Raw genomic sequence first — 288,358 nt, 5'->3', positions numbered from 1 at the left:
CGGAGTACAGAATGGAAGTATCGCTTTTCCGTGAAAAAAGAAATATATTTAGTCCGAAATTAATATTTTAAATTTTTATGATGGGTTTGACAATGACTTTCTGTCACGTTCTGTTTACATTGTACCAGCCATTAAGGGTGGTATTGCGGGTTGCCAGGTTTGTCTGTTGTTGGGTGCAGCTACTGTAGGCTGGCACTGGTGACATGGAGTTTGCCAATACTGCAGCTGCTTATTTGTCCCAGCAGCTGAGTGACAGTAGACCGGCAAAAACCAGGGTCAATGTAGGCCAAGCATTCGCTCGATGGACTGAGATAAAGGAGTTCAGCGGCATTAGTTTGGACACAGAACTTCAGCAAAGTCCAAATGTAAATAAATTCAAGAATATGTACAAAACAATTATTTTAAGAGGGATGAGGAAGGGTTGGTAGGATTAACGTGAGGTAATTGTTTTATAGTAATTGTTTGAGTTGAACATAATAGCACTGGAATTTGTTGTATGTTCAATAATGTGATTTAATTGTTTGAGTTATGGCGAAAGGGTAGGAACACATACGATAGAAACTTCTCCTTTTCGGACATGTAATATTTATTTATGTTTGTGAAAATTCGCTGTGTACTGTTCATTTGATTTGTTATTGTTTGTTTTATTTTTTACTTGTTACATGATCTAAATAAATAAATAAAAACACAAGATCATTCTGACCAAACTCTGCTTGAAATAAAGACGATAAAACAAGTACAAATAAAAAAATATAAAGAAAAACTAAAGTCAGTGTGATAAAATGGAAAATGTAAATCACAGCCTCATGAGAATTTCATGTTGTATTCACTTCCAGACCAAAGTTAAATGTTTAATGGTATTCTGCAGCCCCGAGTGTTTAGTGGAAAGACAGATCATGTTACATTCACTCTGTAGAGTGGTGACTTTCCATCACTTGTTAGATTTAAGTTGTTTTTTCCTGATAATACATCTCTAACAGTCAGCTAACCATCAGGCTTTCAAAACAACACTACAAACTGCCGTCAAATGACTCTTGTTTATTCATGCATGTGTGTATTATTGGTTTGCTGTTAACTGTAAGACGAGGAGTGTGACGCACAGTAGGTTTACGGACAAAACGCAGCTTGACAGGTTGAAAGCAGACGTTGTTGGTCCATGAAAAAGCTCTGTTGAGTACTAAAAGGTGACTTGTTCTATTGTGCAGGTAAAAAGACCTGCTGCATGTTTACCAGGCTGAAGCAGTGCATTATAGAAGATAACAACACCTGGACAAGGTTCAGTTCAGTTAAATATTCTGCCAGTGACTGATGCACATCAGACATAAACAGTTACAGTGTAATGGTCTCATCCCCCTGACCCCAAACTGATCCCGGTGCAGTAAAATGCAGATAGATACAGATTTGAAAAGGCTTCACATCATTGAAAAAAACCCAAAACATGCTTACTTTCCATTCTCCTTGCACTTCGGGCGGAAGGAAAGACACAACAAACCATTCAAAACACCTGAAACACTTTCAAATACTGTAGATTCACCCACATTTTGCTCGTATCTGTTTCAAGCCTCTCAGTATATTTTCACATGTGGGACCAAACAGGGATTTATTGCAGGGAAAAACTCTACAGAACTGAAGTTGGCAGTTAAGGATTTGACTCTTAATCAATAAATAATAAAAAAGGTGCCTGTTTTAAAGACCTGGAAGCGCAAAAACGTAGAACAGAGAATCAGATAATGTTGTAGAAAAGAGTTCAATTCTGAATTCAAATACTGTAATTTTTCCTTGACCTCAAAATTATCATAGTTTCAAAGGGTGGGTAACATCACATCTGACTGGACCTTGCTGTTTTTAATTAGCATGTACCATGTATTTAATTTTCATACACAATCAATGCAAATAACTCAACAATGTTTATACTTAGTCTGATATTACCTCTCTGTATGTTTTAGTGAGGTGTGTTTAGGGCTTGAGCTGATATGTCGGCTTCACTAGTGCTTTCCTGAGTTGTTAAATACAAAATAAAAGAAAGTTTAACAATTAGAAAATCACTATGTTCCGTCTTTCCGTACACAGTTTTTGTTCCAATGCTATTGGATCTCCAGATTGACAATATTCAGTCTGGTACCTCTTCACTCCCGTTATCTGCGACAGGAGCCTGCACAATACGAGAACAGAGAAAGCCAAAACTACACAGATGCAGTCTGAAAGTCAGAGCCTTTGGTTCTGTTGAATTGCATTTGATCCATTTGATTGGTTTTGTCTCATGTCATTGGTGAGCAGGCTACAGTATGTGAAAGATTTTTGTTTTTACATGTAGTGTGTATAAAGAAAAGGTGAAATATTCAGGATTTTTGTATTTCAAGCAACCGCACATAAAACCTCCAACAGTTCATCTCATTTAGGATCTGAGAGCAGATCAGGAAGGAAACCTTTGGTTCCTTTTCTGTCAATTCACTTCAGTTCAGGCAGATCCCCCTTTCTTTTTTAAGCGTCTGAGTTAATTTAAGTTTGGTTTGATTCAGTTTAGTGCAGTTCAGTTCAGTTCAGTTTGCTTCAGCTGGGTTTCAGGCCCCAGCAGCAGCAGGAAGAAACCAACAGTATCAGCTTCTGTCTGTTTCCTCAGACTATCCTCCACTGCATCACACTCATGTCCTTCCCTCCAGTCGACACAAGGTAGCCGTCGTCATTTAGGAAGGTCACGTTGGTCACGTGACTGCTGTGGCCGCCGTAAACATGGCTGGGAGCCTTAAAGGAAAAAAACATATTTTACCTTTCCATAAACTGTCAATCAAAGTTTTACAAACGCTTAATCTCCTTCTTGACATTACTGAAATGAACATTTTTGAATGACTTTACACAGAATCTCACCCTAAACTGCGAACAGGGGTACGAGAATAGGTGGACTTTCCCAAAGTCGTCTCCGGTAACCAGGAGGCTCTTATCACTGGACCTGCAGACAGCGTTGATGTCGGTGCCATCTGAGCCGTCGGGCCACAAGCCTAAAGGAGCAGAGAGGGCAGAGGAGACGTCTACTGAATGGACATTAAAACACAAACACACACCGAAAGAGGGGAAGGGGAAGGAGCCTTCGCTTACCAAAGACCTGGAAGCCCAGAGTGCAGGTGTGTGTGGCCCACTCGATATCTCTGGTGGTCTCCACACTGACCACCTGTTTACACACTGATGGGATCCCTGGGAAACACACACAAACCAAATACACAACATGTTTTAGCATAAATAAGTATAATGGCTGCTGTTACTTCAACAAAAATAGTGTCTTAATTAGTCATGATTATTTACTGTAATTGAAAGCCACTTAAAAGAATACTTCATCCTCAAAATGACCATTTGTATATCAATAACTCACCATGTGTTGCCTTGATTCCTAAAAAAAAAACTTTACTGTGGAATGCTGCCACAGTGAACGGAGAATAACAAAAAAATGAGAAAAGTCTTGATGCATTGAAGTAACCCGGGAACGTGTTTAACAACAGCAAAACTACATCAAAACATCCGTTTACAAAACCACACAACTAGTGCAGTAAAAGTCAAGCCTCTTTTATCCAGCCGTATGCTCAAACACATGCGTTGACACTAAAACCTCACTATTAACAACACTTCCGCATAAACACTCTCCAGTTTTCTTCTCAGATGAAAAGTGGAAGTGCTGTAAATACAAAGGTTTTAGTGAAAAACACATGTGTTCAGGAAGTATTGAACATACAACTGGATAAACAAGACTTGGATAGATATACTTCACATGTTGTGTGAGACTTTGGATGTTTCAATATAGTTTTCTGCCCCCATTACTTCAATGCATCAAGACTTTTCTCTGTGTCTTAAACCTCTGTTCACCATGGAGGCATGCGAGAATTACTCAATTCAAGGATTCAAGGCAATACTCGGTAAATAACTGATAAACAAAGTCATTTTCATTTATTCAATTTAGATTCAATTAAATTTTATTTATAGTGTCAAATCGTAAAAAAGTCATCTCAGGACACTTTCCATAGGGGGGGGGGGGGGGGCAGAGATCAAAAATCATAAATTCAACAAAGGTTGTGAGAGGGTGACAGTGACGGTACTTACAATACAGTATCTCATAGTCCCCTGAATTTGATACCAGGTACTGGGAGTCCACTGACCAGTCCAGATGGGAGATGAAACTAGAGTGACCCTGAGAAGTGACACAGAAGGACCAAGTTATTTAAAAACTTCACAGTATAACAGTAAAGTAGAGGTAATATGTTTTATCAAACACACAATCAAATAATCCTAAAAATGTGAACTGGATTTGGTGCAGCAAGGATAGACGCAGCTCTATATGACTCGCTGCCATTTGTCATTTTACAGCTTCTGTATCAACACACAGTGAGGACAGAGTGTACAGAGAGGAGGCACAAATATAGAGATGAGGTGGGAACTAAATTTGAAGATGATACCGGGAACAACTAAAAATACTGCAGCCACAGATGAGGCGGGGGGATTATAAATACAGGTGCATACCGAACACTTCCCCACTCGACTGTACTTCCTCCCATTTTCCGCCACAGCGTAGATATAGATGTAGTTGTCGTGGGAACCGATGGCCAGGAAGTTTCCATCTAAACAAAATAAAAGATAAGAAAGGGCATAAAACCTTAACAACATGCTGTAACTGTAAATTTCCAGATAACAAAAAAGGGAAACAGACAGTGAAAGCAATACAGAGCAACCACTGTCAGCAGTTACCACCATACCTGGGCCGTAGCACATCACAGACAACTGTTCATTTCCGTCAGTGTGCACTGTGACGAGATCCTTGGAGTCGGTGTCCAGTACGAGCCACCTGCAGGACCAACAACTGCGTTAATGCCTGTTTTTAGATGAAACAGTCATGTAAACACTAGATTCCTTTAGTGTTTTTTGGTGATTGGATCCCCTACCTGCCAGTCTGGGTTCCTATGGCAACCACAGCTCCGGACGGGTGGAAGCCTGCTGATTGGGCAGCATCCTGTCAGAAACAGGAAGAGTACAGAGTTGATTTAAAGTCCCTCCCCTAGTCAAAATGTATTTTGTTTATAGTAGTAGTTTTCACATTTCATGCTGAGCGTGGGAAAGTTTCTCAGTGCTCATCTTAAATCTGTGTTTAACAGTGGGATTTTGTGACATCACAACTCTAATAGTTGGTCTAATATACGACAGATTTTAAGGTCATAAAACTGTGGATGCTTACATACAATTGTACTTTTAAGCTGCAGTTCTTGTTTAGTAGGATATCAGAGCTGATAAAATATTGGCTGATTCATCTTCTGTTGTGTGCTGAGTGCTGTTCAGTGTAATTCCCATGACTGGGCCCAGGTGGCAGTGTTGGCTAAACTTACTTCCATAGTCTTGGTCCAGATGAGCTGATGGGAGCTGGAGTCCCACAGGCAGACCTGCCTGTCGTAGCCACAGGTGAGGAAATGAGGCTTCCAGGGGTGGACAGCCAGACCCCACAACTCATCAGTGTGACCCTGTAGAGGAGAAGAGAGGTTTTATTCTCTCACTTCTATTCTTTCTTTATCTGCTGTAACATCAAAGCACTTCAAATTAAACCATCATTTGTCTAGTACTTGGACAACGTCGTAGTAGAGCTGCAAAGGTTAATAATGATACATCAATTAGTTGATCCTATTGAGGATTTGCTGCTTTTCAATGTTTTTCTTTGGGAGCTGAATATTTTCAGAAAAAACAAAACATTGGAAAATGTCACACTGTAAACTGTTTTAAATTTTCTGACATCTGATAGACCGAACAATTAACGGATGAAAGTAACTGATGGATTAATCTGTAATAATTGTCCTTGTAGGTGCAGCCCTGCATCTTGGTTCTTGGATGTAGAAATAGTGTACTAGAGGGATGCATCTACCTGAGTAATAGGTTTGAATTCTCCATCCAAACTGCCTTTCAAAACAAAGTGCCGGGTGGTCCCGATGAGCACAGTCTCCCCTCTGCCCTCTGCTATAGTCCGGATGGGACCAAACAACTCAGGCACCTGCGGAGAAAACACAATAATCATTTAAACCATCTGTTCACATTGGAATCCAGCATTTGCCAGAATAAACATCAACTCATCTTTTACTGCATAATGTGGTCTCTGTAGAGCAAATAAGGCACGAGTGATCCATATTTTATCACTATCCATGAATCTCATTGAGCGCATAACTGCTCTAATATTTATGATATGGTGCAGCATTCAGAACGCATAGTCTGTGGCCTCGGGCAGGTGTGCGATTTCTGGCAAATATACTGTAAGTGGCCTACTTTAAAAGAAGAAGGTGCTGGATATGCAGCCTAACATTTTATTAAAACATAATAACAGAATGTGGTAATAGCACATCAGATCATTAGGATGCTGTAGAGCTCTACAGCTGAGCATTTAAAACCCATGTATTACTGTAAAAAATAATTTGCAAAATGTGCTTTTCATCCTTATAAACTTTTATAAATGTATATTTTGCATTAAAGCAGCCTTTGAATATTTTAATTTTTAAAAACCTTTTCCTCACCTCCACCATTTGTATCTGCTGGTAGCTGCTGTCCCAGGAGATGAGCCTTCGGTCTTTACCTCCAGACACCAGCGTGCCATTCCTGAGCATGCACAGCGCAAAGATGCTGCCCTCGTGAGCTCCTTGGATGACGTGGCTGATACGATTAGTGCCTGCGTAACGGACACGGGATGAGATGGATAAGAAGGTTCAGTTGGAGACAGCCGGACATAAAGGTCGAGTGCTTGGAGGAGGGTAGATTAAGAGACAGACGAGTTGATCACTACATACATCAGAGACATCTCATTGGACCAATCTGTATCAATGAAAGTTGACCGAATTAATAAATAAACGTGCCTTTTCCCCAAACAAGGATGTTCCCACTTGAGTCTCCTGTGATCGCATCTCCATTTTCTGCAAAGGTCACGCACAACACAAACTTGGGCTTCTCCTGTTTCTGCAAGAAACACAAGAACACACATATTGTTTCAGTTTTTGCTACTTTTTTTGCAACTACCACTGACTATCTTAGCTATGAATGGCATTATATCATGATTGACCCAACATGTGGTGTCCCACCTCAAACAGTCCTTGCTTCTTGACCAGCACGCCTTTCTCCAGGTTCCAGAAATAGAGATGGGACTTGCCGCAGGTCACTACGATGTTGCTGTCTGTCGGGTGAAAGTCTGCAGCAAACACCGATTCGTTGGAGCACTGAAGGGAAAGACACAAGACAAGAAACGGTGAGTTGTTGAAACTACGTGTAGACCCGTTTATCAGAACAATAATTTAAGCAGTATGTCAGGTTGTCTTCATTAAAACACACACACGCACACGCACACACACACACACACACACACACACACACACACACACACACACACACACACACACACACACACACACACACACACACACACACACACACACACACACACACACACACACACACACACACACACACACACACACACACACACACACACACACACACCTTGACTTCAGCCAGTCTGTCTTCTCTCTGCCAGTCCCAGACGGAGAGGACGTGGTCATTGGAGTCGTCTACGATGCACAATGTATTTCCTCCGTTCTTACATACGGAAAAAGACATAAAACCATGTTTATTTACTGATAAAATGGAAACTAAGCATACAAAAAATGCCGTAAACTCATTATTGGGTTTAAGTGGAGTTTCCTTACCGACTTGGAGAAAGCCAAGCAGACCAAGGCTCGGTCAAAGAAGCCTGCGCCCAGAACATGGAGTGTGTTGAGGCTGACAGAGTCCCACACACGGACATGAGGAGCGAGCTGCTGCCAGAACAAAACACAGACACGACACCGGGAGAGGTGTATCATCAGTATGATGTGATGTAAGGCTAACTGAAGCACCCAATGAATTCAATGAACACACAAGTGAACGCGGAGTGAATGTGTTTCAACTTCTCACTCTGTTTATCAAGCAGACTTGTCTGAGACAGCTGGGTAAACATCGTTTCTCAAAGACGACAGCTAAACTCCAATGTGACAGTGAAATCCAAGCACTTTCCAAGCATTTCAAGTTGTATTTTTAAACTTTTTTAGCACCTTACTGTATTGTACACAATACATACAGTATATACAGTATACTGATTATTGCACTTCTTCATCACGTTAAATCAGATGTGATTGTGCTATAATCACCTACAATTGTGTTTTGTGATGGCTTTCCACAGATGGTTGACAAATTAAAGGAAAACAACAAAGTGTCATTTAAGTGAACTTGGTATCCTACAGAACCTAAATTTCAAGTGCTTTATTCACAATCCATACTTTTCAAACCTTGACAAAAGCCACATTAAAATTCAAGTGTTTTCCAGAACCCATAAGAACCCTGAAATTAATACATTTCAATAAGTGACTGACTTACTTTTCCATCCAAAGAGGTGCCCGCCACCTGCCCCGTTGCTATGGTGATTTTATCGGGATGGACGGCCAGGCTGGTGAAGAGAAAACGTGAAAACAGTTACAAATTTCAACATCAAAAGTTAGAATAAAGATGAGCGACGTGCTTGGTGAACATGAAAGGCGCTTTTTAAAGCTGTGAGTATGATATTCACTGTAGCTACTGCACGCTGTCTGTGCTAATGTGAGGGGGAAATTAAACAGTTTAAGATCAATTCATCCTCTTTTGGGCACGGGGGTGTAGCAGCACTCATAGCATGTGTGAAGCTTCTAACACTTTGTCTTCAAAGGAGTTAGATTCTGTTTGCGATCCATGCTTTGATCTGTAATCCAAAGTGTTCATTATTAAGTTGAACTTTTAATAACCTCAGACAGTTATAACATAATCAAGGCCGTTTCTTTTTACACACTTTCCCACAGACTTACTTTCCTGCTTGTGCACAAATGCCTTTACGCAAACACACAGCACTGGAGTACACTTGTTATTTATTAGATATAAAAAACCCTCCTGTGAGGATTATAGAAATGGTGGAAATATCAACTCTAACAGGGAAAAGAGATGAAAGGTAGATGACATTGTATATGGGGCTGCAGTACATGACTGAAGCAGTGACTGTATGTGGAACCACTCCCTTGGGTTAGTCAGTGTGTGTGTGTGTGTGTGTGTGTGTGTGTGTGTGTGTGTGTGTGTGTGTGTGTGTGTGTATGTGTGTGTGTTCTTAATCCCCAAGTGTCTCTCACCATTTGATGTCATCCGTGTGTCCGGTGTAGTGTCTCTGCAGCTGCTCGTCCACGTTGAACAAGACGACCACTGAGGCGATGAAGTACACTGTTTCTCCAGTGGGCAACAAGTAAAGGTTGGAGCGACAGTCTCGACCGCGGTAACCGTAACTGGGCATTAAAAGACGTCAAGGAATAAAACAGAAATTGTATCCAAAACAGAGCTGAAACAGTGAATTGATTGGCAGACGGTTAAATAATTTCAACTTCTCTCTTGTGAAGATTTTTTTGTCTGACAAATATTCACATGTACTGTTATTTAACATTTGAAGGGAAGAAGCCACAAAAAAGAAACTAAAATGCATTCAAACGACTCTATCCAAAGTAAAAACACACTGTGCATGTGTCTAATCTGTGATCTAGTTCATACTGATTTCAACACATATCTATTTCTGTGTGTGTGTGTGTGTGTGTGTGTGTGTGTGTGTGTGTGTGCTTCTCTCCTCAGACTTAATCTTTTCTTTGCCTCCCTTACGGCTTTTTCCTCTTCATGTTTCTGAGTGAACAACACACTGTATTCATTATTTCATCAACAAAATGAAAGCCAGAAACCACAAAATGAAACAAAATGAAAAGAAAAGAGCACAAGAGGGGCTGCTGACTGGCTGTGCCTCAGCTTGCCAGCTGTGTGCAGGTTATTACTGACTGCAGGCTTGGGAGCGATGAGCCCAACTCCAACCGCGGCAGCACAGCACGTTGAAAACGAACATCTGAGTAGATCTACTCTGACAAGCAGGGAGAGAGGAGATGACACGTTTGTCCGCTTCCTTTCTCAACGACATCACAGGCCAATCTGGATTTACTCTCCAGAGAAGATACATTTTCAAAACTTTCCAAATCATAAACAGGATTTTATTAGAAACGTCTTATTTCATTGTGAAAGTCCCTGTGAAAAAAAAAAAAAGAAAGATAAAAAAGGATACACCCAGTCCAGCTTGAGTTTGTTGCTGGGCAGGTCGGCTCTGGCCTCCAGGCAGTAGCTGTCCACCTGGTCTTTGGGCATGTACATGGTGATGGGACGACCCTTCAGGTACATTTTCACATAACCTTCCTCTGAAAAAAGCAACAGAAAGGATCAGTGAGATAATGTAGGACAACACAGATGTGACTGCTGGAATTATGTCAGTATCACATTTTTAAAATATATGACAGGTATGCAAAAAGCGCAGACACGACGCTGAAGCATCATACAAAGTGTGATTATGATGTCAATGACAGGGGTGACAATGATGAATGTGTGACAAGATTAGAGGACATGATGTTATGTTGCTATGCAAAGGAGTCAATTAAAGACAACAAATGACAGAATTTGCAAACACACACAAATGAGCTTTTTAACTGACTTTATTAGTCATTTCAAATACATTCTTATGTCAACAAAAAGCACAAAATGAACTGCAAACACTTTCAAAACTCATAAATATTCAGCTCACAGCAGAGGTTAACATAAAATGCAGACACAAGCAGAGAAATGGAAATGTTATGGAAACAAAAAAACCCAACAGATCCAAGCTTTAAAAGGGGATAATGAGAAATCCTCATCAATTTACACTGAAAAAACAAATCATGCAGAAAACATTAAGGGAACCAAAACGGACCAAATTAACCATTAATGTAACAAATGTTTTGTTAAGCTCATTATAACAAAAGACTATAAAGTAAGGTAATATAATGGACTAATGCATGAGATTTTTCTATTAGGTGATGCTAAAAAAAATTAATCTTTACACCGCAATATGGTGTTTTTAATGGTACAGATATGATATAAAACCATGAATTTAGCTCTGTATGGACCGGCTCACGCAAATTGTAGCTTGATAACTGTAAAAAACATATGATATCTGGAGAAATTAGTGATATTCTGTGTTGTCAATAGCTAGTAACAAATCTGGAAGTACTGGCTTGGAGACTTGATGGGGCTGCGATAACTGGGTGTATCAAGGGGCGAGTATGACGACAAACTCCCTGACTTTCTCAACTGGAGGTTAAAACTCGGAGTCTTTCTGACTGGCGGCACTTTGGCGGCACCACCCTTTCTGGCCATGCCTGCCTTGCTGCTGTCTGAGGTTTGTTGGGGGCCAGTGGCTGAACGGGCCGTTACAGACGAAGCTGCGGGGCTGCCGCTGCTCCCCTTCCGTTTGGCAGAGCAGCTGAGGTAAATCTGTACTGTGACTATAATTCATACGGGGAAAAGAGGAGTAGAGTAGCCAGTGATGAAGAGGAGTGGTGAAGGTTGTCAGGGCCGGTTGGGTGGAGGGGACCAAACGGAGACAAGCAGGGTGAAGGAGCAAGACACGTAAAGGATGTAGGAGGTTGGTAGAAAAAGTTAGACAGATGTAATGGCTGTTATTTTGTGTAAAACTTAATAAAAGCATCATTAAACTGGAAAAACACAAACTACCAAAAGGAAAGTAGGGAAACTAACTGCAATTTTTAACCAGCAGCACGTGGAGTGCTGTCATCAAACTCAGGGATCTGATCTTGAAGCAGTACAGTAGCTATAAAGAAGTTTGGAGTCATAAATAAAATCAGTAAGATCCCGCCTCACTGGTTCTAAACCTCCGGGTCAGGACAAGTGGCTGCAAGGTTAACCCTGGGGGTTGCCAGATGATTAATGGGGAATATAAATTTACTTTATATTCTAGCTGGCTACCATAACTTAGAGTTCAGCTGAGCCATCATACAATTCAACATTTATGTAGAATAAAATGTCCAATCATAAATGACTACTTATTAAGTACAGCATTTACAAAAATTACCATTTTGCCTTTTATCAACACCAAATTCAATTCATTTTCCCCCCAGGAAACGTTTTAGTAAATTATTAGTCCGGTCAACTCTGCATACTTTTACCTCTTCAGGCTTTTAATATAAATACTTATTCAGATGAAACAAGCTGAGAAAAATCACTGATTAAACTGCTCATAACACATCGATGAACTGCTTCATTCTAAGGGGTTTCCAGCCACTGGTCTAAATGCTAAAGGAACAATGCTGAGATTATCTTAAAATGTATTATTTTGGCTAAACAGCAATATATCTGTCTGGAAATGAGTTTTAACTCCAGTCTTTTGAAATTCTTGGCAGCTTTGCTGAAGGGGACTACACACAAACAGACAACACTTCAGAAGTAAAATCACACAATAGGAACTACCCCAAAAAAGAGACTTGAATGTGTTTGTAATGCAAATGTTCATTTTGAGGGCAGGAAGAAAATAAACGCAGCAACAAATCTACTTGCTCTGAGCTGCAGCGAAGAATCACAAGAACAGAGAATTTAAGTGTTCGCAGAAAAACTCAAAGCGACTGTGAGGAAAGCGAGTGTCAGATATCTTTGTGTTGTTACTATGGTGACAGAGACTAAATGCCTACGAGCAAAAGTGAGGCTGCGAGCAAACACGCACACATTTGGTGAAGCAGCAGCTTTGTCTGCAAACACACTCTGACACAGCTCTCAGTGGAGGTTAGGTGTGTGTGTGTGTGTGTTAGTTCATGAAGCCTAAAAACCGTAAAGGGAATGTAACTTTCACACACACACACACACACACACACACACACACACACACACACACACACACACACACACACACACACACACACACACACACACACACACACACACACACACACACACACACACACACACACACACACAACCCACTCCTGCCCCTGTCTGGACAGCTCCCTGATCCCTGATCATTGCGAAGAGTTTCAGATAACAAGAGTGTTTAGGAAGAAAAATCCAAACAGGATATGAATGGAATTTTCAAAATAAAAGTCTTGATTTTATTCTTTGCATGTGATGCATGTAGTGAGATCAAAACAAATCATCCGCAGTGTCCAGAGAGCTGTGTAGTCCAGGGGCTTTAAGGAAAGGGAGCGGGGGAAGGGGGCCTACCTTTGCAGTGGGTCACACGTCGCATCCCTTGTAAAGGTCACAGAGAAAGACACAAGCACCAGGTGAGGGGTGGTATGGCCTCCTCACTTCCTGGTCTGCCCTAATATGACTTCCTGTTTCCTTAATGAATGCTCCTTCCTTAATGGTTTAAATTAATCAGCGCCTTTTTCATTTTTTTTACCCACTCCACCATCTTTTAAATAAGCGGTGGAGGTAGAAATGTGGCTTGCGGCACATTTTGTTGTAACAAATGAACCACTTTGCCTGTAATCCCTTCATGTATTGAATTTATAGTTGCAATAAACATTTGCATCTGTTAACTGTCACCTCGTGGCAGTTTATCCCCTAATCATTCCACTTTGCAGGAGATTACTTGTCTATAACTGATTCAAATGTCCACCCAAGTGGTGTGCCACAGTAATAATTAACCCTGTGGTAATCGGATGGGTACAGTACAAATAAACAAAGAGCATGTCTATTCTATATATGGATCATATTTGCTATAAGTGGACCTCAAGCTAAAAAGAATAGTAAAGGTAGTTTGTCCGATGGAGTAGGTCACTAAGCCAGACTCTTTGTTTGGAAGCAACCTGAACTGAAGAGAACTGGAGGCAGGTGTGTAAACCAAATGAAAAACAGCCGTTCAATTTACACAAAAATCAATAGCATGCTGGGGATGGAAATTCTGATCAATGTGCAATTCATTTCATATTCAACCCCATTCTCTTTTTACCATACGCTTCCTGCTTTCTGTTTCAAGAATAAACTGTGTGCGAGGTGATCCACTTGTCTTGTACATAATCTTTGTGTCTTTAGTTCTTATTCTGTCTTTTGTATGTCTCATAGCTCACAAATATCACATTACTGAAAAGATGTTTAGAGTGTTCCAGAAAAATAAGCTAACACTATTTTAGTGAGTTTGCAGGGTGCTAGTATTATTATTAGAGTCTTATTATTATTATAGCCATAGTGACTATGGGTGATACTAACCCCTTCATAGAGATTCGGGGGAATGTGGACCACATAAAATACATTAGTTATAAAGCTACCTAAAGCTTTGCAAATAAATTTTAGTTTTACATAAATCATTTAAAACATTTGTATTGCTAATTTGATTAGCAGTGCATTTGCAGTAGTAGATCTCTCTGCAGTAGAGTAGCTTAATCCATGAGGCTTTCTGTGCTTCAGTTGGACTGAGAGGAAAGTGCTTGAAATGATTCATGTAAAACTTAATTCAATTTGGAAAGCATACTGTACGCTTTGATCTGACATTTTCCCGGCTCTACAGTCTCTACACAACGGAGGTTATGAGTTTTTAAGAATTAGGAGAGTAAGTATGAGATAAGTCTGAAAAATATCAGATTTTAATTACATTTAAATGAAAAAAAATACAATTGTACACAACTATAGTTCAATTTAAAACAACGCAGAAAGAGCTTATTAATAAGAAAAAGATGAATGGAAGTTTGGATGTGAAGATGCAGTAATGGATGGAGTAATGGATCAGAGAAAGGATGAATGTTCAACACTGATGTTTAAGACACAACATTGTGTAGGGGAGCCTCAGTGGTCCTCTGTGTGCAGACAACAGTTCAAGGCACTGATGAGAACGTCTTCATTTTGACAGGATTTCTAAAAATGCATTGACCTTTACCTGCCACAGGAAGCCACTGAGCGTGTGTGGTATCATGGCATGAAACTATCACAGCTGTCAGGCTACAAAGCCATAAAGGTGCCTCTAGTTCTTACCTGCATTGAACACTGGATCCCTCTGTTTGCTGCAAAGTAAACGAGTAAACAGACAGCTGTCATTCAGCATCCCGCCTCCAGATAAACCATTGTATGTTTGTTTGATGTGCTCATAAGGAGTTCAGTGTCAGACTAGAAGATGAATGTGTGAGCCGCTAAATAAGGGAAAACTGATTTGACAAGAAGTCTTTGTTACCTGTCACTTCTTTTGCCGCTGGAATTACTGCCGGTGGATCCGGCGCGAGTTCGGTTGCCCTTGGAGTCACCTGAGTCTTTCCGTGTGAGAGTTCCCACGTGTTCGTTTGAGTTGGCTCTCCTCACAGTGCTGTGGCGAGAAGGGAAGAGACAGGAAAGAAATGGGTCATAAAGATACCTGACGCTGCTTTCCTAAAACTGCCCTCTGGCAAAGTTTTCATCCAAGAAATAGCTTTTGAAAGCACATACAAGGAAGTTTTTATGTTCTATATTTATATTTTCACTTCATGATTCAGCTAAGATCTGTCTTGATATTGCTTCACATAAAAAAATAAGTGTGTGACTCTTTGCAGCAGTGTCAGAGAGAATTTGCACCAAAGCAAAAGAAAAACAAAGTAATATCTGTTGTTTCCCGGCACTTAAACTGTGGTGATCATAACTACAATGTCAGTACGGACCTGTGCAAATCTGCATATTGGCGGTGCAGACAGCCTGCCTATTTCTAACAATGAAAAGGCTCCATCAGCAATCCAATGGCCATTAGGCCCAGTCACCTAATCCACCCTATGGGAGAAAAGTCTATTCAAATTCTAAAACTGGCCGGTGGCCGTTATCCGTTTTGGAGAGCCCGTGTGTTTGTTCAGTAAAGAGCAGAATAGAATAGAAAGAAAAGAGAGAGAGTGAGAGAGAGAGAGAGAGAGAGAGAGAGAGGGGGAGAGAGAGAGAGAGAGAGAGAGAGAGAGAGAGAGAGAGAGAGAGAGAGAGAGAGAGAGAGAGAGAGAGAGAGAGAGAGAGAGAGAGAGAGAGAATATGCTGTTTGCTGTGTTATCCCATGAGGAATCACAGTAATTGGGCCACAGGGCATTGGGAAGGCTGTTGTGTGTATGCCAACACTGATGGATTGTGACCAATCTGCAGTTTAGACTAATCCCAGACACAGACTGTAAACAACACGAACAAAGAACTTTAACTTACAAAACAAACAGTGAATAATAGCAATGAATAGAAATGTCACAATTATCATGGAACTGTATGATGATTTAATAACTGAAAATAATGGTTAGCATGAATCAGAGCTGCAAGGATGTTACATCATGACCGGTGACACACTCAAAGTTGGTGATCCTCTCACCTGAGGGGCAGGTAGAGAATTCTGGAGCGAGGCAAAGAGGACAAACTGGACAGATTGGCAGGACATCACATTGTAGGTGGACAGGACATAAATAGGATATAACATCATAGTTGGAAATGACATGTTATCAGAGAGAGAGAGACACGCAAGACAGGGAAGAGGGGAAAGACAGCCAACACACTACATAAAGATAAACACTGAGGTCATGTGGTTTGTATCTTTTCTTACATGTGGATCATATGTCCATCCCCCAAACGTCACATACATGCCCTTTTTTTAGTAAGAGGAAATCAGGCAGAGTTAAAGTCTTGTGAAATGGAGATGCTACGTCCATTTTTTATACAGTCTATGGTCAGAATAGTGAGAAACTGTCAAGTAATGTAAATACTGTACAATCTGAATGGATGTAGTAGGTCATCCTGGTGTTTTTGGCATACTGCACGTGACAAATGTATTAGGACAAACTAAATGTTTTATTTTTCTGGCATGCTAACAGTATACGGTAGTATAGGTATTGGAACGCAGGATTACCATCCTCACACTGGTTACATTACAATCCACTCCAGTAAACTTTAAGGTGAGCTTCACTTACATGTATCAACTCTCAGGATTGGAAAACATCCCCAAAGAAATAACACAACTACACACATGGAAAAAATCTAAGTAAACAACACCACAGGGAAGTTAACAGCTGTTTGGACTGAAGCCGGTTCCTGCTGTCTGCTGAGCTTCATCTGATTATGGTAATGTTATCCAGAGATGGGGAAAGGCTATTGTTCCCCAGACAGACAAGATTGATAACCTGTGCTCCACATGAATGTATAAACACACACTCTCTCTCTCTCTCTCTGTTTATCAGCCTTGTTAAATGTCTTTCTGGATGATAAAACTCCAGATATATGATGATGTATGGCTCAAGTGATCACAACATGGAACAGACAGACAGGACTAAAAAAATGTCCTGAGACAAATAAAACGACTGGAAAGAAAGACGTGGCCTACATGCAGCTGTGTCTGGATTGAACACGTTTAGAACAACAAGGCCCGAAGGTTCAATAAAGCAACACAGACAAAACACTCAACTAGAACTATAGCCCAAAACCCTCATGTCCATTCATTTTGGAACAAACAAATGGGAATAACATATATATATATATATATATATATATATATATATATATATATGTATATTACAATAAATAAAAGATCAAGTGGTTTAAGATTATTTTTCTTTTACTCACCTCTTGCTGGCTGGTGTGTTGGTGTCCTTCCTGGATCCAGATCCAGATGGGGAGGGCAGAGTGCCGCTGCCTTTCTTTGGTAGGATGGTTCCGTTGTTGACCGTGGGCCGTAACGGCAGGGTGGCGATCATTGGCCTGGCTGGAAGAAAAAGAACGACAGGGTATGTTTAGAAAAAAGACTATGGTTAGGGTCACTGCCGTGGTGTATCATCTGAGAGTAAGCAGAATGGTGGTCACAAAAACTGAATTTCCCAGTGTAGTAACTCAGTTAACTCAGTTTATTCACATCCCTCTCTGTTTATGCATGTTTCTACAACATTACATAACATTATTATTGGGTTTGACATTATAGTTTTCCCACCGTTCACCTGTTTCAGTCAGTAATTAGAGCAGATATGGTTAGACTGTGACTCATAACATTTTGTAATGGCTTTGATTACCAAAATGATCCCATAAAAACATCAACACTTAATTAAAACTGAATGAATTTTCTTAAGAATACCAAAAGCCCACATTCTGGCAAAACATGTGTAATTATGGAGGTATCACAGAGTTCTGAGTGCAGAATAAGAGGAACTATCTTTGTTGTTGTTGTTGTTGTTAATGCAATGATGATGATATTTAAATCATTTGGTTTACCTTTTATATAATGCAATTATCTTAACTTCATGTTTTTTCCTCATTTTATTGATATTATTGTTCTGTTTCTATCACTTTTCCATACAGATGATATATGTTTATAAATAATTTTTAGGAGACACTAAAGGGGCGCGTGCCTCACACACACACGCACGCACGCACGCACGCACGCACACACACACACACACACACACACACACACACACACACACACACACACACACACACACACACACACACACACACACACAAACTCCAGTCACGGAAGCCTAGAATATTAAATCCAAGCTGAAGCTTTATCTGCAGTGAATGATAAATAATTAATAGACCCTGTTTCATCCAGTAGGCACACACACACACACACACACACACACACACACACACACACACACACACACACACACACACACACACACACACACACACACACACACACACACACACACACACACACACACACACACACACACACACACACACACACACACACACACTCACACACACATTGCTCTGTTTTCTCTCATGCAGTAATTACGCAGCAACCTGAGGTGGTAATTTAGTTAGCATGTTAAAGAAGATGAATGTGTGTGTCCATGTGCAGTCTACATGCATGTGCTAAGCTTTCTGAAACAGATCATTGTGCTTCAGTAGAGAGGAACAGGCTGTTGTCTCCCTCCAGCTAAAGTGGAGAACAATGAGGGAAAGCAGCTCTGAGTCTGAGTCATCCTCCAGCTCCCAAATCAAACTGAAACTTCATCCGTCCGCAGTCACTCCGGAGACTGAAACTGGCAGCAGCTCAGAACTGTAATCTGTTTCCGTTTCATCTCTCCAATGCACATTTGAGGACATAAAAAGGAATAAAGTGCAGCTGATTTCACATGCAGACTTCATATGCCTATTGGGTGATGATTCTATTTGAGAGACAAATCGAATCAGACACACTTCAACTCAAAATCGACACATGCAGTATTGTTACACAATAAAATCACACATAAAAGGGAGAAGCGTATCGTTTGTTCAAATCTGTTGTTTAGTGCTTTCTTATTCCGCGAGGATGTGCTTTATATTTATTTCTACTTCCTACAGAACATGTCCAAGACAACAGAGGAGAAGTTAAGTAAATTAAGAGCTCTGCCTTTTACTTGTGAGAGATGTTGTTTCAACTCTAACTTAAATGAATAGTTTGACATTTTGGAAAATGTCCTTATTTACTTCCTTGCTGAAAGTTTAGAAGATGGATATCACGCATGTCTGCCTTTTCAATAGAAAGCTACAGCCAACAGCCACCTGTTATCTCAGCTCAGAGGGGAAACAGCTAGCCTTGCATTAATCTCAATTTGACCATTTTTTAATCTTTGGCTTTGTTCTAAAATATACCTGCTTATAAGTGATCTTAACATTTGCTGGTAGGAGGATTTTGTTAACACTGGACGGAGCCAGCTAGCTCATTCCCCCTGTTTTCAGTCTTTAAACAAAGCGAAGCTAGTGCGTTACTGGTTGTGGCTTCATACTCAGCGTACCAATGTCAAAACCTTCCTTTACGGTATGTTCTGGGGCTGAGCAGATTGCGTCACATTGCCAGGTGTTCCTCTTATTTTGCCCATATGATGAAGGAATAAAACAAAATACATAAGAAATACAACAACAACGTTTCTTTATGTTTAATAAGGAAAATACCTTAAGGGTAGTGTCCTTTAACAGAAAGGTTGCGTACACTTAGATAAAAACACAAAATGTGTGCTCAGCAGCTAATCCTCACTAAGTTGTGACACTTTACTGAAAACCTATAAGGATCAATGAGAGCTTGGACTACAGATACTGCAGACACAAATTCCCCCGGGTTAACAATAAAGCTGTTCCTATCTAATAGTGCATCGACCTCAGGCAGTGCATTACAGAAAGTGTTTCCTCGTGAAATACTACAATGTACACAACATAATACTAGCAGGCAGTGACTGAAATGTGCCGTTTGTAAACACAACACCAAGCCTGGTTAGTGCAGACAGACTTCACAGTCAGCCTACCTGGCTTCCCAACATTGCTGTCTGCTGAGGGAGACTTTCTCATCAAAGCGGGGTCTATACACAACACGTTTAATGACACAACACAGTCCAGGAGGAAGAGGAGATCGAATACTAGTCAGAGGACCGAAACAAGCTGCATTTAAAGGAAAGGAGTGTGGGAAATGAGAAAAATGATACCTCCAAAAACATGAAGAACTGTTGCTCGAATCCCCAGTAAAAGTAACAATAATAAACAAAAAGCCAGCTTATGTATGTATGTTACCTTTGGTGGGTCCTCTGCGCGAGCCCATGGCCTGCTGCTCCTCGGACACGTTGAGCCTGCGCACCACGTCGGCCAGAGCAGACTTCAGCAGCTGGATCTCATCCTCCTGCATCTGGACCCTCTGCTCCAGGGAGGCGATGCGGTCGGTAACCTCCATACTGCTGGCTGCTGACGCACTGTCATCTGAGGAAACACAGTGAGCTCATGTCAGAGATGTGATGTGAAATCACAATGCTGACATACGAATGGCCATTTACATGATGTCAAAGTCACTGCAGAGTTGCTAACAGAACATTCTCTTTAAAGGAACAATTCAACATTTTGGGAAATATTGCTTTCTTGTCGAGAGTTCGGGGGGAAAATTGATACCACTCTCATGTATATGTGTTCAATATGAAGATATAGCCAGAAGGTTATCTTAATTTAGCTTAAAACAGTTACATCCTTGATAGAAAGGTTGATTTTTCTCGGAACATGTCTTTTTCGAGGCTCTAATATTAATCACATTAAATGGATCTTTGCCAAAAACACACAAAAAAGTCTCCCTAAATTGCTTGGGTTCTAGTTTCACCTATCAACCGTTTTTAAATGAGGATAGAAAAAGAAAGGGAAGGAATACAAACCATGAGCTCACTTTTATACTTTCTCTTTGTGAAAGCCTTTGCCTTGTAGGGTTCAAAGAGCTTTTCTGTTAAAATTTGTATTCATGAGCCTGTTGGTTTGTGTCTGTCTGTTCTTTGAGTTTAAACTAACTTAACACATTATTTTCAACTCTCCACCTGACAACCTGACAGAGGCCAAACACAGGCCACCAGAGTCCACTTCATTAATGATAACACACACACGCAGGGTCTCCTCCATTATGACTTTGATGTCACAGTAGCTTGATGAAATATTAATGTAAATCACTGCTGTGTTTTCCCGGCAGACTTGTAATAACAGTCTGATGCATTATGCATTACAGAGCAGGCATCTGGTGATTAGGCAGATCTGCAGTCTGTGCTCCTCCTGAGAATCTGAGCTGAACCCCAAATGCCTGGTAACATTATTAAATCTGAGGAAGCTCTTGACTTCTGTAAATAACTTTCTTGAACACTTTTAAACTCATTGAAATGAGTGAAATATCTGAATTTCTGGTGTAAACAAAGTGCTCAGGGGATTCAGGGCGTCCCTGACCAGAGCCACTACTCAAATATATGCTTGTAGATAAAAAAGTTCCTTTTCGTGTATGCCATCGTACGGTATTCTAATGAATTTTATCTAATCATTTCTGCAATATCACACACACACGTGACACAAGAGCTAAAAACGTAATATCATAACAAGAAAGCAAACAAATATGATTATCTGAACATGTTTTGCAATATCATAATATGACAGAAGAGTACTGCCAGTCCTACTTGTTCAGTAAAAAAAACATTTTATTAACTGCAATTGTAACTTCAATTCCTCTGATATTCTTGGTTTTATTCTAGTTTAAATTACTTTTATATTTGCCTGTTTTTATTTTTTGTAATTATTTTACTTTAATGTCATTTTGAATTACCTTGTTGTTGAAATATGCTATACATATAAACTTGCGTTGCCTTAAAAATAATATATAATAATAATGTGATACATGAGACTCTGCGTTTGCAACACCATCACACACTTTTTATGCATCACAACAAGTATTAAGTATATAATCCCACAAGGTCCAATGAGGTCATTTTAATTCAATTGACAGAACATGCAATTTCACAGATTTGTTTATGAGTGGACAAAAATAATACAGCATGGAAAACTGGTGCATTAAGCAGATGGGACACGTGAACACTGTCCCTTTAGTCACTGTCACAGCAATAACTTGTGTCTTGTGATTAATAGAAAAGATTTCACTGACACGCTGCTCCACATCGACAGCCACAGAGTGAGATTCCATAATGAAAACTGGACAAATAGAGCGCATAATTTAATGCATTACACTCCCAGCAGTGTAGGTGCAAATATATTACGCTCATACATTCACTTGCGGACGGATTTATATTCAAAGGAAATGCTTTCTTGTTTCATAACGCCAATCTTTCCTCTCCATGTGAACACCTTTTCCATGGGATCTTAATAACTTTCGGCTCACCTGATAGTCTTCCTTTGAAGCGGCTCTTGTTCATATTCACATGTGAACATGAGTGAATATCCAGAGATAAAGCTTCTATTATCTGTTCAGCATCTGTTGCGGGTCTGCTCCCAACACTGACACAATGGCAGCATGATACCATGAGTCGTTGAAGTACAATGACTGGCTGTCACAGCCTAACATCTGCGCTAACATCCTCCGTCTGTCACGCTGCTCCCCTTGTCCGAACCTCTGGGGCAAGTTAACGCCCCATAACGCCTTCATGGGCAGGACGGAAATCGAAAAAAAGGTCAGTAGAGCTCAAGTTTGGTGTTTGTTTTCATACTGAAGAATGTTGATGGTGTGACAATAATGTGACCACACTATCTCTGCAGCTCAGGTCACTCCCTTTCTGTCCATAGAGTAAGAAAGAGTAAGATGTCAATCTTCATTTAACAAAAAATCCATCACACGTAGACCCTCGGACAACCGTGTCTCTCTTTTCATCCCCATAGAAGCAGATTATTGCACCCCGCCAATCTCCTCTCTCACTCCAGCACGCTATTCACACCTGTCAGCCGGCTGCTCAAATTACTTCATTTCTGTCAGTCTCCTTCAGCTTCTCTCTGAGTGTCTCTTTCTATCCAAGCTTCATTATCTAGTCAATATGTGGCTGTTGGGGTCACAAATCTGAGCGGATCTCTGCGCCCATCTATCTGCTCACCCTAATGCATCTTGACACGCTGCTCCCTATTACCTTCCTCTGCAAGGCGATGTCATCCTGGCAGGACCACCTGCCTGCTTAACTGCTTGTCCATCACTCTATCACACCACAGGGACTCAATGAAGGGCAAATGGAAAACAGTCATTCTCCTCTGTTCATTTTTCCTGCTCTAAATTAACCACACCCGTGGTTCCACCTTATTTCTGAGTCATTTACTGACCTCACTACCTTCATCAATAATGAACACTGGAGCGAGCCTACATCTTCTGACCCATTTCCCCCCTTCTGCACTCTAATCAACCACAAAGATCAATATGCTGAAGGAGAAAAAAGACTAAAATAGTCCCGGGCAAATGCTTTTGATCAGCACAGAGGAAGCACTCTCACATTTTGAGCAATAGACGGCAACCTCATGTATAAAATATCTTCTGCAGTAGACCTGTGTTGATCTGAGCTGAATGGCTTTCTAGCTGTCTCACCCCGTCATTGGAGCATTTATAGATTGTATTTCTTTCCATATAATATATAAACACATGCAAGTTTATGAATATAAATACACACTTAAGGAATACAATAAAATGACGCTAAGGAAATTCTCTCTGAAGAAAGGTCATGATACCAGCTGTCTCCCTGTGTGTTCACGTGTTCCTGCACACTTGTCTCCACTGACAACCAGAGTGATTGATGTCTTTTCACTCAGCGGTGTAGAGAAGCCAAACAATAAAACTAAACTGACTTGATGGAAAGTTCAGTGGCTGGGTTAAGCTGTGCCACGATGGGGGGTTCTGAAAAACCACAACCAGTGTTTGTAGGAAACCAACACATCAAAGAAACAAGAGGCTCCAGGAAACAGACTGTCACAACATTATGACAGTAATTCCTGTTTTCCAGGGACAGAAAGGTAACACTGATACCAAGCTGCTGGCACATCTATCTACTTAATGGATGCAGAAAGCATAACAACATGTTGCCAACAAACCATGAATGTACACCGCAAAGTGGTGCGCTGTCATAATGCAAATGCAGTTGCTACAGAATAAACCTTCAGCCCTTTCTCCCATGAGCAATGAGTCACACTTTTTAAACAATTTGACCTCAGTCTGCGTCTGGCTTCACTAATAGACGTCTGGACCTAATCATAACCAAGTGGGGTACAGGATTACGTTTTATGCCAAGAGGTACGCAGTGATTTAGAGACAGGCAGGGAGAAAGGTAGAGGGATGGAGGCAGAGTTTAATGAGAATGAATAACCCTGATAATAAAACAAGACTCTACAGAAATGTAGTTTTGCATACAATGGGCATAACACTATGGGTTATTTGTATTCCTTTAAACCAATCACAATCGCCTTGGTGAGCGCTAAGCCTCAGATGCAGCAACGGTGCCAATGCAAAGCAGATAGTGGAGATAGTGGAAGGGGGCTGATATGTGCCGATAATCAGACAAGAGACATGTGCACTACTTAGGCATAGTGGTGCTTTGAGCTAAATATTAGCAGGCTGACATGCAATGACAACTCTAATATGCCAATGTTTGACATATTTGATATATTGTTTACTTATGTTCATGTGATAACATGCTACCATATGCTAATTAGCACTAAGCAGATTGTCATTAGTTTAAAATAAGTTGGTCATGAGTTAAACCAGTATTGGGGACCATAAATGTGTGTACCAAATACCATGAAAATCGCACAATATCTGTCAAGGGGGAAAAGTCAAAAGGTCACCAAAGGCATGAGGAATCCTTCTCTGGGGACAGTGAATATGTGTCGCAAAATTTCATGGCAATTCTTTCAATATGTGTGGACATATTTCAATCAGATTGACCCTCTGCTAGCATAGCAAATGTCTATATGTGTTTAATGTATATGTGTGTTTCTGAATGGCAGTCATTCTAATATGATGCAGAAAAAGGCATGAAAAATGTCATGCTTGAAATTGCAGTCTGCCCCAGGTATGACTGAAATCATCGCTCAGCTCCATGTCAGTAGAGTGAAAAATTGCAAAAGCCAATTGAGTTAGAGATTAGGGAAAGAACAGAGAACGAGAGAAATAGAGGAGGGAGAAAGTGTTACTTAAAGTGTCATCAATTCTGCGTGTCACCTGCAGCGGATGACCTGACAGCATTGTGTTAGCTAATCAACTGGCCAGATTAAGGAGACAGATGCTTGGTTTACAAGCTGCCTCTGATGGCTCCTGCTGGAGCGGGGCTTAGGAGTTATAAATAGTCGGGGGTTGATCAGAGGAGGGGAAGCCCTCACACGAACTGAGTGAAGACTACAGAGGAGAAAAGAGACAGTTTAGGGAAAGAAACATGGCAGGGAGAGCTTGTTTTCAAAAGAAATCACGCAAAAACAGACAGAAGGATAAAAGGGAGAAGGATAGAGCTGTGAAGATGTGTGTATAGGTCATGAAGAGTGACTGTCTGGGTCAAAGAGGAGCATGAAGAGAGGCCAAATGTCTCCCACGAGAGATCCTACAAGCACATCAAACCCTTCCTTCCTCCCATCAGCTATATCCTTCCTAGGGTCAAACTCAGGTCAAATAGGATACAACTCCCCCACCTTGCTGCTCCCACCGTCTCTCTGACACCGTCTCTCCAAACACACACAAAGCACTGACACTTACACATATACTTTTTAAACCACTGAGCAGAACCTGCTACGCCTGGGTGCAGGATCAGATGATGCAACAAACGCCATCAGCTGTAAGGGACTGTACACAAATTATTTCGTCTCGCTAAGGAGAGGCCATGTCTCACTTTTTCAGGAGAGAAAGATGTGTGTATCAAACACCCCAAAATGTATGTTTCAGCATTTCTTTGGTGGATTAATTTGAAAATATAGCCCAATTGATGTATCCGTCCCATCACAGACATATCAGTTTCTGTAACAAACAACCAGCCCAGTTGTTTTTGACTGAAATTGCTTTGAGGATAACGATGACCTGGACGAATGAGAACATTCACAGGCTTATATCAGTATCTGTTTTTCACACTACATATAATGCAGGGAACTATGCTTGGGGTGATGATGAGTTCTTGATTTAAATAATCCGCAATTAGCTGATACTGAAATGATCTTTATTTAGCTGTTTCTTTTATTTGTATTTATTCTGTATTTTCTCAGTTTCAGTCAATGTGAAATAATCTTTAATAAAGTTTTTGTTTAACAGTCCTCTGAGTATGTTTGTATAGTTATATCAGTGCACAATCCAGGAAGAAAAGATTCATTTTCATTTAAGCTCAAAAAGGAATCGTATTGACCTCCATATTGGTACACACCTTAAAGCCTTTCTGAGACAGTGTGAAGAATCTGAGAGCCAAAAAGAGAGAGAAAGACACGGCCCATTGAGGCAGAATAACTCCTTCTTAACTCGCACACATACTGTACATACACACCACTTCTCTCTGTCACAGAGGAAGTGTTCACGGTGTGGCGGAGGGATTATACTGGGTATGTGGAGCAGATCTTGCTATATGCTAGTGATCCATGAACTCACAGGATTTGATCTCAGCAGCAGGCTTAATTTGTATTCTCTCTATCGGCGTCTGTAACCTCTTTCACCTCTCCCTCTATTTGTCTCTGTCTCTCTCTGTCTCTGTCTCTGTCTCTCTCCGTCTCTCTCTCTCTCTCCCTCTCTCAGGAAACTGTGGTGGGATGGATTCTTGAAACAAGAAAAGAAATTGGGAAGAAAAAGAGGCACTGAAGGATTACACTCAAAAGAGGGCTTGGCAGTAAAATATCTTTATTGTCTTTTTCTATTTTATATCCACTGTTTCTCCCGCTCTCACTCAAAGGATAGCCGTAGTGGTAGATTGTTAAATAGGATATACAGCCTTTAGAGTGCGGGATGTTAGGAGCATCAATATGCTAAGCTCAAGCTGAAATAAGAAAGCATCCTTATAGTGATGTTCAATGTGCAGCCATAAAAAAATGTATTAACAATAATAAGATCGAGATAAGTTTAGGTTGAAATGTACCATAGATAATATGATAATAGGGATTCAGGAGGAGATTTAAACACACGTGGAGATGATTAATCTAAAGTTTAAACTTGTTTTTGATACTTTTTATGGTGGGCATGTTTTCAGCGAAAGCCATTTAGAGTTTGTAATCACATTTAGCTTCAAAGCACATTCTCAGAAAATGATGCGACAGCGATGCAGCTTCTGCTTTAATCTCTCTCCATGCATGCAGAAAAGGTCAAACGCTGTAATGTCCTTTAAATAACTTTCATCCACCAGTTCTTAGGTGCACACTGGCAGAAATGGTTGAAGGATAAACAGCTAGCATGCAGTTCTCAGAACAAGTTTGCTTTTCGAAGAAATCCACAGGGTGACGTATTCTTAAATTTGCAGCAATACATGATCATTATGGTAATATTCTAAAACAAATGCCATTAAATCCATTACAAAGCCCCAGTCTCTGAATGACAAAGAGCTCTTTGCTGACTCCTACAAAAACAAGGGTAGTTATTAGCAACAATATCCAACAAAACACAGCTGATGCAGATCTTAAAAGGCTGTCGAAGCATGGTTTATAAGGACAACAATTTTTATATGACGTCTCTGTCGAAATTGAAATTGAACTAAGTGAGCTGACATAAAAATAACAATCACCCAAAGAAAGAGCCCTCTTTGCTCTGACTTATAGGGCAGAAACAGACCACAGAAGCACTAAGTCATGCTTGGCAGCGACACTCCAGGCTCTGACACAAGCCTCTTTCTCAGCCTCAACTGTTCTCCACATAAAACAGGGCTTTGTCCCTGAGTAACAAACAACCAGGAAGGAACAGGAGGCGGGACCCTTGTTCTATCCAGTGTGTGTGTGTGTGTGTGTGTGTGTGTGTGTGTGTGTGTGTGTGTGTGTGTGTTGTTCCATCTAGTAACAGTGTTGTTATGGGAAACCAGATTTCCATGGTGTGAGGATGGTCTCATACACAAACAGAAACAGAGACTGTCAGCATCCTGAACATCAACCAGATGTACATATCTCTCATCTGGAAGAAAGAGAACGTGCAGCGGCAGTTCTGGCAGCAGACGAGGTCATTGCACAACTATAGTGATGAGCATGTGCATCTCAGGAGCTATTTTGTGATTATTTCCTATCCTGTGTTCTGGCTTTCGACCAAACCAGCCGTGTCTGCATTCTTTGAAATAACCCAGAAAAACACACCTGAGCCTGTCACATCCAGCTATGTTTAGCTCGAGTGAGCAACAAACGTCACAAGGCCACCTCATTAAATTCTCTTTGCCCTCTGTTAGTCACAGTGGAAAATATTCCACTTCAGTTAAATACTTCCAACATCTGAGCCGACAAACATACAATTCACTTTTTGTACAACAACAAATGCCAAATTTTGTCAAAGATCTTCCATGAAGGAGTAAATGGATAAACTGTAGTCTTCTACATACATTTGAGAAAATAAGTAGCCCTTGCATTTGGACTTGTGCTCTATTCGGAGTATAGGCCTAGCCTCGTGAGACCAGCCTTACCTAGCGGCTCCATTGTATTTTACCCTCAGATCAGCCTGGTAATGTGCGACAGAGAAAGATTGGAGCTGCGGACATCCAATCAGCGTCCGCTTTTTTCTGTTGAATCCTTCTGTTGGAATATGGACCAGGCACCTGGAATTGTGCCTTTTATCCATAAATTCACGTTATTCAAATGGCAAATATTCTTTACTGACATGTTTACTTTCTGAGCTTTGCCCCGATGCTGTAAGTACGTCATATGATTGGTTGATTTGGCCCGTATGTTGGTGATAGACAGATGGTTTAACCAATCAGCAACCAGTATTTTCACCCCTTCCCAAAAGATCTCCAAACGGGAGTTCCCAGATGGATATGCTGAGCAAATGAGAATCATGCGATTAAATCCATTTGGCGAAGTCAGGTTAGTATATAGGCCTGTAGTGGTTATCATTGTTCATTTGATATGTGTGGAAGACAGATATCCATTAATGCCTGAATTCACTTTGCCTTTGCATGTCCCTGTCATCATATATGGGAGATCGACAAAACAACAAAACCTGTCAGTGGAGTCAGAACTAGTGGCTGTGCTCTTTCTCAACCACATCAACCGCACGCTCACCTTTTACCCTTCTTTGTTTTGTTTGTCCATTTTGAGGAGAGTGAAGATGTCAGCATTTATAATAACATTTATTTCAAGGTCAATATATATTTGTAAATCTGCAGAGCAACTGTTTGCTTTTATTCTGAGTGACTGAGAATCAGATTGGTGGCTTGTTCTCTCCTATAATATATTTCTGGCTGCATAGCTATTGACCTTAACTGTAAAAAAAAATGTGCCACTGATGTTTATGAAGAAAGACTTCTGTCATACATACTTCTTCTAATAGTTGTTACTTCGAACAACTATTAGAAGAAAAAATATTTCCTGTAATAGCAAAGCTGGACGTCACAACGAGATACATTGCAAGTCATTTAATATCAAATCATGGGCTTTTCCTTTGACACCTCATTGAAACTGACAAATTGACAACAGTATAGAAAGGAAAACAAACCAAATAATCATGTCCATCCTCTTTCCTCACATCTCTGCAGCTGTGTTCTTGATGGATCTATTTTTAATGGAATTTCTAATGGGATTTTCCTCTTTTCCCTCTCCATCTGTTACAGTCCGGCTGAACACATGCAATGGGGGATACAGAAAAACATACGCACACATATGTAGAGCCGGGGCTTCCCCCCTCGGTTCCTACATTAACAGCAGGTGTAAGAGACCAATTAGGGTGCTGGCCAGCCACTGGGCTCTGCACCACAGGCACCGAGAGGTTAATTATTTCTGTTCATATCACAACTGGACAGATTAAATCCTGGGCAGGGTTTAGAGATGAAGAGCGACCAAATCAGCGGGCCGTGACTTTAGGCGCGCTGGAGACGATACGCTGATGGAGATTATTACCATAAATATAATCGAGCCAACACTCACCGTGTCACATTAATTGAATTGATCTTTAATCAATCTTAAACACTGTGGTGACGTACTGTGGCATTAACAGGGAGATTTATGCAAATTTATACATACATAAGTACAAATATACTGTACATGTGCACACATGAATGCAGACATACCTGGTGGTCTGTGCTGGAAATAATTTGCATACTAATTTAAAGCACATTTGAATACCTGAGTGCACTTTCATGACCTTCATAATTGAATCCCTCTTTCCTTGTGTCTCTCTGATTGGACAGAATAGCTTTGGTGATACTTTGAGCACCAAGCGGAGACTAAAAATAATGGCACCTCCATGGAATTCTGCTGACTTACGTGATTTATGACTAGTCACCCTCCCCCACAGGTAGATACTGCTCCTCTGAACACATGTATTGTTACCATGTACCATGGAAGCATCCTACCGCACGTTTCTGTTTATGGCTCTTTCAGGGTATTTTTACCCATTCATGACATCCTGTTCAAGGACTCATGCAGCCTGAGTCTCCTCTTCTGACCTTGATGGTATGCACGCACATGCACACGCACACAAACGAGAGAGTGCTTCTTCCTTTCATGTTCGACCGTCAGAAGCATTAGTTACAATCACACAGCCAGTTTGAGATCCTCAGCATCAGTCGATGTCTGTGCTCACAAGGCCGATAATTAAAAATGTTTGCAGACACATCTGCAGGCAGCCTCGTTAGTGTGGCTACTGCAAAAGTTAACGCTCCACCTTGTGTCAATTTCGCCATTCTTTGGGCAGATGTTAGTGTCAAAAGTAACACGCCTTCTACCAGCTAACCAGCTAACTTAGGGCGTGATCACACTGTCCTCCCGGACCACGACCCGGACTTTAGGGTACTTGTCCCCCCTCCCTCTCCCCCCCACGCCCCAGCCCCGTTTGTACTCACACTGCCTGGGCCTCGGCCAATGCTTCTTGCTGTCCATACGCCTTCAAGCCGTAACACGTCACACGCATTGATCGCGTGTGTGTGGCTTTGTTTACAAATCTTTCCATAGACCTCGGAGTTTTTGTGCGTCTTGTCGACTGTTTTTGAATATTTTCATCCGACCAAATCTGCAGTAAACACAACGTGAACCTTTCACCACCATTGTTGTTGTTGTTAAATATCCGCGCATGGTCCGTCCTTCTATTTACATGTCCGAACAGGCGGACATAACGCTACTGCCGTAGGGCTCGTGCTCGTACACGTGCGCACGCTCGTGCTCGTACATGTGCAAACGGCTCCGCTAAAGCCCACCTCTTTGAAGCGGGCCGTGGCGGCCCAGCTGGCCCCAGTTGAGCGCGGAGCGGGTGCGCTCACACTACTTAAAGGTACTAGACTTTAGCTGAAAAACCGGTTTTGGCCGCGGCCAAAAGGACAGTGTGAGCACGCTCTTACAGGGCTTGAAAAACTATTGTACGGGCATCACCAGCCCTCGCTCCTACTCCTAACAAGTAAAACATTTATTAGATTAGCCTAAAACTAAACACAGACTAAACAGAGACAATGCAGACAATAACAGTAAAATGTTAATTTTGTTATTATTAAATTGTTGTATTTTATCAAATGCAAAAACACAAGAACAACTTATCGGCATTCTATATCGGCCATCGGCCACCCTGCTAAATATCTGTAAAACCCAAAACGGTCGACCACTAGAGTCAGTATATATATTTAGCACAGGAACTCATCACACTCCTGCTTTACATGCCTGATTGTTTTAGTGGGTCATGAGGAATGTGTGTCAGTGGAGGAAAAGACAAGGGAGAGATGAGAGACGAGAGAGAGAGAGAGAGAGAGAGAGAGAGAGAGAGAGAGAGAGAGAGAGAGAGAGAGAGAGAGAGAGAGAGAGAGATGATATCTTCTGCCTGCTGGGCTTCTGAAGGCTGTTTCAATGAGCGTGTTGACTCTGACCTTGTTTCTGAATAAAATGTAATGCAACTGAAGAGGAAAAGTACTTTTATAGAGCGTTTTACAGGGAGCTAATGTCAAACAAATATAAGTGCGATTGACAGACAGCACAACATTGTCAGAGTTCAAATGTCTGCAGAAAAGGAAGTTTTATACGGAGGAGCTCAAACATCATGTCAGTGAACTATTTCGATATTTTATTAATCGTTAAAGTAGGCTGAAGAGTCGCTGCTTTTTTATATTTTCTATGTTGGAAACTTAGTGTCTGAGTTTTTTACGCAGCATACACAACAGGCATTTTTTAAATGATAATGAAATAATCATTAGTTGCAGGCAAGGCAAGGCATTATAAAGTACATCATCAGTACATACATAATGTTTTTGTTGATTAAGCAGATTATGAGGATAAAAATAATGACTCAGTCACTAAGTGCACTGCTGTTTGCTATTCAATATACTTTGATGTGTCTTATCTCCTCTTCTGAGTCACTACATATGTATGTGCAGATCATTTCTCCGTTTGTATATAAAGTTTGTATTTATATACTGTATGCCCTACTTACCCACTCATCTTAAACACACATACATACACACAGCTTGACTCTCAGCACAATCTGCTCGTTTAGATGAAGCACCACAGAGCAGGAGTATGCAGGGTATCTGCTGCTGTAGCCTGCTGCACACACTCAATATGTACGTAACAAGTTCATGTTTAATGAGCACAAAGTGTCACCCTGTGTAGCAGTTAATGGCTCTTTATTCTGCAGCATGAAAATGAAAGAGAAAGTGCGAGGCGAACCCTTATCAGGAGAAAGGGGAGAGTAAAAGAGTGGGAGATAAGGAGTAGGAGGGGGGCTAGTGTGACTCGTGACTACTGAGGCCCAAACTGCCTGCTCAATATCTGACTCTCTGGAGATAAGAAATAAATAAAAAAATTTAAAACAGAAAAGCCTCCGAGCTTCACTCCGGGCACTCGCACAAGATCAAACAAAGGGCGTGAGAGGGTTTGACGTAGGGATGAGGGCGAAGGGAAAACAGAAAGAGCTTGAGAAAGACAGAAAACAAGGCGAAGGACAGAGAGAGTCAGAGTGTTCAAAAATGGAAGATATGCAGTGACACATGAGTGAGGCTGGAGTGAGATAAAAGAGAAACAGAGAGCAGTGTGTGCTCTCACTGACACAGCAAATAGGAAATCAATGTCAGCCTTTAAATGAATCAGCAGTAGTGGATGAGCTATCCCATTCAGGTCGATATGTACTAAACCTCTGCTCTGGTACATGTTACAGATGAATAATGGTAGAGGGACACGTAGTTCCTTATACTGCCCTCACTCCCTGTCAGGGCCGGAGTGGGACTCATTTTCAGCCCTGGAGTTTCATACCTCAGACCGGCCCACTTTAGATCACGACCTATTATATTAAAATAATGTAATTATAACTTTACATGTTAAGCAAACAATAGCGCACTGTTCTCTAAAGCCTTGTAATTCCTACTGTAATTCTTACTATTACTTATGATCAAAAGTATAACTGGCCACTACTATCATTGGGGCAAAGAAAGTGGTTTTATTGGAACTGATGCTTGCTTGTTCACACACTAGCTCACCTGTTTCTTCCTCACCACTGGCTCCTGGCTCTGCCTCTGACTCTAAATCATAAAAATGTTCATAAATCTCGTCACAAATCTCCCCTTTTTCAAGTCAAAAATTCAAGTCAGTTTCATTATTGTAGTGCTGAATCCTCTATCATCATCAATTGCAATCTGGGTCCAATCAGCTCTCGTTTACATCTTCATGCAGTGTTTGGTTTGTTTACAGCCTGCGTGCAACGTGATTCCCGGCCAAACGTTAGCGATTGGTTATGGCAGATCCAGAGTGGCACTGGGCAGATCCAATAGTTTTAAATTTCAACAGACACCTGCCTTCCAAGTTAGTTAAAGTCTATCAATTGAGTAGGTCCAGACTCTCTGTGCAAATGAAATGAAGTACGAGTCTGGTAGGACCAGGCTAGGTCTAAACCATACTCTTCATTATCTCATCTCATCTCATCTCATCTTCATCCGCTTATCCTGGATCAGGTCTCAGGGGCAGCAGCTTTAGCAGGGGACCCCAAACTTCCCTTTCCCGGGCCACATTAACCAGCTCTAACTGGGGGATCCTGAGGCGTTCCCAGGCCAGTGTGGAGATATAATCTCTCCACCTGGTCCTGGGTCTTCCCCTCCCAGCTGGACGTGCCTGGAACACCTCCCTAGGGAGGCGCCCAGGGGGCATCCTTACTAGATGATCCTGAACCACCTCAATATTCACTTAATGAGCAATCCTACCTGCACACTCTGGACCTGTGGGCTGATGGCTGGTGCTTGGTGATGCATCTTGTATCTGAGGGGCTACAAATCCCCTAAAGTTTGTGGCCAGTTATGTGGCGTTGCATCATAATATTATTTAAATTATGTAACGTTAGGTTAGACAGGCTATAAGAAATTATTATGCCAATTATTAGTAACATTCAGGGTTGCCACGGTATGCGGTATTACCAGTGGTTGAGGCCAACACCGAGTTATTTTGTATTATTTTTTCCAGTAATAAAAAAAAAAATCCGGTCTTGTGTGGAACGCGGAAGACCGGTTCCACACAGCAACGCCGGTAAACAAACCCCGCGAAGCCCAATCCCTACGAGAGCTCCCCGTGCTACGGCCATCCGGAGGCGCACAGAGCTTTTGGCCGTGATATTATATATTAAATTATATTATACTATTATATGATCGTTATAAGACGCTGTCACCGAGAATTTGCGCGCTGTCAGACGCTGTCGCCGAGTGTGAGAGGAGAGTTGCCGATTTTTGCACATTTGGCTGCGTCTGTCTCCAGGGCTTTTCTCTTTTTAATCCTCGCTTTTTCTGCGCCACCCTTGCTCTTTTTATTTTCCATTTTGGGTTTTTATTTTCCTTGTACATCTGTGGTTGGAGCTAGGCAAACACCACTGAAGTGTGCGGACTAGTGCACGACACGTACGTTACATCAGGCTGCGTCTGCGTCTGTGTCTTGTTGGTGGCCGTGCCCTTAACCTGCGTCCGCGTCCCAGTTTCATTGGCATGATCTAACAGACCGCCAGCTCCCTGATATGACCAGCGACAGCGGTAACAGCATACACGTGATCCCCACTCCACTCAGTGCCATGACTGAACACCGGCACAAAATAAATAAAAATAATAATTGAACACCGGCCCTCGCGGCCCAAAAGTCAGACCGGCCCACCGGGAATTGTCCCGGTCCTCCCGATTAGCCACTCCGGGCCTGCTCCCTGTTCTCTATTGAGATTTTGAGCACTTGTATGTGAGTGAAGGAAATATCAGAAAAGCCAGCAGGTTTTTACTTTTCATTGATAGATAATGTAAAAGAGCAGGGACGAAGGAGAAATGAGGAAAAGGTAGTAGACATTTCACACACACTCAGGTCGCTTACATGCGCATTAGTAACCTGAAAATGGCTTTACCCCAGTTAAGGGAATGATCAAATTACTGAAGTTCCCCCAGTATACATGAGCAGGGGTTGAATGGCGGAGTAACTCAACTTCCGGTATAGTAGATGGTGCTCCACCAACATACAGCTGGTCTGAATGCAGCTTTTTTTCCGGTTCACCTTTGTCAAAATCAACGGCCGACTTTTGGACAGAATTACGACCGAAACGGCTCTTCTTGGTAGTAATGGTACTTGCCGTTGCGAAGTTCTCCCTCGGTTTAAAGGTAACTCTCTATTATTGTTTCGTTTTTTTTCACATTGTTTTTGGCGCTGTTGCTTCCTGTTTTATTCTATTTCCGGGTCAAAGCCACTGCCGCGGAGTGGGGAGCATGCACAGATGAAAAACCCTGATAATAATCTGGGTAAGATGTTTACATGTGCAAAAAATCGGGGAACTGAAGGAGTTCTCCAGGTATGTTATGTTGGTATGAGAACCCCGATTGTACCCGGGGTATGTTGTTTACATGGTGTTTAAGAAACCAGGGTATGCCCTTAACCCGAATATAATCAGGTTTTTAAACTGCATGGAAACGCACTGACTGACTCTACAGTATATACAGTATACAATATATTTTAATAGGAAGCCATAACACCAGCTATTATTAACTACAATTTTTATCCACAATTTCAAGTAAATCAAAGAGAGTAAAGGTCCTATCAGTTTCATCTGAACTGAAAGAAAGTCCTTACCCACACACTTCCAAACACATACACCCTCACCCTCCCTGGCACCCCTCCATGCCTACTGTGGTTTGTAACGTGAGCGGGGCTTTAATCCTAATCCCTCTACACGTGCCATCATCAGTCAGGGTTTGGATGGAGAGACCAATAGATGCTCAGCCAAGAAGGGGAGGAGACTGGATGGAGTCGTGTCACCTCTACTGTGCCTCAAAATGCCTCAAACAAACATCAAACGAGCCTCCTTCTTTATTAATTTCTCCTCTCCGCCCCACACGCCTGTCCCATCCATCTGCAATCAAATTATTTTAAACTTCCTTACTTTCTTTCTTATGCACTCTCTGTGCTGGTTTCTGCTAATTTCTCTGTATCTCCACCTCCCCCCCCCCCCCCCCCCCCCCCTATTTGAGTTCCCATCAGAGCGCACTGCCACTGCCGGTATAAGGTGAGGGCTGTGCCAGTGCCTGTGAGAGTGCAGCACGCAGAGTGTGGAGACATAAAAGGATGTTTGATCCGAATCTGAGCAGACATCATTAGCTCAGAAGCTAAATTAACAAATCTCACGAATGAATGCAGGCGAAAGGATTTGTTTGGATTGAGAGTGCTTTGAGATGAACACGAGTGTGTGATCGTCAGTATTACAGCACTGTTAGCGAGCCGGATTTACTTATTAACAGATTTTCTTATTAACACATCAGGAGCTTCTGGTGCTTTAGGAGATAATGAACACGGGATGACATTAAATCATGATTTTTACTCTAATGATTATGCTCAACATAATCAATTCAAACGTTTTAGACTGAAGATTTTCTACTTTCCATGCCGCTTCAGTTCTTTTTTGTCATTTTAAAACTGACTTAAAGCTGCAGTAGGTGCAGAGCAAAAAACACCAGAAAACTGAAGTAGAGTCTCTGAAGTAAGTCTTCCTGCAGCTCCCCCTCTCCCCTCCCGCAAGTAGAAGTGCTTTCATTACTGGGTAATATAATAGCATAACAGGTATCATGTGCTCATCATCTTAGTTGAGCGTGTTAACATTGGTTAATTAACACTGAAAACTAAGTAAAGCTGAGGCCAATGGGAATGTCATGTATTGGTTTTAAACCCCAGTATTGTACAAGGCATAGGATAGGCATTTTTTCAGATACAGATTAATCATTAGTCTACAACATCAGTTACATTCATCATAATCCATCAGGTGTAATTGTATGTTTTTGTCCCTTGGTGATGCATTTGTGAGCAGAAGTTTAAAACAAACCTTGGTGGTGCATTCAAGGATGCTCTGACATCTGCCATTTGAGTATCAAAAAGCATTTCTCTCATGTTGTAAATTCAAAGCCATAAGAGAAACACTATTCCATGCAATAAGTAGATAGGACTATATAGAACATATTAGATGGATTTGGTTGTTTATTGCATAAAAAAGGTTTGTAAATTGATTTTGAAAAATGTAACTTATTCCAAAGTTCTGGTAATCTAGCTGGCAAAGGTGCTAAAACATACAAACAAACAAACAAACAGGATGCTCCTTTAAAGTGATTAGTACATCAAATGGGCACTTATTTCCTATCTACTGCCGATCTACTATCAGAACATTTTAAAATTCTATAAAAACATAAGCAATCTCATTACCCGGCGCACAAGGCGGACTAATTCAATTAAAGCGGTCCTTCTCTCCAGCACCATTAGTTTCCAAATGTTATTTAAAAAAATATTCTCTAAAGGATCGACTTCCTTCACCAGCTGTAATCAGCGTGTGTCTGTGTGTCCGAGTGGGTAATGGGGCTAATTTTCAGTTAGCCTGAGCTAGCCCTGACCTCCTGAGGACAAAGCCTGCGCGTGTTTCTGCAGTTTAGCTGACCTAGTCTGAACATTAGTCTGGTTGGATGCTCCACAACACACGGGCCGAGAGAGAGGGAGAGAAAGAGGCGAATGAATGACATCATTGACTTTTGCTTTGAGTGGATCTGGGTCCAGCTGGACGGCAGCAGCAAAGCAATATGATATCACTTTGGCCTACAGGCCTCACACAAACACACACAAACACACACAAACACACACTGGTCCTGCAGATATGCGAGCATACCCCCACGATGTAGCTTGTAAAGACATCTTAACTAAGGCTCACCCAATTAAGCAGTCTGATGGAACAATGAACAAGACGCTGCTCTCTTGCCTTGAAGTTAGGTGTGTTTCTTGTGCGTGTGTGTGTGTGTGTGTGTGGAGGGAAAGAGAGAGAGAGAGAGAGAGAGAGAGAGAGAGAGAAAGCAGGGAGTTAGAAGTAGGAAAATCCCTGGCAACAGCGCCTAAGCAGCATGTCTTATTTCATGTTTCTCAGAGGGAACATGACATTGTAGAGGATTACAAATAACCTCAGTGTCAGACGACGAGGAAATCTTTAAAAAAAGAGAGAGAGAGAGAGACTTAGGAGTGACTAAATAGTTGGCTAAATGTAGACTGAGTGGAAAAAGTTTGGATCCAATTCAAAACTCAAGGTAGAAGTGCTTGACTGCTTTAAATAATAATGTCACCATAACACTAAGCCTCAAGGGGCGGCGCATGTACTGCAATGCTCTACCTGCCACCACACTGTAATTTCTGAGGTTTTTGAAGGTCAGTCATTTCCTCTACCCCGATAAAGTCACACAACACCTGCTCCACCTGTTTTTCAGGTCAATCCTACCAAGCCACCTCAGTTGTGATCCTTGGCGCTGTCAGCACTTTGCTCATCCCGCAGGAACACAACAACATGTGAGTAGATACTGTGTATACCCACTTTTCTTACCTTCACCTTGGTTACTTTCAGAAACACTTATTAATGTGACAAATGTAATGGTGGCTCTGTTTTCTAACCTGCAGGTCATGAGCTGGATTCAATCTGATGCCTCACTTTTATTACTGTTTCTTTGTTACTAGTTATCACACACTGCATACCAACAAAAATGAAGCTATTTAATAAGTCATTAATGGCCTTGATGTACCAAAGAAAGCAGCCCAGGTGCAGCAAAATACTCCCTTTTCTAAATTGACTATAAAACCTTAGACATCTTTCTGTTTTGCATGCTCTGGAGCTACACACCTCATCTGTTTCTCTTTGTCTGCATCTCCTCCTTTGTGAATGCTATAAATTTAATGAAGGAAATCCATAAGGGATAAAAGCTTTTAACTGGATTCACCTCATCAGTGATTCATGAAAGTAGCGAGGTACCCAGTATCCATGAAGGGGGGAGATACCTCTGTGTAAATCCAACATCTGTGATTCTCTGTCAGACAATAGTGCTCCCTCATCCCATCGACTGCTAGTGCTTACACAGCACAGTAAATATTATTGATTATTTCATTATCCTCCAATGGCAATTACATTACTTTATTCTTCAAAAACGACAGCTTACGCTCACTAACTGCCGACACAGTTATTGCAACAACAAGTACACACAGTGAAATATGTTAGATGTACATTAAAAACAAGGATGCCACATTGAGGGGGGCGAGAGGTGACTCCCTTATGGTAAATATTTAATGCCGTCTTTATTTAGCTGGTTCAGTGGAGCTCCAAACGACATTACAGATTTGTTTAAAGTCCCTTTGTTACAGTAGCAGTCTCTGTTAGAGACACCGGTTATTGTGTTGGGGATAATCCCCCTTGTTTAGGAGGCTTATGTCCTGTAGTATCCAGGCAGAGATACTACCATTACACTGACACACACACTCAATTCCAAATTAAATGTAATTGGAGAGAAATATACCTCTGAGATACACCACTGTAGCATAGTTTAGTAGTTTTGGTAGATGTAAATATTATGAAATATCTTACATAAGGGTTTACTTGTTCAGAAAAGAAACTAGAGCTTCTTGGAAGTAAATCCTAAACTGATGTCATACTGATGTGTCATGCTGCTTTTCATTTTCTTTGAGTCACCCTCTCCCACCCATAGCATTAGCAGCCTGAAGTATGGTTCATCCCCCTGCCAGCAAATAAATTACATTAGTGCAGCTGAGCAAAGTGAGCAATAGTGTCCTGTTCTGTCGTCTCTGTTCTGTCTCATTCTGAGAACTGATAGCAATCAGCCAACAGGGGAGAAATATATTCATAACATACCCCTCATCACATCAAGCAGAACCAGAGTAATCAGGGCAGCTGCTGTGAGCAAAGGACTGCTCTTCATCCTCCCTCCGTCTTTGTTTATTAGCTCTCTTGATGGCTGCTGGCTCACACACACTGTTGACATTAATCTGCAGATTCCAGAAACTTCCTGCTTATTCTACACTGTGTTTTTCCTCCAAATGCCCTCTGGAGTTAGTGAATATATAAAAATATCACCTAAAATGTCACCTAAATCTATTCAAAATCAAATGCTTTGACACAGTGTTAGGATACAAAAGAACAAACAGACTCCTGGACTCCTTTTTCACCAAAACCCTAAAAGCTGGAGCTAAAATAGCTCTCATGTCTGCAACACAGACACACACGCCTCTACTTGGTTTCAAGTTTAGCCAGTCAGCTGGTGACATGTCAAGTCCAGAGATACAACATGCAGCTGAGGGAGTAGAGGGGATGGGGGAGGAAGAATGAGGAGAGGATGAGTTAGTTTTACCGTTGCAGAACTGTAGCAGTGATGAGGTGTCATACAAGCTGCTGTAGCTGGAAAACCCGTCCTCCATTCTCAGCCTCTGCTCTGCTCCTCTGTGCTCTCTCTGTTATCCACCACTCCTTCACTCTTCTCTCTCTCTTTCCCCTTTTTCTCTCTTGGTGACTCCCCTGCGTTAGTTTATCGTTCACTTGGCGTCCAAGGCGCTCCCTCCATTCACTCTGCACGGGTCAGGCTCCCTGGGTGAGTCACCATGGCAACCTATTCACTCCGATTATGTCATGTGAACTCCAACCCCTCTTCTTTTCCACCCCCCTCTCACAAAAAAAGTCCTGAACTACAGCAGAAAACACTCCCTGCTGAAGAATGACTGCACAGGAGACAGAAGTTACAGGAGGCTGCTGGTGGTTTTGTCTCCTCCTGTGCTCGTCCTCTCTCCTCCCTCCTGTCCTCGTTTTTCCCTCCCTCTGTTCTCCTCTTGTCCCTCTGTCTTCAGCAGAGGCAGCTGTGTGTCGTTAGCTCTCTCTGATCTCCAGCAGAAAAACAGCTTTAAGAGGGCTTGAGCTGAGAGCGCAGGCAGGCTCTGGCATAGGCTGTTACTCTGTGTGTGTGTGTGTGTGTGTGTGTGTGTGTGTGTGTGTGTATTTAGATAATGCTCGGGACAGCCCAGCCTTCCCCTGTCACACTGTGTGGACGAGTCAGAGCACAGTGGGCTGGGCTTGTCAGATAGATCCTCCTCCTCTCTAGAGGAGAGGAAATGAAAGGAGAGGGGAGCATAAAAGAGGTGAGAGGGAAGGAGGAGAGAGGACAGAGAGAGGTGGAGAGGAAAGAAAAGAAGAGGGGAGCCAAAAGAAGGGATGAGGGGAGGAAAAGGAGAAAACAGGACAAGGTTAGTAGGTAGAAGAAGTAAGAGGAGAGCTGAGGAGAGGACTGGAGAAAAGAGGAGCGAGAAGAGAGGAGAAATTAGGATGGAGGAAAGGAGAAAAGAGAAAGGAGAGGACAAATATAGCGGAGGAGTAAAATGCACAAATAAAGGAAACCAAAACCAGTGGTTGGTAACGAAAATGACTAAAGCACTGTGGGTCCTTCAGTCAGTAGCAGTCACTGCATTATTCCATTGCTATACACACACACACCACTCACACACACTGTTTGTAATGGTATGGTGTCACATGGGGACACACACCATAACAAACCACGGTCACAGCTTTCTTGTTATGTCCCGCAGCCAAACATAAAAAAAAAACTGAACATCGCCAGGGGATCTCTCCCTCCCTCCCTCTCTCTTCACTGTGGCAAAACATGATTACCATTCTGTCCCCTGTCTGTCTTATCTGCCCCGCTGCAGACTGCACTGAGACTGGGGCATCTTTAAAACAAGAACAAGAAGGGTTCAGAATGAAAGGGAGACGAGGGGATTGGGAAAAGAGAGAAATGGGGATAGAGGGGGAGGGGATGGAGGAGTAAAAGGAGGAAAGAGTGCTTGAGGAGGGTGGGCGGTATAAAGAGAAGGACCAAATTAAAAATGAGCAGGGTGGTGGTTTTGTGAGGGGAAAAGGGTGGATAGATACCCCCCCCAAAAAAATGTTATTATTCTGACTGGGGGTTTGTATGTGCTTCTGAGTGGGGTCTCTTTGCATTATTTATAATTTAAGCTCGCAGGAAAAAATATTAAGCCTAAAGAGTCTTTGGCCTATATTCATGTGTGAAACATTCCCCCCTTTTCTTGCGAGATCACAAGACAAAATTGCACAAAGGCGGGAATGCTCCAAAGACAGCAGTGAGAGAGGAAGGATACATTTGTTTCTCTCAATGTTTGTTTAGTAGCCCAGCAGGTGTGATGGTATCCATTCAGCATGTGTGAAGCTCTTCCTGCACAGGTATCTCTCCTAATATCTAGAATCCTTTCTAGTTCAAAGGTGGCCCAGCTAGTTTTGACCTTTAACAGGAGGATGAAAGGGATGCAGTGAAGCACTTTATAACAGTTGATCACTTTACGGTTCAAGGCCTCCATCTTGTTGACCTCAGCCCTTGTATCCTCTCCCTCCTCTCCCTCAGGAAAACACTGCACTCTGCTTCACGTATTACACAATAACATCAAGCCAACAACATATCTACCACACTAAGTAGCAGCCAGGATTATGTGAGAAAACAAGGTGCTCTTTGTGCACCAGTGCTGCATTTAAACAAATTGTTGTTCAGTAAAATCACAAGGATATTTCATTTCAAAACATGCAGAAAGTAAGATTATGGGTTGACCTTTACACCATTTGTAGACACTGCTCTTTCTCCACAACTATAATTCTTATCTACAACTAAAATGTAGAAAAATGCACCAAGGTTTTTTTTTTTTTAGATAATATGAAGTCACATTTCAGATGTTTTTAGCCACCAAATGGCTACAGCACCCAGTGTTTTGATTGAGATACAGAAAGGAATTTCATGAGGCTCATCAGCCACAAACCTACAACACACTGTAACCGTCCTTTGTGTTTTTGTTCGGAAGACTGTGAGTCACGCTGGTGTTGTGTATGAAGGGGTTCAGCTTATTGCAAATCTCATTCTGGGGCAGATTTGGGATCTAGATTAGGGACAGGTCTGGTTTTTGAGTGTCTGTCTCTCTGCGCATATGCTCACGTGAGAAGAAGCAGCTAAAACTGGGTTATATTCCCTCCAAAATCCCCCCGACGGGTCCCTAAACCCCACCTACTACCCAGCGGGTGGCAGGTGGTGGAACCGCTGCTGCGCCGACACCCCTCCCCTTTCCATACCTCCCCATTGTTCCCCCTTTTCACCACCAATCAGTAAATCCAGAGGGTGCACACATATGCACACACTTACACTATAAACAGAATAGTGATGTGCAGAGTGTGAGGATGTCACACTTCTGCTAGCAAATACTGCATCATGTAAACTGTCTTTGCGGTTTTTGTTCACCCCCACAGCTCTCGTAGCGTTATTTCTGCTGCAGCTGTTTTCAGAGAAAAATCTCTAAAAATCCACATTACATTACCTGCACAAAATAGTAGAAAAATAAAGTTAGCAACTAGCTAGTGAAGATCATTGAGCATTTAGCAGCTAAAGAGCCAGGTAGTTCCCTGAGGAGTTGGTGGAGACCAAAAACAGAGCTAAAAGAGAGTGAATAGTTGATTTACATTCACCCAGGTGACCAGAAACATAACTACAACAGTCGATAATGTTCCTCCGTAACTGCTGGAAGTGTAAGCAACTGTTTGCCATTAAGTTCACCATGTTAACTTGGTGAAGGTGATGATTTGTCAACGCTGTGTCCACAACATTGGTTTCCTTGTAGAATTAACCTCTTTAACTTTGTCACTGGCACCGCTTTTACAAATGTGAGAATACAATGAATTTAGAATATTTCCTTTTTATGTAATGAAAACAGCAACAAAAACATGGGGTGGTTTCACTACAGCATACTGTAACTTCAATATCATACCTAATACTATCATAAAATGTGACGTGTGAATGGAAAACACCCACTACAGGACTTTTGCCCTGTTTTTCCACCAGACAACAGATGTTGGAGCTCCACCAGTTCAGATGCAAAACAGGGTTGGCTTGGCGCTTGTGTATCAGTGTTTGAGGACTATGTGTGAAAGTTCAAATGGTGCCTCGCAGACATTCCTGATATCTAGCAGGCCAAATATTTTTTTTCATCGCCCTCTGTGTTTTATTACCGACACATAAGTCAACTTGGGCGTCGATCACAATCACGGTGATATTAGATATCAGATCAAGTCCAGTTTTGCTGGAATTCACAACTTTAATCATTTGCTCCCCGTTTAAAACCAAAGTAAAGCTTCACAGATGGGCTCCCAAATGCACTTACAAGTGACGTTGAAGGGTGTTGACAAAACGGCTGTGGGGGTATGCGACGAGTTGGCATGAGAACCGGTTGCGGCTACTGTAGTTAGTGCGTGACGCCGGTCAGTCAGGTATGTGAAAACAAGACAGTGAGTTGTGTCGTGTAAATAGTACAAAGAACTGAGGACTTTGAAAGTCTTGTAGTAGGAACTTTGCTTTATCAAGGCTTGGCATCAGGCCTCTTTTGCTTTCTCACCTGGCCTGCTGACTCAGCTTTGGTTGTCAAGAGGCACGTAAAGGTCATAATCAAACTGAGCCGGCTATTCATTTGGTTATTTTTTCCTTCCAAAGACGGAAAAAAAACTGCTGACATTCTTTTTTAGCCACAGATGATCAGTCAGTCTGTCAGTTGGCCAGGATTATACACAATCAAATCCCAAACTGAGAAGAAAAAACAAGGTCAATCCTCTGTTTGATCCAGCCACCATCTGTGTGCCTGTCCTGATTATTGGGCTGGTTTGTGCCTTACACCATGAATTAATCCAACCTGGGGTCTGATTGAAAGAAACATTGAATTTTAAACAGATTCAGAGGTCTGTCAAGCTGGGAAGTTCTATACACTATTTGATATGAACTAGTTAAACATTAAAGCAACCCAGGAATTTTACGAGGGCGTCTTTACTGCCCTCATCAAGATATAAGGAAGTAAGATCACAAAAATGAATAACTTGAAACAAGATGAGTTAATGAATGTATCCCAACATTAAATTACATTTATTTTTCACTCAAGTGATTGGTAATTCGTGAATGTGGAAAATCTGAAATGTAAATAGCAGCAGGTAGTAAAGGTCCCTTAATATGAGCCCGTGCCAATGCAAAGAGAATGAGCCAACAGGAAAGAGTCATATAAGTGTTACTAATTTATTTCCCTGGTGATAACATTCACATGAAGTTCATGAGTTCAACAGTCGGGTCATTATGCAAGACCAGTGCCTCACAGTGCTAATAACAGTGAACAACTGCAGGGCTGATACTAATTTTAGACCTAAATTCTTTTTTGTAAGATGACAAAACAATTTGTCTCAACAACTGTCAGAATGGATGCCATGAAGGTCTGTTGTGATTGTAAGGCAGGTCGGGGTGCTTAATAAATACTGTGAAAGTATGAAAATGCTCAATCCACAGAGAAATGCACACAAAGCATATTCAGAAACTGTGCCATAAATAGACTGTATACAAAGACGGATGACACGTCTCCACTTCCTCTCACTAAAATATCCCAGATACAAACGTCGCCATGATGTTATTTTGCAACCAGTCTGATGATCACAATGAAGTCCCATCCATATACCCGCCCGACCAGTCGTTATTCAGAGTACAATGCTCTCTTTTCCAGGAACACCCTGATCACATTCACAGTTGCACATTCATGCCTGGAAGCTGCCCAGTACAACCACAGTCTGATCTGCTGGCCACTGGGTAGCTCCAGTGGAGCGGTTGGGGTTGAGGGCCTTGCTCAAGGGCACCTCAGTGGTGGTAATGAGGGAGGGGTTTTACAGCGTGATAAAAACTGCCTAAATTGATGGAAACTATCTTTGGAAAAAATTATTTAAGGTGCACTTTGACTTTTTAGATTTGCCCATGTCATGGAGGGGGACCTATACTGCAGCTAGACACCAGGGGGCGATCAAGAGGTTTTGGCTTCCTTTTTGGGGCGCTGTCAAGCCGTCCATCTTTATTACCTTTATAGTCTATTATATCTATCTATCTGTCTGTCTATCTATAGAAAGGCAGAAAGTGCTTCTACAGTGCACTGCATACCTGTTAACACTGACCAATTAAAAGGGATTGAGCTTTTTTAGGATTGGGGTCTTAAAGAGACAGGCACTAAAACAGAGGGTGAATACAGGTATTCAGACACAATAATGTGTTTTGACATTAAAACATGCAAACACATCCAAAATACAATATGACCCTGAAAATGAGCATATATGGGGCCATTAAAGCCTTTCCTACTTCTCCTCTATTTTTCCTTTTTTTAATCTACATTTACTATATATTTTTTTCTTGACTCACTAAAATTTCCCACTTTCCTCCATTATGAACATTAATGTTTTATCTTTTCATATCTTATCCTACCTTAGGCTATGGTTGATGAACCTGAGTTCAATTCTCAAGGCGTGACAGTGTGACATCTCATAACAGTAGCTGTGCTGCCGATGCACCTAGATGTGGAGAAGAGGCCAGACCAACAGAGGATGCAATACCGTCCGTGACTGACAGGTTCACCCTTTCTAATAACTGTCTGGAGAGAAGAGATGAGATAGAGACGAGGAGAGCTAGATTGAATGTGAGAGGGGAAAGTAAATCAGCTGAGCAACTGTTGTAAATACATCATTCCCCACCTGCGGGAGAAAATAACCTGTCATTTCTAATACATGCTTATTAGAGGAGGTGTCGAGTCCGGATTAAAACACATTCTATGACAATGAATTGTGAACTGTGGTTCCCTCGCATCGGACATTATTAGCTTCAAGAATCTAAAGTAAAGAGACAAAACTGTGATTTCAGTCAACTTATCAAGGTTTTATTCCAACACCAGGAGGAAACTGACAAGTTACTATCTTCTGTGTGTGATCAACCATAACCCATAAATAAGAGCTGTTGATGGTTTTTGTCATCATGAATAATGGGGTGAAAATGTGACCTACTTTAAATGGGGGAGTGAAAATGTTTTGTTCACAGCTCTGCTTCAGAGAAGAGGAATATGAGGACTCTCACAGCAACATGGATACTGGATTCAAACTCATGACATAATACACAATCTGTAATTGATCCGAGGGAATCATCTATCCTCTTACCAGCCATCCATATTACATCATTTCTGTGAGAAGCTACAGCAAGACTACAATCACGATCACATTAGTGGTTCTATGAAGGTATAGGCAAGATAAATGCTAACTTTAGCTTGTTACCAACCTCACAATGACAATACTAACATGTTGACCAGCAGTTCAAATGTTTACTAATTTCACCATCTGAGTTTAGAGCGTTAGCATGCTAACATTTGCTAATTAGTGCTAAACAATGTACGGCTGAGGCTGATGAGAATGCCATTAGTTCTGCAGATAGCTGGTCATAAACCAAAGCACTGCATAAATAAAATCTATGACCACATGATGGCACTAGAGAAAGAGTCAGGTGGTCACCAAAATGATTGCAATTCATCCAAAAGTGGTCACAATAGTTGTTTATACATGTAGCTCTTAACTTATGTCAACCTGTTGGTAATGCATTATTATTATTTATATTGTTGATCCCCAAAGTCATAAGGATTCATTGCCTGGAAAACCATGGGTATCTGAAGAAAATTTTGTGGCAGCCCATCCAATAATTATTGATATCCATGAAGCATCAAGCGTGGCTAAAGATGTTCAGTATAGAATATAATATTGTATGTGAATGTGTATCAATACTTTTTGTGCTCTACTTCTAAAATTAAATATTTTAACCAACACAACTAACAAAGATTGCACAGCGTATAAGTGTAATATCAGTGCGGAGAAACAAGGCTCGAGATGAAATGGCAGCAACACACTGCAGTGCACTTGTGTTTTGGGCTTCAGAAGCAATGGCAATGCCAAATCATGATGTGTTGGTTCAGGAAAACTGGGTCACCACTTGTGTTTTTTGTGCAGTCTGTTGGTCATGGCCTCTAAGTATTATGCATGTGCCAGGCGGTGATATCTACAAAGAACCACATTTATGAAATGAGGGAGCTGAGTGCCGCATTTTGCAAGTCTAACTACTGTTGCAAGAATATATTTTAAAGCTTTTAACAACAATACTGATTCTTACCTGACAATAAGTTCAATTAATATTTTCAATAACAGCATTATACGTGTAAAAATGATATGATTCATGCTTGATCAGCACTGAAATGCTTAGACTAAATGTTGTGAATACAGAGCCTGATGTGGTACTGCAGCTAGAGCCATAGTAAGATAAACACGACTCTTGGATTCGAGGTGAATAAAAGTGAAAGTGTTTGGTGGTTGAGACTTCAAAAGAAAGGAGCCCTGTTCCCTGTTAAGTCTCTGTTGATGCCGTGTCAAGACAGACTTTATGGCAGAGAGACAGAGACAGCACGTGAGTGAAGAAGAGGAGAATCTGCTTTTGGGCTGTAAATAGCTACTAATCCCGAGGCTGTGGAGCAGCTCCTCTTTTCTGTTTGGAATATATCATCCTGTCACATCACAGGTGCTGTTTCTCCCTTTAGCACAGGTTTATTTTAACTTTAACTGTATCATCTACATTAACAGCATCATCTGACTTTAAGTTGGGTTTTACAATTATTACATTTTACATGAGAATATTTTCCATTCATCCATCTTCAACTGCTTTTCCCTAAAGGGGTCGCAGGGTGGCTGGAACCGATCCCAGCTGACATCGGGTGTGAGGCGGGGTAAACCCTGGACGGGACGCCAGTCTATCACAGTGCACATAGAGACAAACAGAGACAGACTACCATGCACACTCACACTCACACCTACGGGCAATTTAGAGTCATCAATTAACCTAACACGTGCATGTCTTTGGATCATGGGAGGAAGCCGGAGAACCCGGAGAAAACCCATGCAGACACGGGGAGAACATGCAAACTCCACACAGAAGGACTTAAGCTCAGCTCCTGTGGTTTGTATACAGCATGTAACCCATTTTAAAAGACTAAAACCAACACCCACACACATCACTTCTTCACAATGTGCTTTCAGAAATGACAGATTCCCCGTTTACTGAAAATAACCACAAGAGTAAAGTCAAGTAATTTTCACAAAGCTAACACATAACTTAAATTAAAAATCACACATTTGCCTAAAAGGGCGTTACAGTCTGCGTAGCCTACAGCACCTTCAATCCTTCCCTTAGAGACATCCAATAATGGGGAAAAACAGGGAAAGAAACTGAAGGAAAGGCAAAATAGGTCTCCTCCTTCTTCCAGGATGGAGTTGGCAGACATGCAACAGATCTTGTATATGTGCAGAGATCAGGATTAGACTCTGTGACACATGCAGACACTTTGACATGAACAAATAGGCAAGCAGGTAATAAAAAAGCAGACTGACAGAAAGAGAAACAATCTTCCGTGACATGGAGAATGTGCCAGTAAAGGGAGCCTCTCTATTATTCTGCACAAAAGTACGACATCCATAATATCATGGCACCATATCAAATCATATCGTGGGTCTTACTCGGTCCTTTGTTTCTTCTGTGTCTACCTTTCATACCTCTGTCCGCCTCTTTACGACTTCCTCACCTTTACACTAATGGTGCCATGAAAGTGAGGAACAAGGGTTGCAAAGAGTTATCTGCATCTAATCTATATGTTAATGAAGCATAACTTGGATACAGAAGTAGAACAGGATAATTCAGCGAACCATAGTAATGTGACTGATGCTGTGTACGGCTATTAAAAAAACGAAAACAGCGCCTTGCAGTTCAGGGGGGGAGACGTTACAATTTGTCAACTCTTTATAACTGTGAAAATGTTCCATTTATCTAAAAGAGAGATCGAAATACACCTGATCACTATACCATGAAAATCCAACAGAGCTATGGTGTGTAAAATGGATACACACTGTGTATGCAGGGCTGTGTGTTCTCTCAAGCGACGACAACATTAATCACATCTGACTTGGCCGCTGAAACATCCATCCTACACCCTTCCCCCATTCCCTGAACAACCAGGAACTCTGCTCTACTCTTTCTCTCTTACATATCTACAGTACATATCTACTGTATATATACTGTTTCATTTCATGCTATTCTTTTGCTATACTGTTCATTTGTGCTGCATCGAACAACATTCCTTCCCGCACTTGCTCGTCTCTCCTCTCCGGGTTCCTTCAAAGTCACAGCAACATCAGTTTGCAATCGATTGAGCCTGAAATAAACTCTGCTGAGGAGTATCTGTCGTCTACTGCACAGTTTATTCTAATTCATGTGTTGTGGCAGTCATGCTCTTCCCTGTGTCTCAATCACACACACACACGCACATACACACACACACACACACACACACACACACACACACACACACACACACACACACACACACACACACACACACACACACACACACACACACACACACACACACACTGACTGCAGGTGAGTGCTCAAACCTGTGTGACAAATGACCCATTTCCAGCCAGTCTGTTAACATGAGGAGTTTAAAATCAGCTAAAGCTGCTTGTCCTCAAATTGCAGGGCACAGATGGAGGGCTGACGTCAGCGGGCCGGGGCCATAATGCCGGCTTCCTCTCTCATCTGCATTTCTGAACATACACACACACACACACACACACACACACACACACACACACACACAAACACACACACATATACATGGACAGTATCTGAATTCGATGGCGACTAGGTGTTGATGTTTTTTGTCACAGAAAGACTCGTCAGCTCCCATTGATGCCCCCACAATTCTCAGTTACACAGTGGCCAGCACTGATTTTTATTTTTCACCAAACTGATCTCCTTGGAGACAACCACTGCCTCACCCCTGTGTCTTCTGTCTCCCTCCCTTACCTCGTATCTATATCATACTCCCCCTTCATTTCCCTTCTTATATTATACCTCATTTACTCCTCTTTTGCATCTCCGTTTGTAACCTCGAACCCTGCTGTTCTTCTTTTTTTCCTTATTTAACTTCTTACTTTTCATGACCATGTGCTTTTCCTTCATCCCCATCAGCAGGACCACCATTCATGAAATATGCTAATACTGCCACCTGCAGAACATATAGAGAACTGCTGCTATTCATTTTCTCCTTTGCCTGAAAGTAAGTGTTGGGAACTGTGTATTAAAAAAAAGAATTGAAACTGTTAAAAAACAACTTTGACTGACAGAACATTTGTGTTTTCTTCTATAGATCCTAAATATCTCACAGCAACAACAGACCTTTGTCACTGAAGTCATTTTCACGTGTCACAGTAGGAAAAACACAGTTAATAATAAAATGAATCATAAATTCCAAGTAGCTGCTTCAGTTTCATGTTGTTGTGCAGGACGGCTCACTGTCACGCTGTCATGACTTACTGGCACACTTGAAAAGGACAGCAGAGCCATCTTTATTGTTATCAGTCTTTGAAGGAAAATGTCTAAAATAACTTGTCGACATAAACATGATATTTTATACATCTATACAGACTATAATGTCTGTGTTTTTGGAGAGGTGTTAACATTGTTTTGGAAAGCGTTTGGGCATAAATGAGTTCTGCATTTGGTTGCTTTGTTGAAACTGAACCTTCCCCTGGTATCTGACTCTCTGCATACTTTTCCAAACAGTTTATTTCTACAAGTGCTGTTTCTTTTAAGTACAGTTTCCTTCAGATAACATCTTTATTCTCAAATACCCTTGGCTGGGTTCACCATTACACTGGCATCTTTGCTCGAGGCTGTTCATCTCAACTGAATAAAACTATCAAAAACTATTTTCCAAAACATCTCAGAATTTTTCCTTCAATACATTAACATGTTGGATTTGAAGATGTAAGTCAATGTGATGCAGATTAATGGAGAAGATTTTGGCTTTGGTTTTAAAATGACAGCATATAGCGGTAAATAAGTGGTAATGGAGTGTAGCTATTGTGTTTAACTCTTTTGAAATTACAGTATAGCCACTGTGTCATTTGACCAATTTGTTGAGTTTAAGCCATTGGGGTGCCAGCAAATAAATAACCGTGATTAAACTTAAAGATTTTGATGTAATTTCTTGGAAAATCCAGTATGATATGATTATGTAGGTGTGGTCAGCCGTCTGTGAAATGCAATAACCGCAATCTTGGCAGCTGTTACCATGGCTGCAGTTTTCTGTAATTTGACAACATCGACCAGTTTACTGAGTCACATCTGATTAATCTGAGAAGGCAATCTCTCAATCCTGCATGGAGTGAGCCATAGAGGAAAAGAAACAAGACAAATGGAGATAAAGAGATAAAATAACAGGTAGAGATGAGATACACAAAGGAAAGGGGTGAGAGACCGAGTGAGGGAGTGAGTGATCGGACAAGATAAGGGAGTTTCTATTTATAACTGCACTAGTGGGAAATGACCCTTCACTTAAAGCAACAATCTGTAATTATTATTTATTTAAATAACAGCTTCAAAATCATTCCCATAATGTTGCTTAAACATTTACCGGACACACACAATATCGTAATCAAACAGATACAAAAACACACACGCACCAGCATGTGCACGCGTGCGCGCGCACACACGTACGCACACACACACACACACACACACAAAACATCTTTACACCATTTGTCCCCAACTACCCGGTGACATGCAACACTGCTGTATCCACAAATCTTTCTCCCAGAAACGCTGAGACTACCATCCTCCCTCCATCCGTACAAACAAACATACACATACACACACTCTCTTGTTCTTTTCTCGTTCTTCCGCATATCTCTGATTAAAACTTCTGCAGAGTCATTCTGCATTATTTTCATGAAACGAGAGGGAATTCTTGCCAAGTTTCCATATAAGGGCCCAAACTGAACCAGCTCCTCTTTGCAGCTGAATACTTGCTGGGTGAGCTGTCCCAGTGGAGGGTTTAGACTAAAACAGAATGGGCTTAGACAAAGCCCCCCCCCCCCCCCCCCCAACATACACATATATATCCAGACACATAAATCCAAACAATTACATGCATGAAGCAAAGATAAGCACCTCGTATGTCTCTCTTGAACACAGACGCACATGTGCACAAGAGTACATGCTCTGATTTTTCTTACCCATTGGTAGCCCCTCGCAGTCAGACATGGCCAGGGAGACCAGATGATCAGGACAGTGTCTTCTTTTGGCAGCCGGTTGCTTCTTCTGAATCCCAGTCTTTTTTCTTTCTTTTTTTATATCTCTGGTTAAAATCTGTTTTATGCTCTTTGCTGTCAAACTCTCTCTGTTTTGCTTGACTTTCTATCTCCTTGTCTTCCTCACCCCTCTCTCTCCCTAACCCAACAGTCTGACTAGTGGTTAGCAGATATGCCAATCAAACATTGCAAACTGTGCTATTGGATACTAAATTTGGAACAAGCAGCCCTCCCTTGAGATACTGTTTCCCTTAGATATTGCAGGCCTTCTTGGATATGGTTTCATTGACTTCTCATATATCCACAACACATATCTCACCATTAAAAAGGAAAGAAAAGAAACTGTTTTAAGTCATATGGTCTGCAACAAAACAAGAAGGCAGCGTTTCGTCCTCACTAACGCACCATAAAATAGTTGTTTTCCAGACTGCTTTTCTCCTTATCCCTTGAGCCTGTAACAGAAAACACTGAAAGTTCTAATAAACTTCTTTTCCCTCGAGAGACAGGTTTTTTTGTGCTTGTGGCAGTAGTAGCTTTTGTTTCCTGTGGGGGGCGCTGGTGTTGCATTGAATAATAGGCTGTTCACATCAGGAAAAAATCCTTTGTTGTGTCCAGCTCCTCAAGTAGCCTGGATACCAAGACATTTCCTGGGTCAAGTGATTCTGTACTCCAGACTGCAATTCTGACAGCTAAACATACTCTCAATGGTCTGTTTTGTTTCTAATCAAATGAAAAGTGGCCATGTTTCTGAGTGGTCGAATTGTGCTGCCAATTTCTACCAAAAAGAAAGCAGAAAAACAGAAAGAAAGTTCTTTCTTTGGTGGAGAGACAAGAAGTCAAGAGGCAACAAAAAGACGAATCCATGTAAGAGGAAAGTAGGGGAATGAAAAGTCTCAGACAGCATCGTCTTTCTCCCTCTGAAGCCTTTTCATAACAGGAGGACGAGACAAAAAGAAAAGTGCTTGCCAGACACTCCATAATGCTGTACAGATCACTGGCCCCACCTGAGTGCACAAATGTTTCTTTAGAACAAACTTACACTGCGAAGCTCTGATTGGGCTCATTGCCAACCTTTCCAAACCCTCATTCCTGAATTTCTTTTCGGCTTACTCAGCTGACCCTATGTCACTTGACTGGGAGGATTATCACGAGGGAGAGGTCCAGCATGTGACTGAGTGGGGTCAGATGGTAGACTTGTCCAGCAGGGACCAGTGTCACAGAGGTTAGGACTTAGTGCCAGTGACAAGGGGTTATCTTGAGATTTTGAGAGAGCACAGGGGATGAGATGTTCGAGGGCTCCGTTATCTCCCCCCCCCAACTTAACAAAGCACACCAGCCTTCACACCAGGACCAGCTTTGATGTTTGATCTCCAGCTCTTGTTTGCAGAAGAGCTCGGAGACCCTTTTGCAAACACAACCTAAACCTTCACCCCACAAAGACCTCTCAACCCCTCTGGCTCTGGCAAACAGAACGTGGACCATCCACCGCTGTGACTGTTTTTACTCACTGTAATGATCACATGCAATTACTTGGGCTGAGGTAATATACCCCAGAGTGTCCAAAATAGTGCCCAAATAAAGCTAAATTAGATTGTAAAGTGGTTTAATGTGAGTTTTCAGGACTTATCTTGCATTGGCTTTAAACAATGCAACATTTACCTGCACAAGAAACCAGGTTATTTTGAGAAGTCAGGCTGAAGGCTGATCTGAGAACGTATCTATGGCCATTGCAGTAACGTTGTTACTGTGTACTGCCTTCACTTATAGCTGGAGATTTGACATTTTATGGCTCATTACTTCACACAATTCTGAAAACATATTGAAGTAAACAAGATAGATATTATGCTTTCATCTTCAATTGAGTTGTCACAAAGAAAGGAGTAATAAGAGCATGAAAAGCTGGTTGCAAACTAAAAGAAAGCTTATGTTTTATCTTCACACTGCACTTTTGTTCTTGTATTTTATACCTGTAATATTCCTTGTTAACATGTTTTTTATTTTCTATTTCCTTGACTCACTGTTTTAATAGTTTTTAAATGTCCTTTTAATGTTTTATGTAAAGCACTTTGATTCGCCTTGTTGCTGAAATGTCACGCCCTATGGCGTACCGTATGTACACCAAGTCAGACTACTGTAGGTCTGAACGCTATCTCCGCCATCTATTTTGCAACGGCTCTTTTGCTGCAACCGGGGCTTAGCACTGCCCAAGAGGATTGTGATTGGTTGACACCCCATTGCATTTCCCCCCTATCCCCTATACCACATATAATATTACGAAGGCACTGAGAACCATTTAAGGAACAGTAGCCATAAAAGCCATAAGGTCATTAAATATTAGCTAAACAGTTTGACAGGGGACCTGAGATAGATATACAACAATTCAAGAGTATTGAATTGATCTTCAATCAAACCTTCCATCTAAGGGTAGAGTGATAAACAGCTTTTTAGTTTAAGAGCAGCGTCCCAAGTCTAGAATGCAGGTAAACAAAGTCTGTTTCGGTATAATTCATAAAGTTAATATTCATCGTAATTTACATTTTTGACGCAAATATACATTTGGTTTTGATCAAAATTCTGTGTTTTAAGTTTAACATTGTCAAGTGACTTCTGGCAAGGCAACACGATCTATAAAGACAAAAATAAAGTGAGACCCAATAAGGATCCCTGTGGTACATTAATGTCCCTACATTTACAACATTTGATCTGTTTGCGTTGGTTAGATCATTTTGACATTACACAGAAAGGAAGTTAGTCTATTTAGCAGTTGTTTATGGCCAACTGTGTCAGTTTCCTTTGATAAATCACATAATGGGGCTTCATAATGCTGCCTGTTATCTAGAGCAGAAGCAACATCAAAGTGGTAGCAATAATTGCACTGTGATTTGTCCGGAAACCAGATGGACATTGACCGTTTGTAATTTCCTTCAAAGCAAGTGTGGTTTATTTTTCATGTGGCACTGATCCCTCTGTGCCTACAGTCCAGAAGTGAACTCTGTTTAACCAGTTACAAGTTTACTATAAAGTGCTGCTTTAATGTTAGATTATCTCTTAATATAAAGGTAACTATTACTAATCAACAGAACAGCTCCCCTTTGTGTTATGTATTATTATTGAAAGTACATTTTGAATGACTGTAGATGTAAAGTGGATGGTGGTCTTTCTAATAAGTTGTCCTTTCTCTTCAGTTTTTCTCTCTCCATCACTGTCACTGTTATACAAAGTCTCTGTTGACCTCTTGCTCTCAAATGTTTTTCTTTCTCTCCCCTCTCCTCCATCAGTCAACAAGTTGCTTTCCCTTTCTTCAGTTCCCAGCAGCTCAGGGTGCCCGCCTTTATTTCTAGATATGAGACCACCTTAAAAGGTGCTTACCTGTTGGCTAATTAATTCTCCTGGTCACTGCCTGTCTCCTCCTCCTGTCTCCTTTACTACTTAGCTTTGGTTAATAGTATTTATTCTCTACTCTTGCCGTTATGCATTCTGTGTTGTGTGCAATTAAATATTTGACAAATAATGTTATATATCAATAGAAACATCATTTCACCAGCAGAGACCCGAATAGCACAGGTCTCTGCTGATCGTGGTGGTGCCTGCTGCCATGGTCTGCATGACGCTTCCTGCTGTTATTAAAACTATTAGTCATATATACTATCACTAGTCTTATAAACTATATAATTTTTAGCCATAAAAACACCATCGTGGTATGTCTCACTGTATTGCAGCTGCTATTGCCACTGCTCATCATTGATCATGTTTGTCATAATTATTATCAATTTCATATTCTTTCACCTTAGCTGTGCTTGTTCCTACTATTCTGCTGTATTAACTGCAATAACATATAAGTCATATTCACATTGCTATGGATATTATTATAGTTACTGTTTCTTTTTGGTTTCTTGCATCTCTGGAAGTGTGTCTGTCTCTGTCTTTGTGTCTGTCCTTGTCTCTCTCTGTCCATCTGTCCGTCTTTTCTCTCTTTCTCTCTCCCTTTCTTTTCTCCCCGGTGCAGACAGATGGCCGTCCTCCTTAGAGCTGGGTCTGTCTGACGTTCCTGCCTGTTATAGGGAAGGTTTTCAACGCCACCGTACTCTACAGAGGAATTGTTGGGTCTATGTAGATCCTAAATAAGTCATAGAGTGTGGTCTTTACCTACTCTGTAAAGTGTCCTGAGATAACTTTTATTTATGATTTGGCACTATAAATTGAAAATTGAATTGAATTGAATTGAATTTTGCTTTGTTTGAGTATTTGATCTGCAGGTTAAATTCAATAAATAAAGTGGTCTCATATTCACCAGAAGTTAAGTGCAATGTTTAGTCTGGGTTTGCAGACACATTGTGCAGTGACATGCATTGTAATGTTTGTGTTCAGTGTGTGTAGTGTTACATAATCAGTACTCTTGATTTAGAGTTTAAAAGCTAAAAAAAAGTATTTTGAAAACAGTATTTTAGCAAATTAAAATTAAATAGTTTTGAAAGGTGACAATTTAATTAATAATTATACTTAACTAGTTTAAATATGTATAATTAATCAGGTGGTGCTCCATACCTTCCATAGTTTCCATAGCTTAGCTGCAGCTTAATGTTTAAGACCTGCGGTTTAATAAGTTTAAAGCTGTTGTTGGACCGCCTCACTTTAAATAACAGTTATGATGTAGGCTCCTCTTATCACACCACATAAAGGATAAACACAGAGTGTGTGTATATCTAAATATTCTATAATTTTGAGGCTACAGGTTATGACCTTAAGGGAGCTTAATTAATATGAGTGAAAAGGCCTCTAGCCTACATTAACGGGGCTGTGTTAATGATCCTCCCATAGCAGCAGCAGAGCAGTTGTGTATGCAGGTACTAATGAACTCTTAATAGCGTTAAATCTAACAGCCTCCGAATGATTCCACTAACTGTTTTATGGCTGTGTGGGCAGAACCCTAATTGGGGACTTGTGGCAAAGATCTCTCTTCACAGCTCTGCACAGGTTTAACAACCTGCACAACACAACTGAAGCTGCACTTGGTTGTGCCAAAGAAGAGAGAATGCAATAATAGTTACTTAATTAATTGTTTTTGCCTGTCATGCATAAAATTCGTGCCCATTCCACATGCGGTTACAAGACATTGCTGTTTACAGTATCAGACATCAATTAAACAGCATTTGGTGACATATATTTAATGCTAAAAGAAAGACAACAGTCATACACATACTGTTTATTTCTGTACAAAATGCTGAATTAATTGTGCACCGAATAGCAGAATAAAGAAATAAAGTTTTTTACTGGAAAGCTTTTATTCCTTCCTTTTCTATCAGGTTTCTACATCTGCAAAGCTGTCACAAGAAAAAAAAAAAAAAGGTCAAAAGTAGTGAAACTTTATGTATTAACTAGATTAATGTGAGGAAAATGTTGGGTAAGATGAAAAGGTCAAATTGTATGTGCAAAATAAGGGATAAACCTGTTTGTGCGTTTAAAGAAATTGGACAAAACGTTTCAAATTAAAAAGTACTAAATGTAATGAACTGTGAATTAAATTGCGTGACTCAAAGGGGGTGTTGTGGTGTATTTCCGGTAAAGGATTAACTGTAAAGAAGGAAGTCTTCCTCTGGCTTTGGGCAGTAGTCCCCCCGCTGAGAAACGACCGAGGTGTGACGGAGGGGATTCCAGGGCATGCAACAAAAGGCAGGCACTTTGATTTGAACAGCAGTTTTTAGTCAGCCACAAACACACACACACACACACACACACACACACACACACACACACACACACACACACACACACACACACACACACACACACACACACACACACACACACACACACACACACACACACACACACACACACACACACACACACACACACACACACACACACACACACACACACACACACACACACACACACACACACACACACACACACACACACACACACACACACACACGCACACACACGCACACACGCCCTCAGGTCTAAGCCAGTTGAAAGATGGGGGGAACTCCAGATGCTTCACAGCAGTTGTTGGCCGTGTTTTGGGAAAGAAGTCGGGAGCAGTGGAAGACTGGCAGGATTGACACTGATAGAGGGTTGAAGCTATGTATGGAACAATTTAACAGCAGCGGCGGAGACCTAAATTAATAGTAAAACTGTGGAGGTTTTGGCCTGAACAAACCTTTAGAGAGGGAGCACAGTGGCAGCAACAGGGGAGGACGGGTGGGGTGAAAGGAGGTTCCAGAGACTCTGTATGATGGATGGACTGGTGAGGAAGAGAGGTGGCGGGGGGTAGAGGGGGAGGAACAAAAGAAAAATTACCCAGACTGCTGCTGTGAGGTAGTGGGAGGGAAAGCAGGGCAGCAGAACATGTGGGGATCTCATAAACAAAAAAAAAAGGGTTTTGCAATACCACCATTGTTAGGCTACCCAAACACAGACATTCAGAAATAAATGATGTTTAAAAGTTGGCTCTGAAATCGTTTTTGCTCAATTTTGAGGGAAATTTTAAAGCACCGCAGTAATCAGTTTCACTACACGCCAGGAAAACTATGCAGTAGGTCCATGGAGATGACACTGGATACAAAGCTGAGCTATTACACCTTTCAAGATGCCTCTGTGGCTTTAGTGGTAGGCATAAACCTTTTGACTGGGGTTAACTTCAGGGCTTTTAAAACATGATCCCGCCACACACACCCCCAACACAGACAGGCAGGCAGAAATGAAAACCTCTCCTCACACACACCTACTTGCTCTCTCTCCTTCAGGGCCTGCTAAAGCCATTATGGCTCTAAAAGAGATTGTATCAGCTCCAGGCAGACAGGCAAATAGTAAGTTAGACAGTTAGATATACAGACAGTGACCTGCAAACTAAGACGCCTCTGTGCTCGGGACAGGCCAGGCTAAATGTCTGGCTACTCTTCAGAGGCTCTCAGGTGTGACCGGCCGGTCTCCTGTGTACCGCAGCCAAAGCGGCAGACAGGCACAGAGGTGTTCTGTGAGCCTGGAGTCGAGTGAATATCTGCTCTATCTCTCCCGTCACAGGCTGCATACGCTCTTGTGAGCAACTCAAACACAAGCCAGATCTTCTTTCCCGCAGAACTATGCAGGCTTTCACTGAGTTAATGCATATTTTTAGGCTGAGCCAAGGTCAAACATTTTGCCAAAGACCTGCCTGACACGTAATTTCTCCCAGCAGCTCAGCGGTTTCTTACATTTGATGACTAACTTTGCATTCAAATCAAAGACTTTAGCCAGACCACAAATGCATTGCAGCAAGATTTTAAAAAAGGTTGAAGGAGGATTTGGTTCTTAGCTTACTCATACATGTCTTTCTCACTGCACTAAAACTGTACATTGGTGGAGCCTGAACCCTAAGAGGCCCTAATGTCCCCCCTCTCCCTACACACATATGCACACACACTACTCTTCCCTAAAATTGCTGATGGCTTGTTTTCATGAACATATATTATTTCCAGATGGAGGTCATGAATAAAACCCGACGGAAACAAGTCTGGTGAAACTGGAAACTTAAAAAAACAGAAATGGAGGGGTATGGAGCTGAGTAAAAAAAACAATCCGTCTCCTCCCCCGCTCATTCCCTGAACCTTGAAAAAAAAAAAAAGGGCCAACTTGTCAATTACACGGTTAAAAACAGAGGAACAGTGTACCACACATGAACACGAGGACAGCAATACCACATGATCATTTTAAACGTTTCACCACGGTGCAAATATGATAACATCCCTAAACAACAAAACATGAGAAAACAAACAAAAGAAGGTGGAGAGCAGCTCAACCTTCAATCCTCCACACATATATCCAGCTAAATAAACAAAGTCAGAGGGAAGAAAGGGAATACTTTCAGACTCAACTGAGAATACAAAAACTATGCTGTGAAGACATCCTCTGGAACAACCGCAGATTCTGATGGCGTGATGCTGATTCACCAACCCTAGACTCTCCAACAAACCTGAACATGAAGAAAGCCGTATGTTGTGCTGTGAATATACACTAAATTCAACAACCTAATGAATCTATCGCCACTCTGCATTTGTTTCAAAACATTTAATCATTAAACCACATGTGCTTGCTACAGACGATGCCAGGACATCCATTAGCTCTGTCAAAAGGAGTGCCAAGACAAACCAGTCGGAAGCCAGGCATTTTCTTCTCGGAGACAGCGTGGAGGAGGATGAGCCGCAGCTGTAAGTTTCAATAAATTAGAGCTTATCGCTCGGAGAGGGGCATGCTATTTATTATAAATTGTGAATAAATGCTTTAGAAGTTGTGTGTGCCCAGTTAACTGAGTCAGCTATTCATTCATTCATCATCTTTCTTTTGTTTCTTTTGAGTGTCAAAGTCGTAACTTGCATCTGTGTACTGAAGAAACAAAAAGAATCCAAAGGAATAGTGTGAAAGTTTGGGGTGACCTCATAAATCAAAACCACCTTTAACCGAAGCAGAGGTCTAATCAGCAGAAAAGGTGCTGATGAGAAACAACTAATGCCAGCAATGCAGGATACACCGCAAAAAACTAGTTAACGCTCACCGCAGCCCAACTTTGAACGACAGTCGACTGCCAGCCTGGTGTGTAGGCGCCGCAACGGAAAGATGTAGCTACCACCAGCCGCCGGCTATCTAGCTTAGCACAGAGACTGGAAACAAAATCCACCTACCAGCACCTCTAAAGCTCACTGATTAACACATTATATCTTGTTTGTTTAAACAAAGTGTAAATGGTAATTCACCATTTTAGTGCCACACTAATTCTTGACGGTGAAAGTTCCTTCTCAAACAGCATTGCTTTGGACAGAGACAGGCTGGCTGTTTCCCTGCTTCCAGCCTTTATGCTAGGTTAAGATGGCTGCTAGCTATAGCTGGGAATTTACCAGACAGATACTAGACTAGGAACCCACGAGTTGCCTTTGCTAAGCTAAGCTAACCAGTTGCTCATGGTAGCTTCATCTTTGCCATACAGAAATGTAGAGAGAGTATCAATTTTCTCATGTAATGCAAAAAAAAGTCTTATTTCCAAACTATTCATTTGACAAATCCAATGTTGATTTTTCTGCAGTTCTTGTCACTAGGTCTATTTTCTGTAGCACAGATAAAACAAATACTTCTTGTGGGGGATTATTTCCCCACCATCCAGCCAGCCCTTCTAGTGAGTCCTGCTGTGTCGGTCCAGTGAGTTGGTTTGTTCTTATCTAGTCTGACTCAGACGCCTTATCTTCATAATCAGACTCTAATCAGCCAGCTTTGTCCAGACAACAAGGGGCCAAGATGAGGCAAAGAGAAGCCTGAGGCCTCCCCGATGTATCAGTCATAAAAGTGTAATTTGTAGACAGGATGTGCTCTTTCAAGTCAGTGGTAGCGGTATAGCTAACTGGCTAAGGAGTGACCACAATCAAAAGTATTTGGAGTTTTGAATTTTTTTCTGACAAAAAAAATATTTTTGCATGATTTTGTATTTCTTCAATGAGATGTTTCCTTTTTTAAAAGTTTTTTTTTTTTTTTTACAGCAACAAGAAATATGTGAAGAGTGATGGATTACAAAAGTCTCTGGCTCATATCAGGACATCATTGGTATTTGGTCTGCTCTTTCTCTCCCACCAGTCTCTGTGGTGGCTACAAGTCTTGACTTTACAAATCCTTCAGCCTGCCACCCTGCAGTCCTGCCCTTATCTCAGCCCATCCGAATCCCCCTGGCAGGCACAGATAGCAAGTCCATTCGTGTGCAAACTGCAGATTGAGCTCTGATTGTCTTGATGACTGCCTTTGTTTTACAGTAATGCCCCCTCTCTCACCATGAGAAAGGGCCAGTAAGTAAGCTAATTTACATGTATTAATTAAGGCCAATAATGAGCTCAGCATGAGGGGGCATTTGAATGCATTCCTCTGGTATTGTGCAAACTCTGCGGAGCTCCGTAGGGTTGCAGCCTCACCCATTCAGATTGTAGATGTGGAGACACGCGAGCAGATAAAGGATTTAAAACACACACACAAAACCAGGTCAGTATAAACCCCCGCTCACACACACACACACATTCACTCACACACTCAAACACACACACACACACACACACACACATACAGGTGCTAATGAGAAATAAACAGGCTGTTAGTTATAGGTAGACTTAATACAATAAAAAATGCAAATGACCACAAAAGCAAAAAGTAGAAACAATACATTTATATAATTACAAAATTGTAAAACTGTACAATTACAATAAGTGAAGTATAAAAAAAACACTGAAGTGAATCATTTTTCATTGAAAATAAAAGTTTCACCCACAAGGTGTACGTAAGCTATAACACATAATCATGTAAGAAGAATTACATTTAATTTGGATCATATAAATATTTATGCACTAAGCAATATGAACTAAATTTACAAAAGTACGTAAAAACAGACTGCTCTGGAATGGTTTTAATCATCTTTGCTCACTGTTGATGTGGAAATGCTTACATGGTTGTTGCCATCTCATACCACAGCGCAGCTAAGCCAGGGAACCATGAAGAAACAGCCGCAACCTCAGCGCATTAACATCAAAGTGTATTTGTATAAGAGCTTGTTTTCTTTTCTCGTCCTCGGGCTTCAAACGCTGAGCTGCAGCGGCTGTTCTTATTACCTCTTTGGCTTAAAAATCCTACTACGGTCGGGGACCCGGCCTCACAACGAAAGCCAAAACACATGGCAAATAAAGACAAAGTAGAAGAAGAAGAAGAAAAAAAAACATGTCGAGGGCACAAGGCTCTCCCTCCTTAATTGTACCTGAAGGGAAATCCCTTTAAATAGTAGCTGGCAGAGGCAGTAAGCTGGCAGGCAGATCAAACAGTCACCGAGCAGAAGCCCTATAAATACATCACATTCACTTGCCTCACTTCAAACGCCTCCTCCTCAGCCCGGCCTCTACGCTCCTCCTGAAATCCACAGAGCCGAGCAACGTTCAACATATTCCAGAGGACGCGGTTCTCATCTTAAGCGCAATGTTTTGTGTGTTATTTCTCATCCCACTCCGTAACGACTCCAGCTCGACAGAAACAGCATTGTTCTGTCTGGTCCTCGTGTCACACGGCGGTCGTTTCAGGAGCTTTGGTTTTCTTCACATACACCTCTGATGTCCCATCGGGCACCAGATGACTGAAGCTGCTCCTGAAAGAGGCCATGAGGCGACCTGCACAGCATGAAGGAAAAAAACAGAAAAGAGGAAAAGAGTTATGTCAAACACATCTGCAACATCAGTAAAGTGACATGTCTTGACTTGATGTCCTTAATAACTCCACATTTCAACATTTAAAAGCTTCATCAAAAGATTCAAAGAGCAGAAAGAAGAGTATGTTTACTGAGCAGTCTAAGCCAGACATGATTTTGTGGGTAATTATACTTGCTTATTATAGAGTATTTGGCCAATTTAATTCATGTTATGGGTTTTACAGGCTAAAGTGAGATGAAAAACATGTATAAAGATCAGCCATGGGAGAAAAAAAAGACATTTGACACACTTTCAGACAGAGGAATAGAAAGGGAGAGTTCATCGGTGGCTTTACTAACCCGTCCATGTCTTCTGCCCGGTCAGAGTGAAGCTGTTGCACTGAGAATGGGAGTTACAGATGTACGCTGCCTCTCTAGCGCTATGGACCGACAGCACGCAGCCCTGCTGGCTGTACGAAGGCCAGCAGCGGTACTCCACGTTCCCAGAGGTCCCCATACCTCGCATCACGGTGAAATCTAACCACAAAGGAGGAGATGCCACTTTAATACATGAGGCTACTGAAAGATTTTTCAAGCGCTCTCTGAAGATAAGATGAAAGTTTCATGATCCCTGTAGGGAAACGGATACTGTGCAGCGTTGAATGAAGAGAATACAGATCAGAACATGAAGAAGAACCACAAAGGAAACAGGTTGAAAGAGAAAATACAGCGTCACTGTCATTCAACTATAGAGCTCTTACTGACTGAAATGGATTCCTGATAAAGGAATGACTGACAGCTGATTTACACTCATTATAATGTCTATGGCCATTTGAAGGCAGGAGCAGCAACAGGATCTGGTTTGAAAGATTGTTTTTTACCATGATAATAAAAAAATGTACATATATTGCATTAAATGAAAAAAAACAAAATATGTTTTTGGGCATCTCACATTTCTGAAATGTACCTAAAAATATTTATCAGCCAAATGTTTTCCTATGTCTGATGCACATGAAATCAGCAGAAACCAAGAACAGAAAGAAAAAAAGGTCCTTTAGATTTACCTTTTAATTACTGCTGCCAGGGCTACAGCTAGCAATTACTTTAATTGTTAATTCATCTGCCAATTCTATTCTTAATTGTTTAAAAATTTCTTATGACCACAATTTCCCAGACCAGAGACGACATTTTTGGTCCAAAACATAAAGATATTTAATTTATTTTCACAAGCCTGGAAGAAAAGCATTAAATCCTCCAGACTGAGAAGCTGGAACCACAAAACCTTTGGCATTTTCGCTTGAATAAATAAAAAGACAAAAATAGTTGCACTTTTTGCTTAAAAATGTTAATGCCGACCCAGAACCCTCTACGTCTATTGTGGTCTTTGTAAAGATGTGACACCATTTTGAGCTTTTCTCTAACGAGCTGTTACTGGAAAATCACTTCGCTCCACCTTCCTCCTTTGCATTACATTCATCATTATAACTCTTTCAGTCAGACTTCTTGTGGATCGGGCCCTAAATCATCTGCTACACATTAGCAGGAGCCATGAGAGAGAAGCATGCACACATATGGACACACACACATATGGACACACACATATGCGCACACACACACACACACACACACACACACACACACACACACACACACACACACACACACACACACACACACACACACACACACACACACACACACACACACACACACACACACACACACACACACACACACACACACACACACACACACACACACACACACACACACACACACACACACACACACACACACACACACACACACACACACACACACACACACACACACACACACACACACACACACACACACACACACACACACACACACACACACACACACACACACACACACGAGGACAAAAGCCTAGTCTGTGAGTCCGTACAGAGGAGGAGGCACACACTGTTGCAAACTGTTAACCTTCCTAAATGGTAGGAGCTGGTGTGTGTGTGTGTGTGTGTGTGTGTGTGTGTGTGTGTGTGTGTGTGTGTGTGTGTGTGTGTGTGTGTATTGTTAAGAGGAAAAGGACACGAGGATCTGCCTACTGAGTTTGAGCAAAGGGAACAAGGAGAAGGAGTGTTTCGAGGATCCTTCTCAGGGGAGAAAAAAAACATGAGGCCGGCCGGGGAGCTGAAGGGTGGCAGGCCTCAGCTGTCGAGGAGACAGAGACGTATGAATATGAGCTCTTTGTGTTTAAGATGAAGGACGGGAAAAACAGCCCTCCTTGTATATTTTGTAAGTATTTATTTAGGACAGTGCTCAGGACCTAAATGAATTCACTCTTTAACCAACTAACTAAATTCCAACAGCAGCAACAGCCTTTTTAAAGAATTACGTCTTTAGCAGATTCTGGCCTCCATCAAATCACAAATGATCTCAGCTGTGGAAAAGTTACATCCACATTACCAATGAATGTCCATCTGTCAGCAATTTCAAATTAACACTTGATTAGCGTCTTTCCCACACATGCACATACACCCTTGCTGAGCTCGACTTTGAGCTGCGTTGCCATTTGGCTTCTTTTATCAATCTCAGTGCGTCTTTGGCTGCGATTCTCTTTTTTCCCTCTCTTTTTAGGGGAGACATATTAATGAGCTCATGTGTTGTTTTTAATACACAATTGCACAATCCTTGTTGCTTGGTTCTCTCTTCTGGATGTTTAATAATGTAAAACAACAGCTGGACATCTCTGCAAATGTGCTTATTTGCTTTCTTGGGGAGATTTAGACGAGAAGATTAATAGCACTCACATGTCTGTACTGTAAATATTAAGCTAACACCAGCAGCTGTTTAGCTAAGCTTAGAGGGAAGACTGGAAAAAAGGGAAATAGCTAGCTTGCCTCTATCTAACCCCAAACTTCCTCTAAAGCCCACTAATTAACATATCATACCATCTTTGTTTTATCCGTACAAAATCAGAATTTTAAAAGGGATCCTGTGCAGTTTTACACGGGATTATTTGCTCAATCTTGGCTGGTAGCAGTAATTTCCTAAAGACTTGTGGGCAACCAGCAGAGACTCAGGACTCATGTTGTAAAAAGGGATTTCCATTTTTTTTTCCCTTTCCAATTATAAAGCAGGCAGCGGCGCTATATAAATACTGTAACGCTCAATACACAGAGAATTGCACACAGTCCGTATTCAGAAACTCTGCTTTTAAACAAGCCAAGACCGGAGAGCGCCGCTGCAGAAGACCCGGAAACCAATCAGAGCTGACTGGGCTTTAAGAGACAGGCGCTTAAAGGAAGCATTTTGGACAGAGGGTGAATACAGGTATATTCAGACAGACAGAATGAGGAAAAGCATGTAAACATGTTCTAGAAGAAACACAAAATGCAAGTATGAACCTGAAAATGATCATACTATGGGACCTTTAAACAAAGTCTATTCAACGAACGAGATAACATGCTAATTAGTGCTAATTAATACAGTTTCCAGTCTGTATTATAAATTAAGCTGACTGGTTTCTAGCTGTAGCTGCATATTACGGGACAGATACTGTATGGGAGTAATATCAATCTTCTCATCAAACTCTTGGCAAACTTGAATATGTTGATTTGCAAATATGTCAAACTGTAAAGTCAATTTAAAATTGAGGCTTTCCCTCCACCAAAAAACCACCTCTGTTTCAACTAAACCCTAAATATGGTGCTCCTCAATAATATACGCACACATTTTTTGGGGATCTTATCACACACACACAGCAGCAGCAGCAGCAGCAGCAGCAGCAGCAGCAGCAGCAGCAGCAGCAGCAGCAGCAGCAGCAGCAGGGTTGACTCATGGCACCTCCTTGTTAAGCTAGAACATTCCCTCCTGGTGTCAGCCTCAGCGCCCAGGCCTTTACCCTGAATCTGTGATTAAATTCACAAAGTGCTGCTATATAAACAGTCCAGCATCTGGGAGGACGGAAAATCTCACCACAGGAACGCAGCCAGTCATTCTGTTATTAATATTTCATAGAGCTGCGAGGAATGGGCGGGAGGGGAAAGAGTGGAGGCGAGTTGAAGAAAATAAAAGTGAAGTATTTTTTTGTGCTTATGCTGAAAGAATACAAAGTGGGATGAAAAGTTTGAAAAAAGTACTTTATATGGCGTTCTGAAGGGCAAAAGTAGTTCACTAGAGCTTTTTAAATAAAAATAATTCAAAGTCTACAAACAAATATCTCTTTGTGACTATCCTGAAAGGCTGAACAGAATCCAGCACTGTTTTTTGTTTTTTTAAATGAACGCCGACTGTGCTTTCTGAGCCAGAGACATGCAGGATTAATCCCACTTTGTTGATTTTGTCCTCTCATTCCAGCTGCCTAATAAACCTGTCAAAACAGCCGGAGAAACACGCCCCCTTTGATTTTTTTCTAAAAGTTACAAAATGAAAACAGCAGTGTAGACTATCTGAGTTTTCTCTATAAAAAAATCAAAATATTCTCTCAAAGAAGAAAGAAGAAAAGGGTCTACAAAAGGGCCTACTGTACTTCATAAAAAGAAGCAGCCTTCATTCCTGAAGCTCTTACCTCTGATTATTGATGGAGGCAGGTTGTCCAGGTGCAGGCCAGACTTGTAGAGGAGGAGGATGTGTTCAAAGGCCTCCAGTGTTTGATTGATGTCAGCTTTCAGCTCCCCTGGACAAACACAATGCATTCAAATCTGGTAAAAGATCTACAAAATAAAGTCATACTGTACGTTCCAATATGGGTGATTTGCTTTTCCCTCGCTGTGCTTCTCCTGTCTAATCCCAGTCGTTTGATCTCAGCAGATAACAAATTGTATTCATTACCTCGTTACATGTCATGAGGCGTCTTGTTGAGCTCATTAAAAGAAGCACTTATATTGAGGCATGTCATTACACGACTGCAATCATGGAATGATTTGCCGTCTGATCTGCAACAGTGAACGCTCCGTCATGTCAAGGCGTCTCTAGTCCTCACCTGTGGAGTTCATGATGTGGTCTACCAGGTGTGTGAAGCCGGGCGGGGCCTGATGAGGCAGCAGGTAGGTGAAAAAATACCTGGGGCCAGGCAAAGACAACTCAGTCAGACAGACAGAAAGACAGACAAGCCCCATCACATAGTTGCCACAGAACATGACTTGTCTCACACCTGTGTTAAAACAAACAGTCCATAAAACTGTCGCTTTTAAACAGAAAAGACTCATTTTTTTCCCCACTGAAACTACCAATTTATTCATCACACCTCCTCCATCATACTGCCCATTTCCAGCTGTACGTCTTTAATATCCACAACATTTTAAGAGTCGGCCGGGCCTGTATTTAAACAATCATCCATGTAGCTGCTGCTCCATCCATCCATCACACGTCTATCACGCAGTAAAAGTGTCACTTCTCTTACCTATAGGCGTTGTAAAGGTTCCTCTTCTCATTCAAGTCCTCACACACTCCCTGTGCCGAGCATGGCAGAGTGAAATTTCTGTGCGGAAACTGGAGGGTGCAGTCTGCGTCCGTCTTACAGGAGGTCTCCTCGGCGCTGGCGTCGTCCAGGTCCGTGAGCTTCAGTTCACCGGACACGGTGACAAATTGCCGGGGCTGGAAATCCAGCAGAGCCACGGAGCCCAGAGGAGACTGGGAGAGGAAGTGGAGGAGCCTGACCAGGTCCAGACACACCTGGGGAGATTAGACATGCCAAAACCTGATCAGCTGGATTGATGACTATTTGTTTAAGTGCACAGAAATGTAGTAAAAGAGTAAGACATTATCCCCGTAACTCCAAAAACATTATAACCAATGAGGTAATGTTGGTCAGACAAAATAGCACCTTAAAGATGTCACCCTGGGCTCTGGCAGCTTAAACTAAAAAAAACATTTTATAGATTAAATTAAGGCTGCAACTAACAGTTATTTTCATCATTTATTAATCGGAGTACTATTTTCTCAATTAACCACACAATAACTAAAACAAGCTGACATATTCAGATAGCTTGTTTTGTGCCGACAAACCGTCCAAAACCCAAAAGCATAAAGTTTACTTTCACAGAAGACAAAGGAAATCAGTCATTTTTGCTTAAAATAAAGATTTAAATGATAAATTGATGAAATAGAAGGTCAGATTAATCAGTAAAGAAAACAGGTGTTACTACCAGACTGCGGCTTCCCTCCAACTTCCTGCCACTTGTTGTCAAATAAAAACCTTTAATAAAATGCTGGAATAACCAAAACATTCTTGGTGGTCAAGCTAAATACTGACTTGTTTTTTTTCCTGAAAAAGAAAGATGCAATGGGCAATGTAATTAAGGCTCACTATATTGCTAAATATGGCAAATTATAAAAAACCTTCAGTCTCGCAAAAAACACTGTTATTCGCTTTTAAGACGTTTCCCCGGCCACATTTGCAAGCCATTTCCTGAGACTGCTTTTATGGTGCTCTTTAAATCCTACAATAAAACTGAAAGAGAAAATAAGTAGGCTACTAAAGGCAACATAAAGGCATTAGCCGTGCACTGACAGAGCATGAAATGATTCTGTCACACTACAAACATAGCTGCGGTGTTAGGTAATGCTCAGAGTCTCTTGGACGTCACTTGGTGGGATCGAAGCACTGTAATAACAGGTCCGGGTGAAACCGAACACTCCCGGATTACTGTAGCCTGCGCAGATGCAATGTAGCTGAAAGGGGCCGAGCAGCTCCAGGGGGGTATTATGAACGGCTATTTGGGTGATGCAGCAGAAAGAGGCCCATGGCTGAGATGATACTGGCAGACTGGGATGTTACTTCTGCTAATCCAAAAACAAAGTGTGCATGCTCTGACAATTTTTTTCTCTTTCAGCCATTCTTTCGTTCTCTTTCAAACACATCCATGCATGAACACACACATACACACACACACACGCACACGCACACGCACACACACGCACACACACACATCCTTGGAGTGTAAATTCAGCCTGTTGACTCCCACTGTGAGCATACCTGTGATGGGGGTTGACTAAAACCGCTGTGTGTGTGTGTTTGTGTGTGTGTGTGTGTGTGTGTGTGTGTGTGTGTGTAAGTGTGTGTGTGTGTGTGTGTGTGTGTGTGCGTGTGTGTGTGTGATGACATGACATTCCTAGCCTGCAGTGGATTAACTCCAGGACCCATCTCCATTCCAACCATGGCCTGATCAAATACACTGAGGGACAGATGTCAGACCTCCAGGAGTTTCAAATGTCCGCCTATCTCATCTTTCAACCATCTCTCCTGCCAAGAGAAGCGAGAGCTCGCACATATCGTGCAAATATGTGCAAGGGAGACTCTCCACCTCCCCGGTGTGCAGTGGAGTTTTAAAGCATGAATGATAGAGCATGCGTATCAACAGCTGAAGGTGGGAACTAACCCTGAATCTGTCCTCCCAGGGACTCTGGAGCAGCTGGATCATCTGGAGAGGATTCCCCTGCTCCAGAATGACTGTGACTCTTCCCCCCTCTCGTCCTTCTCCTCCTCCTCCTCTTCCTCCTGCATCGCCTGCACAGTGACCTTTGAGCTGTGGAAGTGGAGAATAACTGGGGGTTATTCACAGTGAAAAGAAGCAAACAGATAATTATGCTGCTGTTTGTTTCTGCATTTTAACTGAGAGAAAGCAACCGGCTGAAGTGTCTAAAAGTTCTCCATGTAGGGGTGCATTGAGAGGACATGATGTTCTGCCAACCGTGCTCTTCGCAGCTCAGACTTGTGACAGATAAATCACATTTAGTCAAAAGGGGGAACGTGCTCTGTACACTTGCGAAATTAGTCGATTGAGCTGCTGGACACACCGCTGTCACACGACTGCTGGAGACACAGTTTAATTCAAACTAGTTCTAAATTGGGCTGTAATGGTTTGAGTGAATAAACTCTGTGGGGGTTTCAGATGCAGCCGGGGATAGTAGAGGGGACAGAAGCACATTGTCTGCTCTTGCCAAACTGGACCCAGAGGTCAGAAGAGGGTCAGTGAATTTAATTTAATTACATGGGAAGGTCCTGCAGAGCCAGTGAGGCCTTTCATCCAGTTCACTGTGTTTGAGACAAAGGAAAATGTGAGCTGGGGCAAACGGATTATGGAAAAATCTAATAATATTCCAGCAGTAGCTCCAGTGTTTAAAAGTAAGCCTTTAATGCACTACATTCCAACAACTTTGCATTAGTGTATGGTGTCTACAATGTTGTTTTGGCATTTGGACAGCAACTTTAAATATTTTGAAGCTTTTTAAATGTGTGCACACGAGGCAGACAGAGGGAGCACTGTACCTTGATGACGTTTGGATGCTGCAGCCTCTGCAAAAGGACTATTTCTTTCTTCAACTTGTAAGAAACGAGCTCACGGCAGCCTCGAGGGTCTTTGAAATCCTCCACACACTTCCCCATGTCTATCCCCTGCTCGTTGACGAGTTTTAAGGCTACAGGTTGACCACCGGCTAGATTCACTTTGACAACCAGTTTGGTGTATCCAGAGCCGAGGATCTCCACCGCCTGCATGTCCACCAGAGAGTCACAATCCATTTCATCCATATGCGCTTTCCTGGAGCCATGCGTGATCTCACCCCACAGACTGTAATCCAAAGTCGAGTGTTTTGGATCATGTTGGAGAGAAAGTCGACTTTCTCTGAAGAGTTGGTTTTCATCCTCATCACCATCAGGTAAAAGCAGCGGAATAATTTCGTTGCGCCTCTCGTTGAGTTGGTAAATCAACGCCCCGCGGAGCGACGCGAACTCCTCCTCATCACCAGCGACAGTTGCATCGGAAAAGTGAGGTATTCTCGCTCCAAACTGCTGCACGCTGCTGATCAAGAGTGACACCAGGATAGAAAGAACCACGAAAGCCAGGAGGGCAGCCGCGCGTAAAGAGTTGCCCATTCCGGGCATTTTCCTCTCGTGGCACGGCTACTGCAGCTGAAAAGGCGCACGGACTCGGACGACCGCTCGGCACTAACTGAAAGGGACTCCTGACTTTTCTGGAGTGAGCGGCTCCTTGTTTCCACCTCCCCGGGAACTCCCTCTAGAGGTGTGTCCTGTCCGCTCGTAACTTTACACCCGCCGAACAACATCGCAGGAGATCTCGACCTCATGTTGTCACTCAATCCGCGCGTTAAAGCGCTTTTTTACAACAGCAATCAGACACCGCGACTTACAGTGTATGAAGAAATGCAATGGTCTAATAATAATTTATGTTTTATCCAACAAGGATACACAAACTGGAAGAAATAGAATAACACTTTACTTTTGAAATTTAAGTTTTAAAATAGAGAGTATTTTAAATTAGTATGCTGTTTCATTTAATTCCAAATATAAACTAATTATAGTGTTATAATGGTGTTCAACACAAAACAGACATTATTAACCTATATGCATTTTGCATTATTATGGACAGACAGAGAAAGGTGGAGGACTGCTGTCACCTTAACAATCTGTCCAACAGGTGGCAGCAAAGCATCTACACTTCTGTCTTTACTCACAAACACTCACAGAAACTGATGCATTACTGATCAGAAGCCTTAGAGTAACTTATCAGATTTGTTCACAGAAACACATGATGCTGCTATTGGTTTCAACTGTATTTCTAGTTTTTGTTCTGTATCTTTATTTATGCAACTGTGTGTTCGTGTCACAGATCTTGAGGCACTGAAGCTGTAATGAAGCGTTTCCCTTCGCATCACTACCCACTGGAAGAAATCTGCCACAGGAAATTACCATGGCTGTCACCTCAGGAGCAGCCAGAAGCCAAACCCCTCTATTCAGCCTCTTATTATTATGTCTATATGTGTGTATGTGTGTGTGTGTGTGTGTGTGTGTGTGTGTGTGTGTGTGTGTGTGTGTGCCTGGTGTCCAGTACGTGCCTGTCAGGCGTTGGGTACGTGTGTATTTGGGTGTTTTTTTAGTGTGTGTGTGTGTGTGTGTGTGTGTGTGTGTGTGTGTGTGTGTGTGGCAGCTAAACAGTGTAAGTTAATCAGTGCCTGAAGTCAACAAGGCATAAGCCATGTCAGCTGCAAGACAGGCTGTTCAGGAAGCTCCATGCCAACCACCAACACAGCAGTCTTTGTTGAATCTGAGGACGACACTGCACAAAAACCCAAACTCAAGCATAAAGATCGTACAGACAGTCTATACTTTCGGAGCTGCACCCTTTGAAGATGAATGATAAACTGCTCTCCAACACTGATTGATTCCCTCTCTCATTTAACAGCTCTGAATCCGCCAGTGACTCACTGAACATCATGACTCACTGAAGCACTGATAGATTATAAACTAGACCACATTATTGAGATTATAATAAAGTCTCTGCTTCTCATCTAAGACCATGAAATAACACTTTGATCTCTACAGAACTTTCTCACACCCTCCTTTCCCCCCAAACTTTGCCTCTCTTCCAATAAATCACCCCCCCCCACCCCTCTTCCCTTCCCCAAGGTGGCCCCTGAGAGAAAAGGGCCCAGCAGCCCCATGATTCATATTTATAACCAGAGCCAGACCAGCGGCCGCCTCATTAGCAGCGAGTCAAACAGGTCTGCTGTGTCACAGTTTCTTCTTTTCTCTTGTGCTGGTCGGCTCTGGCTCTCACTTCTGTTAATAAAAAGCCCAACTCTTAGTGAGTTTTCTTATCATCCTTTCATCTCCTTCTCTTCTCTTCTCTTATGTAAACAATTTCTCAAGACATCAACACTTTTTCACCCAATTTTCTTTCTTGGGAAACAGTAAAGCCACTGCACATCAGTCATTTATGTGATACACACGTTTGATCTTCCTTTGGCTCAATCCAGTTCTTAACTGAGTCTGTATCTGCAGAGGAAACAGTGAACTGTTTAGATTCTACTCAAAGACTTCATTTCGCCCCTCTTTGTATTGCACTACCTTTCAGAGAGTCAGAGATGTGCATACTTCACCTCAGGCTTATTCACACACAGGAATTTTGCATGAACAAGGTAAGGAATCACTGGACTACACAGTACTGCTTTCTAATAAGACTAATTAAATAAATAGTTCAGAAGTATTTGTTGTATTAGTGTTGTATTGGTTATTGACTAATGCTTTATTAAGATTTCAATAAGAACAGCATTGGGGTTTGTGTTCTATTTGCTAATAATGTTTGTAATCGATTGATAAATAATACAAGTTCTATCCCTAATAAGCCACGAGTCTGCAGCTTGAAGTGTTATGAAGTCATTAATTAGGGGTTTTAATCCAGCAAGTGGGCAGTTGTACATTTTGTTGATGCATACTTTTTGGTAAGAAGTAATATTATGGGGCGGCAGTAGCTCAGTCCATAGGTGACTTGGCTGGGAACTGTAGGGTTGCTGGTTCAAGTCCCTGTGTGGACCGGTAACTAGCAGCCCCCTCACTCTAACATCTCTCCTTAATTGCATGTATAGGTCCTATCTGTGCATGTGTGTATTTCGGGCCTGTGTGTGTAACATGTATAATAATAAGAAAATCAATTTCCCTGTTGCGAGATATATAAAGTAATTCTTCTTCTTCTATTCAAACGGTCCATCCACTCAAAGTTTTTTTTTCACAACCTGGCAACCCACAAGCTGTCCTTATACGCATCTAAGAGGCAGCTATTGATCAATAACGAAGCCATAGTTACAATCGTCTCGTTTTATTGGGAACATAATGTGTAATATGCATTTTTTTTGTCACTGTGATGCCGCGGAATTTATAATGATGTTTATTCGATCCCAGTCTCCTCCTTTGGATTGGTATTGATTTGAATAAAGGACAGCGGAGATAATAGCGTTAACCTGAATTCACCTCAGCAGCCCAGACCAGATAAATATGTCGCGCGTGATCAACATACCATGGTGACCAGCAGCTGGAGGTCCCAGTGAAGTGATTGTTTTATCTGAACACAGAACCACTGTCGGTGCATCTTCAGAATATACTCTAAACATCATCATTTACTCTGAACAGCATCTTCTGCTTTTGTCAGAGTCAATTAAGCGGACACTGATGCACAATATCCGTCACTTTGAGCTCCAGCACCGCGGCCGGTTGGACAGCGACCAGGCAGCGTCCTCAGCATCACCGCGGCTCCGCCAATCAGAGCGCAGCTCGGGGCAGATTAACCCAAACAGCCCCGGTGCTGCTCTGTAGTAGCAGCCTCGGAAACAAGCTCCCGATCCTCGTGGACTCAGTATGTGCAGATGGAGACTGTTTGGTCAACCCAATTAAAAAAAACAGGAGATTCATAACTGCCTTTTATTTTATTTTGTATATATTTAACGCGGAATCAGGGGGAGATGGACGCCGACTCGATTAGGGGAGAGAGCACGGATGCGATAGTGATGGATGATTCTCCTACAGATGATGAAAAGGGAATTCAGAAGCCTCGCAAAAGGTGGGTTGCTTTTTCTTGTCCGCGGATTTCCTCAGGTGCTTAGAAAATAAATGACATGCGGAGTAGTAGACGTGGATTTGCTTTCACCCTCCTGTGGCCTCTGTGAGTATTGTTCATCCAGCTGTGTCTATGCTGTGAACAATAGTATTATGCACAGGATATCATTTATACTTTTGTCATTAGTTTCCCGTAATTATAATTGTCATTTCAGCATTATTAGCCTAGAGCATTAATTCCTGATTGTGTTGCATGTTTGTACTGCCAGTGTAAAATGTGCTGTTGTCAACTTACTTTAAAGATTTTATTTATGCCTGGTAAACTCACAATCAACATTTCCAGGTAAAACAGAATGAGTTTATCCATGATATTAAAAACTTGACTATGAATTAAATGAACTATGAACTAAACTATGAATTTGAACAAAAATGATAAACAAGAGCTATACTTTCAGTGCCTTATTTAGTATCAACATATAGGGTGATTTGGCATATATCTCTCTCACACACACACACACACAGAGTTGACTTGAGAACAGTAGGATTGGTTCACTGTCATCAACCTCCTGCTGGGTCACATGAAGTCAGCCTGTCACTCACTCTGCTGCAAAAAAAACAAAATGGCCAAGAGGCTTCAAACATGAAAGTGGGTCTGGAAACAGCTGAGGCCTGCCACCCTTTCATTAGTGATGGGTCAAAATGAACGAACACATCTTTTTTGAACGACTCTTTTTAGTGTGTTGAACGTAACAAGTGCTTTTGAGGAAGAACTAAGATTCAAAACGATTTCACGCCTCTTCTGTTGTTATGGAGTAAGATTGCGTAGTGCAGCAACGGCACTGAATGAACGAGTGAGTCAGCATACAGGTTAACTGAACAAGATTTAACAAACTGCTCTCTTGAACTAGGACGGCTGCTACTTGCTCCTCAAAAAGACTGAACTAGCCTACCTACATACAAAATTAATATCTTTAATAATGTAAACGTATCCACGATGACTGGTAGCGCGCAAGTTTTGCTGCAGCACAAGCTACTGACCATGCATGTACTATAACAGTAGCCTTGCGAGACGACGAAAATTTGGAAAAGTTAGCCAAGCGACCAAACCAATCAGCGTTGGTTTTGAGGCGGGTTGAAGTGTGACGCAACGAGAAGTGACTGTTCAGTGTAAACAACATGGCGGCTTCACGGATGAGATGAGCGCAGCTATCAAGCAGCCGTTCGCTAACGCTATTTTTCTCTTTGATTCTTCTGTTGGAATATGGACCGGTCACCCGATATTGTGCCTTTTATCTGTAAATTTGCGTTACACAAACTGCAAATATCCATTTCAGACATGTCGTTTACTTTCTGAGCTTTTTCTCGATGCTGTTAGCGGTGATTTGCTTCGTTAATCTGATTGGTTGATTTGGCCCGAATGTTGGAGATAGACAGATAGTTTATCCAATCAGCAACAAGTATTTTCGCCCATTCCCAAAAGATCTCCAAACAAGAGCTCCCAGATGGATATGCTGAGCAAATGTGAATTATCCGAATCAATCCATCTGGCGGAGTCAGGTCACTATAACAGCTTGTCACAAAGAAACTGACACCATATTTTGCCATAAGCACCAAAACTCAAAAGGTTCGATACATTTACATATCGACTCAAAGGAACCGATTCAGCGAAAAGAACCGCTCCGCCGATCGCTACACTTCAGCTCAGCAACAGGCCACATTAGTCCTCTCTTTGCTTGGAGGCAGAGAGGTCATGTCTCAATGGTAACCCTCGACTTGCAAAACTCTCGGGAGATAGTTGAGGTTACATTGACCTTGAATGGTTAAGGTTAGAATAGGTCATTGAACAGTGAGTTTTCGTCCTCCCTCCAGAAGCTCTCTGTTGACGAAGGTTAACAGCGTGCCTCCTGCGTACAGCCTGAGCCGTCGTCCTTTTTTCTTGTGTGAGTGTGTGTATGAATGAAAGTTCAGGAGATAATTGAGGACATGACATCGACTGGCTGTGGAAAGGGAGTGAGACAGATATTTAAAGTCAGACGGAGGAGAGAGTAGTCAGAGATGACAGTCTTTAGTCTGTTAGACATGTTGTTATTCTCCTTGCTGGAGTCTTCTTAAAGCCTTAAAGCTGTTCATCACTTTTTTTTAAAGCTTTTTTGTGCTTGTTAGATTTGTGCTCAAAGGATCACCAGTCAACCGTCGCTTTGACAGAAATAAAAGGATTCTAACAAACAGCAAGAACTCAGGTGGAGCAAACATTTCACGTCTTGTACTTAACTTTTTTTACTTAACAAATTAAGATTTTACATGCTGAATGAGGAAGTTCTAAAATTCGACTGTTATGGATTAAACTAGCCAATTGTTTGCAAATGAAAGGAGCAACTTGAGCTCCACTGACCGGCTACAACAGTAAAATGCTACTTGCACAGAAATGCATCAGTAATTATGATCTAATCTATAAAACACCAATAATAGTCATTTCATCTGCATTAATCATTTTTACTTTTGATACTTAGAAGTACATTTTGCTTATGCACCTTTACTTAAATAACACTTTCAGGATTATTTCACAGTATTTATTCTAATTTTTTTTACATCAATACTTCATCCATCACTGCATACACATCAGCTAAAACTAAAGCAGTCTGATAAATAACAGCCCAGAAATAAATCTTCCTTTTGTGAAGGTTGCAATGTTCTGTTTTAGAGAGATGTTGACTCAGCTTTCTGGTAATTTTGGAGGCTGTAGTTTATGGTGCTGTTGAGTTAAAATACTCTATAGTGTGAAATGTTTAATAATATCTTAAATTCCATGGCTGTTGTATTAGGCTGCATTCATTTAGCTAGGTGTGACAAATAAACTGGGAACTGACGGTGTGAAATTGAATGAAAGCAACTTCTGTTTAACCTTGATGATGCATCTTCTGATGTTTCCCAGATTTATGAGGTCATTCTGACGTCAGTGCACAAAGCAAGTATCCTCTTTGTTATACCGGGTGTGGGGAGCAATTCAGGGGCACCTTCCTGGATGTATTTTAGTATTCATCCACTTAAATATTAATGAGTTCCATAAATTGTTCTTCTTGTGTGTGTGTGTGTGTGTGTGTGTGTGTGTGTGTGTGTGTGTGTGTGTGTGTGTGTGTGCGCGTGCGTGCGTGCTTGCATGCGTGTGTGTGTGTGTGTGTGTGTGTATCTACGTTGACTAGCTGAGTGATTGTGAAAAACCATCAAAGGGCAGTAATACGCTTCATCCTGAACCCTGAATTGAAGAGACTGTCTGGCACGAGTAATGTAGTACCCACTAATCATTTGGCATATGTTGAACCTGCATGGAGCTCAGAATGGATGAAATGTATCATCCTAGAGCATTAGAAATAGTGATAAATTAGATGACAATGTTGATTTCCAGATACTTGTATTTATAAGTGTATTTACTCACTCAAGCACCTAAATAGGATAAACTAGATGACAAACATTTGCTATGTTTCTAAGACCTGCTGAGTAGACTGTGAGCTATTTATTATTTAGATCATATTACAGATTTATTGTTATACAAAGGTAAAATACTGAGGTCAGCTCCTCGCTGAGCTCCACCATTAATCATCATCAGCTACTGTATATAAGCAATTCAACAGGCTACTCATCATCTGTGCGCCTTATTATGGGATGCAAATAAAACTGTGTGAGGTCATTAAGGCTCTGTTGACTTACTCTGTCGCCATGGTGACAAGGCAGGAAGTGCGGTTGCATACAGTCTAGAGTGGAAAAAGCAAGCAAGTGGTATAGGCTAGACGACAAGGACCTCCAGAGCTTTACTCGGTATCAGTTTGGTCTGTTTGTTTACATTAGCTTAATGAGACGTCTTAAAATTCTGGAAAAAGGTTAAATAATAATAAATCCTATTCTGTCTGACAGGAAAGCAAGACTGTGATCAGATTTAACCTCTCAATATTAAATTCCCCTCATGGTTGGATAACTAATCTTCAATGTTGTCTGACAACTTTGCAATTCTCTGTTTCAGCTTGTTCCACCTCTCCACTGAAGCTTATGTTTACACCGAGTTAAATATTCAAACCCTTTTATGGCAAACGTTGGTGTCTCCATTTGAATAAAAAAAAAAGTTTGGTATTGAGAGAAAATGGTAATATAGTAGAAAAATGAATGGAATACTAGTCTACAGCGATGCTACCTGCTCTGGGGGGCTTTTGACACAGAACTAATGTCAGCATGCTCACAGTGACAATGCTAACATGCATAACGTTTAGCAAGTATGTTAATACCATGTTCAACATCTAAGTTTGCTGTGTTAGTCTCAGTGTCATCACCCGTGGGTTTCTGAAGAGCCACAGTGCCTGACATCGACTTACTACCCGCTAATCCCGGACAATGAGGATGGAGCTAAGGCGGGCAGAACTTTAAGTCATAACATGAGTTAAATAGGTGACTTTTCAGCCCCTATACATTTGTCATGAAGAGGGGAAAATAGTTATAAAGACCAGAATTTTAACATGTTTATGCTGTAAAGTTGGGCATTTAAACACATAGGTCTATGGGAAGTGATAGCTTTTGAAGCCAGCCTTAAGTGGCTGTTGAAGCAACTGCAGATTTGGGCACTTCTGCACTGGGTTCATTCATTTCTTAGCACCAGAGGTAACATTTGCTAATTAGCACTAAACACAAAACACAGCAGAGAACTGATGGGAATGTCATTACTTTACAGGTGTTTGGTCATCAACCAAGAAGTATTGGAAATTATTAATATTTCTCCAAAGTCTTATTTCAGTTTTGTCAAATTTCATGGCAGTCCATAGATATTGAGACATTTCACTCAAAACCACAAGTCAACCTCATGGTGGTAGTGGAAAAGTCACAGGTGATGACCAGTCACAAGGGTTCATCCATTGGAAACTGTGATGTCTCTAGAAAATGTTGCATCAATCTATTATATTTTAGTCTGGACGAAAACCAACACTGCCATCTCTAGAGCTAGCTGCTAGCATGGTCAAAAAAATATTTTTTGCAACACTTTCATTTGCTTGCAACATACAGTGTAGCAACAAGAGAGAATTACATTACAAACATCACTCCAGGATCCTCCAGACTGCTGCCATTACCCATAAGTCTTCACTCAGTCCCATGTTATCTTCCTTGGACAGACAACAACAGTGCCTCTCTCATAATAGTCTGTGACATGATGTGAAAATAGTCTTTCTCACTCTCTCTTCTTTCTCTCACACCCTCCGTTCTATTTTAATTGGGCCCCCTGACTTCCACTAGTCTTCAAGTGCGTTACTTAGAAATCTGTTCCATACCTCATTAGTTCTGCAGAGCCAATCACATTTTTCCTCTCTTCTCTTCTCCTTTTCACACCCTCTCCTCAGCGAGATCCCGGCGGTGTCTCTGTGCCCTCCTGACAGCGAGGGCTCAGCTGAGGCCCAGTTGACAGTCATCCAGTGTGAAGGGGAGCTATGTGACAGCTGCAGCAGCCTCGGCAGACCCTCTTCCTCTTGCAAGCTTTATCACCAAGTATGCTAGAGCACTGACTGTATACTATGTGCACTTTAGGATAGATATTTGGGGACTCATTAAAACAAAAAGGTTAGAAATAGATCCAGGATTTGGGAGGCAGTGGCAAAAATAATCACTGTGCCACTCAAAAGGATGACACCAGAATTCTAGAGAGGTAAAATATTCCCAATTTCTGTGATTTATGCGTTATTTTTAATCCTGGTTTTGTTTTTTAGGTCCCCCAGGGTCTTCAAGCTGGGGCCTATGATTCGCCACAGACCCGTAAATGTCCCCACTGCAGCCATTACGTTCCAATCAAACCAAACACCTGCCGCCACTGTCATTCAAACACAACAGGTCCTCATACTGAAGGCGGTGTAGTGGGGAAAGTGGGACATGGTTGTAGTTCTGCACATCAGACGTCTCGTCACGGCGCAGTGAGATGTCATTGGCTGCATGGGTCAAATGAAAGCAGGACAAAGAAACCGACGCAGCGACATGTGGTGACAGTAAGGTGTGTTTAAAAGAAAAAAAAGATATTTTTGCAAATACAGTTAATCTTTTTCTAGTGGAGAGTGAGAAGATTGATGCTTGATGTTTCCAGTCTTTGTGTTAAGCTATGTGGACAGGTAATCAATCATCTTATCGAAGTAGGCAAGAACATTTTCCCATTCTGTGTTGTTTACTTTTAAAAGTTATCATAACAAAGTTCTTAACTATTAACAGGGACGGAGGACTCTACTGCATCCTTAGAAAGTAGGTAAACCCATTTTCATTTTAAAAGCCTAAATGTACTGCATGTATCTTTATTTTGATCACAATAATTATTCTTTAACCAGTGTTGTGTTTTCTTTTTGGCAGCTATTCCCAGGTGATAGTGGACTACCCGTTAGCAGTGTTGGTGGGTTGTGCCGTGCTGCTGCTGGGATGCTCACTGGCCGGACTCTTCATTGGTCCACTGCCAGACTTCTCTGACCCGCTGCTGGTGAGTCACACACACGCATGCAGGCACGTCCCCCTCGGTGCAGCACATGTACAGTATATCTACTGTTACCCTACTGTAAAGTCTACAATGCAAACCTCCCTGAGGCTGAGTGTTAATTAATGTTTCTCTAATGACTCATGATCTCGATTTACTTAAGTCACATCTCAGATTCAATGAACAACACTGAATGAGATCACACTCGCTGTCATCTTAATTAAATCGTCTAAACTTTGAGATGCAAACTTACGCGACAAACGTTAAAACATTGTTCTGAAAATGCAGCATGCGAATCCCAACAATGCATCATTAATAGTGAATCTATCATATACATATCAATGAAACATAATTGCTTTACAATATAAGTGCGGGACTCCCAACAAATGCTCATCTACCTAACAACCTATTGAAGACATTATATGGGGCTTGTGATGCTGATTTATTTAGTAAGCTGCTGCATTGCATTAATGAGCAACAGCGTCTCTCTCTCTAGCTTCGATGTCTGTGAATGTGTGTGTGCTTTTTCCTCAGGGCTTTGAGCCACGGGGAACATACATCGGAGTTCGCCAGTCCAGCTGGTCTGAGCTGCAGAAGAATACTGGCCCGGGGAGAAAATTGTCTCCTTTACCACAGCAGCTTAGTAAAAGGTCAGCAGAGGAAAATCAGTAGTGCAGATCCTTTACAAATAGATGCGAGATGTCATGCTGCGTTTATAGGTTTGTGTGGTTGAGTTTTTGCTTTTACCTTTAACTCTTACTCAAACACAAGACAGTAGAAAACAAATTCAAAAACTAGAAAAATAAAAGCAATTTAAATATATTTTTTCTCTAAACATGTTGTCAATAACATTTTCATACAGTAAGTTATCTAATCAATAGTTTCTGATTGCTATAACTTAAGATTCAGCAGCTCCCTTTAGCTCTACATGTTTTTTTTTCTTTGCATCTTTTAGCTCCTTGTTTTGGCCTCACTCATCTGTGTTTTCAGTGAAAAAGCTCTGATAAAGCCATCGTACACCACCTGCCCACCACCAAAGACAGACAGGTAGATAAGTTAGCAACTAGCTGGTGAACATAGTGGAACATGTAGCTGCTAAAGAGCCAGATATTTCCCTCAGGAGTTGATAAAGACCAAAAACAGCGCTAACAGAAGAGTGAAAAATTTGACGTACCAAGTAGGTCTCCAATTTAATGTTGCTACGTATCTGCTGTATGTGAAAATAAACAATTATTTGCGAACAAATTCACCACCAATAACTGTAAAAGGTGTTTCTAGCTTGTTGCTCCCAAGTGGGCAAAACCTCCCAATGAATGTAGTTTTAAATGATTCAATTGAAGGAAGGATCAATTTTATACTTGTTTCTGTTTAATAAGGCTAAAAAAGTGCATATGCATGTGTGTCTGTCTGTGCTAGTTTTGGGGGTGCCGTCAGGGGAGACGGGAGTGGCAGCCAGGACGCCTCTGGGCTTCGCATCAAGAGGATGCTGGCTAGAGACTCGTCTCCAGACACGTTTCTCTGTGATGCTCCAGGTGGGTCAGTCCCGTTCAGTTCATCCCTGCCAATAAACCGTTATTACACTGATGATAAATAAAAATGTCAAACTTCTGCTCCACTGATTATAGTAACAATGCAAATACAACCATAATCCTAATTGTAGATTTTTGTAGATTTGCACACTGCTGGCTCCAGCATCCTCAGCAGAGCAGACAATGAAATTAACATAACATAACATTGAAATGTAAGTGTGATGGGTGCTTATTCAGCAGTCGAGCAACTTGCATTATGTAAATACTGTGAGCCAAATGCAAAAGCCTCCAGCTTGTAAGGGAATATACAACACTCCCAGCCAACAAATGAAAGCAGTACAACATAAAAGCAACAGTAACAGCTTATTGGTTAATTGCAAATAAACAATGGTGCGATAAGAAGACAGGAACAATAGTTTTTAGTGTGGCTTCATACAGAACAGTTTGAATGCAGTTCCTTGAGCACATTATCCCAGATTTTATTTTTTAAGCTCTACTTTAAAATGGTGTGCTGGCAGATCAAAGACTACACTTCGGTTTGCCTTATTAATACGCAGAAAGCTCCCTAAATGGATTTATTAGCAATTCCAAGTCTTGAGGTTTGAACTTTATGAAGCCTAATTTTTATTCCAAACAGATGGGAGAATAGAACACACAAGCGATGTGTTTCTAGCATCATTTCTCAAAATCCAAACAAAGTGACTGCTGCTGGTCATCACGTTCCTGTATGTTGAATCCATCTGTCTCCCTCCACGCAGGCGAGCGTTTGGCTCAGCTGGTGTTTCGATCAGAAAACTCAGCAAGTCTCTGGAGTCTGAAGGCCATCCACGCCATGTGTGAGATGGAGCAGTCCAGGGTTCGTTCTGATCTAATCAGCCCTCCATCTAACCTTTACTTCTCTGCCTTCTGCTCCATTTGTCTTTAGTCATCACCGTCTGTCAGTCTCACTCTCTTCTCTTTCTCTTCTCCATCTCGACCCAAATATAAATGCTGAAATTAATAACCCTACTTTACGTGCCTTGATTGCCTCATCTGAAATACATTTTTTTGTGAAATTGTTTCAAAACTAGGCATGCGTTCAAAAACTCTTTACCCTGTCTGATACAGATTCGCTCCCAGGCTCATTTCCAGGACTTGTGCCAGCAGCATGTGAGTGGGGAGGCCGAGGGAACATCCAGAAGCGGCTGTTGTCCGAGCTGGTCTCTGGGGAATTACTTGGCTGTCCTCACTAATGCCTCCTGCTGCCTCAGCCTCACCTCACACCAGGTTTTGTAGCCTTCTACTCATTTAAAAATCATTTCAAAACAAAATACTACGAGTTTTAATTAGGTTTTTGCAAATAGTACACTGTAATAGCCAAATTATTGAAGAAAGACTCATGGCTGTATGGTAAGTATAAAGTGAATATGCTCTGCCACCAGAAGCAAATGTTTTATTAGCCTCTTCACCCACACAGAATGGAAGTAAACACGAGGTGGATAATTGCCAATGCTACTCATGTGTGATCGTGCCTCAAATCAGCAAATCTTCTCATCTAACATATTCAGGACTCTTGAGTGCATTGACTATGTTTTAGTGTCTAAAGTTTTTCCATTTTCTCCCTTTCACACAAGGTGTCTGAGTCTCTGAACCTTCTCCGGAAATGTGCTCCATACTATCACGAAGGACATCTAGTGGAAGCCTGTGTCGAGAGACCCAAACTTGGCGGATGTTCCTCCATCCCGTCTCGCTGTAAACAATCCCGTGTGGTGTTCCAGATCCTGCACTTCCTGGTTGATAAAGACTTCCTCGGCCCGCAGACTGTTGAATACCAAATCCCGACGCTCAAGTACAGCCTCTTGTTCTTACCCGTTGACAAAGGAGAACACATGATGGAGATATACATGAAAAGTCTTGAAGGCAGGGATCTGATGTACAACAACACCACAATCACTGGCATGGACTTTGGCATCAAGAAGAGTCTTTTCAAGTTCTACCTGACAAGAGATTCAATCTACCCTGTGATGGCTTTCGTGTCTCTTCTTTTCACTATGGCTCTCTATCTCCACTCTCTCTTCATAGTAGCATTATCTGTAATAGCAATCACAGGCTCGCTCCTGACGTCGTATTTCTTCTATAAAGTAGCATTTCGCCTGACATTCTTCCCCCTGGTCAACCTCTCTGCAGCTCTTATTCTCTTGGGAAGCTGCTCCAATCAGGTTTTCATCTTCGCCGATTTCTGGAATCTGCAGCTATCACAGAACCCCTCAGTCTCCCGGGAGAAGAGGGTAAACAGAGCTTTGCAGGAAGTCGGCTATTTGATTTTAGCTTCAGGGTTGACCTCCAGCGCAGCATTTTTCTCTGGTTATCTCAGCAGCATCACAGCAATCAGATGCTTCTCTGTTTATCTAGGAACTGCCTCATTTATCAGCTCAATATTGGCGTTAGTTTGGCTGCCGTGCTCTTTCATTTTACGCGAGCGCTACATGGAAGCATCCTCTGCATCTGTAGCAGCGCAGGGATGGAAACCATGCTGCTCCAAAAACACCAGAGGCTTTTGGGATACGAGTTCACGCAAGAGATGCCTCTTCACTCTCGGGCAGAAGCTAAGAGAATTAAAAAGAGGCCTCAGCGACACTTCCAATTTGTTATTTCTGAAAATCCTGCCTTGCGGAGTGGTGAAGTTTAGGTACATTTGGGTGTGCTGGTTTGCAGTGCTTGCTGCCGGGGGCACGTACATGTCCTGCATTGACCCAGGCATGAAGCTGCCCACTTTAGACAGCAGGGTCGCCCAGCTTTTCCGTTCGAGCCACCCGTTTGAAAGATATGACGCAGAATATCGTCACATGTTTATATTTGAGAGACAGAGGAATGGAGAGGATAAACCGGTTACGTTAATGCTTGTCTGGGGTGTCAAACCAACTGATAACGGGGATCACTTTAACCCCAAGAGCAATGGCTCTTTGGTTCTTGACCCAGACTTTAACATGAGTCGACCAGACGCTCAGGTTTGGCTGAGAGACTTATGTGGACGGGTTCAGAACCAAAGCTTTTATTCCCCTCCGTCACCTGAGGATAAAGACGTTATGACAGACAACATCTGTCTTGTGGAGCAGCTAATACAGTGGGTGTCTGTCAGACGGTGCTCAGAGACTGATGACTCCCTCCATTTTTGCTGTAATGACATCCCGTTCCCCTACAAACCCAGCGTTTTTGAGAACTGCCTCAGTATGATGCTGGCAGAGAGGTATGCTGAGGGCCATCTGGCCCACAGTGGAGGCCTGTACTTCCAGCCAGATGGCAGGGTTGCTGCCCTTGTGTTGGCTTTCAAAACGACATACCTCTACAGCTTCAACTTCAACAGAACCAGTATTTTCTACAGAGAAATCCTGACATGGTTTGAGAAAGAAATATCAGGAGCACCACAGGGGCTGGACAAGGGCTGGTTCATCAGTAATATGTCTCTTTTTGATCTACAACAGGCTTTAAGCTCAGAGACTCTGGTAGTCGCTGGCTTCTCAATAGCTCTCACATTTGCTTTGCTTCTCTTAACTACCTGGAATATTCCACTGAGTATATATGGGACTGTAGCTGTAGGAGGAAGTGTTTTTGTCACCATCGGCCTCCTTGTTCTTCTTGAATGGCAGTTGAGTGGCATTGAGGCTCTGTTTATATCAGCAGCAGCAGGACTGTCTGTTGATTTTATTGCCAACTACTGTATCTCCTACAGCTTGGCTCCTCATTCAGATAAAATTGGGAAAGTAGCACACTCCACTAAAAGGATGGGATGTCCTGTAGCATTAGTTTCTGGTGCATTTTTCTCCATGGGGATCATCATGTTGCCTGCCACTGTGTTACTGTTCAGAAAATTGGGGATTTTCCTCTTTTTGATTAAATGTGTAGCATGTGGATTTGCAACTTTCTTTTTCCAGTCCCTATGCTGCTTTTTTGGACCCCAGAAAAACTGTGGAAGGATCACGCTGCCATGTTTTGTAGATCACAATAATGGCGTGCTGTCCTCTCGCTCAGCAGCAGAGCCCGGTTCCTCATCAACCTTGGCTGCTAACGGGGCCTTTGGCAGATCTAGAGTGAGGAGGAGTTATGACAAAGACGCAGGTGGCTATCTCTACCCTGACCACCAACATCCGCAGAGACAGAAACAGACTGGAGTGGGGGCAGGTGGGAGCCGAGGTCCGGAGCAGTATGAGCTGCAGCCATTGGCCTATCGACTGAGCGACAGCTTTGAAAACAGCACCTGCACCAGTAAGCTGTCCAACCGGCCGTCTATGCTCTCTGATGAGATTGAGTACTGTGGGAGAGATGTGGACAGGAATAGCATGGATGGAGACAGTGAGGGGATGTGCAGTCATCAACATAAGACCTGCCAATCACCTCCAGCCCTCCAGACTTCATCTCCGTACAAAGAAAACACCCTGCGGCCTGTAGGCGTAGCACAAGAAGACGTAGCAAAGGATAAGCTGCTGTGTAAAACATGCAGAGGTCAGCCCGGTGGGCACTGGAGCAATACATCCTTCTCGTCATCTTCCAGCATAGAGGACACTATCATCAGTCACACTCTGGAGACTATCGACCAGCCATCTCTCAGCAAAGACGAGCAAACCACAGAGGAGAGCCTCCATCACCACCATTACTCCAATAAAGGGCACCTCTTCTCCCAGTCTCAGAGCTCCTGCGAGGGTCTGGAGGACTCTAACGAAACATGCCTGAGTGACATAGAACCAGGGCCTTCAAATACGCAGCAAAATGAAGAAGAAGAGAATCAGTTACAACCAGGGCATCTAAACGGAAAGAGAGACACACTTCGTCTGTCATTGAAAGAAACTGTTTATGAGACTTGCAATAAGGGCCGCATCAGTCAGAGCGAAGAAGTTGTCATCTTACCCAACAGTAAGCCAGACATGCCAGACATTTGGATAAAGAGAGGCGGACAACGGGAGGATACATGTTGAGCAAATGCTTAAGAAATCGATGCAAACACTGTGTATTAAAAAAAAAGAAGACGCTGTACTTTCACAGGCATATAGAAACTACAAAAGGAGCATACACGGTTACTTTCATGTAATACTCAAAGGAAATACAAGCCAACTGCATATGTAACATTTGACAGCATGTTTGTCTCATGTTGATGCTAGGGTTGTTACAGTGTATGTCACAGGGTCAGAGCATGAGTGTCTCTTAAGCGAAAGGTCAAATCAAAGCATGACTTGGTAATACCTGCATTTTCAGACAGAAGACAAAGAAAAATCATTAAGTACTGCACCTGATGCAGAGTTTATTGTGTGACTGTAACTTTTTGACATCTGCACAGACTGAATTATAACAAATACTGTCTCACCTGTGTGCAGCTGCCGGCCTTTCTCCTTGCTGGAATTGACCTTGATGAGCCATAACCATGCGTGGACTTTTGAATATTTTAGGATAAATGTGAGAGAATACAGAGAAAGCTGCAAATGATCATTTAAGTGTGATTGGTTAGTTTTGCACCTTGAAGCGATAATATGTACAGTATGTCCTTTGTGGCCATGACTACATAGAAAGCCAGAAAGCTACAGTTAGTAATGTGTCGTTTGTAGTGTCATGGCTTGTTTGCATTTAGTGTTTCGCTGTCAAATTAAGAGTCATGATGTCTGTTCCAGTGTCAGTGCCAAAATTTTTCTAATGCCGATGTAACAGTATGTGTGGGTTTATACACAGTTGGAGAATTAAGGTGCGTACAACTCCAGGACACATGGATGTGAGTGTATGCCTTCGCCTTTGAAAAGGAGGAAGCTCTAATTTATATTTCCACTGCAGTAGTTGTGCCACCACTGCTTCAACAGCTCACAACGTGTACATAGAGCTAACTGCCTTCATCTGCACCCCAACCCACAACTGAGATGTCACTTCAGCTGTTTTTATGTGCAAATAACAGTATTTATGACATGAACAGCATGTGCCAAATGTCTTTCCAAAACTGTCTTTTGTGCAAAGGGTGTGTTATTTAGAAAAGTAAAATATGAGGTGTGTCTGTGGCCCCTAATATGATATTATGTTTATTAAAAAGGTGTTAGAAGTGCAGTGACGGTGGTTAACACAAAGACCTGTGCGAGAAGAGACTTGTGCCTATGAGCAGCATTATTTTCAAGCTCTCTCTTTGTATGAAGTGTTTGCTTTTGACATCTTGACTGTATAAATCACAACCTTCAGTGAGCCTTCTCTTTGAATCATTCAGCAGAAAATAACCTGCCTTAGAGACTGAAATTAAATTAATCACAGGCTTTCTATGAACACAACTTAAAAGGTCACCAACACTATAATTTAAAAAAGAGTCAATGTTGTTAATTTTTCACAAAACTGAATAAATCATTTATTTTTTCTGCAGAATGGCTTTTAATTTATTTCAAGTTGGTTGGAGTACTGGGCAGATTAAAGGCTAAAAGGATGAAATTAAAAGTATTTCCTTGACATTAAAACAAAGCGAATTAATACAATTGTGCCTTAATCAGACATAGACGTTAAACAGCTTAGAATCAAAGTAAAACACATTTCCAAATCAACAGCATACTTTGCATTTGCATAACAGAAAAATCAAGTGCCTCAGAGCAAAAGCTCTTAAAGGATTTCTGATCATATTTTTTTTAGATATCTGAGAAAAAAAATCCACAAAGGCAATAACCTACATGTCAATGTCATCACATTTAGCATCAGGTCTAACTCAATCAGCCTCAACCCAGTCCTCTTTGGCCCAGTCGGGTAAACGTGTGGAATACTCAAAATCAGGTCCTTTGTAGCGTAAAGCGTGAAGATACATGATGAGTTCCTTCTCTGTGGGATCTGGTCGTATTAGCTTACATTCGCTGCACAGGTGGTCTCTAGTCTCTGGTGGAGCTTTGTGAGTTGTTGCTTCCGTTTGATTTCCATTTAAATCATTGGGTTGAGATTTGAGTACGGTGTTGTCACTGTCTGGGTCTGTGCAGCCCTGACTCTGCTCATCCAGTGTCTCACTGCTTGAGGCATGTCCTGTCGGCATCTGTGTGTCAATGAGATGACTCTCTGTACTTTTGTCCGGATCAGCGGTGCCTTCTACTACATCTACTTTCTCAGATCTTGTCTTTTTCTCTGGCTCTTCTTCAATCTTTATCCCAACATCAGGAATATCCAGTAGGTGAAGACTTTCCTGAGAGCGATGTTCCTCTACCAGGGCCTGCAGCAGCTCCTCATTACTCTTTCCCAACACTCCCCCCTTCCCCCTGTGGGGACCCCAGGCTGAGGACCCGTAGATAGGATCATTGAGGATGGGGAAGCCCAGGTGCTGGAGGTGGACTCGGATCTGGTGTGTGCGGCCTGTCAGGGGTAAACAGCGGACCACGCTGGTTTTTCCGTTAAAACTAACCCTCTGGAAGATGGTTCTGCACTCCTTTCCTGCCGGGTCAACTCGGCAGAGGCCAATTTTAAAGGAAATGACCTTAATGGGCTCCTCGCAGGTCAGCTCATCCTCTGGAAACTCCCCCTCTACTCTGCACATATACTCCTTCTCAAGCTGTAAGGAAGCATAAATGTAAAAGACATTTTTTGGAATTATATAACGCAGTAAGATTATGATGCATTACGGGAAAAGTACAACAGAAGCTAAAGAATAACACCAGAAAAATCTTACACGGTATTGTCTAAACGCACTTGCATATATGGCAATGTCAATGATGGTACTGTGGATTTAACAAAGCATGGAACCTCCGCCTGAACGTACCTGTCTGTCTCTCACCAACTGGTCCAGTTTCTGTGACGTCTCCAGTGTCCTGGCAAACAGCAGCACTCCAGAGGTGAGCCTGTCCAGTCTGTGGACTGTGTGGAGCTCAGAGATGCCCCGCTCTTTTCCCAGGATGAAAATCACTGTGTTGTGGCGGAAACGGCCGCAAGGGTGGACAGGGATGGAGGCGGGCTTGTCGACCACAAGCACTTTGCCGTCATCCACCAGAACATCCAAGGGTCTGCCGACTACAGGGGGCTCATGGCGGTGCACTGTGTTCTTCATAAGGTCATTATTCTGTGGACAGTCAGGGAAGACGTAAACTTGTTTCCACAATGTTAACAGTAAAATCACCCCTGTACCAAAGAGCATTTAGCATCAGGTCACCGTTTCTCTAACATGTTTATGCTCCATCAGATTGCAGCATTAAGATTTGATTTAGTTGCATCTTTAAAAAGACGAATGGCTCAATTTTGGCTAAAAAAGGACGAGGAAACTCTTATTTCTATTTCCAAAGCAATAGTTGTACCATCACATGCCACTGTGTCAACAGCTAACAGTTTGTAAACCGAGATTTAGCCTCATCTCAACGGCTCCCTGTTGCTTTTAGAATAAATTTTAAGATTTTACTGATCACAAAGCTTGTCTAGCCCCAGATTCTTTTGCAAACGCTGATCCCATACGAGCCTGTTTGCAGCCTTGGATCCACGTGCATCCCCTTCTAACAGTTCCAGAGTCAAGACTGAAAACCAGGGGAGCTCTTGTCCAACAGGGCCCCTCAGCTTCTGACCGACCTGCCCGAGGAGCTACGGCTTACGAAATCAGTGAGTTCTTTTAAAATCACATCTAAAAAGACATGCTTTTATGTGATGCCATCTTTGGATTAATTTCTATTTTATCGTATGGTCTTTTTACCTTGTCACAAAGAGCTGTTACCTTGTAAATTTCATTTTTTTTGGTTGTTCATTTGTCATTTTTACTCTTCATAAAAGCGTCCTATCGTTGATCTTGCCTTGTTGATGTGTGACTTTTAAAATATGCTATATAAATAGAGGTAATATTACTACTAAGACTACCAATGTCATGATATACAATAGGAACTGATTTGAATCACCCATGCCTGCATAATAACACTGGGGATAGGGGATGAGACACTGACCCTGAGCACCAAAGACAGGTCCTCCACAGGTGTGTCGTTCAGCCGGATGCGACCCTCTTTGGCAGCCCTCTGGTAATACTCTATGGTCTCGGCCCTGAACTCGCTGCTGAACACCTCCAGAAGGCTCTTCCCAATCCACCGACCTTTGCAGTACGTTTTGAAGTCAAAGTGGTACGGATGCACTTTGCGCAGACCACCTTCAAAGTAGTAGGTGGTCTCGTCGAAATGCTCCTGGCTGAAGCTGACACCCGGGTTCCTCTTCTGCGGAGGGGGGATGTATCTCTCCCCCGGACGGAGCTTCTTCCCCCCGGCTCCTCTCCGCCTCTTGCCTCGGCCCCTTGTCTCAGGTTCGCCCAGCTCGTCGCTTTTTCGTTTGCTGCTTTCTGCCGCCTCTCTCTCCCCTGACACCGGGCTGTTTACCTCCGCCTTAGCTGCGTTTTCGACGGCTGCCTGCTCCATCGTGAAACTACGCTGTTGACACAAAGAATTAATGTCATAAAAGCAAATTAAGCCTCGGTGTAGTTTATGAATTACACGCCAATTAACTCCCGTTTGACCCGGAGAGAAGAAAGACCCCACGTTACACTTTCTCAAGCCTCTGACCGACCGACTCACGTGCATTACTTTCAAGCCAGAGGTCCTCAGTTATATGCGCACCGTGATGACGTTATTTTGTAGTCCAATCGGTCCAATGTGTAGTTCAATACTTCTTCTTCTGCGACTTTAGAGCAGATCACCTGCTCCCTGAGGCATTATCGCCACCAACTGTTCATCATGTGTATTAAGTTTAGTTAGAAGATATTGTATCTACATTTTGTTTATCCTCAAAGCAATTTCAGTCAAAAGCAACTGGCCTGATTATTTGTCTTCTAGGAAGACGTTTCACCTCTCATCCAAGAGGCTTCATCAGTTCATTTACGCATCTGACCAGGCTGGGAAACGTCTTCCTAGACAAATAACCAGTCCAGTTGCTTTTGACTGAAATTGCTTTGAGGATAACGATGACCTGGACGAATGAGAACATTCACAGGCCAATATTAATAATAAAATGTATTTGTAGAGGACCTTTCATACCAAAAATGCAGCTCAGAGTGCTTTATATTAAAAGCATAAAAATAGAACAAACAATGCAATTGTTAAGAAATAAAGGAAGGGTTGCGACTTTAAGGTTAAATGTGCAGAATGAGCAGAACACCGCCATCTAGTGTCTCAAGATGGTAGCCGCAACAACAAAAAATAATTCCAGCAAGCAATCAGCTTGCGTTATGTGAAGTGATGAATCATACAGGGTAAAGACTAATTTCTACCAATCAATTAACTTTACAACAGTATTTAACGTTAGTCTTTAACTGGAAGTCTTTCTTTGAGTGCTGTGTAATCGATTAGCTAGCTCTCAGTTCAAATTATTCCTTGTTTCTGTAGCAACAACAGAAAACCCTGGCAACCAGCAATGCCCAACTCTATTGGCTGGCACAATGTAAACTAAACGTGACAGAAAGTCATTGTCAAACCCGTAAACACATTTTTTTTTTTAAATATGAATTCAGACTAAATATATTTCTTTATGGAAAAGCAATACTTTCATTCTGTACCCCTCAAAACTCCCTGCGGGTGTATTATTATTATTATTTTCTTTTAAATATAGCTTTTCATAAAGACGCTACATATTTAACCTTTAAGTAATTAGAGGTTGAAGTCAAAATCCTAATTTGTTTCAGGTTTTTAATATTTTGTTCTTTTATGTGAGAAGAATGTACTTAAGTTGTTTATGTGGAAATCTCTGGGGAAATTATTTAAAATGTTGTTAAACTAATTCAATTAAAGAAACTGAAGTAAGGCAGGGTAGGTAAGGTCATATAACTAAGAATATCAGATGTTTCTCCAACATGCACCTTTTTGATCAGGGAAATTGTATTATGTTGTTACAGACTACGGCTTGAGTGAATATGGTATTCTGTAAAAAACTACTTTGAAAATATAACTGTAATATTATTTTGGTTATCCAGTATTTTTAGGTGATTTATAAATGAGTCTCGTCACAATTACATAACTGAAAAATGCAGACAATGAAAACGTTTTGTTGATTAACTGTAGTACATTGTTAAATATCCTGTGTCCTTCTCATAATCAAAATATTAAACATTCCTTTCTTGTTCTTGATGTAATTCTTTTCAGAAGAAAAGTGAAAACAAAGTATCCATTTAGGGGCTTTTATTAATAAATCTTATAAGTGTACACATAATTAAACATTTGTACAGTTTGAAAAAAGCGTTTATATTAATAAATTGTTGGCACTATGCCCTCTCTGCTCTACAGTAACAAACTGGACAAATTCTACATATACAGTGTATAAAGCCAGTAAGATGAAGTTCTACTTACCACAAAATATATAACTTTGTTATATTTCCGGATTTCTTATGTCACCTTGGCTTGTACTTCGGTTTGTCTTTACATGTTACGGTCTGCGTTAATAGCCAAAGCATACCCATAAGATTACACACAAATTTGCACAAACAAAGTTGAAAATTTACCACTAATCTGAATAATCTGAATCATCCACTGTAGCTTCTGAATTTGCCTCATGGCCGAACTTCTCTAACGTATCCATAAATAACACCGTGAATCACTTAGATCTCAGACAACTCTCTCACTGACTCAGAGGATTCTGTGAGTAAGGTCATCAGTCCAGCGGTGGTCACTCATTCAGTCACTCACTGTTTTATCACTCTGGGAAGACAATCGAACAGAGCGAGATCCTCCTTGTTGGTTGCTAGGAGACAGCCCGGCGGGGCAGGTGGCCGATAAGACTGGAGCTCAGTGAAACGAGGAGTGCTATGGGGTCCCCGAGATGCAGCACCAACGCCACCTCCTGCGGGGGCAACCACACTGCAGTCAGAGCTCACCTCTGGGGAGAGAAGGAAGGATAGCATGGATGTCACAGGAACACGACACAGGATGGAGGTGGATGTGACTTATAAAACACACTGAGGATTACAGAGGCACCTGATGGAGGTTTGTCAGTACATAAAGTGATTTCCCTTCATTGATTTTGGTTTTAAAATGATTTATGGTTATGGGTGTTTTCCTGCAATACCCAGGCCACTGTCGTCTCTTGTCAGTCAGGGGGACGTAAACCACTCCCATCAAAGCTTTCTTGAGAAAGGTCCCATCGCTCTGCCGATCGTACTGTTCTAGCACCTGACTGCCACCGTCGGGGCCCACTGGGAGAACCAAACGCCCACCAGGCTTCAGCTGCTCCAGAAGCTTTAACGAAGTGAGGGCAGAAAACAAAAAGTTTACATGTGGTGATAGTTGAGTTCAAGAGGCAATGAGACACTTCTGTCAAATGCATATCAAAGTTCCCTCGCAGCTTACAGCACTTACAGACCACTGACTGTTTAGATTTACTGCAATTTCTTTTAATCTGAACTCTCAGTGCCGCCTTGTTTGGAGACTTCGGATGTAACTGTATAAGTGCGTGATTCTCTTATTCCATTTTCACAGGAGTAAAAGCCACACATGTCCTTACAGCCTTAGGAAGAGTAGCTGCAGCTGCACCAACATGAATGGCATCATACGGCGCTCCGTCTGGGTGACCGAGCCTTCCATCTCCCACTGTGGACAGATGTAGGCATGCCTTTTATAGTTTTCTGTAACTGTGCCACATCAGAATTTGAAAGAAATGTCCTGACTCACCTATTAGTTTGATGCGTCCAGAGGTGAGCAGTTCTGGGTCATCAGCTTGCACATTTTTTATTGACATTTTAACAAGTTCATCAATGTGTTCAATGCCAACGACTCTACCACTGGACCCTGTCTACAAACAGCAGAAAAATGTAGCCATTGCACTCACTCATATAATGTATTTTATGCCAACTGGTAGGAAACATGCAAAACGTATACAGAACTTACCATCCTTGCAAAGCAGGCTGTGAGATATCCACTTCCTGAACCCACATCCAGTGCCGATGCCCCTTCGGTTAGTTTGTCACTCAACAGCTCCAAAGCGTGAGCATGCTGTCGAACCACCAGAGGAAAACATAAATCCAATCATGTGTATTAGAGTTCATCTTAAGCAGCTCAGTGTTTGTTACTCACCATGTGTGGTGCACTGATGGTCGCCCTGTAGCCTGTGATAACAAATGTCATAGCACACATCAGTTTTCATGAAACAGATATTATTCTACAGCACAATGTATAGGATTGAAAGGAAAGTGTGTGCATGTGTCTATAAAGAGTGACTTGAATGAATACCTATGGACTGAGGAGAGTCTGCATAAGGATAGTCTGTGGAGTAGAGCCCCCTGTCTGTAGCCAGCATGGCATCAAACACTCGGTCGCTGCGGATCACCCCGTGATCTGGAGAAGAGAAGAGGAGCCATGACACTGAGCTGCACTGGGAAATGTTAAATGCAAAATGTGTGTAGGATGAACTCTGTGACGCTGAAGTCTTTTTGCGGTTTCATTTTTGTTTGAAACTTTGAAATCAACTAAAATGTTTACTTTGGAATTTTCTTTTTACATTTCAAATTGTTTTTTGTTGGTGTCATTATTCTTATTTTTTTAATATGGTGATAATGTCTAAGGTTAGAGAAGTTACGGTTTTCAGAGGGGATCTTTGCATTCCACAAAACTCAGGACCCACTGCTGACTCATATTAGTAACAGTCTTACTGTTATTCCTGATGATGCTGAGGACACTTCCTAGTGCTGGAAGGCAAGATTTCTGTTGTGTTTGCCCTTCTTGCATTACCTTATTTGTTTTTTTTATTAACCTCTCTACTTGGTTGGTTATTGTGACCATGTCTGAGATGGGTTGTTGGGTGGGACAGCTGTATCCATGTTGGGTTTTTTTTTTCTGTTCCTGTCCTTTTTTCTCTCACCTTAAAGCAGACACACTGTACAAATATAATACTTTTTCTTGTGTACTTTTCTGCACAATTCAATAAAAAAATCTAGAAAAAAATATGGTAATGAACGCTGGTTTGAGGGGCCCCCTGTGATTTTTTTCCTAGGCCCCCGGCAGACTCTTTAATCGCCTCTGTTAATAATTGACAACTTTATCACTGCATTCACCCTAGTTTATTTGAAAAACAGTAAGTGTCACACTCAAAGTATCTTAAAAACTGTGGACTTAGAGGTTTGTCAAAGTCCCTGACATCAGCCCCATTACCCCTCAGCCTGCTGATGAGCTCTGGGTGTGTTTTGCCGCTGGACATCCACGCCATGCTCCGGGACAGCAGCACACCCATCGGGAACGCCACTGCAGCCAGGCGCATAAACGCTGCTTGCATCTCCTACGCTGGATGCCCTGCAGTGACATGATGATCAGCGCTCGCAAACTGAGTACATGACACACACATGACTATAACATACATTTAATAGTCACAATATCAATCTATATTATCACGGCGCAGTTGCCATTGTTGATACCAGTTCTTCAAATACTCACGAAAACAATATTCAACAGAGGTCAGCAGCTTGTTTACCTCGGTAGTTCCGTTCCTTCCCTGCTGAGACAAACTTCCTGGTTCCCTCCCTGAGTGAAGCACAGCGACTGACCAATAAGATGCGGGCTGGCCAACATGAAACCCCAGAGAGCCAATCACAACTCACGACAACTTTGACGGGCAGTTACAACGTCCAATCATATGACCCTAAATAAGGAAGTGGGCTGTCGCTCATTAAAGATTGAGGATCATGGAAACGGTTGGCTAGCGAGGCTCATCTTTAATCTTTAAATTCATACATAAGAGGAAAAAAACGCTTATTCTGTTGACATTTTAAATCAGGGTAAGACCTATTTGTGATTTATCATGATGACAAACCGGTCGAAGCACACTTTAAATGCGTAACAATGGTAGAAACATTAGGTTAGACACATTTGGCTATAGCTAAGTATGCTGATGTGAATTCAAGCTAAGTTTTTTTTAATGTGCTTAGTATTTGGGAATCTGCGTAGTTTTCTCACGAGTATTCCTGTTTTAATGTTGCAGAAAGAGCCAGGACATAATCGATATTGGGCTAACACTTACTGATGTTTCCCTTTGTTCTTACTTTAGTCAATTACACAAGAATGATTGACGACTTCGAGAGCCAGCAGGTCCGATCCAGCGGTGAGCTGTGGACCGAAATCTGCTCCAGTTTGCCGGAGGCGAGAGCTGAAGCAACCCCGGAGATCAACACGGAGTTCAGAGACTCATTCCAGCCAGCAGCACGAGTCGGAGTGCAGGTCAATGGACTTTCTAATGGGACAAATGCCAACTCTACTGGTGCCAAATGGGAACCCATGGAGGATTCTGAGATCTATATAGCCAGTTTAGGTACATGCGTCTTTCCTGCCTAATGTCACTTTGACAAACCCTTCTGATTATACCATCCAACGTGCATCCTCCCCATCAAGTTGTATGGGAGATTGTAGGAATTATAGGGACAGTCCTAACTCTTACTACATGTATTTCCTGACATTTTATAGACTGAATGATTAATCGATTAACTAAGTATAAAAATTGTCCATTCAATTAAAGACGTTAATCTTTTAACCCTAGACAGTCCACTGATATAAAGATAGCCCTGACTGTTGCTGAAAAAAAACAACACACAAAATGATCACAAATAGATGCTAAATGACAACAAGAATACACAAAACGACCAAAACTGACCACAAAGAATGACTATAAGGATGCAAAACAACCACAAATAGATGTTAAATGAATGAAAATAGACATAAAAGACCACATAGAGACAATAATGGTAGCAAAACAATCACAGAGCTGCAAAACAACTAAAAATTGATGTAAAATGCCCACAAAGAGAAACAAAATGATTAAAAGTAGACTCTTTGTATTTGGGCGTCTTGTTCCTACATACAGTGGCGGGGCAAGGGTCCTTTGGGGCTCCAAGCAAGAAATTTGTGGGGGCCCCACCCCATCCCTCCACAGTGAAAAAAATTGTTTTTTGCACACAATTTCTGGGACATTTGATATGTATACTGAAAATAATACTTTAGAAGAGATTAGGGGTTCTCAAAGTGAATTTCAGGGAGGAACAGAAATTCTTAAAACCCTACGCCTATCAATAATTGTTGTAAATTAACTGACACCAACACAATATAAAATATGAACTTTTTTTATTACAAAAAATAGAAATCTGAATGTTGTTAACAATAAAATAAATACAAAAATAAAATTGACTGTTCACATTTCGGTCTTGATGGAGCTGATGACAAAAAAGAAAAAAAAAACAACAACAGGGTATATTTGTTATAAATAATCTTTAATAGCATGGGCTAATTACAGCAATTCTTGTTGCAGTTATTATTATTGTCATTGTTATATGTTCTCTATGGAAGTAAAAAAAAAATATTTAACTCACAGTCATCTGTGTCAGCAGTTGGACTTGATCTCTGATCATCGGTTGGATGTTCCTGCACAGGAGGTTGGAAAACCACTGTGCTGCTGGAGGTGGATGTTGATGGAACTAAACTCAAAAAACAACAACAGGGCATATGAGAATCTCTAAGGGCAGGCATATGATTATGTATGTGCACAGCATTTTCTACTACTACAGCTTAATACTACTGCCATGAAGAATATTAAGGCATAACATTATCAATTGTGGAATAATGAACTTACAGTTGTCATCAGGGATGGGAGGGGGAACATCATCCTTCCCTGGATGTGTTGGTTTTAAAAAAGACAGTAATGATCCTGAGGAGAGATGAGAGGGAAACATATTGTTAAGTTCAACATGTATTATGCACTTGATGTACTCTTGTGGTGGGTGCACATATCATATGTACTGCCAAACACATATTTCTCCCTTTCTGGCACTATTAAGTTCATCTCATCATTATGCAAAGCTTATCATAGAAGGTGTACTTTAGTATTACATACTACAGTGGAAACCGCTTATAGTGATCACGTTGGTCCAGAGCCAATTTGATCACTATAAGCGGTTGGTCGCTATAACCGAATTCTTATTACAGTATTTCACATTTTTTATGCAGAATATTATCTAAACGCCATTTATATCGTTTTTCAATGATAAGAATTGCACGAAACGAACCGTTTCAGCATTTACTGAATTTTATTATGGTTTCAAACACATTCGTTTCAAATGCTCCTTTTGAGAGGAACCATGCAAGTTATATTACTGCGCAGTGTGCAGACATAACTCATAAATACATAAATACAAATACAGTAACTTCTTCTGTGCGTCGGCTCTGCCGTGAAGCCGGTGCATTTTTTTAAAACAAGTCTTAAAATAAACTTTGAAACACTGTTTCATAGAACAACAACATAGAAGATAACAACGGCATCAAGAAGAGTTAAGCTACGTCTGTTTTGTGTTGCGGCTCCGCTGCGCCGCGTTAAGAAGTCACTTCACATGTTTCCATGGATCAGTGTTGTCTAACACCAAGTTCACTGGTTTTTCAAAACGATAAAAAAAAATCTGTCATAAGCCTTGAGGAGACGTTTCTCATCAGGTGGCAATGACTTCCCTTTTCCAGCCATGATTCGCGCGCTTGCTGCCGGTGTCAACTCCTTACATTAACTAGCTGTTAGCTCACTCGTTAGCTAGCTGTTAGCTCACTCGTTAGCTAGCTGTTAGCTCACTCGGCAGAAGCAGACGTCCAGCACGTTTTCATTCATAAAATGAGAAAAAAAATGAACACTATAAGCGGATTTCTCGATCACTATAAACGAATTATTTAAACAGCATTTGTATAGAAATGATTCTGTCCCAAGCCTTTTGATCCATATAAGCGGTTGATCACTATATCCGTGATCACTATAAGCGGTTTCCACTGTATTAGGCTGTTGTTGTTGTTGTTGCTGTTGTTGTTGTTGTTGTTAGACTGTCTGCCTCACTAAACTTTCTGTTGTTTTCTGCTGGTTGAGACTGGAGAGTGGTGCACATCTCCTCCTGCTAGCTAGCTTCATGTAGCTGTGTCATGTTACGCATTCGTCATAGCTTAGTTTTTAGCTTATTAGCCGCTATGGAGTCCGTGACAACACAACACAGTCAGTCAGAAAAACATAACAATGCACTTACCACTGTCTTACTTTCGTTTTTCCTCCCTTTCCTTCCTCTGTTTTTTCTTTTCTGCCCCGCTGGGATAACTCCTCTTCATCTTTTCGCAAGCGCGGAGCTCGGTGTAAGTGGGCGGAGCTCGGTGCTAAACAAACAATCAAACCTGCGGTTCGCGCTGATTGACACAGACAGCGCCGACGGCAGAAGTGACGTGGGGGCCCCCAAGGGGGGTTGCTACGGCGCTTTTTCATAGTAAATGCCCGTTGTTGTCGTTGCTGTGCCGTACATTAGCACTTGGGGCACCGGTCACTGGGGAGGATGCCCAAGTCGGGGCCCCCTGGAAGCCGGGGCCCCAGGCAATTGCCTGGTTTGCCTGTTGGCAAGCCCCGCCCCTGCCTACATAGACAGTGTGCGGGGCCTTTTACATGCCTGTGCCCAGGGGCCCATTGTCTCATAATCCATCCATGCACATACCACTGTCATGATGGCAACATAGCCCAAAACATTGGTATATTCCCACTGACACTCAACCAGGTCTGCACCTGGCCGTAGTGTGTGCTCTGTCAAAGTCATACCTTTTTCCGCCCCTGATCCTCCATTCATAAATGTTGAAATTTTTGATTCAAGATGTAAATACAGTGGTGTTTTTTTTTGTCTACATTTTTCTGCAGAAAACCGCTTGAAGAAATTAAAGGGCCAGTCAAGTGATGTGACCTCCAAGGACATGTTGCGCTCCTTGTCTCAAGCTAAGAAAGAATGTTGGGATAGATTTCTGCACGACGCTCAGACCTCAGAGCTCTTCCAAGGCGGTGAAATGGATGAGAGGTAGGACTGGGAGGGATTGAGTATGCTGTTACACACATCTGCCAGGACACAAACATTTGGTGAATGGTTTTCCCGCCAGGAGAGTGCTTCTATTCTTAATTTATTATTCTCTGAATTTACTAGGGTTAGTTCAATTTACTTTTCAAGACAACAGAAGTACTTCACGTTTTGTATTGCAAGGGTAACGCAGGTCTCCAGAGCTTGAAACAGACCTCTATTCATCTTAATACCTTTTTGTGCACCTTCCTTCCCTAGCGCTATTGAACACTTCAAGAGGTGGCTGATTCCCGAGAAGGTGGCCATCAGCGCAGAAGAGCTGGAATATCTCCTGAGGCCGTCTCAGAATAACGAACCAGCTGAACCAAACCAAACACAAAACGAAGAGGACACGGAGGGAGAGAGACACGACCCCGAAGAAGATGACACTCACAGCCCGGAGAAATGAATTTTAAAATAGTAACACTGAAATAAGAACTAATTTGACATGCATTCAGTAGGGGTGACTTACCCCGTGCTCATTTTGAGCTGCATTATGTTATAGCAGTGGTTTGGCTGACGCTTTTGTTTATAATGGTCAAAGAGCAATTACAGTCCGTCATCCTCCTCCTCCGTAACCCCAGCAACTGAGTGTTAAGAACTTGAAATTAGAGGTGTCCTGTAGCAGAATAATTAGCATGCAGTCTGTGTAGTGATACCGATTATATATGTTAGAAGAATAGCTCTCTACTTCAAATGCGCATACAAAGGGCAATGAAGGACCATGTGAAGACAGTACTGTGTTGTAAATGAGACTCTAATGACATCTTGCAGACATTATTTTTCTGTGTTGAAAATGTGACATTGAGAGTAGGAATACTCTGTAATATATTCCTGCAAATATTGTAACATATTGTGTAACATCTTTATTTTTTTCCATGTTGATTTTACAAATGAAGTTTTAACCCATGTTTCAATAAAAACAAGTAGAATAGATTCTGGTCTTTTGTCTGCACATAAGCTGAAGCAAGGGCACTGTTATATTTAGAGGGATATCTGAGGTTCATTATTCTGTTATAAGACACATTTGTCTTTTTGAGGACAAATAGTAGTGAGCTATTTGCAAAGTGAGGACTGTTTAAGGGTAGGAAGTTGAAGTTTAGGAGTATATAAAGTTCTGTCTACTATGGCGCTTGATGTTAAAGCCCCTGAACACCCACACAGGTGTTCTTAGTTATTCTGGCTGATTAGACCTCTGCTTGGGTTGAAGGTGGGCGGGGCTTTGATGAGAATTTATGAGGTCATTAATGTCTGTCTTCCAATAAGAATGATACAGGTGTACTTGGTCCTGCTTTAACAGGTGAAACAAAGCTAACAGGAGACTCAGGTAGATGTCAATCAATCACAGTAGACACACCCACACATTTCTGAGAAAAGGTCTAATCAACTAACTGAAAACACGTGGTAGTCTCACGTTGCCAAAGCATAGTCCAGTGTGCTGCAGTGTGGTCTGGGAAGTTACATTCTGAGATGGAAAAAAACACTATGGGCTGTTTGTATTCCTTTAAACCAATCAAAGTGGTTGCCGCGCCTTACATCCGCCTACTACAAAGGTGAACCAGTTTCAACAAAAATCTAATACAACGTTCACAAAGTCAGGATTTTTTTGCAGGGCTGTTGCATTAATAGACTATTATGGTCACTAGACTTATGCAATACATTAGCAACTCATTTTTATTATGAATAAAATCAATTCAGCCTGGGAACATCTTATCAAACAGTGTTTCATTTGAATAACAGTAACCGTGACTTAATTATTTAATGTGAATCAATTTCAGTTGAGGTCTTTGACATGAAAACCTTCATTATCCTTCTGTCAATCTTCCAGGACCCAGAGGACTGAAGGTGTGAAATCAACTGAACGCACACAAATAAAACAGCATTTGTCCTCATTTTATGCAGAACAAATGCGGCCACTCATTATGACGTAATAAAGTGGAACTTACTTAACTTATTCTGGAGTAAAGTCAGTGACTTGCCAACTCTCAAGGTGTCACAGAGCCAAAATCTGTGGTAATAGCTCGACTGATGATAAGTCTGAAGCAGGAAATTGAAATTTGATTGACACCCAACCTTGATTAAAATGTAATTTCAATCTGTGGAAGGAGCTCAACCTGGTTTATCCCCTGAGAAAAACATATGGAGTAACCATTTAACCCTGGAAAAAAAAGAAAGACGATATAGCAACACATTAATTCAGTTCAGAGTTTCCAGTTAAATTCATTGTGGAAAGGGGTTGGATCTTTGAATGACAGTAAAACCCCTATACACTATCCAGTATCAATGGTGTGAGATACACACAACAAATTGTTAATTTATATCACTATTTATTTTCTGCTGCAGCTTCCCCATCCCCCTCTGTATATAGCAGCAACTACCAATCCCCTTCAAGTGGTAGGTAGGGGTCATGACCATGCACAGAGACCAGAGACAGAGACTCTAAAAGCAAAAACACAAAGCAACACTGACAATCTGACTGTAGAAAAGAGTGCATGGTGAAATATCTGCAGGGCTGATGAGGGGAAAGTGGAAACAGGTGTGTGGGGATTGGAAGGTCAGGTTTAGGGAATGGCTGAGAGGGGTTATTGCAGGGCAGGGGGGAGTGCCTGGATGTGAGAGTGGGGAGGTGGAAAAGTCATAGGGCATCGGGTAGACAGGTAAAGAAATGCAGTGATGGGGCTTGAGGAAGTGGAAATGTGACTGAAGAGAGAGAGAGAGAGAGAGAGAGAGAGGCACAATGTGGCAATCTTTACATGAAGCGCGGTATACAAGAACCCATATCAAAGATATAAGTGCAAGACCCATTTTCACCCAGGACAAAACATCAGAGTCGAGAGCGGGTGGTTTCGAACAAGACCCAAACAAAATACACTCAGTACATGAAATGAAAACCGTCCAAATGGGGCTTTAAACTTTTTTGTTGGCTGACAATAGAAGTGACTGAACAGTTACACTGGAGTCAGTTTTTCCTTCAGGAATTGGATTATTCAGTAATAGTAATATTTATAGTAGTAAAGCCTGGATTTCTGGGAACGTGATATCATGCATTTGTTGACAAATTGTACACAAGCCCAGGACTATTCAAAGACTTGTTTTGACATTGTAGAACTTACTGGGAGATCAGGAGGGTCTGTCCCCGCCCACTATTGAAGTGTAATGTGTGTAATGAGGTCCGAGTTATGAAACTAGACGGTTTTCATGTGTGGCACAAGAGAAAATCAAACCCAGAAATGAGCATGGACAGTTACGATAAAAATCCATAAAATGCTTAAAAATTCAAATTCTATTGTTTTGGTCTTTGGTCTAACTATTTATAATGTAAACAGATATTTAGAAATGAAAGTGAAATTCTGGCGCAAAATCATCCCGTGGTCCTTTTGGCCAGTACATCAAATGAGCCATCGAGACAGTTTTTTTCAAGTATGAACTATTAACGGAGAAATCCAGGAGAGGTGCTAACCGGACGTGGCTAACACTGATTAGTTGAGGCAGTACGGTGAAGGCATTAAAATGGCTTTTTTAACCAATAATACTGTTGAGAATAACACCAAACCTCTGGTGGAACAGTGGTTAGAGCAGTCGCCCCATGTAAAGAGGCTGAAGGTCCTTGAGGCAGCAGCTGCAGGTTTGACTCCGACCTGTGGCCCTTTGCTGCTCTCACCCTATTTCCTGTCTATCCTACATAATAAAGGCTAAACCTCTACAGTAGCATTATAACATACACATAAAACGAAGCACCAACCACGCACTTAGTGAACCCAGATTTTATTAAAAGAGTGTTTTGAAAGACTTACCTATGTAGTCAATTACCAAATGCAATCCAAAAGGAAGGAACCCATTGGTGCTTAATTTTATGTTTAGGGATACTTTTCATACTGCAGAGGTTTGGTGTTACTTTTTTTTTTTAGCAGTATTAGTGGCAAAAAAAACACTTCCAAATGTTAGCGATTCTTCCAGATTTCTCCATTAATAGTTCATACTCGAAAAAACTGTCTCCATGGCTAATTTGATGTATGTAAGTGCCCAAATTGACCATGGGATGATCTTAAACTACACTTTAAGAAATCTGTGGCAACAGTAATGGGACAAAAAGTGCCCAAGCGCTGAAACTGGCATGACAGAGCCCACAACTCCTTTGAATTGTTGGTTAAAAAAAAATGATTGCCATGTAAATAAGCATGGTGACAATAAAATGTCTCCAAAACAGATAATGCCTCCATACCTTTAAAAAGCATTTGGCTCTATTAAAGGTCCCATCATGTAAAAAGTGAGATTTCCATCTGTTTTATTTATTTATTATAAAGCCATTCAAGGTGCTATATAAATACTGTAAAAGTATCAAAATGCACAATCCACGGAGAAAGGCATGAGAAATCCTTTTTATTTTCCATGTCTTTCAGTTCACGGACATGTTCATTATCTTCTGAATCAGTCCTTCAAGTAGCCCTATGCTAATGAACTTTGTCTTGGATATTTTGCCGGTACTTGACAAATACTTGATCTATCACACAATCACACTGGCTCTTTCTTGTCAGCTCTTGCTCCAAGACTCACACTTCTTTAATTAGTTCTAGTGTTATGAATATTTAACATTTGTACTGCTGGTCAGCAATCGTGGTTTCTCCCTTAATGGGTCAATTTATGTTCTTTTCCCTAATGTTGTGTTTTCTGAGTGTGTTTGCCTAAGTGGACTCATTGTAAATCAGCTCTTCCACTCAGTTGACATGCTGCAGGGCATATTTAGGATCACATGAGTGACAATATAGGATGACAAATGTCCTAAAATGTGTCAAATCCAAAGACATATTATAAGTCTCAATAGGAAAATGATAGTGACTTAAAGGCATAGAAATACCATAAAACAAGACAAGGTCATTATAAATTCACCATTTAAAGCACTACCGTTCCCAAGAGGAGTATCAGAGGTGATTATAATGATTGTTCACTGGGGGTGATCGCAGACAAGCCATCTTATTGGAGGTGACTCACTCACTTTCTGCTGTGAATCACACAAGCACACGTCTTTTTCTCTGAAGTAGAGTGGGCTGCAGTGGGGAGGTGAGGCTGCACAACAGTGTGGCAGTGGACACAAACAGGTGCTGGACTTTAGAAGATGTCTGACTGACATCTCTCAGAGGTATTTTTTCTTTTAATTACCACTTTTTGAAAATGCATTCACTCTGATAGTTGTAAAATGGGCATCAGATTATTCACTAAGAATGGCTGTTTATAGACAAGATTAGGATTATGTTGTGTATAAAAGCCTGTGTAAGATTTATATATTGGAAAACAAGCAAACGTGTGTGTGAGTTTATGCATCAGTTGATCAAGTCATTGAAGGGTTGAATGAGCTGATACAGCAGGAGAAGAGCACCTGTTCCTTTGTTGCGGACATCTGTACTAGAAACAATTTAACCAGTCTTCCTTGGAAAATTCTATTAATTTAGCAAAAGAAGAGAAACAATATGACAAATGGCGTGGTCATCGGGTCTCAGCCTTTAAGTAGGTCATTAATAAACATTTAGTCCAGCTCTACGGCAGTTTGGGGAAGATTTGTTTAATTTAAAATGAAGCTTAAACATTTCTTCTAGGGCTATTTGGAATGGGGCTAATCTGACAGGATTTGTTATACACTGATGTTTGTTTATTTGTGTAGACTGTATAATTCTTTGTCTTTTTATGAATTAAACCGTCAAAATGAGGATGCTATGCAGCCAGTGATGGTGTCAAAACATTTAAAAATAACTTATTAATTGGGTTATTTTCTTATCTTGCTAATTAAACCCTAAATAAACCCAAATGCTTTTATTCTCTTCATTGCAGAAAAAGTAAAATAAATCAGCATTCATGTTCAGGATAACAATCTCTGAGACTCAATTTATGGTATTTCTGCCCTATATGGACAGAGCTAAGAAGGGGGAAAAGAACCGAAAAAGAAGCTCACATGGATTGGACGGATGATTGGTTACGAAAACCACAAATGTTTTCAAAAGAATGAGATGGAAAAGATTTGGAGAGGCAGAGAGAAACGAGAGGTGAAAGCGTAGAGTGAAGAGAAGCGGAAGATAAGATGTTATGAAGAGGAGGCAGATGAATACTAATTTCTCTCTCTCTCTTTCCCATCTCTTCAAATCTCCATATCTTAACACGACATTAATACCACTGTGGGTTCAATCAAAATACGGTCTGTTGTTATTATGACGTAAAATCATGCATCATACATGCGACATATGCAGCGGATATTTTAGACCACCTTTTCCTTCCTGACACATTCCCGATAGCTGAACTTGTGTGTCAGCCAATACTGGCCAATACCGGCTTCGATAATTTTTCAGGCTGAATTACGTGGTATCGGAATCGCTGCATAGACTTGCGTTCTTGCCGCAATTGATTCCAACATTTCTATCGGTATCGGGACAACTGTTGCAGGAGTTTATAAATTGTTTGTTATTCATTCTGTCTCTTGCAGCGATGGACTGGGAGACGTCATTCAACCGATCCAGGGTGAACTCTTCTACTCCAGCCTCTTCTTCATCTTCATCCATGTCTTCATCCACCTTCTCCTCCTCCTGCTGCTGCAACTCCTCTCTCCCCCTCTTCTCCACCTCCCCATTCTCGGCCCCTTCCTTCTCTGGCCTGGACCTCCTGTCTGACCTGAAGCCCGTCTTCATCCCTCTCTACTCTGCTGTGGTGCTGGTTGCCTGCTCCAGCAACCTCCTCCTCCTCTTTCTCATCTTGCACAACAAGAAAAGACACAACACCACAAATTTCCTCATCAGCAACCTGGCACTGTCCGACCTGGTCATGAGCATCTTCTGCGTCCCTTTGACTGCATCCTATGCTTTTGACGAGCGTGGATGGGTGTTTGGTCCCCACATGTGTCATTTTGTCACTGTCATGCAGTCTGCAGCTGTCTACGCAGCAGTCCTGTCCCTCATGGCCATCGCAGTGGATCGTTACGTGGTCGTGGCATATCCCATCCGCAAAAGAGCAGGGTGCCAGTTCTGCTGCGGTCTGATGGTCCTGATCTGGCTGTCCTCTCTTGTTTTATCCACTCCTACAGCACTACACACCGTCCACCTGGACCTGAGGGCCACGGGGCTGCAGATGGCCGTGTGTGAAGAGTTCTGGGATGGCCAGGAGCGAGGCCGCCTCATCTACTCTTGTTTCATTCTCTTCTTCTCCTACTTTGTCCCACTGGCTGCTGTCTCCATTTCCTACTGTGCTATATCCTACCAGCTGAAGCAGAGGACCATGTCAGGCTTGACGGCGTGTCAAGAGTTGAGATCTGCAAGGGCTGCATGGAGCAGACGGAGGAGGAAGACCTTCTACCTGCTGCTGGTGTCTGTTCTCTGTTTCGCCTTCTCGTGGCTTCCCTTACAAGTAGGCTACAGATGAACGGGAAAGAGAGAATGCAAATGAAAACACAAATAAATGCATTTTTAAATGTTCTTATAGTTGGATATTTTTAGAAATATGCGTAGTTGCTTTCTTGCTTAAAGCTAGATGAGAATATCACTAGATCACTTTAAAGGTAGCAAAGTGATCCATAATTCAAAATTTATTTCCCAAAATGTTGCACTATTCCTTTTACACAACAAATTCCAATGACTATTTCCTTGTATGAATGTTTTGTTTAACTTCACAGGTGGTGAATCTGATCCGTGACCTGGACACAGACTTCTCCATTTTAGGAAAGAATTACGTAAACATCATCCAGGTGTCTACTCACCTACTCGCCATGAGCTCCGCCTGCTACAACCCTTTTATTTACGCCTCATTGCATGACAAGTTCCTGTCCTACCTGTGCCACTTCCGCTTCCTGTCCCGGAGGAGAGGAAAAGAAAAGGACAGAGGTCAAGGGTCAAGCATCCTGACAATGTCGCACAGAGTGCAGCGCCTTCACACCTCCACGACTGTGGCAGATTTACAAGCTTCTACTGTAAATAACGTTATTCCTCAAGACAACTACGCTTAAATTGTTGTTTTGCTTGAATACGTCAAATAATGTTGTCGATGTTTTCCCAGCAATGACGCAGAGAATTTTCTTCGCTCCAAATTTGAATCTGAATCGTGTCAGCCAGGCAAATGGAGTGAAAATAAAATAAATTCAAAGGATCAGTGTGTATGATTTAGTGGCATTGAGTGGTTACGCCTCTCTTTCAAAACGTGTAGTAGATTCTACAGGGGCCTGCAGGGGGCTACTCTAGAAACATGGCAGGAAGAAGATGGTCATGTGTATAGGCTAACCCAAGATCTGCTCAAGTCTTGCGAGACGGTTAGCCATTGAACTCGAATGGTTAAGGCTTGTATAGGTGGCCGGGCAGAGAATCTCTCCAAGAGTTTGCAATCTAAGCTAACAAATCACAAACGTTCTTAATGTCAGGATAAAACATAATTATTAATATTATATTCCATTTTTATTTCCAGTGCTACACACTGCTCTTTAAAGCACAGTGGAATTCAAGCATCGCATTCACATGTCACGCTGTCATGTCTGGGTGGTATCTCAAGATTGGTCTCGCAAGATGGTTAAGGTTAGATGATTAAGGTTATGCACGAAAATCTAATGGTGCGTTTTTGCAGATCTACAATTATCATCCAGACACGACCATGTCACACGAAATTCCATCTTGTCTGACTCCAAGTAATGCGTTTGTGTTTTGGCTTGAAGTCATTCGGGCAATCAGAGTCCTGTGAGGAGCTACTGGCAGTTGAGTGGGGAGGAGAGAGCTTTGGGGTGATGACGACACGAGAGGCGACCACTCGTTCAAAACAACAATGGCGGCTCCTAAAGAGGTTAGTTTAGATGCCGCAATAGCATCAGTTTGATCAAGCTGGAGAGTTTTTCTTCACTGAGAGAAGAGAACAACACTGAGGGCTTTTCTCAATGGAAAAGATGTTTTCTCTTTTCTCCTTATTGGCGAGAGTTTGAGTTACAGATGGTTCATCCAATTATCTGCCAGGTATGTTTTGAAAGTGCCTGCCCTTTACCTATCAGTTTCTGATGACGCCTTCTCAGATACTGGTTCTGTGAAACAAACCCTCTGAGGAGTCAGGTTAGGGTTGCAAGGCTTTGATAAAACAGCCACAGTGTATATACCTGAACAAAGCAACAGCTCCAACTCTTTGACTGAATTTCTACAGGTGTAAAAACATTAGCCTGCTCTGATTTAAAGGATATATGTGTGATTTATATGTTTAACAAATGTAAACTGAAAGTCTATTTAGCACTGAAAAAATATGCTACTGTGATCCGATGTTACGTTAAAAGGTTTTTCTTATAGTTATAGTACTTTATATTAATGTATTAGAGTAATACATTTGATAGTTTTTCATCTGATTGTTGTACATATTTATTCTTGAGCGTTTCTAATACTTTATGGTATTTCTATGTATATAATAGCATGCTGTTCTAATCTAAATGTTTATTTGCCAATCCTGTCCTCTTTAACTGATAGTGTATATATATATTACACGTGTTTTATATTCTATTTTGTTTAATTGTATTTAAGTCATTGTTCTCTCTCCATTTATTTAATGTTGTGTGTAATGTAACAGGAACATGAAGAGTGTCTGTGTTAATGAATGAATAATGTGTTTCTGTCATTCTAGTTGGCCTTGAGCCTCTGGACGCTTTTCACCGTGTCTGCTGCCACCGTGATTTTTGACGTAATATGCAAAATATGTTTAAATGTCAACGTTTGAATAGTGAGAGAAAATGGAGCATCATCTGTGTTCACCAGGATATGTAAAAAAGTACGGACTGAATGAGAGAACATTTTAAGAATAGAGAGAAGAAGAATGATCTGACTTCTAAGTGAATACAAATGATAACAGTTAACGTCTTTTGAATTTGTTTTAAAACTGTGTGAAAATGTTTTATTTATGTGACTATAAGATAATTGTGTCTTCTTGAATCTGTCACACTAATCAAACTTTTACTTTTACAAAAGACGCTGGTTTAAATATTGTCCAAACTACCACTTGTGTATTACTGACATAGAGCAGCCACTTTCATCTGTAAACGAGCAGTCTGGTGAGTAATGCACCACTGCAGGTTTTCTCAACATTTTCTCATTTGTAAGTCCTGAAGTTGTCATGACTCCCGCCACTGGAGAGATGCCAAATTGTAATGAATGTGAGTATGGTATTCTTCTGTATGCTCCTCTTTCAAGAGCATGAATGGAAGTCCAAATTGATTATATTCTGCGTGTATTATGCTACATTTAAAATCTATATTTAAATCAAATCAACATCAAACAGCCATAGCAATCCCACATATTGTTTTTGTCAGTGTATGCCTTTCCAATTCATGTTTAATATGCCAGAGGTGGACTCCGGTCATCATTATCTCAAAGATGATCAAGATAAATGGTTGGCACCTGAGCTACATTTTAAGTGCCATATCAAAGTACTTCTTTCAATGTGGTATTTCTGTTTTTCTTTCTTTTTAATAAACAATTCATTCTAAAATTCTGTTTTCGCTTTGAGTGCAGGTGGATGAGGGAAACAATTTTAGCATAAAGTTAAAAAGAGTTATAAAGATTATGTGTGCAATTATACCAGAATATAGCTGCATTTGCAAAATGATCACCAAATAAAGTTCTTTTGTTCCACCTAATGGGTCTATATCTGTACATTTGTCTAAAAAGAAGTTCTGGGTGAAATATAAGAAGCCTCTGCACAACCATCCTGTAACATACCTTTTTTGTGAGATAAAATCTGAAAAATTAGGAATAAATAAGAATAAATTTAGAAGCATTGGGTGGCTTTTTCCAACCCGATCTCCAATTTAGCAGAGGACGATTGGGAGATGATATATAAGTTCACAACGGAAGATAAGGGGGAACTGCTCGCTAAATATTATATCCAGGAAGGGCAACTGTTGTCACTTCTGCGAATGGGAGCATGAAACAATCCACATGCAATACATTGTATGCAAATCACATCTCTACTTACGCACCCTGCCGTCCTCATGTCTGATTGTGTTCTGAACATCCTTTATGAAAATGCAAAACAATGTCTTCATATGCAAATGTCAGTGATCTTGATATAGTTAAGTACTAGTAGTTGTGTGCGGAGTATAAATTCAGCTGAGATGATGGTACTCAGTGTGGATTGTTGCCCTGAACTCTATGCATTTGTAATGCTCAGAAAAACCGAGAACTATGAAACAACAGGAGCAGAAAAACAGTACAAACCAATTCTTAAAAGACAATGGCGTTGTTATGATGTCTGCTCTTATTATCTGATGATGCACGAAAACAGCAAGCAACAAACGAGACAGTTCAACTTGCAATGCATTTTGAGCTGACAATTTACAGGCTTTCACTTGCTGTTGTATATTATTTTGTTCCTCTCTTGGAAAACATCGCAGCTTTACCTGGAGAATGCACTTTTGGCACAGGTTAAAAAAAAAAAACAGAAAACCCAGAACAATGAGTTGAAGCAAGGAACAGCTTCAGCGTTTCTTCTGCCTCCATGTGGAGAGAATTTTGCACAGACCAAAGAAAAGCAGAAGGACACACCAATCTTTCTGATTAAACTCTAAAAACAATCAGCTTTAACATAAGTCAGGTCAAGAGGTAAAGCCACTGTACATGTTAAGTTCACAGGAGAGTGGTGCAAAACTGAGAAATGAGTCAGTCTGTGGAAAGCCTTGTAAGGTGTGTAAATTAGACACGACAGGACATTACTCTTTGGAAAGTTCTGGCACATGAAAATGTTGGAGAGGCTTTGGGGAAGAGGCTTTTCTTTTAAATACAAACCCGTTGAATGGCTTTATTTAATTCAAAGCTTTAACTGTTTCCTGTTGTCAATGAAAGCCGTGGTTAACCAGATAAGCTAATTAGGTCTGCTGATTAGGTCGGTTTAGTCAAGTTGGCATTTGTGCTGTTATCAGTGGAAGAAGCTAGACATTTAAACCATTAAACCATTACCATATTTCTTTTTATCTGTCTATCTGTTACTTTTAGCATATTAAATTGCTGATTACATTTTGCATTTGTAAAAGCTGTTAGTGACTATTGGATTTCTCCATAAAATAGTTGATACACGAAAAAAACTGTCTTGATGGCTTATTTGATGTATGCAAGAGCAGAAAAAGACCATGGGATGATTTTGTGCCGGATTTACACTTTAACACACACAAAAAAATTATTTGGTTGTTTTTTTGTGTATTTCTTATTTATTTCGACATACCTGCTGGCAGAAGTACCCCCTTGGGATGCAAGTACCCCTTGATTAAAAGGACATGTGAATCCTGTACAGGCTGCCACTGCAGAAACCAGCAGGACATTCAGAAAAGATAGCAGCCAAGTCTTCCTTTCACACACACACACACACACACACACACACACACACACACACACACACACACACACACACACACACACACACACACACACACACACACACACACACACACACACACACACACACACACACACACACACACACACACACACACACACACACACACACACACACACACACAGCAGCTGGTGCTTCTTTCTAAATTCTTTCCACACACATTGCTCGCCCTTAAAGATGCAAATGATTTACCTGCTCGTGCCATTTAAAACCTTGTATCCTGACTGAGTAGAGCTAAAGGCCTCGTACGCATTCATCAGGCGCCTGATTACTGAAGATGTTACATGATTTATGTACCTTTGTGACGGCTTTCAAGATGCTCACTCTTGTTTTTCCTGCCATGATGTCACAGATAAATGGGATCATAATCATTTACGGTGGAAGGAGATGAATGCATTAAAAAGAAAGTAGACACAAAGTGAAAACCTTGTGGCAGTGAAAAGAACAGCGATTTTTGGTTTATATGGATACAATATTGTTATTCTGTGTTTTTTTATTTACACTTAAATGCAAATAAAGATAAACGGCATTCCTGAAAGAAAGGTAAGTTTGAGTCTCCTTGCCTTGCTGAAATTGTTAAAGCTGTCTAAAACAGAGGCACCAGTGGTAGTCATAGTCACTACAGGACTCTACATGAATTTGTAACAGCTACAAAACAAATAGACAGTCAACAGGTGTCTGACTGATGGAGATTTGAGAACTAGATGTTCTGAGATGGCCGATTGTTTGACTCAATCATGATAACATTTGAAAAGCCTTATTAGAAGCAGAAGTAGCTCAGTCCATAGTCCCTGTGTGGCCCATGAATGGAGTGTGGACTGGTTGGAGAGGTGCCAGTTCATCTCCTGGGCATTGCCGAGGTGCTGTTGAGCAAGGCACCATCCCCCAACTGCTCGGGGTGCCGATCCATTGGCAGACCCCTCGCTCTGACATCTCTCCATTATTTGCATGTATATAGGGCCTGTGTGTGTGTGATATTATTCTTTTAAACCCTTTAAAATCTCAGTGCTGTGATCACTGCGGTGACTGAAACCAATCACATATAAGAAATATTGGCCGAGTGAGCCCCCATGTGGGCAACAAGTATCACCACAGCTCTCGACAGGCAGAGTATTTACCATAAAAACTAAAAATAATCCCCAACACATGTTCAAACTCATATATTATTTATTACAATTAAATATTTTTCTTATATTACAGAGGTCCATTCAAAACCATACAAATAATCTGTGCTGTGATTAATATTTCCAAGATATTTCCAAAAAAATGCCATGCAAAGTATATGAACAGAAATTCACATCAGAAGAACCAAAGGTTTCGTTGTTGTTCTTTTGTTGTTGTTGTTGTTGTTGTACACCTGGCAATTAAATTAAATGTCACCTTCTCCTCTCTCTGTTTTTGGTGCAAACATTTCTTTGCGGTGATTCAAGATCATACCAGCGTCATCTGGCAAAAGAAATGAAAGGCATTCGGAAGGTGGGTACAAACAACAGCTCGTCCTTCTGGAAAACATTTGGGTATATACGGGTAAATGGGGACAGGCACAGAGGACCAATTAAGACATAAGTATCACACATCTTGATTAAACATAATTAGTTTGCTGAGTGATTCCTAAGGCTATGATATGTACTGTGTGTGGTTTATAACTCTGATCAGATCACCCAGGGGGGGATTTTAAATTGCAGAACCAAATCAAACCAAACGTAGCATATCCAATCCTACTTTTTTGAATTGTGCTTTGTGGGCTTTACTAGTGCTTATCCACCATTCATCATTATTCAATGAAATGTTTCAGTCGGTGGAGAATGTTTGCTACCTTTGGTTTTCATTGAAACGGCCAGATCTATTCTTTCCATTTCAGCCTAAGGGATTCAAGTAACCAATACCAATGTAATAAAGTTTGAAAGTCAAATATTAATACATGATTAATCATGGTGACTTCTATTTTTGTAAATGAACACACAAAGGTTATCTACTCAACCCCCTGTGCTTTTAAGGTGGCTGTAAATAGTTTGCGGTTCACGTAGAACAGAGCCGGTGATCGCCTCACAATGTGTCCGATGAGAAAATTATCAAAGAAACTTCTCAACACTCCCGCAGCATAATCCATTTCCTCCCTATTGTCTTTTGTTTTGGAACATAATGAACATACAGACGGACAGCCGAGAGGTGGATACTGACGAAGAGGTAGTTTAGAAAAGTCTCTGTGGACATTTTGATCCTCTTAAACCACCATTAAAACTTGTAACGACTGAAATTTGTTGCAACTGATGGAATTCAAGTGGCCGCTGTTCTTCGAGAAGCACAAAACTACAAACACAATGTTTTGGGTGTTGCGTTTTTTTTTGTCGAGAGTTAGGTGAGAAAATCAATACCGCACTCATGTTTGTATGCTTAATATGAAATTACAAATGGCAGACAGTTAGCTTAGCATAAAGACAAAGAGTTTACAGACATGTTAGTTAGTTAGTGAGCCTTAGAGGTGCTGGTTGGTTGATTTTGTTGCCTTTTTCCGACAGAGCCAGCAGGGAGAGCATCTATGCTCCCAGGGTCCTATGGTCCCTGCTCAATATCCTCTTAATATGGCACATTAAAACCTTTCAATGGTTATATGCTCTCAGGATGATTTTTTTTCTTTCCCTGGGTCAGTTCTGTTGAAATCACCCAGCCGTAGCTTATAGCCTACTGATGTTATACTCCATGAAACACACACCCTCAAATTTGTAGACTTTAGGTTTCTTGACTTTAAACAACTACACTGCCTGAATAGATTTAAAAAAAAAAAGAAAAGAAAAAAATAATTTTTACTGCCTTTGAAACGTGAAATCTCCTTCCAGTCTTTTGCAATTTAAACTGTGAACCTATCTCTTACAAGGACCCTTACGAGGACCCTGGCAACATATGACTCCAGCCAGCGAAGCCGTTTCCTCCTGCAATATTTATGCTAAGCTAGGCTAATCAGGTGCTGGCCTTATCTTCATATTTTTTAATTAATTACTATGAACTGACTGTGAATCGTTTTTATCGGCATTTTGATGAACGGAACAAACAAAAATGAACTGAAATATTCAGCATACAGGTATGACACTGGTATCCAGGTTCTCATTTAACTCACAAGAAAGAAAAACAAATTCCTTTAACAGCCACATATCTTTTAAGAGATCACTTTGAATTTGAATCAAACCCTGGACTGACTTTTGTCAAAATAAAAGTGTTGAATAAAGGACCAGTTTTTCCTTTCAGATCCCAGAAGATCACATGAACGCGTTGGACCCGAGATGCATCTCGAGCATCAAGGAATCAAGATCAGCACACTAAGAAGCTTTGTTACCCCAGGCTGATACAGGTACACATCTCTAAATGAAAGGCTGGGAATGTTCTATAAGGCAGCAAGATCAAGGGCACAGGCTAATGGTAAGGTAGATTTAAATCATTGTAGCATTTCGGCATTTAAAGGTGAAGAGGCAAAGCTTTGTCATCTGAGGAGAAGTGACAGGAGAATGAAAGAAAACTGGGAGAAGCAAAGGTACGTTTTGGTCCTGCAGGTTTAGCATCTCTGGTCACGTCAGCAGGTGTCCTTCAAACTGTATCCGAGATCCTTCTAAATTTGTCCTAGCATCTGCCCGGAGGACTTCGACATCTCAACACAACATTTAATAGGCTTGTATCGGGCAAGCAAAAGCTCAATCAGTCACAGAAATACTATTGCAAATGACACTTTTCATCTTGGACAGTGCAGCTAAGAAGGAGAGACCTCCTTTCTAATCAGGAATGAAAGCCACTCATCTAAAACTCTATTCTTTAAAATGATCTTTTGAAAATAAATTATATTTTCTCAGTACAGAAATAAATACATATTTTCTCTCAAAACATAGGAATGGATCATCATCGTCGTCACAGATCTAAATGCTACACTGAATACATTACTCACCATCTCATCGGTGAAGAAACAAGAATATAGGTGACTAACTGATGCCATCTGCCACAAACAGACACTCATCCAGATATATAAATGCAAATATACAGTTATCTGACGCCGGGAGTCACATCACAGCTCTGGCAAACAGCTTCGAGAAAGTTAAATATTCCTCACTCCATTGGCATAACAGCAATCCCCTAAATGCTCAGCTCATTGGACGTCTTCACGCTGCAAAATCAAACAAACTGAAGTGTGCTTTCTTTGTAGAGTGCAGGTTTGTACTACATTATGGAAATCACCACTCGGGTGAATTACAGAGTTGACAGATATGACATAAAACCTATAAATCTCTCAGAAAATTACGAGAGGTGGAGCCAAAAAAAAATGTCCACATTTCATCGTTTTGCTGTGCGTGTACTTAAATCAGTGGTAATAAAGTTGATCAGGATTAAATCAATACCTTGTGATCGAGAGCGTTCCTCACAGCTTTGGTCAGAGTGGACGACACAGACCAATCACAACCACACAGGAATGGAAATATAAAATAAGAGAACCGTCTAATTTGCTTTGTTGCCAAGAATATTGATACTAATCCCACTTTTGTCGGGTAGATATGTAGCTGGAGCCGACAGCCAGTTAGCTTCGCTTAGCACAAAGACTGTAAACAGGGGGAAACAGCTAGCCAGGCTCTTTCCGTAACCAGGTTGGCTATCTCTCCTTGTTTCCAGACTTTGTGCTACGCAAGCTGGTGCAGTAGGTCCACACTTAACATACAGACGTAAAAGTGGCATCGATCATCTCACCTAACTTTTGGCAAGATGCGTCATTCTGGAGCTTGTGTGTATGCACTCACTCAAGAGAAGACTAATGACTAATGTGATTATAATCTTTAGACACTCTCAAGGACTTATGCAGCACGACATGCCTCAGATTTTCTTTAGCTGTGGTGCATCATTGATATCTGTCCGGCAGACAGTAACATAATTCAAGTGTCACATCAACCTCTCTTCATATCTATCAAATGTCACATTTCTAAGAGCTACAGTAGCTTTTTCTACAGCAGAGTGCGTTTCAGATGCTTCACACAGCTGCTACGACACCACAGAGCCATGTAAGATAAATACCATTACACTGCCATATTAACTCTTATACAATATGTCAAAACATTACTCTTACTAAATAAATGTGTGGCATGGAAGTATGAAAAAGAGATTTCAAAAACAAAAGAAGCTCATCTCTCAATCCTTCATCCTAAACTTCCAGTTCCTGTCGGTCACACAGGCAGCAGGAAGGTGTGTAGCTAATCAGATTTGTTGAGGATGTGCAACGTTATCTCACGGCCCTCAGCGTTATGTGTCGTGCCTCGTCAGGCGCTACTGTAGGTTCTTGAGGAGGCGTCCGTAGCGGAAGTCATAGACGTGTCGACAGAAAAACACCAGCTCCGGGTCGACGTCATCGGGCACACAGTGGTGGGTGGGCATGGCATTGCCGACAACAGGTGGCACCACGAGGGAGGCGGCACAGTTGCGCACGCCCTCCCTTCGGCGTTTTACCAAGGCACAAAATCTGGACAAAGCACAAATACAGGACATCAAATGCCTTCACTTACAGAAAAAAATACATAAAAATGCTTTTTTTTGTAGCCTCAAACTGTCTGAGAACTGGGGAACAAAATGTTTTTTTTTTACTTTGTGCATTCTTTTGGGCTTCAAAAACAGTAGGTAATCTTTCAAAAGAAGCAAGAAATATACTTCAGAGAAATACGCTAGGCCACCGCAAAAATGTAAAAATGCGTTGTGTCTTACCGACAATACTGTGTCAATGTGAGGACATAGCATTTGTCTTCAATACAGGCCACACTGTTCACATCCTGGTGACGAGACGCAAAGATCTCATTCTGGAGAAAGAAAGTTTCAGTCATGCGTTAGCTCCAAACAAAAGAAAACCAAAACAAACTATCATCCATTGAGACTCAAAACTGAACAATTGATCGCTCAGGACCAAAGCCACACATCTGACATGGGCAGAGCATGGCAGCTACCTCGCTGAAACTGCTGCGGCTCTCCCCTGTGGTGTACGCATACAACGTTATCGCTTTGTTTTGCCTGATAATGGCCAAAAATAATAGAAGGTTTCATTGCACTTCAGTACAAATGCCATTTATATTTGTTTCAGACCAAAAAGTTTGAGAAAGTGTTTAAATATACAAGTATAAATATATATAAGTATTAAATATACATATTTATATTTTTGCTCAGACGGGCTGTGTTGCTGCTCTAACCTGTTAACATGTAAACAAAAAAGAAAGCAACAGGTTTAATCTATATTCTGAAAGTTCTTTACAAAAGTTCATATATTATTCATAGCCTAATTTATAGAAGATTTTATCCTAAAAACTGCAGAAATTTACTTGATATGGCTATGACAGTACTGTCTGATAGATCAGGGTTGGAAACTGTTTAAAAACACAGTTTTTCTGTGACTTTATTGATTTCATATGACATTTAAACTTGTTTTATTCTGTGTTTTATCTCTGTGTTTAGATCAGTTCACTCCGTTTTAAATGTGTTTGTAAAGCACTTTGTGACTGTGCTTTGAAAAGTATTATATAAATAAAGTTTATTATCAATCATAGTAGTATTGTGTAGTGATAAGAAGAGATAGCCAAAATCCCCTCTGTAAAAACCTTTGATTCTTATATGTCAGTAAAATGAACGTAGCTCCAATATTCACTTATGGAAATGTATTCAAATGAGTGCATATTGATTTAGATGATGTGTCGTTACATAACAAACGTAACATTTCCTTAAACTTGTACTACAAAAAAAAATATTGTCTGAATGCAAGTAATCAGTCCAGTTTCATGGTGATAACCATTTGTTATTTTTTTGACCCTATTCACCGGTAGTGTCTCTCCGCCTGACAGTGACCGTGCAGAATGTGAATTAAGACAGACTGGCAGGAGAAAGATGTTTCTGCCTCTGAGTCAAAGCCCTGCTACTGTTGTCACACTGCCACTCTGATGTGTTTGTTGTTTGTTAGAGCAGAGAAATGACAGACTTCATGTGGTTTATTGTTTCTAGAGATTTAATTAAGTGCAAACCTATTCCTCTGGGAGATGAATGACAACACACAGCACAACAGAAGCTGCTCTTCAACATGTACGTGCGTCGGCGTATGTGCGTTTGTTTGTTCATCCACTCTCATCTCTTTCAAACCCATTTTCAGTTACCGAGTTCAGCCGAAACCTCAGAAGTCTTGTTTTGAATTGTAATGGGTTCATTTTGATGCAAACTCATAATGTAAGCAGAGAGAAATTAATGGAAAGAGGCTCAAGAGCAATTGCTAAAAATGCTACGTGTGTTACATTTTGTTGAAAACAAATCCTCAGAACTTTTTTCATAGTATTAGTGTTTAAAAGATAATGTTGGTTTAATTGTATATTTTTTCTTGTTAACAAATCCAAGAAAAAAAATGAAGGCTTTTATGTTTTGTCAGTACTTTTTTTTACTACATTTGCTTCTTCTGAAGATGTAGATCTTTAAAAATGTATCACAAATATATAGTTACATTTTGAAAAGCACATAAGGAAGCTGGGAAACGTCTAAAATAAAATGAAAAGTGCACACAGGGCACTTCTTGGCGACTGTTTTCTGCCGATATGAAAGGATTTGCTTCTCACCTCACAATGTATACTGGGGTTGTGCCCCCCTTGTGTGTGTTCTGGACGGTAGTACCAAAACAAACTCATCATCAGCTCTCCTGAAGAAAACAAAGCACACACAGTCCATTTCAGTGCCCTGGCCAGTTATTTCCTCACTAATTCAGCTTCTTTTGTGCTGGAGGTAAACAGTGTGTACAGTATGCGTGTCTTACCTGACTCTGGCTCTTCCCACAGAGCTGAGATCTTGGCCACGTAAGGCAGGGACTTCTTTCTAGGTCCAGATTTCAGCAGAACAGTGTCTCTGACCCGAATTAGATCCCCGTCTCTCTGGACTCCCTCAAAACACTTTCTCAGCACCGGAGCCTCTTCTCCCTGGGAACACAGGCAGCAGGAAATACTGACTTTTCAAGCAGACAAATAATGCGAAGCTCTGAGAGGCTTTGGGCACAAAAGCTCCAGGATGTGATCTGTATTGAATTACTTCTGTGTTTAAACAGAAACCTGGACAGTCAGGTGTTTGGCCGAAATTCAAGAAGACAGTAAATAAGCTCTAATGAGATAATGATGCAGGTGGTAATAAATGATGGTGATAAATCATCGCGAGCTCAGGACAGGCAAATTAAATGACACCACATTTAAAGACCAGCAACCCCGTCTTGACTGCGTCAAAAAGCGCCAGCATGACTTTTTCTACATACCACAGAGAAAACCTCCTTCTGAAAGGGCAGGCCAACTGGCTGCCAGCCGTTGGTGGATTTTTGGTGGCCGTTCTTCAGCTGCTTGGCGACCGTTCGGACTCCGACGCCGGCAGCGCCGAGCTTCTGCTTCTTGTCCCTGTTGAGAGGGCAGACAGCAGAGCCAATGCTGCCGGTGCCGCGCGCGCCAGACCTCGACCCGCTGGGCGACTTGGCACTCTGCAGACTCTCCTTCGCCACCTGCAGCGGGGGAAGTGGTTGGCTGGGGTCGGACAGCGGAGTCTGAATGTCGGGCACTGATTGGCCGGCTGGAGGCACAGTGGGAATGGGGCAACCAGTGAGGGTTCGGGGGCTGGGACAGATAGGGACGGAGGAGGGGCTGTGATGGTCCTTGAGGGTTGATGGGTAGTCGTCTGGGGGAGGAACAGAGAAGGCAACGTAATGAAGTAGAGTGACACACAGCTACCGAGCAGCTACAGTGATCAACAACCTTTAACAAGGTTACATAATAGAGACATGAACTACACTCAGCTGTTATTAGTTCCGCTGAAGCAGCAGAAATAACAAACAGAGCCTCAATTAAGGTCAATTATAGCCTTTAACAGAGCAGCCACACTCATACACACACACACATACACACACTGGAAATCCCAATAAAGCTGACAGTGAAAACCACCAACACTAACGCTTACTGGGTGAAATAACAAGAACAGGTTGTGCACACTAGCGTGTCGCAGTTGTGGTCATGACATTAAGGTGAATTAATGGTCAATTAATTAACGTAATCTCTCAGCTCCATGGATCCAAACTTCAGCAGCAGTCTTCATTTCCTCCATGGAGAATCCATTAAGGGAAGGCATTAAGCTCCTTGGCTTACTGTTAGCCAACTGAACCATTAGCAAACATCAGTTATATACTTGATGGTATCCTGCTTTACACATACTACATTTCAGAGGGAAACCTGTTTTACGCCAGTATATGTATTTGACAGCTAGTTAATAGTGTCTACAAATTAAGATTTCATGCACAAAACATTTGCTGACCCTATAAATCCTGATGCATTGCTATAGAGTCAATCATCAAACAGTGTGTACTGTCAATGACATCAATTCTGCTAACACAGTTGTGACAACTCAGTGGACAGGATACTCTCAATGCTTTAAGTACATTTTCCTGCTCATACTTATGTAAAACTGTATTGTCATACCAGACCAAGTAAAGCTGCAGCAAAGCTCCTGGTTGTATTAACAAGGGTGCATCTGATTGGATTTGGAATTCAACTTTCATTTTCTAAAAGGAAGAAGGTGCCATTTCTTCTTTCAAAAGTTATAAGTGTAGCTTGAAGTAAAGGATCTGAATACTTCTGCCACCACAATTACTGCATCCGGATATAATTGTCTTATTTCAGCTTTTATTTAAAGGCCCTGCACACCCACACAGATGTTTCCGGTTGGCTAATTAGACCTCTGCTCGAGTGGATGCTGGTCATGAGGTTACCAGAAGTCCAAGTACCGAAGCGGTGTAAGTTGTTTCACCCCCGACAACAGGTGCGACAAAATGAACAAGTGAGCGTAGGAGGTGTCAATCAAACCCGATCTGTATACTGCATGCCCTGTCAGTACCAAGAGGAGGTCTAATCAGGCAGAAAAGTGGGCGTGTGGGCGAACCACAGCAGCAGACTCGTCATGGCAGGAAAACCACAGTAAGTCACGACAAGAGTGACAGTGAGCCAACATGCACAATACCAGGAGAGGCAGCTTAATGGAATTCAGCCATCATTAATTCTATTATGTGCTTTTCCTACTGCGACATGTCAAAATGTATTCTTCGAAATCCATTTTTAAAACTATAAAGATCTCTGCGCTCTTGTCGCACAAAAGTCTCAACCCTCGCAGCCCTGACCTGCTTTTGGCTGCTGGAGACCACAGAAAGAGAGCGGGTCGGGACAACCGCGGCGCAGCAGTGCACTTCTGTGTGTTCACGTGGTGTCACATTCAGGTGTTTTTTAAAAATACACACAGACACACACACACACACACAAGGTGTTATACCGCAGATATCAGAAAGAGTTTTCTGTTCTGGTTCACATCTCTTGAGTTGAACTCAGTAACTTACTGCTGAGACTCAAGCTCAAACAATCAGCTCATTAGGTTTCAGCTGCACAGGCCTTATATTCACTGTCCAGCTGCTTGTATTCAAATGTAGACAAAAGAGCTCTTGCCCTTTATCTGATATTTTTTTGTTTCCTCCCACTCACTTAAAAATTCCTGACATAATAGCCAATCTCGGCACATTGTACTGGGGGTAGGGGGAGATACGCTGCATAAAATATAATGAAATAAATAACTATAGTGTGCTCATGAGCGTTTAATACTTAAACTTAATAGGAAACATGCTGTCTAACTAAAATGGGTTAGTGTTTCCTTGTCGAGGGGAAAGAAAAAAGTTTTCATTTTCTTTTGTGGCTCTGCAGGGAGCCCTCTGAAGTCTGAGAAAATACTACATCCTCCAGCTTCATAATGGAAAGCCTCAATTACAAAATATGATTTTGAGTTGCATTACTTGAAATGCTGGATCCTTACCTGTGTTTTTGGAACTCGACCTATTAAACACAACAAAAATCAGGATATCTGCCTCTCCTGCATCAATTTTGAGTTTTCTTTCTTCTTCTTCTTTTTTTAAAATATATATTTTGTAAGCCTCCTGACTTTATGGAAGTGCAACACTAAATAGTTGAAATAACTAGCTACCTTGTCAGGAAAGGGTCTAAATAACACTCCAAATGTAGGCTTAATTTTGGCAAAGAAAAACTGGCATTGCCATTTTCAAAGGGGTCCTTTGACCTCTGACCTCAAGCTATCTGAAAGAAAACGGGTTTTATAGGTACCAATTTTCCGTTTGTTATTTTTGCCTATTCAAAAATGGTGTATTTGAATATTTCTGCATACTGAGATCCCTAAACAGTCTTGAATTGCATACATTGGGTATGAGTGCAAAGCTAAGACTCTTGCGGACTCAATTAGCCCAGTTGTATTCATGTGTGATGATGCTAGTCCCCATAGTAGCAATTTCATTGTAGTGAGAGTATTTTTTGAAACTCGACCTCACCATATAAAATGACCTGTTGTGACCTCTAGGATAACCACAGCCTCATGAAACTTCACAATGATCAAAACTAGAGACCTAGGGCATTCACAGGATGGATGGCTTTCCTAGGTATATTGAAAATAAGCGGGTTGATTCGGAGCAGGTCAGACTACAGAAGTGCTCGCCATCAAGTTCCTGAAAAATGCAATTCTTGCAGAAATCCCTAAATGTAAAAGGTTGTCGATACCAAATCACAGATTTTTCTATGGTGTCCCCCAAGGTCTGAGTGTCTTAATGTGGTATTTGTGTATTTTGACCACTTTTATGAATTTCAGAATGGTCATAAAAGAATGGCCATCATATACTTCCATCATAATGTTCTGAGCCTGTATACGTACACTTGTACAAATTTGAATAAGTGCCTAACTAAAAAAATTTGTAACAGATTTATGACTAGGAAAATTGACACACACTGCTAAGTTGCCTAGTTTTTATCTTCCCAGATTTCAGGTGATGCATACCATATAAATGTGTAATCTACTGTCAATCTTTATTCTGCCCCCAGCCTGACCCCCCCCCCCCCCCCCTCAATTGAAATGGTCTAGAACCGCCACTGCTGCAGGAGGGTTGACAAAAACTAAACCAAGCAATGTCTGCTCACCTCTTTTGATGCCGTGTTTACATTTGGGGCAGTCTGCTGGGCTGAAGGAGCAGCCTCCTCTGGGGATGGCTGGAATCACACTGGTGTAGGAGGAGTAGCCGTTGATCCTGCAGGGCTCTCCGTAGCACGCCTCCACTGAGGTGCAGCAGTACACTGGATGGGTAATACCTGAGGGCTGGGGACCGGTGCTCGGGAGCAGCTTGGGTCTCTTGCCGCTCTTTGGGCATAAAGTGAGGGGTGGTATGGGAGATGGCGAGGCGTCCGGGTGGCTGAAGTGGACATAGTAGCTTGGGAAACAGGTGTACGTGTGCGGGCTGATGGTAATGGCTGTTGGGTGGGTTACGGAGTGAGTGGACTGAAGATGGTGGTGGTGATGATGATGGTGGTGATGGTGGTGGTGGAACACCTCGGACAGCGAGCCGTCCTCTGGTTCCTTGAAGGTCTTGTCGTCCAGGAAGAGGGCCAGTCTGTGACAGTACTCGACACACCTCTCCTGGGAGCAACAGTAGCAGGAGGTCACCTCGGACTCCACCTGTTCCTCTTTGATTGTTTTCAGGGAGAATCCCAGCGAAGAGCCACGATGGAGCTCATGTTTGTGACACTCCTGTCCTCCTGCGATGCCCTTCCACTCTGGATCCAACGCCTTACTTTTACACAAACTACAGCAACCCTGGATGGTAGAGTCCAGCTGGGAATGAACCGGATCCTCTGTACCCTGTTTTATGTGCTTTAGTTGGTCCCCATGTTTGGGATGTGTTGTTCTTTTGGTCAAAGTCGTTTCTCCACACACTGTCTTACCACCCATCTCATCCTGAGTTGTAGCTGCCGCTTCAGTCCCCCTCCCCTGTTTGGACTCAGTCTTCTTTTGCCGTTTGGTTCCATACTGGGGACTGGTGAGTTTGAGCAGCGTTGCAGCAGTGAGGCCTGCCTGTCGCCGAGGCGTTGGTGCAAACAAAGCCAACCAATCGATGTTCTGAGCCTCCGCTGCTGACCGCTTCATTTTTTTAGGTCTCTCCTTTGAGTCTGCTTTCCCTCCCAATATAACCTTTTTGGTTTTACGACCTCTGCGTTCAGTTTTAGTGAGACTATCTTTAGCTTTATCGTCATTAGATGGCTGACGTTTCTTTGCGTGTTTTGATGCGAGAGAATCATCTCTGTAGAGAAGCAAGCTGTTGACAGCCTCAGCGTTGAGAGAGGCCATTCTCCGCCTACGGGGCATAAAGTCAGGTGCGGGACACATGAGTAAGGCGTCAGATTGGTTGATATTTGGTTCCAGTGCTTGCTGATTGGCTGTGAAAGTTTTCTTAAGTCCAGATTTGGTCCTTCTTTGACTGGAGCTGGAGTGCAGCTTCTTCTTGACTTTACCCCTCTTTTGTTTCCCGGCTTTTGATGCACCCTCCGCAACTCTTTTTTCCTCCAGACGGGTGAGTAGGACGCAACAGTCCAGCGCATCTCCATCACCCACTGTCTTCTTTCTATGCCGATGTGGCTCTTTCTTATCCTTCTTTTTTCTTATTCTCAACTCTTTTTTTCTCTCTTTCCCTTTTTTCCTGCCACCTTCTTTCTCCTTGATTCCCGTCTCCTTGAGGGGCTTCCCGCATTTCACAGACGGGCTCTGCTGAGCTTTCACCATGGTCTCAGCGTCTGGTGGCAGAGCCACCACCTCCTCTTCATCCACGGGATCCTACGATGGTGGGCTTCAGCTCAGAGAGACCCTTCAGCGAGCATCGTCAGGGATCATCACTTGGGTCCATACACTCTCTGGGGAGACACAGATCAAACATATAACTGTGAGGCGTGCACCACACAAAGACAGAGACTCTAAGAGCGACTTAATGTAACAGACATGATCTTTTGATGCATAATTTAACAACCGGTTTGACTTAGTTTACTGTCAATATCCAGGTCTCCAGAGCATATGACCACTTAGAAAACCTTTCTCCTTGACATGCAAATACACTGCACGCACAAGATGGAAGAGAAACTGAGACAAAGCGCATAATGTAATGTTATGTAATGCCTGAGGCCATATGTACTCTTAACGTTTTTCCCCATTTGTAAGCTCTGTTTTACTTAGATCATGATATATTAATTGCGCCACATCTGCATGCTTTGATTTAGGACCGTAGCCCCACAACCTTTGCATCAATAAAGACCATTATAAGCTCCTTGAACCCATATTGAAGCACATTAATGACTCAAACAACCCACCAGGAGCTCAATATTACAATGAGTCACCCACTCAGCGCTAAAACACACAGAAGCACAGCACAGAAGGTGGTGTTAAAGTAATGTTTTTTATGTTTGATATGATGGATGCTTTTACAAGTGATTAGGAATGGTAAAACACCAATATCATTTTAGCAGTAGCCTGTAGCTGTAGACTGCTTCACATCGAAGGGAGTGTTTATTTCAATCCCTACAAGGTAACGGGGGGCAGCAAACTCTTTTAAACGACAGTGAGGAATGAAATCAAGGCATTCTTCTTCAACATTTGGAGACACATAAACAAAGAGCATGATCAAATGAGTCATGAATCTATCCTTATTTCACCAAAACTGGTGACAGAAAAGCTTGTCGCACAATAGCCTCTTCAGTTTCCATGTCAACGGGCTGGTACAGAGTACATCAAAGCAACTTAATAGTGGAAGACACATAATAAAGCTTTACGGTCCTTTTCAATTCTTTTGCTCTCTCAAAACACAAAAAAATACACCTCACTTAGGAGTAAACCTTTAAAGTTCCTGATGATTCAACTGCCAGTGACCTTTATGCAATGACACTACTGTGTGCAGCATAAAGAGATAGATCATCCTTCAGCCTGAAACACAATTATGCCACTTGACCTCCAAGAACTAAGTCAGCAGGACCTTTTTTATATATTAAGTGACTCTTCAGCCAGAAAACCACTGAGCTTTCACTATCACGCTCTCTCAAAAATGATTAAGTCTGAATCCCCGCTTCCATTGCTCTCTCTACATGTATACGATCAAATAGGTTATACAACAAGCTGCTTCTTATGACACATTTATCATTTGTTCCCTGGCATGTGTCTGGCTGTAAAGCACATATGTCATACTCTTTTTCAAGTCCATCTACACCTGCTTATTTTCGTTGTTGTACTTAAAGTCAACTTTTAAATTGACCCACAAGCTGTTTTCAATGTATTACAAAATATATACATTCTGATTACAAGGGATCACATGAATGCAGTGCTGCAATTAACTATTATTTTCAGTGTTGATTAATCTGCAGGTAGTTGTCTTGTGGTCTATAAAATGTCAGAAAATAGTCCACAAGTGAAAAAAATCAGTTTAAACTGAGAAAACATGCAAATTCTTACACTGAAGTAGCTGAAACTTAAGATGTTTTGCCTAAGAAATGATTCTAAAGATTTCTAATGTTGAATGTTGCCAATTCCTTTTCTGCCGATTAACTAGTGCAATACATGAATACATGCAAGTTAATATGGCCTTGGCAATGCATCACCTCACAAATAAAAGCCCAACTTAAAAACAATGTCAGCTGGGATCGGCTCCAGCCCCCCCGCAACCCTGATGGGGACAAGCGGTTGAAGATAAATGAATGCTGAATGAATGAACAATGAATCTGCAATCATAATCAGGACCATATAAAAAGAAAATCCCCCATCAGAGCAAAATGACTCCCCGCGGTTTCTCTTGTATTGACAATAACTGACTGGAGCTGATTGCAATGCGAGTTGCTCTTATATGTCCATTTGTAAATGAGATTTGGGCCTTACTGGGGTTTTCTCTCTGAATCGAAGGGCATCACATTATGTTTAAATGCCCTGGTTTTAGAGTGAGCCGCTTACAGTTGCAACTGTCTTTAAATAACTCACAGTCAAGAGGAGCGAATGTGTGCATCTTAAATCTTTCTAACACTAGCACAAGTTGTCTTTGCTTAGAATACAATACAGCTGATTTATACTGCTGTTGCTTTTCCACATGCCTGTTTTCATTCATTCATTCATTCATCTTCAACCGCTTATCCCGGGGTCGGGGTCGCGGGGGGTGCTGGAGCCGATCCCAGCTGACATCGGGCGTGAGGCGGGGTACACCCTGGAAAGGACGCCAGTCTATCGCAGGGCACATAGAGACGAACATAGACACACAACCATTCACACCTACGGGCAATTTAGAGTCTTCAATCAAGCTAACACATGCATGCCTGTTTTCCACTATGCCATTTCCTGTTCTATCCCTGCAGTCTGATATTGGTAACAGTCATAAAAAATTTAGTCTCCAACCGAGTAACATGCGTCAAAAAGGAGTGACGACAGGATATGACTCGAAAAAACATGCAAATGCTGCGTAAAGCCGCCTCTCTGCACTGCATAATAATAACAGATTAATTTAACCAGCGGCTTATTTATACACTTGAGTATTTAACACAACTCCGTCTCATCACCAATCGTGCAACACATCTGATATGCTTCTACAACTTGCTATCATGTAACACTTAATGAAGGGTTAGGAAACCAAAACCTAGCGTGGTTCTTGTTGAAGTGCTTTAATTACAAGGAGCAGACAGTGTGAGGAGTTTTATTCTGTTACTGAAGATCTTTTTCTTCTGCACTAAAACCTGAACATCTTGTGACTGTTGTAAGCTGTGATCCGTTTCATCATTTAACCTAAAATGATGAAGAACACACCCAGGGTTGAGTCTTACCACGAATGCAAACCCTCTTTGACTCTCAAGTGGACACAACTGTTTGGCTGGACATTTTCAAAAGCATCTCATAGCTCTGTCTGCCCTTATTGCCGAATGACTCGGTTAACCGTGAAATGCAATCCATGAGAGAGAAATTTAATTTCCAGATAACAAGAGGACAGAAGGAGCCTCACATTGAGTTTCTGTCTGCGGATATCAAATCAAGTTGCTTCATTTGACTAAGGCAGGCATGTACAATGGAAGGACAGGAGCTAAGTGAAGAGTGTTATTGTTGTTCCCGGTTAGACCTTCACTACAATGACCACAACAAATAAAACAATAGGTTAAACTACAATATTTGCATGTGAGAGCTGGAAATTGCTAGCTGCTGCTGCTCATAGTTGTAAAGCTGCTGCAACAAAAGCAATTTCTCATATCTTTTAGCACCACTTACAGAATCAGAATTGACTTTATAGTCATTGTAAGAACATACAACAAAATAAAACATGCTACTCTATGGTGCAGACATAAAACCACACACGTTCATAAAAACACATTGACTAAAACATTGACAGAGAATGTGAAGATTTAAAAAAATAGAATAATTATTTATCTGTATTGTACATTGTGTCGGTAAAGTGAGTTGATTGTATCAGATGCTTCAGACTTGTTCCGTATCCCCATCTGTATAACTGTGCTGAATTATGTTACCTTGATATATTAAAAAGGATAATAATAAGTAGTATGCTAGTGTTTTACTAATGGCCACAGGGTGGATCTATTGATGCCATGTTTAAATACGTCATGCACATGCTCATAAAGAACTTGTTTACGAGTATTATATTAAAAGTCAACAGAATTGTAAAAATATCACGATTTAATGATACTGTAGCGCCCCCTGTGGGTGGATTTGTATGAAATGTTAGACAACACTGATACATTCGACTGCAACTGAATTCAGCATTGAAGTGTTACGGCCAATTAAGTGCCTCAGGCCACACCTTCAAAGGTTTTGTAACCAATTACAGACAAACATACATGATACGCAAAAACAAACTAATACATTTCGTTCGGGGTCATCCAAATATGATATGTAGCAAGTTTGGTGATGATTAGATGAAATACATGCCAAGAGAAGCAAAAAATGCGTCTACAGAAAAATCTAAAATGGGTGTGGCCTATATCAATTAACTCAAAAGAATCTGATTAAGAAACTGTGATAATATTTGAATGTGTCACATGGTTCATCAGTTATTAGACAAGATGTCAAACAGTTAATTAGTGACCAATTGGTGGTTCTATATAGATATTACACTTGATGCTATATTTATGGCCAGTCCTCGCACAATTAATAACGTGTTCTTATATTTACATGTTTGTTTTTTCCACGCCGTTAACCCCGCTGTTGGAATTTAGTGCATCAGATCTCTTTCAATGATCACCGGACCCTTAATTTTTATTCTAGTTGGCCTTTTTGCGGTCGCGACCCTCAGTTTGGGAAGCACTGATAAAAAGATCACAAATCTGAAAATCTGAAAGAACCCTTCCTTAAAGATTATGCAATCTAAAGTAGGCAAAATTGAGCATAATTGACACAACAACAAAAAAAACCCACAAATTGCCTCTGCTCCTGGTGTCATGTTAACTGACTGACTGACTGTAGGTGAGAGTTTCACGTGGATCTGAAGATACAGGAGGAGTTGGCTGTGCTGCCTGGCTGTCACACACACTCATCCAGAGGACGGACATGTAGAGCTGTCATCATGAGAGGAAAAAAAAAAGCCTCCAGGCAGGAGGAGCTCTCAGGAATCTAAGCTCTGTGTGTGTGTGTGTGTGTGTGTGTGTGTGTGTGTGTGTGTGTGTGTGTGTGTGTGTGTGTGTGTGTGTGTGTGTGTGTGTGTGCTTGTATTGCTATCATTATGGGGACATCAATCTGTTTACACAGTCACGTCATGGGGACCTCTGACACCATGGGGACAAAAATTGAGGTCCCCACAAGGTAAAGCCTTTAAATGAATGCAGGAGCCATTCTGAAGGTGCCTGTGAAGTTTTTAGCTTTGGCCCATATATTATGTTTTTCCATCGGGACACACACACACACCTGCCCACTATCCCCCTCTAAAGGTCACCCTCAAGTATTGCACCCAGTTGTCCTCACACACACATCTTCCAAATATGGTAAGTACCGCCCCTTCCGTGTCCCCATTAAGAATGTTTGGAACATTCATAGTGTTAAGGTAACATTTGATGAGATAGATAGATAGATAGATAGATAGATAGATAGATAGATAGATAGATAGATAGATAGGGCAGAACCATTTCATAGAAAGGCTGCACACCAGAAAAACTACAGTCCTTTCTCTTGTTACTGATGTGTTTGTCACACATCCATGCATTGTAGCAAATAATCACACAAGCCTAAATGAAGAATGTAATATTCCACATCATAAACTGACTCAGAGCAAATGAAAGAACAAGGAAGGAACAGCAAAGAGCTCAATACTGAAGGCCAGAATGGAGCACATGGGTGACTGGATCCAGATCCATTCTATAACCCTATGACAACAACTCTATAGAGATCCAGCACAGCAATACTGGATTGCTATTATAATTCATTACAAACATGAATTATCCTGCTGTTTTAAATCTATAACAATATATTGTTCCATTTGAATAAAAATAATAAACATAGTGAATGCACAGACCAGCACAACAAAGGCAGCATAATTATGAATATGCTGTCACTCACCAATACTGGACTGCTGGATCTGTCGAACCAGACCAACACTGCACGCTGGCGCAATTCACTCCTATTCAAGGCATTCAGAACATGTCCTTGGTGCACACCCCAGTCTCGCGTCCGGTAGACTGGCAAACGTGGAATGTGGAGGCTATGACAGCAGGTTTGCTATCCCCATTGTAGACTATTTCAGCAAATGGCCTTGACTTCTACTGCTACAATGCCTACTGCCATGGCATTCCTAATGTATAATAATATAATAATAAACTTTATTTATATAGCGCTTTTTAAAAACAGAATTTTACAAAGTGCTTTGACAAGACAATGCAAATTTTTTGGAAACAATGTGAGGGAAGTAATGGAATAACATCATTAAAAACAAGAAAAAGAAATGGGTTACATAAAAAAAACAGGAACAACAATGTTGTCAACTCAGACGGTAAGAGCGAAGTAAAAGGAAGACGTCACATAAAAGCAAGCCTATAAAAATGTGTTTTAAGAAGAGATTTAAAAGAGGTTACTGATCCTGCAAGCCTTAGGCAGGGCGTTCCAAAGCCGAGGGGCCCTGATGGCAAAGGCACGATCACCTTTGGTTTTTAACCTCGACTTTGGAACGGTTAGAAGGGTCCTGCCCGAGGATCTAAGGCTGCGCGCATGCTCATAAGGAGTTAAAATGTCTGTAATGTAACTCGGGGCCAGCCCGACAAGTGCTTTCAAAGTGATCAGTAAAATCTTAAATTCAATTCTAAAACGGACGGGGAGCCAATGAAGGGAGGCTAGAATAGGGGTAATGTGGTGTCGTCTGTTAAAACCGGTTAGAAGCCTAGCTGCAGAGTTTTGTATTTATTGGAGGCGAGAGAGTGATTTGTGGTTGATACTGGAGAGAAGGGAGTTACAGTAATCAGTAAATTTAAAGATGGCGCCGTGCTAGTGGCAGCCTATCGTAGCAGCTCCCGGTACTTTGGACTTTTTACTAGGTTTTCGTCGTGTTTTTAGTGTGTTTTTTTATTTATTATCTGTACCTTGCGCTGTGGATACACACTGTCCACACATCAAGATGTCTATCATACGGTTTGGATATCTCTTAGTTAGCTTTTTCGTGCTTTGGTCTCTCCTGGTGACTGGAAGCCGTGCCTGCCCTACAGCCGGCATTGTTTACAGTTGCGACCAGCTGATCGCCCTGGGGCCCCAAAACCCCTTCGTCGGGGAGAGACCCACAGTACCGAAGGAGCTAAGGAGGAGACGGCAGGGCTGCAGAGCAGGAGCTAAACGGAGGAGGAAGTTTAAACCCTGCATCCCTGAAGTTATTACTGGAAACGTAAGGTCCCTGGTAAATAAGATGGACGAACTGGAAGCGCACGTCAGGACGCAGCGGGAATACAGAGAGTCTAGTATCATGTGTTTCACGGAAACGTGGCTACACGACCAGATACCGGACTCAAACGCCACCATCCCCGGCTTCCATACGGTCCGAGCCGACAGAGACACCACCGCGAGCGGCAAGAAGAAAGGAGGAGGACTCGCCGTGCTCGTTAACAACAGGTGGTGTCATCCCGGGCACATCTCCGTGAAAGACCGGTTTTGCAGCCCGGACATCGAGCTCATTGCCATCGGACTGCGTCCTTATTATCCGCCACGGGAGTTTACCAGCGTCATCGCCATTACTGTTTACATTCCGCCGTCTGGAAATGCCGATGCAGCGTGTGATGTAATCAGCGCTGCGACCGCTGCATTACAGACGAAACACCCCGGAGCATTCGTCATCATCACAGGTGACTTCAACCCCGTCTCTCTCTCATCCACTCTCCCAACGTTTCACCAGTTTGTCAAATGCACAACAAGGGACAATAAAACAATAGATCTGCTGTGTGCAAACGTTAAAGAGGCATTCAGCTCCACTGCCCTCCCTCCCCTGGGAAGGTCAGACCACAACCTCGTCCTGCTCTCCCCATCATACACGCCTGTGGTTCAGCAGCAACCAGTGACACTAAGAACTGTGAGGAAATGGTCTCCTGAGGCCATAGAGTCACTGCAGGGTGCTCTAGAAGCCACTGACTGGTACGCACTGTACAAACCACACGGTGAGGACATTGATGGTAAATGGTAAATGGTAAATGGACTTGTACTTATATAGCGCCTTTCTAGTCATCTGACTACTCAAGGCGCTTCACAGTGTTTGTCACATTCACCCATTCACACAGACATTCACGCTGATGGCAGTGGACATCTACATACCATCTAATCTGATCTAACCATTCACACCACATTCACACACCCATGCGCAGCACGGGGAGCAATTTGGGGTTCAGTGTCTTGCTCAAGGACACTTCGACATGTGGACCGGGGGGAGATGGGGATCGAACCACCAATCTCTCGATCAGAGGACGACCCACTCTGTCACCAAGCCACAGCCGCCCCAGTGCAATCAGTGATGGGATTACTGATTGCGTCTCTGATTACATTGGGTTCTGCATTGACAACACCATCCCCAGTAAAGAGGTCCGCTGTTACCCAAACATCAAACCATGGGTTACCAGCGACCTGAAGGCCTTACTCAACGAGAAAAATAGGGCCTTCAGGTCAGGGGACCGTGCAGAGCTCAAGCGTGTTCAGAGAGAACTCAAACACAGCATCAAGGAGAGTAAGGAAAACTACAGGAGGAAACTGGAATCCAAACTGGAAAACAACAACACCAGGGATGTATGGAGGGGGATGAGTGAGATCACCGGCTTCCAGAGGAGAGGAGGAGGAACAGCAGAGAGAAATGAACAACGTGCGAACGAGTTTAACCTGTTTTTCAACAGGTTTGACCCCAGCTCCCCAACAGCCCCCCTGCTGCTCCTCCGAGCAACTACCTCTTCTCACAACCCCCCCACAGCTTTACACCAGCCCCACAACCCCACCCCAACCCCCGCAGCAGACACCAGGTTCCACCACCCCCAGCCCCCCCTACCCCACCCCCCACCTCCCTTCTGGCCCCCACCACAGTCCGTCTCACACCCCCCTCCCCCATGACCCTCGCACATCCCCCACTGCTACCATCCACCCCACAATCCGGTCTCAACATCACAGCCAGCCAGGTGAGGAGAGAACTGGAGAAGCTCAGCCAGAGAAAAGCCGCCGGTCCGGACCGCATCAGCCCTCGCGTGCTGAAGGCCTGTGCCAGCCAGCTCTGCGGAGTTCTCCAGCACCTCTTCAACCTGAGCCTCCACCTTCAGAGAGTGCCAGTGCTGTGGAAAACATCCTGCCTTGTTCCAGTGCCCAAAAAAGGACATCCTGTGGCACTGGATGACTACAGGCCGATTGCACTGACCTCTCACATTATGAAGGACATGGAGAGGCTGGTTCTTGCACACCTCAGGGCCCTAGTGTGCCCATCACAGGACCCCCTACAATTTGCATATCAGCCCCATGTTGGGGTTGATGATGCTCTCATCTACCTGCTGCAGGAAGCCTACTCCTCCCTGGATAGACCCAACACCGCTGTCTGCGTCATGTTCTTTGACGTCTCCAGCGCCTTTAACACAATCCAGCGCAAGCTGTTGAAGGCCAAACTGGAGAACATGCGGGTGGATTCTCCTCTCGTCACATGAGTAAAGGACTATCTGACGGGCCGCAGTATGTGAGATTACGGAACTGTGTGTCTGACCGCCTGATCAGTTACATTGGTGCCCCCCAGGGAACCGTGCTGTTGCCCTTCCTCTTCACCACCTACACTGCAGACTTTAAGTACCGCACTGAGTCGTGTCATCTGCAGAAATTCTCTGATGACACGGCCATTGTGGGGCGTGTAGAGGGTGGAAGGGAGGACGAGTACAGGGACCTGGTCGGCAATTTTGTCAAGTGGTGTGAGGAGAACCACCTGCAGCTGAACGTGGCAAAGACAAAAGAGATGGTGGTGGACTTTAGGAGGAACAAGCCCCCCCCCTCGCCAGTCCGCATTGGTGGGACGGACATAAACATTGTGGACTCCTACAAGTACCTGGGTGTGGTGCTGGATAATAAACTGGAGTGGACCACAAACACACAGGCAGTCTACAAAAAGGGCCTGAGCCGGCTTTACTTCCTGAGGAGACTCCGGTCCTTTAATGTCTGCAACCGGATGCTTCAGATGTTTTATCAGTCTGTTGTCGCGAGCACCATTTTCTTCGCTGAGGTGTCCTGGGGTGCGGGCATCAAAGCAAAAGACGCGAACAAACTGAATAAACTGATAAAGAAGGCCGGGTCTGTTGTTGGCTCTAAGCTTGTCCCCCTGGAGGAGGTTGTGGAGCACAGGATGCTGGCAAAACTGCTGGTGATCATGGACAATGTCTCCCATCCCCTCCATAAAACCCTGGACAAGCTTCAGAGCAGCTTCAGCTGCAGACTCATTCAACCCCGCTGCCTTAAAGAACGGCACAGGAAATCATTCCTACCTGCTGCCGTCAGACTTTACTTTACAACGCTGCACAACAACGCTGAGCAACGCTCAGGGAATAAACTCTCACTACTCATAGTGACCTATCACTATCTATCTATCTATCTATCTATCTATCTATCTATCTATCTATCTATCTATCTATCTATCTATCTATCTATCTATCTATCTATCTATCTATCTATCCTGGAGAAAATGAAGGCATGGATGATTTTTTCCAGATCGGGGGGTGAGACCATATGCTTGATTCTTGAGATTGATCGTAATTGGAGAAAACAGGACTGGACCAGTTTGCTTACATGCGGGATGAAAGTGAGTTCTGAATCGAATTGGACACCAAGATTTCGTACAGTCGGTTTTATGTTTGCGGACAGTGGACCAAGGGCTTGGTGAAGAAGGCTGGTATGGTTTGGGGGGCCGAACAGTATTATTTCAGTTTTTGAGCTGTTGAACTGTAAGAAATTTAGAGGCATCCAATGTTTGATGTCTGTGAGACAGTCTAAAACAGCAGCTAGGCTTCCAGGGTCACCGGGCCTCAGCGGGAAGTATATTTGTGTGTCGTCAGCATAACAGTGGAATGAAACATTGTGGTTTTGTATGATCTGGCCGAGTGGGAGCATATAAATGCCGCAAGGTGATCCGCCCCGAGCGTGGGAGACGGAGGAAAGGAGAGGGCGGATGGACAGGTGTGAGTAATGGCAAATAGTCAATCGTGTGCATAACGCACCGCGTGCTGGAGTTTGGCAGCAAGCATGTTGCATTCCAACATGCTCAGGTGAAGTCCAACTTCTGTCTTTGCCCGTGAAGGGAACCCCTGTACTGTCACAACTGATAATAGGCCCCAGTTTGGATCCTCTGCCTTTGATGATTTACTGAGTGAACGTGGCATTAAGCACATTAAAACAAGTGTACAGTACAGACCAAAAGTTTGGACACACCTTCTCATTCAATGAATTTCCTTTTTTTTCATGACTATTGACATTGTAGATTCACACTGAAGGCATCAAAACTATGAATTAACACATGTGGAAATATGTACTTAACAAAAAAGTGTAAAACAACTGAAAATACGCCTTATATTCTAGTTTCTTCAAAGTAGCCACCTTTTGCTCTGATTACTGCTTTGCACACACATTGCATTCTCTTGATGAGCTTCAAGAGGTAATCACCTGAAATGGTTTTTACTTCACAGGTGTGCCCTTTCAGGTTTAATAAGTTGAATTTCTTGCCTTATAAATGGGGTTCGGACCATCAGTTGTGTTGTGCAGAAGTCAGGTGTATACACAGCTGATAGTCCTACTGATTAGACTGTTAGAAGTTGTATTATGGCAAGAAAAAAGCAGCTAAGTAAAGAAAAACGAGTGGCCATCATTATTTTAAGAAATGAAGGTCAGTCAGTCCGAAAAATTGGGAAAACTTTGAAAGTCACAAAAACCATCAAGCGCTACAAAAGAAACTGGCTCACATAAGGACCGCCCCAGGAAAGGAAGACCAAGAGTCACCTCTGCTGCGGAGGATGAGTTAGTCCGAGTCACCAGCCTCAGAAATCGCAGGTAACAGCAGCTCAGATTAGAGACCAGGTCAATGCCACACAGAGTTCTAGCAGCAGACATATCTCTAAAACAACTGTTAAGAGGAGACTGTGTGAATCAGGCCTTCATGGTAGAATAGCTGCTAGGAAACCACTGCTAAGGACAGGCAACAAGCAGAAGAGACTTGTTTGGGCTAAAGAACACAAGGAATGGACATTAGACCAGTGGAAATCTGTGCTTTGGTCTGATGAGTCCAAATTTGATATCTTTGGTACCAAACACTGTGTCTTTGTGCGACGCAGAAAAGGTGAACGGATGGACTCTACATGCCTGGTTCCCACCGTGAAGCATGGAGGAGGAGGTGTGATGGTGTGGGGGTGCTTTGCTGATGACACTGTTGGGGATTTATTCAAAATTGAAGGCATACTGAACCAGCATGGCTACCACAGCATCTTGCAGTGGAATGCTACTCCATCCGGTTTGCGTTTAGTTGGACCATCATTTATTTTTTAACAGGACAATGACCCCAAACACGCCTCCAGGCTGTGTAAGGGCTATTTGACCAAGAAGGAGAGTGATGGGGTGCTGCGCCAGATGACCTGGCCTCCTAAGTCACCGGACCTGAACCCAATCGAGATGGTTTGAGGTGAGCTGGACCACAGAGTGAAGGCAAAAGGGCCAACAAGTGCTAAGCATGTCTGGGAACTCCTTCAAGACTGTTGGAAGACTATTTCAGGTGACTACCTCTTGAAGCTCATCAAGAGAATGTCAAGAGTGTGCGAAGCAGTGATCAAAGCAAAAAGGGGCTACTTGGTTCGTCTGCTTCTTGTTCCTGTACCTGCCTGCCTCTGTGTGTGTCTTGCATTTTGTGAAAGAGCATCTGAAACGGCAAGCGTGTTGCGTCATTGCGTCACTTCCTGTTGTTGTGTTACTGACTGATAGCGTAACTTTACTGCTCCATCTCGTCCGAGCAGATTATTGTTGTATTCCTTTCTGCAGCAACTGAGATCCCGCTTGTGTGATCGTGCACATGCTGGTCCACTAAGGCTTTCAACAATACTCTGTGTTTATAGCTTGGTCGCCGAGCTCGCTGCTGTTTGTAGCTCTCCTAGCTCTGCTGGCTAATCTAGCGTGTCCTAGCTTAGCCACTATCAGCTAGCGATGGCTACTCTCTTTCCCTCTCTTCCCCACTCAGCGACACACCCGCTGAGAAACCAACTCTGGTCATTGGCAGCTCCATATTACCAAACGTGAAGTTAGAGGCACCAGCGGCCAAAGTGAAATGCATCCCAGGGGCCAGAGCGTTCGACATTGAATCAAATTTAAAACTGCTGGCTTAAGCCAAACGTAAATACAGTAAAATCGTACTACATGTCGACGGTAATGACTCCCAGCTACGCCAGTCGGAAGTCACTAAGATTAATGTTGAGTCGGTGTGTAACTATGCCAAAACAATGTCGGACTCCGTAGTTTTCTCTGGGCCCCTGCCAAACCTAACCAGTGATGACATGTTCAACCGCATGTCATCATTCAACCGCTGGCTGTCAAGGTGGTGTCCAGCTTTGTTGATAATTGGCGGACTTTCTGGGGAAAACCTGGTCTCATAAGGAGAGACGGCATCCATCCATGACCTGTAATTTTCTGCTGTTAAATTCAGATAAAAGGCCCATCCTGTCTCAAAAAGATGCAGAAAAGCTAGTCCATGCATTTGTTACTTCCAGACTGGACTATTGTAACTGTCTATTATCATGCTGCCCTAACAAGTCTCTAAAGGGTCTCCAGCTGGTCCAGAATGCTGCAGCACGTGTACTGACAGGAACTAAGAAAAGAGATCATATGACTCCTGTATTGGCCTCTCTGCACTGGCTCCCTGTAAAATCTAGAATAGAGTTTAAAAACCTTCTCCTCACTTACAAAGTTGTTAATGGTCAGGCACCATCATATCTCCAGGAGCTCATACTATAACCCAACTAGAGCACTACGCTCCCAGAACGCAGGATTACTTGTAGTTCCTTAAGTCTCCAAAAGCAGAATGGGAGCCAGAGCCTTCAGTTATTAAGCCCCTCTTCTGTGGAAACACCTTCCTGTTTTGGTCCGGGAGGCGGACACTCTCTCTACCTTTTAGAGTAGACTTAATGTAGCACTGCTACATACTATCCTTACCGTTAATCACTGCTGCTGTTGTCACTGGTAGTCACATTTCCATGAGCATTTCATCATTATTGCTGTAATACCTCTTTATGTACTTTAATTCCTGTCAACCATCCATTAAAATTGTATACATTGTGATCTCGTTGATCTGCTCTGTACATGCGACATCTATTGCACGTCTGTTCGTCCTGGGAGAGGATCCCTCCTCTGTGGCTCTTCCTGAGGTTTCTTCCGCATTTTTTTTATCCCTGTTAAAAGGGCTATTTTTTGGGGCAAGTTTTTCCTCACTTAAATCGAGGGTCGAAGGACAAAGGGTGTCGTCTCTGTACAGATTGTAAAGCCCTCTGAGGCAAACTGTGATTTGTGTGGCTATACAAATAAAATTTGATTTGATTTGAAGAACCTAGAATATAAGACATATTTTCAGTTGTTTCACACTTTTTTGTTGAGTATATAATTCCACATGTGTTAATTCATAGTTTTGATGCCTTCAGTGTGAATCTACAGTTTTCATAGTCATGAAAATAAAACTCTTTGAATGAGAAGGTGTGTCCAAACTTTTGGTCTGTACTTTATATCACCCTCAGGTAAACAGGTGTGTGGAACACTGTGACAATGTTAAAATATATAATTCAAACAGCACAGGCTCCCTCGCAACCCAGGAGGCCTGTGGTGACTGAAATGCTTCACAGCTACTGAGCTACACCCCCTGCCACAACTAGAGAATCCCCTTTACAGCTGCTCAGAGGACGCCAATGAGGACAAAGCTAAACAGCCTATAAGTATATGTTTAATTCTGAGGGTGCAGTATTTACTAAATGTTATAATGGTGACATTAATTCCAGTAAGAATGTTTACAATATTGCAGATATGCTGGAAGTCATATTGTGAGGTGAATATACAAGTTACAAGTTATTGTTACTACTTGCACTCAGTTGACTGAGAAAGGAATGTTATTTGAGGAAAAGGGGAAATGGTTTACACCTTACATTAACTTTTTACAGCATAAGTAAGGAAAAATAAAATGCAAAAATATCTAGGGCTGCAGCTATCAATTATTTTAGTAATTGAGTAAACGATCGATCATTCTGGTGATTAATCGAGTAATCAGAAAAAAAATATTGCACGTTCTGCAATTTTTTCAATTTATTTAAGAACAATGGTACATACAAAAGACAAAATAAAATAGGTCTCTTAAATGAACAACTATATTGATTAAACTAACTCTTCTTTTACTGTACTGTTTTTTTAAATTAATTTATTCCAAATATGGATATAGTACAAGGCTTTCTGATTGCTACTAAACAATTTCTTTGCACAACATAATATAGAAATGAGACTTTGAGTATAAAAACACAGAAAAAGAAATACATGACATATTTGAAAAGGAGTGAGCAGAAGCATAGCTTGCTAGCTCTCACCCCTTTGTCTAAAATGATATATATACATACATATACTGTTTAGACTTTACTTTTGCCTTTAACTTGCCTTAAATCATAACTTCCGCTGGTGGACTTTTATTGTGAAATCGAAGAGGAAGTAGTCTCTACATTCAACCTGAGCTTGACGACTCACTCTCCATACACGACAAGACGAGTGGAAATCATTGATACCTGGCGTGTTTAGTAAGTATTAAACATTAAACATTCACGTAGCTATTATATTTGTGTATTTATTCGAACCATGGTCTTTTAAGTTTGAATGCTATTAGCCAAGTAAAGCTAAAGATAGCATTAATTAGCAACTAAGCTTGCTAATTAGCTTGCTAAAAAAACATGCTCAAGTCAGTTAGCATGTTTTTTAGCAAGCTAATTAGCAAGGCCCATTGTTTATGTGTAATGATTAACTTTAACTGTGCATTCATTTCATGTAAATCATCTTAATATCAAATAACCAAGCTATATGTTAAGTGCAGGGACCAGTGCTTGAGAAGAGTTGTGTATTTCATCTTAAGTTTGTTCTTATTTATTTCACTAATTAATAGTGCTGTCAATTAAACGTGTTAATTCTTACTGTATTCTGGCACATTAACGATGTCCCCACAATGCACTTTTTATGTTACTATTAGTGTTAAATATGATCCAGAGATGCTTTGTCCCCACAAAGGATGAAAACTTGGTGTGTTAAATGTCCCCATTAAGCTTGTTGTATTGAAGATGTGTGACAGCAAACACAGGTTGACTCATTAGTCTGAAGTATTACAGTACAATTTTGAGATTTGTTTTCCTCTAAAGTCTGGTGTTTTGGCACGTGTTTAAGTTTATAGATCTTTAAGAACATGTATTTTTCTACTTGATTATGCAGTGTTGACATACATTGACAGAGAAATCTTCATATTTACATTGTTTTTTCCTTACAAATCATTGCAGATGACATTGTGTGCCATGGATACACGTCCTTAAATTGTTTTTTCCTTACAAATCATTGCAGATGACAGTGTGTGCCATGGATAATCATCCTGCAAAGAGCTCCCATCCTGCTGTCATGTCTGAGAAACTGATGGAAGAAGCTTCATGTTCACACGACACACCTCAACAGGTACATTAACCTTCATCACTTGATGTTTACTTTTACAGCCTCTGTAAGTCTGGTTTTGGCATTTATATAAAGCAAATGAGCTCATTGTAAGGTTACTGTATTGTCAATCAGGTCTTCTAACATTTAAGTCCAATGCCTCAACGAGTCCAAAGATAAAGGAACTTTTAAGATGGATGTGAACCTGTCTGGATAGTTTCCCTTGGCCCAATTCTTACTGTATTCTGGCACATTTACGATGTCCCCACAATGCACTTTTTATGTTACTATTAGTGTTAAATACGATCCAGAGATGCTTTGTCCCCACAAAGGATGAAAACTTGGTGTGTTAAATGTCCCCATTAAGCTTGTTGTATTGAAGATGTGTGACAGCAAACACAGGACGACTCATTAGTCTGAAGTATTACAGTACAATTTTGAGATTTGTTTTCCTCTGAAGTCTGGTGTTTTGGCACGTGTTTAAGTTTATAGATCTTTAAGAACATGTATGTTTCTACTTGATTATGCAGTGTTGACATTACATTGACCGAGAGATCTTCATATTTACATTGTTTTTTCCTTACAAATCATTGCAGATGACATTGTGTGCCATGGATACACGTCCTTAAATTGTTTTTTCCTTACATATCATTGCAGATGACAGTGTGTGCCATGGATAATCATCCTGCAAAGAGCTCCCATCCTGCTGTCATGTCTGAGAAACTGATGGAAGAAGCTTCATGTTCACACGACACACCTCAACAGGTACATTAACCTTCATCACTTGATGTTTACTTTTACAGCCTCTGTAAGTCTGGCTTTGGCCATTAAATAAAGCAAATGAGCTCATTGTAAGGTTACTGTATTGTCAATCAGGTCTTCTAACAGTTGAGTCCAATGCCTCAATGAGTCCAAAGATAAAGGAACTTTTAAGATGGATGTGAACCTGTCTGGATAGTTTCCCTTGGCCCAATTCTTACTGTATTCTGGCACATTTACGATGTCCCCACAATGCACTTTTTATGTTACTATTAGTGTTAAATATGATCCAGAGATGCTTCGTCCCCACAAAGGATGAAAACTTGGTGTGTTAAATGTCCCCATTAAGCTTGTTGTATTGAAGATGTGTGACAGCAAACACAGGACGACTCATTAGTCTGAAGTATTACAGTACAATTTTGAGATTTGTTTTCCTCTGAAGTCTGGTGTTTTGGCACGTGTTTAAGTTTATAGATCTTTAAGAACATGTATGTATCTACTTGGATATTATGCAGTGTTGACATACATTGACCGAGTAATCTTCATATTTACATTGTTTTTTCCTTACAAATCATTGCAGATGACATTGTGTGCCATGGATACACGTCCTTAAATTGTTTTTTCCTTACATATCATTGCAGATGACAGTGTGTGCCATGGATAATCATCCTGCAAAGAGCTCCCATCCTGCTGTCATGTCTGAGAAACTGATGGAAGAAGCTTCATGTTCACAAGACACTCCTCAACAGGTACATTAACCTTCATCACTTGATGTTTACTTTTACAGCCTCTGTAAGTCTGGCTTTGGCCATTAAATAAAGCAAATGAGCTCATTGTAAGGTTACTGTATTGTCAATAAGGTCTTCTAACATTTAAGTCCAATGCCTCAACGAGTCCAAAGATAAAGGAACTTTTAAGATGGATGTGAACCTGTCTGGATAGTTTCCCTTGGCCCAATTCTTACTGTATTCTGGCACATTTACGATGTCCCCACAATGCACTTTTAATGTTACTATTAGTGTTAAATACGATCCAGAGATGCTTTGTCCCCACAAAGGATGACTATTTAGTGTGTTAAATGTCCCCATTAAGCTTGTTGTATTGAAGATGTGTGACAGCAAACACAGGTTGACTCATTAGTCTGAAGTATTACAGTACAATTTTGAGATTTGTTTTCCTCTGAAGTCTGGTGTTTTGGCACGTGTTTAAGTTTATAGATCTTTAAGAACATGTATTTTTCTACTTGATTATGCAGTGTTGACATTACATTGACCGAGAGATCTTCATATTTACATTGTTTTTTCCTTACAAATCATTGCAGATGACATTGTGTGCCATGGATACCCATCCTTAAATTGTTTTTTCCTTACATATCATTGCAGATGACAGTGTGTGCCATGGATAATCATCCTGCAAAGAGCTCCCATCCTGCTGTCATGTCTGAGAAACTGATGGAAGAAGCTTCATGTTCACAAGACACTCCTCAACAGGTACATTAACCTTCATCACTTGATGTTTACTTTTACAGCCTCTGTAAGTCTGGCTTTGGCCATTAAATAAAGCAAATGAGCTCATTGTAAGGTTACTGTATTGTCAATTAGGTCTTCTAACATTTAAGTCCAATGCCTCAACGAGTCCAAAGATAAAGGAACTTTTAAGATGGATGTGAACCTGTCTGGATAGTTTCCCTTGGCCCAATTCTTACTGTATTCTGGCACATTTACGATGTCCCCACAATGCACTTTTAATGTTACTATTAGTGTTAAATACGATCCAGAGATGCTTTGTCCCCACAAAGGATGACTATTTAGTGTGTTAAATGTCCCCATTAAGCTTGTTGTATTGAAGATGTGTGACAGCAAACACAGGTTGACTCATTAGTCTGAAGTATTACAGTACAATTTTGAGATTTGTTTTCCTCTGAAGTCTGGTGTTTTGGCACGTGTTTAAGTTTATAGATCTTTAAGAACATGTATTTTTCTACTTGATTATGCAGTGTTGACATTACATTGACCGAGAGATCTTCATATTTACATTGTTTTTTCCTTACAAATCATTGCAGATGACATTGTGTGCCATGGATACCCATCCTTAAATTGTTTTTTCCTTACATATCATTGCAGATGACAGTGTGTGCCATGGATAATCATCCTGCAAAGAGCTCCCATCCTGCTGTCATGTCTGAGAAACTGATGGAAGAAGCTTCATGTTCACAAGACACACCTCAACAGGTACATTAACCTTCATCACTTGATGTTTACTTTTACAGCCTCTGTAAGTCTGGTTTTGGCATTTATATAAAGCAAATGAGCTCATTGTAAGGTTACTGTATTGTCAATCAGGTCTTCTAACAGTTGAGTCCAATGCCTCAACGAGTCCAAAGATAAAGGAACTTTTAAGATGGATGTGAACCTGTCTGGATAGTTTCCCTTGGCCCAATTGTTACTGTATTCTGGCACATTTACGATGTCCCCACAATGCACTTTTAATGTTACTATTAGTGTTAAATATGATCCAGAGATGCTTTGTCCCCACAAAGGATGAAAACTTGGTGTGTTAAATGTCCCCATTAAGCTTGTTGTATTGAAGATGTGTGACAGCAAACACAGGTTGACTCATTAGTCTGAAGTATTACAGTACAATTTTGAGATTTGTTTTCCTCTGAAGTCTGGTGTTTTGGCACGTGTTTAAGTTTAGAGATTCTTAAGAACATGTATGTTTCTACTTGATTATGCAGTGTTGACATTACATTGAACTAGAGATCTTCATATTTATGTTGTTTTTTTCCTCACAAATCATTGCAGATGACATTGTGTGCCATGGATACACGTCCTTAAATTGTTTTTTCCTTACATATCATTGCAGATGACAGTGTGTGCCATGGATAATCATCCTGCAAAGAGCTCCCATCCTGCTGTCATGTCTGAGAAACTGATGGAAGAAGCTTCATGTTCACACGACACACCTCAACAGGTACATTAACCTTCATCACTTGATGTTTACTTTTACAGCCTCTGTAAGTCTGGCTTTGGCCATTAAATAAAGCAAATGAGCTCATTGTGAGGTTACTGTATTGTCAATTAGGTCTTCTATGTAGATAGTGTCTGCCTCTCTGATCCATGGAGAGAGCTGGTTCCAAAGTAAAGGAGCCCAGTGACTAAAGGTTCTACCTCCCAGTCTTTTTTTTTGAGATACTGGGAGTCACTAGCAGACCTGCATTCTGGGAGCAAATTGCACTGACAGGACAGTAGGGAATGATGAAGTCTTTCAGATAAGGTACAGTATCTCAAAAACTAAAGCACTTTTGAGGGTCTTCCATCTGTCCTAGAATGTCATATGATCACAACTGGTGCCTCGGATGTAGGTTTATGTCAGCTGTAAACGGATAAACTGAGAGCTGAACACTGAACAAATCACTGAGGACAGATGCCTATATCAGCTCTGATTAGCCTCATAATTTCACTTGTACTGTACTGATGCAGGACTTGGAACTTTAGCTTCTCCCTTATTCTGTTACTTAAACTTTATTTTTGTCTCCTTACAGGTAGAGCTCCACAGAAAAGAACACCATGGCAGGTGGCGGAGGTTAGGGCAGTAGAGAGGCAAATGAATCAGTTCATCCGATCTTGTACGGTACCATCAAAGAGAGACTGTGAGAAATGTTTGAGAGCTGAACCTGAAGCTCTCAGTAACAGAAACTGGCAGAACTAAAAATTTTATGTCTACAACAGGAGCCTTAAAAAGGAAAATGCACCCCAAATAGTATGGCGAACACAAAGAAAATGGTTGTGGAGATGTTTAGTTTTTTCTTAGTCTTTTCTTCTGTCTGTGACTGATAACATCCACCCAGTTCCAGCTTTGTGGGAGTTGCCCTGTATTATTTGTTCTGTTCTGTAAAACTTTAAGGAGAAATCTGGTGTTAAATGGACTTGGGGTGTATTAAACATGATAATGAGTACGTGTTTCAATACACCCAAGTCCATTTAACATTGGATTTCTCCTTTTCAAATGGAATTTCATGAAGCCAATTGTTCAGTCTGGCAGATAGTCTCTTAAAAGCTCAAGCCTTGAGGACACACGCAGAACTTGCGTGTGAATGTTTTTTTTTTACACATCTGTCATTGCAGAATTATAATTTATGCAATGTAACCCATCGGTCTTTGACCTTGTGTCATTAAAAAAGTATGTTCAAAAAGTATGGTCAGTTGTGCAGATCATGTAACTTGGCAGTTATTTCAGGCTAACGAGACCAAACACTAACTAAATTTATCAGGGTAGAGGAAAAACTTCACTTCCAGTGATCACTGGGACATTAAAGCTGCATATATGGAATCTGTGGTCAATTCTGGTAGTGGAAATGGTGGTAGATGGTGGAAATGTCCAGTAGTTGTGTCCCAATCTTCCCTGCTGTCTTAACCACGTTCTGGAGAGCCTATATGCCATTGAAATATAAAATTATTTAAATATAAATATGTCCCCACTAGTAACATATTAATCTGTGTGAAGTATGCAAATTTATGTTAATGTGGTCCCCTGTAAACAGGTTAACTAGTTTTTCCGGAAGTCCCCATAAAGCACACTAGGGACAGGTCTATACCCTTACTTCGACTTTTCTAAGATTTTAAGGCGTGTTTAGGCTCACTAACCAATGGCTACTTTACCTGATTTTTTTCACACTTGTAGAACCTCCAGAAAGGGTAGTCCCCACAAGTGATGATTGCAAAATTGGTCCCCACGAATTATGGAAACCAGTATGTGTGTGTGTGTGTGTGTGTGTGTGTGTGTGTGTGTGTGTGTGTCTTCAGATGCACATCACCACCACCAAGTCCACTTTTCTGGAGCAAATCAGCAGTTCAACAATCCTCCACCAACACTAACCATCCTCCACCACCAACACCTCCCTTCACCTCCATGTACAGGCACCAGCAGTCACAAACACACCCACATCCACTCACGGATCGGGATTATATTAAGCAAAAAAGAAAATGCAATTAAGGGCATCGTTAATGCATGCATATTGTAATCGGGCTGTGCAAAATGAATCAATAAGAATAAGAGAGTCGCCTACTAGAGCTCGTAGTTGGCCGCGGTGGTGTTAATCTGACAGCATGCCGTAGCAGGAGTGCAGGCTGTGATATGAGAAGTGAAAAAAGCTCCTCAGCGGGGAAAACGAGTCTAAAAACATCCGAACAGCCCTCGATCAATGTTGGGTTTGAAGCGCTGCTAGTTAATATCAATATCATTAGGAGGCTCGTGTTACAGCCGAGTTGTTAGAAGCACGCTGCACCGATCCGATCATCTCCAACTGTGACGGGAATTACAGCCGAGAATCATCATTACCTTTGCGTGTCCCGTCGGGAAATAAAAGAAAATCCCCCCCCCTCTCCAACAAAATCCCGTCCGTGCTGTTTGTTTCCGATGGTCAGTTTCTCTCTACCCGCTCGGGCTGTCGACCTGGGGAGCGATCCGCGGACCAAACAGCTCCACAGTAGCTGGAGACATGGTGAACAAATCGGTGAGCGGTGACCTACTTCCGAAGTGGCATGCTGGAGATAATATTCATGCGCTGCCTGCATTCACATTCGCCGTTGCAGCGGGACATCCCTCTGTAACAACGCTCATGTTGCTGGAATATTCCTGCAGGGACTAAACTGTGTCCGCAGTTATCCCTGGGGATGTTTGACCGTCCACTTCACGGTATTTCTTTCTTTTCTTTCCTTCTTTTTTTTACATCCCTAAAATAAATATGCACTTGTATTCCCCCCCCCCCCCCCTGCAATATGTCCAATCATTTTGCTATAGGAGCTCTATTTTAGTGTCCAGAGCAGAAGGCATCCCACTGAAAATGAGCAAACTTCCACCAAATCTGACATCACTTCTTAAAAATAAGGTCAGCGAGAAATGATCATCCTAGAAATGACAGTTTGCCACTAAAAACGGCTTCAAATATAAACAAAATGATTAGAAATTGAGAGAAAAAATATACTGTAAAGGAAAGTAACAGCATACATAGACATGTGACTACAAATGATTAAGAAATAGGTCCTGTAGGGCTGTTTGAGTGCCAAACACGACTGTTTACTCACCACTACATGTTTAAAAAGTCAATAGATACACTAATGAGCACTGCAGCCATAATATACAGTAAATCCATAAAGAAGTATTCCACTGATTGTTATTTCCTCCCACCGCCTTCTCTTAATAAGGAAAAGGCCTATATCACCATAACACTAATTATACACATCTCCCTGATTATCACTGCCAAGAAGTCCTATTGAATGAACATTGAAATATTACAGAAAACATATTCAACACTATAAGAACAATCACACCTAGTAACATAAACTGTTAACTCTGTAATGAGCTATGAATTACATCCATAAAGAAAATAGGTAGAACATGACAAAAATGATACTATAAGTGATAATTACAGCATACTTAGACAGAAGACTACAAGCTATAAGACAAATAGGTCCTAAAAGGCCAAAGTGAGGGCCAAACATGACTGTTAAGTCACCTCTACATGTTTAAAACATCTATATATACCAATATTGTAGAAGTAAAGACTGTAAATTAAGTTCCTATACAAGCAACATAAAAATAATTAAGATCACTGTCAACTCATTAAACATAATATACAGTAAATCCATAAATAAGAATTTCACTGATTGATTTGTCCCTTCCCATCATCTTCTACAAGAAAATTATAAGTCCTATTGATTTGTCTCTTTGAATGAATATTTGAATATTACAGAAAAGCATATAAAGCACTATACGACCCAACACACCGTGTCCCTGTAACCATAGTAACGTAAACTGTCAACTCTCTAATGAGCTATGAATTAGATCCGTGATATAAATCTCTAAAGGTGTATATTCTGTCAGGTGTCAGCAGAAAATAAACGCATGTGTCCCTCTTAACTAGGCCCATTTAATGCCTCCTCTTTTAAATAGAGAAATGAAGGAAATGAATCGATAAACTGTGATGAATAACACACAGATGCCTGATGACACACATCACATGATCTTATAGGAATATTAAAGTAAGGTTCGATGATGAGATCACTTTAAACTCAATTTATTGAAATGTTGTATAAATGATATAAAACACAACAGGATCATGATTAACTGTGTATAAATCACACTTAAGTCCCTTAACAGTTAACATCAACATAAACATTATCAAGCATAAAGCTGAAATGACTGGTTGATATAAAGACATTTAACAGCAATATCCACAATCAGTCATTAAAGTATCATTGTAGGCACAAAAGGCCCATTTTTACTGGTTCCAGCAGCTCACATGTTAGGAATGTCAGTCTTTTATCAGATTAAGCTGAATATTATTGGGTTCTTGTTTGTTCCTTTGTCAATTTAAGACATTTAAAGACGTCTTATTGGGCTCTGAGAGGTTACAATGTGGCATTTGTTACCATGTGCTGACATTTGATGGACTATTATAATAATTAGTACATCAAACAATAATAAAAAATAATCATTAGTTGGAACCGAAGTGCTATGATGAACATTATCATTATATAATCACTGTGAACTTATTATGTAAAGCACATGAAGTTAATGTAAATCCCTAAAGGAGTATTCCAGGTATTTTACCTCTGTCAGTTTAATGACGACAGAAAAGAGAAGCATTAATTAGTCTCATTTACTGTATCCTCTGCTTTTAATGATACGAGGAATCCAATAATGATGAGTGATCCTCATTTATTACCCTACTTCTTGAGAATAAGCACACAACCTCCAATTACAATGCGATACACACTATGCACATATTTTCAACGATGATCACTCAGCTGCTGCACTCACTCAGCGGATGTTCGATTAGAGGGAACTTCAATACCTGCACCAAACGGGAGGTTCAGCCCCTTAACAACAGAATGATTAGAAAGCCACTATGTTATCAAGTTAGCGTGTCGTCAGAATCGAGCTTAATTGGGATAAATGCTGATTGTCCTCATCAATATCAGCTTTGCAGTGTGTAATTAACAGCTGTAAACAAGCTGAGTGTGTTGAGTTAATGAGGCATGAGCACTGGGGGAAGCTGAGGGAGTATATAGACTGCTGAGAGCTGACCTGTACTGCAATAAACACACTTCAGAGAGATGCACGACACTGACCGGGACGATTAAATGCTTCCGACATACAGGAAGCACTTACTCACTCACTCACCACTAGTGGTAATGATACAGACATAAAACCGACGTCTAAATGACTAATTAAAAGCAAATACTAGTTAAAATCTAAAACGAGAATTACATCACAGCAACCAGTCAAGCTGCAGTTTAAATCTTTGTCGGTCCAGACTTACATAACATATGTATTGAAGACTTTGAAGCAATTTGTTATATTATAAGCAATAATGAAAGGCATTAAGTGTATTTTTATGCAAAATAAAAAATGTAACTGTATTGATATGACATGTCAGACTATTTCCATCAGTCCGACATTTGGGCCGAGGAGGTGGGAGGCTGCAGACCCTGCTGCAGATCCCTGTCACACTGTACGGCGTCCTGCTTCTCCGCTATTAGATGGAGAAGTAGAAGGAAGTTTCTACGCATGCACCAGCTCTGGGTGGTGTTGTGTGGCAGTGCTTCACAGCACCACATAGCCACTTGGCAGATATACCCCCAAAGACTCTCGTCTTAAAGCAGAATAAAAAGCGAGAATGCAGCGTTTCCTTTCTAGATCATCTCTGTCTAAACAGGGCCCCATTGTAATCAGGGATGAATCAGCAACGGAGGGCGTCGCACTGTGCACACCACTGATGTCATGGTTGAACCAGTTTGCACTGGGAAAAAAAAACAGCCAACTTTTCAGGTACCGCAGAAAACAGGAACAGAACCTGTTCCCTGTAGGTCAAAATGTGCTATTAAGAGACTATTTCTGCTGATAGAGAGCATTGGCATGCAGTGCAACAACAATTGCCTGAAGGCCAAACTCTGCAAAACCAACAAGCTTGTGGTGGACTACCAGAGGAACAGGACAACACACAGAGTTGTAGCCATGATCGTAGACAATGCTTGAAATATGGATGTTGCTGCCAAGAAGCTTAAAAAATTCTACAGCGTGGAGGCTTCACACACATCTTTAACCCAACAGCACAGAAGATCTAAACAATCAGCACAGTTTCAAGGTGAGCACCAAAAATTTGTGTCACAAATTCAGCGTCCGATCAGACGTCAAATGTGGCACCAGTCTCCCCTACCGTTGGCGTTGCTTAATGACCAGAAAAGCGTTTCTGCAGAACATTATAATGTCACAGTGTGACCTTTGGATATAAAATGTCATCACGTCATAGTTTTATCCTATTAGACACGCATGTCATTTTGTCATAATTAATGAGTTATGGCCAAAAATTAGTGTTTAAGGTTACAGTGACCTTTGACCTCCAAAATCTAATCAGTTCTCTGTTGAGTCCAAGTTGACATTTGTGCCACATTTGAAGAAATTCCCTGTTCATGAGACCAGAAAACATACTGTCGCCGGCGTGCAGGCAAAAAAAAAAACTAAATGAGAAATCTGAAAAAATGCAGGTCAGAAAACCAAAACAAAGAGCTGGAAAAAGCTTCCAAGAGCTGAACGAAGATAACAACTATCAGCAGGTTCAACACTCTGAGGACTCTTTTCACATTACACTGATTCAGGCGTTCGATCCATTGTTATAAATATATTTATATAATATATACCTGGTTTGAAGCTGCTTTAAAGGCTTGTTTAACGGCACATTTCCCTTTGGTGTGACATCCATGGTTAAAGTTTTGATCATTTTCCCATTTAAAAGACGCAATGTAAAGACGTGTAACAACGTCCCGTGCACTGTATGTTTCTCTTTTCTGTGCTCATTTTCAGAAAAGAGTTCAATCCAAGAATTACTAACGAAGACAGGTGTAAAAAATAATTAAAACCGTGATAAATCATCATCGTTTCAGACAAAATATGTGGGAAGTAAATTATAAAAGAGGGGTTCTTAGAATAATGTCAAGACACCCACTGATTCCAAATTCAGGATCATGAAAAGTGGTTGAATATCTACTGAAATGTCAGGAAAGCAAACACCTCGCTGACATGTACTGCAATATGATTTTTCCCTCAAGAGTATTTCTTACATGTGATGTCTTATGCGTCCTTGACCATTTTCCCCTCCGATACCTCCAAAGCGATCTACATTTGGCCTTGCATCCCCATTCAACAAGCTCTTGCCCCAGAAACTCTCTCCTCAGGAGATATTTACTGAAGATTATGAATTTTTCATTCTGAAGGTGGAGAGATCGCATCAGGGAGAGTGAAATAACACGGTAATACTCTATTGATCTCTTTCTCCACCTCGCTGTGCCTGAAAAGTCAGAGCTCAGATTCTGCTACAGACCAGCAGCCTGCCATCTGCCACAGCGTCAGTGCACCGTTAACAAAGGTTTACAGAAATATATGGTGTGTTCTTGGACTGAAAGATTCTTTGCAAGTTTGCAAAGTGTTCCTTTTGTGTGTAAAAAGAATATGAAGGGAGACTATGAAATCTGCTGTGATTTCTAAAGATATTAGATGTAGGGAGCACAGCACTGTTTGGATTTGCATTTAATCAGAGTCAGAATCAGAAATACTTTAATAATCCCTGGGGGAAATTTATTTTGGTTACAAAACTCCAGATATACGAACAACAAATATTATACAGACTAAATGTATATTAGAAAAAACTCAAATTTAAATTTTAATATTTGCAGTAGTGAAATAAGGGCTACACGGTGGTGTAGTGGTTAGCACTGTCGCCTCACAGCGAGAAGGTTCCAGGTTAGCATCCCGGCCTGGGCCTTTCTGTGTGGAATTTGCATGTTCTCCCCGTGTCTGCGTGGGTTTTCTCCGCCGTAGGTGTGAATGGTTGTCTGTCTCTGCTCGTCTCTATGTGCCCTCCTGTCCTCCTGCCTCACGCCCGATATCAGCTGGGATCGGTTCCAGCACCCCCCGCTACCCCGACCCCAGGATAAGCGGTTGAAGATGAATGATGATGATGACAGTAGTGAAATATATACAGGAGCAAAGATTGTCTGTGGCTGAGTCTGAATTAAGCCTTAAAATACATTTTTACGTACATTTTATCTGAATTCATAAGAAATAAAATTTGATGTAAAGCTGGACCCGGCTTATGTCAGCTAACGTTAGTAATCCTTAAATAGACAATAATAGCAATGTATCAAGTGAGTTTTAGGGAGCTTTATAACAAGTTTTAGCTCATTGTTAAGGGTCAACAACTTTACTGTTTTGATTCACTCTCGTCGCTTGCATAGCTTCGTTTTTGGCAATACGTAGCCGTTTTCATTTTTAAAAAGCTCTAAAAACCCACTTTACACTACTTGCCCAGCACCAAATGACAGCCAGACAAAGTTAGTGACTGGGGAATCGAGTGACAGTTCAGTCAGGAAGACTCTTTACACTCTCATTTGTTCACATATTTCTCTGTCTCTCTCTCTCTCTCTCTCAGCCCGACTGTGGGCGTTCAGTTAAGTTAACCAGATTTTGCCACATTCTCCTGAAGCCAATCATATCGTTGCTGTCAAACTTTAAAGCTTCTCTCCTCTCTGCTGTTCAGTACAAACCAATGCGCCTCTTCTCCAGCCCATTTACCTCCAGTCTTCATCGCTTCCAGAGCCCAGCTCCACATCCCATCATCAGTCTGTTCACTACCACCGCCAGTGTCTAAACGCCAGAGGGAATATTCCTGCTGTTCTAAACACGTTATCACTACGCCTTTAAATCTCTCGATGGGGTCTAATAGCTAAAGACTCAGTTCTAGCTTTATTGTGCACCATTTAATAACTTATTTGCGCACTTTAAATGAAAATTTCTCCTGAGTGAAATACAGCTGAGCATTTAGCTAATAAAGAGCTGGGTATTTCCCTCAGGAGTTTGTAGAGGACAGAGCTAAAATAGAGTGAATATTGGTTATTACATTAATCCGATGGCCAGAAACAAGACTCCAAAAGAATGCTGTGTTGTGCCGTAACTGTTGAATGTGCGGTCTTTAAGTCTCACCCTATCAAAATACTATGTCTGGGTCCAAACACTCTGTTGAACAGAACAAAAATCGACGACCGAACCTGTGAACCTATTTCGATCACTTCTGTGTTCTGTGAGACACATTTTCCTCGGTAGGAAAGTGTCAAAATGACAATTCTAGGTAGGTCTCTTCAAACAACAGGGAACACAGCACTGCGGCATTATAGAAATACAAGGCTTGGACAAGCTTGGACCCGTAAATAGTACTTTGAAAGGGCGTTATGTCACGATTTAAAAGACCAGATAAGCAACTGTTTGTGAACACATTCACCATATCTACTTAAACAACGATATGTAAGTGTTGTTTTCACAACTTTGCCTATGCCTCACAATCAGAGGCGGATTAATGCACAGGCTGGCCAGCATCACACCTGTTGTAAATGTTCTGCACATGCTTATTAATGCAAGGCAAAACTGTTTACTGTCAATTTCACTATAGACAGTGGGAGAGGAAGTGAGGAAGTGCTCAGCGATCTGACGTTAAAGCGGAACACTTTTTCAATGTGATGATTCATACGGTACACATGTAATCAAGTGAAGTCATCCAAGAGGCCTTATCCCTTCTAACCACTGCAGTGACTTGTCATTGTCATACAACTGGCTGAATGCTGTGCATGTTGACCAAGGTTTTCTAATGAATATCTGCGAGCAGTGTTTGCGTCATGCATGGATGTCAGCAACAATGTGGTTCAAAACAATATATTGTTTGTGTAGGTTTAGACACTTTATGAAGGGAGAATATTGAAAAATGTAGAAATGTAGAAACAAGAGAATACATCCATCCATCTTCAACCACTTGTCCCTATCGGAAGATCGGCTGGAGCCAATCCCAGCTGACATTGGGCGTGAGGCGGGGTTCACCCTGGACAGGATGCCAGTCTATCACAGGGCACATAGAGACAATTAACCATTCACACCTACGGGCAATTTAGAGTCATCAATTAACCTAACACATGCATGTCTTTGGATTATGGGAGGAAACCGGAGAACCTGGAGAAAACCCACGCAGACACGGGGAGAACACACAGAAGGGATTCGAACCAGGAGCCCTCTTGCTATGAGGCGACAGTGCTCACCACCACACCCCCGTGCCACCCTAAGAGAATACAAGAAAATCTAATCTGTGGGAATGTTGCACATAATCCCAACTGATAAATAGATAATAAACTACATGATTGTAGGGGATTGTAGTTGACGTGGTGCAAAATAATGTTTAAGCGCTGAAAGACCTGAGACATAATGGTGCAGAATTAGCTGGGAGTCTATATTCTGAAGATGATTGCTAAATTTGTGTGACTTAACACACAACTAACTATATGTAAATGTTGGAAACGATACATTTGCTACACAACGGAGCAGGTAGTAAGCTGTTATTTCTCTGCTTCAGCAGCATGTAGCCTACAGATGTAGAGATGACAGTTCAGCACTACAGAGCAGATACAGGACAGGAAGTGTAATTATCTCCTTCTACTGTTCCTCTTCAAAGAGATGGGGCATGATGCCAGACTGTCTGGCAAAGAGGGAGAAGAGAGGAGGAAAAAAAGAGCCAGATAGAGAGGGAGATAGTGATGAAAGGTGAATTCAAAAAAAGCAAAGATCGAAGCAAAGCACCGCAAAGGAGTGGGGGGTAAAGAGGAGAGGGAGTCTTACACCTCACGTCTCATCATAGCAAGAGAAAAAAGTCAAACTTAGTAGAAATCAGAGGGGCAATTTTTTCACATTCATCCTGCTCTTCTTCGCCTGACAGCTCCTCATAGATACATAGTTTGACACAGACTTTCGGAGCGCGCAGACGAGAACGAGGGAGAAGAAAAATTAAGAGAAAGTGTGAGAGAAGGTTAAGGGTGGGCGGGGGGGTTGGCAAGATAGTGATGGATTGAGATAGCAAAGAGGATGGAGACAGAGAGAAATTGTCGTCATCATCATCATGAACAATGACTCTCTGATAGAGGAGGCCTGTCGCTGGATTTTCAAACCCAGCGGAGGAAGGAGAGAGGAGGGGCGACCGCCCGCCTGCCCACCTGCCAGGCCCTCAGTCATGCTTTTAGCATCTGCCAAACTGTCGGACGCTTGGTGCCATGTGCTTTTCACTGAAGGAGCCTGACGTTTGTCAGTCACAGTAAGGGCTTCTGTTCTGTTCGGACTCAGCCAAACAGGCTTTAATATCCCCCCTCCACACACACATACACACACACACACTATGTACACAATCCCAGTGTGTGTGAGAAGTGAGCGAGACCCCGGCTCTGAAAGCTCCACATCCACTGCAGCTGTGGGCCGGCCAACAGCTGACGCCCGGGCTGTGTCTCTGCTCTGTTTCTGCTACCCTCCCCACCAACGCTGCCTCCTCTTCTCCTATGTTTCCATGAAACAGACCTGTAATTTTCACAGCTGTGTCTCGGGCATTTTGCCAGGGTGAGTCAGAGAAAGAGAGACTGGGAGAGAGGGAGAGAGAGAGGGGGGTGGCTAATGGCTTTTAGAGGAGTGCAGGCTCCAGCACAGCTTGGCTAACCCTGAGACACTCAAGATTCAAACCAGATAAATATTCAAACATCAGATCAAGATCAAGATCCAACTGCGGAAACTAGTTAGCATTATGAAACACACAAGTACGAATTCTGTAAATGATATGGTAGTCGCAAAGCATAATTCAGTTTTAAAACTTGGGTCATTGTAAACTGTAAACTGTGAAATCTGGAAACACTTTGCAACAAAAGTAACCAACAAAAGTCTGGCAGGTGGTAACGCAGTCAGCCGTTTAGTTAGATTATCTAACCCGTGTCATTTTGAGGTAAAACAGACAGCGAGTGCACCTGAATATACAGGAATAATTTCAAATTGCAGGAAATCTTTTTGCACGCACAAGTAAGTGAATACAGTAGTTTGGACTGATTTTTAATGAACATGTGTATATAATTTTTTTGATTAAGAAAACACAATACAGGACAAAATAAGGGCCTTAAACTGGGTCCTGCTTCACCAACTGATCTTGAAATGTCCTCACTACAGCCCCTTTCACACATGCACTGCAAACCTGAAATTATGGACATTATCTGGGGGGGGGGGGGGGGGGGGGTCCAACTGTCCGATTCAGTTGGACTTAGTCAAACAGTGTTTTCCCTGCCAGCTCCCTTGAAGAAAGAGAATCTCTGAGTTAGCTGGAACCGCTATCTGTGCTCTCATCAAAGCCACCAGACTTCATTGACAAAGACACAAAGACGGTCATTTCACCTCAAAAAACACAGAAGTTGCTTGTAGACCGCAGCCTTCATCAGTTAATTTGTTTGCTAGTTTTGTTAGTTCCTATCCCATCAAACATAAAAACAAACTAACCAATGGAGGCAGCGGTCAACCAGCAACGTGACATAGAACGACTTCAGTTCCTGTCAACTTGACAGGGATTGACAGGGCTGTTTCATGGCAAGTCAAAGTGGTATTACATATTATATTTTATCATACTATTCTAAATACAGCATACAATTTGATTGATAATGATATGTTTCGCAGGACCACCTTTTATGTGGCTAAAATACAGCAGTAAGCCTGTGAATATTCTCATTTGTCCAGGTCATTGTTCTCCCCAAAGAAATTTAAGTCAAAAGCAACTGGACTTGGTTAATTGTCTAGGAAGACGTTTCACCTCTCATCCAAGAAGCTTCATCAGTTCATTTACGCATCTGACCAGGCTGGGACTGGTCAGATGTCTGGTGTGGAGATCCAGGTATGGATAAGTACCTCATACAACCCCACTTGAAAAGAATCTGAACTACCCCTTTAACGCCATCAGCTTGGCCATTTGAGATTCTCTGCATTTAAAATAAGCAGGTTTCCCAATGATTTACAGTCGAGCAGCCACATGGACATGACCAAATTAAATAATATACTATGACTGACTTGCAGCTGAATCTGCTGAAAAAATGAAGCAAGTTAAGTATCAACTGACTGCAAGAGGTTAAACCTATGGGTAAAACTCTTTAAGACAAAAGGTAGCTTTTACGAAATAGCATCCAAAACAAGTATGTTAAGTTCCTGTAAGATCATTTTTAACATCCTTCTGCGGGGCACAGCGGTGTGACTATGACTAGTGTTTTGGAAAAAAGGGGACATGTCTGTGTACTTTTCCAATGCGACTTCATGAACAATAAAGGCATTCATACCGGATGAGATGTTGTTTTCACTTCCTAAAATAGATGTTCATGCATTTGATTTGCAAGCATGTTTAAAATAGGAATATATGCTAACACCTATTCTATTACATTTTCTGCTGGGCTTTCTTCTGAGCACATGTGGCCTGTATCTGAACAGGAAGTATTTGTCTCCTTTGGGACAGCAGAGAGGACAGTGTGTTTGGGTGACAGGAGGCATGCCCCCCTCCCCTCCTCCTCCGCCTCCGCCGCCTCCTCCTCCTCCTCCTCCTCCTCCTCCTCCTCCCTCTGTCTATCTCTTGACACAACAGGACACTTCTTTGGAAATAATGGGATTATGTCCCGGATTGATATCCAGCTTTGTGGCTCACGTGTGGCTACTGCACCTCTATTCAACATGCTGCTATGACAGGCCTGTCAAAGTAGGCTGCAGAGAACTGACTAGACACAAATCTACCACGACCTCCAGAGCTGAAGCTCTATTGTCAGACTTTTCTGTCCACAAGAGGCTTTACAAACACCATTATACTGAGGAACTCACTGGGCAACTTGTACGTCATGCATTGTAACCCCGGTCATGTCAGAGCATGTACGTTTCAACAGTCTTTTGCAGCTCCACAAATTAGATGGTCTTTAATCCAAACAGGGCTGCAACTCACAACTCCTTTCATACGTGATTAATCTGCTTATTATTTTATTGATTAAGCAATCGCATAATCTATAAGATGTCAGAAGAAGTGAAAGATGTCCATAACAAATACTCAGAGCCCAAGCTGATGTCTTTTTTTTCCATCCAGCAGTGGTGGAAGCCATATTCAGATGCTGTATCTTAAGTAAAAGTACCAAATACCACTGTGTGAAAACACTCCAGTAAAAATACGTAGGTGCATCCTCAAGCAGCTGAATCAGGTCCTTCTCAGTTCCAGGGATGGGAAAAAGCGATTGATTTACAGACTTACATTCCAACAGTAGTGTGTCTTCATCAGAGTGAAAACGGACAAAGACATATATCTATATATAGCATATATAGTCAAACTAGAACTGGAGAGGTAACAGAGCAGAGCCAATTGATTTTCTGAAATATATAAATACAGTATTCACTTTATAGATGTAACACTACAAAGGAAACAGCAGCACTGCTAAGACTACAATATATCGCAGACCTTTAAGCAGAAACACACTTCTATAAGAGCGGAGAGTAAACCACAAAACAGCTCATCTGTAAAATTCCATATATATTCCATAATATTGGCCAATAATGGCAGGAAATGTGAGAGCATTTTCTAGCACATCCACTACAGCTACTAGTGTCTCAAGGACCACTTTCTCTGATGCATATTCTCCTCAGAAACATTATCCTGAAACATTGGATTGTCCTCAAAAGTGATCCATCCATATCAGAGCATGGACCACTAGAAAACAAAGGCCCCTGGGCACAGACAAACATCTGTGTGCATTTTATTAAAGGCTGTGAAAATCTGCAAAAAGTACTGAAAGTATTGAGTATGCACGTATGCACACATTATCATACATTCTATAATTGGATTATTATCATTGAAGCATTAACTGACCATTGCAACATTTGAATGTTGTATCTGGTTAAGGAAGAGCCTTTTTAATCGATTTCATATACGTTTGAGTGTTAATGTGTAAAAACTATTTCCCTGTGACAAATAGCCTACAGTTAAGCATAAAACAAATACAATAAAGTAGAGGGGAATGAGTCCAAAAGCCAAATATATTGAGTTTATTTTGATAAAGCAGCAAATATCCACATTTGGAAGCAGTGGATTTTGGGCTCGAGCACTAAACCAGAAGTAACAACCAGTATATGCTGTGTTTTCCTGTGAAAAACACGTTTCATCTCCTTCAAACAACCTTTAAAAATGGGACGGAAAAACCTCCACAAACGCAAACCCCCCGCGGCGGGGTCGAGCCTCGAACTCGACTCCCAACAGAAGCTGCTCGAGTGACATTTTCTGCGATCACGAAGCCGGAGGAGTCCGAGCCGAGGCTCCGGGTCTATACTCACCGTTTAGACGATGCTCAAGTGGAGCGAGAAGTAACAGAGATCTCCAAAAGTTTCCTCTCTGGTTTCCAGATCACCACCGAGAAGGACGGATCTGTTTATCCGCTGACACATTACTCCGACCCCGGAGCTCGATCCTCTCCTGTCCTGACACTTTCAGTTTTGCCCGAGACGCGATAAGAGTTGAAGTCCGTCTTAACCGCTCCGCAGACTGAAAAATAACCCGATTTTTGAGAAAGGGGATCACTTCCACAGGGCGAGAGAGTGATGCGTCAGGTGTACGCTTCCCGCGAGTGAAGGAGGAAAACAGAGTAGAGGGCTCATGGTGAGTTGATCTGCTGAAGCCTTTTTTTCTCTCTCTCTCTCTCTCCGCTCCAAAACTACAGCTCCGTGCGCTACGCGTAAAAATGAGCAGTCGGTTCCACTTTACAACCACGATGCTTGTAAAAGAAGACGAAGTGAGGCGTGCTAAGCATTCAGCGAGCTCCCCGCAAACTACGGCTCACTTCAGCGTGTTTTTACATAACAGCATCATCCGCTTTTTTATGTTGACGCATCATGTAGCGAAAACATGGAGTTTCTTAAAGGGCCACGGACGCGCCGTCCACATGACACCGTCCCCCGGCCCCGGCAGCAGACCCGCTGTGGCTGACAGATGGCTTTCACCTAGTTAATGTCTTTAAGCCCTGTTCTTTTGACACTTGTATTAACCCTGGCAGCAGCCCGGACCGGTGGGGGGAGCTGGGCCCTGAATGAAGGATCTGTGGGTTGTCAGCTCTGGCTCATGACCAAAACCTGCTCTGACATGTGACTGCACGGTGCCTCCCGGAGCACTGATGTGGAGCACTTTATCTCTTATGTGACTTTCTGTTTTCATCCGACACAGTTGTGAAGGGGAAGGTGGTCGCATACTCATTGCTACTATGCAAAAAATAATCTACATTTTAATTAATTTTAAGTCATGTTCTACAGTTTCATTTTATGTTATGTAAACTGAGATTTTGACATTCTTACATTGTTTTGTACAATAACAAGAATACACTTTTACATTCATAGTACATTTTTGTATAGTAATTTTGAAAACAAAACTGTTATTTACTGTATATACAATGTTTACAAATATTGTATATATTGTTCCCGTTATTCTTATATTTTATATTTATTTTCTTCTTTTTTTTACAATTTATTGTTTATTATTGGTTCTTCTTCTATGTTTGCTATCCACTTTGCTGCTGTAATCATGACACTATGACAATGACATTAATAAAGGAATATCTTCTCTTCTCTTCTCTTCTCTTCTCTTCTCTTCTCTTCTCTTCTCTTCTCTTCTCTTCTCTTCTCTTCTCTTCTCTTCTCTTAGACAGTTTAAATGCAGAAGGTGGGCCTTAACTTACGTTTGTAAACTGTCTCGTCCTGATTTCCCTGCAGCTTAGTTCAACAAACTAAAACAAACTTAAATAAAAAACAGTTAAATAAAAAAAGAAAATCATATGCATCTCAAACTGGAGACCGCTGCAATACAAATAATCTGACTGGCACGTAACATGATTGAAACAGGTTCTGATATAACACACGTTTGCATACAAGTTCCAACTCCCGACTACTTATAGCATACTCTAAACGGATTTTAATTATCTTCCCCCACAGTTTAAATAGGGTTTATAAACTGAAAGTAATTGCTTAAACAATGCTAATAAATCCTTTAATGATGCTTTACTGATCGGTTAACACAGGAACAACTTTGGGGGATGCCAGGTTGTGGAAACCCTTTTGTCCTGTGTTAAGCCTTTGGTAAGAGTAAATGTTCGTAATCGATCCATAAAAGAATATGGTTTTCTCTCTTTATAACAAGCCATCAAGTCATATTTAAAGTGTTATGAAATGATAGATTGTTAAAAAGTGGATATAGATCCAAGTAGTCAAAAGATCCAACAACTGAAAGGGAATTTTTACCACTGAAAAACCCAAAAGTTATTGGCTTATAACTGACCTATAAAGCTTTTCTTAAGTAAATTATTTGTTAACCGTTATTAAAGCCATTGTAATGGTAACCAACCTTTATAAAGAAGGTTAAACAGCATCCAACAAACATTTATGATGAACTTAATTACACAGAGGTGGATTAATGCACAGGCTGGCCGTGGCTGAAGCCGAGGGGCCCCAGGTGTGCAGGGGCCCTGGATTGGCCAGACTATCTTTTTTTTAATTTAGTACACTGGGGGAAAATGCCTCCTATTAGGACCTTTAGAAACATTTAAAAAAAAGAAGTCGCTGATTGGATAGATATGGGACACATTTGCCCAATCATGTGGCCGGGTTCATAAGGTCAGTTTTGTTGTTAAATGGTACGACACTTACTGTTACTAGAAAGTACAGCGGCAAAATGTCAGAAAGGAAATGTGATAGCGGAGCATGAAAAAGAAAAACACAATGACGAAGCGGAACTTCCTAAATTGACAGGATTTTACAAGGTTGCAGACTCTTCTTCTGTTCTAGCGGGGGGGGTCTCATAAAGCTTTATCAATAATGTGGGGGGCCCAAACAAACGGTAGCCTAGGTGCCCATAACCACCTTAATCCGCCACTGCATGAACATTAGCTCCAGATGCTTATTGTAAAGAGGGAAATGGTGACTTGACAATAAGGCATTCAGTTTGCACCTCACCTCTGAAGGGAGGGGTCCTTCCTGCTTCATAAAGACCCAAACAGCTGAAAAGACAAAGCACACTCCACCGACAGAAGTTACACAGCAGCTTCCTTCGCAAAGATCTGGTACCTTAAATTCACATTAGAATCACCTATTACTGATCTGCAAAGCATTCGATGATGATAAACCATTTAGAAAGCAGCTGGTGACAACTTATAAACTCTTTATTAGCATGCTTCAGACTTAATCTCATTAAAAATTAGGCTAATAAAAAAAAACAAGCATCATAACGTTCTATTTGCAAGAAAATACATTCTTTAAAAAACAGTTGTGTATAAAGTGACTGCTGAGCCGCAGATGCACCATAATGTCTTAAGTAAACCGTCATCCCTCATCTTGTCACTGTGCTTTTAAAAGGGAGAATGGGCCACCTGTTATTTGAAGACAGGAGACTCGTAGAAATAGTTTGATTGATTGTCTCTGAGAACATCGCGGGTCTTCACACGTGTAAACAGATACATTTGGTATTTCCCTTGAGGTCACTTTCAAAGAGAGAGGAGATGATAATGAGGAACATCGGTCTGTTTGATCATTAGTTATTACATTTTACACACATGGATTATTGTTTTGCTGCCTTTGCTTGAACATCCACCTCAGCACAACTATGTAGTTTGGATTTTGCAATTTTGAAAATCACATTAGTGCGTTCGTATGTGATTTCTTGCATTAACTGCGAACTAACTTGCTGGTTCTCCTCAGAATTTACTATCAAGCATCAGCGGCAACCATTTAACTAAAAACTCAGAGTAAAGTAAGTAGCCTGCTTATACTCCATTTATATTTCCACTTAGTGTCACTTTAAACTTGTACTACAATACATGTCAGGGAATATTATATAGTTATCTTAATACATCTCCTGATAGCTATAATTATTAACTTACTTTGCAGGTAAGATTTTACATCCAAAATGGGATCAAACGTAAAAAAGGGTACTTGCAATTCTCTACATTCTGGCAAACTACAACATAAAAATACTTCCTAAATGATAAAGATCACACAACACTGATGCAGAAGACCCGGAGACACTGACCCATCAGAGCCAAATGGGCTTTTTTGGAAGGGGAACTTAAAGAGACATTCATTAAAAATGAACATATCAGACAGAAAGTGAATACAAGTGTATTCAAACGGACAGTATGAGAAAAAATAATGTGTTTTTTAAACATTAAAGCGTGAAAACATCTTTCAGGAGAAACCCACAAGAATGAATCTGGAAATGGAGCATAGTGTGGGACCTTTGATGCATCAATAATAATAAAACCCTTGCAGCATGATTACTTTTGATACTGCAGCACATTTTGCAGATCACATCTATATTAAAGATATTTGTTTTTTATGTTATCATTTACACTCACGCATCATGGATTTTTAAGAGGAAATATTCAATCCAAATTCTTACTAACATCTCAGTGTGTTAGAAATACTAATGTATCTTCTGAAAAGGGAACATCTACCCTGAAACATGTATTATTCAAATGCACTGGGATAGTTCAATCATTGTCTGAAGCACTGTCTCCTCTTTGGCTTTTCCAGAAACAAGGAGCTGCCTGTGTGTTCAGCTGGTGCAGAGGGGTTACATAAACACGTATGTGTCCTTTACAATGTTTTTCTCTTTTTCTAAATGCAATCCTTCAGGAAACTGACACAAAGTCCAGAAATAAATAAAACATTTCTATTTATTTATGGCAAACAAAACTACATCATTTTCATACATTTTCACTCTGTACATCACAATTAGTCCTTTGGAGAAGAGAAGATAAATGTTAAGGAGTGTTCCTCCAGTGGGACTGTGCAGACAGTATACAACAGTGGAATAGGTTGGCTCCAAAAAATGGACTAACTGTTTATTTTAATGCTAATTCTCTAATTCTCTACAACAGAATCCTCAGACATGGATATTTTTTTCCTTATTGATCAGAAAAGGTTATCAGTTTACATTGAAAGCATGAAATGCCAGTTATATGTATATAAAAAGATGCAATACCCATTTCTTATAAAACAAAATGACCTGGACAAAGTCATGTTCTCCGTGTTTATCAAGGCAGCAGAACATCAGAAAGAAAAATACAACCTATTCATTAGGCTCAGTACTTACAGTTCTTTCGCTTTATTTCCTTTTCATTCGTTATCAAATCAATGCAATTCAAACTACGGTTAAACTGATCTGACAAAAAATGTCTCAACTTATTTAATCAAGCATCAAAGATTGATCTCTTAATCGATGAACTGTATGTAGCTAGTAGCAAACCTTTTTTTTAAATGTCTTTGATTCCAGCTTCTTAAATATGAATATTTTCTGGTTTCTTTACTCCTCTATGACAGTAAACTGAACATCTTTAATTTGCGGACAAAACTTATCTTGGGGCTTTGGGAAACACTGATCGACATTTTTACTACATTTTTTAGATCAGACAACTAATCCATTAATCGAGAAAATAATTGATAGATTAATCGACAATGATTCTGAAACATGTGGGGATCCAACACCATCCTAACAGCAGCAGTTTCTACAGTATAAGGCCCTGGGTGTGAGTAACTGTGTTCATCCACGGCAAACCACTCAGACAGTCTTTAGCGATTGCCATTTCTCCGTTCTGATTATTTGTACATGGAGTTGAATGCTCGTCCAATAATGAGCCGGCGGACTTCACTTGTGCCTGCGCCGATTTCATACAGCTTTGCATCACGCAAGAATCGCCCCATGGGGTAGTCGTTGATGTAGCCATTCCCACCTGTTGACAAGCGGCGCAGACAAGTTAGTTTGCTTTAGAGTCCCCATAATAAAAAAAAAAAAAATGAAATGCACACACAGCTAGTAACATCTTTGTCTGCTGCTGCATGGCTCAAAAACAAATGTGTATTATTTTTAACCATAAGTATATTTTACAAATCATACTTCTTATCAAAAGCCAAATCTATATACATGTATTTTACTACTTAACACAAAAATTGGCGGGATTTTAAGTAAAGTAAAGTTAGCCAACTACAATATGAATCAGATTTAAAAAAGAAAAAAACATGAACGAAAACCATTCACACTTAATTAACCTGACATGGTAATGCATAAATGATCCCATTCTGTGTACAATACTATTAAATAAGGGCATTTACTGGTAAAAAAACAAACTTTATGGCAGAAGGCAATTTCACCTGAACAGAGGCAAATTCTTTATAAGCATGCAAATGAAGAAAATTCCCAAAACACTGCATGTAACATGTCTAGAAAGCAGTTCATGTCTGTCAAACATTCTCACAAAAATTAAGCTTATTAAAATGAATTACTTTCACTCAGCCACACCTCTTAGCTTCTATACAGTCTATTTACAGTGCATTTCTACTTTAACTACATGTTTAACATTGAAGATGTAACTCCCTGCATGTTCACACAGTATGCAGTTGAGTAAGCTTCCCCTCTCTTATCACCACAGCAGCCACTAACTAGCCGACATGCTATTTATTAACCAAATGAGCTGCACCTGTAGAGCGCTGCTTCCAGCTCAATGATGTTAACATCACACCACCTTCACAGCAGCGACCGAAATCCACCCAGAAACGGAAAGTCAAAAAAAAAGCTGAAGTCTTCATCAGAATTTGATCTTGATGTTGCATCAGCAAAGGTTTTATTTCGTCCCTAAAATAGATTCTCCTGATTTAAATAAATGAATTCCCACTGGAAAGTACGGTGTCGATTTTATATTGAAGGTTCAGTTTCAGTTTCTTGGCACTTACCCAAACACTGAATGCCATCCAAAGCAACCTGAGTGGCGTTCTCCGCACAATACAGGATCACTCCAGCACAGTCCTGCAATGACAACGGTCCACACGGTCAATGTGTGCAGTGGTGGGGGGAGGAACTAACGCAGAAAGCCGTAAAATAAGATGCTGACTTAGGGAGTGACAACAGAATTACATTTTTTCATTCTTCTTAGGGTTTGAGGCATTTTAAAACAGTTTTTTGTGCAAAAATAGAATCAATTAAAGATTATTTTACAACAATACATAATGGCACGATGACACAACATGAGATAAATATTATCTCTTACATTAGGATGTTACAGGTCACTGATGAGATTCTCTTTAGATCAACAGTTATTTGAAGTTTTGACTACTTGACAAAACAAGTTGGAAATATTGCAAATAGCATGTAGTGTGTCGGCATTAAACCCTATTAAACGTGCTATTTCAAGTTGTAAGGTCTAGAATGAACTGTATTTAAAACTGTTCAAGGAGATGCATTTACATATTTACAGAAGTTTAAAGAAAGAAAGAACCATACAAATGCGTAAATATATGCTCCAAACACATTTTTAAAATGGTTCAGATTGAAGTGGAATAATCTTTGTCTAAACAGTGTGCTGCAGGAGTAGATAAAAACAAAAATCCTCTCACCATTGCACTGAAGTGTCCTTTGTCACAAGCCCGGGCCACATTGTACACATACTGTCGACAGGAGCTCAGCCTGGTGTACATGTCAGCCATCTTGCCTTGCATTAGCTGCAAACAGATTAAAATAAAGTGTTATGTTAATTTCCTTCAATCAACTTACAGTTTGAAATTCTACAGCTGCCAGCTTCACACTGGAGGTATTACATTTTAAAAAGCATATTTACAGTAACTTTTCAAACTCTAGTATATAAGTATAAAGTGAAGAGTGAAGGTCGAACCTGAAAGTGTCCAATCTTCTGTCCGAAAGCTTCTCTGATGTGCAGGTAGGGAACAGCATAGTCCAAAACTGACTGCATGATGCTGAAATGTAATAATAATGTTTAAGACTTCTCTTATAATAGGATATTTAACAGCTCACATGATGGAAACTGCCAGATGCCAAAAACAAAAAGGTGAAAGAAAACATTCATTGTGATGTCTGTCATGTACTTCCTCTGGACTTATTGTTCTCAGCAGCTGATTTTTTTTAATGTCAGTGATGTGAGTTTGTCCAGCGATCATGTTGTTGTTAACTGCTTTTCTGTTGCCAGTATTAAAACATTTCATTTGATAAACACTTGAAACAAAGCAATACTGTTTCAATTCTCAGTCTAGGATCGTGTAGATAAATGTTAACTCCACACATCTGAAAAAAACTAAATGTGTGTCACTAGTTGTTTTTTTGGCAGTCTACAAAGTCTGTCACGGAAGTAGAGTTTATATTCAAATGATTTCCTCAACAAAAAGACCTGCAGCAGAGCTATGAGGTACAATATGGTGTGGGACTGATACAAATATGTTGCTATACATCATACTAGATAAAAATGTTTACATTGTACTCCTCCTTTATATTATATAGGAATATATAATAACTAATATTATATTGATGTTTTGTTTTCCTACTATATTATATCTATTACTATATCACTACATTTCTCCTTGTACTGTATTGTAAATACCTACTAGAAAGAATAAGATATGAATGACAACAAAAATCTCTCTTTTCCAAAAGGGGTTTCCATTGTTAAAGCGCCTTTCTATCCCTAAGACCACTCAAAGCACTTTACACAACATGCCACATTCACACACACATTCATTTGTTCATTCATTCATTCACTGATGGCTGAAGCTGTAATCTGCTCTCCAGTATTCGATCTATTTCTCATTCATACACCGATGCCATTTGGGGTTTAGTATCTTGCCCAAGAACACTTCAACATGCAGATTAGATAGACAAACACTAAGTACCATTACTTAATCAAAATTATATATTAGTTCTGTGATTACATATAATAAATTTGATGATCCTGTTGCTGTTAATCGAACCACTTTGACCTTGTCATTTTTGTCTTTAAGTGCTCTTTCATAGTTTCTATTTGTGCTTCTATACTTGTTTTAATTGTATATACCTCTGATTGTTTCTTTTTTACTCTTTATTCTTCTCTATTTATTTATGTTCTTGTGCTGCTGCAATAACTGAATTTCCCCTCTGGGGATCAATAAAGGCTTATCTCATTTTATCTCATCTCATCTTATATTCAAAGCCAAAAGGTCAGATTGATAAACAATTACTTAGGGTAATAAATATAAGTGAGTATGTGGACTGGATTCAGGAAAATAACAACACTATGCAAAACAGTGGCTACACGAAGATGAACCCCAGCATATCACATTTTATTTACATTATTTACATTTCATCTTCCTGAAAACTGCAGAACTATTGTGCGGTCAACCTTCACGTCTGTACTTGATTATGGTGAAATTCTGTTAACACTTCCACTGTTAAACCCTGTGTATTATAGTGCTTTACGCTTTATCACAAATTCATATTCATCATTGTATAAGACAGTCAGATGGACCTCCTTACACTAAATAAATAGCCATCTTATGTTATTAATTTATAAAACCGTACAGTTGCAGCTTTCAAACTCCTCTTCTCTCATGTGACTCTAGTACCCACAGTACACCATCTGGTAATAACCTTAAAACCTCCCAAACTACTATGCACCGTTTAAATGAAATAAACTGCAAACTCCCCTCAAGCCAAAGTCTGGCTTTCCCCTTGGAGAGTTTAAAGCTTTATGGTTGGATGTTTCTTATGATTCTTTTAACAGTTTTTAATTATTGTATAGGTGTATTGTTTCTGTTCTGTTGATCTTGAGAAGAGATGTTAATCTCAATGAGACTGCTTGATTAAATAAAAATAAATAAAATGTGATTACAATCTTAAACAGTTTCAATTCAAGCTTATTACTGATATGAACTCACCCAATAGGTCCTGATGCAAGCACCAGCCTTTCCAGATCTAAGCCGCTCATCATCACATAAACGCCTTTGTTCAACGGACCAAGGATGTTCTTCTCTACAAGGAACAAGCAGACAAACAGTCAAGCAAAGTAAATTAAAAACCTGCATGATACAAGAAAATCGGATTAAAAGGATCGCACAACACACATACACAGAAATGACCCAAGACATACAACAAAAAAAAGATCTATGGACCCTCCTGTTTTACACAAATTAACATATGGCGTGTGCAATTAAACACACACCTGGGATTTTGCAGTCTTCAAAGATCAGCTCACAGGTGTTGGAGCCCCTCATGCCGAGTTTGTCGAGCTTCTGTGCTGTAGAGAATCCAGGCATTCCCTACAAAACACAAACGTGCACAAATGTATTTTAGTCGCAGTGATTCATGGTCCTTTTGCATAATTGTGTATTTTATCACATGTAAACACACCACACCCCCTGAGCCAAAAGTGAGACAGAACAACTTGACTGGATTTACCTTTTCAACAATGAAAGCTGTGATGCCCCTTTGATGTGCTTCAGGATCTGTCTTTGCATAAACAATAAGGACATCGGCATCCGGCCCATTTGTGATCCAGAACTTGTTGCCATTCAGAATATAGTAGTCACCTGTAGAAAAACACAAGTCATAATACAAATGAAGTGGAGCTAAAAAAGGGACACACTGCAGCATTGAGATTTTAAAACCATATGTCTGGATACATGGTAAACTCTTGAAATGTTAACCATAGGTGACAAGAGACGGTGTGACGGCAGGGCTGTGATTGTAGTTACTTTATAGGCCTTTTCAAAGTTGTAAACATAAACATTCTAAGTGTGTCCAAGTTTGATTCCTGTTGCTGTGAATGACATCAGCTGACAGGAAATTAACAAGGACCAACGCTGTTGCCTAGCAATGGAATTCGATTAAAAAGGTCTATGGTTGGAACCATCTCTGTCTCTCTGGTAAAACCAGTATAAATCAAACACTAATCATTAAACTTACAACCAACAAAGACATTTACAATTTACAAGGCATGAAGGAAGGTGCAGCCACAAAGCGATCACACCCTTGAGCTGATGGCACTCTGAAATGTCTCTCTCACTCAGTGGTGCATTTGTGAGAGCTCATAACTAAATTTTCATTGTTGTAAACATGTACCTTTAAATCTTCTGATTTTATATTGTTAGTTATTTGGGAAATTTAAAAGGACAGCGATAATATCTTCATCTTCATTTCATATCATTTTGTGCCACTTCTCTTCACGTCTTTCTGCCTTTAAACCTGCTGTAACTGATATTTGTGGCCACTTGGGAGCAGCAGAAACAAGTTGCAAAACAAACAATCACCTATTAAGTTGTTATACCAGGCTTGTTAGCAGTTTCTTATTTACACACCCAGCAGTTATGAAACAACATTATCATTCATCTGGAGTTGTGCTTTGGCCACCCGGTGAACCAACCAATATTCACTCTCTGTTAGCTCTGTTTTTGGTCTCTACCATTTCCTGAGGGAAATATCAGGCTCTTTAGTTGCTAAATGCTCCAATATGTTCACGGTTTTGTCTCTTACTGCGTTTGTCTGAAGTTTGATGTTGAGCAGGTAGTGCGCAGTGAGTTTTAGAGCTTTCTTGCTGAAAAAAGCAGTGAGCAGTGGAAGTGAACTAATAGTAAAGTTGTGGGCCAGACAGCTAAAGACCCTGCTGAAACTCAGTCTAAAGCTCTGTAAAGTCCAGGGGAGCTGTAGATTCAATGAGTGACCTCTTTCACATTGTCACTTAAAGGCATGCACACTTTTGTTTGCATTGGCATTTGGCTTTTAAGGTGCTTTAAGCCTAATATTTGGACAAAATACAAAGTGCTGGTCTCTGCTGAGCAGAATCAGCCAAACCTAATACTCTTCTATGTGCCAATGTGCAGTTCCAAAACTTGTAAAATGTTTAAATCCAACTCTAGAGATCTTAGTTTCACTGCATACAGACACTACTCTCCATGATAGTTTATTTAACCTGACTCCTGCCAGATGAATCTCATTCCGCCTGGCTTCCCTTATCCATCTGGGATCGCTTGACTGGGAAGCGATTTCATGAGGCTGGGCCTTATCAAAAATCCTTGCATATGATCAGATAAACCACTTGTCCGTCATCTCTATTGACGTGCTACTTCAACCACTCACATCGAAACCAACCTGTGACGCTGATGAGAGCGACGCAGGAAAAAGCCAAACAGAACAGCTGACATCGTTTCCACCAACAAAAGCCTTCAGAGCTTAAAAAAGAAATATTCACTTGGACAACACGGATGAAATAGCAGCATCAATGATGGCGTCTGCTTCCTCGATGCGAGCCGTTACAGTGGTTTCTCCACTACGTCGCATCTAAAAAAAACCCGCCCGGCAGTCCTGAATGGCCTGACTTTGCCGTGGAGCGAATTCAGACGGTTGAGTTGAGTTGGGCTGAGTCAAGACGGAAGCAAGACTCCAAAAAATATCCAACATGAAGGTTTACAACAAATGTTAGCAGTACAGTAAAGGGATTTGGAACTTATTAACCCTCTATACGCTGTGGAAGAGAGGGCGCTCTTGTCTGAACCCTTTACCAGGCTGAAAAATGAACAGCCTAAATAGTTATCTGATCAGGCTACATAGCTTGTCAGAGACGTGCGAGATGAGATGATGTTGGCTTAAATACATACACAGCAAAGAAAAGACTGGCAGAGGACAAGTCTGTGTACTCACAGGACAAACTGTAACTTTTTGCTTTCCTGCTGTCTTGTGTCACTTGGTGAATGTAATATTCAGTGTGAACAGTGCTAAATGCCAGCAGTGTTTTTGTCAAACCCTGAATCAGTACAGTCCCCAGGAAATAACTAAGGGCGCACTCACACTGTCCTTCCGCACAGCGCCCTGGGCTTTAGGGTACTTGTCCCTTGTCACCGGTTTTGGCCCGGTGCGGAAGGACAGTGTGAGTGCGCCCTAGTTCCTGATAAGCAGCAGAGCAACCAAAGCATAGCTAGTACTATTTGATGGCAATACATATTAGATGTTAAACACACACTGCATGCATACGTGGGTATAAATATATCACTTGAGAGATAAGGTGTCAAGTATTGCAGCAGCACAAAGAAAAAAATAAGTACTGATAAACAGAAAAAAGTAGGAAATAAAAACTATATACAACTGTATAAAAACTACAAAAATGAATAGAAGACTTTACAAAAAAAATATAGAAAAAGCACAATATAGATTAACTATTAACACTAATGCAGAGGGGGTCCTACCTTGCTTCTTGGCTCTGAGTTTCATAGATACAACATCAGAGCCAGCATTGGGCTCACTCATAGCCAGGGCTCCTACGTGCTCTCCTGTCATTAACTGGCAACAGGAAAGGCCGTGATGAGAACGAATAATTTGATCCATCCAAGTTTGTAAAACGGTTTATAATGTAAAGCATTTCGGCACTGACCTTTGGCATGTACTTCTCCTTCTGTTTCTCGTTGCCGTGGCGTACCATCTGGTTGACACAGAGGTTAGAGTGGGCGCCGTAACTGAGAGCAATGGCTGCTGATACTCGCGACATTTCCTCCATCACAATGACATGATCGAGGTAGCCCAATCCTGTGCCCCCATACTCCTCTGAAAACAGATGAAGAGAGCAAATTAAAACACTACAATAAATGAGAAGACCAGTTTCCTATGAGTAGCTATAATGTAACGTCGTCTAAATATCTGGTCTTACCTGGAGCAGTTATCCCAAGGAGTCCCATCTCCCCCATGTCTTTCCAAAATTCCTTGTGGAGAGACGGATGCAATATGTTACCAAGACAGAAATCCTACTCCAGGCTTGATGGTAAATTTACATGTGGACATACACAACTTTCAAGTGAGATACATTACATCAGTATTCATCAGTAACTATTCAACTCAATCAGTAAAATACAGGTACGGTGTACATTGGAGCGTTTCAACTCACCCGCATCCCTGGAAATGCATTGGTCTTGTCGATCTCGTCAGCTTGAGGCGCAAGCTTCTCTGCACAGAATTTACGAACGGTCTGCCTGAGCTGTGCAAAAGACACAAAACAAACAACAGACTTTAAAGCAACTAAATCACATATGTTATAACTTTTATTAAAAGTACTGAAGAACGAATAGGCTGCCGTAGTTCTCATCTCGTCTTCATGTGCCTGCATGGCAGACTGAAACATTGATTAGCTTCACTGTTTATCTTTAGCAAGTGTACAGGTGAATGTTCTAGATCTGGGGTCTTCAACGTTTTTTAGGCCAAGGACCCCTTAGCTGGAATTCTATTGCTAGGCAACAGCCGCGTTCCTTGGTAACTTCCTGCCAGCTGATGTCATTCACATACACTGCAACAGGAAATAAACTAGGATACATTTACAATGTTCATGTTTACATCTTGTAAAAGGTTTATACACAGTTTATTTTATGGTGCATACAATACAAATATGTCAAAGCCATTTAGAGATAACTTTTTACTTTACATTTTCTGGTATGAAAGCTTTATTAACAAGTAGTTGTTTTTGAGATTGTTGAATGTAAAGCACAATACAAATAAAATGTATTATTATTATTATTACAGTGTGATGATTTCAACCAATTGTAGCTGCCACCAGCCCTGGGTTTGATTAGTAAATAAGTAAATCAGGCTATCTGTGAATGTTTTGTTTGTCAGAAGCTATGGAGCCTGAAAAACTAGTTTTTGTTTGTCGTCTGCTACATTTCTCCATGTAAACGCTTTGCTGATGTATTCTTTGTTAAAAACAAAAACGGTAAAAACGAAGAACATGGATTATGGAGTTTTATTGAAGCACGCGTCAACTATATGCTCAGACTATGGTTTAAGTGGGCAGTAACAAGGCATAGACGGAGCCACACTTACAACTAAGATATTACAATGATGATTATGAATTAATCATATAAGTATACATCATGTATGTTAATGTTAAACAGACATTTGGAAAGCACACTGAATCCTTCAGCTCAAATGTATCTCTGCATGTCTACCTTAGTGCCTACCTTGCCTATAAGCCTCTCATCAAGGTTGTGTAAATGTATTTATTTATTTTTTGTCAAAATTATCTTTGCTAATATTTTCAGACATATTTTTGAAAAATTGGGGGACCCCTGCAGTGACGTTGAGGACCCCCTGTTGAAGCTCTCTATTCTAACATATTTCACAAAAATGCAGAATGTAGTTCACTAAGGGTTAGGTTTGTACCCATGGACATAGGTTATACCCAGGGTTTGAGGACAGCCACTTACACCCAATCAAATCCTCCATATGAACCCCACCCCCTGCCTCCCTCCCAGGCAGTGGCCAGTCTCTCTTATACTCACACACGGTGCTAAGTATCACTGACCTGCTGTCACCTTGCTATGATACATCTGAATGTGAAAGCATTTATCAAAGACTTTTCAGTCTTGAGTAGATGTCCATTACTATGACGTAACGTTAGCTGGCAGCGTCATAGCTAGCGGGGCTAATAGTAGTAAATAAAGCTCGTTAGGCTTAAAGCGATGCCCCCTTGAGGCGCTATATAAGTTCAGTTTGCTTTAGTGCTTAAAACGGGGACGAACAGATAATATAAACAAACATTAAGTAGTTAACGAGTGCGAAACAAGTTTGGTAAGTGGTGTTAGCTTAGCTGGGTCAGCTAACACCAAGGACTCGTTACGTCATTACGTCATGTGCAAAAACGTTGTTAAATAACCGTCTGCCTTTGTCCGTAAAACGTCTTAAACCATACGGTACTTTAGCTTTAACGTGAGCCTAGGGTTGTGTATTTTACTGCCAACGCAGCCAAGTGAACTTACTGACCTGTATCTGGTCGTCAGTGAGTCCGTTCACCACGTCGTCCACCGGGATGCCACCACTGGCGCATCCCCTCTTCGCCACCGCGGGGATGGACAACCTGGAGCCGAGGCGGAGAGCGTTTCTGACGGCAAACATGGTGCTAGTGCTCGTAGACCGACAGGTAAAACAAAGAGAGAAATAAACCCCTCTGCAGAGACAAAGTGAGACAAAGATCACTCCGCCACTATTTACCAGGACCACAGACGTCAACCACACAGGGGTCACCTCCTCTTTCTCTTTCTGCATTACCGCCACCTACTGGACCGGGGTGTGTATCAGCAGTAGATCAGAGAGCACAGTTCAACAGCAAAGGGCTTCAAAGTTCTTCACACAGAGCATTTAAATCAAATTTATAATGACATTCAAATAAAATGAATAAAAGTAAGAAGTTAAAGTGCAGTACAAGCAGTTAAAATTATTTACTGGTAGGCGGTGTCAAACAAAAAAGTCTTCAATCTTGATTTAAAAGAACTGAGAGTTGCAGCAGAATTGCAAAGTTTTAAGAACTGATTCATCTGGTAAAAGTTAATTAAAGTGAGACATTAAGCTACTGTATTTTGTGTTTCTTTTTGGGCCCCGTTCTTTCCAGTGCGGTGCAGTTTTTTTTGTTTAATAAGATTTGTTTATTTATCAACAGCAACAAAACAAGAAACTAAATCACAAAGATAAAACCGAAACAGCTGAATCAATTCTTATCGACTCCATCAAAGATCAAAACAATTGTATGCGTTGGAGAAGCAGCAGACAGAAGCATAGTGCTTATATAGTCCTGCCCCGACTTTACAATATCATATTATTACAGAAGCAAAAAATATGTATAGTGCATATGATAATGAAGGTCATACAACAATACTATAATAATAATATGCTTGTACGTAAGTAATAAACGTAGGAATGTGCAACACATAAGTAGTTACGAAACCATAACAAAAAAGGCCTTAAAACTAGACTTTCTTTTTGGCATTAAAAAAAAAATTAAATGGCCTTATGGCACACAAGGTAGGTTACTGTATTTTCACAATGCAGAATCCATTATGATGTTTATAACACACCATAACATTATTTTACCTCATGCGTTGCAATGCATATCTGGTTTTACAGGCTGGTATAGGCTGTCAGTGTTGTTATTCTTCTATATTTAATCTGGCTATCATTGTCATACGTCTTCTTGATTTATTTGCATATAGACGCCTCCAGCTATGCTTTTTTTCTACCAATCCATCTATTTTGTATATAATCTGTGCATTAGTAAAGCCATCTGTCCAGAGGGAACAAAGACAGGGCTGTGATGGAGATAGAGAAAAGTTAAAACATGCTAATGCATCATGTGTGCATGTACAGAATGTAGGACTGCATTCGTGCATGAAAGTGAGTTGAACGTGGAAAGAGAAGATGGGGAAGATCCCATTTTAGTCAGGAAAGGAGGCGTAGACATGTATCATTTTTATGAAAGAAAGCTTACAGGATGCCTGATATATTTATTTGGTAATTTTAACTGGAAATGTGTACTTGCTTTCTCTTTAGAAGGGATATAAATGACATTCTGGCTGCCAATACAGCTTTTTTACTTTTTTATTTGAGAACTGAAAAGAATAGAAAAATGAATATGATTTCCTGAGAATTTCCACATTGGATATGCACGAAAGTTAAAGAAATGAAGCGAGACTTGGGAGCAGACTGTAAGATTTATTGTGGAGACAATAGAGACATTTTTGAACTTCGTGGTAGTATATATGGCATACTAAAATTCTTTATCTACCCAAGCTTAATAGTCCCCTTGCTATCCCTTTACTCCTTCCTTGCCTTTGCAAAAAACACTCCACTCACATCGTCCACCCCCACCCTAATATCCTGAGGCAGTGTGTAAATCTCCAGCCTGATCAGACTGAAGCCGGTCTCCTTCAGACTGGCACACACCTGGGCTTCATTCAGCGGGACCACAGGGATCTTTACTCCTGGCCCACCAAAATAGAAACTCTCTCCCAGGGCTCCGATGAGAAGAAGGTGTCCGCCGGGTCGCAGGAGTCCCTTAATGTGGCCCAGGGCTCTGGTGAAGGCAGCCAGGTCAGGGCTGACGCTCTCCAGGCAAAAGCAGGACACCAGACAGTCGGCCCCCTCTGATGGAAAAGCACCAGGGTCAAGAGGCTGAGGGCGGTGCACATCAACAGGGAGGACGTCAGAGACGACTTTACGAAGCTGAGCCGCTTTCTCTGTCCACGCTGAGGGCCTAATTGACACAAAATCACCAAATCAAATACTGAAGAAGGAAGAAAAGGTATGATACTGAATGAATACACCATTGTTAAAAGTAATGTGGTCATACTGTCGTCCCTCCAGCTTGCAGACGTGCTGCAGGTACGGTGTCCAGTCCAGGCCACAGCCTCCTTCGTCTCTGAGCCAGCGCCTCAGCTCCTGCCGATTGACCTCCAGGAAGTCTGTCATGATCACCTTGTTGAAAACCTCACAGCCACTCAGCACCTGGTACAGGGTGGGACCTGAACCAATGTCCACCAGCAGCTCACCACTCACATCACCTGGGAGGAATGGAATAGAGCGGCAGGAGATTAGACTCCATAATTTGACTGAATGAAGAGGAACATATCTTAAATGTGTTATTTCCCTGTTTGATCCAAGCATCCTTCTAAAGGTGTTGCCTCTATGTTACACCACTAATCTAGTTTTAAACAAACTCTGCCCAAAGACAATACGACTGGCATTCTGTCTTCAAATATTTGCATTTACAACACACCCAATATTCACCTTGTCTCAGTGCTAAAGTCAGCGAGGTGGATTACCAGCTCGGGCGACCGTTACGGGTTGTGGTCAGGGTTTTTGCACACACAAAAACAACAACCTTTATCAGCGCCCCTGCTCTTCTGTTGGAGACGGGGTAGCGAGGTTTCTGTCTCTGCTTGTACACGTCTTGGGGCTCCAGAGCCCATGATGTTGCCTTGAAATCTACTACTTAAAAACCTGAGGGATTAAACAGGGAACGCCAACACAATTTGACCCTCTTGAACTATTCTAGTCATAATTTAACTTCTCTGAATACTTCTTTTTGCCATGCTCTTTATAACCATTTTATTATAAACCCAGTAATATTATATTCTTATTATTTTAGGTATTTTAATAGGTTCACTTAACAAACCCCCCCTTTGTACCAGTACATACATCTACTTCATATATAAGCTTACTTTGTGTAACGCAGTGCCTATCAAGCTAAAGATAAACTGCCGGTTAGGCAAGCTCAACTTTACTAACAGTGAACAAAGCAGACTTGAATCTTCACTTTGATTAGATTACACAACTCAGGCATATTTTAAGGGACTGCAGATTTTCTATTTGTATATGTAAAAACACATCAAAAACATAAAACTGTATTTCATACATTCGAAAAAATAGTCAGCAAGAAGAGATCAAATTTGCAAATTTGTGTTGGCCTTTAACAGTAACACACGATGCATGTGTGTCAGAGGACGGGTCTGTTATATGTGAATGCGTAGATTAAACTTAGATTAAATTTCTACATCAGTTTTGGAAAGTTTACACTTTTGTCTGACCTTCAGTGAAAGCTCTGTGCAGGCATCCCAGTTTCCACGGCACAATGCTGTCCTGCCTCTTAAAGTCGGCCCGCGGTGGAACGTAGTTGTACTGCAGATAGGCCACAGGGTCAAAGCCCTGGTAGCAGGCTGCCATGGCTGCCACTCCATCCTCTTTACCTTTCTCGCCCATCTTCACTTGTTGACTGTGCCCAACTTCAATACCCTCACATATAAACCCTCACAGACTCCACGTCACCTGTTTGATCACAGCATCATATATCTTACAGGATGCTGCAGTGTGTAAAACCAGTGGTGGAATGCAATGAAATACATTTATTTATTTAGACGTACATGTACTTTACTGGGGTATTTCCTTTCTTATGCCACTTTATACTTCTACTCCACTACATAGATTAGATAAATAATGTACTTTTCACAGCACTACATTGATTTGACACATGCAGTTACTAGTTACTGTTTACATCCAAATATGATATACTGATAATATGTGATGCAGTACTGTGCTACCAATCCACCCAGTAGTATCTAAGATTGGCTTCATGCAATTTGACATATATTAAAAGGCTTTTACGAGTATTTGTTGGTGATGAAAAAAATAATATAATATTCCATAATAATATCTAACTATTGAAGAAGCCATTCAGCATAATTTTACTTTTGATAATTTAGGTAGTACATTTTGATAATACTTCTTTTACATAAGTGACATTTTGAATTCAGGGCTTTTATTTGTAATGGACAGGCTATTCTCATACTATATGGTATTTCTAGTTTTACTGTCTGAGTAGCCCCCATCACTGTGAAAAACAACTACATCCGCCTATGTACTCTCTGACATGTTTAAATTTACCATGCAGCCTAATCTGATCAAAATAAATGCTTACGTCACAGGAGAACTGGCTCATGTACAGTAATGCGGGTGGAAACACGTTTTACCTTTAAAATGTCTTTATGTCATGATTGCCGAGTCACCATAGTGGCAGTGACTGGATTCATAATCCAGTTTCACGCCATCTTTTCTTTCAGCGCGGACTGTTTCTTGCCAAGAGATTAAGATTAAGAGCCTTCCGCAGGAAAACGCACAGGAGCGTCACCTCCTGGTTAATAACGACACAAATACTTTTTGAATTTGTAAATATCCTAACTTCCTCTTACATGTCGTCATATTTCAGCGCTTTAAAAAAAATATCCAGATACATTTTATTTTGAGATTCCACACACTGAGTTTATTAGAAATAAAAGTTTTCATGTGTCTTTCCATGGAAATGTTTACATGCAAACAATCAACTGTTCAGTTTGGGGTCGGGTTAGTAACGTAGATCAGCGCCAGACAGAAGAAAGTCCAACTGTAAGACTGAAGCTGTCAGCTGGTGTAACTTTTCAGTCAGGAAGCGAGAGTGGCAATGCGGAAGATAATAAGTATTTTACAGTTGTGTGAGTGCGCCGGCGCGCGCCTGTGTTCACCGCGTCGAAGCGCGAGCCACTCCACACCAGAGAGGGGTTCCCCTTTCCTACGGTACACACAGAGAGGCTGACAGAGGGGCTTTAACGCGTGAAAACTCGGACAACAAACAACGAGGAAGTGCCTTAGAGGAGCAACAGAATACCTAAACTCACACTGAACTTTCTGAGAGTGAAATGGCCAGATTTGAAGGTTAAAGTGAATCGGTTTTGCGACTCTCCTCGTGCGCTCTCAAGACGGATTTGTAAGGGCTCCAATGCCCAAAGAGTGCAAGAGAAGGAGCTCCAAGGACTTTGTGCTTTCTGGGACTGGAATAAACGAGGTATCGCGTTTAGAGCGAAGAACAGCCGGGAAGACACCCCAGACCTGCGATGATCTCATTCAGAAAGACGCTCAAATCGCCCCGTCGTCCGCAACCAGAGCGCCGACTGTGATGGATACGCGCCGGGTACCGCAGGTCACCATCACCCCGGAGGGAGGCGGCTCCTCCCGGGAGATGCAGCAGGAGGACTGGGAGGATGCTGTGGACGGTACCCTGCGCAGGAAACTGTCCAACTCCTCCATCTCCTCCACGGGGTCTTCTGCTGTGGAGTCCGAGGACGATTTGCTCAGCGACAGCGAGAGCAAAAGCAAAGGCATCGTCACTTTAGAGCATCTGGTGGACACCGGAGAGGTGAGGAAACCGAAAAGAGATCTAGTCAGACTTTAAGAGGGTTTCTCAGTTTGAACTTGAGGGTCACTGGTAGGTTTAGCAGCGAACCGTGTTACTGTGGCGACTGTATCTCCCAGTTACAGTTACTGTACAATATTCAAAACAATCTGTTGCCTCCCTGTATGATTGTTGTTATGAGCTCTATGCACAACAATTACAGTGAAGCATGCACTGACAATTCAATTCTTAGTTTGCAGACTCCCTTAATAAATATATACGAAATCAAATATATAAAGTATATAAATTAAAATAATATATATTTGCTGTAGACAGTCGTTCAAAATGAATGAAGTGTAATGCAAACAGGCTGTGCAGCAATGTAGTAAGTGTATATGGGTAAAGAGAATCGTTTGCCTGGTGGTACAGTACAAATTGCCATCTTTGTCCCTTTGTGTATCTTTTCATATCTGCCTCCCCTATAATTACCCAGTTACAGTAAATAGCTGATGTTTTGTAAAGAAGAGACAGTGAAGCGCAGCAGCACATAAACAACAGTCAGCAAACTACTTCCTCACAGAGGACCACTGGCATCTGTCGGCAACGAGGAGCTATTTACAGAATTTGTTCAAAGTTAAGGGTTTTTGAGTCCTATAAACATTTCTTATATAAGTGAGCTCTCAAGCAAAATCCTTGTTTTGCGGGAAATGAGTCACTTCTGCATTTTCGTATCTGTTCTGCACTTATGTATGTTGCTTTGACATCTGGGAATTGTCAGCTCAGAGTCTCGCTGCTTTTGTCTTGTTCTTAGAGATCATGCGAAACGAAAAATGAAACAACCTTGAGATCCCTGCCAGTGAGCGCAGGATAATCTTGGAGGAAATGTGATTGTCCCCATTGAAATCACATTATCCCTCCTTATGTTTAATGGGTTACAGAGCCTTTCACATCACTTTAATGATCCCAGGTGCACGAAGAAGCTGCTGAGAGCTATATGACCTTTGTTGTGTGGCAACATGACACATCTATTTTGTCTACTGCTAATTACCTTAAAGGCCATAAAAAACACAGCTTCATGATTCAATATTTCAAAAACAAGAACAGTTTTTATTCTTGACAATCAATAACTATTTTTAGCGTAGAGTTGACAACTCGTGCACATGTTATGCACATTATTATTAATACAAATGCACCTCCTGCAAGTTAAATGTCAGGTGATGTTTTGGAACTGTAAGTCCTGACCTTTATCACTTTGCATCCCTCCTTTAGCACACAGACTAGTGTTGAAGGATCGGCCTGTAGTTCAATAGGCGCTGAGGGTGGATATTTGTTTGACATTCTTGGCTGAAAAAGTTAACTTGTGGCTGACAGGTCTCAGCCTTATTTAACGTGCTTGCACATGCATGCAAACAGTGCAGTTTAAACCTTTCAGTTGCGCAAATTCTGATAGTCTACATTTAGATTTGAACTGAATACATATTTTTGCAACTTTTGCATTATCGTTGTCTCTTCATGTGATTTGTTGGGAAGTGTGAGTCACCTCCTGGATTCTGCACTAACAACATAGTCTGCTTTTTGTCTGCACTATCACCACATTAGACTCAGGTTCAGACTTCCATTGTGTGTGTGTGTGTGTGTGTGTGTGTGTGTGTGTGTGTGTGTGTGTGTGTGTGTGTGTGTGTGTGTGTGTGTGTGTGTGTGTGTGTGTGTGTGTGTGTGTGTGTGTGTGTGTGTGTGTGTGTGTGTGCGTGCGTGCATGCGTGTGCATGCGTGTGCATGCTGGTATGATGCACGTTTATATGTTGGTCTGGTTTGGTCTGGTGTGTGTGTGTGTGTTTTCATGGTGCCACCACCTTTCTTTGCCTTTTCCATACAAGGCTGTAGCTGTCACTTTACTTTAAACAGACTCAATACACATTGTCTGTTAAGCCTGTGTGTCCATGGGCATGTGAGTAAGAGAGTGTGAGTAAGATTGTCCGATCAAGGGAGGCTCCTAATGAAGGCTTTCCCAAATAAAAGTTCTTTTTTTGGTCCTTTAAGGCATCACAAGTGGAAATGGAAACATGTCGGTTGTGTCACCTCTGAAAATAGTCACTTTTATGCTTTTGCCCCTTCAGCCCACACATCAGCCCACACATCAGCCCACACATACACACACACACAGTACACATGTCATTGTGTAATAATGTTTTTCTGTGGTCAGTAGCCAGTTTGAGCCTTGGCCTTTGGCATCTAACAGAGAGCCACTTCAGGAAGTCTACTCTTGTATCAGTGCTTTTGTCCGTTCACACTTTAGTGCATGTGGAATCGAGATTAACTTCTGGTAGTGCACAGCAAAGTGCTTTTTAATGGAAATGCAGGCAGCAGAGTAGAGAACAGACAGACAGACAGACAGACAGACAGGTGGACAAACAGGCTAGGCATTGCAACAGGAATAATTTAATCATCTTGCAGAGGTTTGTATTCCATTAGCACTTGGAGATGACAATACAGCGTAACTGGAGTTCTAATGGTTGGCAGAGTGAGTCACATCGTCTCGCTCTTGTTCGCTCTTGTTTCTACTCAGTAAAATGCATTGTTGGAACATGGTGTTTGCAGTGTTGCTAATGACTACTCTGACTGTTCAGATCAGCATGGTTTGTCATATACACAAAGAAAAGGTGTGTCTGACGGAGCAGAAAGCAAGTGTTGAAGAAACCAAGCAGAAAGCAAACATAGGCTGATAGAATCAAACAGAAACAGGTTCCTTTTAAGTTGTGAGAGTAAATGAATGTCTTTTTGTATTAAATTGTGATCTATACATATACTCAAGTTCTGTACTTATTGTACTGACTGTACAATTTTGAGGTGGTTTTACTTTATTTGAATAATTCTATTTCTACCATTTTTGACTTCTGCTTTCCTGCGTTACAGAGGGAAATCTTGTACTTTTAACTCTCTGACAGCTATGGTTACCAGTTGCTATAACAATTAAGATTTTACTGTTGTACTGTAAGCTCATACAATATAATCAGGGCTTGAAACTAACTGTTTTTGGCTCACCTTTTCAAAGGTTACTAGTCCCTCAGCATTCACACTAGCCACACATTTGTATAGTGTATTAAGAAAGAAATACCCTATACAAAGGGTATCTTCTTCATAAGAAATGGTGCAGGGATGTAGAAGATTAATTAGAGAGATAACTCTACTGAAAAAACCTGGCAAGATGGATACTGTCTGTTTAAATATAGCATTTATTAACAACATGATTTAACTATAACAACAAGAAACAATGAAGCCTAATGCAATTCAAATACATACGATTCATAAAAGATATAACATTTAAATATTTTTAATTGAAAGCCTTAGTAATTACTCTATTTACAGGATATCTAAGCAGAAGTCACGTACAGTTGCATCTCAAAACATGAGACGCTCATGGACCCCCCCTCCCCCCCATATTAGATGAGTTACTGAAACTTGGTGTTCTTTTAAAGTTTCAAATTTAAAGTTTGTTTTACAAATCACAAACGAAACCCCTTTTCCTTTTTTCCCCGCCGTAAGAAAATACGCAGTACTTTGTTTTCCTAAGGGCATCATACGTTAGCCACTCTCTACCTGCTAGTCTACTTCTCTAGTTGTAGCTGTTTTTTTTTGTCCATCTGACACAGAAGTGTCGGCCGTCACGAGTGCTCATGGGCTGTAGTGTCATTGTATCACTTTGCCAACAGTTTATTAATTCAGATGCCCTTTGTGAAGACTACAATTAAATTCCATCTGCCAGAGTGCCCTGAATATAATAGAGTGTAAGTGTTTTCTAATGTTTTTGGCTCATGTATAAAAGTATGTGGTTGGGTGCCATGTTTCAGCTGTCTATGAGTTGTTAGTTAAAGGTCCAAAGATGTAAAATGATTGTTTATGGCCAAAATCGTAATTATGATGACTTTGGTCAGTACTCAGATCAAGATTTAACACAATTACTCATGGACTTCATGCATCATCACGATCACAATCACAATCGTCATGCATTTATTTATTTATTTATTTAAACAACATTTTAACAGTGGAGTTTATTCAACTTTAAATGTAATTCAACTCCAAAAAATCAATCTTATCAAAAGAGATAAATAATATATATGTATATATATATATATATAGACTAGATGAAAATGATAAATGCAACTGAATTACATAAAAATAAATAGGATCCAACTATGTTATTTAAAAGGATTATTTTACCCAGTAAAGCATCTGAATACTTTTGATGCACCCGGCTTTATACAATGAGCAGACCTGTTATTACAAGTTCTAACTTGAGAGTGAAACCAGTATTTTCCAGAGTGTTATCATTACAGACTCTTGTGGTTTCTGTCATCAAGGCTGGCTGGGACAGCATGGTGTAAATAACATGAAGTTTCAATGTCACACTATGTGTAAAATATAAATATTAGCCACAGAGCTGCAGGGTTGTTACGTTTACATCGAAACTCAGAGTTTCCATTCCCTCTCAGTCTGTGCGGCATTACTCCACATGACTCCAGAGGTCTAACAGTCTATTTGCTCTATTTGTTTTTTGCTTTGTGAAGCAATAGGCAAAATACTGTGTATGATTGTGTGTATGAAAAGAAAAACATAATTTTATTTGACTCCACTTTACTTAAATGAAAATGCAATTAACCAGTAACATGTATCACGTAAAACAAATGCTTTAGAAGTCTTACTCCTTCACAGTGCGATATTATCAGTAAACAAACAGCGGCGCAGTAAGTGAAGCATATCACCTGACATTTAAGAGAGACTTACTTGGCTGGCTGCTGTGGAGCCATGTGTTTCATTTCCTGTTTCAATCACAACACATAATATGACCTCTCCGAAGCCTGAAGATAGGATCTTAGAACATGTATTACTTTTTTTCTCTCCAGTGCCTAGCACTTTGTTTATTTGTTGTATTTTCCATTTGAAATGCCCTGAATAGAAATATAATCACTTTTACAGTGAGTGTTATTTGCGATACGGTCATTTTTCTGTCAGGGAATGAAACAGGCAGTGCTCTAAAAGTGTAAAACACTACTGTGTCTCTGTGAAATACGCAAGCTGTTACTGTGTTTTTCTGTGTGTGTGTGTGTGTGTGTGTGTGTGTGTGTGTGTGTGTGTGTGTATGCATATTTAAGAGACAGTGAAAGAGAAAGAAGGAGTATGCCAGGGTGTTATGAAAAGAGTTCTCAAACAAACAACCGTGAAAAACTAAACATCTCTGCCAAGACAGAAAATTCACCCGCCAGTCATCGTTTTTGTTCAGTATTCTGTGAATATTTGACCCGTTGCAAATAGTCATATGACACCAAAAAAAAAATTCAGACATGCAAACAAGTGAGTGGGAGATGAGAGGCCAGCAGCAAAGGCAGTGTCAACCTCGATTATTTGGTGTTATACCAGGAAATTTCCCCTCTAGATATGGCCAAAGATGACAAATTATCCATGTTTTTATCAGTGTGACATTCTCAATCCTACTTGAATATATAAGCAAAATAACTAGAAAATGTCTTTAGCTGTAAGCTGATGTTAGATTTGTCTCTGTGAATGCCCACCACCACACCAGGCAGGACATGCTGCATAGAGATGTTGAGTGCAGATATGAGTTTCCACAGAAATGGCATTTAACTGACCTAGATTGGAGGTTTCACATGGTGGAAAATTAGAAACCTGGCATCAGATTTACTGGTTAAAACTGCTTATGTGATCAGATATCTATTCAGACAGTGGACCAAGGTCATACTTTTCTCAGATCATTGACGTGAACAAGAAAAGCTTTATCACCTTTCTATTCTGTTCTCTTAGACTCACTTCTGTGTGTTCTCTCGTACGTCTTCTCCAGAGCAAGCCGTGGTGGAAGTTGAAGACGATTGTCCAATGGCCCTTCAGTGCTACGCAGAGGAGAAAACTGAACTGGGTTCAGCTAGCCGGGCACAAAGGTTTGACCTGTCCAGACCATTGTTGTGTTGTTGTGTTGTGTCTTCAAGCAGCTTTAATAAAACAGGGAGAGTCAGGCAAAATCACCATACTAACAGGAAACATTGCTGTCATGGACGATTGATGTCTGTTGGTTTCCTTTAACACTATCTCCCTGTATCAGACACAAACACTTCATTGTAAAAAGTTCTTTGATTAAAAAGCAAGTCAGGGTGCTATACAAATACTGTGAGCGTATCAAAACACTCAATCCACAGATAACTGACACAGTCTGTATTCAGAAACTGGGCCTTTAAATGAGCCTTCACTGCTTCTGTAGGGTTGTGATGTCACAAATATACTATATATAGGTAGAAAGTGCTACTACAGTGCTGGCTGCTATGGCAGTGCAGAGACGCCAAGAGGGCAGATGTTGAAGACCAGATAATGCTGACCAATCGGAGCAGACTGGGCTTTTTTCAGGAGGGGGGTTTAAAGACACAGGCACTGAAACAAAGCGTTTCAGACAGAAGGTGAATACAGGTATATTCAGACAGACAGCGAGAACAATAATGTGTTTCAACATGTTTTAGTTGAAACCTGAAAATGAGCAACTTGGCTGAGCTACATATCTCTGTGAGTTTCCAGCATACAGGCACATTACTTTCCAATCTAACCAACTGAGGGCACGTACCTTTAAATGTCTAGACTCTTTCTCTCATCCCTCTGGTCCTCATCTCATCTCAGGTAACTTCAAAGCTGCAGATGAGGGCAACATCCTGAAAAAGTTCTCAGAAATCGAGATGCAGTGTTTCGAGAAGCTGAGGGATGACGTGCTGCTCCCATATGTGCCAGGTTACCACGGCACTGTGGAAAAAGATGGAGAGTCTTTTCTTCATATGACTGACCTGTTAGCAAACTTTGACCTTCCCAATGTCATGGACTGCAAGATGGGAGTGAGGTAAGCAAGTAAGGTGTTCATTTCATTACTTAAAGTAGATTTTTTTTTTAGGCATTTATTTATGATAAGAACCCATGTTACTATTTCGAACGGTCTTTGTAGTTCTATGTCTTTGTAAATGACATGGTGTAAGATAATTGACTTATGTATTTATGTAATTGATGGCTCATGGATTAATGCAGACTGCTGACAGTACGTGCCACCTAAAGCATTTTTGCTCTACAAGGGAACACCTGTTGTTACTGCAGGCTACATGCTTGGCTTCCTGCCACAGCGGGCGGGGTGCTTCACTGTGTCATGTGCACAAGCTCAAAAACACACACAAACACACACACACACACACACACACACACATACACACACACACACACACACACATACACACACACACACACACACACACACACACACACACACACACACACACACACACACACACATACACACGCATGCATCAATACATACACACACACACACGCATGCATCAATACATACACAGGCAAGCAGGTCTCTGAGAACTTTATTTCCGGTTCAGCATACGCATGTTCTCTAAACGGACAGACACACGCGTGACTAGCCTACCGTCTGTGTGTGTGTCTGTATTACTGAGGTCTCACACACACAACACACACACACACACACACACACACACACACACACACACACACACACACACACACACACACACACACACACACACACACACACACACACACACACACACACACACACACACACACACACACACACACACAGGGTGTCCCTGGAGACTCCCCTTTGTCAAAAACACTCACAACCACAAAGTTGCAAAACCGCTAACTTACACCAACACTCAGACTTTCACACAGTTGAACGCTGCACGTTGGAGTCTCCTCTCAGCTTCCCTCTTCAGCACAGAGGAAGCGGGGCTCACGAACTGAAACTGAAATCCACATCTGTTTGCACATAACTGTCTGGTATGAATACAAAGAAGTGTGAACGCGCTGCTGTAGTGTTCCCCAGCAGAATGTAATACAGCTGAGAGCTTCAGTAATTCTGCATGAGTGAATACCATTAGAAATGAGCTGATCTCTCTGGGTTTTAGTGTGTTCCTGTGTAAGCTATGTATCTTGTGTCTTAATAACTAAGGTAATCTAACTTTACTATTTACGCTCATGCAGAGAGCATTTTTAAAACGGCCAGTAGTCTATAAAAATGCTGCACCTGCACCTGAAAGCTTTATTCCTCCTGCTGTTTCAGGACGTACTTGGAGGAAGAACTTGTTCGGGCGCGGGAACGGCCCAAGCCGAGAGAAGACCTGTACAACAAAATGGTGGAGGTGGACAGTGAAGGCCCGACTCCCCAGGAGCATTCCCAACGAGGTGTCACCAAGCCTCGCTACATGCAGTGGAGGGAGACCATGAGCTCCACCAACACTCTGGGCTTCAGGATAGAAGGGATTAAGGTAGAGAGAGTGTTTATTGTTAATTATATTCATGAAAATACACGAAAATATGCAGTGGAAAAAGACACTACAAGGTATACTTGTACACATGAGCACAATGAAAAATGCACAGAGACGGAAGCGTTTTGTTAATCATGAATAAATTAGGGGTCCCATATTATACTAGGACATGTTTACATGCTTTAGTGTAAAAAAACAAAGCCCTCTGCCTCATGTGTAAATAGGCAACTGTTGCTAACACGTTTGCCATATCATCTTTATCGGGTTATATTTTGTTTCCCTGAAGTGGCCAAATTTAAAGTAAAGTAAAAGTAAATTCAATTATGGCAGTTTTAAAGAAAGTACAATCACAGGTCAGGAGTAATTTTGTTGTGTAATATTTCCTATTTTAGAAATGTGATGGTACGTGTCGGACTGACTTCAAGAAAACCAGATCAAAGCAGGATGTCATCCAGGTGTTCAAGGGATTTGTCGAAGGGAACGTCGACATCATAGTATGTGACAATCTGTCTGCCCTTGCAGACATACTGTATGTGCTGTGTATTCCGACATGCAAGGACACACACAAAATAAACTGTACTGCTCGTATACACAAGGCCGTCTTGCAGGCAGCACCTGAAAGACAACAGCACCTACAAACACACCGGTTCAGTAAGCTCTCACATCCGTATTCAGTGTTTGGACAAATATAAATTATTTTGTACATTCAGTCCTTGCATCGAAAAAAAATGTTGGTGACAGGCTGATGATGGATGAGAACAGCCTCAAAGTGTTTGAACTGCAGAGCAAATATTTAATGCAAATAATACTGTTTGAGTTTTCTCTTATGCTGGGAGGTTCACAAATATGCACTGTTTAACACCCTTTAATGTTACTGCAACTGTAGCAGATTCTTATTTCTGGATTCATTTTAAAAAGAGATTTGAAACGTCACTGTTTTTTCTTGAAACACAGAAGTCTTATCTAAGCAGACTGAGGGAGATCCAGCAGGCCCTGAAGATGTCAGAGTTCTTCAAGCAACACGAGGTGATACCTGATCTAAAACTTGAGTGACAAAAACATGTGCTTAAATAAGAGTGATTGAACACCATTTCTCTAAAATACATTCTTTTTGATGATGTGGTGAAGAGGGCTGGCCAGTCGCTATTAGATTTGTTTGCTTGCTCACTAGTTTGACTTAATTTTGTCACCCATTTATATGTATATATATATATATATATATATATATATATATATATATATATATATATATAATATAATATACATATAACACTGTATTCCGAACACGAGAACCCTTTTCTACTTGAACACTACTGATAAAGTCGGCGTTATTTTTGTACCCTTTTGTTAAGAAAAAATGCAAGATATACACATATATATTATATATATATATATATATATATATATATATATATATATATATATATATATATATATATATACATGTATATATATATATATATATTGGATGGTTGATAAAGGACAAGCTTGCATTAAACCATTGTGGTTTTTCATAGGTCATTGGCAGCTCTCTCCTTTTTATCCACGACCACACGAGCAATGCACAAGTTTGGATCATTGACTTTGGCAAGACCACGGCGTTACCAGAGGGCCAGACGTTAAACCACGAAATTCCCTGGCAGGAAGGAAACCGGGAGGACGGCTACCTCTGGGGGCTGGAAAACCTCATTCACACCCTGGAGTCTGTAAGCAATGAAGGGACGAGCGATGAAACCTTTTACACAGTTACCAAAGAAAATTGCGAAATTGCAGAAACACAGATGGTCAGTGACCTTTGACTTGTAAATGGGTGAAAGAAAATCAAACTATTTTAACAGACACCGCAAACAGTTTAAAACATGTTGATTTGGTTTGGGTGCTTGATAATAAATGTTGAGAGGAGTGCAGAAATGCTTCAGGAAAGACTGTTTTGTTTTAGCTTTATAAAGCCTCTGACAGAAAAGACGCGATGGACACTGAACAGAGAGGAGCAAAGAATGTGTCACTAGTTACTGTTACGATTGAGCAAATGAACTGACACTAAATCAACTTCCTACATAAAGACAAGAAGTGAAAGCGTAGGGATTCCTCATTTCAGTTCCAGGGACGTACAGGGGTGTTACTTGTCAAGGAAATGCTCATGGAATTAAAACCAGGAGAAAGTGAGAAATCACTTGCCTCAGTCCTCCTTATTACCATGTAACCCTTGGTCCTGATGTAAGGGTAATATTAAAGGAGAGTTTCTGTGCAGTAGGAAACTCATAGACCTCACAGTCATATGACTACAACACATAACACATGTCCATATAGTACTGCATACTGTATAATGAGTGTATAGGAGTGTGTGTGTGTTAGTGTATTAACCATGTCACTGTTCTGACGAACTTTCATTGTGTATCAATTTATATTCCTTTAACTGCTTTTATCATGTAATCGAACTTGTCATTATTTTCATTTCTTTGTCATACCACATTGGTCTTGGTTGGAGATGTTTTGCAAATGAAATGGATGAAAAAATGTATATGGAATTAAAAAAGGGTACATTCTGTTGTTTTTTTTATTTTCAATAGTAAAACACTGTTGTAGGATCTTAATAATTTGCCAGTTAACTCTGTGCAACCGATCAGACTCAGACAAATAAGATCGATATAGTATGTTGATTTATTTGGGGCACAGTTGGGTTAGAGGAAAAGTGTGAAAGACAGTATATTGCATAGAATGTCTTTGAATTTTTGGTTGAGGCGTAACACCCTCAGCTACATAAGAATACATCAAAATAAGTGTGAAATAAAATGCACCAGACCATAAAAAATATACACTGTGATCGAGACGAGGATGATTTTTTTCCTTCTCTGTAAAAGAAATCCCACAATATTCCTAAATGGCACAAATCTCTCGCTAAGAACTTTTTCTTTAGCAAATGACAAGAGGTTTTTGGTAAGTCACCTGAAAGATGTTATTGTCAAGTGGACTGTTAAGCAACCAACATAACGCTCAATGACATCTGCAGGCCTGAGCATGAAAACATACAGTATGCATCTAGAACCCTTATATAAATGTAACCATTCATTCAACATACTTAAAAAATAATCTATCAACATGTTTAGGCTTAAAATAAAGACACATATCACATACAACTACCAGCTCCATTAATAAGAATAACCTGAAAACATAAATACTAGTAGAGATTTTAACAATTTAACCTTTGATTAACAGTATGGACTGAGATACCTGCAGCAGCATGTTTGGTATATCCAGGCTGAATACCTCCCCCTGCTGAGTAAACATAGGTACTACCAGCATGTCAGTAGATGCAGTGCAGAGGTATTGAATGGCAGTGATCAACTACAAATACAGATTCATCATTCACATAAAGTAATACAAATACATGATAAAACAGCTACTAATGCAACGGGTTAGTGCGATGTACAGAGGTGAGTACAAAAATAGGAAATACTTTAGCATTGTTATCATATTCTACAGGCTTATACATTTACCTGCAATCCAAGTAAATATTGGGACACGGGGAAAGACAAGTGTCAAAAATATGCAAATGAATATTCATGTAGTTTGGCAAAAATAAAAGTCTCAGCACAAGCTCCACTTACAGAACATACAGGAAGTGATTTGAAGTCACGAGGAGTCAGTGCTTACCACTATCTAACAGGGTTAGTTTCTTGCAGAGATTGTGGTGAGAAAATCGATACCACTCTCATGTCTGTGCAGTGAATCCGAAGCTACTTCCAGCAGTGGGTAAGCTTGGCTTAGCACACAGACTGGATAAAGATAGCCAGGCTCTTTCCACAGTAAAAAAAATATCTGTCTGCTCATACCTCTAAAGCCCGCCAAATATTTTATTTTGCACAAAAAACAAAACGTAAAGTGAGTGCAAGTGTGGGACTATTTTTTGGCCAGGAGCAGTGACTTTCTGGAGTCTTGTCAGGAAACCAGTGGAGAGTATGTGCCTGGTTGTCTGACTACCAGACCACAACCAGCAGCATCTGTGTGGGAAGAGGTCAAAGTGAATGGCCGGAGAAAGATTCACATTTGACAACTACAACCTTGACTAAAAAGACAGTTTGTGATTTTCTCGTGTATACCTGCACTTGTTATCACACGACCAAAATTTCATATTTGACTAGAAATTAACTCAACGCGAACAGACCTCCCCTAACGCATGCCCAATCTCACAATGGTGATAAAGGGGAAAAAGGATTTGTGTTTGCCCTGTGATTTGGATCCGCTCCAAAATTGAAATATTTCTTTAGTCCATGCTACACCCTTCCAACAAGTTTCATAATTATTTAACTTGTAGTTCTTCGGTAATCTCATAAACTGAGCTGAAAACATGACCTCCTTGACAGACGTAATAACTGTTTCACCTCCATTGACAACTGAGCAAACTCCAGCTTCTGGGGAAGCGATGGAAACACCAAATAAGTAGACCTTGTGTTGAGAGAAAACATCAAAGACAGGTTATTGCAGTAGTTTAGGCATTTTTGTTGTCACATTAGTTAGGGTGAAAGCAAATCAGAGTCACAGAAGTGTACCATGTTGTACCGTAAGTTCCTAAACTTAACAATTACAAATTAAATGATTTCAGTAACTCTTCAGCCTTTTTCTAAATTTCAAACTTTTGAAGAAAAAAAATCTAAAGCACCACCACGGTCGGTGATTCTTTTCCCAATGGCTCAATATATAATATGGTCCTACTGTACACTGATTACCACAAATTTCAACAAATGGTTGACTATTATGCAACATGTACTACTGCCAAAGCTTTCATGAAAAAAACACAATCATACAGGTAGAAAAGGAGTCCAACTACAGCAGTTATTTAATGTGGACACGCGCAGGTCTGCGTGTCGTCCAGTGTGTCAGCTACCAGTTTACCATAGGCCCAGGAATGAGCTCGGAGTCCAGCATTGGCTCTCTGCATCACAGACAAGAGGAGTGTTTGTGTTTTCCAGCATCCCAGAAGTTCTAATAATTTGTTGATGTGGTTCTCAGATCGTGACGGAGCCCTCGTGGTCATGCCTTTTGTTCCAGAGTAAGAAAAGGGGCTCCAGGTGATGTTTAATTTTCATATCAATCAAAATCCCTGTCACAGAAAACTTTCTCTCAGATAGGGGTAACGCTGAGGTCTTCAGAGAGGGAAAAGCCTGAGTCTCGGTCACGTGTGGGTTTCTCAGCTTTGGTGTGTCTCCTCACGTCTTCGTGTCCGTAGCTGGCGTGACGCTTCAGCAGCAGCTTGGACATACAAGATGAGGAGGTATGGAGGCCGAACGCCAGTCCAAGGCTGGTCCCTGAGGAGACACTGGGGGCAGAACTGGTGTTTGTGATGGCTTTGGGGGCTTTGGGCATAACCAGGGGCAGGCTCTCTGCCTCGTAGCTTTGCTCGTCGTAGGCGTAGTTGACGTTGCCACAGGGGAAACTCTGGAGCTTAGCCAGGTCCATACCAGCTTTCGTGGTGCCACCTGTTGGAGTCTTGTGGGAGGATGTGCTCGGGGCAGCTTGAGCCTGGCATGACGAGGGTGGAGTTGTGGAAGTGCAGAGGCTGGAAGGGCTGTGGTGGGTGCTGCTGGTGCTGTCACACTCAGCCTTGTTGCTCTCCAAGGTGGGGCTACAGGTCTGAGGAGCCTGTGTGTTGGAGGTGGAAGCATCAGAGCTTGAGAGTGGCACAGACTGAGTGTGAGCAAGCGTTTTCTTCCCCCGGAAGTTTTCCAAAACCCAGGAACCGTATGTGGGGTTCCACAGGTTCTTCGTCTTGTTCTTCAGCCTCTGGCTCCCTGAGGAGGAGCTGTTTCTTGAGCAAGGTCGGTGATGAGGAGGTTCAGGATGAAGCCAGTGGCCTCCTGTTGAGAAACCAGGGGCAGGAACAGGCTCGGCCCAAGATGGCTCCAGAGCCTCACGGCATGATGTGACTTCATGGTGGACAGGTTGGGTCCTCTGGAGGAGTAGACGCGGTTTGGTTGGCTGTGGGGGAAGAGGGGTTGGACCTAGGCCCAGAGAGGAGAGACCCAGCTGGGGGGAGGAAGCCTGGGAAACAGCATGGGAAACCAGGAGTGGAGTGAGGCTGGTGGAGGTGTGGTCAGAGGGACGGATTATTGTGCCACCATCGTCCTCTGCAGTGGGATTATATTCCACTGGTAGGGGTGTGTTGATCACATCTGGGTCCTGAAAGAGAACAGAGGAAGAAAGAGTAGATATATATATTACATTATTTAACACTAATGGCAATTGTATATACAGACAGACATGATAGAGAGCATACCTGAGAGCAGTAGTTAATTCTCTCCAGGATAGTGGAGAAGTTGGGCCGGTGCTCAGGACAGTGCTGCCAACACTGGGTCATGATCCGATAGCTACATACATAAAAACACATTTCAGATGGATATTGTTTAAGTTGCATGTTATATGAACCATATTATATATCACTTTCATAGGAGGAAGCAGAGGAAACTTTCTAAAAGTTTGATAAATTCCATCTCAAAGGTGGTACACAAAGGCATCTGTATCATTATCTCTAAAATCATTTTTCAAAGCATCCCAGCTGTTTTCTGCTTCAACTTTACATCCAGGCTCTTTTGATTTATTCCCTGTCAGTACTCACACAGGCCCCGGACAGCTCTTGGGAGGATCCATCCTGCCTCCACTGGTGACAAATTCCAGCACCTCTTGGTTGGTTTTACAAGGATACGGCATGTAACCCAGAGAGAGGATCTCCCACAGCAGCACTCCAAATGACCTGCAGGGGGAGAGAGAGACAAACAACTGAGCTCAACTGAAGATACAAGAATCAATCTGAAAGCACTGGAACTTTATAGAAATCAAATGATCGTATTTAAATATTAATAATAATCGATGTTGCTTGGACTAGATTATATATCCATCCATTACATAGGGAATCTGAATTACGATAGCAATTCAGGAATTCAGGAAGCCGTTATAGAGTGCCAAGAGGAAAAATAAATATTTTAAAGAAATCCTTTGTCCCTAATGCTGTGACACTATTAAATTACACTAAATGCACAGGGCATACTGTATATTATAGAGGGATGCAAGTTCTTTATGCTGTAGGTTTATGGGGCAACAAGCGTACTTTATTCATTTATTTTTAGTAATTTATTCATGTCTTTCTATATGAAATGTTGTGTCCAAACTGGTTGTTTTATGTGTATATATTGTGTTTTTAATGTCCTGTCTATTTTTTGTATTCTTGTGGTGGAACCGAAGGTGGACAATAAACTTTGCGTATAACATCATATCAGACAAAGTATAAACTTTGTCTGATATTAACTCTACAGAACCAATATTATTCTCTGTTAGAACATCTCACATGATGAACTGTGATGTTTCCCACAGTTGTTCACTGGGGTTGGGTTCTGGTGACTGGGTGGAAAGCCACATAAGCCAGCACTCTTGTTTTTCTAATTTGTTCTGCTGGAAAAAATGACTCCTCCTTTAATCAACTACACTTCTGTGGTTAAACTGTAGCTGAATTACAAAGGTCGACCTCAATTTTATGGACAGCTTTTCACATAAAAATTCCGATTGCAGCAATAAAATAGTTTTGACTTCAGTAAAATTCTCCTGATGTTTGGCCCATGCTAAAAAATGGACTGTGTCATTGGAAAAGTGGTTTGGACACCGCTGCTCAATGTTTTCTTGATTTAACAGGCTCTGCGTCTTGAATACAGATGCTGTTCTGTCTTGTTGCAAAGATGCCCACTTGATTTAGAGCTGCTCTCTACTGTAGAGAGTTGTTTGTAGGTGTTTATTTTTTTAGGAGTAAAATTACTTTAATCTCTCTTGTTTGCATTGCACTGACAGCACGGAGGCTTTTAAATTAGCTGCAATTTGGAGCTGGAATACTTACAAGAACGGTTCGGCTCTTTGACACTGGTAGAAATGCAAATTGGTTTCCAAAATCTGGTATCGGCTGTTATTTTCCAGAAGACAAATGTACTAATGCACAAATTAGCAAGTTTGAATAAAGCATGTGGTGTGCCAACAGTTAGCATGAACACTTCATATTCCGCATTTATCAGAGAGCTCGTATTTGTGTTAATCAGCATTCCTACCATGTATCAGTCTTGCAGGTGAAGATTCCCTCCATGAAGGCCTCCGGTGGCATCCATTTGACTGGCAGCATGGCGCGACCACCTTTCCTGTAATAGCTGGCTCTGAGAATATAAATAAAATCTGATTCAGGAATGTCCATTTATCATCAGTTTATAGACAAGAAGGTAAATACCACAAGGCCATGAACTCTGTAAGTAAATTTTGAATGTGGCCCTGCGGAGGATAATCAAATCGCTTTTCAACTGGTCCCTCCATTTACCACATCAACCCAGTGCTGCCTGGACTCCTGCTCCCATAAGAGACGTCATTGCAAGTCATCCTGTGTGCTTTGCTATGTGGACTGCCACAAAGTATGTGATGATGCAGTTTGGTATACAAACCTATAGATGTCTCGTGCCATGCCAAAGTCTCCAATTTTGGCCACTCTGTCTGGTCCAGGGCAGGTAAGCAGGCAATTTCTAGCAGCAATGTCTCTGAAAAAACACAAGATATGTTTCAGAATTAAGCTTCATGATCACACCGAACCACCATCATCATTTACTGTGTGATAAAAGAGGGCTAGTTAGTTTTTTCCTAAAATCATTGAGATTGATATCAACTGGTATAAACTAGTTTTCACTTGGATTTACATTTACCTAAAAGTTTCCTGATGCAAGAAAATGTTGACCACTGTAGTTTACAGTAAACAAGGTCCACTATGTGTGTGTGTGTGTGTGTGTGTGTGTGTGTATATATATATATATATATGTATATATATCAGGAAAATAATATCACCTTTTTTTGTCTTTAATCAGGTGAAAAACATTAAATTCCTGGATTAAACAAAAATGGTGAGGCCTAATGCCACACTGCTCATTCAAGTGTTTTGCTGCAGTAGGGGGATTCTTACAGAACAATACATTTTAGGTCATACTGTATATTATATTTTGTGTTGCTCAATCTGAGCTCTTAGCAGTTATAACTGGGTGTGGCTCTGAACCTATGTATGAAGTGGTTCTCCTCCAGGTAGTGACAGCCGAAGGCGATGTCTCGGGCCATCTGCAGCAGCTCCCGCATGGTGAGGGACGAGTTTTGGCCCTGGATACAGCACAGCTCAGTTCAGTTTAGTGTAACACACACACGCACACACACACACACACACACACACACACACACACACACACACACACACACACACACACACACTAAAGTGTAGTACAGACGTACAGCTCGTGGCCTGTTCTTCCTCAAGAAGCTCTTCATGTCTCCTCCGGTCATCAGCTCCAGCAGGATGAAGCGTGGCAAGATGTTCAGACTGACGCCGATGCAGCGCACAATGTTTTCATGGCTGAACTTGCTGCATGGGCAAACGGTGAACAGCAATTTGATCAAACAAAATGTGCTTTGTGTTTATGCATTGGAATGCTTGATACAGAAGACAGTGACAATGTAGATAAAAGAGAGAAGATGGATGCTGCTGCAAACAATGTGACTTTTGTTCTGCAATAACCATAAACAACTTGGCTTGTATCAACATATTTAAAAAAAAAAGAACTATTCGCAGTGATGTATCTGTCGATATCTTACTTTTTGTGAATGCTGCAAAACCAGAATCTTTGACTGCTGTGTCATTACCTGGGCATAGCTCCCTATTGAATGTTATTAATACACTGATTGAGGATGTTTTATGTTTGAAGATGATACATAATAAAATGAAGTTAAAGTAGTAAAATGTTACAATACGTAGATAAACAATAAAATAAACAAATCTTTGGCACCAACTTTGGGAATCATTGCAGTAAAAGACAAATGTAAATTCATGTGGCAACAACATTGGTTTGAGGTTTTGGATGTGGACATGACGTTAGACCTCACATTATTTTGCTGTGCAGTTCTGCTGGTGCAGTTTTATTATTGGCCGGCTCCTCATAAGTGATTGCAAAGACACCCAGCGATGTTACGCAATAGGGCATAATATTGCACAATATTTTTTGACAATGAGAATTAAACAGAAAACACCCAAATCCCAAAGGAAATTTAGATATAAAAAGTTTTAAGATTGTCACGATACAATACAGTTATATAAAAAACCTGATATTTGATAAGAAAAAAAATGTCCAAGCACACAAACTAAGATGAAAAAAGCTTTTTTTTACAACCTGCTCACAGTATCAATACAGAAAAAATGCGTCCCGATCTCCTTGAGATTTATTGATCAATGAGTCTTTGGAAATGCCAGAGTGAGTTTGCGAGTGAAGATTTGAGAGGGCACAAGAACAGAATTATCAGCACCGATTAAGTTTTGAGTCCATCTTGGTGCTTGCTCAGTTGGAAATATTCTTAACAATTGCTTCAGCAGATTCTAAGCAGCATGAAATGAAAAAGTGACTTTTTTCTGACAGGCCTCATCAGTATCTTGGCTGTCAGGATTACATCTTTTTTTGCAGCTGAAACTTTGGGACCAATAAAAAAAATATGAAAGATTTCTAACCAGAAGAAACTGGAAATCTTCTTTGTTGTGGATCGAGGTCTCATCTTTCTAAAAAAACATCTCTAATACAGTGAAAACGCCCAACAGATGTTTGAGAGGGAGACTAGTTATTGGTACTTACCAATTAACACCTCACAGGTCATAAACAATAATGAATGTTTTATAGTTATTTAACTGATATTTAAAAAAATAAATCCCTAAAGACATTGTCCTTGAATAATTGGCCTCTCAAATAATTAAAATTAAAACTAGATAATTGTAAGAGTAGTCAACATGTGTGATACATTATACTGAAAGTTTCACATCTCGCTCCAGCTATTTAACTCCACCAACTCCGAAACGAGTTGCTGTTTGATATTGTGAGCACGAATCGAAGTGTGAACTGCAGTATGGGGCACCTCATAATCAGGGCCTCCATCAGGAAATCCATTTCATCCTGTTCGGAGCAGATTTCAGGAAGAGTCTGTGGAGCAGAAAGAATCAGAGAAGGCGTTTGAGGCGTGTATGCGTCATCGTCAAGAGATAAAATGTCATTGCATCTAATCAGCAGACTATTGAAAAGGCAAACCCATGTGGAACATTGTGTAGTTTTTCCCCCAAGTGACCTGAGGACACTGACTCACTTCTTTTTTTTGTCTTTTAAAATACTTTGCGTGCGTGTGTGACCTTTAGATCCAATGTTATAGGAGCACCCCTGTGTGCTGTTGTTGAGTTGATTACATGTAATGAACATATTTCCTGGTGAGGCTCTATCACCTGACATTTATGTGCAAGTTTTTCCTCGTGTGCTCTAAGCTGACCTTTATGGCCACCTGCATGGGGCTGTTATCATCGCTAATCCCCAGAACCTGTCCTTCATAGACTTCACCAAACGCACCATGGCCGAGAGCCCTGAAAAAAAAAAAAAAAAATACAACAATTAAAGTGAACACATTGGTAAAAAGGCAATCTGTGTGAACGTTGGCAGAACCTCAAAGTGACATTTTGACAACGTGCCCAGATGTGCTGTACCTGAGAAGGGTTATGTTCTTGCGTGGTACTTCCTTCAGTTCATTGAGAGAGGCGGCCTTCCCTGCGAAGCAGTAGTTGGGGTTGTAGTCAGTCATGATGGTGGAGGAGCGGATCTTGCTCAGCTTATACTCTGGACTCTGCAGACGCCCCCTCACTGCGTGCAGGTCGTTCTTCCTACGGTACCACACTGAAGACAAAGATAGGACAAGACAAGCTTCTTTTACTTCAAAGTCTCTTCAAAATCACAACACTTACTGGTCCCCACACTTGCAAGTAAGTTGGAGAAAGCAACTGCCTGACTATCTGCTGACTGTAGGAGCGGTAACACAAGGAGGGGTAAAGCCGCATCTCAGTAGTCAATGCTTATGGGTGTAAAAACAACGTTCTTGTGGGAAAAAAACAAACTTTTATAATAAAGTTGGTTCACAGACAGCCAATCGGTGTTCGCCTTTGAGAAGACAGATCCTTCCATGCGCAAACACAATGTTTTACGGGATGCATGTGGGATGTCCTCTCCTTGGTTACTGCTCCTAGACTGTCTGTGCCAGTGAGTTTGGACTCACCCGCCATGGAGGCAGCCCACGTCCCCAATGCAGGTTGGTAGTCTGCCAGGGAGGGGGGCGTTGCGTGCAGGTAAGAGGTGCCGTTGAGCCATCGCCCGGTGCAGTTGCTAGGGACTCAGGGGGGTGGGGGTGGGGGATGGGGGGTTGTTCGGTTGAGGGGTGGGTTGAGGAGGAGGAGGAGAAGGAGGAGGAGGAGGGGAAGGAGTAGGAGGAGGAGGAGTAGATGGGGCGCCCAGGGAACAGACTACCTCCCTGCATGGGGGAGAGCTCAGGTGAAGAGACACTGTTAACCCTAAGGGTGTGTTTGTTTGTGTGTGTGTGTGTGTGTGTGTGTGTGCGTAAGTGTGTTGGGTGTGTGTGTGTGAGTGTGTGTGTGTGTGTGTAGGTGTGCTTGAAACGGAAAGCAACATCTGAACAAATGTCCTGTTTTTGTTTTAGTATTCGATTTATTCACTTGCAAATTCACACAATTACACACAGTGCAGTTAGTGAGAAAGTCACACTAAATTTATTTTTCATTAAAACAAAAAGTTGTTCATGAAAGTCAGTTTAGTTTGCACTTAATCTGGTAATTGTAGGAGAACGATGGCATGCAGTTACACTCCACAGCTGCTCGTTCATGACTGGTTATAATTAGCAAAACAACCATCTTATCTGCAATTAATATCCGTCTGATTGCAGCTACGTTTAGCTATAGCTGTCATAACTGAAACTTTTTTTCTTTCACGTAATAACATTTGATTGTTTTCGATCTTTTCTGTTCAGAACTTTGTGTTGTTATCTGAAAGTGCAATTTATATGATGATTAACATTTGCCGGCCTGGCTGATATTAACTCTTCTTCCACTTTAATGCATTTTTCTAATTTACCTTTGTTTTAAAGTAAGAGTGCCATGTGAACATTGATGCCCAAGTTTGCTTCCAATGTGAATTTCACACATTTACCAATACATATCAAATGAGGGTCTGCCTCTAGTGCCTATTATTATCAAGGGATGTGGAGATAACGGACCTTTTTCAAAGCAGACCTTTTGACATGTCATAGTAGGAAAAGTACAGGTGAAATTGATAACATTGATGATTTCAGCCTCAGTCCTATTATGCGCAATAGCAGGGCTTCCCCTAATGTTACTGTGCTGTCTCCTGTCTCCCGTGAAAAAGGAATATTTACCCAATGTTGTAAAAAGTTGTTCTTTCTCTTTCTAGAGGCGGAAGTTTTAATTTCACTCACTTTCACTTCACAGCAAACAACATACCGATGATCATGAGATATATTTTACGCAAAGTAGAGGACCAAGAATAAAGCTCATGAAGTGTCCAAAATAAAAAGAGGATCCTCGCATGGGCACGAATGTGGGTCAGGAAATGTATCATTACGAGGGGAAACGATGCTCCTACAGTGGTGTTAGATTTAAGTTCACCAGAACAGGCATCCCAAGAAGGAATCTTCCTCTCAAGTCCATTCATTTCCACAACAATGTATTTTAATTTCTCATATGTTGTCAAAGTATTTTGCTTTAGGGTTGGCTGGAAAACTGACATAATCCCAAACGACAACAAAAAATAATCTTAATACGTAAGATTTACTGTTTCTTTATTCCCTACATGAAGTGTATGGTATATATTCAGTCAGGACCCCGAACTGCTTTATTTTTCATGCCTGGCTGCCTCGTCAGCCAGCGTACAAGTCCAGGGAGCTGAACAATGTGATTGATATTTTACAGGAAGTCAGTGCTGTGCAGATTTCTCTAGAGGCTGTTACAGGCTGAAAGAAAGAGTGAGTCTTCCTGTTGAGCTTTACTTAATATTCAGCACTTTCATTGAGGGGATCGAGAGACGAGAGAGAGAAAAACTGCGGTCTTGAAAAACCTTACACAGCACTCGGTGGAGGATTAGTGGGTCGATTGAAACGCCAGGATTCCCTTCCTGATTATCTGCAGCAGACGGTTGTCAAAGAGGTGACAAAAGTGCAAAAAAGTGTTAGCTGTATAATCCCTCACTGTCCTATATTATTGCAGAACGACTGCATACAAACTGTTTGTATAAATACATTTATAAAGTGTCTGTGGTTAATTAAGCTAGATTTAGTCTACCAGTTAACATTAAACAGCATATATTGCATAGCAGCTTCTGAGACCAAGATATTAATGCAGCATTAGGTAATGTAATAGTCCTCATTCATAGATTGTGGTTGTCTGTTAATTCCTCTTCCCTAGATTGTTATTGCCACTGAGTAGTGAAAATTAAAACCAGTTAATTGTTAATTCCCTAATTTTTCCTATTTTAAGCAGTTGGTTTGTGCAAGAATCATCATTAAAGCATTTTACAGCATGTCAGGCTGTCAGCCTGTCTCAGTCTGGTCATCTCTTCTTTCACAACCAAATACTCTTTATCACTGTACTTTGTGAAAAAAGAGTTTTGCTGTATCAAAGCTCGAGTCTTTTTATAATATCCTACAGTAATACTCACATCACAGAGACTCAATGCCCGTGGGTTAAGATAAACTGTGTGCTTCCTGAATTGACTGAAAGGCTTATATCTTTTATCACCGTTCTCCATCTTCCCAAAGTGTCATGTAATGTTCATATTTTATAATCCTGATTGTTTCTTCAGTTGTTTTTCTCAGCCACTGAATCATAACGCCTGGCATTTACTGCTGTCTAATCCCACTCATCACTACACATCTCCAGCTGAGATAAACTTCCTAGATAAATGTCAAGCTTGTCCTTCTTTATAGCCAATGATGTATCTTAATATCAAAGTAATATAGTGAGATGTTTACAGCACATCTCCACTGTTTCTTGCTTCCATGAAAGCAATTATACTGTAGGCAATAAATACAACATATCACTTGCATTTTTTCACTTATCATCTGCCTTACAACCTTGTTTCACACTCTTTGGCAAAAAAAAGTCCTATTTACATTCAGAAAGCAAAGAGAGTCACCTGAAATAAGTGCTTGTAATAAAAGTGTCTGTATATGCTCACTTCATATTGTGTCAGCAACATTTAATTCAGAGCCCTATCTTTTCCCAAGCTCCTTTAATTATCTGGCAAACAGCCAGAGGAAGGCATTTTAACCAACACTTATTAAAAGGTGTTCCTGTTTCTGTTGTCAGCAACATCTGGAAGGATCTGGAAGTCCAGCTGCGCTCACAGCCGGTGGAAGGCGGACGGCACAGAGTGCACACAGAACTGGAAGAGTCTCTTACTGAGGATGACGCCGGTGCAGATCAGCGCGATGCCGCTCGCAATGGTGGAGACCACGACGGCCAGGATCAAAGATGTCGACATCTGGCCCTGTAGAGCCGGGCCTTGAGGAGCTGCTGGGAGAAGAATTGTTTTTGTTAAGATTCTTTATCTGTTTAGACTGGAAAAACGTTTGAGGGAATTATCATTTGACATTAAAATGAGCTGTTCACAGACTAGCCAGGAGATATAGTAATGTTTGTCGAGGTTTAATTACGTACCCATGGTGCCGATACATGTGACGTTGTCGCTAGCCAGGACTTCGTCGTCGTCGTCGCAGAGACACAGGATGAGGTGCGTTTCTTCATCTCGTTTGCAGCTCTGCGTTTGACAGTGGCTGCAGTTCAGCTGCACCTTGATCTCACACTCGCCGTGACTCTCCATGGCTGTTGGGAAAATTGTAAACACAGATAAACACATGGATGCACAAACACCAGACACAAGAGGGATATGTAAGTCTGCGGGGTACACCAACAAGGTCAAGTGATGTGCTGTAGGTTTCTCTTGGCCAGCAAATCTCATGAAAAGATCAAACTCAACATTAAATTGAAGTATCCTAATGTTTTGTGGCTTATTTGCTTTTTGCCTTAGAGCTCAACTGTTGTCCGTTGACATCAGGAGGGCAGAAACCCTACAAACCTTCCACTGCAGACTCACAACTCACCTGTTCAGAGTTTTTTTAATGAAACATTGAATCATTAAAACACATTTAAATAAACAAAAACTTTCTAAAATGGAGTACAAGCCATTTTGCCTATTTGATCATTTTATGTACTCGCATGATTCTTGCACATTTTCAAGTAGTATCTTCACCCTAAGGTTGCATGCACTTATAGTAGTTAAATGAAAGTAATGTAACGTCTACTACATTACATTCATTGGTTGTTGTTTTGTTATTTTGAGTCAACTACACATTCACCATCCCTCTGCTGTAATTATGCGCTATAGCACCAAAATAGTCCCCAACAAATGCTCCATTTACTCCTGTTCATGTTCCCTAAAACCTTTTTTATAAATAGCCTTATAGCCTTTTGTAAAAATTAAAGTAGAATATAAGTAAATACAGGCCTTAAGCAAGAACAAATGGGCTGAGAGCCACATACTGGGCGTGGAAGTCAGAATTTATGAACAGATGGACTGTTTTTTTGGTGTTTTCAAGGAAGTTGTTGATGGTAAAAAATACAGAATACAACCAACATTGTACTTTAATCTCTGAGCACGTTACATATCAAGCTCAACTTTATGTGATCAATTATGTCTGTATTTGTATAAAACGTAGTACTGTAGCTAATAAAAATTGTTCCATTGTCGAATGACTCACTACTCTAATTGGTGACCTTAACAGTATTATCCATTGTTCCTTAATACAAATGATGAAAATGGAGGAGAATATGTGTGTCAGATTAAACTTCTTCATCCTCCACTCCTTTTAAAAAAAAAGAAAAGTAAGTTAATCTCTGTTTAGATCTCACTGAATGTGTTTCCTGTTTGGACAGTGCAGGGGCAGCCGCTGAGACACTTGAAAGCATCGTCTGGCAGCAGCCACGGCAGCAACAACAGCGCCTTTCACATGGGAACGGAGGGCCGTCTGTTGGTGCTGAGGGCAACGAGCTACACGAGGCTGTGAATTAGTCAACTGCCCTCCTCTTCCTCCCGCTAAATAATGAGAATCAGATGGTAGTCTCACAAAAAAAACACTATACAATATATCCGTGCACATGTGTGAGTGTGTAGGCCTGAGTGCTCTGACAGATAGTTTGGCACAAACAGGTACAAGCACATGTGTAAACACACAGTTTCTCAGCCCATCTACAAATCACATCCATTTTCAATTACTTTTCTTTTCATGACTTCATATCAAAGTCATTTCTTGACGTGGTCTTTATTTGTCATTATTGTTGTTGCTCTTCCTCTTCATTTAATGATTTAATTTTGTGTTCTATTCAACAATCTTTTTTATCTGCTTTTTTTTTGCTTTTTTGCTTTTCATTATTACGTGGTATTGTAGACTTTATAAAAATGGACATAGCCTCTCCGTTGGGGTTCGTTCTCTCAACTGGATCCAATTGTACTCGCCTTTGGGAGTCACCATCTTGTCACACTTTGACTCGGCCTCATTTCCTCTTACCAAAAAAGGGCATGTATGTGACGTTGGGGGGAGGGGGATACGTCCATCTTGCTGACGTATACCTCCGAGGAGAAGTGAGGGCCAGCGGCTAGCTGTCACTCAAGAGGCTGCGCCCCTAATTAAACTCCTAATTAAACTTTAAACTCCGATAAAATAAAAAATTAGCCTGGTACAAAAAAATTCCCCCCACTCACTGTTGTCAAGGAGATATTTTTAGGGGCACACATGGTAAAACAATAATAGATGCAGAAATTACAATGTGCTGTTTCAAATTCAGTGTCACATTTTTATTGTGTACTTCTGAAGATGCAACATAGAAGGTAAACCGACAGCACCATCGCTGTCACGACAGTACAATATTAAAAATATACCATACATTCAGAATAAGGGCTGTGATGAGACCCTCAGCTCACAAAACAAGACAATACACGAGATGAGATTTTGACACTATTTTAAAATTTCAGTATTTCCTTAACAGCGGGGTTGATTTTAGCAGAGAGCTGTGGTGATGCTGCAGGGGTCTTTGCATAGTACTTGTGTTAGATGCGGTGTAGCCTACGGTACTCATGGAGGTAAAGTATAACCCCCGTATATGTGTTTTAAACATATGAACCGTATCTACATTGACTGATCAGATCAGTCTGTGTGTCACCTGCTGCCTCACTCGCTGTGCTGGGCGGAAAAACCAAGTCAAGGAATCAGTTAAACACTGTTAATTTCTTCCAAAAGAGCTGAAATAAAAACTATTTTGGTTAAGTACATTTCTGCTGTCACTTGGCTTGTGAGCTGCCATAAGGACACACATATAGAGGCTTCGGCACTCGGCATCTTCTTACACTGCTTACATCTGGTCTCACATGCGTGACCAGATGTAAAAATTCAGTCACACACTCAAATTTTGATCGCAGTCTGGAGCCTTGTCTAGTCTACTTTACTTTGCTCTAGTTTAACAACTGTCTTTTTTTTTGGTGGCAGACTTATTCACAGATTTATCAGCATGTCTTCAGAACATTATCATATGTCAGTCTCACCTGCCAGAGGCTGAAGGAAAATCTCTCCCATCGGATGAAAGAATGAGATTCCATTCTGACCATCGGCGGTGACCTCATCCGTCAGCGCAGCGTCGCCCCCTGTTACAAAGTTGATGTTGTGAACTCTCTTATCAAAAGATAATGTCAAAACCATTGCAACCCAAATATTTATTCTCATCAGTTTTCAGCCCCTTTTACACTTTTCTCTCAACTAAGAAACACCATGGACACATTACGGAACGGGCCAACTGGGCACAGACCATGGTAGTCCTTGACACCACTTACAACACTGCAAAACTGTACATGAACAGTGACATTTACACGCTGCAAAACTTTTTCAGTGGAAATTGTGTCATTTCTGTCGAGTCAGTTACTGAGAGCAACCAGACAGGAATAAATTATGCTTTAGAATGAAGAACAACTCAGCTCTCTTAAATCTCATTTATGCTAAATAGATTATAATTCTTCTTTTTCAAGGAGCAAGAGACAGCGTGAGACGGAAGCACAGACATAAAAGTGTTTTGGGATTTTAGTGCGGGGGTTGGAAATGGCAAAGCAATGTCGTTTAAGGTCAGCTGACAGAATACTGTTACCTCTGTAACCTCCTCCGCCGCCTCCGGCGGTGCAAGCCCCGCCTCCACTTCCAAATCCCCCAAAGGTGGACCAGCTGAGCTTGGACAGGGCAAGGGGACACGAGGAGCCCCCCTCAGCACCCTCCACCAGAGACTTTCCTGCCCTCAGGTGAGAACTGGGACTGTCTTTCCAGCCTCCACCTCCACCTTCAGAGACACAGGAACAAGCACAAAAGAGTATTTTATTAAAACATATTACATATGCTATTATAAAAAAAATGTATCGCTCAGGTCGCTCAAATCAAGCAATCTTTAGAAATGTTCCCTTGCCGTCAGACAGCTCTTTCCGACAGGGAACTCAAGCCGCTATCTCTGATCTCTTCAAAGCCAACACAGACCTTTGATAAAAACCCAAACAGGAGTTGCTGGTAGTTCTAGCTGCTGGTGTAGGCTACCCCTTGGTATGTGCAGGCAAGCAGACGGCCCACCCCATATAATTGTGAAAATTATTATTTACTAATAAAAGTCTGTGTAAATTGAATAGGGTCCATTGGGCGGCACAATGGTGTGGTGATTAGCACTGTCGCCTCACAGCAAGAGGGTTCGAATCCCGGCTGGGGCCCTTCTGAGTGGAGTTTGCATGTTCACCCCGTGTCTGCGTGGGTTTGCTCCGGGTTCTCCGGCTTCCTCCCACAGTCCAAAGACATGCAGGTTAATTGATAACTCTAAATTGCCCGTAGGTGTGAATGTGAGTGTGAATGGTTGTCCGTCTGTGTTTGTCTCTATGTGCCCTGCGATAGATTGGCGTCAGGGCGTACCACGCCTCACGCCCAATGTCAGCTGGGATCGGCTCCAGCCCCCCGATAGGGACAAGCGGTTGAAGATTGATGGATGGATGTGTCTATCACTTTCATATTTCCATACTTGATTACCGCTTTATGGATGTGGATTTATAGCCTCAGAAGTTTGCATCCAAGAGCTTTATAGTAGTTTTTTACAAATAATTTAAGGTTTTATCATTTGGAACTGTGGTAACACTTCACCATTAATAAGTTGCTTATTAGCATGCAAATTAATAACATATTGGCTATTAAATAGTCATGTGTGTTGAGTGAACCTGATGAAGGCCTTACTGAAAAAATCACATCGGCAATTGGCTCCAGTGAGCTACTGCTGGATGTTCTTGAGCTGACTGAGCAAATAGCAACAGAGGAATTCAGAGAGAGAGAGAGAGAGAGAGAGAGAGAGAGAGAGAGAGAGAGAGAGAGAGAGAGAGAGAGAGAGAGAGAGAGAGACAGAGAGAGAGAGACAGAGAGACAGAGAGACAGAGGGCTGTCTGACTGGGTGTCCAGCCAGTAAATCATGCTCAGCTTGGTGCATTAGGGACTATCAGTCTCAAGAATGTAAGGTTTTCCAAGGAATGATCTCAGTTATGTTGAAACCAGGTTTGACATGGTGGGAAGACCTCCAACTGTTGATTTGAATGAAGCATTAGAGGAACACAGCATGGTAACCGGAGGAGACAGTTAGCGAAGAGCTCTTTTTCTGTTCACCAGTTGTTTTTTTTGTCGGGTTTTTGTGTTTCTTTGTTTCCGTTCACAGGCAACTGGTGGGTGGACATCAGAGGGTCAACAGCGATACTTCAGCCATCCATTCTCCCAAACAAACAAACTCAAGAACACAGGTCTTTTTTTTACATTATGGTTTATCATTTTGCACCAATCCACAATGATGTCATCAACAGCCACTAAAGTACGCTGATGAGCGGAACATTGCGTCTGCCAGCAATAGTCTCTAAGCCGTATAATGTTTTGCAATGCGATGCATTGTATCCATTGCTCATGTGACGCCAGGATGACCAGTATTGGACACAGTTCAACACACAGCTCACTCTTACACACAAAAGGCATCCACACACACCCTTTGAACACTACTGAGAGCTACATTTTCCCCCTGACAGTCAGATCTTTATCTAAACAAACCCACCGAGGTTTCAGTAAGACGAGCTGATAAATGGTCTGTGTTGAGACTCTGTCGGTGAGATGGGATTTACTGAGAATGTTCCAGCAGGATATTTCCAAGGGCAAAGAGAGACCTCCCTTCCATAAAAGTCTTGGTTCAACCTTTCAGGAAACTAAAAACACGATCCAGATAGATCTCATTATCCACTGGCCAAACACATCCTGCTGTGCGAGGGCATGCACACATGCCAACGTGTGCTGCTTCTAGAGTGTGTGTGTGTGTGTGTGTGTGTATACAGAACAAACAAATAATCTTGTGGCCTCCTTCAACTAACATCTAACACAGAAATGAACCTGTTGTCATCTGAGGCTCATAGAACCGGAGCAAACTAAAAAAGACACTTTACCCCTCTGTGATCATGAAGTAAACAGCCAAACTTTCGTGACAATAGGAATAATATATATTTATACTGTTTAATGTTTTGTTCTACTCTTTTTTTCTGTGAAACTGTTGCTTTCATCCGTAATCAAGTCATAATGATTTTTAGATTTTTAAGTTTAATAAGAAATGTTCTGAAAAGAGAAATTTCTCATCACTTTTGTAATACATGTTGTTTTCCATAAAATTTTAAAATGCTGATCTTAAGGTATATCCCATTACAAAGCTCAGTCAAATGTAATTAAAAGTAACCTTAATACCAGCATTTAGTGTCTAATATGTTGTTTTTGCATATTTTTTTAAATACATTTTTTTTACGAACTGCAACAGTCCGGCCGGGACCTATATTGCATGTTCTTTTCACAATCTCTCCGCCTCAATTTTTCTGTCATCTCTCCTTACTCAAAATTACTTGCAGACCTCACGGTCAAAATTTCGCTTGAAAATTGCTTTCAATTCAAGAAATAGTCTCAATGGTAACTGCACGTCATGTGGATTATCCAGTGAAGAGAGTTTTTTTAAATGCTGGACTTCTATTCACCCTCATTGTATTAGGGTGGAGGTAGTGATCACAAATTAAAGTGTCTGCATAACACTACAGGTAAATTACTTATCTTTTCTTTGTAGTCAACCATTTAAACAAACAGTACATCCACAGTGGTAGTAGTACAGTTTGGCCTATAATATAGTACCTGCAGCACCAGTTCGGCCGTTAGTACTGGGAGCCATGGTGCTGTTTTCATACTGCTCCAGTGGTATCTGGTCCAGACTGGACTCTGGATCCTCCAGGTAGGCATTTCCTCCTCCGCCAGCAGCAATCAGCAAGGGAACCAGTTCACCTTCCTCCATCTGACAAGACAGCATCACATAATCTCATTCATTTGAGGCATTTGAATTACGGACACGCTCGGTGGTGCATCTGTAAATTTGTGTCGCAACATTCCACTGCAAATTAAATGAAAAAGCATTTGTCCGAGCAGTGTAGCAAATAGAAAGTGACCCAGGAAGCTCCAAATTTATTACAAATGAGTTTATAAACATGGGGACAAATGGCCATTTTTCTTGTGCAAATTATGATAAAACAGCTTCCCAACTCTCGTGTGTTTGTCCAATTTATATTTAAATGATTAAAGAGGATGGCCGCACAGAGATTTGTTCATTTCATCAATCTCTTTTTTACCGTTTATCTCAACAGCATGGTGCTTTTTCAAAAGTTCAGTGTTTCAACATGTTTCTTCATCAGGGGCCAAAACACGGACACTTGGTTGCAGACCAGTTTTTATACGAATCAAACATTTTCAAACATAACAAGGAATCAAGTCAAATCTATACATAAACCCATGGATTAGAGTAAATTGTTTCAATATGCCTGTACACTTTATCCGCACACTTTATCCGGAAAAAAAAAAAAAAAAACCCAGAGAGGACACAGACTTCTGACAAAAAACACATTCTTCACCTTAAAGATATAGGTGGCTCCCCCTCCTCCGCCTCCTCCCCCAGCCCACTCTGCACCGGCCTCTCCCCTGAGGTTGTCTTCAATCACTGACGACTCCCCCAGGCAGATCCTCTGGGTATGGGGATTTCTCTACACCACATGGGAGAGGAAGATTTGAGTTTCAAAGGAAGAAGCCGTCTTCACGAAAGTATGAATCCAGCAGGCAAGACTTTTTTTTTTTTGATCTAGGTCACTTTCTTGTACCCCCCTCCCTCCCCTGCAAAAGAAATCCTAGGGGAACAGCCCACAGATTCTTCTGGCTGGTCCTCCAGTTCACCCTACTCACCCCAGGGCACGCATCCTCGCCTTGGTGGCCCACCAAGATGTAAAGTGTATCTTCTTTCTCCAGAGGAAATATAGCCGATATAAAGACCCCGTGGTTACGCTTGTTGTGGTTTTTGGCTCCTTTCCCTCCTGCAGCCCCGTAAGCAGAGATCCTGAGAGAGATCATTGCACCACAAGGCGTTTACATACTTTACCTAGATGAAATTGCTTTCTAGCTCTGGCTCCACAGCATATTACACACTAGATGGGCAGATAGATTAGCCGCAATACACTTGAGAAACCTGCTAAAACACACAGATTAGAAGGCACAGTCACCTGCTGTTTATAAAGAGGTCATTTTACAATCAGACACTCTGTGTTGATATTGGCATGAAGTACAGTTGTGTGTAATCCAGCTAAAGTCATTCAAAACCCTGTAAATCCTATGATTATTCCTGCCACTTTCCTGTTGCTTTATTTCATGTTGTGAGCGTGAAAATTAGGTCCCATGACTGGCTGTACAAAGACAATCAAATAGCTTGAAGTCTTGATCCAGCAAGACAACAATCAGTTCCACTGAGCATGGCCAGAGCACTTCAGACCCTCAGCACGAAGATTGTCGCGGAGACTTGTCTTATCAATGAATAAGATCCCTGAAATGAACTATAGACGACATTCAGAGAAACAAAAGTCAACAAGTGTTAACAGTGGAACTCAATCACTGCTTAGAGGAAGAGACAGGCTATATGTATTGCATTTGTTATCATATTAGTTATCAAAAGCAGATAACATGGAATAGCCTGTGTGTGAGATTTGGTTAGATAAGGTAAGAGATGGTTCATAGATAGTTTAGGTAAATTTGACTGTTTTGCCCCAACTGCCCCAGGGTCAGAAACTGATAAATGACTTAGGACATGTTTTTATGCATTTTTTTATACTAGTTATGTCAAAAAGCAATATTGGCTAAATTGAGTTTCTATGAGATCAAATAACACAATCTCACAAAGGCCTCAAGGAATTGAGCAAAGCTAACTAAGTAAACTAAATATTTTGTAAATGTTGCCAGAGGGGAGACCCACAGTCTCTCCAGTCCATATCTCAATCATTTATGACTTGCCTTCCCTGTTACCGAATAGATATTTTCTTTAAAAAACATCTGTAGTTTTTAGCAAAAGTTACTCGAACACAAGTCAATAGTACATTTCCTGCCGTTTGCAGCCATGGATTTTGTGCACTGATTATTTACAGCTGCAGGCCAACATATGCGGTTTGACTGAAAATAAAGCAGGGTGCCCATGTTCATTGTAATGAAGGAACATGTCACCCAGTGCAAGTGTGTGGCTCATTTATGTGTTTTTTAATAGCTTGTGGACAGCAATAAATATGAATACGCTATATGATGGTTTGACTTCACAGGCTATGTTTTTTTAGTAGAAGTCAACGTTGGTTTTGGTCTTTCCTTTTTTTCTTGACGATAAAAAAGATACAGACTATCAGCAGACTTACAGGTGAACAAATGAATGACTGGCCTGTTTATTTCCGCCTTAAAGCTCAGGTACAAAGATGAGCATTAATGGCCCCCCCCCCCCCCCCCCCCCCCAGTTACTTACAGATATCTGTTAGTAGCAGGTACCCTCCACATTTGGACTCCTTTCAAGGATCCTTCCTTCCCCACAGTAACATTGACATTTTTGTTCCTGTAGGTACTGTCACACTGGGCCTGGGTCGGGCCGTGGGGACCACTGGCACCACAGGAGTTAAACCACCATGTCATCAAAGACACCTCTAGAAAAATGAAGACAAATAAAATAGTTTAGATTATTTAGAGAGTTGGTAGATGAAGGTACTGTATGTAAAGACATACTGTATGTGAGTGAGATAAAACGATGGACATAGGAGACACACATACAGCACAACATGTAGGAGAGAAGTGGAAATCGCATTAACCATGTGATATGTGAGCACTGAATGCAGAAAGGGGTAAGAGGTTCTGGTCAGATGATATGGTAGATAAAACTTCAAGCATCAAGAGACATCGAGAGTGTACACTCCACCACCTGGTATGTAAATTCTGCATGCAAAATGGATTAAAAAAGACACGGTAGACGAGGTAAGCTTTGGAAATTCCCAAGTTATCAGTACCTGAGGCTGAAGGCTCTGGAAGGGGGCTTAAGAAATCCTCCAAGTCTGCCATGGGCAAGAGAGAGTTCAGATCTGAGGAGGGAGGAAGCCAAGATAGAGAAAGTTGGGAATAAAGAGACACAAGGAGGCGATATTAAACATCTGCATTTCACTGGAGCATGAATTATATCCAGACAGAAAGTGACACACGTGGGAACAATTTGAGGATGGGTATTTTGGATGAGCATGGACAGATTCCCAGAGACTTATCACTAAGCAGGAAACATCATGAATATATTTCTCACTTGGCTCTGTTCATCCACTTGATATACAGACAAAGTGAATCTTAGCCATTATCACGGTTTCATTTAATGTCGGTTATAGGTTTTACAGGATAGCAATGTTCGCAATTTGTCCAACCCAAGGCCCAATGCATGGTCCGTTGCCAATGTGGTATTGCTAAACAACACCAGCCTCCGCGGTTTAGTCACAGCGTAAATGCACAGAGAGGACAAACATTTTGCAGAGAGAAACAATGAGCAAAGCTATGACTTAAGTTACTCTTGCAACCTGAATATATAAATATAGGTACTGGTACAAAATGTTCCATTCATTTCCACAGCTAACACTGTCTCCCTGCATGTTTTAAACCATTCCTTTCTTAGACTAATCCATTTAATCCAATGCACTAAAGTCAATTTTTAAAAATGTGTTTCAGCATAGTACCATGCTGATTGACAAAATTCAATTATTTGAAACGGGGCAGAAAGAGGTTTTTAAAACATACTTTTGTCGATTGTGAGAATTAAAAAAAAAAAAAAAGTCCAATGACTCTGATACAGGAATGTTGGTACACATTTTTGTTGCCATGTTTGCCATATTGCCGCATTTGCAGCAAAGCATTAAATGTTGGCTACACTCATATCAAAAACAATCTTTGAATCCAGGCATCAAGTGAATGACTGAGGATTGCAGCAGGGCCGAGCAACAGACAGATCAGTTAGTCTCGGCAGTTGGGAGGACTTCCTGCTCTCAGTTTCATTCAGTCATTGGTCACAAACCAAGTATGACTGAAGCAGCCAAACTTGTGTTATTTATGAGTTCCATCTTCCAAACTTCCATTTTTTCTTTTCTTTGTGCAGCATGTGGAGTAAAGTGATGTTTCCTCACTGAAATGTTACACAGACTGCTTTTATTTTAATGTAATATTTTTTCACTTCCATTCACTGAGCCTCCCCTCAAACTGTTTGGAGCCCCCGGGCAAAACAATTTAAAAACTATTCAGACCTGTAATATTATCTTTAAATATTCTGTTACACAGCGATGTCAACCACCATCCAGCCATTTCAATCCACGGTCCGACTATAATAAATTGTTGGAACAGCTTCCTGGATCCTTTGTTTAAATGTTCACCCCATCAGATGTTCTGTGAGACTTTTCCTCTTGGTTTTACATAATTATTTCCACAAATATGCTTAACCATAATTTTAAAAAGTGGCATGTTTGGTCTGTAGCATTTGATGCTGGCATGTTAGCGTCAGCTTACCTGTTTCGAAGCAGGCTGCTCCAATTGCAATATCATCAAGCGCGACAACAGCATTGGAGCCTTTTCCCCAAACAGCAGTCACCTTAACGTGGAACCTGAAGCAATCACACACCGTTCCGCGTATTTACAGGTTTTGGCTTTTAGTGAAAGGCAACAGACATACGTGTACAACAACAGTTTGTAATTAAAATCTTCAAAACGATTACAAATTCTTTAGATGAAAGCAGCAACTTCCCTCCTTTCTCATCATAAAGCTAAAGTACTTTTTGTTTTGACTTGGAAAATAAAAGGGAATCTAAATATCACAGAGCGATAATAGGTCTGTTTTAAAATGACAACAAGGAAAAAGTGGTGGGTAAAGCTGATGTTAGAGGTAACCTTTACACACAAGAGACCATGGCAGATTATTTTGCCGTAGCACATCAGTGTCACATAATCATCTGCTCCTCTACCCTTTTGTTTTCATTTTACGCACCTGTGATGAAGGCCAGTCAGCTGTAGGGCAACGTCTTCCCAGTCGTCTGTCCACTGATCGTTTCTCTCCCAGACTAGTGGTGCAGTGGTGGTCCCATTCTCTTCTATAGCCACCAGCAATGAACCATTAAAGTCTCCGTAGAGGTAGAGAGAGAAACGCATCTGTATAGAAACACAGACACCAATTCATCAAGGAGTATATTGTTAAAATCTTTTGCTGTCCAAGAGCAGCAGAAGGAGGAGAAAGAAGTGAACAATAATGTATTAAAAAAACAAGGAGTAAACTAGTGTCCAAATAACTGACCTGGCAGGCAGTAGTAGAGACTGGGGGAGGGAATGAAGAGCTCTGAACAGACGCCTCTCGAAGGGAATTACTCTCTCTCACCTGCAGAAACAGGAAGTGCCCTGGGGGACGCACAATAAAGGAGACACAGCACAATGTTATCCAGCTCATGAAACAAACTTCTCAAAATTATAATAAGAGACAGAATAATATTATATTTTCAACACGTTTATTTACTTGACGGGAAGCAGCAGCCTATAAAATAAAAACTCAGAATACTGAAAGCAGTTGTAACTTTGGATTATGTATAAACCTATTTAAAACTTTGTTAACAACAATATGTTTTTCAGCTGGATTTCAACAATCCCGATCAACGCCCTGCGGTGTAACTTCATATGGTAATAATCTAACAACGCCTCCCAACATTATCATTATCTGGGTCTAGAAAGAAAAATAAATGAAAATCTCTTCTTAAACGATAAAAGAACAACCTAGAATTCTGTCTTTATAGTGTTTCATGTTATGTACTGTGAAGACTTTCATAAAAAAAGAAGAAATGCTTCTGACAGATCCTTGATCCGAGAGCACAGGAGATCTATACAATCACCACTGTTTCAAGATGAGTGTCATCGATTCAGTACCATATGTCTCTCCTTCTGTTCCTGAGTTATGGCGTTAAAAAAATGTCATCGCTTCATCACAGTGACCTCCAAAATTGAATCAGTTCATCCTTGAGTCCAAGTGGAGATTTGTGCCAAATTTGAAGACATTCCCTGAGATATAACATTCACAAGATTGGGATGGACAGACGGAAAACCCAAAAATGTTATCCCTCGAGCCGCGGCTGTCATCAGCGCGGAGGCATAAAAAGATAAATAGTTTTGAGACCACGCAATGTGAGATCTGTTGTGACGAAAACATTGTTGAATTTTTAACTTACATCTCTCCACACCACAGTAATTCCTCAAAATTAGCCAGACAGAGAAATAAAATCAGCGTAAAAGGTATTAATATTCCCATTTGTATGTGCATGCACGAGTGCACACACACACACACACACACACACACACACACACACACACACACACACACACACACACACACACACACACACACACACACAAACAGCCAACCTGGTGTACTCTGCAGAGTGATTCCCTGCATGTCTTCTTTTTCCAGAAGTTCGTCTCCAGCAACCATTCTCCAGGCCGAGTGCTGGTTGGACACGGACCAACCACATGTATCCTCTTCAAACGAGCAGTGAGAGCCAAACGGAAGAGCACCTAGGGAGCAGGAAGAACTGAGATTATAGTTTCAACAAAGTCCATATTTCCCCATCATTCCTCTTTTCCCAAAGCAAGAATTACATTTTTGACAAATCATCTACAGTAAGCACAAACAACATGTACCATATTTTCATGTGTGTTTCATGTGTGAGTCCGTGTGCATATCTTTTTTACTCTCCGCACTTAACATATGTACTGGCTCAGATCTGATTTTTTTGTTTTGTTTTGTTTGGCTGCTCACATTTTTTTTAATGTGGCCAATATCAGACAGGTCTTGAATTGACCTGCATGCACAAAAGAACAGTAATACAGACAGTAAAGTGGCGCACATTAGCACTGTAAATATCTAACTCATGGTGATGTGTGCCGTCCATACTGTTGTTTAAAAAAAGTCAGATATGGGCCATTTTCACAGAAATGTAAAAATTACAAACTATGGTTTTAGGGAATGTAATGTCTGTTTTATTATTAACTGGACAAACAAGTTTATCAGTCTCCAGTACTGCACACTGTCAGTCTCAGTTGTTGCTAATAAGCAGTTTCAGCACTTAACTCCCTTTGAAAACCACAAGTTGTAGTATTTAGATTGATGTTTGTGTAAGGATTAAACAAGGACTATAACACGTTAAATTGTGAGCTTGAAAGCTGTTCTAGGCATTAACTTTATTAAGTGCCAAGCTGGTTTCCGATGCTAGCTGTTTTTATGCTAAGCTAGCTTTCCTGACTCAAGCTCTGTTCAGAGACAAACACAAGATTGATATCGATCTTCTTTGCACTCATAAAGAAAGCAAATAAGCACATTTCCCAAAAAGAACGATTCCTTTCTCAAACAAAGTAGGCTACATGTAAGACATATTGGGCGGCAAATTTTACAGAGCTAGATTTGTTGTCCTGGACACTCAAATGATATCAATCTGTTCATCTGATCTTGAGTATTTCATCAACACTCAGGATGCGGGATTGGTTTTTACTGGTGGGCCACTGAAACATTTACACCACCACTGTGACTGAGCGGCTTTCCCCAGAAAACCACAACTCTAGAGCCATAAAAAGTCCTGACTACCATTGTTTTTCATTACTGACTAAAGCTAGGCATCTTTATTCCCAGTGTGGTGAAATGTTTCTGTGTGTTCACAGTTTTTTTGTTGAACCATTAATCAAGGAGGAAAGTATTAAACTGAACTCCAGTGCATTCTGTAATCGACTAGTATGGACTGCCCTCTCAATATGGACGTTGCCGGCTGCTAGGTCTTTTTTTTTAAAATAAACTCTCGGTTAGCTTACTACATTGTTGGTGCTTCTTTATTGTGAAGAGACTGTTATCATGCTACTGCAGAGGTTGGGTGCTATTTTTAGCAATAGCACTGGTTAAAAAAAACCTGTTTTGGATGGTTCAGCACTTAGTGGCCCTGAGCTACTCAGTGTTAGCCATGTCTTGCTGTTAGCGACCCTCCGGGATTTCTCTGTTAATAGGTAATCAACAAAAAATGGCTTATTTGATATATAATGATGCCAACAAAGACCATGGGATGCTTTTATGCCGGAATTACACTTAAACATTAATTTTGACTGTCTATTGATTAGTTGATTTAAAAGACAGATCTGTCAAATTTAGTTTCTCCACAACGTGCACGTGCACATTAGTGCAAGAGGTCGTGAAAAAACATTCTCCCGTAGTTCACGTACACTGGGGTGCCATATGGAGGAAATCTCAACCCATTTTTTATTTTTTTTCAGTTTCTCAAGTATATGCCTTTTCAACCAAATTCCATTGCTAGGCAACAGATTGGTCCTCTGTAGCTTCCTGTCAGTTGATGCCATTCACATTCACTGCAGCAGGAAATAAACTAGGGCACATTTAGAATGTTTATGTTTACATCTTTGAAAAGGTCTATAGCAATATTACAGAATATTTGATGCCAATGATCTGAGTGATAGCTGCACTTTTCACACTTTAAATGTCCATATAATAGTTACTCCCTGCTCATTAAATATTGTGGCACGGAATAATCTGGTACCTGGTACAATTGGATTAACAATTTATCATGTATTCAAACTTGAATACACCTAATGCAAATAGTTTACAGATGGCCAGTGGTCCCATATGCTGATTTAGGACTCCTTACTTAAAGGGGAACTATGGCCATTTTCAAATTTCATGCATATTATTCCTATGCCCTAAAGCTAATTTATAATTTCTGAATGAGCGATTTTAGTATGTCTCAAACGGATGTCGAGTATAAATTTTGTGTTCTTTTTAAGGATTTGAGAGAGGGTTTTTTTCCATAGTAATAACATGTACACATTTTGAAGATGGGCGTAGTTCCCCTTCCACTCTCAAACCGCAATCAAAATAAACTGATGCACTCACACACTTTTTGCTTTTCATATTGATTTCAATAATCAGTCCAATGGTGCAGATCAAATTAAAAAAAGATTCATGATCATATAAGAGGAAATCTCTGACTGAATAAGTGCATTTTCAAGTGTTACTAATAAGACTTGAGAGTTATGATTATCCTGTTCTGCATGCTGGGATTTAATTAAGTGTTTACCACAGATGAAGCCCTCGTCCTCCCCTAAAGGACAGTCGGTGTGGAAGTTGCACACTTGGCTCGGATCGATGCAGCCTCCTGAGTTTTCACAGTGGAACGATTCCCCACAAGCCGCATCCAGCTCAATGACCTGGTGTTCTGCATCCCAGCAATCACACAATAATTATACAATACAACACATCCTCTACACCATAGAGAACAAAGTCTAACATACTGCAAAAAAGGAGGTTTCTACAACAAGTCATTTAACCCTGAAGTTGGGAAAGTGTGTTTAAAAAACACGTTTATGGTTGGGCTGTACAGCTGGTTCCCCTTTTTTAGTCCTATTATCAGAGTAAATAGCTGCTACATGTATAGCATTTGGTTTTAAATCAGCAATTCACAGCTCTACAGAACATGATGAACTCACCTGATTCACAATCAACAAGCTCCAGAGAGTCCAGAGCCACAATGGCTCCATCTCCGCCCAAACAGGAAGTGTAGAGCAGGATAATCTGAAAGGGCTCGTCCACCTGACCAATCACTGTCTCTAAAACCTCCCACTCTGCCCTGCATCAACCAGTCACAGAGAAACATCTTTTAAAATCAGCTGCAGGAATGAAAATATAAAAAGGCACACTTTCATTTTATATTCATCTTTTGTAAAAGCCTGGCTGGTCAGATCACTTTGTTGTCACTAAGCAACCGCAGTCACCTGTCATACAGTGAGCAGACATGTTTAATAACATTTACAAATGAAAAAGAAAAAGGTTACGGTTGTCAGATGCATATATATTAAAATTTATATATTTCCATGATATTCTTGGTGAAGGTGGACTTAAAAGCCAATATTGAAATGACTTTCAATGTTTACAAAAGGTCTTAAGTAATAGAAGCCAAGTCAAAGCCATGGTGACTGAAACTAATTACAAAACACAATTTGGGACAGATTTTATGAAACAATCATGACAATATGTGGTTTTGCACAACAAACATAAAGCTGTTTTTGCTCCCCTTTAACTTTCTATTGTCTTCAATATAAATACTATAGACTTGGCAAATCTACTTCAACTGAAGTATATATAAAAAACAAGCACACCATGAAGGCCTAGAAAACATTTTAAATATATTTCCTTTTTTTATAGAATATTTGCATTAGCTTTTACCCCCCTGCATCTGCGATCATCAAGTTTGCACTTTTACTGTATACCACAATACTTATGGATGCACCGATCCAACTTTTTCAGTCTCAGTACTGATACCTGGGCTCAGATGTTCCCCGGTCACATACAAAGCGGGGAACATAGGACCCGATGGTCAACTGACATGCTGCACAGCGCTCCTCGCTCCATGGACCTGGTTAATAATCCAATAGACAATCCAGCTAGTTTGTCAATATTAGGACGGATTACTATCAGATCGGTGCATCCCTTACAATACTATCACAATTCACACTGCCTTCACTTTCCTGACCATTGCTTCAATCATTACAAATCCTCCTCCGTTTTCTTAAGACAGTTACAGCTTCCAACATACTGTACATTAAGCTGAGTGGGTGAGTAATGTTTCACTGCCGGGAACATATAGTAAAAGTAAGAATAATGCATATAATTTAGGGGCCATTTGCAGAACCATAAAGCTTCTGTTTTGCAGGGGGAAAAATATTTAATTAGGACGGTTGTTTACTTCGGAAAACAGTACAGATGAAACATCATGCTGTAAACTGCTGTAAATGGAGAGTGCATCTAGAAGTTCCATCTACAGGTTAGCATGTGATGAATGATAGGCTCAACAAATGAAAGCACTGTCTGTGTGTCTCATAATGGAATTGCTCAGTCCATTACTGCACAAACGCTAACAAAGCCAAGCAAAAACTTATTGCATATGCTCATCCATCCCTCTTCTGCCGTAACCAATTATATATAAATTTGTTTTCAGAGTCTGCATCTAGACACATGAATGCTTTTAGCTGCTCTAAAGACGACTGTACTTCAGCATTAGATCAATAGCAAATACCTGTCCCTGTTTCCCAAACAATACACAGGGGACCACTGTCCCAACATGGTCACAATTCTACAGTTTGTCCCACATGACAGCTGAGAATGTTAACTCTACTTTACTTTCCAACCACAGAAGTAAAAGACATTGGTTTATGTGCCCTTGCTCTGTCTGAGGGCCTGTGTCACTTTTCATTGCAGTGAATCTACGCTCCCTTTTATGTATTTCATAGGCTGGACTTCAACTTGACAAGCACTTCAATCAAGTAAAGATGCAGGGTTTTGCTTTTTGACACTAATTAAATTGACATCTTGTGATGCATAATAAGATATCTGCACAAACGGCATCACAAAGGCATGGAGAGGCTGTTGTGAGTGTGTTTGCTGACCTGCGGTCATCACGGTCCCTGTGGTTGAGAACCACGGAGTGAACTGCTGAACCTGAGTGGACTGGCTTGATCAGGAGCGTGAGGTTCCCCGCCGCTGGACCGGACTCGTACAGAGCCACCTGCAAGATGCAGTGCCGGTCGTTTCCTGGCAAGACTGGGCTGGTTAAGTGGTACTCACATCTCCCAGAGGCCTCGGCGGCAGGGGAGGCGCTTAAGAGAAGGAAGTTTCCTAGAATGTAGAAATTTGATGCATGACACCCTCATTAAACTGTCACGCCTATATCATTTGATGAATGCTTTAACAAAAGGACAAATCTCAGACTAGGCATTAGGATATATCAAGCACAAAATCTAAATATGGAGATGTACTGATTCAAATGAGCTTTGAGTAATCCCAAACATCCATTACTGGATTTTCTAACTTCTAAATATGAAGAAAAAAAAAATGGGAAAAAGCATGACAGTATCCTGGAGCATTTATTTAGCTTCTTCTCAGAGAGTCTCTTCGCTCTTACCGTCAGAGCTTCCCTCTGAGTGGTCACTCACAGGCATCATCCCCGCCTGAGAGCTCTCCGGTTGCTTTGGCGACACCACCGACCAGTCCATTTGGTCGCCGTGATTTGATAAAGCCCAGTGACACAGTGACTCAAAATCACAGGAGGTAACTGAAAGACAGAAAGACAGCAGCGTAGCTTATAACTTTGTTTGTTTTGGTAAATGTTCACAGATGCAGGGGATTTACTGAACACTGGAAAAAAATCGGAATAAAATCAAAATTTGGGATTTTTGTCTTCTATTCGAAACTTACAACCATCAAATGTTGAAGAAGAAGAATTAGAAGAATTACTTTATTTTTATCCCACACGGGGAAATTCAATTTTCACTCTTATTATCATACATGTTACACACACAGGCCCGAAATACACACATGCACAACCAGGACCTATACATGCAATTGAGGAGAGATGTTAGAGGGAGGGGGCTGCCAGTGACCAGCGCCCCGAGCAGTTGGGGGTTCGGTGCCTTGCTCAACAGCACCTCGGCAGTGCCCAGGAGATGAACTGGCACCTCTCCAGCCACCAGTCCACGCTCCATATATGGTCCACACAGGGACTTGAACCAGCAACCCTACGGTTCCCAGCCAAGTCACCTATGGACTGAGCTACTGCCGCCCCAAAGAAGAGGGAAACGGGAGGACGTTTACAGCTGCCAATAAAATACTTATATATTGAATATACCTCTTATTTTCTGATGTACAAAACATTATTATCTAATTTTTGAAAGCGACTAACCAACAAAACTGCAGAAAACGAGCATTTGTGATTTCCCCCCAAAATGAGCCAAAACGTTTTATTTGAATGGCCAGAGAGAGGATAAGCAAACACTGTTTTCTTTTATTTGGGAGATCATGAGAAATGTATTTAATTATCTCAACCTAAAATAAAAACATGTCTTTTTCTGAAAGCATGAAATCTTCCATTCATCAAGAATATAAAACCCTCGAAATGTCTAATTTGAATAATAGAATCAAAATATACGCAGTGATAGATGTGCCAGATGTCTTCAATCAGAGTCACTGTAGTTTAGAAAAAAAAAATCAACCTATTAAATTATCAAAAACACCCTATTCAACAATGTTGTCACCTCAGACAAATCACTTCCTTGGCTCTCACATTTCCTTTAAATTTATATTAAATACTAAATCTGCTTAAGACTTGCTACAGCCAAACAGACAGACCCTTTGTAAATTTGGAGGTGTGTGTGTGTGTGTGTGTGTGTGTGTGTGTGTGTGTGTGTGTGTGTGTGTGTGTGTGTGTGCGTGTGTGTGTGTGTGTGTATGTGTGTGTGTGTTTGTGTGTGTGTGTGTGTGTGTGTGTGTGTGTGTGTTGGAGGGGGGGGTCGGGCGGTCAATGAACAAGGCGTTTGAGACATCATGTGATGGTTGAAAAGGAGATTGCCAATACAGCTGATAGGAATTTCTCTGGGGGATCAAGAATGGAAGAGCCGCTGCTGTTCACATGAGGGATACATTGATGCGGCCGCCATTTTGCTAAATTGCAAGCCGCATCTCTTAATACATGCATCGAGGCAGGAGGCGACCATTCCAGGCTGAATTTTGACTTGATTCAAGCTGTTTGAAAATGTCTCTTTTTCATACCAAAAAAACTTCTCTTGTAGTCACATTAAGCAACTTTAAGCCTTAACATAATTTAAACTGGTACGTTATATATAAAGTCAGCCCCAGTACAGCTATCATGAACAGGGAAATTAGCTAGATATCAAAAAAATTGTTTTACTTCCAGCTTGTAAACATGTTTATTTCTGATGTTAAAGTGGGCATTTTCTTCATTGTGGTCTATTGGGATTGAGAACACCTCAAGTGGCCGTTCCAGGACTCCTACACGCTTGAAATTATACATAGCCAGACGTAATCTTACTGATATATAACTCATTACTAAAAAAAAAAAAAATACTCATCTCCGTCTTTACCTGACAGCGTTAGCTTAATTTAGTAATCACTCACTTAACTTTATGTTCCTTAAAGGAAGGATGACCTCTTGTGAAATATTAAATTCGCATTAATGAATCAGTAAAATGCTGCAAAACAACTGCTCATCTGTGATGTGTTTCATGTAGTGTTGGCGTTAGTCCTGTTGGGTCATCCAAAAGCATCACAAAAGTCTGACCTTTTCTATGAGTCCTTACGGAGTCAACGGTCAGAACTCGTCTGAACCCTGAAGCAAGGTGGCTGCATCTCACAAGCCAGGAGCAGCATCTTTATGTATATATGCAGGTAATCCTCGCAGGTAATGACGTTTTCCGTTTGTGTGTAGGCAAATGTGTGGTGCACATCAGTAAAGTATGTAACTCTTACTCTGGCTGTCATCGTCCGAGTCCTGATGGTGAAGAAACAGCTCATCAGAGAGGTGCTCCTCGAGAAATCTGTCCAAAAGAGCGTGGCAGGTGCTGCTGACTGAAGAGAGACAGACAAACAGAGTGGTACTTATTTATGACTTGGCTTCATAGTCAAACAAGAGTACATCAAGCTGTTCTACAATGCATTTAACTCATTACCGTCATTTTGAAAATCATTGAGGAAACAAATGCCCGGGTGGAGTTCCAGAGCAAGGAATACTGCACATGGCTGTCTAAACCTCGCCCACGCCGATTTTGATGCCAAAACACAGGTGGCCGTTGATGGAGATATTCAAATGGAGAAACTGAAAAATGTCCAAAGACACACAGGTGGCTGAATTGACGAGGCTAAATTGTGCCTGGCGAACCGTCGCGGATGTACTCTGCCACTTCCCTGATGTGATCTGAGATGGGCTCCAGTACCGAACACTTTAAATGGCGAAATAAAAACCAATCAAACAAATAAAATGAAATACAAACACATATCATTATTTCCTTTTGATGTAGACATTCACTTTGTCATACCGTAATAGAACAAAGTGAGGTTCTGGCACCGCTTCCCACTAGTGAGGTACATTAAAGGGAGGAAATTGCAGCAGAGCAACTTTTTATACAAAGCAACACATTTATTTACAATGTGCCTTGGATAACTACATGGAACATGATGTATCAGACTTAACTGTCAACAAACAGATTACTGATGTTACGCAAGATACTCAACATGTTTGCCTGATGGCACTTGTGACCAACCTTTCAGTGCATTACTGTAGACGAGACAATATGGAGGCAATTTACCAGACTCTAGATCATTCAATGATTACTCATAACAGCATTTATACGTACCTTATTTTGTGTCTTATAAACAAACAAATAAGAATTTTGATTACCTTATTTTATATTTTGTGGGATTTATAGAATAACAGGCAACAATTTGGAATCTTACAAAGAAGTTATTTTTAACAACTTGGTACGTATTCTCTTATTACAGGGTATGAATGACCTAATGAGCAATAAACTGGATGTTTGGGAGGAAGTTGAAGATCATTTAAAACTGAGTTTTTATGTTTTCTTTTGTAGAATTTAAACAACTTGGAGCCTTTTCCCCATTTACTATTACAGGGTACACAATGACCATAAAACAGACAAAAAATCAGACGTTTCAGGGAAGACTGACTGAGAACTTCTGCGTCACTTTGTAATTTGCAATTTCTTTATTTCAAGTCAGGGACAGTGCACAACAACACCTTAATCTTTTACAACAAGATAATATGCATTGTGCCAGGTTGTAGCAGATTGCTATTTTCCACCTGTAGTCCCTGAGCAGGTTGAAGTAAAGAGACAATAGATAGATAAACACATTAACTTAAAAGGTGATCAGCACTTTTTCATGGCTTTTAAACACAACTATGATCATCATCTTTCTTTTTCTCCTCCATCTTGCGTAAATACGAGCCGGTCAAAGATGGTCAGATTTAATTTTCACCTCCAACTTCTCCAGCAAACAAAACAAAAAGGTTTCCTTCAGTTATTACCATGTGCTCACGGCAGTAGGCTTTACGAGCTGTTTGTTTTTTCACCCCAGGTTTTCCTCTCAGGTTACAGGCGGCCCTTAAGCTCCTACACCGCACCTACGCTTACTGTAACTCTCCAAAAAGGTCAGTCTGACATCCACGGTCATGCAGCAATTAACCAAATGTGTGGAGAACTTCTCTCTCATGCATGTGTGCACAGCAAAGAGATAAGCCCGACATGTTGTAAAAAATAATTTATTTCGAGGACACCCCTAATCCATTAATTGTTGCAGGCTGTAAGAAGTCTGAGAAAAATAATCTGCAGACACTTTTCAGGACTTTAAATACAATTGGAACAACTGTTAATCGAACTTTGGATTAACAATTGACAAAGTGTAATTATAATATTATTATAACAACGTGCTAAAATTGAAGATTAAGCAAATAGAGGCAGGAATGGATAGTTTTCTGTCCATCGTCAAGCAAAATCTCTCTATCACTGAAAGCAAATGTGATTTTAATTTGGGTTAGTGCATTAATGATTCAGCAAATACTGTTCATTGCATTATTATTATTATTATTCATAATGTATTATTTGCGAGTATTAACGTGATATGAACTAGTATAGCATGGGCTCATCTATTGATTTTTAAAGTTCAGTCTGCGTGACAAAAACCAAACCTTCACCATTGGTAGTCTCGCCTCAGCCCAATGCATGCTGGGAATGGCTTCAGTCATAACTCTGAACATGACAAGCTGAGAATAGACCGATGGATGTATGAACGACAGAGTTGATCCAGAAATAGGGCGACTGCAGACTGACAAAACAAATCATGACCCACAGATGTGGTCTTTTTCTGGACAACGGTCGAGAGCGAGAGCACAACATGCTAACTAGCATGACCAGTAGACAGTGAGGGAGATGATGATGCCCCAATGGGTCATCCCAACTTTACCCAGTTGAATGGCCTCTGAACAGTGGAATTACTGTTCTCTGGAGCCCTTTAAGGCAAGGTCACACAGGTCAAGCAGGACAAATTGAGATACTAGGACCACAGTTTATAAAAAGAAGTTATTGATAATAATAATGATGAAGGGGGGTTGAGTATTTGAACGGCAGACTAGCTATTCATCGGTAATTATGGAATAAAAGCAGCTATGGATAGATTTCTGAATACGGAAACCGGAAAATGTCAATAGTCCTTAAAAAGAGGGGGATTCAGCAAAATAACAAACATTCACTTTCTATTATTAACATAAAATAGAAGACAGTTGTTGGGAAATTCCCAGAGAACTCAAAGTTAATTGCATTGCCTCTCAATCGCCCCTTATTTTGCAGTGTCAAGTTTGGATTTTTTTTTAAAATGAAGCGGAGAAAAAATCTAATCTAATACTTGATGAAATTATTTTATAATGAAGAGAGAATAAAGCAAGAGTAAAAGAACGACCTAGTCTTCAGCCAGCAGAGCAGTTAGTTACTTTGATGACAATCCAGGAGGCTGGCTGCATTTTGCAACTTTGATCAGAGTGTGATTTTCAACACGTCGGTTCTGGAGAAAATACAGGCTGTCTCAGTTTTAGACTAATCAGTTTCTTAGGACAAAGTCTGTATCAAGGTCCAAACTGTTTCCTGAGCTGAAAGCTGTTGGTGGTGGTGGTCTGGTGCTGTTCTGACAGGAAACACAGCAAAATAGCTGAGGCTACTTTAACACTTGCTGACGTCAGGATTTATATGTCGACCTTTAACTGGCTCCACCTCACTGCAGCTGGGCAACACATGCAGATGATACAGCACCTGGCCTCACTGGCTCCGCTCACCAAAAGTCTGACGCGTCAGCCTTGCATAAATAGCACTTATATATCGCCTGAATATGGCACTTGACAATGAACTGAATGGGTTTAGTTAGGCAATAGAAATGTTGATTTTTCTAAAAGAAAACCAATTAGTTGTTCATTTTAAGAGACCTTTTTTATTTATTGACTGAATAATCGGTAGAATACTCAATGAATAAAATAGTCAACAGCTGCAGCCCTAGTTTAGTAATCCCTCACTAAACCAAGTCTAGACTAATGGACACAGACATCAAGGAACATTTGCATTGCCTGATGCGATGCGGCTTGCTGCTGGAAAATTTTCCAGGACATATTTAGTTTGCTCTTTTCAATGACGACTGAGTATTTGGTGTTTGCAGGATTAACCGTTTTGCTATCATTTGTGGATATAAGCAGTACCTCTGTTCTGATCTTATACAATAATCAATGTTTTTAGCAATAAGTTTGTGTTTAAAAAGAAATAAATCACTATTTTTGGCATTGATGACACTTAGAGGGTGTGACTGCATAGCTTTTTCCCAGGATATGTCCTGGCTTGCACCCTATAAAATAATGTAATAGTTCCACGCAAAAGCTGTCACAACACAAAGCTCCCGAGAGGAATTTCAATAGTAAGGTTTCAAGAAATTAACTCACATAATAAAAGTAATCCTTGTAAACATAGTTATAAATCGTGCTTAAGCCTTTGTAATTGCTTGCAAGTGTGCATTTATGAGTATCAGTACTCTCTACTTCATTTAAGAGCAAAACACGCGGAAACTAAACAAAACCCTCATCCGTAAATACAAAGTTTGCGGTGACTTGTATACAGAGTTTACAGCTAGATCAAAGCGCTGCTGTTTATATAAAAGATCTTAATGTTGTGTGTCATTAAACCAAATCCTAAGCACTCGTTGGCAAAGCTTGTCTGTAAACTTGCTTTCGAAGCTCCTCACTGAACAACAACTGGTTACTAAGGATGAGAGCAGTGTTTTGTTGGGAGACAGATGCGGCAGTGGCAGTAAGGTGATGTAAAACTGTAAAATCACAGCATTAAGGTATTTGCACATTGAGTCAATATTTTTCGTGTACGTTCTTTAAATCCGTCATCTGTAAAAATCGTTATGCACAAAAACCAGTCAGATGCTTTTTATTATTATACTCATTTCCTCTCTCGGCTGGAGGAACCTGGCTGTACGCCACTCTCTGCCCGCGGCTTGCACTTAATGAAAAGATTGATTCTAATAATAATAATAATTCATTCAATCTTCCTTCACTTTGGCTTTATGCTAAGCTAAGCTAACAGGCTAGCAGTGTATTAAATCAGTGGGCATGAATCTTGTTTAAACTATTTTTAAGATATCTTGGTAGCGCAACGGATATTTTTTTAGACTTTTTGAAACTTGAGCTCACAAAAAAATCTCCAAATCGTGAAAGTCTTTGATACCAAATTGCAGCATGGATTTTTATTTAATGTTCCTCAAGGGTTTGTTTTTTAAATATGGTATTTTGGAGGAATTTTTGAGCATTTTTTAATCAATTTCGAGTAGTACAATTTTGCACCAAATCAACCCAAAAATGACGAGACATTAGTGAGCATGGAAATGGCTTAGAAGTATTTAGATCTCAACATAAGTACTAATACAGATTAACTATTTATTTATATAATTCATTATTTATCTTTTTATTCATGACTGGTAAACCTTGAGACACAGTCTTGAGCTGATGTAAAGACGTCTTTGTGGTATCCACTGTTGACCTGCTGTCTCCCCCTGAACATTCCCAGTCCCACACCCTGCCTTAAACAAAGGGGCGTCCATGGAAGGGGTTTAAAAGTCAAACCCCAGTAACCTCATCTCCACAGAGAAATGACTTTGGCACGGCCTGAATGATTGAACGTAATAAATAACTCTGCTAGACACAAACAAAAGAGCTTCACTTTGACTTTTCACTGGAAAAGCATTTTGGAATTTATGTCTCCATGTCCTCTTAACAGGAATGCAATGGTTCAGATAGATAGATACATATTTTCTTTTCTTTTACTATAACAGTGTCCCATGTGATTGACATCCTGTTACTGGTGCAGTTGCTTATCCTCAAAATGGTTTGAATTTATCGGAGCGGAGTGCAGACAGCCCTGCAGTCGACTTTATCTGCAATCATTTTGTGTGTTTGGATCCTTCTCCTTCTGCCTGTTCTCCAAAATCAAAAACGGGTGCTATGGCTAAATATGGTACTGCATAACCACATTTTTATTGATCACATATTTAAAATATGTTAAAAACAAAAATGTTCCTCTCATTATTCAACCTCTTATAATTGGTTGAAAGCAGGCGGCATGGTAGGGCAATGGTTAACACTCGTCTCTTTCCTTCTTGTCTGATCTCCACTACTTTAAATACCAGAGTGTGAATGTCAGTGCTGCAACATCTGGGTTAAAATGTGACAAACAACAAAAGTAAGTGTTAGTTATTTATAGTTGTTAAGAAAAAATGCTGCAAATCAAATTAAACAATAAGTAACGGGGAATGAATTTATTTCCGGCACATTTTTTCCCCAGTTGCCACTTGAATGCTTTATTGTATGTTTTACCCCAAACCATATTTATGTCTGTTTTGATGAAATAATAATATAGTGTCATAAATTAAAATGACCCCTTTTGGAATCAATGATGTTCAAAAATAATCTAATTTCATTCTCATACTGTATATGCATACTGCAAGTAATTTGTTTTAAGTGAGTTAGCGCTTATTGGATTCAATACTTGAGGTTACAAAATGACGAAGGAGAGAAAACAAGCCAGTCATATGTTTAAGCTGTTTTTCCTTTCATGTATTTCTACTTGTCAGAAGTTTGATGGTGTATAATTTTGAAACCTTTTAAATGAAATGATACATTTTCAGGAATTAGTCAAGCCCGGATTAGTCTCATTCTTTGCATTAATAAATTGCTACATTTACGTCCAGACATGATGCTGAGGGTCACACGGTGCCTTAGACTCCCAATCCCTCACACACACATGTGGTGGAGTTTTAATGAACACTTTCCTGGTGAGAAACAAACGTATAAGTCGACTGAGTTTAAAATGATTTAATGAGGAACAGGTTCAGTCAACAATTATACAGGCCAACAAATGGGCTGACAATCAAACAGAAGGAGTCATGCATCATCGTTCAGTTGTTTGCGCTGGGGCGAACTTGTTTAACATAACCAGTCCACTTGGGTTTTCTCAGTTCAATAGAGACAAAGATGTTTAAAGAGCAAAGGACAGTAACGATTCAGCAAAACAGATTTAGAACAACAGGTTTACAATAAGAGAAAGCAAGGCTTATGAATATTGCAAATTTCTATCACAACACACACACACACACACACACACACACACACGCACACACATACACACACACACACACACACGCACATACACACACACACACCACACACACACACACACACACACACACACATACACACACACACACACACCACACACACACACACACACACACACACACACACACGCACACACACACACACGCACGCATAACCTTTAACGAGAAGTACAGACTAGAAAACGTTGTCCAATCTGCTGGGAGTTTTAAATTTCAGTAACATTAGACATAAATTAATCTTTCTTCCTGAAGCGGACAGCTTGTTTGTACTGGTGTTTGAAACATTGCCAGTCAGAAACCATTCATATCAGGGAGCTTTACTGTAAAAACATTTCAGCTCAGGGTTTATTTTTCAAATTGAACATGTAGTCATTTAAACTAAATCATTAACCTTAGCTTCAAAGACGTTCATGTTTTATTTCATATTCAATTTCCCAAAATCCCTGTCACTGCAAAACACATTTGTGCTTTTGTCTGAGCTCAGAGACCTGTCCAAAAGAAGCAAATAGGCAGCTTGGGAACAACTGCTGAGAGCCTTCATTAGCACTGGAAATTGAAGCAAATACTTGGACTTTGCTCGAGGTTATGCTCACAGTTATTTAATCATCTGGCTTTTATTGAACCTCAGACCACCTGTGTGTTTATAATAACATTTTTCTGTAGCATCTGCATTGTTAGATGTGTTGCCTCAATAACTTATTATACAGGTTAGCAACAACCAAAGTACAGACTAGAATTAGACTGCATTCTCTTGACTGTGAAAAATAATTTTATGTCACAACAACAAAAGGAATCACGCAGGGTGAGCCCATACCACCACAATGAAGGAGTGAAATGGAAAAACTCTGAGGTTTGTTTTGTCCTACACTTGTATACAGTATTGTGTTCTGAATCAAATGCGAAAAGTTTCGTATTTAAAAATGGTAATTGTTAAAGTAATAAACTAACTGCAAGCTGAACGCCCTCTAAAAAATGACATTAAACTCATTAGATAATAATCGGCCTCTAAACGTAACCACAAAATATGTCATGAATCACATGACCATTACAAAAATATACAGTAAAGAGTACAAAATCTGGAAAAGAACCACGGTCTTCTGAACCTAAGTCATGCTTTGTTTCCCCTTGATCCAAAACATTCAAAGTCTCAAAGCCTCTAGACATCCCTTCCATGGTGGAAGTATTAAGATCATTTACAAGTAAAATGGTAATACCACAGTATAAAATTACTGGTAAAAGTCCTGCATTCAAAATCCACAACATTTTGAAAAATGCACTGAAAGTATCAAAAGCATCAAAATGATTCCACCCAGAGTGATATATTGGTATGTAGTATAAAAAAGTATAGAAGTAAAATAATGGATAACAAGTAAAATCCTGAAAAGTAACTACAGCTGTTAGATAAATGCGGTAGAGTAAAATTTACCATCTTCCCTCTGAAAAGTAGCAGAATATACTTGAGTAAAGTACCTCAAAATAATAATTTGGTACAGAAAGCTACTTCAGTAAATGTACTTAATTACATTCCAGACCAGATTACAAATCTGAGTTAATCTGGAACCTCTAGATCCTTTTTTTTAATTTCCAAGGGGCATAATCGTAGAACAAAACCCAGAGAAACGTAGCGCTGAGCGACGGACAAATGGAAATCGACTACAGCGTTCAGAGATGAGCTGTGATGGTGTAACATCAACATGTCTGAATTATTGTTCTCCATCATTTTTGCTATCACAATTTTTTGAAAAGTACTTCAACAGAAAGTTCCACATCAGCCATTTTGGTTGTTTACTAAGCTAGGCATATGCTCGCCGTAATGTGCCTAGGAGAAGGGTGTGCCAGCCAAAAATGATGTCAGCACATGTTTTGCATAAAGCAAGTTGTCAGTCATCGTCAATTTGCCCCATATAAGATAGATGGCTGTGACTTGTCCACACAGGGCCTGGTCAGCTGGAAATCTGTCTGATCAGGAGGGGACCATGTGTCTGTGCCAGAGCAAATAAAACATCAGCACGCAGATTCGTCTAGTTGCCAGGCTTGGTCATTTCAGGCCATTGAACGAAATGACTAATGCTGTTGTTTTCTTGTGAGAATAGTCTCAGATCAGAGACAAATTCAGAGCGAGAATCAAGTGGTTTGAGACATCATTTAAAAAGTGCTGTCAGTTTTTATGCTGTAAGTTACAGATCAAAAGCATTTTGACAGAAATCTTTCAACTGGAACCAGAGCTTCCTCATTTCTAAAGTTTTATTTTTCCATCTGCTCATTTAAAACAGGGCTGCCGTGACACTAACATCCCATACACATGGTAAGGACAGTGCAGAACATTAAATGAGAAATCTACTGTATATGAATAACAGTTATTCAAGTGAAGTCATGAGACAACTTCAGAAGTTAGAGCACTTTGGTAATGGGCGTTCTTAGTGTAACATCAAAGGATGAAAAACAAAATCAAAGGCTTTCTTTTCTTTTAGTAAATGTCACATGTATGCAATTAAGTGTATTACAATAATCAAACGTTGTGATTGTGTGACTGAGTGGCCCTATTTAGACAATCTATGGCACATGGTCTAAAGTGCATGGAGCTTTGAGGCGTGTCCAGCTTCACTTTTGCTAGTTAGACGGTGCATGTTCTGGGCTCAAAGTAAGGCGCAAGGGGCAAAGGGATTGTATATTGTCTGCTTCATTCATCATGGGTGTGTTTTGGGCGTAACCTAAATTAAACTTATCATCTCCCATTCCCTTTAAATGACAAGTGCACCTACAGTTGGCAGTTTGCTATTTAAACAGCGGATTCAGTAATTGGAGAAGCGAGCGAATCCGCGGACCCTCCGCTTTGTCCCCCAACACTATACTTAAATGATGGGAGGTAAAGCCACTACAGCAAATTTTCTCGGACATATAAACCGCAAAACTAAAATCTGTGGTTATAATCAGCCGAATCAGAACTAAACTTTTAGCTTCTGAAATAATCAATGAAATTACTCTTTCTTTTTTTGGGGGGGGAGCAGCAGTGGACAGCAGTTCTGCTTTGCTCTGTTCACATTTTAGAGAATGGGATGACTATTTTTCATTAATGATCATTTCACACATCTGCATTAACCCTCTGAGGTCAACGCCCGTGCCGGCGCGTCCTAGTTATGTTTCTTTCACTGTTTATATCAATATCTTAGCGATAATACAGTGTACAAAGGTGATCTATATAGTGCCAGAGACGGCAGACTCTCCTCTTCCGCATTCTGTTTTAATGCAAGCTCAAAAGTCACTCACACGGCCAATTAGAAGACAGCAAAGAGCACATGTGACCGACATGATTTTCCTCTCAGTGTGTGGTTGGTGGACCATGGTTTCAATCCCCATTTTCTGTGAATCTAACCAATAGACACTCAAAAAATCCCTAAAGAAGATCACAACATTGGAAAACAGAAGCACCGTTCTGGAACTGATTTGGCCGCGACAAGGATTACGGTGCTTCTGTGCCAGAGGGTTGATTTCTCCAACCGAGAGAAACAATAGAGATTCATTTGAAGATGAGTAAGTGTTTTTACTTCACAAAAACGATACGTAACTGTGACCAGATTGGCCAAAGTCTGCTTCTGTGTGCAATGCATGAATTGGTCTGTGTATCAATAGTCATGAACTTTGTTTGACAAAATTGACTGTCCATTAGTAAAGTATGACTCTGTAATAGTTATTTTGTTTTGTATTATTGATAAGTGAGCTTCGGTGTCAAACTGATCCAGTAAGGGCCCCTGTGGCTGCAGGTTTTCATTCCAACCAAGCAAGAACACACCTGACTGGACTTATTTAATCACCCAAATTGTCTTCACATAGTTGATTTGTTGGACCAGGTTTGTTCTTGCTTGGTTGGAAAACCTGCAGCCACTTTACTGGATCAGTTTGACGCCCCTGGTCTAGATGAATGGATATGTTTTGGCCACTAGTTCAGCACGCTGTTCTTTATTTGTATGTGATTTTTATACTGAATGTAACAGTGAAATATTTTTCTGTCTGCCACCAGGAACACATCATCCTTGTCCTGTGTACCTGTGCCTGCACCACCTCACCAGCACATGGCACAGCTGAATATATGAAGCATAAAAACATGCACATTATGTAAATTGTGTATTTTTTGTATATAATAAATATCTGGTTGGAAGAGAAACAGTTGTAATGCATTTTTCTTCATTTGCACACATCCCATGAATCTAGATATGTAGTATGAAGTCCCATTTCATCTCATGGTTAAAATAGAGTGAGAGACAACACTTTTTCTCAAAAAGCGATATTGACAAAATTCCACTTCAGACATCCATTTTACATTTATGCACTATTTTATTACAAATACTTTTGTGAACCTACTGTAAGACTTTGGTAAACTCATTTTAAGCACCAAAACAGTTTGTCACTTGATTAAAGGTATGTTTGAAAAGGAGATATTAAGAATTGGAAAAAGTGGAAAACAATTTTCAGCATTTGAGCCAAATAATCTTTTTATACAATGCTCTAGGACAAATTTGGGCCCCACTATGCATAAAGCTGAGTTTGTTCTGAACATTTCCATAAAAAAGACTTGGGTATTATGTGATATGCAAGTACCCTTAAAAGGGGAATTTACAAAAGTATGCAAAATCGAGAAAATAGCCTTAGACCTCAGAGGGTTAATAATCAGAGTGTTATTTTTTATCAAACGACTGGCTCTATCTGTAGATTGACCACAGAGCCATGGATACAACTGCAGTTCCTGAATCATTAATCTTACTATGACTAATGCACCCTGTAAACAGCAGGAAAATACTGCCCCTTGACTTCAGACCCGGTTTTGTTGGTCAATGGTACAAAGGTTTTCTGCTGCTTCAAGAGAGCAATGCACCCAACAATGCGCCTGACCTATTATTATTAGTTGAAGTGATTGAGCAGCAGAGAAATCTCTTTGACTCTGATTCACACATGGATACTACACCAGTACATTAATTCACACTCACCTGCCATTCATTGATACTAAGCCAGAAACTGAGCGATATTATTATTTTGTGCTTGTACAAAGGGAAACTAAAGGTACTTCTTCATAGCCACTCAGCTCTTCGGCTCTGGGTCTAGATAAACTGGTCTCCATTTCCTTCTAAAGAAGAAGCTCCATTACATCACACTTTTGATAAGAACTACAATACAACTGTGTATGTCCACATCAAAATGTGTGCATCTATGCTGAGACCCTTATGTCTGTCTGCATACAGAGTCACTCCTGGAGACCCATTCATGTGCACTGAATCAGGCTTTTGGTATTTCCAAAAGAATTAAGTCTCATAACTCAATTTTGGATTTAATTGGTTGCAGCTTGGCTTCGGTTAGGTGATATCTTACCAGCATGCAGTTTCTTCTCTGACCGTCCTTTATCAACAGATACACATCATCTGTTTGCTTTGACAACCAGCTATGAATATGAAGATAAAATTCAGCATACACATAAGCCAATAAGCATTTTAACTCAAGGTGACTAGGGACAAGGTAGCTGACATGGTAAAAGAACATGCAAATTTGATAAGACTAAAAGCGTAATGGTGAAAAGCTTTCACTACATTAATGTGTTTTTGCCATGAATATTTCATGCGTGGTACATTCTTGTTTGAATGACTTTCCTCACCGGGTCACATGAAAAACATTGAACCACCTGACAGGAACCTAACAAATAATAACGGATGTTGTCTGTCTGAAGCATTGGTGGGTCGGATTATCTTACACTAGCTCCAGAAAGTAAAAAAGAAACCAAAACCAAACTTTAAAGAAAAAGTTCAAAATTTTGCTTAAGAGCACTCTCATGTCTATATGCTAAATATGAAGCTACAGCCTGCAGTCAGCTAACATAACTTAGGCCAAAGACTGGAAACCAGAATAAACAGCTAGCCTTGCTTCAGTCATATTGCTCTCATCAGCTCAGCAAGCAGCTGTTTTTAGCAAAAGAGCTCTAGATTTCCACTGTGCACTACCTAACCAGCACCAAACAACAGTCAGATAAATTTAGCAGTTATAGCTGATGAGCAGCGTTGAACATTTAGCAGCGAAAGAGGCAAATATTTCCCACAGGAGGAGACCAAAACGGAGCTACAAGGAGAGTAAATATTGGACTTTAAATAAAAGCTTTATTGATGGATGATATTGAAAACTGTATGCTAACACGATCACACTATCAACGTAAAAGACATACTTTGCCCATTTTAAACCATTCTGAACACAATACCTACATTGCCATGACACAGACCTGGATTAAAATAAGCAAAATATCTCTCATAGCTGCTAATAATGTTTTGCTTACAGCCTATTGCGTTGCCCCCTTGAAATAAAAAAAAAATTGACTATAAGCGGTGATCAGAAAAGGGTCATATGAACAATCTATGCAACATATTCTTGTGTATGTGACGGATATGTTCTCGAAGGTTTCAAATCCTCCAAACACTGTGGAAATGTAGCCTGATGTTTACAGTGTTTGTAAAAGCAAATTTACATGAATAGCATTTAATGGACAAAGCAAGTCCATACATGACTAAAATAACATGCATTACTCAAAGCATTTATAGCGTACAAATTAGTATGGTGCTCATAAGCACGTCATCAATCCTACCAAATGTGTGTCTGTACTGTGGTTGCCCTGACATCTGGCTAACATCCTGAGGCCATCCTTCTCATCTCTAACCACAAAGTCCAACTCCTGCTGAGTCTGAATGCACAGGTGGGCTGACCTTCCTTCACAGACATAAAACAGCAGTACGCACACACTCATGAACGTGTTTTTCAGTTCAGCATATAGGCTGGAGCATCACTGTGGCCAACCAGAGCCAGTTTGTCTGGCATAGGACTCTCGCTGGGCTCTGGTGGACTAAAATGAATTTTTACGACCGATTCTCTTTGATAGCGTGCTTCAAACACAAGGTCAAAGACATTTATATGATCCTGGCAACAACATGTTGTTTGTCTGTTTGAGCAAAAAAAAAAAAATATATATATATATATATATATACGAGCACCATTGGAGCCTTGATAGCCAGATGCAGAGAATAATGACAATCTGGATTTGTCGCTGTCTCGGCTGTTGACAGTTTTATTATTCACCACAGACTTAAAAAATCTATTCTGATTTATCATTATTATTCCTAAGTCATTAAATTAGGCACGAGTCAGGACAGTGTGTATGACTGTGGGAATTCCAGTAAACACACTGACGGGAATGGAGCAAAACATGCCATGTGATGAATGAACATGAGACCTCGGGTCTGTGACATCTGACACTCTTGTTGTTCTGTATGGTTGTTTTGCTTCCTCTGACAGCATCCTGTCCTCATTCCACTATGTCAAGTCACTCTGTTATTTTTTTAGAGTTCCTGCCCTCGGTTAATACATCTTTAATGTCTTTTACAGCCAGACCGATAAATCAATAGGCTGATATCAGGCAATATTGGCTTATCACAGACATATCACTCTGTATCAAGTTTTCAGATATGAATCAATATCAAAACCTTTTTTACAGAACATATAATGCATGTGTGTGTTATCATGGCAGATGTGGTCCTGGAGACACCAACTGTAGAACTAACACAGAGGTAGTATTGAGTATTTTACTTGGTATATACAGTATATGTCTATCTATGTTTGCCACCGATGATAGCATCCCAATTGTGCAACATACAGTCACAAAACTTTACAGGTGTGTAGTTGAGATCAAAACCAAGATTAAGTTAAAATATGGGTGTGGGCAAACCTTCCAACTTTCAACTAATATTAGACACTCTGGTGCTTTTAATCCTGGAGCACTTGCTCAAACAGCCATTGTTTGTTTATTGGACCCCTGTGTTTGGAACAACAACAACTGCAGTGAAGTGTCATGCGTTTGACTTGCAGGGCGATCCAGTGCATTAACAACTGATGCCAAAGGGTCCTGACAAAACAGCAGTAGGCCATATGATGAATTTTAGCCTGCATGCACATTCTTTCAAGCTAACATTGCTGAAGCTGCTGAAGGTCACTGAACCTTTCTTTCTTCTGTGCCCTGTGTGTGTGTGTGTGTGTGTGTGTGTGTGTGTGTGTGTGTGTGTGTGTGTGTGTGTGTGTGTGTGTGTGTGTGTGTGTGTGTGTGTGTGTGTGTGTGTGTGTGTGTGTGTGTGTGTGTGTGTGTGTGTGTGTGTGTATGTGTGTGTGTGTGTGTTAGTGTGTGTGTGTGTGTGTGTGTGTGTGTGTGTAAGGAGAGAAACAAGATAGTAAATGACAGCATAGTGCAGTAAAGACTCTCCTGCTGAGCTGAAATGGAAAGACTATGCTACTTTTATTTCAGGTTTAATTAAAAGGCATTATTATTCTACAGTATTGGAAAAAAACTAATATCCCAACATGCAAACCTACCCAACCAAAAAATACTGATGCTTCAAGGGCCAAAGTAAAAACTCAAAAGCAGTCTTTTTACAGTCAACTGGGATTTTGTTGAGCAGACAGGAGTTGGTACACATATATTTCCATTAATAGTATATTTTTTTTGTTAGAATTGAACTGACCAAGGTCTCTTGACTGAAACCTGGATTTCTTCCAGGTGCTGGAGATGTTTGCTGAAAGAGTGGCTGCAAATGAAGACATCATCCAAATACACCAAGCCATGAAGTACTTTCTCCATTAAGCGTTGACATGTAGCTGGAGCTTTTGAGAGTCCCATTGGCATCACTTTAAAGTGATAATTCCACCTCCTGTTGTGAATGCCATTTTTTCATGGTCTGTCTCTTCTAGCTCGACTCATCAATAACCATGTTGAAGGTCCATCCCGGAGAACCAGACAAAGCATCGAGTGCATCATCAACTCTGGGCCAGGGATGACTCACAGCCTGGCATTGACTGCGGGGTGTCATCATGGAGCTGTGATGTAGTAGCTGACGTTTGCCCCTCAACAGCGGCTAATTAAAGTTTACCGGTTGCAGCTGGAGTGTGCCTGTCGATCAGTAGACTGAAAGCGAACACTTCCCTTTGTATGGAGACATCTGTATTTCTCCGTGGAGCTGAACTAGGACTGTGTCTGTTAGCATCATTGTCATGGTGACCATAACTGGAGTACTGGTAGGAGAAACGTGTTGGAGAGTGACACAGATCACGTGCATCTTTTGCCATTCAGGGCATGAACAGAGGGAGGAGGAGAACAACGTTCGTAGCGGGACTTTGAATCACGACCATAATATTTCTCGGGTGAGTAATAGTCTCCGGGGTATTGTCTGCTATGGTAGGGTGCAGGAGAGGGATTGCATGCACTGTACCGAGCATCACAGGAGGATCTGTCAGGCCTGGAGTCCAACTGCAGAGGCAGGCAACTGTGCTTCTCTTATGTTTCAACATGTTTAGTCACAGTACGCTGCTCAACTACTTCAAAGAGTTTCTCATCGGTGGGTTTGGGGTGAATCATGTGTTGAGGTCACAGAGTGGTCAGTTGCAGCGTTGTCAGCAACCATCTCCTGAATATTTGACTAAAAGGTTATGTGCAAACTGGCAACAAAGCGTCTAAATGTTTCACCTTCTTAGGCGTTGTGGTCATAGTTGAGAAAGTCCTCTGGCACAAAGACGAGTGATCTCCGCACTGTACACATCCAAACTCTCACCTTGGTTTACGAGGGGTGAGCATTCAAATGAGTTTGGAAGAATGGCAGAGAGTAATTTGGTGCAAAAATATCTCTGAGTTTTTCCTTTACTAAATCATAGCACCTCTGGAGTTAAGTAGGCGGGCGATCCCAGTAAAGAAATGCAGCATCAGCTAGGTGAGTAGGGTTCTGCATAGACAGCTGTTTGAAATCACACAGATATACACATGTTTTAAATGTATAAACTGTTTCTTTGTTGATTGATCTGCTCACAGTTGGTGTGTGAGACGTGTCTGTGTCACTGGGCTGCTGACTCGCTACGGTGGGTGGGGAAATAAAACATGAAAACTGTTTTGGGTCAGAATATGTCTGCTGTCAGTCAGTCAGAAGGCAGTAAGCGGCCGCTGTCCACACAAATGTTGACAGAATGCAATACAGAGGAAGACAGCTTTCCACACAATGCTCATGTCTCGTTTCCAGGGGGGATTCACAGTTATAAATTAATTAAACTCACAGACTGCAAGGATGTATCCCTACACTTATTTTCCTTATTACACAGAAAAATACAACCGGAACCCATCTGAATTCAAGTTGTTCCTATATACCGAACTAAGACGATAGCTTTATTACCTTGTTAACTTGTCGTAATAATACTTAATTCAAACTCAAATAAAACTCACCAAACCCATCTTAGTCAGTATTTCCACTCTTCCAGCAATCACCAACTCTGGTTTGGTCGAAATAAATCTTTAATTCACAGAATAAGATATGATAACATGTCGGCTCTAAGCGCTCATAAGTTTTTCCCGCTGTCTCCCAATGATGAGCAACTGTCTGACATTGCAGCTGGTCATTATTAAGAGTAATAACACTTATTTAGGCAAAAAAATTACCCTAAAAACATGATATGTGATAGGTGATATATTCGTCCAATATCGCCCAACCCTGTAGGCGAGTTGGGAGGACTAAGCCCACTGTAAACAAATCTGCATCAAGTGAAGTCATAGCCTGCATAGCCACTTCAAAGCGTTGACACCTACTTGTGAAAGATTCAGTATCATCCCTTTTACAGCTAGGGCTTACGAGCCCTTAGCAATGTTGTTATTTTTAAGCTGATTTTGTTCTGCTTAATGATGCTGCTATAGGCCTAGTCTGCCGGGGGATAATATTTTTCCTGATACTCTGAGCTTCTCTCCTCTCTGTCTGTATCATTCATGTCTCATCAATGCATGTTACTAATTCAACTTCTTCCCCGGAGTTGTTTGTGCTTTGTCGTCTCGCAGGTCTCTGCTGATCGTGGTGGTGCCTGCTGCCGTCGTCCTGCATGACGCTTCCTGCTACTATTATAATTTATAACCTTAGCTGTGCTTGTTTCTACTATTCTGCTGTATTAACTGCCATAACATATAAGTCATATTCACATTATTATAGATATTATTATAGTTACTGGAAGAGTGTCTGTCTCTGTCTTTGTGTCCGTCTTTGTCTCTCTCTGTCCTTCTGTCCGTCTTTTCTCTCTTTCTCTCTCCTTTTTTTCCTCCCCAACCGGTGCAGACAGATGTCCGTCCTCCACAGAGCTGGGTCTGTCTGACGTTCCTCACTGTTATAGGAAAGGTTTTCGTTGCCACCGTACTCTACGAGGGAATTGTTGGGTCTATGTTTATCATAAATAAGTCATAGAGTGTGGTCTTTACCTAGTTTGTAAAGTGTCCTGAGATAACTGTTGTTATGATTTGGCACTATAAATAAAATTGAATTGAATTGAATTGAATTTAAAAAAAAGGTGGAAGATCATTTTTCGGGGGTGCTGGAAACAGTATGTGGGGCCAAAGAAGCAGCACCAGCCCTTGTAACATCCTCTGACATCTGTTGTGTGGGAGCAGACACCAGCATACACAAAATCAGTTTCATCAGCAGCAGACATGGTGGGAGATACAGTAAGTGCCCAGTTCAAAAGTCACAAAATGAAAATGAGGAAAAACCACAAAAATTCGTTATATTACCCATAAACTATGATCTTTCAGTTTACCAGCTGCTATCAAGCAGTGAAAAACAAAATCCATGTTTGACAAAAGTGTCAGTATCCCCAGTTCTGGGGGATAAAACTCACCAAATGCAACCATCAAACCATCAAAATAACACCATGCTGCCACCGAATGTACAACAGGTTCGATTTGTGGTGGTTGCATCACAGCAGGATGGAGATGGATAACTTTCTTAAGCACAGCATATCTGTTCTTCCTCTGCTTCACAGCACTTCCTGTTCCTGACTCACAGGTGACTGAACGGACCAATAAGGAGCTTGTAGGATTTAGACTGAGGTAAAGGTGAGGAACCCCACAGCAGATTATTGTAACTGCTTTTAAGTCACTGAAGCATTTAAAGATGTAAATAAAAAATTGTGTAAACATAAATATGTAAATAGTTAATTGTATAAACATCACCATTACCTCAAATACATGAATTAACTTTACGTCTGAACCTTACAATAATATCAAAGTCATAAAGTACATGAAAAAAGGAAAGGGAAACAGTTTCAATGCCATATCATTGTTATATCGAGGTGACACCCTGAAATGTTAAGCCCTTCACACATTGCAGAATAAATGACATTATTACTTCTGCCTTGCATTTTTTCAGTATTGCGTCTAGGGGGGAAAGAGCAGCTTCAAGGATTCATGCCAAGTCTAACATCTCACTCATGCCAAAAGTCAGATTTATGGCATGTTTTATCTCTAAATGTTTGTCTATTTGTATCCATCTGTCTTTCTTCATCTGCTGTTTTCATTGTCAAGAATTTGAAAAAAATTAAACATCTGACGGGTTTTAAGTTGACCCATGTTGCCCTTGAACATGAGAAACACTACTCTCTCTCTCTCTTTCTCTTTGCAGACTGTGGATACACGGCTGCACTCTATCTCCACCTGAGCAACAGACGTTAGACTCTGATCCAACAACTTCAATACAAGGACGGCAGGAAACACTCTGTCTTTTTAGTGACTGCTGCTGGTTCAGAAGGTTAAAAACAATCAAGACAAGACAAAAATAAAGTCTCAAAAGGTGAAGTCTGTCCCAAAAACCTGCCAAAGAAATTCTGAGAAGAGCCAGATCATGAAAATGAGACACTTTCCAGGTTAAATACAGATGCAGAAGTGATGAAGTTGCACCTCTGAAGAAAGGCTGAACTATAGTCCAGCAAGAGGTCTGACTGAGATATTCAAGCAAATAAGCGTCTTATTCGCAACCATGTTGAAGGCTCTGTTTAACCGATTTAAGTCTTATACCAGCTCCTCTTAAATGTTTTAAGTTGTGCACCTTGCCGTTTATGCTTCTTAATATCCAGGTAAATTGCATAACTAAATTCAGCCAATAGGATTAATCTGACTAAATAACATTAAGCAGCAACTTAACGTTAGAGGATAGGTTGTATTTGTCTCGAAACACATCAAAGCATGAACTCTGAAGGTTAACGCTGGTTTAAACAAAATCCATCAAGTAATGGGCTGACTCTGACAGCCTGCACTAATAAGGTTCAAATTCTGCTGATTAAGTGCAGATCCGACTCTTTTTATAACATTCAGACACATGGGGACGCCAAGTGCAAAATAAACACCGATGATTTGTTTTCTTTAACGCTGCACACACACACACACACACACACACACACACACACACACACACACACACACACACACACACACACACACACACACACACACACACACACACACACACACACACACACACACACACACACACACACACACACATACACACACAGTTAATGCTGTTTGAGAGTCCCTGCTGTTTAATCACCAATCAAAACAAAATCATCTTTAGTTAATACCTGAGGCAGTGTAACTTCTGAAGCACACACTTTTATTGCAAACCACAGTCCTAAGAGCCTTGCTGGTTTCAGTATGAATTAGTCACGGAGTCGCAAAGCAACCATAAATCTTGGTTGCAGTCAGCCAATATCTTCAATAACACTAAAAGCTAAAGTCAAATCAAGCTGTGCTCCCGTCTCTGCCATTTTTGAGAGATGCTTGGCATTCAACTCTTAGAGGAGGGAAGAAGGGAACATTCTAAAACAGAGGTGTTAATACCTTCAGTGTTTCTCCTGAATAACATCAGGCTGCAATGAATAATATTATGTATTTGTTTTGTCACCATGCATGAACAGCAAGCAAGCACTGAAAACTGAGAAAAGGGATTTTCTTTTTCTTTTTTTGACAAATTTTGTTTTTATCGAAGCACAAGTGGTCGCCAGAGCTAAGTTACCTCCCCGCTGGGCCTAAGCATCTGTTGGGTTTTCTGTTTTTGGAAGACTGAAAATGGTCATGAGGAGAAGATAAGAAACACAGCCCTGCAACACGCGCCAATAAATGGACTCGTGCAAAACAAACAGAGCTCCATGTCTACAATTAGGTTTATACAGTACACTACTAATTGGTTTTGACAAATAAGTGTTGTGGGAAATGTAATTGCTGCCTTGGCAACCTTCTGTATATTTCCATTGAATAAAGTGCTTTATTTTCTTGTTACACAAATCATAGGAAGGTGGGAGGTTAGGAAAATATTTTTAATTCAAGTTATAATTCGTAAGATTTTCATCGAGGTCATTGTCTGTTAAGTCACAATCTATCAAAGAGTGAGTTAAAACAACGGTGATTGATCATATGACCCACTAATGAAATCACTTGTATTTGCCTCTTTGCCGAGAAATACCATTTGAATGTCTGTGGCGACATTCCCTCGCTATATTCAAATGCGCCGCAGAGTTAGTGATGCTTCTTACGTCAGTCAGCAGCGGTTGATCTTCCCAGGTGGAGCTCGTCATTACACACACAGGTGATTATGCTGCGTTCACTTGTACTCGGAAATCTGACAAGTAAAAGTGCAATAAAAGGGAGGGTTCAGGTCTGAATTCTGAGTCAGGCTCGCTCTTTTGTGACTGACTGGTGCAGTAACATTTTATTACTGCTGACTCACAATGGAGGATCAACAGACATGAAGAATATTAAGGCATCACGCCGCATCGTGAGGTGATAGTTGCCAATTTACTGACGTCATTCAGTCGACACTGTTGTTTTTAAAGGAACTCTGGGAGATGAAGTCCTAGAGGCTTGCCTGCGGGTACATCTTACCTTAGATATATCAACATTTTGCAGAATCAGTATGAACATGTTTCACCGTTTAAAGATCATTAAACCCAATTTCTGCGTTATAATTTGCTTCCTGTAAAACATATTTGCTGTTCCAAATTAGTAGTCTGTTAATGTAATTTCAAGGAGAGAACTGTACCTTATTTGCTGCTGAACTAGACTGAATGCTGGAGACGTCTTAGGAACAGAGAGGGGGGGGATCTGACGTAATACTGTGAGTTTTGGCAAAGCTCACCCTGGGTTTTCTCCTGTCACTGGGATTGACTGCAGTAAGAGCCACTTACACTGGTGCAGCCTCGAGGCTGCCGGAGCCAAAGAAGCGTCAAGCCAAGAGATGCATTCCTCCTCTCCCTCTTTTGTAAAAAGAAAAATGCAGTGTTGCTGAAGATATGGGAAACAAGAGGTTGTGGTATTTGGCTGGCATGTGAGTGCATGTGGTGTCACATTAGCAGTGGTAAAGCATAAAGTGTTTAACAGCACAAACTGCATTCACCAGACAGTTTCCTGAAATACAAGCACTGGCATGAGGCATGATCAAATCAAGTTGAACCAATGCGCTCCACGGGAACATTTAAAGCCAGCTCTGGTGAAACCAAGTGAGCTCATTATAATTTCTAGGCCCACATGACTCTGCTGGTCGTCAACACTCACTCCATTCATGTGCCATTAAGCCTGGTTGGATATGGCAAGCATCAAGCACAAATTAATATTTTATTGAGGCAAACAATATAATTTGAGTTCAATACAAAAAAATAACGACTCAGAAAATTGAATAATGCTACCACTGTGATGTGCTGATAACTGTTTATTGTCTACATGTGTTTTTCAGTTAGCAAATAAACTGTAAAGGGATAGTGCAGCTTTTTTGAAGTGGGGTTACTGATCCATTTATCCATCTATTTAGCACGTCACAAGATTGGAAAAGCAGACAGAAGCAGCGACAGAGAAGCTACTGTGAATGGAGGGGGGGGGGTAGCAGCTGCAGCAAAACGTACTTTAGTCAGCTAAGAAAAGCCCCTAAAGTAAATCAATATCAGCCTCGGTGTACACTATATTTACAATAGTCTCACCGCTTAACCTTGCCACCAGACAGCCCTGTCCTTTGGCACTATACATTTTCTCAACTTATGCATAAAGTGTATTACGCAGCAGATCAGCTGTTTGAGACAGACTTTCTGCAGGGTCATGCAATAAACTTATACAAGAAAATGAACATGTGTGTTCATAACAGCGACAATGAGATGCCATTCACTGTGGAGAGCAGAGGATCCTTGCATGAGCCGGAGTAAACAGAAGAAGAACTTTTCGGGGGAGAGAGCTGAAAGAGAGAGAGGGGAAACTTCTGGGGAAACTAAAGGGTTGTCTGACAACAAGGCAAGGTAAAGTGGTAAAAATATTCTCAAATGGAAATGGATCTTTTTAGATGTGCAATACACTTACGATGTATTAGTCAAACAACCCCACTTTTAAGAAAACAAACAATCACAGATATCCCTTTAAAATTAAAAAGTTGACAAAATCCCATCTGAACATTAGGCTAACCTGCTTCACTGATACCTCAACTTTTGAATAGAAAGGCCAAAGTTTCCACTGTTTTCTTTTTCACTGTTTATTTCAATGAACATTTAAACGAAAACTACAGTAGTCAGAGAGCAGTTGCAGGGCAGATTTCTTGCCAAGTCTTGTAGTTGTGCTGCAGTGTTAATGAATGTAAATCAAATTCCCTCAAGTGTGCCTCCAGTGAATATGACACCTGGACTGATGCCGTTTTTCAAAGTGGATGGGAAAACACCTCTGTACGTGTGCGTAAATAAGAGAGAGAGACAGAGAGTTGCTGTGCACAGGCACTCAGAGAAATGAAATCAAACTGTAACAGACTGAGGCTGTTGCTGGACTATATTTAGCTGGTGATCCCTTTGCAATGGAGCAACACAACATCACACGGAGAAGAAGCGGGTGTGCACAACAGCAGCTAATTAATTGGACACATGCTCGGCCTGTTAGCATCAGATGGCATCCACCAATCTCTGTTTTTATGTACATTTTAAATTAAATGTCTGCATAAAAAAAATAAAACACCCAAAATTAGGGAGGGAAAGAGAAAACTACACATATTTCAAAAAAAGTCTTAAAATGAGGCTGGTGGTGGGAAAACTGGTGAAAGCAAAATGTGACACAGCCCTTTCTTTCTTTTTTTCGTCACATGAAGCAAATTATTTAACTTCAACTTCACTGAAAAATGTTGGAACACAAAAACATCAAATATGTGCTGGAAGAGGAAATTTTCCACAAATTAAGACACGAAACAAAACGTAAAAATGACACATTTCTATTTTTTCCAACCGCCATTTGAGGTTTTACTGGCACTCTTTCATGGAGTCGTCTTCTTATAATTATATAATGGCACAGCACAGGGGAATTAGCGCCACCTACTGTTTAATTAACTGGATGGACCAACTCCTAATGTTTGTGGATGGAAATGTAAAACGCACATACATTTGTGGTAATTAAACATTATTATGCATAACACATTTCACTTCCCTGTAATCATTTAAGGAAAAAAATAAAAAAAGATTAAAATGGGAAAAGTTTTGGTGAGGTTGAATATATATATATATATATATAGATATATAATATTTAATATATATAAAACCACAAGGCTTAATTGAAGTGAATTGTGGTACTTACTTAAAATGACGATAGAGAGATACGCATGGTAGTTTTTGATATAATCCATGGCTCCCGTTTTTCGGCAGGTCCACAGAGAGTCCGTGTAGTTTCGGGCACCTTTATGTCCTCATGAATACGTTGGCAAACAGGCTCGTGAAGCAAACACATTAACACACAACACCACACACGCGCGCTCCTCCGGACAGTGTAGTTGTTTCTCCACTTGCGCAGTTACTCATTATAGTGATGCTGATGCTGCTGCAGCTCCGGGTGACGACAAACCCCCGTCCCCCCCACCCATCTCTCTCTCTCTCTCTCTCTCTCTCTCTCTCTCTCTTTCTCTCTGTTTCTCCCTCTCGTTCTCTCTCTCTCTCTCTCTCTCTCTCTCTCTCTCTCTCTCTCTCTCCCTGTCCCTCTCTTTAGCTCTCTCTGAGTCATAGAGACATTCATTTTCTTAACTCTCACTTTACTTTTATCTTGTGTTTTTTTGCCCTTAAAAGAGTGTTATCTCTGTCTCGGTTCTGCAGGGAGTGGACACACAATGTTGCCTATGCCAAATACAAAAATAGGCTTTTAACAACATAGAGCAGAGATCAAAGATGATCATTATACTGTGGTGGAAAAAGAATTCAGACCAAATCATTAATTCTGCAGTGGATGTCCTTTTATTATGTTTTTGTGGTGCATTTTAACATGTTGCCAAGAACAACAGATACACAGCATTTTGGTGTCATTTAGAGGTTTTTTTACACTGCAAAATAAACCAGAAATGTAAATAAATACCATTTATCGAGTGTAGAACTAGACTACGAATGTACAAGTCCTGTATTCAGTTTACTTAAATACAATTACAGAAGAGTTTCATGGAAATGTACTTTTTTTTACTTAAAAGTGAAAAAAAATATTAAGAAGAGGCATTTTTTCAAGTACTAGATTACAATAGAATTGTCAGTTTATCAGGTAACAAGCTAATAACTAAACCTGGCATCTCCAATCCTGCTCCTGGAGGGCCACTGTTTTAAGTTTCTCCCTGTTCTCAGAGGCGGATTAATGCACAGGCTGGCCTAGACTGCAGCCTAGGGGCCCCGGATGGGCCAGACTATTTTAATTTTTTTCAATTTACCTCACTGAGAAAAAAAACTGGCCCCCTATTAGGGCCCTTAGAAACATTAAACAAATAAGTCACTGATTGGATGGATATGGGACACATTTACCCAATCAGCTGCCATCATGTGGCCGGGTTCATAAGGTCAGTTTTGTTGTCAAATGATTCGTCACTCCCTGTTACTAGACAGTGCAGCAGCAAAATGTCAGAAAGGAAATTTGAAAAAGAAAAGCATGACGACTGCAAGAACAGTAGGACCAAGATCTACTAAAGAAGATTCCTAAATTGACAGGATTTTTCAAGGTTGCGGACTATTCTTCGGTTCTAGCAGTTTTTTTCTGATACAGCATGATTAATAATGCGGGGGGCCCAGACGAACAGTAGCCTAGGGGCTCCTGACCACCTTAATCCGCCACTGCCTGTGCCAACACACCTTTTTGCCAGTTTTTTGTCATGCAATAACACTTCTTTCACCGTGTTTTCAGCTTTATTGCTGTTACATTTCAAACACATTCAATCTGAAATCCACAATGAATCATGAACACAGGAATATTGAATATAAAATGCGGTTTATCAAACTTACAGTTACATTTTTCTTTTGCTTATTACGATATAGTTATTTTAGGAAATGATATTTGTAACATTTAAAAAATGTAGCCTACCCCCTACAGTTCTCCAAAGAACCCCTAGGGGCATGCATACCACGTTTGAGAACAACGTATTCTATCAACAGGTTCATATCATACGAAAAGTTCTGTATATCTTACGAAACAGCGAGTGGAAGTCGACCATGAGACAGCAATAGACCAGAAGTCAACGGTTCAGTTGTTTTTGTCGTTGGTTAGGTTTGGACACCAAAAGTATCGTTACTTGACCCAGTTTAGTCTCCAAAAGGTGACAGTTAGGGTTAGGCATTAAAACAACTTGGTTAGGATCAGAAAAAGAACTGGATTTCTGAGATCTAGGTTATTTTATATGCAGAGTTTGCACAATGCAAAAGGTAATGCGGATTTAATTAAATCATACCATGGAGTCCTTTTTTCAAGCATCTAATAATATTTTGTACAGTCTGTACAAAGATTTATGCTTTCTTATTGATTGCGTTAATTCAAATCAAACAGAATATCAGATACTTTTTCATGCCTTTTTTATTTTGTTATAGTGAGAGAAAATAATACACTTAGTTCTGTTTGATGTCATATGAATAAAGTGAAACTCAGCCAGTGTTGTCTTACAACATACATAAAATATAAATTTGCCTGTTGATCTCCTACGGTTTTAAAGTATAAAGGCAAAGTATTAAAATAGTGGACATTTTATGCATAAACAAGTGGTAATTGTTCCACATCTACATATTTCGATGTATTCTCTTTATTTCTAGACAATGAATGCTATTGTCAAGTGTTTTCCCTGACTTATGCTCTTGATACAATGTGCCTACATTCGCGGTACTTCAATCATTCAGGGCTTACTTCATCTGAAGAGTACCTGTGTGTGAACCTGTCAATCAGCGGCAAGTCCCTCTTCAGAGCGCTTCCCGCTGCAGAGCAACAGCAAAAGTGAGGGGGGATTGACTTTCAACAGGATATATTCTTGACTTTGAAGTATCATTCTCTCAAAGACTTCAGGTGACAATCTTAATTTTGTTGAGCAGTGGAGAAGAATACGGATAGAAGAGAGAGCGTGTGCTAAAGGCAAATTCAGTATTTCCCCCAGAATCTGGGTACCAGTCTAGATGAGCTCTGCATCCACATATCATCTTTGAGAGACACAAGGCAGCCACCTTCTGTCGTCCAAGTTGTTGACCCTTTTAGTCATGTGACTTTACAGCATCTTACATGTTATACATGGCTGGATTACTGAACGGGCCAACCGAGCACGGGCGCAGTCTCATAAAATGTTGCTGAAAAAATAGAACACAAAAAATGATCACAATGAGATGCTAAATGACAAAAAATGACCACAAAGAGACAAAAACTGAGTATAGGGACTCAAAACATAAAAAAAAACACAAAATGACCACCAACAGAATCTAAAATGACTGAAAAAAAGACACAAAACAACCACATAGAAACAAAAAGTTTAAAAATACATGTAAAATGACTCGAGAGAGAAACAAAACGAGGACATAAAACATATAATGTAGATGGGAAACCACCACAAAAAGGTGCAAAAGTACAGAGAATAGATGCACAACAATCAAAGACATACAATAGAACTAAACATTGATGTAAAATGATCACAGATCTTACAGATGCTGTGGGGAAAGCTTTGGTCTTTGACGGGGCTCACAAAGAATCCCTTAATGAACACATTAGTGAACAGTGAATCTGATTTGAATCAGTGGCCTGGGCAGAATCATAGCTAGAGGTGTCATGTTATATTGGCTGTGTTGCACACCTGCAAGACTATTTTTAGACATTGCAAATGAGAGAATCGTTTTCATTCTGAAAGGCTGGAATGAACAAAACAAGGGTTGAAACCGGTCCCTTTCTGTAACCTTGTTTTTTGTGTGTTAACTGTTATCTTGTGTATGATCTACGGCTTATCAGTAAAGACATTAAAACAGAGCAGTCCTTGTGTCCTGTGTCCCTTTCTGCGCCTGGCCATGACTGATTCAGCAGAGAAAGACACTCTCTGTGATGCTCTGCTGGCTCAGGGTAAGTGGCTCCATGACCACAGGCAGATGTTACCCAACCTGATCGATAGAGTCTAGGAGCTCTACATCAGATAGAACACGTTTCAGGCTTTAGTGATGAACCAGTTGGGTAATTTAAGCTCCCAGACGCAACAGGTTCCCCTCGGTCTCGGTCCTCAACCTTCACTTACTCCAACTCCACTGGCTCCTTAGGCAGATAAGAGTTTTCAGACCCTGAAACCCCAGTTCACTTCAGCGCCAGGCCTCACTTCAGCGCCAGGCCTCACCCTGTCGGACCCAAAACACTAGTTTATCATCGAGGCTTCTGATGTGGAGGTGGGGGCAATTCTCTTTCGCTCACCTTTTTTTCCAGGAAGTTGATGCAAACTCTATATAACACAATAAATATAAATATATTTTATTATCTTATATGACCTCCAGCTCAGCTGTCAAGACATTGCAACTCCTGTGTGTCTCTCTCTGCGCCTGAGTCTCAGTTGTGCCTGAACCTTTTGCACTTTCTAACTTTAATGTGTCCATTTAAACATTTTATTTGGGCATATTAGAGGAATTGTTGCACATGCTGTTAGCTCAACTTCTGGGCATCATGTTTTTAGCACTAAAATCTGGGCTCAGTGGTTTCTACAGAGCTCAATACATGCAAACCACTAATTGTGATTGTCTGTCTCTTATTTTCCCAAGAGGTCCCAAACTGGCTGCCAATGCCTCAGCCAAGTCCGACCAATGCATTGCCTAAAGTTGCCCCTTTATTACATCTGATGTTGTTTAGGAGAATCCCCCGTGTTAGAATTGTAAGGCAACCTTTATTAGCACCATTATCTCAGCATTTCATCAATACAGTGAAAGCGTTCCAAAGCTCCCGTACAAACTTTCACCTCTGCTCATCAATGTACAGATTAAGATTTACAGATATAGATTTCTATGTTGAATATACAAGAAAATGATGAGCTTCAGATTTTACCAGTACATTTACCAAGAAGACATGACATAACTGGGCTGCATCTGCAAATAGATGCTAGAAATCTAACGTAGAGATGCTTTTTAAAGCGTTTATAGTGATACGATATCCACAGTCAATAAAATCAAGAAGCTATATAAAAAAACAGCTCTAGGATCAAACTTTATACCCAAGGCTGCACACATGAAACAAAGTGTGGTGGTGTGTGTTCAGTGACTTTTTTCTTTACTCTTTCACAGGGGTAGCTTAAAATTCTGGTATTTTGACAACCTCAAAGTTGTGTTTAAAGTACCTTAGTAAACACATGCAGAAAATAATGTGAGATCAAAAGTATGTGTGTACCTGTGGTTTTCTTTTATCCACTTGTGCAAATGATGATCATTTCACAGATATTTTTGGTGAGGGGAAAGGCATACTGCCGCTGGTGGAAATGCAACCCTGCTGTGTAAACCATGCACAAGTTACAATTATACTGATGTTTAAGATCTTTTTTTATTATATGCACAACAATTGCAGAGACGTTGACAATGAATTCCTTAAGTCTCAGACTCTCTCAACAATGCAAATTAAATACGTATGAAAAGAAAAAGAAGATTACACGAGTAAAAACAATATATATAAGTTAAGTTGATCACTTTGGCAATGTTAAAAATCTAAATACACCTTGTTGTTAGGGTTACGGGGGTTGTCTTGTTTCTGTGGTAACTTGGGAAAACAGAAAACAGTTCACTCTACTTCAGCTTCAATAGTAGAGCGTGTTTCCATCATACAATTAGAGAATACATTATAAATACTTGATTTATTCTAAAATAATGCTATTTTTTATTGTTCATGATTTGATAGAATATGCGCTGTGGCCATACCACTGCTTTACTGGCATGTTTTTTTTTAAATAACCAAAGCACTTCAACAAAAACCTTTATTTTAAGGCCCTTGCTTTGAATTACTTCAGTTTCTCACACTGCTCTGGTTTGATCTTGGTCCATTCTTCTTCAGTCTCTTCCACAGTTCAGTAACTGTAGGGGGCTTCTTAGACATTTCTCTGTCACCAAGGATTTTCCAGAGATTCTCCATGGGGTTTAGATCTGGACTCTGGGCTGGCCTTTTCATTGTTTTAATATTCTTAGCTTCAAGGAACTGCGTAACCTGTTTTGTGAAAATTGCGGACTGACTGGGAGACAATTGCAGTGAAGGTATTGCATGTTGCTGAAGGAGGTTCACATAAACATTTGCATTCACCCTAATATGTCACACAATCCTGTCCTCTTGTGCACTTGTTTTACGTGGACCGGTCTGTTTGAGGGACTAATCTGTGTTCTTGTAAAGTTTCACTATTCTTGAAATCACAGACTTGGAACGCCCAACCTCTCTCTGATGGCTGAGAGGGTCGTCCCTTTGGCCTTCATCTGGACAACCTGCTGTCTCAGGGTTTCAGTCTCGTTAGAGCAGCTCGCCATCTGGCAAAGTAACCAGGAGAGCTGCCAGATAAATAGGGTGTTTCCAACAATTAAGTAAATTGTCACCAGGTGCCAGATTAACACCATTAACTGTGAGGTATCGAATAGTGTTTTATAATTTTGCTCACTTTGCTTGGTTATTTATAGCCACAGCGGATATTCTATCATATTATGGACGATAAAAAATAACAGCATTTCAGAATAAATCAAGTATTTATAATTTGTTCTCTAATTTTGATCTCCATTGTATCTAAAACATCTATATCAGCTGTTTGAACTTTCAGTTTTAGCATCACAAAACCACAGAGGACTTTAAACTTCCACTCCAGACACATGTTAAAGTATTTAAAAAATAGTCTGATGTGATTAACATTTGGTTTAACATGGATTTCCTATATAGAAAATAAAAGAAACCTCAGAGCTGGAGCTTAAGGCACATCTACTCTTTCACCCTCAAGTGGAAACTTTGCATCTGGCCTCATCCCGCTGCTCGTGTTCATTTGGCGTAGTTCAAAAATTTAAATGGATAAAAAATAATGTGGATGGTTAAATGTGTTGCCAACAACGACACCTAGGTTAAAAAAAGACAGTTTTTTTTAAATCAGGATTGAGCAAAGTTAAAAGCACAATTGGGTCAACAGTTAAAAAGATTTATTAAAAAGATCAAATTCGAATGGTTAAACCCAGCCCTAAGTCTCTCCCGATGTCCCACAGTCTCTGGTGTCCGACCTCCAACTCTCCAGGTGAAGAGGCCCTCTCCTTCATTGTAGTCCACGCATCGCTCCCCGGCACTCGCTCCGCCGCCTACAACACCAAAACGCACCCACCAGCGCTCCACCGACACACCGGCCCATGTACTTTACCAGTTGCTCTTCTGCCTGGCCCTGCAGCCAGCCTCCTGGGTCTGCCACGAGACACGCTTGCTTCTCCCGGTGAAACAAAATTTGCTCAGATTGACTATAATCATTGTCAGACATTTTAGAGGAGGAAAAACACTTCAATAGACCATAATGCAATGTAGTAACGGTCTGCATGTCATTACATGTGTTCTTCGCACCTATTTATGCTTTATAAGGTTCTGGGAAACACAGGAAATCACAGGTCAAGACAGAAGTAAAGCAGAGAGGCCTGGAGGATGTGAATAACAGCTGGAATGCACATGTAGAAACAGATGATATCTAACTGTGTAATATTATGCAGGGGTGGGAAAGTGTCAACTCCACCAAGCAAACTGTATTAAGTAATGCTCGTAGTATCATGGAAACCAAAACCAACACAGCCCCTAAATTCATTGGGGTCACTTACAGGCCACGTAGTGTCAGAAGGCAGCTCGAGCTCAAAAAGTTAACGCAGCTATATTTTTTATAATAAAAATGGATCTGTAATGGATCTGGACATAGAACCACTGTGTGAAATATGCATAGTCTCCATGATGTCAAACCATAGCTAATAGTAGGCGGCTCCAGCCATCGCCAATTTGGCAGTATCATGACTCCACCTGCTACTGTCTAATCCAAAATTTGGCAGAGGAGGAGTGCAGTGGACCTGAGGCAGGCCGAATAAAGCCTGGTTCGGAGCTGCCTGAACTTACACTGTTCATTCTGTGAGAATATTTTTTTTTTGTGCACATATTTATGGTTTTGACACTGATAGATGTCCGTGGGGGGCTGAAATGTATGTGTAACGTTGCCATTGACAGATTATCTTGAATATAACTGTTGAGGAATAATAGGCTTATGCTAACATGTAAAGAAAATAATACTAAAACGTCACTCACCGTTTCATTTGGATATACTGATGCACTCCCTGTACAGTTATCATGAATAGTGAAATAAGCTATAGAGACCATTTTCCATTTGCTAGGCTGTAAATATATATAGAGTATTTCTGATGGAAAGGTGGGCATTTCAACATGGGGCTCTCTGTGGATTTGTTCTGTTTTGGAGCCAGTCTCAAGCAGCCACTCGAGGAAATGCAGTTTTTCACTCTTCCACAGTGGATTCATTTCTCAGAGCGTTAAATAATAAATAAAATTATCACCAGTTTTGCTTTCATAGCATCTTTCAGCTCATTGCTTAGGTGCTTTATGGCCCACATCAATGCACAGCATCGTCTCAGCCACAGCAGGCCGATGTTTTCAGCAAAAAAGCTTTACAACCGTGCCTGCCACCAAACCACAAGTATACAAAGTTATCAACAAGATGGTGAACAGAATGAAAAAAAAAGAAAAAGACCCCACAAATATTCGCTGCAGGAGTTGGTGGAACTCACAGAAATATGTAAAATGACCATGGCCTCTTAACAGCACATTACATGGTGGTGACACATTATGTATTCAAAGTGCGTCTAATGTGCTGGCACCACAGAAACAATTTAGGTTGAGGCAACAGCACTACTTGCTTAGGTTTAGGAAAGATAAGATCATTATCTTGGTTAAAATGAATTTGGTTGTTACGTAAGACAAGTACGTACGTAAATAAGTCGACGTTAACTTTTGGTTTCACATGGGACACGGACTGCCGTCTCCTGGATAAAAGTCCTGTGTTTGTTCGACCAATCTGTCCCATCCCAACCCTCCTCCCCACGTGGACTTTGAGACAAATGTGAACCAGGGGATTTGTGTGTTCACCATGACAAAGGATCCAAATTGACTTTGCATTGGCATTGTTTCCTTGATACCAGCACGTAATATTAAAACATCACATGCCAAAGTAATGAGGTGTTAAGCGGCCAAAAAAAACCCTTTATTGCCCTATAATCCACTACTAGAGTCTTATGAAGTGTCTTTAACTTTTCATGTGCTTTGTAAATTCTTCCTCATAAGGCATCTTGTACACTGTGAGGCCCTTCTCGGGGTCTGTAGCTTAGGTCACTGGGCTCATAAGTGATTTCTTATGCTTCCAGAGGTCAGGGTGGATTAAGGTGGTTATGGACCCTGAGGCTACTCTTTGTTTGGCCCCATTTTACTCATCACCAGAACAAAAAAAGTGATTTTGTTAGTTTTAACATTAGTTTAGGAACTGTTACATAGCCCACAGGCAAACACTTTAAAAGCCTTTAAAATAAGGAGCAATGCTACAGAAAAAGAGGCGTTCATAATGCATCTGCAAGCTAGTAACAACTCTTGGGTCACTCCTCAAACATCCTGCAGACTGTCCAGGGTTTCTGACTGCTGTAGTGGCCGAACCAGAGTCATCCAGTGTTAAGGCACCCAGCTGTCGACTGTCTCTCACCACGTCCCCCTGACCTTTGTTTGACTATGTATACCATCTCTCAGGATGATCTCAAATCGAATCATGTAATTCAGTTAGAAGAACCTCATTACTTTGAATCGCCTGCAGAAGTCAGGCTTTGTCTCAGGTCTCATTACATGACATCTCTTCTTTTGTGAACAGAGTCTGGTTTGTTTGGCAATGGAAGACGAGATGGGGAGAGAAGTACAAAAGGGGGTGGGGGTCTTTATTTTGAGAAATCAAGCCAACAAATCTTTCTTCTTATTAGGGAAGGACGATCCTTCTGACAGCTGCCAGACGTTTCTAAAGCCTCCTTTTTAAAATCACATCTTCTAATGTTCAGTTTCTGTTCTGTTGCTGTTTTTTTTGTGTCTACGTGTGTTTCAGCCTAAAGAACAGTGACCAGACATGTTTTTCCTATTACCCTTTTGAGCACCGTTTGGACAAAATTTTTTGCATGCCTCTTTGGAAATATTCCGAATGTTTGTGTATTTGAAAGAAATTACCACTTGGCCTCAAACACATCACATTGTATGCTTTTGTTTAAATGTTGCAACAGGTACAAACCACATTAGTGGTGACCGATTAATCTAAGCCTGCGCTCACAAGGCCGATTACAAAAAATGTCTGCAGACATGCCTGCAGGTAGCCAATTTCGCCATTCTACAGGCAGACATCAGCGTAGCAAGCCTTCAGTCAGCTATACTAGTTTACAGGGCTCAAAAAACTGTTGTATGGGCGTCCCCAGCCCAAACTCCAACCTGTTACCATCCCAAGTTGTCACTTGTCAACACACTTGGTAGCCCTGCAAGTCAAAGGTTGATGCTCCACAACGGTCACTCTTTTTAACATGTGGTTCATGTTGTGAATTCAAACCAAACCACTTGGTTAGGGATTGATCTCGGGTGGGATTAAAATAAATTTGCTTGTAACATAACTGAAGTGATGCACAGGACACACAAAACTCAGTCCAACACTAAAGTTGCAGTCGGTAACATTTGTTTGATCAATAGAACAATAATCACAACAAAAAATCATCCGGTTTCAGAAAAAAAAACACGCCTCTACATGCACCTTGTTTGTTTTGCAAAAATCCACCACGCCCATATCATTCTGTCCACTCAGAGCAATTCAGAGTTTGTGCACAGACCGCAGATCCCCCCCTGTCCGCTCATATGTTACAATATCACATGCACACACCTCAAGCTAAGCATTAGCTAAATAAAACTCAGCCTACCTCCATGTAGCGTGTACTCCATGCCCTTTATTGATGAGAGAAGACACGGGAGCATTCACAGGAATCTGGTGCACACGCACTGACGAGCACTTAATGGGAGGTAGTGGAGTAGCTCAGTGGTAGTGGGGGAGGGGCGCGACCTGAGTCACCTCGATCTGCCAGACTTGCCAACTGCAGCTTTAAAACATGAAAACATTTTTCAGATTTCTCATTTGGGATGGTTGTGGGACTGTGTGCAAGTGTAACTGTGAAGCCTTTAAGGCCCGCCACTATGACAACGGGATGTTTTGAATGAATTGTTGTATTTTATCAGATGAAAACAACCCGATATCAGCATTATTTATCATCCATCAGCAGCCTTGCTCTTTAAATATCAGCATAGGCCATTGAAAAACCCATATCGGTAGACCACGTATACACATAATACAGAACTCTCCATGAATCCATCTTGGCCGTTTATTTTCCTACGCTGCAGAGTGGAGTGAGATCAGAGTCCTGGGACAAGACACAGGCCTGCAGAAGCTCTCGGTCCTTTGATTGCAGGGCTGCAGCCAAATAAACGTGTGCTACATATCTGCTTAATTTTGTGTGGCTTGATGTGGAATTTCAGTGCCAGAGAATTATTTTTCCATGTGTTTTGCTGACCATGGAGATTGCTTGAACATAGCAACATGACCTGAGTGGATTACAGATGCTCTAGAAAGGCTAGGATAGGGCGGTAATCATGGCCTAAATATTAAAAATGTCACTTATAACTCTACTCAATGTACCTTTTATATATGAAATATTATTTGTTAGATTTGATCCAGATACTGCATTTTCACTTCTGTATTGCTGCATATCTAAAAATGTGATTAAAAAGTAATGCAGTGCAAAATGAAGGGGCTCAAACTAACGAGATTGACCTTTAAAACTACAGTTAATCCTCAAATTGTATTGATGCACGTGTTTCCTATTCACTTACCACATTGAATCCTTCTAAATGTTAACAATAGGCTAATCTCTCTAGATTTATGACTTTATTAGCTCACAGACAGATGCATTGATAGATGTTGCCATGCAGCGGTGAACTTCTTGTTTACCTCCACAGTCGGCAGGAAACGACTTGCTCTTGATGTCTAATCTAATAAATGTCAAATACGAAGCTGTCTGGGTCTGTCGGGAGATGTTTTTGTACGGTGTTTGTGTGCATGAGACGGTCTTATCCGGGCCCATCAGGAAGTTTCTTCCCATTTACGCGATCCCAGTTACTGTAAACAAGTCTCACAGAGTTGGTTTATGGACCAAAATAACAAATGAGATCAGAATATTTTCTTTCTTATTCCTTTTCCACCTTTCTTGGATGTTTCAACAGAACAGTTAATAGCAAGCACATTGGGTTCCTTTCCTACGCAGATTTGCACAGGCACCACATCTAAGGCAATCAATGTCACATCTCCTTGTTTATTTTGTGCAGTAGCTCAAGGCCAGTTGAGCTAAACCTCTATAGTGACATTAAAGTAGGTTTATGTCTGTGTGAGAAAGAAGGATGTTATAAAAAAAGTTCCATATTTGTCTGTAATTTTCAGTAAAATTTCTGACATTTCCAAAAGTGCGTGGTTTGTTTAATGGATCTTGCCATGAGAGTAAAATCTCTAACTAAATAATTTCCTTCCTTCTGGCAACACATCAAATCCTGAGGCAGGTTTTCAAACTGTTGGCACTGCAGAGTGCATTGATGCAGAGCGAGAAAAGAAGCTCCACATATGGAAAATTCCTGAACAGTCCAGGAGGGCTGCAGTAAGTTAAAACCGGAGAAGAGCAGAGAAGAGAAGATTAGAGGAAATTAAGAAAATAAAAGATAAAAGAACAGAACAAAAACCACAAAGAATTGTCCTGAAATGAATAATTAAATAGCCAGTATTATAAATTGAATGCTGGAAGTTTGATAAAATTAACTCAAACTGACATCAAGAAGAGCAGACGGGGAAATCCAAAGAAAACAAAACTGAGACATGTGGCAGCAAATCAAGAGATGATATGAGAGTATAGAAAAAAGAAAGACAGTTTGGAATCTGGAGATATTTCTTTTGCCTTAGAGCAAACTTTTCACAAATTGGGGAATTAAATGAAACATCATCCATCAATCAATATCCTCCTCCTCATCATCATCAGCATCATCCCTGTGTTCCCATGTGTTTCTATTGATACAAACCAACATTTAAATAAGGCATTGGTAAGCTATCCCTGCAGTTCCCAGTTTTAAAAAAGGACAAAGGGAGATTTTTATAAAGCAGTTAAAGAAAAATGTCAAGAAAAAAAGCAGTCCACAAATGTAAGGGCATATTGAGGAGTTTAACAATCTATAAATCTATCACATAGTCTTTAAAATGTAGGTGATTCAACATTGACCCAGAACAACATTGCATTGAACATCTGACCTAGGAAACAAGAGAACATAAAATCCTTTGAAAGGCATCCTGTGCCATATTAAAGAGATGGCTGACTGAACACAGGAGGAAAGAGTTAGTCTAGCGCTGTATGAAGTTGTTTTTTTTTAAAGACCTTTTATCACACATTTAAAGCTGACTCATTAAATGTTGTTAGATACAACATAGAAATGATTGAGTCTTAGCGGTTCTGGTTGACAGATTTCCGTTTTAACAGAGCCAGGCTAGCTTGGCTTAGCATAAAAGAGTCAGGGGTAAACTGCTAGTCTGGATCTTTCCGAGTGTAAAAAAAAAAGAAGAAGAAAAAAACAACCAGCACCTCTAAAGCCTAGTGAAAGAAAAACAAATGCTCTCAAAAAGTTTCTAAGCAAGTTGGGATGAACCAGACAGGCAGAAAACAGGTGAGAGGGTACGTTCCAGTGTATATTAGCGGTGAAAACCATGTTACTTCTGGCCGCTCTGCCACGCTACAACTACATGAAGAAGAAGAATTTTGAGCTAAGCAGGGAATATTTCTTTCAAATCCTTTCAGATGTTTTAATGTCTTTCAAAAAAGACAACTCAGAAAAATATCATTTCTGCAGCCGTGGAATTAGATGCCACACAGGACACAATTACTCCTGGGGTTCTTGTAGCCTTAGTTTTTATTTGATGAACACAAATTGCTACCCTTATGACAAAGGGTGTGTTTACAAGAAAATCTAATTAAAATAGAATAAAATAAAATACGACAGTGGCCATGACTACAAACAGAAAACACAATCGGTTCTCAAATCGGTTCACACATATTCCATAACACCACAGTATCAAAAAGTCACTTAATGTTTAACCAAAAACACTTTGCAACACACTTTACTTAGCGCCATGTGGACCCTCCCGGCAGATTGCACCAGTCTTCATCTTTAGACAGAATAACCTTTGTTTAGAACAACATTTCTCACAATCAAAATCACACCGCATGGCGTTACAGTCGCTAGTATGTTATTGAAGTTGAACAGTATTGCGCCCGTGACTCGCGCCCAAAATCTGCAGAAATCAAAAGGTATACAAAATCATCGGATACAAATATCAACAGGTACCAAGGGTTTCACACAGCAATATTTGACACAATACTGTAGTGGAAACTTTTCTATAATGGTCAGGATTACTGTTTCCACTGGCTCTTTTGCTACACAACGAGAAATCTTCTTCTTTGGAACAGAACTTCTTGAGACCTTGACGCAAGCACAAGCCTTTATTTACTTGGTATACCGCAGCGCGTCATCCGCTAACATGTGCACAGGCAAATGTCAGGTTATGGCACACAGAATACAAGAACAGGGTGTTTTTATAGGATTCTAATACATTGGTGTCTATGTGGAGTACACTTCAGATGATCATGCGCCCAACGTAACACCTTAAAGAGGAACTATGCTAGCAGACGTCTAGTTGAACCGGCTTTGCATGTGCTTTCTCAGCAGATGTGCCTGGTATTGAAAGAGTTCATGAAGTCACAGTTTCATAAGTACAAGTCAAAAGATCATGCTACATGCACATTTGTTCCACAGGATGTTGCGCAGACATAATCTTAAGCAAACATGGTTATTAGTTATTTTACCTTGCAACAAGCATCACATCTAGTAATAATTTTTACCATTTAATACGTCAATTTTTTAGCTTCTTCTTCACAAAATGTTATCACATCACCGTCTTCCTGACTGAAACATCTCCGTGGTCTGTGGCGAAACACTTACAACTGCCTTCACAGTTTTAACATAGTTTTTAACATAGAAATGGCACTATCAAAATAACATATGACATAAACTTTACATTTTTCACGTATCTAATAACTCGAGTTGAAACTCAAATATGACTGATTTTACCACCCTGTTACATTTCCGTAGAAGAAAGCCAGACAAATCAGTCAGAAACACGCTAATAGGTTGTTTTTTTTGGATCGGCTAAAAGACATATCTCTACTGTATTAACAAGACAGATGCAGTCCTGGAGCTCAAAGAAATATTCCTGTCTGCCGTCCTGCCAACTGCTAATCTCGTCTCATATCCATTTCTATTAGATACAGGAGGAGGATTTGGCTCAGATGTAAAGTAATCCTGCACTGAACATGGGTGCATTATGCAGCATGTTCATGTATTTGTTATTACCTGCACTTACAGTAGACTTAATGATTTTAGGAGCTGACCCTTGTGTTTACTGAAAGCAGCATCTCTTCGCTTTACAATACAGCATGTCCACACGTAATTTAAATATTTAACATATTGGCCTGGTTATTGTGTCTTTTGATTCTCCAATGAAAACATTCCAGTGTCCAGCAGCACTGCCATCTTTCTCTAATAAAATAAAAATATTTTCATCCATCCAGTTCATATGAACGTTTGTTGTCTCAGCTGGGACCTTTTGTACTGACAGATTACCTAAACAATGGTAGGAAAGATACACTTATCAATTTCGAGAAAAAAACATAAAATGTAAAACATGGTGAAATTGTTAAGAAATCAGCTTTGGACATCCTGTAAAATACAAAAGAAGCACACAAGCATGCACATGAGATTGTTGACTTTAATCTAAATGCCTCTGTCAGCAAACAGATCAAGTTATAATAAGCATCATCTGTGGGTTTGTTTGTGCCAATAATAGTTCACACTATTCGACTCCTTTTAGTGTCCTGTTAGCCTGGACCCAGCCTTCCAACACACCTGCTTACAATCAGCTCATCAAACCATGATAGGCCTATTGATCTTGGCTTTCCTTACACTCAACGCCAGATTGTCGCTCCAGTCCCAGGAGCTATTCTCAGGGCCCTACTCCAGTGACTCTACTCACAGTTTGTACTTTCGTATTGTTACCTCATCTAATGCTTATTTGTTCCCTGTTCTCCAGGAATCCTGATTGCTTGCCTGCCTGCCAACTCTTTCCTTTTGCCTCCACGCCAACCAGCCCTCTCCTTCCTTCTTTACTCTCGCCATTTACTCACCTTGGTCATATCCTGCTTTGTAACTCCTGGAATAAATGCATTTGTCCACTTGCCAACAACTCAAACTTTGTTTATACGAGTCTGCTTAGACTGTCATAATTAAAAACACACCGATGTTGTTGTTATGTGTAGAGTTCTGCTGAATATACACAGCAGGCTACTGAAATATAACTGGAAATGTTTAATATTGCTTCAGCACAAGGTAATTATTTTAAACACAAAACTATTAACATCTGGCTCTTCATCGTATGTTTATGACACAAGTATGCCATGCATCAACGTAAATAACCTATTAAAGAACGGAACTAAAATGTTTCAGACTGTAAATCATACCAAAGTATTTCATATAGCTGGTTTTACATGAAAAAAACAGCTATATATCCACACCCTTCCACCCTCCACACCAACCAAGAACTAGAACCACTCCGGCAAGACAGGCCAGCACCGCATCAACAAACACCAGTTCCAGCCCAGGATCTCAGCCCTAAAAACTACTGAATTAAAAGAAAACAAGATTTTCATCATCCAAGAGACCTGGGGGCTGCTGCACAAAACCTAGATAAGGGATTAAGCCGGGATATTGCGGTTAACCTGGCTTACATTATTCATGGTTGCATGAAAAAACACAGGCACCTAAATTACTATGGAGATTTCTTCTGTGCTGTTAGCCTGCTGCTTCATCTGTTCAGTCAGCTGTCACACCGATCACAAATCAAACGGGTTTCACGACTTTTGCATGCTCTTTTAGCCTTATTCAATTCTTATTAGCCATGAGAGGTTTTTTTTTACTAATGACATGCTTCACTTCCTCATTCATTTCCATTAAGGCTCACTTATGCTTCCATTTGTGCGTAAATAGACGTACGTTATGAACGTTCTAATCGTCACTGCCCTCATGCTTTCATGTGTCCTGTTGGAATGGACGTTGAGCAAAACATCCTCTAGACGGAGTTGCTTGGATTCAAAAGTTACTCCAATAAAGTTTAAAAAATAACAACAAACATGGCGACAATGGAGGAGATAACTGCGTCTATTGAGAAGGAGGCAAATTGCAGGCAGCGTTGTAGACAGTGGTGGTTTGTGAGACCACTAAATACAGTGGCCTCACAGACACTAATAATAGTGTGGACGGAGAATTCCAGACATAAATTGCTTTTTATGTACAATATATGTTCCTCCCAGTGACGAGAAAATCTTCCCACATCTACACAAACAGATCTGCGGATTTCAGGCCCAGGGAAATGGGCTGATCCGAGACCTCAATGCACCTACTGGCTCCCGTCCCAACACAAACTCAGAATGGGAATAAACACATATGGAGAAAACTTCTCCCAAAACACCACTGATCTTCCTCAACATAATCCTGACCCCTAGGAAAACAAGAATGGAAGAGATGCTCCAGCTATGTCAAAGCCTCGGTCTGTACATTGTTAACGGTAGATTCAGAGACTCTTTGGGAAGACCCACCTTTTGCTCACCTCTTGGCAGAAGTACATCATGACAGATTCACACCTCTGTCTAATCAAAGCCAAATTACTGTTATTTAAAAAGGGCAGAAATGAACCCTTAACAAACAGACCCCAGTAATCTGTTCAACATCTGAGAGGTGTACTTTGAATCGCGCTGAACATACTCAGGGTTTCTTTGGATGACCTCGATCAACAAATACGAAACTCGCAATCAATCAACTCGCAATTTGTCAAGCAAGGGTTTCCGTTTTAGTTTTCATGCACGTTCTCATAAAAAGGGTGTGTATTGCTTCATTTGACTCACCCTTTGGACAGATCAAGGGCTGCATATTTCACTCAAGAGGAGCAGATCATTATTATGAACTCCTATGAGCAGTTCAAGAGTATAATAACCGCAAGGGGCAACACAGTTGCACATAATAGGATAGCAGATTGTGTAAATTCGTAAGTGAAAAGATTCTGCATATTGTCTAAAAATAACTATGCCAAATGCTGAATTGATCGCCATTAATCCCAAATAGAGTGATGATGATTTTCAAAATGCAAAAGCAACGTCCAACCTGCTTTATTTTATATTTCAGGGAATGCAAATGTATAATACACCACACGGGACAGAATTTCCTAACCTTTAGTGAACACGTTTTCTATGTGGCATAAGAATATGATTTTTTTAACCTACACATAAATGCACATCGCATCAGAAACAAACCCTACTTCACTTGACTCTAAGTCTTAGCTGAAAACCTTCTCCCGACCAGGTTTGGTTAAAAGCATAAGTTACCATGGTGATACAGCGACGCTGAAAGAGAGCGACTTTCCTGTCACAACTGATCCAGGCTTTGAGCGCAACAAACCGCGTTAAGCCACTAATCAAGCTTCGTAGTACATCCCACAGGAGAACATACAGACAAACACAAGAGAGTGCACAAGAGTTACAGAAAACAATCAGACGCCAACAAACTCAAACACAATAGGCAACTTTCTGGACACCACCACACACACTTACATTAAAGCACACACCAGGCAATTAGAAAAAGTAACCAAATCTTCATAAGGACAGCTCATGAATCCCAACTAAAGAAATCCAGCCACAAACTCCTTGAATAAAGAGATCAATTGGTTTGGTATAGAATACCAACAAAAATGAAAAGAACCAAAAACCTAAGAGACCCAAGCAATGCAGACGTATGACATGCTCAAACAACACAAATGTAAACTCAAGATCAAAAAGGCTCAGTACGCAAAAAAACAACAAACAACAATCGAGGAGTCCATAAACACAAACAGATTCTGGGAACTAAACCTAAAGATGACCCAGTTATACAAGACAGAGACGTTTGAATCAATCACTTCAAAAAGCTTTATATATAAACATTCATTCAATTTTAAAAATTCTGAATAAACACATATCTGAAAAATTAAGCAAGTTAGGATTGACCATCAACGACTCCCAGAAACCTTTAGATCTTTGGATTTCTGAGCAAGAGCTGAAATAAAACAGAGCAAAAAAATAAAACAAACCGAAAGCCAAAAAATGCAAGTGGGCTTGACGGCATCCAAAACAAGACGCTTAAACACAAGTAGAACAATTTGGATTTGCTATACTCAAATTATTCAGTTTGATCTTGAGTGTAGGTTACCTTCCTTCCATCTGGAACCGTGCTGTCATTACGCCGACCATAAAAAACGGAGACAGATCTGACCCTGATAACTACAGATGCATTTGGGTTTTTTGTAGCATTATAAATTCCAGACTCAAACATGTCCTTACGAAACACAATGTTCTGAGCAACAGTCTAATTGGATTCGTACTGTGACAAATTATCACACGGGAGAAGAGCCTTGGTGAGAGAGGTAAAGAAGGTCTCACTTCACAATTCAGAAATCAAATTGCCAGCTGCTATAGGTAGATCATTTAATCCTTTTGAGTCTGACAAGAGATGGACTTCAGAGGTTCAACATACTTGAAAGTTTCAAAAAGATCCAAATGTCAGAGAAACAAATATCACTTTCAATTGGAACACATAGAAAACGGTTGGGATTTAATTACTTAGGCCTGAAAGTAAGTTCCACATAAGTTGTATGCTACAACTACTAACAATGCCTGCTGAGATGAATTTGTAATTATTGCCATTATCGGAAATCCAAAAAACGATCAATTCATCACAAAGCTCTGTAGTGCCAAAAGATGAGCAAAGACAAAAAGCTACCTCACCCAGTTGGCCCTGACGCTTTGTTTCCAAACCGGTTCAAGCTGTGTTCTGCCTCAGGACCAGTTTAAGACCTGAACTATTGGTCAACAAAATAATAACAAACATCCTATTTCCCATATAGGAACACAAAAGAACACACAAAGTAAAACGAAATGTTATCAGTGACAGTGAGTGATGTTAAACACAGAAACATGTTCACAAGATACAGACTGAGCACCATCTTGCTTTTTTTCTTGGCTTTTTGTCAGGTTCTGGACCATGTAATTGATTTCAGTAATCAGGGATTTATGAGTTTTCAGTTCTTCTTTCATTCATTGTTTTGTGATTCATGTTTTATTTTGATATCCACACTTGTAACAAACCAGAGGTAGCGTACAACACTAAGGGTTTGGTTGACAATGTCCTTTAATGTACACTGCAGACAAGGCACAAGTATGCACGAAACAAAGGCAAAAAGCTGGCATAGGCAAAAACTCGAGGTCGGGTACAGAAGGCTAACTTGTTTACCGGGGCACATGCGATGTGCAGTCCGTAAAGGGGAAACCAGTCCAAAGATGAGTTCTGGTAAGTCTTGCATAGAAAGGCGAAGAGCAATTTGGCAGTGAGTGCATGGAAACCTGGAGATCCCTCCTTTGTTATTGTCTGCTCTTCCCCAATTAGTTCCACCAGTCACCTGACCTCCTGCTCACCTGTTCTCACTTTCCTCACTATTCATACCACCTCAGTTCATTTGTTCTTTATCGGTTCGTCTTCAGTTGTGTTTGGACTTTTTTGTCCCGCTTCCAGCTTATAATTTTGTCTGCATTTGTGTCCTTCTTATATTCAAACCTGTGACACTGAGAGCTCACAGCCTGGCAATAGAAACAAGCAGATATGAGAAAGCATGGCTGCCAAAAAGAGGAGCGACTGTGCCAACAGTGTGGAGGAACTGCAGTAGAGACAGAGCAGCATTTCCTCACACAATAAATTCACCAATCAGCATCCACATTTTATTAATTAAAAAAACAAAAAAAAAGTGCACTGGGGGAAATTGGGGGAAATTAAAGAAAATTACATCCTGGCAGGACAGTTTCTGCATGCCACAACATGAGACAATCAGACTGATCTGCTAAATCATCTACAGGCCTCTTCTTTTATATGTTAATGATATTGGCTGTATCCTATGATAATCATTTGCTTATGTTCATTGTGCTTCATGTACCTTCACAATAAAGGGACTGGTAGCGGGAATTCGATGATTCACGTTGAAAAAGTAGTTTGTTTTCTAATTAATTCTGCTGTTGGTGTTTCATACTGCTTAAAAATAGATGTATGTGTGTAATTGTCACATTCTCACTGTGCTCTGCTAATGCACTGTATGTCATTATGGTCATGCCAACAAAACAAGAGTGTAAATCCGGCTGAAGAATCATATTTTTACCGTGGAGACTGCCTCTGGGGAATGACTCTGCCGTTGGTTGAGAAATAGGCTAAAGTGGTTGGTATTACTCTGTATTATTTTATCTGTATTAGCTACAGTGCTAAGCAATGCTATTTCTGCAATGATTGTAATTGATGTTATTTTTTATTTTGTTTACCTGAACTTTAGTTCTACGCTGTTAATAAACATCTGTAAAAGGAACCGGAGTCCCGCATCCAATCAATGGGTGGCATATTATGGTCGTGCCAATAAAACAAGTGAATAAAGTACAAATAAATCTATAAAAATGGACGAGGAGCATTGTGTCAAAAACTGAACAACTTGAGCAATTAACAAACTCTAACCTTGATCACCTCTGTCTTTCTGAAACAAGTCAGTGTCAGCAAAAATTAAATCCATGGAGATCTTTCTCCTGAAATGTCCTTTGTTGCAATTGTCCTTTATAGACCACCAACTTCAAAAGATGTTTTCTTTATCTGAAGTTAAAATATCTGATGCTCTTGGGGCAATTTCAATCTTTATTGGTTACATAAAAAAAGGGGCAAAAGGAAAAAACATCACTAATAGGTTTAAGGTTGGCCCAAATTATTATAGTGATCATAACAGAATGTCCCCAGACTTTGCTGTATATCAAAAACATGTAATCTAATAACAGGGATGTCAGATCATAATCTCACATTAATTGCAAGAAAGCTGTAAAATAGCAGTATTGCAAAACATAGCATGTCAAAAAAAAATAGAGTAATTCCTTCATATATTGTAACTCGGCTTGCTTCTGATAAAACACGCACAACACATGATTTAAAACATACAACACTAACAGTAAACTCACTACGAGCTAGTACCACTACTTCATAGATGACATTAGCAGTTATCATTGCAAGAGGTTAATGTGGCTTAATTGTCGTCAGTTAATAAACTTCATTATTTCACAATACCCAAACATACATGTTACAAATAGTTTAGTTAGTTTCACTTGTAAGCATGAATTATTATTATTATGGAGGGACTCGACAGATTGACTTCTTCTACTGCTGTTGTTAGAAGCTCGACAACTCATCTTCTTGACTGCTGCTCAAAATGGTCAACATATTTATTTTAAAGGAACACTAAAGCAAAACTAGAACCCCCAAGACCACATAAATTAAGTGTTGCTCCATTCTTTCACCTGTCTAGCGTACGAGCACGTCCCTAGGTTACCGTATCTACTATTTGATCTGATCTAATGCTGGTAACACACTTCATTCCATCCGATAGGTTCTGAATGAGTGGCTGCTTCTCAGACTCTCCTCCACACCTCGATCCCTGTCGGATCCAGGTGTGAAATGGTGACCTCACACTCTTCTGATTCAGGTGTTGGAAAAGACAATGAGTGGCCTTTCATTTCCTGACACCCACAGACAGCCTAAAAGAAAATAAGGGCTCAGAGTCAACATCCAATTGCTCAGCCAGAGCAGGAGCAGGTATACTGTACAGTGCAAACCAGCAGCTCTACTGATCTCAGACCCGGCTTCACCTCAAGCTCCAAGCAGCCCACTTCAACACAACGTGCCTCAGATAAAGTAGACTGCAGACTGATAATGAAGGAGCTGAAGAATAATGAGAGAGGCAGAGAGATGACGCAGACAGACTGGTAAGAGCTGTGTAACTGAGTGCTGTGTTAATACTCGCCCATCTGTGATTGTCTTTGTTAGAAGAGCAGTCCTCTGTGGCAGGAATCTTATCACTATAAACCTATGGAGAGGGATTCAACACCTGCATCGATGTTTATGACAAACAAAGAGCTATTTTTATGCTTTTATTTGTTCCGCCATCATCTGTTTAAGGTGGTATTATAGATCCTAACTTCAACATCTTTCCAGTATAAAGACAAGAGGTTTTCACCAGTGTTATCTCAGTTCCAGGTGGTTTTTTTTGATGATGTCCTGTAAAATTGGGGTGTGAGACAGTGATTTACTTTGTCAGTGAAAAAAAAATCTACCAAAAAGTGTACCAAAGCAGGTCTAGTTTGGCATTTCCTGCAGAAAAACAAAACTGTGTGTTTTTGCTCTTAAGGGGGTTCAATACTGTTGAAACACTTGGTCATTTGCAAATCAATTTGACTCTGCTTTCTAGATACCTTTTGACCTGCAAATCAGAAAAATAAATGCGTGCTGCAGTTGCTGTTGTATTAATGTGACGGTCTGATGTCTGGACACGTCGGGTGCTCTAAAAAATGTTGAATACGTTTGATTTTAAAAATGTCAGGACAAGACGACATGGTGCAATGACATCTTTTATGTCAGCATTTTAATACAACAGTTAGCAAATGATCAGGTAAATAAAATGTTTTTGTTGTTCTTTAGCTCCTGCTTTTTCCTCTCAGCAGACCTGAAACGAGTATCTCTTGTTTACCAGACTCAGAAATGGAAAAAGTGCTTCATGGTCAATATAGGAAACTCACTGCTGTGCAGCCAGACTTTGACATAATTGCCATAATTAAAAACAGGACAAATAAGCCCACTGACCCGTTAGAACCTCTGCAATTTGCAACAAACAGCTCCATTAAAACATCAATGGAAATCCATGTAGGCGCTTCACAGCCTCATTTAAGGTCCATCTAACTGAACCAATGTATATTCGACTGTGCAATCCTGACCTAAGTACTCTTCCAACCCAGAGACAGGAAATATAATAAATGAAAAACAAATGAATAAAGGATCACTGTTGGTACATTTAATGCTCTGTTGAATGATTTACCCTTGCTAGCAGCACCACTTTTGATTTAAAAAAACATGAAATTTGATACACACTCAAATTAATTCTCATCAGCCTCAACTGCAAATTGTTTTTAAGTGTCCTTTTATTTGCTTATGTTTTAATCACACTTACAGGAATAAACCCACGGGAACAGAACACTGCCAGCGAAGTGAGAAACAAAACAATTCCCATTATAACAAAATAACTGCAAGCTTTATTGTTTCATTTAAAGTTTAGTTGTGTGCATCTTGTGTTTAGTGAAAATTATCAAACACTGGCACATTAACATAAGCTAAGACAATGCTTTATAGCTGATTAGCATTTGCATCATCATTATAAGCATGCTGATTTTAGTATTTAGCTGTAGCGCGTAGCCTCACAGAGCTGCTATGCTTCCGTACATAGTGATGAAAACTTGCAAGGATGATGAAAAAAGCAGTTACTCAATAACAACTCATAAAGGGAGAAATGAAAAGTTTGATTTTGTGTCAAAACGAGTGTATAACAGTAATTCACACCACAGATTGTAGTAAGGTGGTGATCACTGGAGGCAGACTTGAAAGTAGAAAAATAGTGTTTGGCTCCTTTTGCAATTATTTTATTTAGCTGGCGTTTCTGCCTTCAAGTCTTCATCAAGATCAACAATCAGAACGAGGATAACACGAAGGATCCTTTTTTGCAGAATGGTCGAGGGCCAAAATGCCTAAAAACTTGTGTACAATGAATAAAAATACAATATAAAGACAGTTAGAGACAAGCTGCTGTGTAGTATCAGCGTAATAATGTGATAAACAGCCTCATGTTCAATAGAAAACATGTCCAAACCATCAATATCCCAACCCATAAAAACATCAGGAAAAAAGACTGCTGCAATGTGAGCCGGATTTTTCCACCCAAGGGACGCTAATGATTTATTAGCAGTGCTGAAACTGTAGTTACTCAGTGTGTTTTAACGAGTGACAACATTCAGCTGAGAGGAAAAAGATGTTAGCAATTAGGCCAATGTTGTTCAAAGTAATACATATTGAGTTCATCGGGAAATTAAGTGTAAAAGTCTATAGAATAGGACTATTATGACTTTAGCAACTTAATCCTCCCACAACTTACACATCATTCATGGAGGTTTGTCTTTAAAGCAACCGTTTAAACCGCAGATAATTTGGAATTGAGATACTTATCAAAAGAAATACTTATTTATTGATAGTTAAATTAAATAAACTGTAAAGAGGATGGTTAGAAATGGATATCATTAATCAAATTATAATAGAAATGTAGAAAAAAAGATTGCAATATATTAGTAATCAAAAGGTAACCTCTTTAACAAACACTCCACTCCAGTCTATACAAAAAGTGTAGCTCAAGATAACTGCTGCCTAATTTTTATTGCGCCAGCATCAATCTTCTCATAGCAAATAAGCATATTTCCCAACATGTGAAACTATGCCTTATATGTCTCTCTTTGTAGTGCTCTCTTTGTAACAATATTATCTAAGACAGCAGAATTCAAGTGTACTCTGAGCATCAGGGGAGCCAAAACAGTGCAGTGTAACCACTTCAGAAATGCTGACTATCCATTAAAGGAAGTGATGAGGTTCTGGGAATGACAATGAAAGCTCTGAATAAAGGCTGAGAGAGTGACCTGTCCGTCCTTCACCTCGCCAACCTCTCCCTTTTCTCTAGGATTTGGCTTTTGAACGGCGCAGAAGCACCAAAAAATCTAATTTAAGTGAACAAAGACGCTCCTGAGTCAACATAGACTCTACTGTGTGTGTGTGTGTGTGTGTGTGTGTGTGTGTGTGTGTGTGTGTGTGTGTGTGTGTGTGCCCCAGGGCAAGTAGTAGTAGTTCATGCTTTCAATCTGTGTTTGGTACAACGTGTGGTCAGATCCAGTTGTGTGGCGTTTTATTTGATCCCGTGGATTTGCTGTCCCTCTCTTCATACTGGAACACTGAATCCTTCCAAAACAAAAGTGACATAATCTGTGAGTTTATACCACACATACAGTACAGGACAGATGTGCTTTAATCATTTGTTGTGTCTTGAGCTGTCAGCTGCATTTGATGTGGTCGATCTTGGACGTTAACAAAGAGCAGATGATGGGAAAATGAAGTCATACTCGTTTGAAAATTGTTGTTCTCTTATTTTTTCACTTTTTGGGTCTAATGACCTAAAGTTCAAAATGACTTGCGGACATTAAAAACCCTCCTCTTTTATTTTATAGCATTATATCATATATTAAATCAATTCATGAGAATGCTATCTTATTTAAAAGTTTCCTGATGTTACGGCTTTTTGCACCAGCCCAAAGGTTGCTCCTCCATTGTTGTTCTTACACTACACATTTTTAATCATTTGGATTTGACAACAACAAAAAAAACCTGAGGCCACGTTTGCTTTAAAACACGTCTGAGCATTTTTTTTGACAATTCAAAATCAATATTTACTTAGAAACAGCCAGCAACAAGACTTTAAGTGTAATTCCCGCACAAAATCATCTACTGGTCTTTTTTGGCACTTATATACATCAAATAAGCATCAAGTTTTTTCTGCGTATAAACTATTAAGGGAGAAATACGGGAGAGTCACAGCCGGACGTGGCTAACTCTGATTAGCTCGGGGCAGTACGGTGAAGGCATTAAAATGGCTTTTTAACCACTAATACTGCTCAAAATAACACCAAACCTCTGCAGTAGCATGAGAAGAGTCCTTACACATAAAACAAAGGCCCCTTCCTTTTGGATTGACTTTGGTAATCAACTTGAATGGACTTTACTACGAGAGGAGACGGTACCGGGGCCAGTTGGTAAGTCTTTCAAAACACTCTTTTTTGATGTATGTAAGTGCCGAAAATGACCATGGGATGATTTTGCACCGGAATTACACGTTAAACAAGTTTTCACTGGCCTGAACTCTTTCTCCTCCAGTGGACTCATTTACACACATTTACAGTATTTGCATCACTATACAGAGGAGAGAAATCCCAGGAAGTCTACATTACATTAGCCGGTTAATGTGACAGCTATACAAAACAGCCAGCATGGAGAAGCCCCGCTTCGCTGTGTCAGCCTCTTGTCAGGAGGTTAGGGGAGGAGGAGAAAAGTGGAGAGAGGAAAACACAGAATCTTACCCTCTGAAATGAGAACCTGCATTCAGAGGGACCAATTAAAATAATATATTTGCCTGCATTTATAACATGGGACACACAGTAATAATACAGCCGGTGCTATTAATGATGTCCATCACTCACAGTCTGGACATCACTTTAGATTTATGATGTCTTTGTTTCTGGCAAAATCATCAAGAAGAATGAAGAATGTAAAAGCGATATGTAGACGTTCCTGTCGAGAAGAAATCAAGCCAAACATTTTTGGACATGTTTCTATCAGTAACTCCCATGATCTGGTATTTTAATCTGCTTCAAGTTCAAGTTTGTTGTATACAGTGTTGCGAGTAACGGCATTTAAGTATAACGGCGTTCCTTATGTGTTACTAACTGCGTTATTTTTTCAGTAATGGGGTAATCTAACTAACTACTGTTTACGCCGTTACTGTTACTGAGTGTTAATTTATTAATTGACTGACTTGATTGAATCACCTGCGTAAGCCGACCGCAACCCTGGCTCCATGCTCCACACACAAACTGTTAGCAAGGAGACCGGGTGGGTTAACAACCAGATAAGTGATGGGCTAAGGCAGAGGCATGTGTCATGGTAGCCAACCAGAGCCAGTGATTTTACACACAAGCCAGGACATGCGGACAAGTTGTGAGTAACTATAACTAATTACTTTTTTAAAGTAACGTTCCCAACACTGGTTGTATGGGAGTGCATGCTATATGACATCAGGAGTTCGATTTAGGGCTTGGGACCCGTGTTGTATGTCAAATCCCTGTCTCTGTATATATTTTTTTACACTGTCCCCTGTCAAATTAAGGCGTGCATGTAAAAAAAAAAAAGGAAAAAAAGTTTAGTTACAGCCGGATATAAAATCCCTGGCCAGTAACACGGCACCCAAGCTCTTTAAAAAGTCAAGTCAAGACAGTTTTATTTATATTGCACAAGTGGAGCCACGTGCATGAATGATGTGCAAACACTAAAACCGTGCATACGCCTCTTCACAAACTAACCTGGTATTTATAAAATAATGTGTGGTGAAAATGTGTGTACCTCACGCACAGTTCAGAGGAAGAGGAAAGATCAGGGATTCATCAAAGTTGGTAGGATCCATCGGATGGAAAACATGAATGCCTGTATATATTTTCATGGCAATCGATGTTATTCACCAAATTCAACAGAAAGCTCTAACAGTTTAGAGGAAATTCAAAATACAACAATAATATGATAATGGATCCAGTGCATGTGTGTGTGTGTGTGAGTGTGCGTGTGCGTGTGTGTGTGAGTGTGAGTGTGAGGGCAGGAGCAGATACCCCTTAGGATGCTACCACATCTCCAGTCTGTTTAAATTTCCATCCACGCTTCAAATTAATAGAATAGAATAGAATCGAAATACTTTATTGATCCCAAGCTGGGAAATTTCAGAACTACAATTACAGAAGATTACACTTGCATCTTTTCTGAGAATTGTTCATTTGAGAGAAGTGAAGAGCATATCACTGAGAAAACCTATGAGAATGGAAATGATACGGTCCTCGCACAGCCAGGAATGTCATGGGAGTCTGCACATATGAAATGTAAGCACAGCAGCGCACACGCACACACACACACACACACACACACACACACACACACACACACACACACACCACAAGTCCCCGCAGCTAATGTGGTTTCGACCTGCCAGCTGGATGTGAATGTGTAACAGGAAGCCAAAGCTGCAGGTGAGGAATATTATGTCTAGAATGCTGCATATCAATCACAGCCTGAATAGTTTGAGAGCTTCCAAATTGTCACCAAATGAAATTCTCAGAACGGATCACATCAAACCATGTGAGAGTTACACATCTGGATGGGGGTGCTGGAGAACCGTACACAGCCAAGTGTGAGTCAACAAAACAGGGACACAGTGCCTGTTTCTATACGTAAATATGTGAAGTAAATGTGCTCAACAGTCTCCTCATCTGTTGTGTGCTAAAATCAGGGACTAGCAGATGTATCAGAATGGTAAGTGTAGTTAGCATTTGTTTCAGTTGTTAGTTAGCTTGTTAGCTTGTAGTCGGCAGTGGCTAGTTACAGCCCAGACAGCTATGATGGCTGTGTGTACTGACCATAGACTGTATAAAAAATGGACGTAGCATACCCGTCGGGGTCCATTCTCTGAACCTGATCCAATCCAGTTGGCATCTTGTCAGACTTTGACTCCGCCTCATTTCCTCTTACCAAAAAAGGGCATGTATGTGACGTTGGAGGAAGGAAGATACTTCCATTTGACTGATGTTTACCTCCGAGGAGAAGTGAGGGCCAGAGGCTAGCTGTCACTCAATAGGCCCCGCCCCTAATTATTCATGAATTTTGACCTCAAGTAAAATAAAAACTAGCCTGGTACAAAGAAAATTACCCCCACAGTGTTGTCATGGAGATATGTAACCTAATATGTACCTAAACATACAGACTAGAATGGGTTGGGAACCTGCCCCTAGTGGACACTCGGTGAACTGCAGTTATTGGCACTTCCTTATTGGATCAACCAGGAAGTCGCTGTGCTGGGGGCTTGGTACAGACAGTCCACTCAGCGCTGGAGGGTTTTTTTTGTGTTGAAGTAGTTCCCCCATCGAATAGTGTTCCACATATTAGACAGTGATTGGTTTATGGATTAGTCATTTACCAGCTCTACTGCCCTACAAAGCATAAGTGCAGTAATTACGAAATCACAAATAACATGAGTTCTGCAGAGTCTTGGGCCTGAAAGTATGGAGGTTAGCATTGATTTGGATAAATAAATATATACCGTGGCAAACCAGTAAACCATAACCTATCTTAGACTTGAGTAAACAAACTTTAAAGCCATTTTATATTGTTTAAATTATTTCACAGCTACTGCACTTAGGCTTTGAAGGACAGTGTAGCTTTGTCCAGGATCAATTGAATCTCAAATTTCAGAGAAGTGCTCATGTTTCGTTTTTGTTTTGTTTTGCTTTTATTTTCTGTAAGGCACTTTGTGCTACTGTGGATAGTATGAAAAGTGCCATATCAATAAAGATTGATTTGATTTGATTTGATCACCTCATTCAGCAAAGAAACACGAAAATACCTCTCTATAGACAAACTTTTCTATAGTCAGCGTCAGACACTTTAGAGGACATAATCAGAAGAAAAACACTTTTTGAGTGGAGGGGGACTTTAAGTACATGAGAAAGGGATGACTTGTAGCAATGAACCTATAGAGAATCCCCTTTGTGTTTGCTGTATAGTCTTTTGTAGCATCTCTCTAAAACCCCACTATACCTGCCTAACAAAAAACAACAAATAGACAAAGTTAGCGACATTATAGCCAGATATCTCCCTCAATCAACCAGTAACATGACTCCAAATGAATGCTAATGTTGCTCAAAGATCAAATATTGTAGTTTTTGAAACTTTACCAACACTGTAATAATCTGGAAATCTTAGCCTCTGTTATAGGAAACATACAGATGGAACTATTACATTCATGGCAGCTCTGTTAGAGCAATCATTGTGATTCAATGTAACACCTAGTCCACAAAAGACCCTGTCGACACTTTGTCCATTAAAAACAAAGCGATTTAAATGTGTAGCCTATGATATGTCCTATTAGATATTTTACACATAATGGTTCATGGTATACGTTGTTAAAATCAACGAGTAAGAACAAAGTCCTCACTTAGTTCAACTGTGACATCCGCATGTTTCCAAAAGTCTGCCTCCATGACCCCAAACACACGCACACACATACACACACACACATACACACACAGAGCCCATTTGGCTGGGCCATTAACTGGGTTCACTAAATCCTAAAGTATGATCATCCCGCATATGCTCACACAATCAATATCCCTCCATTTGAAAGTGTGTGTGTGTGTGTGTGTGTGTGTGTGTGTCACATCCCTCTGAGGGTGTTTAAGAGATAATGATTAACACAAAGCTCTTGTTCACTGCGATCACTTCAGTATTGATGGTTTTAATGGGTTTATAAGCACATTCAGCTCCTCACACACACACACACACACACACACACACACACACACACACACACACACACTGCTCTAATTAATTAGTGTGTACTGACTCTCAAACTAAACTCAATCTCTCTTTTTATCACAGTGTTGCTGTCCTCATTATAGGTTAATGGCTGTAATGGAAAAGCTTTGTCTACATTTCCACTTTTTCCATTTACTTGGCTGTAAAGCTTCCATGTAAACAGGGATTAGTCGTCTGTGGTGCCATCATTATCACACATCGCTTCCAAGGCGCAGCATTGTTAACATGATGGAAAGAATGGATTTGTTTTCAGGCATTTTACAATAGAAGTTTTGACACCAGCAATGTGATAATCACCACTGTAAAAGCAGATGGGTCAGAACATGGCTATTTTAAGCAAAGGTGTCTTCCCAACAGACTTCAAAGTCAAGGCGCTTTAACAAATCTAAATGATTGATATTAATTCATCTCCTGTGAGTAAGTTTCTACATCCTTTTGTCGGCCCCGTGTACTTTTGATAGGCAACAAGTGATTTATCTAAAGTGAGTCTATTTAGTTTTATGGAACCTCCACACCTCAGAGGAAATTACAACAGTTACATCAACCTATTGTGGGCATTTCCCCTGTGTTGTTTCATTGTATGATCACAGTCTGTTTCAAATAAAAACAAAAAACATAAAAATTTAGAACCTTGCAACATCGTGCATCAACAAAACAAAACCACCCAAGTGAAAAAAAAGACAAGAACCCTTTCCAGAATTCTTGGATGTTTACATGATCGGACCAGACATCCAACTTAGTTTACCCTGCCAGCTCCCTAGTACAAAGTCTGTGTAATCTCTGATAGCACTTTTTCGACCGACAGGATGTGGGTGTTGTTCCAGTTTGCGCACCAGATATTGAATTGTTCGGAGCATTTCGTCCAAAAATAACTCAGTTCGGAACGTGAAAAGTTGGCTACTAACTGGACCCGGAAAATAGCAGTGTTTTTCAGTGCAAACTGGTTCAACCATGACGATCAGTGGTGTGTATTGTGCAACACCGAGGGCGGAGAACCAATGATTCTGTGCAACACTGGTGGAAATGAGGGCTGGTTTGCAAGATGGCACCAAGGTTCACGAACCTGTTCCCTGTCGGCCAAAAAACGCTATGAGTGAGCCCATGTGTGAATGGAGCCGCTCATTGTGCCTCGTGAATGTTCAAGGCGAGGGAGTGGGAGATGATGATTTTTCTCACTCTAACTGGAAGAGCACAAACCTCCGAGAGTGAAGAACAAGAAGGGCGATAAAAATGTCTAATTGGAGACGGGAACTTCTGTCGACAAGGACCAACACCAGAATCATCGTCCAAATACAAAGAAATGCGAGAGACTCTGTTGTTACTGTCACCGCGGTGTAATCCGCGTTATGTCCTCCCTCCTGCACGCTCTACCTAGACGCCAAAACAAACCAGAGAATTTCCAGTAAGTGAGATTAAGTAAGCATCTGACTCTCCTAAGTTCACAAGCGAAGACAAAAGACATTTAGTTTAACAAAGACCAGTCCGTTTTCCATGAGTCAGCGCTGGTTTGAGCCATAAGGATAAAACAATTCATGTAGCAAAATCATCACATTAAGATCATCCATGGGTGACAGCGTGAACCGAATCACCCTGCAGCCTTTAAAGGCTTCACAAAGCTTCATGTGTGTGGGCATATTCTTCATACTCTGTCAAGCCGCCCGGAGCTCAGAAAGAATCCACAAGCTGCGTGGATCCACAATATCCAATGTGAAGTATCAT

General features: G+C 40.9%; 12 protein-coding genes across 24 annotated transcripts; 4 read left to right on the top strand and 8 right to left on the bottom strand.

Annotated features, from left to right (window-relative positions):
* Window positions 1–578: 578 nt before the first annotated feature.
* eml1 (EMAP like 1) lies at window positions 579–53,618 on the bottom strand. 12 transcript variants are annotated; one of them, XM_083923972.1, is made up of 25 exons: window positions 53,489–53,618; window positions 20,368–20,550; window positions 20,106–20,159; window positions 17,443–17,581; window positions 16,202–16,246; window positions 15,071–15,199; window positions 14,875–14,903; window positions 13,126–13,152; window positions 10,151–10,280; window positions 9,189–9,338; window positions 8,413–8,482; window positions 7,707–7,817; window positions 7,501–7,596; window positions 7,086–7,220; window positions 6,864–6,963; window positions 6,528–6,679; window positions 5,888–6,013; window positions 5,361–5,492; window positions 4,923–4,990; window positions 4,737–4,825; window positions 4,504–4,601; window positions 4,087–4,174; window positions 3,094–3,189; window positions 2,866–2,996; window positions 579–2,742 (listed from the first exon to the last, which is right to left on the bottom strand). In XM_083923972.1, the coding sequence occupies exons 1-25, from the start codon at window positions 53,514–53,516 to the stop codon at window positions 2,617–2,619; spliced, it is 2,532 nt and encodes an 843-aa protein (XP_083780098.1). In that variant the 5' UTR covers window positions 53,517–53,618; the 3' UTR covers window positions 579–2,616. The 12 variants fall into 12 exon arrangements, with proteins under 12 accessions (XP_083780098.1, XP_083780092.1, XP_083780096.1 ...); XM_083923966.1 differs by lacking the exon at window positions 53,489–53,618 and adding an exon at window positions 40,854–41,192; XM_083923970.1 differs by lacking the exon at window positions 53,489–53,618 and adding an exon at window positions 40,854–41,192 and having other exon boundaries at window positions 7,707–7,814.
* A 10,156-nt stretch (window positions 53,619–63,774) lies between these two features.
* On the bottom strand, window positions 63,775–73,675 carry pkdccb (protein kinase domain containing, cytoplasmic b). Its single transcript, XM_083923814.1, has 7 exons — window positions 73,003–73,675; window positions 72,113–72,259; window positions 70,135–70,406; window positions 69,715–69,794; window positions 69,301–69,408; window positions 65,106–65,282; window positions 63,775–64,728 (listed from the first exon to the last, which is right to left on the bottom strand). Exons 1-7 carry the CDS (start codon window positions 73,615–73,617, stop codon window positions 64,622–64,624), a joined length of 1,506 nt encoding a protein of 501 aa, XP_083779940.1. The 5' UTR covers window positions 73,618–73,675; the 3' UTR covers window positions 63,775–64,621.
* Window positions 73,676–76,988: 3,313 nt separating this feature from the next.
* On the top strand, window positions 76,989–90,041 carry disp2 (dispatched RND transporter family member 2; the record flags this gene model as incomplete). The annotated part of the gene is made up of 10 exons (XM_083924491.1): window positions 76,989–77,086; window positions 82,458–82,602; window positions 82,821–83,098; window positions 83,311–83,340; window positions 83,446–83,569; window positions 84,098–84,213; window positions 84,980–85,095; window positions 85,851–85,948; window positions 86,200–86,358; window positions 86,706–90,041. The coding sequence occupies 10 exons, from the start codon at window positions 76,989–76,991 to the stop codon at window positions 90,039–90,041; spliced, it is 4,500 nt and encodes a 1,499-aa protein (XP_083780617.1).
* A 1,440-nt stretch (window positions 90,042–91,481) lies between these two features.
* On the bottom strand, window positions 91,482–94,548 carry rpusd2 (RNA pseudouridine synthase domain containing 2). The gene is made up of 3 exons (XM_083924923.1): window positions 93,978–94,548; window positions 92,819–93,115; window positions 91,482–92,611 (listed from the first exon to the last, which is right to left on the bottom strand). Exons 1-3 carry the CDS (start codon window positions 94,434–94,436, stop codon window positions 91,787–91,789), a joined length of 1,581 nt encoding a protein of 526 aa, XP_083781049.1. The 5' UTR covers window positions 94,437–94,548; the 3' UTR covers window positions 91,482–91,786.
* Window positions 94,549–96,193: 1,645 nt separating this feature from the next.
* pcmtl (l-isoaspartyl protein carboxyl methyltransferase, like) lies at window positions 96,194–99,487 on the bottom strand. The gene is made up of 9 exons (XM_083924311.1): window positions 99,429–99,487; window positions 99,150–99,287; window positions 98,232–98,336; window positions 98,076–98,107; window positions 97,890–97,994; window positions 97,674–97,794; window positions 97,507–97,592; window positions 97,072–97,241; window positions 96,194–96,846 (listed from the first exon to the last, which is right to left on the bottom strand). Exons 2-9 carry the CDS (start codon window positions 99,268–99,270, stop codon window positions 96,810–96,812), a joined length of 777 nt encoding a protein of 258 aa, XP_083780437.1. The 5' UTR covers window positions 99,271–99,287; window positions 99,429–99,487; the 3' UTR covers window positions 96,194–96,809.
* A 174-nt stretch (window positions 99,488–99,661) lies between these two features.
* Window positions 99,662–104,748, top strand: ccdc32 (coiled-coil domain containing 32). Its single transcript, XM_083923739.1, has 4 exons — window positions 99,662–99,769; window positions 100,039–100,299; window positions 103,684–103,837; window positions 104,093–104,748. Exons 2-4 carry the CDS (start codon window positions 100,053–100,055, stop codon window positions 104,280–104,282), a joined length of 591 nt encoding a protein of 196 aa, XP_083779865.1. The 5' UTR covers window positions 99,662–99,769; window positions 100,039–100,052; the 3' UTR covers window positions 104,283–104,748.
* A 5,596-nt stretch (window positions 104,749–110,344) lies between these two features.
* Window positions 110,345–111,851, top strand: prlh2r (prolactin releasing hormone 2 receptor; the record flags this gene model as incomplete). Its single annotated transcript, XM_083924584.1, has 2 exons — window positions 110,345–111,256; window positions 111,522–111,851. The coding sequence occupies 2 exons, from the start codon at window positions 110,345–110,347 to the stop codon at window positions 111,849–111,851; spliced, it is 1,242 nt and encodes a 413-aa protein (XP_083780710.1).
* A 7,483-nt stretch (window positions 111,852–119,334) lies between these two features.
* bahd1 (bromo adjacent homology domain containing 1) lies at window positions 119,335–165,754 on the bottom strand. Its single transcript, XM_083923817.1, is given in 8 exon segments — window positions 119,335–121,733; window positions 121,973–122,064; window positions 123,850–123,929; window positions 124,044–124,203; window positions 124,530–124,939; window positions 128,275–129,913; window positions 129,916–130,035; window positions 165,305–165,754. Coding segments are annotated over 7 exon segments (2,607 nt in total). The 5' UTR covers window positions 129,949–130,035; window positions 165,305–165,754; the 3' UTR covers window positions 119,335–121,540.
* A 3,918-nt stretch (window positions 165,755–169,672) lies between these two features.
* ivd (isovaleryl-CoA dehydrogenase) lies at window positions 169,673–180,801 on the bottom strand. Its single transcript, XM_083924859.1, has 12 exons — window positions 180,561–180,801; window positions 178,693–178,782; window positions 178,459–178,510; window positions 178,186–178,355; window positions 178,001–178,094; window positions 175,221–175,351; window positions 174,985–175,081; window positions 174,701–174,794; window positions 172,672–172,753; window positions 172,397–172,501; window positions 171,737–171,809; window positions 169,673–170,739 (listed from the first exon to the last, which is right to left on the bottom strand). Exons 1-12 carry the CDS (start codon window positions 180,690–180,692, stop codon window positions 170,606–170,608), a joined length of 1,254 nt encoding a protein of 417 aa, XP_083780985.1. The 5' UTR covers window positions 180,693–180,801; the 3' UTR covers window positions 169,673–170,605.
* A 1,470-nt stretch (window positions 180,802–182,271) lies between these two features.
* LOC310955039 (phenylethanolamine N-methyltransferase-like) lies at window positions 182,272–184,328 on the bottom strand (the record flags this gene model as incomplete). Its single annotated transcript, XM_083924763.1, has 3 exons — window positions 182,272–182,823; window positions 182,920–183,130; window positions 184,157–184,328. 3 exons carry the CDS (start codon window positions 184,326–184,328, stop codon window positions 182,385–182,387), a joined length of 822 nt encoding a protein of 273 aa, XP_083780889.1. The 3' UTR covers window positions 182,272–182,384.
* A 1,313-nt stretch (window positions 184,329–185,641) lies between these two features.
* itpka (inositol-trisphosphate 3-kinase A) lies at window positions 185,642–197,149 on the top strand. Its single transcript, XM_083924686.1, has 7 exons — window positions 185,642–186,294; window positions 192,125–192,221; window positions 192,946–193,159; window positions 194,399–194,603; window positions 194,996–195,097; window positions 195,558–195,629; window positions 196,121–197,149. The coding sequence occupies exons 1-7, from the start codon at window positions 185,878–185,880 to the stop codon at window positions 196,400–196,402; spliced, it is 1,389 nt and encodes a 462-aa protein (XP_083780812.1). The 5' UTR covers window positions 185,642–185,877; the 3' UTR covers window positions 196,403–197,149.
* A 136-nt stretch (window positions 197,150–197,285) lies between these two features.
* ltk (leukocyte receptor tyrosine kinase) lies at window positions 197,286–255,773 on the bottom strand. Of its 2 annotated transcripts, none has more exons than XM_083924684.1 (29): window positions 255,587–255,773; window positions 231,379–231,477; window positions 229,019–229,168; window positions 228,504–228,732; window positions 226,548–226,687; window positions 226,139–226,276; window positions 223,431–223,580; window positions 222,319–222,419; window positions 222,016–222,176; window positions 221,541–221,635; window positions 220,016–220,087; window positions 219,484–219,658; window positions 217,896–218,046; window positions 217,571–217,699; window positions 216,804–216,960; window positions 213,733–213,918; window positions 213,140–213,238; window positions 210,202–210,366; window positions 209,944–210,057; window positions 206,170–206,356; window positions 205,959–206,049; window positions 205,557–205,621; window positions 203,895–204,024; window positions 203,668–203,765; window positions 203,069–203,161; window positions 202,688–202,789; window positions 201,217–201,351; window positions 200,878–200,968; window positions 197,286–200,780 (listed from the first exon to the last, which is right to left on the bottom strand). In XM_083924684.1, exons 1-29 carry the CDS (start codon window positions 255,633–255,635, stop codon window positions 199,725–199,727), a joined length of 4,608 nt encoding a protein of 1,535 aa, XP_083780810.1. In that variant the 5' UTR covers window positions 255,636–255,773; the 3' UTR covers window positions 197,286–199,724. The 2 variants fall into 2 exon arrangements, with proteins under 2 accessions (XP_083780810.1, XP_083780811.1); XM_083924685.1 differs by having other exon boundaries at window positions 209,944–210,054.
* Between the last annotated feature and the right edge of the window lie 32,585 nt (window positions 255,774–288,358).

Source organism: Echiichthys vipera (genome assembly GCF_963691815.1).
Source record: "Echiichthys vipera genome assembly, chromosome: 12".
Classification (NCBI taxonomy): domain Eukaryota; kingdom Metazoa; phylum Chordata; class Actinopteri; order Perciformes; family Trachinidae; genus Echiichthys; species Echiichthys vipera.
The sequence above is the reverse complement of the archived record's forward strand: the minus strand, read 5'-3'. Positions and strand labels throughout refer to the sequence as shown.

What these genes read in the sequence shown, in the direction of transcription:
- rpusd2 (XM_083924923.1), bottom strand. Translation starts at nt 94,436, where the DNA reads ATGGAGCAGGCAGCCGTCGAAAACGCAGCTAAGGCGGAGGTAAACAGC. An exon ending in ACCTGTCTTTGGTGCTCAGG is followed by an intron (nt 93,116 to 93,977) that starts GTCAGTGTCTCA and finishes GACTGTCCACAG; the next exon opens with AATAATGACCTTATGAAGAA. An exon ending in AGTTGGTGAGAGACAGACAG is followed by an intron (nt 92,612 to 92,818) that starts GTACGTTCAGGC and finishes GCTTCCTTACAG; the next exon opens with CTTGAGAAGGAGTATATGTG.
- ltk (XM_083924684.1), bottom strand. Translation starts at nt 255,635, where the DNA reads ATGGATTATATCAAAAACTACCATGCGTATCTCTCTATCGTCATTTTA. An exon ending in CACTCTGCAGAGTACACCAG is followed by an intron (nt 222,420 to 223,430) that starts GTTGGCTGTTTG and finishes TGCGTCCCCCAG; the next exon opens with GGCACTTCCTGTTTCTGCAG. An exon ending in TTTCCTTCAGCCTCTGGCAG is followed by an intron (nt 210,367 to 213,139) that starts GTGAGACTGACA and finishes TTTTCCCAACAG; the next exon opens with CCATGGAGAGTCACGGCGAG.
- pkdccb (XM_083923814.1), bottom strand. Translation starts at nt 73,617, where the DNA reads ATGCCCGGAATGGGCAACTCTTTACGCGCGGCTGCCCTCCTGGCTTTC. An exon ending in CCTGGGAGGACAGATTCAGG is followed by an intron (nt 70,407 to 72,112) that starts GTTAGTTCCCAC and finishes TAATCTCCCCAG; the next exon opens with GTGTGTCTGGACCTGGTCAG. An exon ending in CCACATCATGAACTCCACAG is followed by an intron (nt 69,409 to 69,714) that starts GTGAGGACTAGA and finishes GTGTTTGTCCAG; the next exon opens with GGGAGCTGAAAGCTGACATC.
- ivd (XM_083924859.1), bottom strand. Translation starts at nt 180,692, where the DNA reads ATGTTTGCCGTCAGAAACGCTCTCCGCCTCGGCTCCAGGTTGTCCATC. An exon ending in CCTTGGGATAACTGCTCCAG is followed by an intron (nt 178,356 to 178,458) that starts GTAAGACCAGAT and finishes ATCTGTTTTCAG; the next exon opens with AGGAGTATGGGGGCACAGGA. An exon ending in TGAAGACTGCAAAATCCCAG is followed by an intron (nt 174,795 to 174,984) that starts GTGTGTGTTTAA and finishes TGTTCCTTGTAG; the next exon opens with AGAAGAACATCCTTGGTCCG.
- itpka (XM_083924686.1), top strand. Translation starts at nt 185,878, where the DNA reads ATGCCCAAAGAGTGCAAGAGAAGGAGCTCCAAGGACTTTGTGCTTTCT. An exon ending in TCAGCTAGCCGGGCACAAAG is followed by an intron (nt 192,222 to 192,945) that starts GTTTGACCTGTC and finishes ATCTCATCTCAG; the next exon opens with GTAACTTCAAAGCTGCAGAT. An exon ending in TCAGGATAGAAGGGATTAAG is followed by an intron (nt 194,604 to 194,995) that starts GTAGAGAGAGTG and finishes TTCCTATTTTAG; the next exon opens with AAATGTGATGGTACGTGTCG.
- eml1 (XM_083923966.1), bottom strand. Translation starts at nt 40,920, where the DNA reads ATGGAGGACGGGTTTTCCAGCTACAGCAGCTTGTATGACACCTCATCA. An exon ending in ACTGCTACAGTTCTGCAACG is followed by an intron (nt 20,551 to 40,853) that starts GTAAAACTAACT and finishes GTGTTTCCTCAG; the next exon opens with ATGACAGTGCGTCAGCAGCC. An exon ending in ATAGGAACCCAGACTGGCAG is followed by an intron (nt 4,826 to 4,922) that starts GTAGGGGATCCA and finishes TTGGTCCTGCAG; the next exon opens with GTGGCTCGTACTGGACACCG.
- ccdc32 (XM_083923739.1), top strand. Translation starts at nt 100,053, where the DNA reads ATGATTGACGACTTCGAGAGCCAGCAGGTCCGATCCAGCGGTGAGCTG. An exon ending in GATCTATATAGCCAGTTTAG is followed by an intron (nt 100,300 to 103,683) that starts GTACATGCGTCT and finishes ATTTTTCTGCAG; the next exon opens with AAAACCGCTTGAAGAAATTA. An exon ending in GGCGGTGAAATGGATGAGAG is followed by an intron (nt 103,838 to 104,092) that starts GTAGGACTGGGA and finishes TTCCTTCCCTAG; the next exon opens with CGCTATTGAACACTTCAAGA.
- pcmtl (XM_083924311.1), bottom strand. Translation starts at nt 99,270, where the DNA reads ATGCAAGCAGCGTTTATGCGCCTGGCTGCAGTGGCGTTCCCGATGGGT. An exon ending in CAGCCTGCTTTGCAAGGATG is followed by an intron (nt 97,795 to 97,889) that starts GTAAGTTCTGTA and finishes TGCTGTTTGTAG; the next exon opens with ACAGGGTCCAGTGGTAGAGT. An exon ending in CAGCTACTCTTCCTAAGGCT is followed by an intron (nt 97,242 to 97,506) that starts GTAAGGACATGT and finishes ACTTCGTTAAAG; the next exon opens with CTTCTGGAGCAGCTGAAGCC.